The 288,358-nt window shown below is 39.5% G+C and overlaps 2 protein-coding genes, 1 long non-coding RNA gene and 1 other non-coding gene across 14 annotated transcripts; 1 reads left to right on the top strand and 3 right to left on the bottom strand.

Annotated features, from left to right (window-relative positions):
- Window positions 1-58,444: 58,444 nt before the first annotated feature.
- LOC134737757 (uncharacterized) lies at window positions 58,445-65,062 on the bottom strand. The gene is made up of 2 exons (XR_010122973.1): window positions 63,494-65,062; window positions 58,445-62,708 (listed from the first exon to the last, which is right to left on the bottom strand). It is a non-coding gene; the product is annotated as an uncharacterized LOC134737757 (long non-coding RNA).
- A 4,560-nt stretch (window positions 65,063-69,622) lies between these two features.
- Window positions 69,623-247,787, bottom strand: MYO1B (myosin IB). 11 transcript variants are annotated; one of them, XM_063647749.1, is made up of 31 exons: window positions 247,679-247,761; window positions 215,885-216,028; window positions 197,687-197,802; window positions 162,393-162,487; window positions 150,895-150,999; window positions 146,494-146,540; window positions 142,567-142,630; window positions 132,081-132,179; window positions 130,485-130,588; window positions 128,978-129,125; window positions 128,578-128,696; window positions 123,210-123,296; window positions 122,546-122,611; window positions 111,191-111,295; window positions 109,401-109,463; window positions 106,710-106,910; window positions 105,340-105,566; window positions 102,302-102,502; window positions 100,594-100,687; window positions 99,575-99,724; window positions 96,313-96,381; window positions 94,542-94,628; window positions 94,176-94,262; window positions 92,288-92,374; window positions 86,601-86,675; window positions 85,612-85,746; window positions 83,617-83,723; window positions 80,616-80,748; window positions 80,129-80,281; window positions 78,562-78,689; window positions 69,623-70,943 (listed from the first exon to the last, which is right to left on the bottom strand). In XM_063647749.1, exons 2-31 carry the CDS (start codon window positions 216,017-216,019, stop codon window positions 70,820-70,822), a joined length of 3,411 nt encoding a protein of 1,136 aa, XP_063503819.1. In that variant the 5' UTR covers window positions 216,020-216,028; window positions 247,679-247,761; the 3' UTR covers window positions 69,623-70,819. The 11 variants fall into 11 exon arrangements, with proteins under 11 accessions (XP_063503819.1, XP_054334128.1, XP_054334129.1 ...); XM_054478153.2 differs by lacking the exon at window positions 247,679-247,761 and adding an exon at window positions 247,310-247,670; XM_054478154.2 differs by lacking the exon at window positions 247,679-247,761 and adding an exon at window positions 247,325-247,571.
- LOC129032218 (U6 spliceosomal RNA) lies at window positions 121,795-121,902 on the bottom strand. The gene has a single exon (XR_008501241.1). It is a non-coding gene; the product is annotated as a U6 spliceosomal RNA (small nuclear RNA).
- Window positions 244,386-247,972, top strand: LOC134737732 (serine/arginine repetitive matrix protein 3-like). Its single transcript, XM_063648223.1, has 3 exons — window positions 244,386-244,493; window positions 246,728-247,715; window positions 247,866-247,972. Exons 1-3 carry the CDS (start codon window positions 244,386-244,388, stop codon window positions 247,877-247,879), a joined length of 1,110 nt encoding a protein of 369 aa, XP_063504293.1. The 3' UTR covers window positions 247,880-247,972.
- The last annotated feature ends 40,386 nt before the right edge of the window (window positions 247,973-288,358 follow it).

The following is a 288,358-nucleotide window of genomic DNA, read 5'->3' as shown; positions in this document are numbered from 1 at the left end:
ATTCTGCTACCTCAGCTGGATGCTGTTTAGTCATCTGCAGTAATAACCTCCATTCCCAGCTCCAAGCTGCTGCCTGGGCCTAGACCGAAGTCTCTGTGGTTATGAGTCACAAGCCCATTAAAGCCAGGAATTGACACAAGACCTTGAAAGGCAATTTGCCTTCCATACTTAGCTTCCTAGGAACTGGTTTCTTCCCAAAGAGAAAATAGTATATGTGGTTTATGAAATATCACGTAGTATTTCCTCATAAGCTCATGGCTCTAGAAATGAATTCCTAATTCTCCAATTGGAAACATCTAGATTTTTGATTTTAGCTATTATTGTCAGTTGTTGGATCCACAGCTCCTCATGGGCCATTAAGTCTAGTGAATGCAGTGCTGAGCAGAATACAGTCATTGATACAATCTACTTTTATCTGGGAAGTCTGCTGAGGCTACTTGTCCTTTTGGCATTTTCCCTTTGCTAAATGTTAAGGTATGGGTTCAAAGCAACAAGGCTTTGCAATATCAGCAAACTTCTAAGGGCAGTCCTTCACCCCCACAGGTATGTTCACCTTAGCTCCTTGCTGTACTACTAGATGTCTAATAAATATTCACTGATGGTCCCCTCCCTACTGCTACCACATGATAAATCAGGAAGGAGGTGGTGCCAGCCCTACTTTCAAAGTACTACAACCAGGTCAGCCCACACTCCCTAATTTCAAAGCCTGAGAAGAAGCAACACAATTTGCAGACTATAAAAGAGCTTTGGGGATTGGATAGAAATGGAAACCCAAGTGGTATCTTCTGCAGAGCAAGCACAATGGGCCCCGGGGAATGGAGGGAAGTGGCTGCATGGACAGTGTTATTACTAAAATTTGGCCAAGGGAGACAAAGGGCAAGGCTGAGGGTGGGAGCATGATCCTGGGAATCCAAAATTAGTGCCTGAGAGGATAGAAGCACCAAAAAGAATGAGTGAGGGACAAAGAGAAGTGAGGAAAACCACAAGCGTGCTGTATGGGATTTAAAGACACAGCAAGATGTTAAAGATGTCTTCATCTAAGACATCCCAAGGGAAATGGAGAGGAGTGGGAAGGTTTTCTCAGAGTATCCATTTTCCTTCCAATTTCCCAGGAGAGGTGACATTTGTGCTGGTGTTAAGGGCTGAGTTGGTATGAGTTAGTGATACTACACAGGCTATGAAGCCAGAGTTTGGCCCAAGCAGGGCCCTACTCTTTACTAGTTGTGTCATTTTAGGGCAACTGTGCCTCAGTTTCCTCATTCATAAAGTTCATTCATTTGAAAAATCTTTGCTGACCATTACAATATACCACACAGCATTATGGTGAATAAAACAGATAAATATTCCTTTTCCCTGTAGCTTGCCTTCTAATGGATGAGAATACTACTATTACTACTAGTAATACCCATCTCATAATGTTGTCATGAAGATTAATTAGTGCATACACATCAAGCACATAAAACTGTGACAGCCCATAATTAATGCTCAATAAATGCTGGCTATTACTATTACTATGAGGTGGGCAAGCAAGCTGAGGCTATTTCAGTAAGAGATGGAAAAGGATGTAGTAAGTGTGGAAATAGCAAGAAGTTAATTATGATCATAGTGGTGGGCACCTGGGGTAAAGATAAATTTGGACAGTTGATCTGGGGACAACTGTTCCCTGGCCCTTGAGCCACATCTTTTATATCTTGAGAGGCAGAAGGGTTCAGGCTCTGGGGAGTGAACCTCAGCTCAATTACTCACTAACTTACATCACAGGTGACTCCAGGTAAGTAACTGGAGCTTTTTGTGCCTGTTCCCTCATTGGTAAAATGTTGAGATCTACGTCACAAAATCAAAGGGAAAATTAAGTGAGTTAATATTTGTGAAGCTCTTAGAACTCTGATGTCATAATTCAGGAAACATTTGATAAATATAGGCTGCAATTAATTATCCTCATTACTAATATTTCTATCATCTTCCTCCACTCTCTAGTTTGGCAACATGTACCATCATAATGTGTTATTCTTGTTTTTTGCCTTTCCTGCTATTCCCAAAATAACTTGCCAGGAAGTTCTGCTTCTTCCTTGTACTGAGTCTTTCCAATACTTCCTTTCTCTCCCAAGCCTCCTTTGCTAGTTTAGGCCCTTACTCTTTGTTCTAAGGATACAGCAGCAGTTTCCCAGTTGGCCTTTTTTTCGTAAGCCATCCTTAACCCAGTCTGTTTTTCACAAAGCTGCCAGAATAATCTTTCTAAAAGAGTGTTGTCCACATGTGCATCAATCTGTCTTGCCTATTGTACATCTTAGTCTTATTCTGGCATTCAAAACCATTTTATTAGCTCTACCATCCCCAACCATCACCACCACTGTTCTACAACCTCCCTCCACCACTCCCAGGATGGCTAGTTCAAGTACAAGGCAGAAAAAGGCACCTTGCCCTCAAGATATTTGACTGCCATCTGCAGCAGAATTGTTGCTATCAGCCAGGGTCTCATCAGGAAACAGACGATGTGTTCAAATTGGGTAATTTAAGGACCGCTTAATAAAAGAATTACTTACAAAGCTATGGGCAGGATTTAGAGAAAGAAATAATGGGGAGTATAGTACCTCAGGACTTGTAACAGTTGGAAACCATTATCATCCACTAGGCATGAAGGTTCAAGGACAGGGCACAGTCACCACAATCCAGAGAAAGGTAACCGTAAGAAAAGGGCTGTTTGACAAGAACTATGACGTTAAGTAGAGGGATGTGCCCAAACCATGGTGACCCAGCAAAGAGAGAATTAGGGGGAGAAATACTCCCACCTCAGATTTCTTTTGCCCTCTCATCTTCTCTGAATCCAACCAGAAGTCAGAGAGCAAGAGAGCCCATGGAGACAGTTCATACAGGGCAAGTTCTTGAGAAACAAAGAAGGGTAGAGAAGTGTAGAAGTGGATCAGGAGGAGTAAACAGGAGACATTCAGCATAATTGTAATAATAAACATAAATCTATGATGACCCTATAGTTTCACAACTGCACAACCAAACATAGCAGCCCTACCACTGACATATGGCCATGCCTATTGCCACCTCTAACCAGTGTTACATTCCCATCCCCCTAACCTTCACCACCAGGGCCAAGATTTGACGCAAGGGAGGTTTTGTGCAAATTAGAAAAAGACATACCTTTCCTCAAGATACCTGACTTTCATTTGATGGAAAATTATTGGAACGTACTGTGTTTGTTAGAATAAGCCATCTTAAGGCCATCTACCATAAAGCATTTATAATTATCAACATACAAATCTACTATGCCTACAATGTGCATGTGGCCCATGACTTCAGTATGGCAGCATGAGGAGTGCCTTAGACTCACTCCCCAAAGAAACATGCAAAATTGGAGGAAACTATTTAAAAACAACAACATTTAAAGTCTCTGGAAGTTGTCCTATAAGCATATAGCAAATGAAGAAATATTTAGGAAAACCTACTAAAATTTAATTTCAAGAACATAGAGATTCTATGACATTTTGTAGTAGCTCTGCCAATGCCTCATAATGTTTCAGTTTTGTTGTTTGAAGTAGGACCCAGAGTTCTTTGTCTCATGACCAAGAAAATTAAGGAGTGAGGATGCAAGGGTGAGGTTGGAGCTAAAGTTTAACAAGGCAAAAGGAGAAAACTCTCCACAGCGAAGAGGGGGCCAAAACGAGGATTGATACTCTTCAGTCAAATACAAGGGCTTTTATAAACAGGATTGTAGGCAAGATATTTCATTTATATAAGGTGCAAAAAACCAGTTAGGACTGGTGTTTCATTTACATCAGGCGCAAATTCCTGAAAGCTCCTCCCTGTCCTTTTAGTGCATATGCAGACTTTTAGCTTAGGTCACTCCATTACTGTGCATGTGTAAGGGGGTGGAATTCTCCATTGCAGATGTGCCTGATTCTGTGTTACTCCTGCTAGTCATGTTTCAAGCAAACCTCCCTGCACCCCTGTGCAAACTCCCTTATCTAAGTATATCCAAAAAAGGAAAGGAATGTACTCACTGAAGCCTACTGTGTATACGTGACCCTTGCTGGTTACACAGAAAGCATCTTTATGGTAGACCTTGCCTCCTTATCTATGCTTGCAGCCTGACCTTTCAGGCTGTTCTTTCGTTAGAAAAAACAGAATTCTACTATGGACTTGTCCTAGCTATCTGCCTAACTGGTTCCTTTCTCTTTTCCCTCAATTTGAAGCATAGCCAACTCCCTCTCACAACCAGCATTATACTCCCCCTCCCCATCTTTCCTCTTGTAGCTCAGTTGATGAAAGCTTTCCTCTGGAAGGTGTGGCCAAGAAGATGGAGCTCCCTCTCCCCTTGGCTCCCCATCAGGGCTGCCATATCTCACCAGGAGAGAAAGGCCACCAGCATTTCTTATCTCTTCTTACCCTGGATTAAAGAAACTAAATTCCTGATGAGTGCAGTTGAGACACTGGGGACTGTTTTCTGTCACTCACTCACAGGACAGAGGCCCTATCTCAAGCACGGAAGGCCAGGAATACTGAGACCTGATTACTCTCAATTCAGCTCACTCATAGGGAACATGGGTGTTCTATCCTGGAACATGCAAGCCAGGAAGATCAGAGGCTGTTGCCCCACCCAGCACCCAGCATATTTGCTTAGAGATTTTGACCAGGGAAAGAGGAAGTCCATAAGCCCTAATAGCTCTTCCCAAAGAACTGGACTTTAAATGAAACAAAATGTAGGCAAGTTCAAGTCTAAGGGTGCTCTTGAAAACAATAGCTCTTTTCAATATAGAGCAACAAGCTAAACAATAGACCACCTAGCTCACCAAGGAAAGGGACAGCTGAAGAGAGCCTTCTTGGGATCATTTAAAAAAAACTTAAAACTATCCCGGCCAAAGGGCCTGAATTTAATTGAATCAGACTTCTGAGCAATTTATGCTCCAAAAGATTGTCATAAAACAATAGCACAATCAGCCAGTAATTAATGTAACCTAACAGTTGAGTGTGATACCAATTGAGGCAGACAGGTTAACAGAAAGATCAGGAAAAGAGACAAAGAGAGTCCTGCTAGAACCGCTGTCATCCCAAGGTGATTGTGTACACATCCAAGCCTGCACCATCTGAGGAACATCACCAAAGGCTTCACACTCTGGGGGAAATAGACTACACTAAAACTGTCTAGCCAAGTCACTAAACAAATAAACAAGCAAACAACAAAAGCAAGCTCCAAAGATGAGTGAGGGGAATCAATACCCAGAATTGTTACAGTATATTACCTAAAATAATTTTCAGCAAAAAATTACAAGATAGACAAAGAAAGAGGAAAGAGTGACTCATACAAAGGAAAAAAAAAAAAAAAAGCAGGCAACAGGAACTGCCTGTGATAGGGCCCAGATGTTGGACTTAACAGATGAAGACTTCAAAGCAATCATTATAAAATGGAACTAAAGGAACCATTATAAAAAAGAACTAAAGCAACCATTATAAAAAAGAACTAAAGGAAGCCATGCTTAAAGAAGTGAAAGAAGGTATGATGACAATGTCTCATCAAATCGAGAATATCAATAAAGAGATAGAAATTATAAAAAAAGAACTAAATGAAAATTCTGGAGTTGAAAAGTACAATAACTAAAACAAAACATTGACGAGAGAGGGTTAGCAGTAGATTTGAGCTAGTAGAAGAAATAATCATCACACTAGATAGATAGAGACTGTATAATATGAAGAACAGAGATTGAATAAAGAGAAATGAACAGAGCACCAACATATGTATAATGGGTGTGCCAGAAAGAGAAAAGAACAGAAAATTATATTATAAGAAATGATGAGGCTGGGCACAGTGGCTCATGCTTGTAATCTCAACACTTTAGGAGGTTGAGGTGGGAGGATCACTTGAGGCAATGAGTTCAAGATCAGCCTGGGCAACACAGCAAGGTCCCATCTCTACAAAGCACACCCAAATTAGCCAGGCATGGAGGTACATGACTGTAGTCCCAGCTACTCAGGAGGCTGAGACAGGAGGACTGCTTGATCCCAGGAGTTAGAGGCTGCAGTGAGCTACGATTAACACTGCATTCCAGCCTGTGTGAAAGAGTGAGATCCCGTCTCAATAAAAAGGAAGAAAAAGAAACAATGGCTGAAGACTTTCCAATGTCAATGACCCCACTTTCTATGTTATGCTTTTTGTGTAGCAAGAAGCATCAACACGTGACATATACACATGGCAGTCCTGAGTTCACCACAACAACAACCACCACCGTCACCGTCCCTGAATCTTTTTTTCTTTTTCAAAAGAGCAGTTGTGCTCTAGCCAGGTCAATCTTCATACTGTCACCTAAACTTGCCTTAGTCATTCTAGTCTACACGTCTTTCCTTTGACATCTTTTATTTCCAGATTACCCTTTTGATTTCTTTTTATCAGCACAAACCCATCATTTTCCCCAAGCCTCCCTAGTCCCTGGATTTTTATCTAATTGCTCATATTGCTTACATGTTTTTTGGTGGTGGTTCTGTCATTTTCTTTAAATATCCAAACAATATTTATTGAATGTGCATTATGTTTCAGGCATTGTACTGGGCATTAGCAAAGAACAAGACAGAGACTTTGCCCTAATTATTCTACACACAAGCAAATGAATAAGTAGCATAATTTTGGATAGTAATAGGTGCTCTGTAGAATGTAAAGCAGGGTGACCGAGATTACATGGAAGAAGAGGGCTACTTTAGATAGTGCCCAAGGAAGGCTTTGCTGATATGAGAGCAGAGACTGTATGAGAACAAGCAGCCAGCCAGGTGAGAGTATGGAGAAAGGACTTTCCAGGCAGGGGAAACAGCACAGGCGAAGGCCTTGAGGCAGGAATATTCACAGAGGGTCTAGAGAAGAGTAAATAGGACAATGTGATTGGAGAGTAGTAAGCCAGTAGGAAAAGGGTGGGAGACAGAGTTTGAGAGGTGGTGGGGGCCTCTATCATGTAAGGCCATATTGGTGTGCCTCGTTTCTCCCTGAGATGTCAGTCTGGGAGTGCCAGGCACTGGTAATTTCCTGAAATACCCAAATCCTACCTTCTTCCCTACCCAGGGTCTATCTGCCCAGGGAAAGAAAGGCAATTGCCATACCCAGGGCTCAGAGTCCTTGTTCTTAAAACTGAGCACTCGTAGAGCCAAGATTGAGTACCAGATTCACCAGGGGAGCAGGGAGAATGTTAGCCAAGGGATAGAGACCAGCAATGGATGATGGAGAATGATAGGACCCCAGTAAGTCAACAGAATACATTTACTGTAATATTATTTACTACACCCTTAATCTGCGTCAAGTCCTTTCTATACACAATGCCATTTAAACTTGACCACAACCCTGTGAAGGCAAGGCAGGGGAAAGCAAGGGAGGGGATGAAACGGGAAGTCCCCTCAGGGTGCTGAGAATTCCCCCAAAATGCAGAATCTTGACTGAAGTACATCTGACAGGAAAGCCCAAACGCGTCTAGAGTCTTGAACTCCTTGATCAGAGGCTTTTCTGAAAACTGCCCCTCCCTCTGGCTGCCCAACGTGTGGCGGGTTGAGAAGCCTTATTAAAGGCCTTTCATAAAAGCTCCAGTCGAGGAGCATCTGCTCCTGGTGTGTGAGAGATTACACAATGAGTGATCTTGGCCAGGGAGACCCAGCCAGCTCCAGGCTCCGCTGGGGAGACAAGATTTCAAAAGGCAGCCGCTCAATTAGGGAAACAGCCTTTCCTGGCCGTGCCTCTGAATTTCATTTCCAGCACAGGCTCCTCTGGTTAATGATAAGAAGCCCAAGATAAGAGCCTGCTTGTCACCCGAATGGCTTCCTTCCTGAGGGAGGGGAAAAAAGGAAAGAAAAAGATTAGCACAAGCATCAGACTCCTGATTTAGGTTTCCTTCTGAAATAATAAAATAAGTAAACAACAAAGAGCTTTTTACCATCAGAGGCTGTGTGGATTTCTCTTCTTGCACTGCCCCATTCAGGTTGTGTTTTATTTTCTAAGGTTGACCCTCTGCATTGTAGGGCATTGTATTCTCTTTCTATAGGAGGCACTTAATGGATTAAATTTGCAAAGAGTCAATGGCAATCAGCCATCCATTAGAGAGGTCTATTTACATGCAGTCACTCCTGTAGTTTTTGAAGAGCACGGAATTAAAAGAAAAAAATTGCTGGAAAATACAATTATGAGACTCTTTTGTCCCTCTTGCCTCCACCTCTTTATAACCTTCCATCTGCTAAGGGGGAAGGGAAGGCGCGGTGTAATGATGTACGGACAGATGCTTGAAGGCTGGGCGTGGCTTCTGGGGTAAAAAAAACGAGAATCAGTATCAGTGCAGTGTATGAGCCTCCTGGTTCTTAGAGTTTTCTATTCAGCTGCCGGTGTTATCCTTGTGAGTGCATGGAAACCACCCTGAACAATCCAATTTAGAACAGCTTTTAAAATTCTTCACAAAAAGCAAGATGGCCTCAATTAAAATTTGAGATTCAAGCCTGTCAGCGTGGTCACACTTTCCGAGTGGTTCAGGGAATTTTACATCTCCTATTCCATGTAGGATTTGCACTGGTGAACCTTTCAATGAAATGACCGTGTTATTATTTGTAATGTTTGAAAATCTGCACATTGAAGATTCTGTTTTTTGCTGTTAGTGTGCTTTGTGACCTTTATATTTAACACTGTTATTAGCAGGACATAACTTATTAATGGAGAAAGCTGGTGGCAAACCTCAGGTCAATGCCTTTTCTAGGTCACATTCCTTATGGGTACAGAAATAGGATATCTGTCTGATTTGTGGAAATCACACAGCTGGGAAGGAATGCTGAATCAAGGTTCTTATCTCAAATCACTTTTTAGAGTAGAAAGATTTAAGTATTATAAAATATTAAATTAATAAAAATTCAGAAAGCTTTTCTAAAGTTGTATTGACAGCCCAAAGCAAAATGAAAATCTATTCAATTCAACAAATATTTATTGACTATGCTAGATACTTCTGTGAATATTAAGATAAATTTTACATGACCAAGTATCAGGTCTTCCATTTAGGTTCAATCAATTGCATAAACTTACAATGAAGCGGCTTTGTTGTCTGGGGCATACCAAGGCTTTGTCTTCACGTGCCAGGAACATTTAGGACACAGACACACACAAGGAGTGGGTTTAGAAGCAGAAAGTTTAATAGACAAAGAAGAAGAGAGAGAGAGAAAGCTTCCTCATGCTGAGAAAGCGGGGTGCCCAAGAGAGGTCTCCAAGTGGAAGGGGCCTGCTGATGGTGAATATGCCGAGTTTTATAGTCCAGTTTGAGGAGGGGATGTCCGATTTTCATAGGACTCATAGATTAGTTTGATTAGGTATGATGTTTACATAGCACGCGGGGAAGGCTAGTTGCCCCACCCTAATCTTCCTATGCAAGTTGATCAGTGCCATCTTGTCTACTCCTCACAGCACACCAGGCTGGCAGAGAAGTGAAGATGGAGCCGCCATCTTGAAAATGTCTGGTCCTGGCCGGGCACGGTGGCTCACACCTGTAATCCCAGCACTTTGGGAGGCCAAGGTGGGCGGATCACGGGGCCAAGAGATCCAGACCATCCTGGCTAACACGGTGAAACCTCGTCTCTACTAAAAATACAAAAAAAAAAAATTAGCTGGGCGTGGTGGCGGGCGCCTCTAGTCCCAGCTACTCAGGAGGCTAAGGCAGGAGAATGGCGTGAACCCGGGAAGCAGAGCTTGCAGTGAGCCAAGATCGCGCCACTGCACTCCAGCCTGGGTGACAGAGCGAGACTCTGTCTCCAAAAATAAAAAAAAGAAAATGTGTAGTCTTTAGTTCCTGCCAGCATTCGTCCATGCAAGCTCACAGCTTGCAGGCTTTTCTTTGTTAGAAATGATTTGGGGCTGCATTTCATTAAAAAGAAAAGCCTTACTGAGGACTCACATGCCCTTGCTATCTGCCTAAGTAATTCTTTCTTAACTCCTGTATCAAAAATACATAGGATAGATTAATTAACAATACATGGATAGATTAAGAGTTCATGCAAACAAGGCTTTGAACCTATGGTGTGACTGGAAAACAACTCATGAAGCTTTGTGCTGCACCAATTGAAGTACAATATCTAGGTAAAGGATATTGCCTCAGAGTCTCCCCTCTGGTGGCTGCATGTCTGGAGTTTTACATTCATTCTGGGCATCACAGTGCTCTATGCTGTTTTGAAGTGGACATTGACAAAGTAGAATCCACACAACGGAAGGCACATGTGTGGTACATAATCTTGGAAAACATCGTACGAGGAATAGTTGAAGGAGTGGAGACTATTTAACCTTCAGAGAATCACATTTAGGGAAGTCCTAGCATCACAGAATTGAAGAGTGAGAATAACCTACTCTACATCTCTTACTTAACCTTTGTCTTTTACAGATGAGAAAACAGGCCCAGAAAAGGGCAACGCCATGCTGGTCTCCATCTACAGTCTTGCTTAAGCCTGGTGGTTTTATTCCTGCAGTGCCAATATTCACTACACATCTCAGCTTCTGCTTCTGGTCAGCTGTTGATTCCAGTTATCAGAAGGATGGACCTTCTCTGCCCTCAAAACGATCTGAGTGTTGGAAAGAAGAGCAGGCCAAGAATCTAGTTATTTTTCCTTTATCTATTGCCTGGCAAATTCCTGCTTATCCTTCAAGGCAGCTCAAATGTCACCTCATTTCTGAGCCCTCTGTAAAAAGTGAAGTAGAAGTTCCTCTTCAAAGAGACTTTCCTCCCCATCTAATTAAGAACAAATGTAACTTCTCTTAGAAGCAAAATTTATTCAAAGACCTGTGCTAACATTCTAAAATATCTGCTAGCCGTAATAAAGAAATCAATATACTTTGCGTTCTTAACTCCCACAAGTTTGCCTAAATATTTGCCCTGGCGTGCTTATACTGGTCCAAGCAAGCCTTAGGTCATAGCCTGTTCCTCTTCCTTATTTGGAGGTGTTTTTACTTTCTAACACCTCACAGTCCTCTTTGAAAATTAATCACACTCTCCCATCATTTCCCGCAGCTTTCTGGAAACATCTCATTGTAGCATCTATCACTTGAATTGTAATTGTTTACTTATACATCCATCTTTCCACTAGATTTTGAGCACCTGATCCAGCATGATTAAAGACTAGGCCTGACTGATACTATGACTGGGCATCCACGTATGACCTCTCCATTTGACTAGGGCTTCCTCACAGCATGGCTGCCTCAGGTAGTCAGGATCTATGAATAAGTGTTTCTGTGTACAAGGCAGACACTGCATGGCCCCTTACGGCATTGCTTCGGAAGTCACATATTGTCATTCCTACCATGCTGCCAAGATTCAAGCAAAGGGGCCATAGAAACTACCTCTCTATGAAAGAATTGTCGAAGAATCTGCAGTCATGTTTTAAAACTGCCACCAGTTGATAGAAAACAAAGTTACAAATACATAAAATACTATACATAATATGTTTAGTGGTGGTACACATTATAAAGAAGAATAAAGTAATACTGGAAATAGAAAGGACTGTGACTTGGGGAACTAGGGTTGTGATTCTAAATAGAATAGTCAGAGAAGGCTTTATTGACAAGCTGGTGTTTGGGCAAAAGTTGGAGGAGGTGAATGGACTATGCTGATCCCTGGGCATGACCACACCAGTGAGAAGGAACAGCAGTGCAGTGGCTCTGGGGCAGCACTGAGCCTGGCATGTTCAGAAAATACCAAGAGGGCCAGTGGGGTGGGAGCAGAAGAAAGCAGCAGATGAGGGATGGAAGGCAATAAATAAGCGGGAGACTCAGATCCTGTCGGGCCTTATAGCACTAAAAGGACCCTGGGCTTGATCTTGGGTGACATGGAAGCCACTGGAGGGTTCTGAGCAGATGATTGAGTGTATGCCAGGTGTTAACAACATCACCAGATCAGATATAGCTGAAGGGCAAAGCGAGGAGACTTTAGAGGGCCAGTGAGATGTTCACAAGAGAGTTCGTGGTGGCTAGGGGGATGTTGTAGAGGGAGTGAGGAAAAAAGGCCAGATTCTGCGTATATTTTAAAAATAGAGCCTGTAGGATTTGCTGCTGGAATGGATATAGGTTTAAGAGAAAAATACAACTCAAAGATAACTCCAAAGTTTTTGGTCTGAGCAACTGTTTGGAGTTATGTTAGCTCAGCTGAGGAAAGTTTTAGGGAAAAGACTAGGAATATAGTTTTGGATATACTGTCAGTTCTGCTATAATATGTGCTCCTAAATATTACCACAAAATTACACAATAAAAATCACCAGGCTTATGAGGGGAAAAAATGGTATTGAGGGCATAATACTCAAGGATGTCCTCAGTGACACATTTAAAAAAGAAAGAAACCTAAGGCAAATAGAAATACAGTTTCACACATACTAAATGGTTAAGATATGCATAAATACTACAATCAGTGAGTGAAGTACATCACCTCATAAAGACCTGAAGTTTGTGGAAGTAGGCTGCAGGGATGTTATTGGGAAGTGGTGAAATAGGGTTGTCTGAAAAATAACAGGAAGTTTTTTTTCAGTAACACCAGATGTGGATGGGTGTGGCCTCATAGTCCTTTGTTCAAATTGGCATTGAACATCACAGTTAAATGAGCTCTCTCAGGCTTGAATCCTGGTACAAGTTGCTCTTCCTTTGAGATGTAGGTCCTCAAATGTATGCATTTATAATAGTTACCTGTTTCATCAAAATTGCAAATTTGGTCCAAAGTATAACTGTCTACTTTAACTTCTGCATTGCTGGAAATTTTTCTGCAAATTCCTCATGTGCCTGATAGCTGGAGGCTTTGGAAACTGTAGCAATGTCTGAAACCTTGCAATGAGGCATCAATAGCATGAAAAGAAGTCACTTCTGCAGGATTTGAGGATTGGAGATTTCCTTTTGAGTCTTTTGTGTATAGATAGTGCCTTCTCATGAGAAAGATTTTTCCTGTACTTTTTACTATTTGGTCTTTAATCTATACATTCAATTATCTTTCCATTTATTTTGTATTTCTAGTCTTTGTTCTTGCTGTCAAAGTTGTCCTAAGCATGGATTTTTTAAAATTTCATTTTTGTGGCATTGTCTATCATTGTCTACAATGTGAATTTCCTTATGCCTATTGCTCAGGAGATATCACAAACAGCTAATCCTGCATGACGCTGTTCTGCATGACGCTGTGTTAACAGAAACATGGATCAGAACTTTGTTCATGCTAAGATTTGTCAGCTACAAAGGGAGCACATCATTCCTTCCAATCTGCATGGGTTTCAATGAATGTGGTGCTGTGCAAAATGAAGATTGCTTATATCCTCCCAATTTTGTTTTAAACTCCACATTGTTATTTCAAGCATCTCCTCAATACTTAAATATTTCTCCAGGCTGGGTGTGGTGGCTCATGCCTGTAATCCCAGCACTTTGGGAGGCTGAGGTGGGCGGATCACTTGAGGTCAGGAGTTTGAGACCAGCCTGGCCAACATGGTGAAACCCTGTCTCCACTAAAAATACAAAAATTAACCAGGCATGGTGGTGCATGCCTGTAATTGCAGCTACTCAGGAGGCTGAGGCAGAATTGCTTGAACCTGGGAGTTTGGGAGAAAGAGGCTGCAGTGAACTGAGATCGTGCCATTGCACTCCAGCCTGGGCGATAGAGTGAGACACCACCTCAAAAAAAAAAAAAAAAAAAAAAATCTCCTTTTGTATGCACTGCTTGGTGTTTTTGAGCCAGGACACTTAGAACTATGTTTAGGATATAGAATGAGAGTTTTTTTGTTTTTGTTTTTACGTAGAAAAGTTCATGAAGGGGAAAGAATAGCCAGACATAACTTAGTAGGATAACACACTTTGAGGTGAGGTGGCTGATGGATGGTGGATGCAGTTTTCTGCATTCACCTAGCATTTCTCACAGACAAAATTGCACATAAGCAAAGGTAAAATTGGTGTTACGCTCAAATTATACCCTAGTGTATCAATCGCGTTGGAAGAAATTAACAATTTTAAAATGTTACAGCAGAACTGGCTGTATTGAGCTTGAGATGCTTATTGTCATGCAAATGGAGATATTGAATAGACATTTGTCTAGAATTCAAGGAAAGAATCAAAACTGGAGATATAAATGAAGGCGCCATCAGTTTAAACATATATTTAAATCTATGAAATCATCCAGTGACTATGGACAGAGAAGTGATGCAGACTGAGGTCCTCTAACATCTAAGGATTAGAGAGAGAAGGAGCAATTGGCAAAGGAGCCTAAGAAAGAACAGACGGTGATGAAGGAGCAAAACTGAAGACAGTTCTAGAAACAAAGAGATTAATGTGTTTTAAGGAGGAAGGAATGACTAGCATTGTTAAATACCGCTGGTAAGTCAAACAAGACGAGGACAGAGAATTGACAGCTGGATTTAGTCAGGCAAAGTTTATTGGCTACCTTGAAAATAAAGGTTATGGTGGAGTAGTGGGAGCGAAAGCCCAATTACAGAGGGTTTGAGAGAGAAAGGAAGGAAAGGAAAGAAACTGGAGAGTATGAACAACTCCATCAAGAAGAGCCAAGAATTGGGAAAATAATTGGTATGGGATATGGGGTCCAAAAAATTTTTTTTTAGGTTTTTAAAAATGTTTTGATATAGTAAAAAGTATAGCAGATGTGTATGTTGATGGAAACGGTAAGAAGAAAGGGGAAAAAATGATGATGCTCTGAGGAGAGGAAATAATTGAAGGAGGTCAGTCTTTCAGTATGTGGCAGGGAAGGATGGGATAAGTGTGTTATCCTACTAAGTTATCTATCCATCCAGGTAGAGGAGCTGGCCACAGACAGGGGTGCAGGCAGTTGGTTCACAGAAGCAAGAGGGACGGCAGAGAACAGAGGTACAGGTACAGGTAGGTATGCACACCAGGTGACAGAAGCTCTTCTCATAGCTGTGTTTTCCTCAGTGAAATAGGAAGCAAGTTCATCATCAGCGTAAGGACTTGGGGGGTAGGGAGATTGAGGAGAGGTATAACGTTATGATACAGTTTTCTAGGAAATAGGAATAAACTAGGAAAATATAGTAAGGTGGCTGGGCAGCAGGAAGGGGCCCAGTGGAAATTAGTGTTCATGAGAGGATAATGGAGGGGATGATCCTATAAAGTACTTGGAACCGTGCCTGGCACATCATAATAGCTCAATCATTGATAGCCGTATATTATTATCATCATACCACACACTTCACTCTTAAGAAATTTTTTTTTTTTTTTTTTGAAATGGAGTCTCGCTCTGTCGCCCAGGCTGGAATCCAGTGGCGCGATCTCAGCTCACTGCAAGCTCCGCCTCTCGGGTTCATGCCATTCTCCTGCCTCAGCCTCCCCAGTAGCTGGGACTACAGGCACCCGCCACCAAGCCCAGCTAATTTTTGTGTATTTTAGTAGAAACAGGGTTTCACCATGTTAGCCAGAATGGTCTCTATCTCTTGACCTTGTGATCCGCCCCCCTCGGCCTCCCGAAGTGTTGGGATTACAGGCGTGAGCCACCGCGCCCAGCCACTCTTAAGAAATTTTAAGCAATCTTAAAAGGGGGGAAGGTAATTTAATACTTAACTAATGTAGCATCGTACAAGAATTTTTCATTACCATTTCCCACTACAAGCCCCTGCTTTAACTAGATCAGAGTGTGTATACTGCTTGAGAGACATACTCTGGGGCTGCTATGTAGACTGCACAAGCTGTGCTGTGCACAACTCTGGGGGTGCCATTCACATTCCGTGTGGCCCACGTTGAGCTTCCATAGCATCCTGTGTCCCTGGTAACAGGGATCAATCTTATGGTAGACATATGGGCCAATCAGATTATTTTGGTACATTGGTGTAAGGAGTTGGGAGAGAGAGTTTTCTTTCTCTTGGGTTGCCGAAGCCGGGAGATGCTGTATACCATTGTCCCGCAGAAGCTTTCAACTGAGTTTCTATACATGTCCAACTAATGCTCTCCATTCCTTCTTTAGAACATACTACATGATGCTAACAGTACTTGGAATACTTGCTCACTGCTTCTAGTTTACTCTCTTGTTTTGCTATGTCTGCTGTTAACTAGTTGAGTTATGTCCTACCGAGAATTAGTTGCATTTATTCCCAAACCTGTTTATGATTCTGTTCTTGACTATAATTTTATAGCATAATGTATGCAGTATAAATCAATAATATATGAATATGTAACTTTTATTTTCCAGGTAGCCAATAACCTCTTCAGGGCTAAATCCAATGATCATTGCTCTGTACTCATCTTGTTTGACTTATCATCAGAGTTGTACCTGTGAAAATGAAGTCAGATGCTTTGGAAAGACTTGATGAAAGCAAAGTATTACACAAAATAAAGTTGTGATCAATTTAAGTGCAGACAAGAAAACTTTACAAGATTGAAAAAATCATAAAAATTTAGATTTAAAAGCATCTGTAAGTTCTCCCTCCACTGTAAAGAAACCAAAACTAAAAATTATAGACAATGCACTATGGAGTGGTTTATGCAAGAAAGATAACTCAGAACTCTAATCAGAAAGAACTTGGCCCTTCATCAAACAATTGGTGAATAAATTTACATTAAAATGGTTTTAAGTAAAATAAAATATTTAAGATATGTACATATCATTTTTATAATTTTGTGCTTTAATCAACTTTTTTTTTTTCTTTGAGACAGAGTCTTGCTCTGTTGCCCAGGCTGGAGTGCAGTGGTGCAATCTCAGCTCACTGCAACCTCCACCTCCTGGATTCAAGCAATTCTCCTGCCTCAGCCTCCTGAGTAGCTGGGATTACAGGCATACACCACCATGCCCGGCTAATTCTTTGTATTTTTAGTAAAGGCAGGGTTTCACCATGTTGGCCAGGCTGGTCTTGAAATCCAGACCTCAGGTGATCTGCCCACCTTGGCCTCCCAAAGTGCTGGGATTACAGGCGTGAGCCACCATGCCCGACCTAACTTTGTAATTTACCTACCAACTCCCAGTCCTGACCTCATAGGATAAGAATGATTCTATAGCAGCTCTTAATAGTTGTATGTTCCAAATTCACTAGGAGGCAAAATATGGACAGTAGAGGGTCCCATAAATGTCACACCAGGGCAGGCATTGAATGGGAAGGAAAGGCTTAAGTCAAGGTCTGACCAGGAGTGTAGTTTATATTGTTGATGGAGAGTGTTCCTTGATGCTTCTATAGATCTAAAGAGGAAAGAAAAATATTGAGGGCTTTTAACTAAGGCAGGAGGGTTGGTGTTTCCAGGCACAGTATGTAGATATGGGAGGTAAGACAGGCGGATAATTCTAAAGTTAGAATTCACTAGTCATGCAAACAAACATCCACAGGTGACCACTGATCCTGAGGGAAAGACTTTCTGCTGTCTGCCCCATTTCATGCTGCTAATAAGGCCTGAGTAGCCTCAGGCTCTAAGCTGCTACCCAGAGGCAAAATGACATAAAAAGGCCTCAAGGTAAATCTTGACCCAATTCCAGAAAGCACGACAGATGCTGAGATTAGTTCACATTGTGAAAGATTATAACATTAATTTTTAGCATGTAGCTTAGTCTTGTTGAACAAAATTATTTGAAAGTAGGAAAGCAAAATACTCTCTATTTTAGAAAAATTATTTCAGGCCTAATTCATGACCTAGATTTTTCTGTACTCAAAACCAAGTCCATATATACTCAATGCCAGCAGGCCTAGGAAACGATTTTCATTCCTATTCAAATGCCACATGAAAAAAGCAAATCTTACACACCCACCTTGCACTTAATCATTGTATGATCATAGTCTTTAAAGTCCTCATCAGTTTTACTAAATGTCAGAGGCCTATTTTATGTATTTTGAGAATTATGCCATAAAGCTAGTTTGATCACTGATACAATAGAAGTCTAACTCGAATTCTCTGCTATATTCAGGATTAACTCTCCAGAGTTTTATGAGGTTTTCTCAGGCAATTTGACTACTATTAGGTATAATTATACTTGGCAATCAACTGTTACTTTTCTAAAGACATCCACTTGCTATGCAGCAGAATTAAATAGTAACCATGGAATCTGAGTATCTTTTATTTCAACAAGAAATTTTGCAATCACATATGTTCCATTTGCTTGGACAGATACTAACCTGCTAGGCATCCCATGTTATTAACACCTGTTTAGAGCAATGGCTAATATTTGTTTAAGGCTCTATGAAATCATTGCTCCATCTACAGAAGAAAGTGATTGTAATAAATATATAGAAAGAACTGGAGGTGTAACAGACTAACTTTCCCCAAATATTTGGGGGATTTGCTCCTCAATGGAAATCTGACTACACAGCTCCAAGGACAAGCAACAAGTTCAATCCAAGGAAGCTTCCTAATGATCTTCGAATTGCAAGTGAACATTTTCAGAGCAGTTAAGTTATAATCTTTCATTTGTTTATTAGTTTTCTTTCTTCAACATCAAACATATTTGAAGGTTTTCTGAGGCAAATGTAAAGATAAGATAGGACATGCTTATATGGAACTTAGAAAGAGAGTTCAATTACACTATTTAAAAAAAGAAGCAGGCCGGCGGCCGGGCATGGTGGCTCATGCCTGTAATCCCAGCACTTTGGGAGGCCGAGGCGGGCAGATCACGAGGTCAAGAGATCAAGATGGCCAACATGGTGAAACTCTGTCTCTAGTAAAAATACAAAAATTAGCTGGGTGTGGTGGCAGGTGCCTGTATTCCCAGCTACTCGGGAGGCTGAGACAGGAGAATCGCTTGAACCCGGGAGGCGGAGGTTGCAGTGAGCCCAGATCGCGCCATTGCACTCCAGCCTGGTGACAGAGCAAGACTCCATCTCGAAAAAAAAAAAAAAAGAAAGAAGCAGGCCGGGCGCAGTGGCTCACGCCTGTAATCCCAGCACTTTGGGAGGCTGAGGCGAGAGGATCACGAGGTCAGGAGTTCAAGACCAGCCTGGCCAACATAGTGAAACCCTGTCTTTACTAAAAGTACAAAAATTAGCCGAGCGTGGTGGCACGCACCTGTCGTCCCAGCTACTCAGGAGGCTGAGGCAGGAAAATTGCTTGAACCCGGGAGGTGGAGGTTGTGGTGAGCCGAGATTGTGCCACTGCACTGCAGCCTAGGCAACAGAGTGAGACTCCATCTCAAAAAAAACTAACTAAATAAATAAAATAAAAAAAGAAGTAACAAGGCAGTCCAATTCTAATTGCTGGTTGAGAGGTGCCCGACAATAAGTGTCATGAATTACAGGGAGGAATGAATCTTCCTAAGTTATTGTGCAGGATAGCACCCAGGAAAAGCTAGGACTTCAGCGGGGTCCTGAAGGGAACACTAGAATAAAGTAGGTAAAATGCATAGGATGAATGAGGAAAAGGAGAGAAAAAGACAAGGGGATGGAAATGATGATGCTTGTTTAGAGAGCATTGACTCTTCCAGGCTGCCTGTGACAGAGGGCTTGAGAAAGGAAGTTAATGACTAAATTGGTTTGCATGTGGTTGGTACTTATTATGTTTTTGTTTAATTTAATTGAAGGCACACTGGAGGAGAGTCTTGAATGCCAGCCTTCAGGTAATAGAAAGTCTTTGAAGTCTCTTGAGCAGGGGCCTGGCAAAATAAAATGACATCAGGAATTCCTGCTGTAGTTCAGGAATAACATAACAAAGGCCCGGATTGAGCCAGTCAGTGCATTAGCCACAGGGATTGGTTCAGGAAAGTGGAAATATGTACCAAATGTATCCATGCAGAGTGAATCCCTAGATTTTTGTGAGATGTTTAGGAGAAAAAAATAGGCCTCCGTGTGACAGAATTCTGGGCAATGAGATATAATTTGAAGTTTTAGACTGGGACTTCCAGGAAAACTCGTTTAAAAAGTTAGGCTCCACAGGTATGCACCATTTTTGCTCTTTTTGCTTTTTCCCTCATTCCTGAAAAGTGGAAGTGCTGACTGGAGCCACATAAGAAGGGCCAGGAGACTTACTGAGACCTTAGTCTTGATGCTGAGCCACCCAATCAACACTAGCAAATATCTTCCTGCCTCTTACTACATGAGAAAAACTAATGCCTATCTTATTAAAGCCACTGTTATTTGGATTTTCAGTTACAGACAGCAAAACAGCTTCTGCTCACTTCTTGACCTTAATTTTCCAGTCTCTTCTCCCTCATTCCATTCTCTTATCCTTCATTTACACTTTCTGCTGTAGCAACAGCAAACTACTTTCAGTCCCACCAAGAGTCATGTCTTCTTGCTTACAGGCCTTTTATTAAATATATGCTATTCCCTTAGCTCCTCTCTCAACCTCACAATCTTCTCCTGGTTAATTGCTGTTCAACCTCTAGGTCTCACTAGAGGTGGCACTTCTTCCTTAGAGATGTCACTTTCCTAACCCCTACCACCACCACCATCTCACTTGCTTTCTGGATGCAAAGCCTTTCCTATGTATTCTAAAGCACTTGCTACTCTCCATGAGAAAAGTTATAGGGTTCTTCTGAGAATGCCATGCCTTCAAAATGCTCAACATATGGGAAAAGCACAGTGCGGGAGGAAGGTGTACACATCCAGGTTAGTGGTGTAGTTTCAGTCTTTCCCAGAGAGCCTTGCTGCCTGATGACCTGTCAGACTGCTGGATTCCATTACTCCCAAGAGATGATCTTTTACCCAATAGAGTGGAAAACAAAAAATAGAGCAGCTTCGTTCTTATCCTTGACCGTATTATTCTGACAGTCCATCTAAATCATAGACAGGCTCAGCCTATCCTTTTCCTCTGGAAATTTAATCTTTAGTTCACTTTAACATTCTGTGATGTAAAAGAGCCAACAGCATCTATTGTCAGTTTTATTCTGGTTTCAACCTTTATAGCAATATATTTTTCATTTAAAAATTAGTATTGTGTGGTTGAATAATTTTCTCTACCTTGTATTCCTTCCTTTTGCTTCTCTCTTTTCAAAGTGTTGGTCAGTCCTACTCTCTTGGTCTCCAGAAACATTTGTAGCAGGTCTGGAACAGTAGAGGAAGTTCTGGCTGTGTCCTGCAAAAGTCTGAGCCCTTAAGGAAATGCTTCTTTGCCCCTTTTTTTTCTCTCTCGTTAGACCAGAAGAGGATTACCTGTCACATTTGTGGGGAGAAAAAGCAGAATGTGAGAGAGAGAAAGCAAGTGAGAGTGAGAGGTGGAAATAGAGTTGAGGTCTGAGAGGGTGAGAACCAGGAGCAGAGGGCACCAGTGCAGCCCCTTCCAGAAGGCCAAGGGAAAATGGCTGCATAGTGCATCTGGGGAAGGGACCACATGCTTCTGAGCAAACATTTCACTGGCGCACATGAGGCGTGGAAACAGCAGAGAGACGCCAGGCCTGCAGGCATTACACAGACAAGCATGATGGACGTCACCATGGTAATGTGTATGAACAAGCAGAAGCTGTTCTTCTGCTCTCCCACCACCCCTTCTTGAGGTCTGGGAACTTCTGGAACAGAGTTCAATGTCCAAGAACTCTGGCACCTACACTGGCAGGATGGGGGAGAAGCTCAAGGAAGATCAACGTTCTCAGGATGATTGACATCACCCTGTGTCGTGTGGGTTGTGTCCTACACAAAAGTGCCTGGCCAAGGGATGGGGGTAGAGGGTGGGTAAAAATCCAGTGTTCTCTGCAGCCCAAGCACTGCACCTAGAGGAAGAGGCTTTGTAATTTGTCTACCCAAGGTGTGTTTTGTGATTCTACTATCTGGAAGAGGTGCTTTCTGGAAATTATGTGCTGATGGAGCCCTGAAAGTTAACTACTCCCACCCACCAAGAGTCAGAAATTAATGTAAATTATAGACAAATTCCATTTTCCACTCCTGAATTGTGAGTTCCATATTCACCATATAATGTTTGCAAGGCCTACATGATGAATTGCTGAGAAAATCAAATGAGATAACGTATGTGAAGAAATTGTTTTAAAACTGGTGAAATGCACACAAATTTAAAGCATTATCATCAACAGCTTTGAGCTTTGGGGCCAGAACACTTCCTTTTGGTTCATATTATCAATATAAAACATTAAATTTTTCTTTGTACTTTACTTGGAAGTGGAAAGGGTTCTGCCTAAAAAATTGCACATGCATTTTATTTATGTCATTGCAATTTGCTATGGAATTGTCATTCTAGGCCCTTAGATCATTTATTTATTTAGCAAGCACAACACATGTTCTATGTACTATTAAATGAACACTGATGACACTAAAATTAAAAAATATAAAGTACCATGAAACTATTGAATTGTTCTCAAAGGAATCAGAAAAGCAAACTTTCACAATGCCAAAATAATTTCCTCTTTTGGAATATCAGAACAAGTTTAAAAGGAAAATATTGTTTGTACATAAAACTAACTGGTTTTGCCCTACATTGTCGAAGTAAATTGAATCATATCCATAGAGCTGTACACAGGAACTCTATTTTTGGAATGGAATCCAGTAAAACTTCTATTTTGGCTTTATAAAGGTCTTTCTCGCTTTTCCATTCCTAGCTCATTTTATTTTTTAAGCTCTAACTAAAATTACTTAGTAAATTATTTTTCAAGATGTGAATTCATTTAAAAAGTCGGTCTGCTGTAAAATATCTTTTTGCCATCAAAGTTGAATGATCTCACTTTCCCGTATTCTTTTGTTTAAAGATGATGGAAACTGGTAGGAGGGAGAACTTGGAGGGGGGAATGTTTGGAGCCTTCAGGACAGCCTGTGACAGGAAGTCCCAATGGAGCAACAGTTACAGGAAGTGAGGAGCCTTTCTTCCCAGAGTCTTCTGCAGCTGTGTGGATCGAGGAGGCCACATTCCTGGTTCGACCTCCACTTAATTACTCTGACCAACAAGTCCTCAAACTTTGTCCCCAAAGTTGTAAGGCTATTCATTCATTCATTCATTCATTTTTTTTTTCAGACAGAGTCTTGCTCTGTCACCCAGGCTGGAGTGCAGTGGCACAATCTCAGCTCACTGCAACCTCTGCCTAATGGGTTCAAGCAATTCCTCTGCTTTGGCCTCCCGAGATGCTGGGATTACAGGCATGCACCACCACACACAGCTAATTTTTTTTGTATTTTTAGTAGAGACGGGGTTTCACCATGTTGGCCAGGCTGGTCTGGAACTCCTGACCTCAAGTGATCCTCCTGTGTAGGCCTCCCAAAGTGCTGGGATTGCAGGCCTATTTTTTGATTTAAAGAAAAGTTTTAGGCCAGGCACGGTGGCTCACACCTGTAATCCCAGCACTTTGGGAGGCCAAGGCGGGTGGATCACCTGAGGCCGGGAGTTTGAGACCAGCCTGACCAACATGGAGAAACCCTGTCTCTACTAAAAATACAAAATTAGCCGGGTGTGGTGGTGCATGCCTGTAATCCCAGCTACTCGGGAGGCTGAGGCAGGAGAATCCCTTGAATCCGGGAGGCGGAGGTTGCAGTGAGCCCAGATCGTGCCATTGCACTCCAGCCTGGCAACAAGAGTGAAACTCGGTCTCAAAAAAAAAAAAAAAGGTTTTGACTCTTCATCAGTGAGAGTCTAGCCACTGCTGTGGGCTCCACCCACTAAAGAGCATCTCTCCTCTTGAGTGAACCATTGCTTGAGACTGTTCTCAGGCATGAGGTGGAAGAGCTCGGTAAAACCAAACAATCTTTAATGAAAGAATGTCAAACTGAAAGTCTGCCAGATTTTACGTGTTCTTACCATCCACCCTGTTTTCTTAGTAAAAGTTTAGTATCTTAGGGATACCAACCAGTTTGGATAAAAATTATATTAATAATTTAAAAAATCAATTGGTTAGAGGAAACAGAAGTTACTGACTTAGAGTCTGGGGATATTTATATTTAACATATTATATATAATATACGTTTAATATATTATATATGTTTAATATATTATATGTAATATGTGTTTAATATATTATATATGTTCTATATATTATATATAATGTTTTATATATATGTTTAATATATTATATATGTTTAATATATGTTTAATATATGTTTAATATATTATGTATAATTTATATTTATAATTTTATAAATGTAAAATTTTGTGAATTTTATAAATAATTTAAATGTAATATTATAATTTAAAAATTTATAAAATTACATATATAATTATATATTTTATATATATCTATAATGACTTTTCTAATACCCAGGGTGGGATAAAATGTCCCAACAAGACACATTTACTTTTGACCTTCAGAGAAAAAAAAAGTGATTTCTAGCCTTTTTAATAAGAGATACCTTTAAACAAAAAGAAACATATTAAAGTTGAGAGAAAAATTTTCATTGATAGAAATGAGATGTTCTTGAAATGATTGCCTTTGTTTCCAACATCACAGTGCTCAACTGCCAAATACATTATGACCTTTGGGGAAACCATAAAATCTCATCATTTAAATGTATATTAATTCTTCTAGGTCCCTGGGTGTCATTAAGTAAATTACCAACCCAAGACATCTTAGGGTGTCTTTGGGGCCTGAAAATATGTATGCTTATATGCTTTTCTCAAAGAAGGACGAGACCCCAGGATGGTTGGCCTGCCTGCCCTTCTCCCTGGGAATATCAAAATCAATCTATTTTAAACTCACGTTTAATTCTAGGAGGTTGCTGTCTATCAATGCCAGGAACCAGCTTTTGCTGAATTGTAATTGTGTGCTTTATAAAGGTTTGATACAATTGACTCTTCACCCTAAAAGTCTCCTAACACTAGACCAGTGTTTCTCAACATTATAAATTATTGTTCTGATAAGGAGTCCTTGTAGACATTTATTTTTCCAATTGCCACTGATAAGGACAGAAGGCAGGGAAATACTGGGTAGAAGAGGGTGGCTCCCTGGCAAAGGCCCCACCCAGAAGCCTGGGCCTATGGCCCTAAATGAAAACTTCACATCCCTATTTTTCTGCCTGAATGTTGCTTTTTTCAAAACTACCCTGGCCTGCCACACCCCCCATCCTGTACCCATAAAAATCCCAAACTCCCCTGGCAGAGGAACAGAGCGGCATGGCAGGGAGGGAGAGAAGAGACGAAGTGTCTGAATGTAGAAGAGGTAGCTGGATGGTCAGAGTAGGTTTGGCTGGGGACAGCCGAATTCCAGGGGAAGATTATCTTCCCACTCCATCTGCTTTCCAGCTCCGCATTCCACTGACAGCCACCATCATCACTCAATAAAACCTCCACATTCACCATCCTTCAAGTCTGTGTGTCCTGATTCTTCCTGGATGCTGGACAAGGACTCGTATACCAAGAGGGAAGGGTGTAAAAGGCTGTCACCCTGACTCTTCACTGAGCTGGTTAACACGTAGCTGTCCGTGGACGGCAACTGCTAAAATAGCATTAATTGTAATACACCCCTAGATACTACCATGGGGCTGAAGCCCAAAAGCGCTCACCCTGGCCCCAGCACCCATTCACTTGTGTGCTCCCTCTCTCATAAGGGGTTTGAGTGCCGCAGCGAAGTAGGTGAGTCACACCCTTGTCCCAAGTCCCATAAGGGGTCCAGGGAACTCTCCCATCTCACCACCCCGTTTCCAGAAAATAAATACTGGAAAATAAGACTCTGTCAGGTAGGTTGAGCCATATTTAAGTTACTATCCCTGTTGAGAATATATGCATTTAGACCAGGATTTCTCAATCTTGTCACTTATTGACATCTGGGGCCAGATAATTCTTTGTTGTAGGGGGCTGACCCACATATAGTAAGATGTTCATAGTAGGATGTTTAGAGCATCCTTGGCCTTTGCCCACTAGATGCCAGTAGCACCCTCTCCCTGCAAGTTGTAACAAATAAAAATATCTCCAGACATTGCCAAATGTCCCCTAAGAGACAAAACTGCTCCCACACTGCATCAGACATGTAAACAAGAAGAAGGTACATAAAAGTATAAGAAAAGTCAGAACTGCATTTTTGGCAAAGTGCAGGCAAAACTATTTTTTAAATGTGAACTAAGGAAAAGGCTAGGAAAGAGAAGGTGAAATGCAGAAGACAATACTATAGCAAGAAAAGTAAAGTGGGAAAGGCAAGGCTGTGTAGGGACAGGGGTAAGAGAATGGTTAGGAAACCAGACCATTTATTATTTGTCCTGGAGGGCCTGCAGCTGACCTCATTCTCCTCACCTAACCTGCCTGCTCTGTCCTCAGGGCTCCCAACACATTAAGGGCCTAATAGCAGTTTGTTTGCTTATGTTTTATTTATAACTCTGTGGATTGGTTTCTTGACTTTTAATCATTAGCTCTGTCTCTTTTACTGGAAGATTCTTAGGGAAATATTGGCAGGGTTTGTCCTGACTGGGTTGAGTTGCCAGGCAACCAGGCCTCAGGTATAGCTGGAGTTATCCAAGTGAATGAGAACTTTGACTTCCTTGCCAATCCCTTTTCGTAATCAGTAGCATTCATCCCTTCCTAACTGATTCTCAACAAGTTAAGAGATGATCTAGACCAGTCTTTTGCAAGGAGCTCCACCTCTGCAACACACAGAGTAAAATTATACTTTAATCTGTTTGGGGCATATCTGTAAGATTTTATTTGAAAAAAGAATTCCTCCATTTGAAATAAAAACATTGATCTTTTAGGGACTGTTAGTGACATCCTAGGCCCTCACTTTGCATACAGCGCTGATAAAAGGGCTAAAGGTATTACAGCAAACACACATAAAATAAGGTACACGTACCTTACTACATCTTATCACAAGGAATCCTGTGAATCTGAGAGACCTCATTTGAAACCAGCAATCAAAATGGTTTTGTTAGGAAATCCCTATGCTGATGACAGGCCCACCCAAGAATGGACATCAGTGGCTTAGCATCATCAGTAACAGCCCTACTTAGATTGGTATGAGTAGATTTAATCTCTACCTGTAAGAGTTGGATAATACTAAGAAGATTTAGGAGAAGTACAGCAGAAATGTGTAAAAGGTAGGAACCAGAACAAAAGGATTAAGTAATGTTAGTTTGTTTTCTTGAAAGGGAAAGACCAAGAGATAATTTAATACACAAAAGGGAGAAAGATGGTTAATAGTTTACATGATTTTATTTTATTTTATTTTTTGAGACGGAGTCTCGCTCTGTCGCCCAGGCTGGATTGCAGTGGCGCAATCTCGGCTCACTGCAAGCTCCACCTCCCGGGTACACGCCATTCTCCTGCCTCAGCCTTCCGAGTAGCTGGGACTACAGGCGCCCGCCACCACTCCCGGCTAATTTTTTGTATTTTTTTAGTAGAGACGGGGTTTCACCAGGTTAGCCAGGATGGTCTCGATCTCCTGACCTCGTGATCCACCCACCTCGGCCTCCCAAAGTGCTGGGATTACAGGCGTGAGCCACTGCGCCTGGCCAATAGTTTACATGATTTTAGATGTCATAAGTCTTACAGACATTTAATCTTTATAGTAAACTAGAGTGGAAGGCTACCATTTGGCCCCTAATAGTCATTCTTCCCTTTTCTTCCATGGTAATAAAATTTTCAGCTGCCCTGATGGCCATGCAAAACAAACACTACCTTTTCCAGCCACCATGTATGTGGCCCTTTATCTAAATTCCGGTTGTTGGATGAATGTATTGTGATAGACTTTGAGACCCTTTATTCTCTGCTTCTTTCCCCCTGGCTGCTGGCTGGAGAGTAAGCATAGTAGCTCAGCCAGAAGCAACCATATTGGACTTCGGGGTACTTTGGAATTGAGGGCTACTAAGGGCAGAATCATTAGATGAAAGGAGCCACAGTCCCTAAAGGCATGGAGTGCTATACCAACTCTGGACCAGCCTCCAGACATACAGATGAAATAAGTGTCTATCTTGTTTGAACCACTATTATTTGGGATTTTTCTGTCACTCCTAACTTAACCTAATCTTAACTCATAAACCTGGATAATGGCCATTATCCTCCTCTCCAGATGAGGAAATAGAGGCTCAGAGTTGTTAAATAACTCAAAGCCATGCAGCTAATAAAGTTCAGAGTGCTTTGTACTACACTGTGTTTAAATTATTGTATAAATTTAGAGCTAGATGGTAGAATGAAGCTTATCATTGCTGTTTGCTATTTCTGGGACAAATAGGACATAGGTTTATCTTACAGTAAGAATTTGGTAAACCTGTCTTATCACCCAATCCCCAATTAGGAAAAATCAAACTCCATTAGTAAATTTGTATCTATGGTTTAAATGTAGACCTGCCTGACAATGAGGGGTGATCCAAATTTACTCAATTTTCTTTGAACAAATGTTCAATGAGTATCTTCTAACTGCAAGGCACTGCAAGGAACTGGACATACAGAAATGAACAAAGTAGAAAAATTCTTGCCCTTATACAGCTCTTTTTTTCAGTAGCAGTAAACATATGATACATAAAATAATAGTAAACTGATAATATTTAGGTGGTGAAAAGTGTTGTGAAAAAAACTGAAGCATGGAAGGGAGATAAGGAATGTCATTTTTAGTAGTGATGGTAGTGAGGTGTGTGTGTGGAGGGATGGTGGAATGCATATTAAAAAGAATATTCAGGGAATGCCTCACTGAGGTGACATTTGAGCCAAGATGCAATTTTGGTAAAGGAGTAAGCAAGGTGACTATCTGTAGGAAGAGCATTTTAGGCAGGTGGAACAGTCAGGACTAACACTCTGAGGAAGAAGCATGCCTGCTATGTGCTAGCATTGCAAGGAAGCAAAGCATGAAATATGAGATATGGTCAGAGAGATGATTGCAAAGAGCCTTGTAGGTCATTGCAAATAATTTGACTTTTACTCTGAATGGGGTGAGAAATAAATAGAGGGATCTGATCGGAAGAGTTAATGATTGTCCTTAAACATTAAAAGGAGACTGCCATGTAGAAAACTGGCAAAGGGAGTTTAAAAGAGGCAAGAGAGGCAGCAGGAAGAACAACAGGAGGCTACAACAGTACTCTAGGTGAGAAGTGATGGCAGATTTTGGTTCCAGGAATGGCAGAATAACAAGTATCAGACTAAACCTCTCACAGATAACAAGTATAAACTCTGAACAAAAATTTTTTTAAATTTTAAGACACGTAAAGTGACTCAACCAGGCAGAAATGGCAGTGAATTCAACCCTTAAAAGAAGGGAACCATGCTAAGTGAAACTGTGGATTTTCACTGGGCAGCAGGATTTAGTCTATATGACACCTAGAACTCACTCAGAAAGCATAGTCTTACTGACTTAGGGAGACAGAAGACAGAGTTTAGAAGTTGTAAAAGCAACTGAAAATTGAGCAGAGAAATCTCAGAAAAAAAAGACAACACAGACTAGAGGACCTAAAAATCTGCATATAAATTCCATGCAAGTCTTTGGATGATCTCTGAACTGCATCAAGTGGACTCCATGGAAAACAATACATTTAAAAACATAAAAACTGACTAGAGATTTTAACTAGTTTGAAGTTTAAGTCCAGGTAAGTTAATTGCCTACTAGAATAACTGAATAACAGAATCCAAGAATCTCTGTAACATATCATCCACAATGTCTAGCACACAATCCAAATTACTAGACCTGTAAAGAAACAGAAAAATGTGACTCAGTTTAGAAAAAAAGTAATCAATAGAAACTAATCCTAAAATGACCAGATATTAAAATTAACAGACAAGAACTTTAAAGCAGCTATTAGAAATATGCTCAGGGACTTAAAGGAAAATGTAGTCATAATTATTGTGAATCTCACCAGAGAAATGGAAATGATAAAAAAGCAAAACTTTTAGAATTGAAAAGTATCTCTCAAACGAAAAATTCACTAAGATGGGGTTAACAATAAACTGGAAATAAAAGCAGAAAGTTCAGTGAAGTTCAAGATAGGTCAATAGAAATAATCTAATCCATGGAACAGATAGAAAAAAAACATGAAAAAAGTTTTGCTTTTTTTTTAATTACTAGAGTTTAAGTGACATATGGGACAATATCAAACAGTGCAATATCTATGTAGTTAAAGTTATAGAAGAAGAGAGAGAGTACAGACCTGCACTACTAAAATAACAAGGGAAGACTTTTTTTCAATCTGAAGGGAAGTAACACCAGATAGAAACATAGACTTTCAGGAAACAATGAAAAGCACTAAAATGGTAAACATGTGAGTAAAAGCATTTTTTAAATTTTTTTCTCTATTTATTTAAAAATTTTCTCACTTTTTAAAGCAAATAATATTGTATTATTAAATTATGGAGTTTATAACATACATAGATATAAAATACATGAGAAGGATGACACAAAGATAGCAGAAGGTAATATTGGAAGGCTCTTACATTTTACCTAAAGTTGAACGATGTATACATAGTTCTAAATTAACCAATAAGTTAAGGATACATATTGTAATCACCAGAGTACCCTCTAAAAAGAAATTACAAAGATGTGTAACCAAAGAGCCAATAGAAGTATTAAATGGGAATACTAAAATATAACTAACTAACCACTCTCCTCCCTCCAAAAATGACAGGAATACTAGAAATGGGGGGTGGGGGTGAATAAGAGACATAGATTAGAGAAAAAACAACTAGGAAAAATGGTAGTCCTAAGTTCAACTGTATCAATAAATACATTAAATATAAAAAGATATAAACACTCCAATAAAAGGGCAGATATAATCAGACTGGGAAAAAGGAAAGACTGCACTATGTGTTGTCTACAAGAAATACATGTTAACTATAAAGACACAGATAAGCTCAAAGTAGAAGGGTGGAAAAAGGCATACTATGCAAGCTGCAAGCATAAGAAAATTGGAGTGGCTGTATTAATATAACACACTGTGGTCTTCTAGACAAGAACTATTACCAGAGATGAAGACTTTTCATAAAGACAAAACAAAGTCATCGGGAAGACATAATCATAAATAAGTATGCACTTAATAATGGAGCTCCAAAATGCATGAAGCAAAAACTTACAGAACTAAAGGAAGAAATAGAAAAATCTTCAATCAGAGTTGGGAATTTTTAACTCTCCCTTTCCAGTAATTGCACAGCAGATAAACTAAAAGAAAATTAATAAGGGCATAGAAGATCTGAGCAACCCTATCAACCACCTAACCTCATTGATATTTATAGAACACTACATCTGACAATTCTAGAATACACATTTTTCTCAAATGTACATGGAACACTCACCAAGAGAGACCTTATGCTGGGGCCATAAGATAAATCTCAGTATACCTCATAGCACTTAAATCTTACAAAGTATATTTTCTGATCACATCTAACTAAATTACAAATCAATAACAATAAGATACTTAGAAAAATTCCAAATATTTGGAATATTTAATATTCCACATAATAAAATTCGACATAAATTCCATATAATAAATAACATGAGTCTAACAAGATATTACAAGAGAAATTAGAAAATTTCAAACTGAGTGATAAGAAAATACATCATATTTATGACATACAGCTAAGTCAGTTCTTAAAGGGAAATCTATGGCTACAAATGCTTATATTTTAAAAAGATAAAAGATAAAAGTTGGCCAGGTCCAGTGGCTTACGCCTGTAATCCCAGCACTTTGGGAGGCTGAGGCAGGTGGATCATGAGGTCAGGAGTTTGAGACCAGCCTGACCAACATGGTGAAACCCCATCTCTACCAAAAATACAAAAATTAGCCAGGTATGGTGGCGCATGCCTGTAATCCCAGCTACTCAGGAGATTGAGGCAGGAGAATCGCTTAAACCTGGGAGGCGGAGGTTTCAGTGAGCCGAGATTGTGCCATTGCACTCCAGCCTGGGCAACAGAGTGAGACTCCGTCTTAAAAAAAAAAAAAAAAAAAAAAAGGTAAAAGATTTAAAAATCAATGATCTAAGTTCTACATTAAGAAGATTGGTGGAGGGGAAGGGGAAGAAAATTAAACCCAAAGTATGATAAATGAAATAATAAAGAGTAAAACTAACCTAATATAAAATAGATTAAGAATAAAGAAAATCAACAAAGCCAAAAGGTGATTCTTTGAAAGAACTGATAAGGTTTTTGAAATGCTTTGCAAAAATGATTAAGAAAAAAAGGGGGCAAACAGGAATTACCAGTATCCATAATGAAATATACCTTTCAGGCATTAAGGGATAAGGGCATATTATGAACAACTCTATGCCAATAATGTCCAAAATTTGAATGCAATGAAAGTGACACAAATAAAATGGAACATAGCCCATATCTGTTGAAGAAAATCTGTTGATGCATTATCAAAAGAATTCCCACAACAGAGACTGCATGCCTAGGTGGTTTTACAAACGAAGTCAACTAAACATTTAAGGAATAAATAATACCAGTCCAACACAAACTCCTACAGAATATAAAGAAAGAGAGAACACTCATTTTATGAGGCCAGTATAACCCTGATAACAAAGCCTCAAAAGAAGAGAAAATTGCTGGGCGCAGTGGCTCGTGCCTGTAATCCCAGTGCTCTGGGAGGCCAAGGCAGGTGGATCACAAAGTCAAGAGATAGAGATCATCCTGGCCAACATGGTGAAATCTCGTCTCTACTAAAAATGCAAAAATTAGCTGGGCATGGTGGCACGTGCCTGTAATCCCAGCTACTCAGGAGGCGAGGCAGGAGAATTGCTTGAACCCGGGAGGCAGATGTTGCAGTGAGCCAAGATTGCGCCCCTACACTCCAGCCTGGCGACAGAGCGGGATTTCGTCTAAAAAAAAAAGAGAAAATTACAGAACAATATCCTTCATGAACATATTCTTACAAAATTGTAGGAAATCAAATCCAGTAATATGTAAAAAGAATAATATTTCATGACCGAGAGTATCTATCGCAAGAATAAGAAGTTGGTTTAACATTCAAAAATCATGTGATACAATTACCAGGATTAATAATTAGAATTAAGGAGAAAAATATATTATCTTAATCAATACAGAAAAAGCATCATTAATTTCAAAACCAACTCATGATTTTAAACAAACTAGGAATATAAGGAATTTTCTCAATTTGATAAAGGGCATCTATGACAAACCTACAGGTATTAATACCGTCATGCCTTAATGATGACATATTACACCTTTTGCCCTAAGGAGCAAGAACAAGGCAAAGATACTCACTCCTGCTTCTAGTTAACATTGACTAGAGGGGTTAGCCAGTGCAATCAGGGAAATGAAAGGCACAAATGTTGAAAATTCAGAAGTAAAACTCTATTCACAGACAATATGATTATTCATGTAGAAAATCCTAAGGAATCTGTGGCAGACACACCCTAAGGCAGGGGTCTCCAAACCCCAGACCAGGAACCGGTACCAGTCCATGGCCTGTTAGGAACCAGGCCACACAGCAGGAGGTGAATGGTCAGTGGGCAAGCATTACCACTTGAACCTCCTGTCAGATCATCAGCAGCATTAGATTCTCATCAGAGCATGAACCCTATTGTGAACTGTGCATATGAGGGGTCTAGGTTGCATGCTTCTTATAAGAATCTAATGCCTGATGATCTGAGGTGGAACAGTTTCATCCTGAAATTATTCCCCACCTCCATCCGTGAAAAAATTGTCTTCCATGAAACTGGTCCCTGGTGCCAAAAACATTGGGGACAGCTGCGCTAAGGGACCCCAGTGAGTTATACCTTTATATAATCCCCTCTTCTTGAGTGTGCAGAACCTGTGACTTGCTTCTAGTCAACAGCATATGACTAAGGTGATGAATTGTTTCCATGATTATGTTACCTTAGGTAAGACTTCGTCTCAGCAGACTGGAGGGAGAGATTCTCCTGCTGGCCTTGAAATAAACCACTGTGTTGTAAGAGGCCTATAAAGTTCCACGGAAGTATTATTGAGCCAAGCTCATTATGTCTGTGCACAGCAAGCCATTTGTTGTGATGATGGGTTTTGCACAAAAGTAAGAGTTTATTCACGGAACAGCCAAGTGAGGAAGTAGGAGAACAAGTCACAAATCAGCCTCCCAGAAGATGGGGTTTTAGGAATATTTATGGGATGGAGGAGCAAGGTGATCCAAGGTATGGGAAAGGTGATTGGTGGGTAGGAAATGTGAGATAATTGGGGTTTCTGCGCAAATGTAATTGAGCTACATGGCTCTTCACATGGTGCATGTTCATAAAATGGTGGTGTCAGATGATCTGAGGGTGGAGTTTTGGCTCTCTGACGTCAAAAGGTCACTCTTCAGTCACCCGTACAGACCCAGAGTGGAAGGGTGGGTGGTCTCAACCAGCTTGAGTTGGAAAGAGCTGCTCCCTAGTTTCTGAAAAACAACTTTAAGCACCTGTTGCTATAGTGACCCACAGTCAGAGATGTTATCAATGAGGACGCTAGTGGGAGTTATGTACTGCTTGGCTTGCTAGTGGGAGTTTTAAGATCAACTAGAAGTAAGTTATTAAAAGCAAGCAAGGCCAGTATCCTTGACTGTATCCTGTAACCCTGCAAATTTTACATATTAATTATCATAGTTGCTGTGTGAATTTTCTACTATTGCAAAACAAATAACCACAAAATTAGTAACTTATAACTGTGTTTTAGCTTATGGTTTCCATGGTTCAGCCTCTGGGCATGGCTTACCTGAGCCCTCAGCTCAGGGTCTCACAGGTTGCACTCCAGGTGTCAGTTGAGCTGCGTTTCTATCTGGAGATCAGGGTCCTCTTCTGAACTTATGCTGGTGTTGAGAGAATTCAGACCCTGTGGTTGCAGGGCTGGGGCCTCTGTTTTCTTGCTTAGCTGACACCTTGAGTACAACCTGTGAGACCGTGACCAGAGGGCTCAGGTAAGCCATGCCCAGAGGCTGAACCATGGAAACCATGAGCTAAAACACGGTTATAAGCTACTAATTTTGTGGTTATTTGTTTTACAACAGTAGAAAATTCACACAGCAGCTATGATAATTAGTATGTAAATTTTGCAAGGTTACAGGATACAGTCAATATACAAAAATTAATTGTATTTCTGTATACTAGTTGCAAATAACTGAAAAAATAGAATTTTAAGAATTCCACTTAGGAGGAGCCAAGATGGCCGAAGAGGAACAGCTCTGGTCTACAGCTCCCAGCGTGAGCGACGCAGAAGACGGGTGATTTCTGCATTTCCATCTGAGGTACCGGGTTCATCTCACTAGGGAGTGCCAGACAGTGGGCACAGGTCAGTGGGTGCGCGCATCGTGCGCGAGCCGAAGAAGGGCGAGGCATTGCCTCACTCGGGAAGCGCAAGCGGTCAGGGAGTTCCCTTTCCCAGTCAAAGAAAGGGGTGACAGACGGCACCTGGGTCACCTGGGCAGTATTTGGGTCACTCCCACCAAAATACTGTGCTTTTCCGACGAGCTTAAAAAACGGCACACCAGGAGATTAATATCCCGCACCTGGCTCAGAGGGTCCTACGCCCACGGAGTCTCGCTGATTACTAGCACAGCAGTCTGAGATCAAACAGCAAGTCGGCAGCGAGGCTGGGGGAGGGGCGCCCGCCATTGCCCAGGCTTGCTTAGGTAAACAAAGCAGCCAGGAAGCTCGAACTGGGTGGAGCCCACCACAGCTCAAGGAGGCCTGCCTGCCTCTGTAGGCTCCACCTCTGGGGGCAGGGCACAGACAAACAAAAAGACAGCAGTAACCTCTGCAGACTTAAATGTCCCTGTCTGACAGCTTTGAAGAGAGCAGTGGTTCTCCCAGCACGCAGCTGGAGATCTGAGAATGGGCAGACTGCCTCCTCAAGTGGGTCCCTGACCCCTGACCCCCGAGCAGCCTAACTGGGAGGCACCCCCCAGCAGGGGCAGAATGACACCTCACGTGGCCAGACGGGTACTCCAACAGACCTGCAGCTGAGGGTCCTGTCTGTTAGAAGGAAAACTAACAAGCAGAAAGGACATCCACACCAAAAACCCATCTGTACATCACCATCATCAAAGACCAAAAGTAGATAAAACCACAAAGATGGGGAAAAAACAGAGCAGAAAAACTGGAAACTCTAAAAAGCAGAGTGCCTCTCCTCCTCCAAAGAATGCAGTTCCTCACCAGCAACGGAACAAAGCTGGATGGAGAATGACTTTGACGAGCTGAGAGAAGAAGGCTTCAGACGATCAAATTACTCCGAGCTACGGGAGGATATTCAAACCAAAGGCAAAGAAGTTGAAAACTTTGAAAAAAATTTAGAAGAATATATAACTAGAATAACCAATACAGAGAAGTGCTTAAAGGAGCTGATGGAGCTGAAAACCAAGGCTCGAGAACTACGTGAAGAATGCAGAAGCCTCAGGAGCCGATGCGATCAAATGGAAGAAAGGGTATCAGCAATGGAAGATGAAATGAATGAAATGAAGCAAGAAGGGAAGTTTAGGGAAAAAAGAATAAAAAGAAACGAGCAAAGCCTCCAAGAAATGTGGGACTATGTGAAAAGACCAAATCTATGTCTGATTGGTGTACCTGAAAGTGACGCGGAAAATGGAACTAAGTTGGAAAACACTCTGCAGGATATTATCCAGGAGAACTTCCCCAATCTAGCAAGGCAGGCCAACATTCAGATTCAGGAAATATAGAGAACGCCACAAAGATACTCCTCGAGAAGAGCAACTCCAAGACACATAATTTCAGATTCACCAAAGTTGAAATGAAGGAAAAAATGTTAAGGGCGGCCAGAGAGAAAGGTCGGGTTACCCTCAAAGGAAAGCCCATCAGACTAACAGCGGATCTCTTGGCAGGTTGGGTTACCCTCAAAGGAAAGCCCATCAGACTAACAGCGGATCTCTTGGCAGAAACTCTACAAGCCAGAAGAGAGTGGGGGCCAATATTCAACATTCTTAAAGAAAAGAATTTTCAACCCAGAATTTCATATCCAGCCAAACTAAGCTTCATAAGTGAAGGAGAAATAAAATACTTTACAGACAAGCAAATGCTGAGAGATTTTGTCACCACCAGGCCTACCCTAAAAGAGCTCCTGAAGGAAGCGCTAAACTTGGAAAGGCACAACCGGTACCAGCCGCTGCAAAATCATGCCAAAATGTAAAGACCATCGAGACTAGGAAGAAACTGCATCAACTAACGAGCAAAATAGCCAGCTAACATCATAATGACAGGATCAAATTCACACATAACAATATTAACTTTAAATGTAAATGGACTAAATTCTCCAATTAAAAGACACAGACTGGCAAATTGGATAAAGACTCAAGACCCATCAGTGTGCTGTATTCAGGAAACCCATCTCACGTGCAGAGACACACATAGGCTCAAAATAAAAGGATGGAGGAAGATCTACCAAGCAAATGGAAAACAAAAAAAGGCAGGGGTTGCAATCCTAGTCTCTGATAAAACAGACTTTAAACCAACAAAGATCAAAAAGACAAAGAAGGCCATTACATAATGGTAAAGGGATCAATTCAACAAGAAGAACTAACTATCCTAAATATATATGCACCCAATACAGGAGCACCCAGATTCATAAAGCAAGTCCTGAGTGACCTACAAAGAGACTTAGACTCCCACGCATTAATAATGGGAGACTTTAACACCCCACTGTCAACATTAGACAGATCAACGAGACAGAAAGTCAACAATGATACCCAGGAATTGAACTCAGCTCTGTACCAAGCAGACCTAATAGACATCTACAGAACTCTCCACCCCAAATCAACAGGATATACATTTTTTTCAGCACCACACCACACCTATTCCAAAATTGACCACATACTTGGAAGTAAAGCTCTCCTCAGTAAATGTAAAAGAACAGAAATTATAACAAACTATCTCTCAGATCACAGTGCAATCAAGCTAGAACTCAGGATTAAGAATCTCACTCAAAACCGCTCAACTACATGGAAACTGAACAACCTGCTCCTGAATGACTACTGGGCACATAACGAAATGAAGGCAGAAATAAAGATGTTCTTTGAAACCAATGAGAACCAAGACACAACATACCAGAATCTCTGGGATGCATTCAAAGCAGTGTGTAGAGGGAAATTTATAGCACTAAATGCCCACAAGAGAAAGCAGGAAAGATCCAAAATTGACACCCTAACATCACAATTAGAAGAACTAGAAAAGCAAGAGCAAACACATTCAAAAGCTAGCAGAAGGCAAGAAATAACTAAAATCAGAGTAGAACTGAAGGAAATAGAGACATAAAAAACCCTTCAAAAAATTAATGAATCCAGGAGCTGGTTTTCTGAAAGCATCAACAAAATTGATAGACCGCTAGCAAGATTCATAAAGAAAAAAAGAGAGAAGAATCAAATAGATGCAATAAAAAATGATAAAGGGGATATCACCACCGATCCCACAGAAATACAAACTACCATCAGAGAATACTACAAACACCTCTATGCAAATAAACTAGAAAATCTAGAAGAAATGGATAAATTCCTCGACACATACACTTTCCCAAGACTAAACCAGGAAGAAGTTGAATCTCTGAATAGACCAATAACAGGAGCTGAAATTGTGGCAATAATCAATAGCTTACCAACCAAAAAAAGTCCAGGACCAGATGGATTCACAGCCGAATTCTATCAGAGGTACAAGGAGGAACTGGTACCATTCCTTCTGAAACTATTCCAATCAATAGAAAAAGAGGGAATCCTCCCTAACTCATTTTATGAGGCCAGCATCATCCTGATACCAAAGCCTGGCAGAGACACAACCAAAAAAGAGAATTTTAGGCCAATATCCTTGATGAACATTGATGCAAAAATCCTCAATAAAATACTGGCAAACCGAATCCAGCAGCACATGAAAAAGCTTATCCACCATGATCAAGTGGGCTTCATCCCTGGGATGCAAGGCTGGTTCAATATAGGCAAATCAATAAATGTAATCCAGCATATAAACAGAACCAAAGACAAAAACCACATGATTATCTCAATAGATGCAGAAAAGGCCTTTGACAAAATTCAACAACACTTCATGCTAAAAACTCTCAATAAATTAGGTAGTGATGGGACGTATCTCAAAATAATAAGAGCTATCTATGACAAACCCACAGCCAATATCATACTGAATGGGCAAAAACTGGAAGCATTCCCTTTGAAAACTGGCACAAGACAGGGATGCCATCTCTCACCACTCCTATTCAACATAGTGTTGGAAGTTCTGGCCAGGGCAAGTAGGAAGGAGAAGGAAATAAAGGGTATTCAATTAGGAAAAGAGGAAGTCAAATTGTCCCTGTTTGCAGACGACATGATTGTATATCTAGAAAACCCCACTGTCTCAGCCCAAAATCTCCTTAAGCTGATAAGCAACTTCAGCAAAGTCTCAGGATACAAAATCAATGTACAAAAATCACAAACATTCTTACACACCAATAACAGACAAACAGAGAGCCGAATCATGAGTGAACTCCCATTCACAATTGCTTCAAAGAGAATAAAATACCTAGGAATCCAACTTACAAGGGATGTGAAGGACCTCTTCAAGGAGAACTACAAACCACTGCTCAAGGAAATAAAAGAGGATACAAACAAATGGAAGAACATTCCATGCTCATGGGTAGGAAGAATCAATATTGTGAAAATGGCCATACTGCCCAAGGTAATTTATAGATTCAATGCCATCCCCATCAAGCTACCAATGACTTTCTTCACAGAATTGGAAAAAACTACTTTAAAGTTCATATGGAACCAAAAAAGAGCCCGCATCGCCAAGTCAATCCTAAGCCAAAAGAACAAAGCTGGAGGCATCACACTACCTGACTTCAAACTATACTACAAGGCTACAGTAACCAAAACAGCATGGCACTGGTACCAAAACAGAGATATAGATCAACGGAACAGAACAGAGCCCTCAGCAATAACGCCGCATATCTACAACTATCTGATCTTTGACAAACCTGACAAAAACAAGCAATGGGGAAAGGATTCCCTATTTAATAAATGGTGCTGGGAAAACTGGCTAGCCATATGTAGTAAGCTGAAACTGGATCCCTTCCTTACACCTTATACAAAAATCAATTCAAGATGGATTAAAGACTTAAACGTTAGACCTGAAACCATAAAAACCCTAGAAGAAAACCTAGGCATTACCATTCAGGACATAGGCATGGGCAAGGACTTCATATCTAAAACACCAAAAGCAATGGCAACAAAAGCCAAAATTGACAAATGGGATCTAATTAAACTCAAGAGCTTCTGCACAGCAAAAGAAACTACCATCAGAGTGAACAGGCAACCTACAAAATGGGAGAAAATTTTCGCAACCTACTCATCTGACAAAGGGCTAATATCCAGAATCTACAATGAACTCAAACAAATTTACAAGAAAAAAACAAACAACCCCATCAAAAAGTGAGCGAAGGACATGAACAGACACTTCTCAAAAGTAGACATTTATGCAGCCAAAAAACACATGACAAAATGCTCACCATCACCGGCCATCAGAGAAATGCAAATCAAAACCACAATGAGATACCATCTCACACCAGTTAGAATGGCAATCATTAAAAAGTCAGGAAACAACAGGTGCTGGAGAGGATGTGGAGAAATAGGAACACTTTTACACTGTTGGTGGGACTGTAAACTAGTTCAACCCTTGTGGAAGTCAGTGTGGCGACTCCTCAGGGATCTAGAACTAGAAATTCCATTTGACCCAGCCATCCCATTACTGGGTATATACCCAAAGGACTATAAATCATGCTGCTATAAAGACACATGCACACGTATGTTTATTGTGGCATTATTCACAATAGCAAAGACTTGGAACCAACCCATATATCCAACAATGATAGACTGGATTAAGAAAATGTGGCACATATACACCATGGAATACTATGCAGCCATACAAAATGATGAGTTCATGTCCTTTGTAGGGACATGGATGAAATTGGAAATCATCATTCTCAGTAAACTATCTCAAGAACAAAAAACCAAACACTGCATATTCTCACTCATAGGTGGGAATTGAACAATGAGAACACATGGACACAGGAAGGGGAACATCACACTCTAGGGACTGTTATGGGGTAGGGGGAGGGGGGAGGGATAGCATTGGGAGACATACCTAATGCTAGATGACGAGTTAGTGGGTGCAGCGCACCAGCATGGCACATGTATACATATGTAACTAACCTGCACATTGCACACATGTACCCTAAAACCTAAAGTATAATAATAGTAAATAAAAATAAATTAATTAATTAAAAAAAAAAGTCAGAAACACTTAAAATGTATTCTTTCTGAAGCCTGCTGCCTGGAGGCTTCATCTGCATGATAAAACTTTGGTCTTCAAACCTTTTATCGTAGCTCAGACATTCCTTTCTATTGATAATAACTCTTTTAACCAATTACCAAGCAGAAATTTTTTTATTCTACCTATAAATCTGGGAGCCCCGACCTGCACTCTGCTTCAAGTTGTCCCGCCTTTCTGGACTGAACCAATGTATATCTTAAATGTATTTGATTGATGTCTCATGTCTCCCTAAAATGTATAAAACTAAGCTGCACTCAACCACCTTGGGCCCGTGTTCTCAGGGCCTCCTGAGTGAGGGCTGTGTCATGGGCCATGGTCACTCTAATTTGGCTCAGAATAAATCTCTTTTTAATAATACTTTTCAATTTAATAATAATTTTTAATAATAAAATAAACATTTTACAGAAAAAAAAGAATTCCACTTAGAATATCCTCAAAAACTATACAATTATTAGATATATATTTCTATATATATCTAGATGTATCTATATATATTTATATTTATATATAAGTACATATATAAATATATATATTTCCACATATATAGAAATATATATATATATATTTAGATGGAAGTCTCACTCTGTCACCCAGGCTGGAGTGCAGTGGCGTGATCTCAACCCACTGCAAACTCCGCCTCCCTGGCTCAAGCGATTCTCCTGCCTCAGCCTCCTGAGTAGCTGGAACTACAGGCACACGCTACCATGCCTGGCTAATTTTTGTATTTTTAGTAGACACAAGGTTTCACCATGTTGGCCAGGCTGGTCTTGAACTCCTGACCTCCAGTGATCCCCCACCTCGGCCTCCCAAAATGCTGGGATTACAGGCATGATCCACCATGCCCAGCCAGAAGTAATTTTTTTAAAAAGAAACAAAGATGCAAGATTTCTACATCAAAAATTACAAAACTTGGCAGGGAGAAACTGCAGACCTAAAAAAATGGAGAAATATACCATGTTGACAGCTTGGAAAACTCAAAACTAAGATGTGATTTATCTTGCCTATCATTCTCTTGCAATATAAAATGTGCTGCACATCCTGGATTCCCTTTTCAGAACTGAGGCATTTCCTCAGCTGCTTGGAGTGTTGGCCACTTATGGTCCTCAGCGGAATCTCTTTCTTAGAATTACTCTTGGCTGAAGAGAGCCCTTTCGGACAGGCTTCTTTCAATGATTGTTGCATGCAGAAATAAAGCTATAGCCCCCTTCCCTTAAGGTGGAACAACTCTGAAGGGCCATCTCAGCTTCAGAGCTCCCTGTAGAATGGATTGAGGCCCTTGTTGCAACTGTGTTGCAGTTTGACTTCCCCCTCTGCCTAATCCTTCTTTCCTCAGGCCTCACAGGTATTGTTCATAAAAGCACTAGGTAATAAACTGCCTGGTTGTAAATATCAGAGTCTCAGAGTCTGTTTCCTGGGAACCTCACCTAATATAATACCTAAATTGATCCATAGATTTAAATGCAGTTCCAATCAAAATCCCTCTAGATTGTTTTCTAGAAATAGGTAAGTTGATTATAAAATGTATAGGAAATGTGAAAGACCTAGAAGAGCCAAAATAACCCTTAAAAATAGAAGCAAACATAGAGGACACACACAATCTAATTTCTAATCTAACTCTAAAACAAAAGAATCAAGCAAGTATGATATTGGCTTAAGATAAATATGGAATGGAACAGAATAGAGAATCCAGAAATAAACCCAATTCGGTGAATTGATTTTTGACATGGACACGAATATGCCGATTTAATGGAAAAAGGAAAGTCTTTTCAACACATAGTGCTGGTACAATTGAATAAATATATAGAAAAAAATAATTTCAACTTCTACTTCATACCATACACAAAAATTAATTTGGGATTAATTATGGACTTACATGTAAGGGTTAATACTAGAAAGTTTTTAGAAAAAAACAAAATAGAATATCTGCAAACTTAGAGTTGGTAAAGATACCTTAGAGAGGATATAAAATGCAATAAACATAAAAAGAAATACTGATAAATTGAATTTCATTAAAGTTAAAAACTTCTCACCAAAAAATAGCATTAAGAAAATAAAAAGGCATCCATCAAAGAGAAAATATTTGTAATACATACATCCAACAAAGGACTTGTATCCAGAATATACAGAGGCTTCTATATATCAATAATAAAAACACACACAACTCAGTAAAAATAGTGGGCAAAATATCTCAACAGACCATTATAAAAATACACCAATGGCCAACAGGCACATGAAAAGATGATTAACAGCATTGTCATCAGAGCCATACTCATTTAAACCACAATGAGACACGCATCCCACTAAAGTTAAACCATTAAAGTGGCTTAATGGCCAGGCATGGTGACTCATGCCTGTAATTCCAGCACTTTTGGGAGGCCGAGGTGGGCGGATTGCCTGAGGTCACGGGTTCAAGATCAGCCTGGCCAAAATGGTGAAACTCCGTCTTTACTACAAATACAAAAATATTAGCCAGGCGGGTGGCAGGTGCCTATAGTCCCAGCTGCTCTGGAGGCTGAGGCAGGAGAATCGCTTGAACCCGGGAGGCGGAGGTTGCAGTGAGCCAAGACTGCGCCATTGTACTCCAGCCTGGGCAACAGAGTGAGACTCTGTCTCAAAAAAAAAAAAGCCTTAAGGTAAGTGTTGGTAAGGAAGAACAATTGGAATTCACATACATGACTGTGGGAATGAAAAATGGTACAAAAACTTGGGGAAAACTGACAGCTTGTTAAAAGTTAAATCTACCTCTACCCTATACTTTCCTAGTTATAGAGTAACTTTCTAAAATAAACTACTTATACATGCAACAACATGGTTGCACCACAAAAACATGATACTGAACAACAACAACAAAACAGACACAGAAGAATATATATTTCATGATTCCATTTTTTTATATTCAAGAATAGGTAAACTAACTTATGATGATAGACATCAGTACAGTTGCTTATGGGAAAGGTGACTAAAAGGGGTCTGTATTAGTTCATTTTCGTACTGCTATGAAGAAGTACCTGAGACTGGGTAATTAATAAAGAAAAAGAGATTTAGTAGACTCACAGTTCCACATGGCTAGGGAGCACTCACAATCACAATGGAAGGTGAAAGAGGAGCAAAGTCACGTTTTACATGGTGGTAGGTAAGAGTGCATGTGTGGGGGAATTGCCCTTTATAAAACCATCAGATCTTGTGAGACTTATTCACTATCATGAGAACAGCATGGGAAAAACCCACCCTCATGATTCAATTACCTCCCACTGGGTCCCTCCCATGACATGTGGGGATTACGGGAGGACAATTCAAGATGAGATTTGGGTGGGGACACAGCCAAACCATATCAGGGTCATTGGGAACTTTCTGGGGTGATAAAAATATTCTACATCTTGAGTTGGTTGATAATATATACATTTATCAGAACTCATTAAATTATATAATTAATACCACTTAATCTCACTGTATATAAAGTGAGATTACCTTTAAAAACATCCATAAAAAATATTGAATCCTAGCAAGCAGATATGCTTTTTGCAGGTATATGAGTTAGCAATTCTGAAATTATTTTATATGTGAGCAAATGAACATTTTATATGAGAGCAAATGAATGAAATATGTGAGTAAATGAATTATTTTATGTGTGAGCAAATGAACATATGAGTTAGCAATTCTGAAATTATTTTATGTGTGAGCAAATGAACATGAACATATATATATATATATTCACTTATGTATATAAAGGACGGTGGGAGTGAGGTTTCTCACTGCTGGAGAAGGCAGTTGCAAATCTGGACAATGGGAAGACTTGAATGGAACCTGCAGCATTGGATTAGAATTGGGAGTATCTGTATGAACTTAACGTTTTTAAAGATAGGTAGATAAGTACATGATAAAGTCAGGTAGATAGATGATAGATTATATGATAGATAGATAGATAGATAGTAGATAGACAGATGTTTTCTAATTTACGCCTACTGAGAAGGCCTAGAAGCAATAGCTCCTGTAACAATGAGCACACAAAGAGCCCATAGCTTTGTTTGTAAATACTATTCCCTACTTGAAGGAACCAGGGTTCTTTGTAGAAGTAGCCGATTCCAAGGCTGGGGCAGGAAAAAGACAAAATGAGCCTGGAACATCATGCCAGAAAGTAAGGAAGTGCTCCAAGATAAATGGGAACATAGGAAAAGGACATAGGAGCCAGTTTAAAAAGGCTATCACTAGCCAAATCTGCCTCAAGAGAGCATCAAAATGTATTGGAAAATGTAAGGAATATAACACACTGAATAAGATGAGTCACTAAGTTCATATGGATATAAATAAATATGCAATACATAAATTAATGGGAGAGAAAGGAAAGCTCTTCTGTACAGAATAATAGCAACTGATAAACGTAGAAGAAACACTGGAATTTGAAAATCACCAATGGAAGCTAAAATTAGTGGTTGAAAACTTCATGAGGAACAGCATATTTATAAAGTCTTTAAGAATCTGCTCACAAAGTACTTATTAATTATAAAGGGATGGTGGCTCATGCCTGTAATCCCAGCACTTTGGGAGGCTGAGATGGGTGGATCACCTGAGGTCAGTAGTTCCAGACTAGCCTGGCCAACATGACAAAACCCCATCTCTACTAAAAATACAAAAAAATTAGCTGGATGTGGTGGTGCACACTTATAATCTCAGCTTCTCAGGAGGCTGAGGGAGGTGAATCCCCTGAACCTGGGAGGTGGAGGTTGCAGTGAGCCGAGATCATGCCACTGAACTCCAGCCTGGGCAACAGAACAAGACTGTCTCCAAAAAAACCCAAAAAAATTATAAAGGGAGAAAAAAATAACAACATTGAAGAACCAGACAGATACCACTTTAATCAAGTAATCAAGGTTCAGAATCAAGTATATATATGTGTGTTTACGTGTATACTTGTGTGTCCAGAATTGGTGGGTTCTTGGTCTCGCTGACTTCAAGAATGAAGCCGCAGACCCTCGCGGTGAGTGTTACAGTTCTTAAACGTGGTGTGTCCAGAGTTTGTTCCTTCTGATGTTCGGATGTGTCCCCAGTTTATTCCTTCTGGTGGGTTCGTGGTCTCGCTGACTTCAGGAGTGAAGCTGCAGACCTTCGCAGTGAGTGCTACAGCTCTTAAAGGCGGTGCATCCAGAGTTGTTTGCTCCTCCCGCTGGGTTCGTTGTCTCGCTGACTTCAGGAGTGAAGCTGCAGACCTTTGTGGTGAGTATTACAGCTCACAAATGTGGCAGGGACCCAAAGAGTGAGCAGCAGCAAGATTTATTGCAAAGAGCGAAAGAACAAAGCTTCCATAGCGTGGAAGGGGACCCGACTGGGTTGCCGCTGCTGGCTCCTGTGGCCTGCTTTTATTCCTTTATTTGGCCCCACTTACATCCTGCTGATTGGTCCATTTTACAGAGCACTAATTGGTCCATTTTACAGAGTGCTGATTGGTCCATTTTACAGAGTGCTGATTGGTGCATTTACAGCCCTTTAGCTAGACACAGAGTGCTGATTGGTGCATTTACAATCCTTTAGCTAAACACAGAAGTTCTCCAAGTCCCGACCTGATTAGCTAGACACAGAGCACTGATTGGTGCATTTACAAACCTTCAGCTAGACACAGAGTGCTGATTGGTGTGTTTACAATCATTTAGCTAGACACAGAAGTTCTCCAAGTCCCCACCCGATTAGCTAGACACAGAGCACTGACTGGTGCGTTTACAATCCTTTAGCTAGACAGAAAAGTTCTCCAAGTCCCCATCTGACCCAGAAGCCCAGCCAGCTTCACCTCTCACTTGTGTGTATGTGAGGGGATAAGTATATGAGAGAAGGAAGAAAAAAGAAGTGAGAGAGAATGATGAAGCAACTAAAGCAAAATATAAATCATTGGTACATCTAGGCAATGGGTATATGGAAATTCTTTGTACAATGTTGGCAACTTTTTAATACTTTTAAAATTATATTGAAATCAAAGCAAATGATGGCTGCTTGAACCACAGTAGTAGGGGTGCATGTCCTAAGAAACAGTCAGATTTCTGAACACATTTCAAAAGTAGAGTCCAAAGGATTTGCTGACAGCTGGGCTTGAGGTGTGAAAGACAGGCATCAAAGAGGACTCCAAGGTTTGGAACCAAAGCCAATCGAAGGAAGAAGTAAACATTTATTTAGATGGGAAAACAGTGGGTGGAGAAAGTGTGCAGAGGTGGGAATCAGGATGAGCTAGGACCTAGGATGTTTGAGCTGTCTATCAGCCATCCAAGTAGAGCTCTTCAGTAAGCCATTGAAATACATATCTGGAGTTTGGGGGAGAAGTCTGAGCTGCAAATATAAAGTTGGTAGTCATCAGTTTATTTAAAGCTGTGAGATGATTTAGGGAATTAACACAGAAGACTGGATTGAGACATTCTTGATAAAGACCTTCCTATTCTCAATCTATAAATAGTATGTAAACCCACAGTCTGTATTTAGCTATTTGCATCCTCATAGAGGAGTTCAATATCTTCCACTAATTTATTCACTTACATTTTCTAAAACAAGTATTTATTATTTTCAGTATGCAAGGCACCATCTCCATATGCCTATTATGCAAGCACCAACATGTCTATAAGATTCCACCTAGGTGACATGAATTAGTAGGTAGCAAGAACAAACAATCTAGAGTCATATATCTTATCATTCTGCCTATGCTGCTTAACTGCCTCCTAGAAATTTATTGCCCTGATAAACTACAAATATGTTTTAGGTAATATTGTGCAATGCCTTTGCAAGATAAAACACATAACTCTATTTTCTCACCACTTCTGGGAGAGCAAGGGACAAAGCTTATCACTATTTTGTTTACTTGTTTTTTTAAAATAAATCTACTGCTCATGAAAGGTTACAATAAATTGGAGAAAACTTAACCCAAAGACCCCTAGAATTGAGTTTTCTATGTCAAATCAACCCATGACCTCTGTGAGGCAATGCCTTCCCAAACTAAACAGTTATAGAAAAATTTATTCAATCCTTTGGTTGTTTTGGCTTCTTTTTTTTCTCACCTTTTCTTTTAAATTTTATTGTAAAATTAAACACTAATACAGAAAAAACACACGAATCAAATGTATAGCTTACTGAATTACTATAAGACAAGCACCTCCAAGGTCATGAAACAGAACTTCACCACTTGCCTTGGAAACCCCCTCAATGTGCCCAGCCCAATCACAGTCTCTCCCTTCCCCATAAGTAACCACCATCCTGACTTGTTCCTCTGGTCTCTATTTCCTGCCAATAGGACGCTGAATCCAGAGACAGGGTCTGATTCAGGTTCTATTCCCTTGACAAATTTATAGGCAGTGTTTTTGAAGACTATAGAGGCATATTGTATCTGGTTGTCTCTGTGATTTTAGAAACTGTTGATACTAAACGACTACAGCCACTCATCAGAGGTTGCAAAATGGTGATATTCTAGTTCTATCGTTTCTTTTTCATTTATTAGTTAGAATACTTTCATAAAGTGACACTTCCCCTTATCCACTATTTGTTTACAGAGTAAAACGTTTCATATAGGAAATGAAGGATAAATGTTTGGTTTTTTGGCTCTATTTACCAAGATAATGATTTCATTTCGTATCCTCCAAAACTAATAATTATGTTTTTATATTATCATGAAATCATGGATTTAAACCTATTTGATGAATTTTAATCCATTATTATCATTATTAACATTAGCAATTATCATTATTAACTCAAAATTTTCCATCTTTGGCAATGGTAGCCTCTTCAGGTTGACTCCTGAGTCCTTTAGACATGACCCTAGTTGTCTTTGATAGCTCCCTAGCCATCTGATATGACAAGATGTTCCAGGGTCGTCTTGTTCATTTCCTGCATTACACCTGGAATCAGCAATATCTCCAAAGAGACCTGGTCCTTTGCAGTGATGAATGGTATTGTAAAACCACAAAATAGATGCTAGAGATGTTTACCGCTGCTGTGTAGTTATTGTTTCTAGGTCTTTTTCTTTTTCTTTTTTTTTGAGACAGAGTTTCGGTCTCGTTGCCCAGGCTGAAGTGCAATGGCACGATCTTGGCTCACGGCAACCTCCACCTCCTGCGTTCAAGTGATTCTCCTGCCTCAGCCTCCTGAGTAGCTGGGATTACAGGCATGCAGCACCACACCTGGCTAATTTTGTATTTTTAGTAGAGACGGGGTTTTTCCATGTTGGTCAGGCTGGTCTCGAACTCCCAACCTTAGGTGATCTGCCCGCCTCGGCCTCCCAAAGTCCTGGGATTACCGCCTCTGTGTCTTTTCAGTGGACATATCTGGGAATAAAATAAGACAAAGAATCACATAGGTTTGTATTGATATCTTCACTGAGGTTTTATTTAATCTCTTCTCTACTTTAGTATCACCTTTCTTCCATATCAAGGAAGAATCTTGGTTCTCAAGGACAAAGGCGATGATAGATTTAATATCTCAGAATTATTCATTTGTTTTATTCTATTTTATACACAGTCTCAGAATGGCAATAGTAAGACTAATACCAATATAACCAATGAAATTATTCCCCCTCTCCATTTTAAACAGTTGATTAGCATTCTTTCTTAGCCCTCAGTTAGTCTTCATTCTAGGGACCCATGTACTCAATGCTCACCAACAGTCCTTATAGTAGTCAATATTTGTCTAGTTATTTTATCTGAACCTCATTTTCTAAAAGATTTTTCAGGTAGGGCTCATGAGAATAATATTCCCGGAGTTCTGTTGGTGCCTATTATAGTTGAAAGTCATGCTAGATATAGAATTCACACTTGTTTCCATGAGGATCTTAAATATCTTAATCCATATTTTTTTGCATACAGCATTAGTGTTAAAAAGTATAATAATCTCTTTTCCTTATAAACAATGTGCTCATTTTTTCTTTTTTCTTTTCCTTTTTTTTTTTTTGAGACGGAGTCTCGCTCTGTCGCGCAGGCTGGAGTGCAGTGGTGCGATCTCGGCTCACTGCAACCTCCCCCTCCCAGGTTCGAGCGATTCTCCTGCCTCAGCCTCCCCAGCAGCTGGGACTACAGGCGCCCGCCACCACGCCCAGCTAATTTTTTGTGTTTTTAGTAGAGACGGCGTTTCACCGTGTTAGCCAAGATGGTCTCGATCTTCTGACCTTGTGATCTGCCCGCCTTGGCCTCCCGAAGTGCTGGGATTATAGGCATGAGCCACTGCGCCTGGCCAGCAATGCGCTCATTTTTTTCTAGATACTCAAAGGATATCTTCTTTTTTATTTTTTTGAGGCAGAATCTCATTCTGTAGCCCAGACTGGAGTGCAGTGGTGCAATCTCAGCTCACTGCCACCTCCGCCTCCCGGGTTCAAGAGATTCTCCTGCCTCAGCCTCCCGAGCAGCTGGGATTACAGGTGCACTTCACCACGCCCAGCTAATTTTTGTATTTTTAGTAGAGACGGGGTTTTGCCATGTTAGCCAGGCTGCTCTGAACTTCTGACCTCAGGTGATCCACCTGCCTCGGCCTCCCAAAGTGCTAGGATTACAGGCATAAGCCACTGCACCCGGTTACTCATTTTTTGCTTTTAATTTTTAAATATTTTATATTTAAATTTTTTTTCATTTGGAAGTAATTTCATATTGGCAGAGAAAGTCGTAAAAAATAGGACAAAAAATTTCTATCTACCGTTTACCTATTCCTCGAATGTTAATATCTTCCATGCTTACAGTACAATTATCAAAATCAGGAAATTAACACTGATATAACTCTATTGTGTAATGTACAGACCTTACTCAAGTTTTATCAATTGTTCCGTGACGGTCTTTTTCTTCATCAGGATTCAGTCCGGCATCACACATGGCATTTAGTTCTCTCTCCTTAGTTTCTTTTAACTTTGAACAGTTGCTCCATCTTTCCTTGTCCATATTTTTGAAAAGTGTGGGCCAGTTCTTTTGTAGACTGTCCCCCACTTTGGGTTTACCTGACATTTCCTCATGATTAAATATCAGTCAGGATTTTTCAGCTTTGGCACTACTGACATTTTGGGCCAGATAGTGTTGTAGGAGGCTGTGCTCTGCGTTGTGTTTATTGTATGTTTAATAGCATCCTTGGCCTTTACTCACTCAATGCCAGTAGTATTTTTCCAGTCTTGACAATCAAAAAGTCTCCAAACATTTTCAGATATCTCCTGAGTGTGAGAGGAAATGAATCCCAGCTGAGAACCACTAATTTATGTATTTTTGGCAGGCAATATACTCGACTGATTGGATGAGGGCCACTCACATTATGGACGGGAATGTGCTTTATTCAAAGTTCACTGATTGAAATGTTAATCTCATCCAAAAATGCCCCTACAAAACATCCAGAATAATGTTTGACCAAATACCTGGGAACCATGGTCCAGCCACGTTGACATATAAACTTCAATATATTTCAGGTTTATGTGATTTACAGCCAAAATCATTCCTGATACATAGTGCTATTTGAAATTTATGAAATTACTTTAATATTCCAAACATTTCTCTTCCTAGTTCACCTTAACCACAACCACACAAAGTACTTCCCTGATCTGTTTTTACTTATTCTTCATCACCTACATTCTCAACCAAGATCGATGATTCTGAAAATCTTACCTCTCTATTGTATATCAAAGGTCCTAGGAAACACTTATAAATATTTACCTATCTCTAGACAGAGGATTTCTTTCCTCACTTTTATTCAATTGTTTGCTATGGTATAGACCAGTGATATCTAATATGATACCTACTAGCCACCTGTGGCAACTGAGCATTTTAAATGTGACTAGTTTGAATTGAGGTGTGCTGTAAATGTAAAATACACAGTGAAGTTTGAGCCGTTAATACAAGAAAAAATGTAAACCATCTCAATATGTTTTTACATTGATTTCATGTTGAAATGATAATATTTTGGATATATAGGATCAAATGTTATAAAACATATTAAATATTAAAATTAATTTCACTTGATTCTTTTGACTTTTTTAATGTGGCTGTTAGAAAATTTAAAATTACAGGCCGGGCGCGGTGGCTCACGCCTGTAATCCCAGCACTTTGGGAGGCCGAGGCGGGCGGATCACGAGGTGAGGAGATCGAGACCATCCTGGCTAACACGGTGAAACCCCGTCTCTACTAAAAATACAAGGAAAAAAAAACAAAAACAAAACAAAACTAGCCGGGCGTGGTGTCGGACGCCTGGAGTCCCAGCTACGCAGCTACGCAGGAGGCTGAGACAAGAGAATGGCGTGAACCCGGGAGGCGGAGCTTGCAGTGAGCCGAGATCACGCCACTGCACTCCAGCCTGGGCGACAGAGCAAGACTCCGTCTCAAAAAAAAAAAAAAAAAAGAAAATTTAAAATTACATGTGTGGATCGCATTTGTGGCACACATTATATTTCTATTGGACAGTGTTAGTATATACATAGAAATTTTTTTTGTAATTAATCTGTCAATATTATATGTACATTTTATAGGCTTTTACGATTTTATTCAAAAATATAAGTTGATTTGTTTTATTTTTATTCTTTTAAAAGGGCTATCTGGAGCATTGTTAGCAGTTCAGAAAAACAAAAATTACAATGAAAAATCAAATGGGTAAGGAAAGGGTTATATGAACAGGGACTCGACTCAGCACTCCGTGTCCAAGAAGCTTAGCAATTTTCCCAGCTCACTGAATTGTGGGAACTCAGCTTTTCCAGGGAATAAATACGCTATTTTTAACAATTTTATTATACAATTTGTCACAGGCTGTCTCATGAGAGTATCAACAATCAGTTTCAAATAGAATCCAACCACAAACACTTCTCCACATGGGACTCGAAACATCTGGCCTGCTGGAGTGCCCTCCGCCTCAGGCGGTGCCGGCGGTCTGACTTTCATTCTCACTCTCCTCGAAGGCTTGGTCATACTTCCCACACTGGAAATAAAAAGGGAGGAAACCGTCTTTCAGAGGCCAGCCTTCAGCAGGTCTGAGTGCTAGGTGTCTATTCCCCCTGACTTAGGACGGCAGGCCCTTCCAATGGAGGCACGTGCTGCATTCCACTGATATCACTGACTTGATGATTTATGTGGCATTTTCTCTAATGGTCGAGATGACAGCTTTGGTCTAGAAAAAAAATCAGCCAGCTTCTCCAAGCTGAAGAGATCATTATATCTGCCCTGAGAAGAACGCTTCATGCAGGAGGTTCAAATTTGTAACAGGCACAGGCTGCTGTGTTCCCCACACCTTCACATGAGGCAGAAAAGGCTCATGACTGGAAAAATGAAGCAAGTAAACGTGCTCATTCAGCCAGGGGCACAAAAGCAGTGAAAGACACTGAAAAAGGGATATCTAGGGGAACATGGGAATTACTTAAAGAGACCCCAGGCATCTTACCTCCCTTTCAGCAATATGACCCTGAAAAGTTAGAAACTGAGCATTAAAAACTCACTGATGTTGTTGGCTACGTGGAAAAGCCCCACAGAACCAGGCTGGGTGGCTCAGGCCTCAGTTAAGGGTGTGGTAATCTCAGCATTTTGAGAGGCTGAGGCAGGAGGAGGATTGCTTAGCCTGGAAAGTTGAGGCTGCAGTGAGCAAATATCGTGCCACTGCACTTCAACCTGGGCAACAGAGACTGTCTCAAAAAAAAAAAAAAAAAAGAAAAAGAAAGAAAAGGGCCGGGTGCAGTGGCTCATGCCTGTAATCCCAGCACTTTGAGGGCCAAGGTGGGTGGATCACTTGAGCTCAGGTGTTTGAGACTAGCCTGGCCAACACAGCAAAACCCTGTCTCTATTTAAAACAAAAAAACCCCAAAATTAGCTGGGCGTGGTGGCACACACCTATAATCCCAGCTACTCGAGAGGCTGAGGCAGGAGAATAACTTGAACCCAGGAGGCCGAGGTTGCAGCGAGCTGAGGTTTTGCTACTGCACTCCAGCCTGGGGGACAGAGCAAGACTCTGTCTTAAAAAAAAAAAAAAAAGGAAATGGCCCATGATATATTTCTTCCTAATGGGAAGAAATCTTTAAGGAAGAAAAACTGTCCCGAAATCATATTTTCCAAGTACAGGTCTCAATACAAGTGTGTCTTTAAATGAGACATGTAGAAGACTCTGGCATGACACTTTGCCTCACCCATATTCAGTAGGTAGGCACACTCTCACTCTCCTGTGATTCACATGGGTATACACACACTTAAGTGTTCTCAGCAATGATAACAAGACTCACAAGAAAGCATTTGCCTCAGCGGAAAACAGATTTCTTTCATGGAAAGAGTCTTTCCATGAAAAGAGTCATTATCAAAGTATTTGAAAATATTTAAGCAGAATTGATTGAATAAAAATTTACTAGAAGATTAAATATATTTGAATGAATATATGCCATTCCATCTTAAATATTAATGCACCTTTTGCTTTCTGCCACACTCACAATTATATAAAATAAGTGACAGAGAAGATAGAGTTTCAACTTGTTAGGTTCAATTTAGAGTCACTGCTACCATGATTAAAGTCTTTTAACTGCAATGACAATGTAACATGTAGCACATGTACATATTCCGTACACAAGGCACAATTTTGCTTTCCAGGCTTTTGGGGGGAGTATTATACACTTTCATGTTGTTATATAGTTTTCACAATATTCCTTTCTATGAATATTTGATGGATAAATGAATGAATGAAAGGGAAGCAATAATACAGGAAGATAAAGAAAATAAATGCAATTTTGCAAAAGCAAAATAGTGACCAGGCACGGTGGCTCATGCCTGTAATCCCAGCACTCTGGGAGGCCGAGGCGGGTAGATCACCCGAGGTCAGGAGTTCGAGACCATCCAGCCTGATGAACGTGGTGAAACTCCTTCTCTACTAAAAATACAAAAATTAGCTGGGCATGGTGGTGCATGCTTGTAATCCCAGCTACTTGGGAGGCTGAGGCAGGAGAATCACTTGAACCTGTGAGGCAGAGGTTGCAGTGAGCTGAGATTGCACCATTGCACTCCAGCCTGGGCAACAAGAGCGAAACTCCGTCTTTAAAAAAAAAAAAAAAAAGCAAAATAGTATTTATATTGGAAGGAAGTTCTCACAATATGCCTTTTAACTTTAATACCTCACAAGAATTCATGTGATTTGCTGAAAAGGTTTGCCTACCTTTTCTAGTTGGCAAATAGTCTTCCCACATCAATAGAGGTGACAGCTATTTTGTTTGTTTGGTTTTTTCCCTTTGAAATGGGAGAAGCCTGTGTGATGGGCCCTTAGCTGGGAAGGAGATAGCACTAACACATTGCAGGACCATGATTGAGTTCTCCCTCTTGATAATGATGTTGGGTGAATGAGTAGATGCAATATTTACATCTTTTTTTTTTTTAAGAGCCAAGCTATTAACACTCCGCAATTCCTCCTTCAGCAGTTCATGGTGTTTTGCCTGTCCTGAAATTCCCTCTCACCATAGATAGACTGTATTTCAAAAGTTAATTTAGTGCATTGTTAGAGACCATGAATATCTTTTGCCATAAAAACTGTTCTAAAAGATGGTTTGGTTCCCTTGCTCATCTCAAATTTATTCATATACTGTGGCTGAAACACCTCATGTTTGCAATATGTAGTTGAAAATAATAATATTAGTAATTGAAAAAGAAAAATAATGAAGTAAAATAACAAATATTTCCAATTGAAGGCTTAGGGAGAAGCTTTTTTTTTTTTTTTTTTTTTTGAGACCAAGTTTCGCTCTTGTTGCCCAGGCTAGAGTGCAATGGTGCAATCTCGGCTCACTGCAACCTCTGCCTCCCGGGTTCAAGTGATTCTCCTGCCTCAGCCTCTGGAGTTGCTGGAATTACAGGCGTGTGCCACCACGCCCAACTAATTCTGTATTTTTAGTAGAGATGGGGTTTCGTCATGTTGGTCATGCTGGTCTTGAACTCCTGACCTCAGGTGATCCTTCCATCTTAGCTTCCCAAAGTGCTGGGATTACAGGTGTGAGCCCCTGCACCCGGCCGGGAGAAGCTTTAACTGGAAAAATTTGAGGAGATAAAATTTTATATGTATTTTCCAGTATTTTAGAGGTTGATCATACTGGTTTTATTTTCAGTTAAAATGCTTTTTCTTTTGTTTAGAGGAGGATAATTTGATCTATTCATCAATGAGAATGTAAGCTTCAGGAGTCCAGGGACTTGTTAATTTTATTTGCCATATGTCCCCAGCACCCAGAACAGTATCTTACATAGAGAGGAGTTCAATAAATATTAGGTTGGTGCAAAAGTAAATTGTGGTTTTTGCCATTACTTTTAATATTTATTGCATTCATTCATTAATTCAGCAAATATTTATTGAGCATCTGCCATGTTCCTGCCACTATAAAGAAGGTGGGAAATAGAAAAAAAGAAGTTGAGCAAAACTGAAGAAGTCTCCACCTTCATGGAGTTACCTTCTTATAGGAGAGAGAGAAACTCATAGAAGAATCACATGAATGAGTGTAAACCTGATTTAAAGTTAGCTAAGTGCTCAAAAAGAGAGTTACTTCGCCATGACTGGCGCAGATTTTTGGTTCAAAGATTTTAATGAAATTGAGGAAGAAATATCATTCTTCCGAGGAAACTGACAGGCTAAGGAGCAAGAAGGAAGGAGGTCATAAGAATGTGCGCACGCAGAAGAGAATGAACTCTCCAGACAGGCAGTGAGCCGAGCTAATAGAAGAGAAAGCAGAGATGGAGTGCGGAGCACAGCCGCATACAACACCCCTATGAGGGGTGGGGAGAAAGGAAGTAGAGAGGACATGTCCTCCCCGGGCGCGCAGCAATGCTGTCCAGAGTGGGTCAAGGGGAATGGAATGGGGGTGGGGTGTGGGGAGACAGCACACAACTTCATCCAAATACACAGGATGTTTCATGATTTAGAAAGTTCCCATGCTGATTAAAAACAAAACAAAACAAAACCCAAAATCATGTCCTTTGCAGCAACATGGACTGAGCTGGAGGCCATTATCCTAAGAGAACTAACGCAGAAACTGAAAACCAAATACCGCATGTTCTCACTTTTAAGTGGGAGCTAAATATTGAGTACACATGGACATAAAGATGGGAACAATAGACACCGGGGCCTACTTGAGGTGGGAGAGTGGGAGGAAGAGGAGGATTGAAAAACTACCTATCAGGTACTGAGGCAGGAGAATAGGGTTTGGAGACAAGGAACATAAGGACTTCCTAGAACTAAATCAAATGGAAAACACTTCAGCTATAACAGAAAATATCCTCTCCATTTACACAGGGCGTACAACAGTAAATGACTTTGTAACTTTACTTCATCCTCTTCATTTACATAGAGCGTACACCAAGTAACCAGTGGAAACCTCTAGAGGGTATTTAAACCCCAGAAAATTCTGTAACAGGGCGCTTGAGCCCCTATGCTCGGGTCCACTCCTACTGTGTGGAGCGTCCTCTCATTTTCAATAAATCTCTGCTTTTGTTGCTCATTCTTTCCTTTCTTTGTTTGTGCATTTTGTCCAATTCTTTGTTCAAGACACTAAGAACCTGGACACACTCCACCAGTAACAGTACTATGCTCATTACGTGGGTGACAAAATAATCTGTACACCATGTAACAATACCCATGTTTGTTAATACCCATGTAACAAACCTGCACATTTGCCCTGAGAACCTAAAATAAAAGTTGGAAGGAAAAAAAAGGTTCCCATGTTGACTCTTTCTGAAAAGCTAATTGCATGATTTAGATAAGTAACTTTAGATTTAATAATAAAATAATCATTTTTTATAATTGTTCTAGCAGACTAATTGGAAGGATAAATTTAAGAATGTAATTGAACACTTTATTAATTAGAGAGTATGTTAAGGCATCCAATTTGAACAACTTTTTGCCATTGCCGAATATTTCCTCCCACTTGTAATCTCCAGTCCTTTAAACCCCCATCCTTAGCTCTGCCTTTCCTGCTGCTCTGTTCACAAAGCTTGGGCAGTTCTCCTATCTCTCTCAACCTACTTCCCCATGAATCTGTCATAATGGTCTACAGCCACAAAGGCTAATGCTAGTCCATGCCGCAGAAGAGAAATGGAGAATTTTCCCCATGGCGTGAAAGGAAGTTACATTTTTCCAGTAGTGGGGAAGGAATTAACAGTGACCTCTCGGGGCCTGACATCTGGGACTTTGGATGAGTAGGGTGGATACAGTCCAAACTGGCATCATGGCATTGTATTTTGTTCTTTTGCTTTTTTCAAATTTTAACCCAAGTGTCATGGTATTTGAGGGACAGGACATATTTTTAAGGAAGGCAGAAAGACACAGCCTTATGTTGCAAAAGAGTTACAAAAATAACTCTAGTACTTCCTGATTAGACACATCACAGATGAGATCTGCCTGTTTGCAAGTGAGGTTAAAGTTCAAGGAAATTAGCACATAGCGAGATTTTCTGTTTTCCTTCTTTGTAAATATATACCCATGTGCATATGCACACAGGCGTGCACACACACACACCGTCTTTGGAGCTAAGGATTTTGGACACTTTTTATTTTAAATAACAGCTTAGTCTCAAGAGACTATCATATATATAGTTTTACAGAATAAAATACATTTGATTGTTTTAAATATCCATCCGTCAGTCACAAGCACATGGAAATCTTAGAAACAGTACTGCTAAGTCAGGAAAGGTCCCCTCCCCCTCCCCCCTCCCCCGCTGTATATAACATTTAAATGCAAATAAGGCTTCCCATGTTGAAAAAGTGCCAGAAATAGGAGTAAGACTTTATATAGTAGGCAGCTGAACCCCAAGAGTTTAAAAGGGAACAGTAAACTATCCTCTCTTACAAATCTTAAATGAAACACATGTAAAACTCTGCATATGCAATTATTTCTCTTTATGGTCCAAAGCACCAGCTGTGTAGGTTCAAAGCCATCTGGGACCCAGGCAGCAGTTTGCCAGTCTACCTCACCTCTATCAGCTGTCATTCACACCAAGTGCTGAAGGACATGCTTAAGATGCTCACACCACTGCTCTCCCAGTTGAAACTCCAGTCGTTGAAAAAATATTTTCAACTTTTCGCCATTTTTGTTTGTAAAAAACATATCTGGTCATATTATTCTAATTTTCCTCTGTAACAGAATTTTATTAGAGAGTCTAGAAAACAAGAGGAAAGCAATAGAGAAAGTAATAGCCTGGTTAAAGAAACAAGAAACCACATGTTATTCAGAATACACTTCTCAGCAACCAAATCTATCCCCAAAGGCATAATACAGACATGCCTTTTTTAGGCATTTTCTGAAAGTGTATCATTTTTGTAGATTTTATTTCTCATCATTTTACTCCCCTGCAATAGCTTGTGTTTCTGTTTTTCTCTAACTGGAAATGGCTTCAAACATGTTGGCTCTTCCAGAAGTGAGGAACTTCAGGTTGTCACCCTGATGAGCATTGTGTTTCGTTCTGGAGGCTGCATTTTAGAAGGGACACCAATTGCCTTGATGCAGGCCAGCTGGGGCCAGGATTCATACCATAAATGAGCAGAGAATTGGAGGGTATGAAGCTGATGCTTCTTGTGGGAGGAAAAAATGCTACTGTCAGGTGGAAGAAAGCAGAACTCCAGAGTTGCTTCAGAAGACAAGGCGGAAGGTATAGTTGTAGTTTTCATACAGTCATTCTTCAATCAAATTTTCGTCTGTGATACATTTTACTGTGTGTCATTTTAATTTTTATCAATTTAATTTTGAGTTACTAATTTTTCATGAGAAAATTGTGAGCAACTCGCCTCACATATCTGACTGCTTCAGGGCCAAACACCAAGGCCAATTATTTGAGTTCCTGCTTTGCATCCGTCCTGAGAAGGTTGGGGGGTGGAGAGAAAAGAGAGATTAAAGAGGTTGAGACAACCAAGAAGAACGGGGCAAAGTGAGCATTAAGAATTGTCCTTGAAAAATAAGCTTCTACAGAAGTGCATACTACAAAAGCTCTGGGGGGGTGTGTGTGTGTGTGTGTTTATAAACCAGGATTAAGATCTAATGAAGCCAACTCTAGAAAGAACAACCAATCTACTCTAAAATGTTCTCCCTAAAAAATTAAAGATGTTAGGGCTCTCAAATCTCAGCAGCTGCAAAATCCCACCATGATTTTGCCTATCAGAAGTAGCTAACATTGGCTCACTTTAGCCTCATGATACTCAATCCATTTCTCTTAACCTTCCTATTAAGTAAACGGTATGGGTTGCAAGCAGCCACAATTTTTCTATAAACAAATGTAAGGGCCTCATTCTCATATAGACTTAAGATTTCTTTCTTTATACATGAACACTATCAACTTAAAAATAACCATTAGGAAACTAAGAGCAGAAGTATCTAAATGCCCAGTGTCTCTTTAGGCAGCCAGAGGTCTGTTCTTTCCTCCTTCCTTTGGGAAAAATCAGGAGTATCACTTTGACTTGTCTGAAAGAGTGCTGACTCCAGGAAAGCGCCATCTGAAATGCAGTTTGCCTAACAAACCTACTCTTCATGTGTTTAAATAAGCATAAGGCCATTAGCCTGAGGTCGTTTTCATACTTTGAGATCCTACTTAACAAACTGCAACCTGTCTTAGGAGTATAACAAACAGCTGTTTCAGCCAATCACCGGCAGTCGGCTCATCAAACCATGCCCAGATAAGGCAGATGCCTAGCTGTAGCCAATCAGGTGATTGCTCTACTTTGCTTCTGTGTCCAGCCTATAAAAGCTCACTGCTCACAGTCCTGGGTGTAGCTTTCTGAACCTCTTCTGGTTCTGAGTGCTGTCCAATTCATCAATCATTCTTTGTTCAAATAAACTGTTATATTTGTCTGAAGTTTTTCTTTTAATACATGCAACAAATTTCACTTTTCCTTAGAAATTTACGTTGGCTCTGCCACAAAAGTGAGTTCTGTGGGACTCAAGTAATAATTTCATGGAGGTGGGGAAGATGCAAATGTGTTTGTGAAATGGGTGTTCGTGCTGCAGGATAGTTTATACTTATGATATAGATACAATTTTGTTTTGGAATATGCACTATCTTAATTAGCTTAGAGATAACTCCTATTACACGAGGGAAAAAAAAGACCAAGGAAAAATTTATGTAATTGTTCATATCAATATTACTTTACTTAGGACAGACTGGTAAAGAGGACATCTACTTGTGCCCACTTCCTGCCACAGGGATGGTCCACAGGAACCGAAGGTCAGCGCTTTAAACAGGTATTACAGAAAGCTATAGGGGTGGGGAGGGTAGAGGGGAGTGAGAATTGAACTACCATAAATAATTATCTTTCAATTGGACAACTTGAGTAAACAAGGACAATGAGAGTTTCATGTTTAAAAGAACTAGAATGCTTACGAAAGTAGAGGGTTAGATATGGGAAAGAAGTTATGCTTCTGTCTGCTCTATTTATTGAAAAATATGTGCCAGGCACTGCCAGTTTCGGCTTTCACATTGGGGTCCCATCTGTCCTGTGCTTTAAAAAAATGTCAGCATCTTCCATTGACATCCACTGCTGTTAATTTCCTAAATGAAACAAGTGTTTGGGCATCTTTTCCTAATCCTCCTTGGGGAGCCTGTAGGAGTGGAAACCCAGAAGACATAAAATGCAGTCTAGTTCTTCCAGTAACCACAAAACCTTGGACCAATGACTGCATCTCTCTGGACCCTGATTTTTCTTCTCTGCAAAGTGAAGGGATTGGAGGGTACAGTTCAGCAACTTCCAACCTTTGGAGTTTTTGTAAAGGGTCCATAAGTTCACATGAACCAAGTATTGTTTGTTGACTGTATTAAATAAGACCTGTAAACACATGTAATGACATTTTCCAAACATATTTAAGTGTGCTATAATTAAGAAAATGCAAATTTACTTGTCTCGAACTTATACAAATTATATATTTGGCCCAATCAAAAGATGCTAAAAGCATGACTACCATCATGTAGGTGTTCATGAAGACATTAAAAAATGGTCTTCATACTAGAAAACGTTGGGAAACATCTAACTGGATGACATAATTTCTTCATATTTTAATATTTTGTTGATATTCTTGAAACCCAGTGTATACAGGGAAAATATTCTTTTTAGAAAAAAGTGCTTTCCTTCACTATCACAATCCTCAGCATCCATATTCTAAATCAAGATGGCAACCTTTGAGACATTAATGTACTTTCATTTGAATGGCAGTGTAGAGTTTCTGCCAAGCCATCAACTGGCATTTCTGGCTAATGACACAGATTTGGCAAGACTGGTTGAGGTGAAGTCTAAGAGCAAAATGGCTCATTTCAGGGATCTAATTTCAGTCTAAATGCATTTTATTAGATCCATGAAAAGAACACATGCTGATGCAGTTATTGTAAAGTGACTGACTTGCTCAACCAAATAAGACTTAATGGCATATTAATAGAATAATTTAAATTTCTACACTCAATACAAAGCAGTTCCTATTACTAGAATGTACCATGTCTCAGCAGAAAATATAATAAAATCCCAGCGGTGGCCCCAAAGATGGTGTATTCAAAGATGGGTTTGTTTTGGGAGGCAATTGGCAACCATGTGACCAATGATGACTTACTGCAATCCAGGAGAGTAGAGAACTATACCAGTCTCCCTGATTAGACCACATGTGCTCTTCAGAGATGGCAAGGATATGAATAGTGTGTCTGCATCTATACTATCAAATCACACTTCAGAAATAGACTTCTTCAAACAAAATTTGCCCATGTGCTTCGTGTGGTTTGAGGACAGTTCAAGACACAACACAGGGAATCTTCATCTGTGGGGCTTTTTTTCTAGTGGAAAGAACAAATTGGTGGGTGAATTTCTTTCCCTTTTAGTAGTGTTTCCACAATAGCTCCCAAGTACTTTCCATTTAATGCTACCAGTTCCCATTTCTTTTTGAGATCCAAGTCCAATTTGTGCTAGGAAGTAAAGAGTTACCAAATAGTCTCCAAGATGAGCAGATAGACTAGATTCCAACTACTGCCATTTCCTGGATCTTCACACTTACTCATTCATATTAATACTGAGACACAAAAATTTCTGCCCCATTTAAATTCAAAGCCACAGTAAAGTGAAGGTATTTTCCAACAAAACAAACACCTAGATGTCTATAAATATCTTCCTATTTTTGTTTATAGTCATCCACATGCTACAAAATAATGCTCAAGGTGGCAGTAAGTTTTCTCCCCTTCTCTGTAAATGGTATGGCCATCTGAATAGAAACTTATTTGATTTCCCCCTATCAGAAAGTCTTAGGTAGTTTTATTTGACAATGCTGAGTCCAATCTAGTAGGATACAATCCTAACTTCTAAAAGCAGCTGTCCCCAACCTTTTTGGCACTAGGGTCCAGTTTCGTGGAAGACAATTTTTCCATGGACAGTTGGGAGGGGGGCATCTCTTAGAGATGAAACTGTTTTACCTCAGATCATCAGGCAATAGATTCTCACAAGGAATGTGCAACCTAGATCTCTCGCATGCACAGTTCACAATGGGATTTGCCCTCCTGTGAGAATCTAATGCCGCAGCTGATCTGAGAGGAGGTGGTGCTCAGGCAGTAATGCTCGTGCTCCTTACCTCTTGCTGTGTGGCTGGGTTCCTAACAGGCCATAGACCGGTACCCATTCATGGTCTGGGCGTTGGGGACCATGTCTAAGAGCTTCTATTCTAAAAGCTGCTGTTTTCAAACTTCAGGAAATTCATTTCAGGTCATTTTAGAGACAATATCATGGAGAATTAGTCTTGATGGCCGCTCTGCTTAAAAATGGCATTATTCCATTCTAGGATTTAAGAGACAACAGAATGGAAATATTACCATATGAGTTACATTGCTCATATGTAAGAGGGTGAATTTGTAGTATACTGCAGCTGAAGGACTACTTTCAGGTTTCTGAAGGATGGAGGAAAATGTTTGTTTTCTGCTATGCAATGCCTCAACAACCTTCCACTTCCTTTCAGTATATGAATTTAGACGGATACAAAACTTATTCATTTCCTATTTGACTTTCTCAAGCAATTGATTCTTATTGGTACACATAAAATGACTAAGTTAAATATGTTTTCCTTTGACTATAATTTGCTTCTCATGAAAAAACAAATGATGCATGTCTTTACTGCTACTAAAAACAGTTCCTCTGCCTTTTTGGTACTGCTCCTCTCTGTCAATTAAAATCCCAATTTCAGGAAAGCTGAGCTGGCAGAGATTATTTTTAAAAAGGCAACTCTGAATTTAACTAGCTCAGAATTGCACACAAGAGATGGATTACTGGGAAATGAGTTAGAAAAATCTCTTTAGAAAAAAAGGTGGGAGTATTAAAAAAGTCAAACAAAGATACAAACCCCAGTTCTGGCACCATCTGGCCTCATCTATACACTATTATCATTGAACAAGATAACTGACTATAATATTTAAAGAATTAGAAAAACCCTCAGAGGTCTCTCATTACCTACTAAAGGAAGAGGGAAACAGGCAGTCTCACCTAAAAACAAGAGAAAATATTCACATGCATTTATATAAGACAGTAATTTTAGGAAGACTTTATGGAAAACTTTAAACGAAGATGACTAGTAATATGGCTAGAAACCACTGAGTCAATGGAAATCCAAAATACCACATAAAATTAGAAACTGTTAATTTACTTCAAGGAAATATCTCATATTTTCCCCATCCAATCCCATTAGGAACTCCCATGCTCAAATCCCTGTGGCAAAAGGAAAGGGCTTTATGTTCACATTTTTAAAACTCTGATGAACTATCACTACTTTCTATACCTGAAAAAGTAAATTTATTAGTTTTAATGTCTTTTTCCTCTGCCTAGCACCCAGAGCTTAGGACCTGTCACTAAGAATTATGAATTTCACTTTTCAACGACCATGCCAACATATTTCAAAGCTGTAATAATGAACACAGTTTAGTGTTGACACAAATAAACAATGTAATAGAAAAGAAAATTTAGAAACAATGTAGTGAAAAGGCAGGCCTTTTCAATAAAAGGTGTTGGGTCCGCTAGATGTCTATATGGGGAAAAAATGAATCTTGACCCCCTACATCATTAAAAAACTTTAAAAAAATCAATTAGGTTTAGGGATAGAGTTGGCTCAAGGTGGTCAAGTTATAATGAAATCTTCCAGGTGTAATTACGCCGGATGCTTTCAGGTGGACTGAAAATCTAAATGCGAAAAGTAAAACAGTTGATATTCTAGAAGAAAACATAGACAAATATCTTCATAATATTGGGTAAGCAAATATTTCATAAACGGAAAAGAAAAAGTACTCACTATAAAGAAAAGAATTGATAAACTTGATTACATACACTAAAACAGAGTTTCTGTTAATCAAAAGACACTGGTAGAAGAAGAAAAAGGTAACCACACACCATGAGAAAATACATGTCACATACATAAAGAGCTCATCATATTCAAAATATATACACAATTGCAAATCAAAACAAAAACTAGACAGAAAAATTGGCGAAATACTTGAACAGGCACTTTACAAATGGTTATATCCAAATGGCCAATATTGAAAAGGTAATTGAGCTCATTAGTCATAAGGAAATGAAAATGAAGGCTAAGATCCATAAGAAGAATCTTTAAGAGACTGATAATACCACATACAGCAAGCATGTAGAACAACTGCAACCCTCATGCATTGCTGGTGGGAGTGTAAACTGGTATATAGCTCCTTTAGAAGTCAGTTTGACAATCTACTCAAGCTGTACATATGCTTACCCTATAATCCAGCAGTTCTGCTCTTAGGTATATATCCAGCGGAAGTGTGTATGCATATTCACCAAAAGACATGTACAAGAACATCTGCAGCAGCACTATGTACAATAGCCAAATAGCCATCAACAGTAAAATGGACCACAAAATTGTAGTCTACCAACATGAATTATACAGCCAGGAATATGAACAAACTTAGCTATGCATAAAAAATACGAATGAAAGAAGCGAGGCAGAAGACTATATATTGTATGATTCAATTTATATGAAGCTTTAAAATGGGCACAATGAATAAATGTACTATAAAACAAGATGTATTACTTTTGTGGAAGACTTATGACCAGGATGCAGAAGGGGGCCTCTGGGTGCTATCTTTGGGGTGCTTGTTTTGGGTGCTAGTCTCATGGATGTGTTCACTTCCTTGTTCGCATTTCTGATGTATATATTACAAAAATGTATATTTTTAAAGGGAATATGATAATTCTGTTACTCCGTGAGCCCCCTCTCCCACCAGAAAAAGAAAAAAACAAAGTTGGGGTGAATACAAAATAACTGAAATAAGGTAGTCAGTTTATCTTTCCCTTAGTACTGCCAGGCCTTTGGGTGAATATGGAATTAAATTCTGTTCCCTATTCCTCCTTGAAATACTGAGAAGCTGAGACTATTTTCCTTGGTTATAAAGTAGATTTTTGTTGAATTTCATGGAACTGACCAGAGGTGATCTAGCAACCGTGCCAGAAAAAAAGTTAATGAGAAAGAGATTGTGGCTTTTGCTGTACTGTGATTAACTCCAGATTTTGAAAATGATCTTCAAACCAAAGAAAATGAGGCAAACATTCCATGATCTGGAGGAAACCAACTCAAAACAATTAATTTTCTCCTGTGTGGCAAATGAAATAAAAGCTGATGAGACCAGAAGGCATGTGCCACCTCATCAAGGTCATGGCTTCCTAGGGTTTAGCTAACAAAAACCTAAAATCAAAGAGCACACAACAGAATTATTAAAGTAAGACTCAAAGGAAGTGCTCCTCCAATAATAACGCAACAGAAAATCTTCAAATGTATGATGAGAACTTACAGCTGTTTTTCTCAACAGGAGGAAAGAAAAGCAAAACTACTGCCCTTCTTTCTCTTCCATCCTACCCCTATGCATCTAATTGTTTTAGTGAATTTGAGTACCACAATATTCATGGAAAAACAATGTCCAGATTAAAAACAAAGGCTCTTAATATGGTACATTCTGGTTAAAACTCATTGTGAGAACAGACACATTAATGAATTTACTAAATCCTTCCCCAGAAACTTACCCATTTTAAAGGTACTTGCTATTTCAAGATTTCAATGAGCCTAAGAAATACCTTACCTATTATATATGAAAAATAACAGATAAGAAGTTTTGCCTTTTATATTTGGCCTAAAAGCATTTTGAACCATGCTCTAATTATCATAATTATACTCAATTACATGAACTTGAGAGTTCTCAGCATATTAATTGACATGGCATAATAAACAGTTCATTCTCTTAGATTTCTGCCAAATCCATAATATTGAAGATACCTCTATGATTCTCAGAACTCTTGGCCTGCTTCTTTGCCATTACAGACATACCCCCATCACCCCTGGGTATGAGCAAAGGTTTCAAATTTGAGCTGAAGGCCTTACATTTGAGTTCTGGGTCCAAGTTATTATTCAAGAGTGTGCAGTACAAAACTGTAATCAAGCCATTAGAGAATAACTATTCCCATACTCCCTTCTTGTCCTGTGGCAGATGGAAATCAAAGTCAAGAGTAGCTGCATCAACTACACTGCATACCTTGGCAACTACCATGTTCTATTTGGTACCCATTACCTGTTTACTTTTTTCAAGCCCATCAGTTAGTCACTCCAGGGTCTGGGCACTCCTAGTCACTACTGGACTAGATCTAGGAGTCTAGGTCCTAGGTGACTAGGTCTAGTCACTCCACTCACTCCTAGAAGTCACTGCAGGGGCCGGGCCGGGCAACCTTCTAAGTTATGGGTGGGAACAAGTTAGGGCTGTGAGGCCAGGCCAGAATACACAGGAATTCTGGAGTGTCATGAATGCTTTAACTTTCCTTTGCAGGACAGTGACAGAAACCAAGATAAAGGAGTATCAGTTTCTTGCTCACTGTAATAGAGTGATGCCAGTTATTGGTAACCTCTAGTCAGGCACTGGGGTTGGCAGATTTGGCAGGTATGCCTCACTGGGCCACGTGCAGCCAGAGGGAAGCTTTAGACTAGTGGTTCTCATATTTGGGTGAGGGTCACCAAAGGAGGACTTTTTAAGGCGTAGACGGCTGTGTGTAGCTATAGAGAAGCTCTAGTATTTCCCTTGGTGGTTCTCAGACTTCAATGTGTGTGAGTCATCTGGAGATTTTTCTTTTTTGAGACAGGGTATCACTCTGTCGCCCAGGCTGGAATGCATCTGGAGATTTTCTTTAAAATGTCTGTTTTCAAACTCTATTCCAGAGATTCTGATTCGGTTAGTATAGGGTATGGCCCAGGAACTGGCATGGGTTTTGTTTTTTTTGTAATTTTTTACAAACGAGCTTTCTAGCTGGGTGCGGTGGCTCACGCCTGTAATCCCAGCATTTCGGGAGGCCGAGGCAGGCGGATCACTTGAGGTCAGGAGTTTGAGACCAGCCTGGCCAATATGGTGAAACCCTGTCTCTACTAAAAATAAACAAATTAGCCGGGCGTAGTGGTGCATGCCTGTGGTCCCAGCTACTCAGGAGGCTGAGGTAGGAAAATCACTTGAACCCAGGAAACGGAGGTAGCAGTGAGCTGAGAACGTGCCACTGCACTCCAGCCTGGGTGTTGCAGCGAGACTCTGCCTCCAAAAAAAACAAAACAAAACAAAACAAAAAACAACAAGCTTTCTTTGTGATTTTGACCCAGATTGATGCGCGGTGACATTTTGGGAAACACTGCTCTATAGTGGGTCACCTGGGCCGTAGTGGCACTCTCCTTTGTAGTGTGGTCAGGTTATTACTGCTCTTCCCAATGGGGAATGTGAAGGGCTTTCACCTTGGTACATAAGGAAGCTTTCTGGCTGCAGTTCAGCAAATCTTTCCCAACACGTCAAGTCACAACCCATGAAGAATGGGTTCCATGACCAAAAACTATTGAATACTTCAGTGACAAGACTGATTGAACAATCTGCAAATAAGGTATTTGGAAAAATCTAACAAGTAGACCTATGGGATATTTCTCCTTTCCATCCTAGTCTTCCATCCTCAAGTTCCATTTAGGAAGCAACCCAATGATAATGAGTAGGAGACCAGGTAAATCCACCACAGCACATCCATACAACAGAAGAATGAGCAGCTCTTCATGATATTCTGCTAGGTGAAAAAGGCAAGATAAACAACAATGGCTACAATATAATATACTAGCTTTTGTCTACTAAAGCACAAGAACGTAAGAATCTATTTTGATTTCCTCTTGCAAACATGGACAAAGTAATACAAAAGCAACTAACAACAATGGTTAATGTTTCGAGGAGGGTGGGAACTAAGCAGATAGCTGGTTGATAGGATGGATAATTTGTAATGTATATATTTTAACACTTATATGCTGAACAATGTGAACACATTGCATATTATTTAAAACACCACACCCTCTCATTCCCAAATTTCTACTCATCAGTATCAGGAACTACTAATCTACCACTTTAGGCACAAGGCAAGAAGAATCTAAGTAATTACATCCTCTACCTGCACCAATAAACACAAAGACTTCTGATAATTTCTTTATGTGAGCAATTTTTAAAAATACAAGTCAAGAGAAAATCCCCAGAAAATATTTTCAATTAATGTTTCTGGTTTATAAAAGATAAGTGAAATTCAGTTACACACAGAACATATAATGTTTGGATTGTAAAACCTTTCTGAGAGATGATACATTGACAAACAACATATGAAAATAGCTTGAGATACAAAAATACAGTTGTGATTCAGGAAATGGCACCAAATTAGAACAATTTTATTATTTAACATAATACCAATGTATATACATTATCCTCCCAAATAAGAAACAATTTGATTCCAAAGTTTAAAATGTAGTTTCCAAAATGAACCCTTGTAAATTTGAAGAAAAAGAAAGCCCTGCAAATTACACAAATTTTGATCCATGACTAAAATAGGCACCCTGTACCAATCGCCTTTCTCATACAAAAATGTATATTATAAATAAAACTTTCAAAAAAGATCTTGGATGTTTTATTGCACATCATACAGAATGTTTACTGCTATCTGAGTGGCTTTTAGCCCTTTACTTTGTTAGGTGTTTAAAATATCTACTCAAATTTGGGTGAAAACAATATTCTGGAGATATTATCATTTCGAGGATCATATATGGTATTTACCAGAAACAGAAACATATAATCTTACTGCACTGCTTCTGTCACTTTTTCTAAAATAAGAATGACTTCTATTTTCTACTGTTACAAGTAATTACCAGAGGTTTAAACAAATTAAAAGTCCTGTTCAAATGTCAGTTTTCTTTTTTTTCAAACAGAAACCACATGTAGAGGGATTTAACCTGGTCATTCATTTCTGCCCCCTCTTAGGACCAGCCCTTCTTGAAGCCTGTATTGTTAAATATCATACTACAGGGTTCCTAATAATGCTGTCCATCATTAACAGTTATTGTTTTGGTCTCACCATTTCTAAACCTTCTTAGATGTCGTTAAACCAGCACAAACCAGCCAGAATGCAATGGTCTCAAAAACAAAAAGGTTCTTAATAAGTTTTCATACCATCTAGCACAGTGCCCAGCATAGAGTAGGCATGGAATAAATATCTGATGAATGAATGCAGTATCTTTTAAGACCATTTCCTATACTTATATTAATTAATGATTTATGAGTAATATGCTGATTTAGGGTACACAGATCTAACATGATGACTAAAGGAAGAACATATCAGACATGAAAATAGACACTGTTAGTTTCTACAATCCTGCTCCAGGACAGAACATGTATTTGAAAGGTTAAAACTATTCCAATAATAAAAATTGATTAGTCAAATATTTTTATTTTGCCAAAGAACTCTAAAACCCTTTGGTGATTCCCAAACATACAATGAACCCCAAATAAAACAAAACCAAATTGCACTATTACAAAGAAACAAGTCCATGAAAGTAGAGAGGAGGCGCCAGTTAAGGGACAGCAACTTCAAGGAGACGGTTGTTTTTTCGTTTACATGTTGGGACACTCCCATTTTTCTGGTTTCCCTGAATAAACTTCACACATACTTTGTCCTGTCTGAACTGTACCAGGAACCTAGGAGAAAAGAATAAAACAAATTATAGTATACACAAAACAGCTCATGATTACAATAACACTTGCTTTTGTATTTTAATGGATACTGATCTTGATGAGTACAGGCTGCGCATCCCTAACCTAATCCAAAAATCTGAAACACTCCAAACTCTGAAATGTTTAAAGCACTGACATGATACTTAAAGGAAATGCTTGCTGGAACATTTCAGATTAAGGCTGAAATGTTAAGTATAATGCCAGTACAGTCTATGTGCTACCTAACAACGTTTCGGTGAACAATGAACCACATATATGATGGTGGTCCCATAAACGTGGAAAAATTCCTATGGCTTAGTGATGTCATAGCTCTCCTAATGTAGGGCAATACACTACTCATGTTTGTGGTGACTGATGTAAACATACCTAATTCACTGTCAGTCATATATGATGGGGGTCCCATAAGATTATGATGGAGCTGGCCTATACAGTCATACCATTTTTTTGTCTTTTATACTGTATTTTTACTGTACTTTTTCTGTTTAGACAGATGACTATTTACCATTGTGTTACAATTACCTACAGTATTCAGTACAGTAACATGCTATGAGCAGTTGGCTATACTATAATACACAGCCTAGGTGTGTAGTAGGCTATACCATGTACGTTTGTGTAAGTACACACTCTATGACGTTTGCACAAAATCACCTAGTGACACACTTCTTAGTACACATCCCCATGTTAAATGACACATGACTGTATTCCAAAACAAGAAACTGGGAACACTTCTTGTCCCAAGCATTTCAAATAAGGGAGACTCAACCTGTATCACTTCTTCCCATGAGCACTTCTTACATAGAATTGTATCAATGCAATTGACCTCCAGTAGTCCTCATTTAGCCCTAAGAAAACTAAAGTTCATTAACTCATCATATTCTAGTAAGGTAGAAAGGCTAAGAATTATTTCTGTGTTTCAAATGGAAAGACCAACAGGTTATATTTCCATTTTTCCATGGCAAAAATGTGGGAGGGGCTCCTACTAAATTATCAACAAATTGAGAAAATGAGGTAAAGAATTTCACAAAACGGGCCTGGCAACCCTCTAGTCTATGGCTTCTAAACACTGGTTACTCACACACGTCCTACATAGTTTTTGTCGTATCCGCATAGTATGCTAATAGCTATTGCCAGCTTAAATGTACTTCAAAATAATAGTGACCTACAGAATATGGATAAAATCATGTGTTTGATCTACCACATATATCTTTAATACCCATTAAAATATTTATATAAAATTATAAAAATTTAAAAAATCCATTAGTGTATAGAAATTAATTCATGGATTAAAAAATCCATTAGTGTATTTTTCCCTCAGTGTATCATGTGGACCACTGCTGGGATAAGAGATGACTTTAGGTGTACAATTGAGCATCCACAGAGCGTTCTTCACACCGTCCCTGTGCTGGTGCTGTGAGGAATCCCCAACTGTATATGATAAGATCCCTGAACTGAGGACAGCATCACTGGGGGGACATGAGAGCTGCATCGCTGAGCCAGAAACCAGGTCTTCCAGTTCCAAAACCAGTGATCTCTTCTCTGTACCATCATAATTAGCATAGCATTATGACATTTTCCATATTCTCAGGGATGGTTTTCTCAGTCAATGGCACATTATTAAAGTGAGTCAACCTAACAACCACTGACCACTTACTGACATCCACCAACGATGTGAGGATCCACAGCTCTGCTCTGTATACATTAGTTTCAGTTTCAAAGTCTAAAGAGGCCACATTTTGCAAACATTATCTGCTAGAGTGACACAAGGCAAATGTGTTTCTAATTCATCAGTTGTTTTATAAGGATAGTGCTCCTGATCTTTTAAATGGGTTCTTCATTTTCAACTTGAAAGCAATGAGGAAAGGACAGCTATAGTTCCAGATTCAACTATCTGAGATATATCTCTGGCATATATACTTGTATGTATGTGTCTCAAAAAAAAAAATCTTTCAGGTTTATTGAAAATTCACACATTTTAAAAATCAAACACTTTTACATTTTTATTTTCAAAGACCACTTGTGGCTGGGCACAGTGGCTCATGCCTGTAATCTCAGCACTTTGGGAGGCCAAGGCAGGCAGGTAACTTGAGGCCAGGAGTTCGAGACCAGCATGGCCAACATGGCAAACCCACGTCTCTACTAAAAATACACAAATTAGCCAGGGATGGAGGTGCATGCCTGTAATTCCAGCTACTCGGGAAGCCGAGACAGGGGAATCGTTTGTAGCTAGGAGGCGGAGGAGGCTGCATTGAGCCGGGATCACACCACTGGACTCTGACCTGGGTGATAGAGAGAGACTCTGTCTCAAAATAAATAAAGACCACTTGTAAGTGTAATAAATGTATAGGAACTTCTTTCCCCAATAACCTTGGTCTACATTAACTGTTTCCATGTCTATAATTCATGATTAAGATTCACACTAGAGGCCAGGCACGGTGGATCATAACAGTAATCCCAGCACTTTGGGAAGCTGAGGCGGTCGGATCGCCTGAGGTCAGGAGTTTGGGACCAGCCTGGCCAAGACGGTGAAACCCCGTCTCTACTAAAAATACAAAAATTGGCAGGGCGTGGTGGTGCGTGCCTGTAACCTCAGCTACTTGGGGGACTGAGGCAGGAGAATCCCTTAAACCCAGGAGGCAGAGGTTGCAGTGAGCCAAGATCTCGCCACTGCACTCGAGCCTAGGTGACAGAGCAAGACTCTGTCTCAAAAAAAAAAAAAAAAAAAAAAGATTCACACTAGAAATAACAACAGACAAGATATATTGAGGATTTGCTACATACCACACTGTTCTTGGCCATTTACTATGTTATTAGATCAGGCTTGAAGACAATCCTAGGACGTAAGCACTATTATTTATCTTCACCTCATAGAAAAGAGAAAATCCTCCTCCAACAAACAATAACATGGAATGTATTATTTCATGGCATTCATACCAGTTAGAATTTCAAGGTAAAAGGAACATGGATTAGTTGTTTGGATTTCAAATATTCAGAAAACCAATTGTATAACTTAAATGGTATATGTGTATCTATTGTATACACGTGTATACCTATATGTATATACACACATATATTTAAAATGTTTAATGAAACAAATTCACTTTAGTTTTTACTCTATTTGGGAACTTGATTTTAGAAATATAGTCATGCATCATCTAATAAAAGGGATACGTTCTGAGAAATGCATCACTAGGTGATTTTGTCATTGTGCAAACATCATAGAGTGAGTGCATTTACCCAAACCTACATGCTACAGCGTGTTATTGTACTGTAGGTAACTGTAACACAATGGTATTTGTATACGTAAACTTAGTAAACATAGAAAAGCTACAGTAAGAATAGCATAAAAGATAAAAAATAGTGTACTTGTCTAGCGCCCTTACCATGAATGGGGCTTGCAGGCCTGGAAGTAGCTCTGGGTGAGTCAGTGAGTGAGTTGTTAGTGAACGTGAAGGCCCGGGACATTACATTACTGTATACTTTATAGGTAATTTTTTCTTTCTTCAATAATAAATTAACCTTTGCTTACTGTAACTTTTTGCTTTATAAACTTTACAATTTTAAAAACATTTTTGACGCTTTTGTTTTGTTTTTGAGGCAAGGTCTTGGTCTGTCTCCCAGGCTGGAGTTCACTGGAGCAATCATGGCTCAGGGCAGCCTTGACCTTCCCGGGCTCAGATGATTCTCCCACCTCAGCCTCCTGAGAAGCTGGGACTACAGGTGTGTGCCACCATGGCTGGCTAATTTTTTAATTTTTTTGTTGAGAAGGGGTTTCGTCATGTCGCCCAGGCTGGTACTGAACTCCTAAGCTCAAGCAATCCACTGGCCTTGGCCTCCCAAAGTGCCAAGATTACAGGTGTGTTGAGCCACTGGGCCCAGCTGTTTTTGGCGCTTTTGTAATAACACTTAGCTTAAAACACAATACTTTGTACAGCTGTACAAAAATATTTTCTTTATAACCTTATTCTATAAGCTTTTCTCTATTTTTAAAATTTTAATTTTTTTATTTTTACTTTTTAAACTTTTTGTTAAAAACTAAGACACAAACACATTAGCCTAGGCCTACACAGGGTCAGGAGCATCAATTTCACTGTCTTCTATCTCCATGTCTTGTCCCACCGGAAAGTCTTCAGGGGTAATAATACACATGGGGCTGTCATCTCCTAAGATAACAATGCCTTCTGAAATACCCACTGAAGGACCTGCCCGAGGCTGTTTTACAATTAACTTTTTTAACATGTAGGCATACACTCTAAAATAAAGATAAAAAGTACAGTATAGGCCGGGCGCGGTGGCTCACGCCTATAATCCCAGCATTTTGGGAGGCTGAGGCGGGTGGATCACGAGGTCAGGAGATGGAGACCATCCTGGCTAACACGATGAAACCCCACCCCTACTAAAAGTACAAAAAATTAGTTGGGCGTGGTGGCGGGCGCCTGTAGTCCCAGCTACTCGGGAGGCTGAGGCAGGAGAATGGCGTGAACCCAGGAGGCGGAGCTTGTAGTGAGCCGAGATCGCGCCACTGCACTCCAGCCTGGGCAACAGTGCAAGACTGCGTCTCAAAAAAAAAAAAAAAAAAGTATAGTATAGTAAATACATAAACCAGCAATAACATCATTTATTATCATTTTCAAGAGTTACATATTGTACATAATTGTACGTGCTTTTACTTGTATACAACTGGCAGTGAAGTAGGTTTGTTTACACCAGCAGCAGCACAAACATGTGAGTAGTGCCTTGCACTATAACATTACAACAGCTGTGACATCAATAGACAGAAGAATTTTTCAGCTCCATTAAAATCTTAAGGGACCACTGTCATCTGTGCGATCCACTGCTGACCAAAATGTCATTATGCGGTGCATGACTGTATTACACATCTTGCAGGTTAGCCTTAAAATGCAATCTAGTTACACACTGAACAGCTTAGAGGTTTAAGGACTAGAAACTATAAGGCAGTTGAATCTCTGAATGAATTCAATTCTCACTTCTATATGTACAAGTTTAAATTCCACTGAAGAGGCCAGGTGTGGTGGCTCATGCCTGTAATCCCAGCACTTTCAAGGCCCAGGCGGGCGGATCACTTGAGGTCGAGAGTTTGAGACCAGCCTGACCAACATGGAGAAACCCCGTCTCTACTAAAAATACAAAATTAGCCAGGCGTGGTGGTGCATGCCTGTAATCCCATCTACTCAAGAGGCTGAGGCAGAAGAATCCCTAGAACCTGGGAGGCGGAGGTTGCGGTGAGCCAAGATCGCGCCATTGCACTCCAGCCTGGGCAACGAGAGCGAAACTCTGCCTCAAAAAAAAAAAAAAAAAAAAAAAAAAAAAATTCCACTAAAGCGTAAACAGGACTTTGACTCTCTTTCCATAAACTGACATCCACTTATCCATAACGATTATAGAATCTGGGTTTTTTAAGAGTAACTACTTCTACTTCTGGGAAGGATAAAGCAAGGAAGGGCTTAGTCACTAAACTGCATGTGGTTTTCAACACTGGTTCTATAGAGCTGGTGAAGCCACTTAGGGCTGACACATAAAGGAACAGGCGCCCCTGCCTATGACTTTGAACATTTTCGTTTAAATTCAAAATGTTCCCCAAGGAGATTTACGATCCTTACCTACAAACTTCCTCTCCAGGCTTCCTGTGCCACCTGGGGAAGGGACCCACAGGTGCTACGTAGAGTCCTATGAACTATTTTATTTTTATGAGACCAATCAATAATTAGGGACTGGCGAATGAAAGGCATTATAATGCTACCCAATGTTTGTTTTCTTCATGTGGCCACATTATAAATCTTCGCTCAGACAACTGTTTACTGAAAGCTTATGGCATCCAGAACATCACATACCCTCTGTGACAGGGCAGGGCCCTTGCTGCCCAGAAGCGAACTGTCCCCCTTTCCCAGATGGCACACCTTCGAACACAAGCTGTGAGAGCTGCTGAAGGAGCTCTGTGGTTGACTATGTTTAGGAATCACACCACACGCTATCCCCGCAAAGCTCCTCAGGAGAATCACAACAAGATTTCAGGGGCTCTGAGATGTAATGTAGTGAAGAAAGATTTTAAATTTCCATCACAGAACAATTTTTTCACAGTACATCGTTATTAGCATCCTGTATGAGCAATGTTCCTAGAATCCTGGTTTGGGAAATGCTTAAAAATAGCAGTACTTTGTGGTCTGGATGTTGGTGTGATTCCCTTTCTGTGTAAAGATGAGTTTATTCACATAGTGGGACAACTATGAGACTGCTTCGTCTGTACACTGAGGAACTTCTGCTGTCTGGGATACATACGATCTTCCCATGATGAGTGAGAATTAGCAGCCCCACCAAAGCCCATTCTCCCAGATTATGAAAAACTTCAACTATTATAAAGGGATTTTAAAGCTCTAATAGGCCCTAATGTGTTAAATCCTTAACTGAAACACACCAACTAGTATCTTTTTTCCTAATTTCTTTGTTTTATGAGAAAGGTCTCATTAACTAGAAAAGTTATTTAGTCCAAACAGCAATTTCCAATATAGAGTATACATGAAGCCCAACCTCCCACCCAAATCTAAACACTTCAATAAGAACTTAAGAAAAGCCCACGGCATTGAAAAATCCTAACATATCAAAGAGAGTCTGACTTACAAAGGGGCAGAAATGGGTGTAAATTTATTTTAGAAAGACTTTTAGGAAGAGTTGAAACAGAATAGACTAGAAAATTCTTAATTAGAAAAGAATATAATTTCCTGAGCAATCTAGACATGCAGAGAAGTATATAAGCAGGTAAACGATCTATTGAAAGGTAACCAATTAAGTATAATCAACATAGTAACTCAGATTTGTCCAAAAAACTTACATAGATAGATACAATACATCGGGGGATGCCCCAACCTGTATGCAAATAACTAACTTCTATAATCAGAACCCTAATGAGAAATTGAAGAAGCAAATTTCAAATTTATACCAGTCTCAGATGTCACCACATCAAAGAGGCCTCCCTCTTTTTTTTTTTTTTTTTGAGACGGAGTCTCACACTGTCACCCAGGCTGGAGTGTGGTGGCACAATCTTGGCTCTTTGCAATCTCCGCCTCCCGGGTTCAAGAGATTCTCCTGCCTCAGCCTCCTGAGTAGCTGGGATTACAGGCGCCCACCACAACGCCCAGCTAATGTTTTTGTATTTTAAGTACAGACAAGGTTTCACCATGTTGGCCAGGCTGGTCTCGAACTCGTGACCTCGTGATTCGCCTGCCTTGGCCTCCTAAAGTGCTGGGATTACAGGCACGAGCCACCGCGCCTGGCCTACTCTCTGACTCTTAACCCTTTTTTTCCTCCATAAACGCTTGTCGTTAGCCAAACTCTTATCAACTATTTCATCATTTTATTTGTACATACTGGTCTCTTCCACTAGGATGTCACGTACAGGAGGCTGGAGACTTGGTTAGTGTCATTCACTGCCCATTTATCATGTGGAACAACTACTAGACACATACCTGGTACTTAATAAGTAGTTGTAGTAATGAATGAGATCAGAGAGCTGAACTAAAACAAAAAAGCTAAAAGAGAAAAAGAGTTTTCAAACAATACATGAACGTACTCATCGGAAATCTCAATATTGAGCTTCTGTTTGGTTTGGCTGAGAGTCGTGCGATAGAGCTTGGTGGCCATTTCAATCAGGTGATCACTGCTGAAGAGAAAATCTCCTTTACTAGCTGCTTCTGAGCCCTGCAAGGAAAAACCAAGAGTTGGTCATAATTAAAGATACCTTAGAAGGTCAATATTTACAGGCTTGGCTAAAAACATATTTACAGTCTCTTTAAAACATCAGATTCTGGAATCCATTCTCCCAAGGTAAACAATAATGACAAAAACAGTGTTTCTTCCAACTCGCTCAGAGCACTTTAGTAAGGTTACCTAACCCCCTCCTACCCAAAGTTGGTGGATGTGGCAGAAGCACCATCTGCATCACTTGGAGCTTGCTAGAAAAGCAGAATCTCAGGCCCTACCACAGCCCCAGTGAATACGAAACCACAACACAACCTCCGGGTATGGGTTTACACATTCAGGTTTGAGGAGCATGGAACTATCCTGCAACTCTTCTGAAGGACTTGATTAAAAAACTTTTCAGTGATTTGGTTAAAACCCTAACGACAACACTTCCAACAAATATCCTAGGGCAGTGGCTCTCAGCCTTAGCTGTGCAAGAGAATCATCTGGGTTTATTTAAAAAAAAAAAAAAAAAAAAAACCATGATGCTTGTGCCCCTTCTGAGAAATTCTAATTTGATTTCATGGGGGTATGGCCTGGGCATCAGCATTTTTAAAGTTCCCAAGCTGTTTAAATGTGTCACTGAGGTTGAGAATCACTGTCCTAGTATTTGATATGCCTCCTTTAAGTTAAGATCCAAAGTAGGGTAAACAGGCTAAGGGAAGCTTTGAGGATTTTTCTAAGTTTAGGGTCAGCCAGAGAGTAACATTATTAGCTAGACACATGTCCCTACATATGATCAATATTTGGTAGCTTTTGTTTACTCAGTGACTGTGTATTATGTGACAGGCCCTGTTCCTCCAGTGTCTCATTTAATCCTTAATCCTTACAACAATGCTATGAAGTAGGCACTCTTACTATCCCCATTTTAAAGATGAGAAAAAGTAGGTAGGTACACACAAATTAAATGCCTTGGCCAAAATCATCATAAAGTGAGTGAAACCAACTCCAGAACCTACATGTAACCACTGCATCCAAGCCAGGAGTCCTGGTTAAGCTAAAGGCACAGAACACTAAAAATTACTTAGGTTAAAATTAACTGGCGGTTATTTTATTTTAGTTGTATCCTTTAATATAAACCCCCAGATTAGAGATGAACATTAAGACATTTACTAAGTTGATACATAGAAGAAAAAACAGGAGAAAACAAAATTTAAAACATCTTGATATTTCTATGTATTACATAGTCTCAAAAAGTGAAGTAAACTGGTCAATAAAAGTGATTAACTTTATTCAATTACTGAAAAACCGAGTCCGAGATTTTACATAGGGGCGAATATCCAAAATTTGCAAATTAGCAAGGCAGATATTAAACTGCCATAGGATTATCAGAAATGGAAATTTTTTAAATCAATGGCTGAGAGATTAAGCACAGAAATCTTCTGTTGAACCTTTACCTCTTTGAGGTGGACGGCGAAGAAGCCATCATTTTGTGAGCTCATTGACACCTTGGTCACATCCACCAAGGGAACCTCTGACTTGATTTGTCCAGACTTTTGGTCAGCAAGAAGGAGATTATTGTTTGTTAAGAGGAAAATCCGAGATGTACTCTAAATCAAAATAAAAAATAGTATAAAACCAATGATCACAAATACTCAAAAATGGTCCATGAGTTTAAGGCATTATTTGCAAAAATTCCAATATCCTTCAACAAACATACCTATGTAAACCAAGAACACAGTAAAGAACATAAATAATGTTTTATTTCATAAAAATGTCAGAGAACAAGCAAAATTCCACCTAAGCTTAAAGTTAAGGGGAAATAGTCCCCTTCACAGTTAACTCTACTGAGAACATGAAATGCAAATTTTTACATTCAGAAAACAGGGTGACTATCCCAACTAATAGGTACTTCTTATCAGTCTTCAAGGTTAGGATTTTTACCTTCCCATTAGCACGGTTAATTTTGTTCACGACTTCAGCAATGATGATCTTTTCTTCAATGGCATCTTTGAGTTTCTTATACTTGGGGTTCTTGTTGATTTCCAGGTAAGCCCCTTGGAATGGTTGCCCAACACTAAAGGAAAAAAATTCCTGCACATTAGAAATAGTTTCAAATGAAAGTACCACTAAAAAAAGGAAACAGGTCAGTTGATTCTAAGGAGTAGCTGACAACTTCATAAAAATTGATTTCAATTTATTTTATATATTACACTTGCATCTGTCCTAAATATAAGTTGGAAATGAAACCTTAAACCTATTTCAAATACATTTTTGAGGTGATCATGGCATTTGGTGGGCAGGACTTTGATAATAATCTTATCACATGGAACAATCAAGATAGAAATCACTCATAAGAACAACAGCTAAGACTCAAGTACATGGCCTCATGTGAAGGAAAAGGCAATTTCTTCTAATCTGTTAATATAAAGTTAACAGCTGCTCACAAAGGATTTACTAACGCCTTCAAACAATATGTGGCAGTGAAAAAAGAGCTGAAATCATTACCGTCACCTGCTCTAAAGAAAAATTTCATTTCTTGTAGAGAATAAGAAAATCAATAGGCCTTCTGGGAAAGACCAGATCCAGGGCAATCACTTTAGAAGAAAACTATAGAACACTTAATATTAACATGTAACTGTGGTTCTAAGTAGGCAATGCAGATGGTCTCTGACTTGGTTTGACTTAGGGTTTTTCAACTTTACAGTGGTGCTCATACAACCATTGTGTTTTTCACTTTCAGTACAGTGGTCAATAAACCACATGAGATATCCAACACTTTATTATGAAACAGGCTTTGTGTTAGATGATTTTGCCTAACTGTAGGCTAATGTAAGTGTGCTGTGCATGTTTAAGGTAGGCAGGGCTAAGTGATTGTGTTCAGTAGGTTAGGTGTATTAAATGCATTTTCAACTTATGATATTTTCAACTTCATATGACATATGACAACTTCATAAAAATTGACTTCAATTTATTTTATACATTACACTTGCATCTGTCCTAAATATAAGTTGGAAATGAAACCTTAAACCTATTTCAAATATATTTTTGAGGTGATCATGGCATTTGGTGGGGAGGACTTTGATAATAATCTCATCACATGGAACAATCAAGATAGAAATCACTCATAACCCACATGATGGGTTATCTGTGTGTAACTGCATCATAAGTTAAGCAGCATCTGTATATGAAAGGAGAATCAAGCCTCTTCTCCTAGAATATGCCTCTAAATGGACAGAAGTAACCAAAGCAAACATTCAGAATCAGGGCAATTTTTTTTTTTTTTTTCCAAACAAACTAATTTTTGTAAAAGGTTAACTGTACACTTATCACTAAGATGTCAATTTCCCTAAAGACTTGTCAGGGGACTCTTTCAGGACAGCTTCATCAAAGGCACGAAGGAAAAACTGCTGCTTCAAGGAATCTATAAGCTTCATTTTGAGCTACAAAGTTCTGGCAATTTGCAAATACAAATTTAAATGCTTCTGTTGTGGGTGGAGGATCAGGGAAGAAAAATCCATGTAGGTGGTCAGCGTTTCACAGCTCTCAGGATATAAAAGGCCAACTCCCATAAGAGCTGCCACTTTGCAGGGTGGTGGGAGGCTGAATTATTCCACCTCTCTCACTGCTGTGGGGTGAGTGTGCCACTATCCCTGAAAACTGATAAGACTACCCAAAAAGGACTTGGCTTGAAGTTAACTTTTTTTGGTTCCTATTCAAATGTGTTTTAAATTATAAAAATGCTAACAGGCTTTTAAATTGTTTCCTCAAAGATGTATTTTCCAGCCTGTAGTTTCTGAAGAGTCATCCACAGGAAATGTTCATTAAGGTTACTCTCTAATTTAAAAATGTATAAAAAAAAAAGCTGAATAAAATTAGTTGCTGAAGCAAGCACACAAATTCTCCTGTTTGAGTATGCTTTATATAACAGGCACTTTGGACAACTTTGGATTTAGACACTGTGTTTGACTTAAGGGAGTATATATCACCTCAAGTAGCCACAACAGCTAACCAAGGAAGTTGTACAATTTAAAATATTTAAACCCAGTGAGTCTGGCAATGTATGTTCATTTAATCCTTTAAAAGGAAGATATTTTAAATGTGTATAAAGTCACAAAGAATATAAACATAATATATGTAATAAATGTGAATATACTCAGCATATAATACATTCTTTCTTTGGCCATTCTTTGGGAGAAGCTTAAAGTTGTTATAGATTTGGCTTGAAATTTGGCTTTTATAAACACCAGATGAAAATGGGATTAGATTGCTGGGAGAAAATGATGAATGCAGGAGATGTAAGACTATTCGGATAAACAGTCTTTACCAAGGACGTCACTTGCTGAACTTGGGATTGGTGTTCCTTCTTTTTCTGAGTCCACGGTGTCTAAAATAAAGGAACTGAATGTGCTGTACAGGCCACAGAAGTCATATCCGTTGAGTTAGCAGACCAAAGGGCACCACGGACCAGTGCTCAAGCAACACTCAAAAAGTACTATCCTGGCTCGCTCTTTCATTTACCTTACAAATAAGTTTCTGACCTTGCTTGTTATGGCAGGAAGACTGGGATGGTGATTAAAGTATATTGCCAACAGAAATTTGGCTAGTCTTTGAAAACTACGGAAAAGGAACAGGAATTTACAATGCAAACGTATCTTAACAGCCTACATAACTTTTATATTAAATGACTTCTAATTATTTAGTAAAGTGTTTGAGCTAATGCTAATGGAGTGAAACCAACAATCGTAACCTCATTTCATTAAACTGTACTATAGAAGCCATAGCTCAAATAAATGTGTTTACATCAAGCTGATTATAAAATGATTCACAGAACGAAAAATCGCTCATCTAAGACTGAAATCAAACACCAGGCAAAATGGCGTACAAATATACTTGAGAAACTTTTATAATCCTGAATTTTACGGGTAAAGCAAAGCCATAATACCTAGATGGGTATAAAGCCTTCTTGTCTTTGAAGAGTTCACTGGCTTCTAGTTTCTCTTCATAAATAAGTTTCTGCTGGTCTGTGAATTGGTCCCTGTATTTTTTACACTGTGAGATATGAGAAGAAAGAAACAAAACATCATTTATATAAATAAATCATTACTCATTCTTAAATATGCTAAGACAATTTATCAGCAACAAGAGTAAGGGAGAGTACAAAACATTCACTAAAAAGGCCAAAAACATTTTTCCCTTGTGGGTTTTAAAAAGTTTGTCTTGGAAAATGTCAGAGTATTATTTGTATTGCAGAACCTGGGATGCTTCTTCAGAACACACCAGGGCCTAGTGGGCATGGGCCTTGCAAGTACTATTTCCTCCCACTATGTCAATCCTTGGAAATCCTCTAGTCCTAAGGCTGTCACTCTTCTAGAGAGACTCACAGTAAAAATACTGTGCATCACAATCCACTAAGCACGTTTCCACACACATACGCACAGAGAAAACTGACACAAAAGCATCACAAAACAATACTCAATCCTTTCTATTTATTGTACACTCTGCTATTTTCTATTCTATTGCATTTTATTGAAAAACGCTGGTAGTAATCTACTAAATTGATTTCATGACCACAAATATGCTATGACAGTTTGAAAACCACTGCTCCAAATCCCCTCACTACCATTTTACAATAGGGACAAGGGACCTGAGATATCCCCTTTCACTCCATCCCTGAAGCTGCAATGAGAGGAGACAGTGGCCAGAGGAGCAGGGCCAGGTTTTTTAGATGAGCATTCCTAGAAATTCAGTTACAGGTGTGGTCAACTGCTACTGAAATAATTGCATGAAGAAATGTGAGCATTGCTGCTGACCCTTTCCATGGAAAGGCTCCCTTCAGGAATAAACAGCCCTCATCTCCCACCTCCAATCCAATGGAGGGATGGGTGAGACTGCAAAGCCAGGGGAGGGCAGAGGTGGTGCAGATCCCCATCACTGGGAGCTCCCTGTCATTATTTCTGAAAACAGTTTCTGGGTTAGACTCAAGAAAGGAGACAAGCCATTAAGAGGTTCATGAATCTCGCCAAATTGGCTGTTAGAGAACAGAACTCAGAATCCAGTTCCTTATGTTGTATGGTACCACTTATCAAGCTAATCAGTGATAATGTCACTCTACACATAGATGATTCTGATAAAAAAACAAGCCCACCGTGCTGGGCAGGAAAGTTTCCTGGAGGATGTGTGTACTGAGCATTCACTTACTAAATACATGCCCTTCCATCTAATGATTTTATTACATCTGATAACTGCATATATTTAACATTCCACATATCAACTGACTAGGTTATCAAAATAAGGTCAACATCTATACAAGTGCCCCACGTGCTCCATGCTGGGCAACATCTAAATTACATGCTGTGTCCTCTTATATAAAATAAGAAGCTAAAATAAAAGGCAATATAAAACAGATTTCCAGCTTCCCTGTAATTTAGATAGAGAATGTGTTACTATCTTTAGGGACAGGGAAGAGCCTTTTTTCCCACCCTTCAAAGTGTGTATGTTCACATGTATTATCTGATTATGTGTTCTGTACATCTGATAAAGTAAACTCTTCAATTTGCAGGATTTAACTATGTTGCCTGAAGGTGTCCAAATTTTATGATTTCTCTGTCCTACAGTATTCCTTTACACAAAGAGAAAAACATATGAACAAAAAACTGAACTACTTGAGAGCAGCTGGAACCTGGAATGGAAAGAAAATGCAGCCCTGTGCTCCCCGTTCCAGCCAGGGCTGAGAGGCGACCACACAAGGAATGCCTGGGCCGCTGCAGGGGCTCTCATAGAAACTCAATATGGTGCACGGCGGAAAATCACCAAAGTCCTCAAGTAATCCTCTTTGAGGCAAAGGAAGAATGTGTTACAGTTTTGATTTTACGTAAGTTTTCAAACACTCAAAACAAATAAGAAAGTCTCTGAAAAGATGTAACATGACATTTTTTACCCTCCACAAGTGGAAAATCCTTTTTAGCTCCTTGTGAGTAGAATCCAAGAATAAGTAAGGTCTTGAGGGCCAATTCTTGTCTATTGGAGATAAGGAAGGCATCTTATTTTTCATTTCCAAGAAGTATTTTTGCACCTGTGTTGGGTTTGACAGAAAATACTACATGAGGAAAATATGCCACAAAAGACACTGTTTTATATACATCATGATCAAATACACCAGACGATAGTAGAATTTATTTAACTTTGGAATTTACAAAACTGTAACTCATCTGGGAAGTCTCTATTCCACTCTTTCATACTGGTTGGGGAAATATGAGTTCCACCAAATGGTTAAGAGAAAAGAAGAATACTAATGCTAACACTCATATTAACACTAATGCTAATACCAGCTAGCTCTATAGAGCTGTATTGTCTAAAATGCAGCCACTAGTCACACAGGCTATTTATCTTTACATTTTAAGTAATTAAAATTAAATTAAATTTAAAAATCCAGTTCCTTAGTCACACTAAGAGGCAGTGGGGGCTGGCTCCAGAGTTTGCAGTCTGTTCAGCACTACATACACCTCTCTGAAAGATGGAGAACTCCAGAGTCCATACGGGTGGAGCTGCACAGCCTGGCTCCCTGTCACCCCTCTCCCCACTAATTTGCTTGCCAGCCTTGCCCTGCCACAGCTCATGGCAGTTTCACAGGGTAAGGCCCTGGCTTTCTTGGATCCACTTTCCCCCAAAAGGTCTCTCTGTCAAATAAGGCAAACACTGTATTAATAATATACGGGCCACTAGCAACTCTTTCTGACACAATTCTACCTGAATTTGGGAGAAGATGATTTTAAAAGATAACTAACTCTCAGTGTCACCGCTATGATTTAATTATTATTTAAAAAGTCACTTTTGTCATTTAGGAAAAGGCACATTTTATGGAGTCGTTGATATTAAGTGGGTAATTCCACAATGCTGATTAGCCACAGACATAAAGTGTCAACTTACAATTCTCTGAAGCGTAAACTCATAGATTTTCTTTCCAGCATTGGCTCTGAAGAATTTCCTGTATTCTCTACGTACCTTTAAAAAGAAGATGTAGGTTACAGTGGTTAATGTGTGGCTGGTACAGGTCCATAACGATACACCTCTATTAAAAATGAAAAAGTGTCAAACAAGTCAATTTATAAGTGTCCTTTCTAAATTTAGTAAAATAATTGAAACACATTCACATAGTGGATCTTAAGTCAGAGAGAAAGAAATTAAGAGATGTAAAACGATGAAACCAGAATGAATTGATGTTTTAAATCCTCTTAGTAGTTTTTGAAGAATCTGATGATTTGACAAGAAACATTTTACAGGCACAGCTGCAAACTCATCCCAAATTAAAATACATTAAAAAATTATATAAAATAATGTTCTCTTCAGATTGTTTTGTAAAAGGCAAAAAGAAAAAAAAAAAAAGTCTGAAGAACTGTATGTTTCCAAAAGCCTTGCATAGAAGATAAGGCTTTAGTACTACACTCTGAGAACTGAATATGGCTAAAAATAAGAATTTAAATAGAAGCTTTGAAACTACCATTATCTTCCATTTCATTGCATTAATTTTTCTCCATCATCTCTACTCCCACCAAACTTTATACTTAATGCTATCAGAGCACTTAAAACATCATATTATAGTTTTAGTTCACACATTTTTTCCTTGCTACATTGTTATATTTACTTCATATACTAATGTCTAACAAATAACAGTAACTAAGTGGAGTGTTTGTATAACAAATGAATACATTATATAGTTAAATTTTGAAATTGAGGGAAAAATATCTTAAGTATTTATTACCATCCAGATATAAATGGGAGAGTTAGAATTTAGCAAAATATTAGCCTATCTGAATAATTCAGATATTACATATCTTTTTTCTTTTCTCTCTAGTTTTCTAGGTTTAACTGCACATGTTCAAAATATTTCCACATTAGGGGATGTAAGCTAGTAATCTTCTATCCAAATTCAGTTTATAGATAAATGTTTTGTATGCATATTTTTAAGTTAAGAACTTAATATAACAATTCAGACTGCAGATTTCTCTTAAAGTTGTCTAAGATCTAGCAACATTGAGGCCTAGTCCGATAAAATAAGGGCCAGGGAGACCAAAGTAGCTGCTGTTGCCTTTAGATGAGGCATGCATGATCCAAACTACATGAGTCCCCTTTGCTCCTGATCCACCTCCCATCTGCTGCTTTCCTCATCTGTATGACCAACCTGGTCCCTCTGAGCATTTGTGCACCAGATCCATTCTCTACATCTAAAGATTGTTAAGGTTTAAAAACTGTAAGATATAACCATATAGGCAGTTTTTCCTTTTACAGGCATACCTCATTTTAATGCACTTTGCAGACACTGTGTTTTTACAAATTGAAGGTTTGTGGCAACCCTGCATCAAACAAGCCTATTGGCACCATTTTTCCAACAGCATGTGCTCATTCTGTGTCTGTCACATTTTGATAATTCTCACAATACTTCAAACTTTTTCATTATTATTCTATCTGTAAGATGGTGAACTTAATCAAGAGACAATGTATGTATTCTGACTGCTCCACCCACTGGCCATTCTCCCATCTCTCTCCCTCTCCTCGGGCTTCCCTTATTCCCTAAGACACAGCAATACAGAAATTAATTAATATTGAGTTAATAACCCTACAATGGCTTCTCAGTGTTCAAGTGAAAGGAAGGGTCATACACTTCTTACTTTAAATTGAAAGCTAGAAATGATTAAGCTTAGTGAGGAAGGCATGTCAACAGCTGAGGCAGGCCAAAAGCTAGGACCCTTGTGCTAAACAGTCAAGTTATAAATGCAAAGGAAACATTCTTGAAAGAAATTAAAAGTATTATTCCAGTGAACATACAAATGATAAGAAAGTGAAACAGCTTCATTGCTGATAAGGAGAAAATTTTAGTGGTCTAGATATAAGATCAAACCAGCCACAACATCCTCTAAGCCAATGCCTAATCCAGAGCAATGTCCTAACTCTCTTCAATTCTAAGAAGGCTGAGAGAGGTGAGGAAGCTGCAGAAGAAAAGTTTATTAACTTCTCATGAGGGTTAAGGAAAGAAGCAGCAAGTGCTGATAGAGAAGCTGCAGAAAGTTATCCAGAAGATCTAACTAGATCACTCATGAACGTGGCTACACTCAACAACAGATTTCCAATGTAGACAAAACAGCCTTCTATTGGAAGAAGATGCCATCTAGACTTTCATAGCTAGAGAGGAGAAGCTAATGTCTGGCTTCAAAGGACAGGTTGATTCTCTTGTTAAAGGATAATACAGCTGCTAACTTTAAGTTGGAGCTAATGCTCATTTACCATTATAAAAATCCTACAGCTTAGGAATTATGCTAAATCTACTCTGCCTGTGTGCTCCATAAATGGAACAACAAAGCCTGGATGATAGCACATCTGCTTACAGCATGGTTTACTGACTATCTTAAGACCCATATTGAGACCTACTGCTCAGAAAAGAGAGAACTTTCAAAATATTAATACACACTGACAAGGCACCTGGTCACCCAAGAGCTCAAGGCACCTGGTCACCCAAGAGCTCTGATGGAGATATACAAGGAGATTAATGTTTTCATGCCTGCTAACACAACATCCATTCTGCAGCTCAAGGATCAAGCAGTAATTCCCAGTCTTATGATTTAAGAAATACATTTTATAAGGCTATACCTGCCACAGACAGTGATTCCTCTGGTGGATCTGGGCAAAGTAAATTAAAAACTTTCCAGAAAAGAGTCATCGGTCTGGATGTCATTAAGAATATTCGAGATTCATGGGAGGAGGTCAAAACAGCCACATTAATAGAAGTTTGGAAGAAGTTGATTCCAACTCTCATGGATGACTTGGAGGGGGCTCAAAACTTCAGTGGAGGAAGTAACTGCAGATGTGGCAGATACAGTAACAGAACTAGAATTAGAAGTGAAGCCTGAAGATGGGACTGAATTGCTGCAATCTCAAGATAAGATGGAAATGAACAAGGAGTTGCTTCTTATGGATGACCAAATAAAGTAGTTTCCTGAGATGGCATCTACTCCTGATGAAGATGTTGTGAACATTGTTGAAATGACAACAAAAGATTTGGAATATTCCACAAGCTTAGTTGACAAAACCAGTGGCAAGGTTTGAGAGGATTAATTCCAATTTTGAAAGAAGTTCTACACTGGGTAAAATGCTATCAAATGCCAACATATGCTATACAGAAATCTTTCAGGAAAGGAAGTCAATCTATGTGGCAAACTTCATTGTTGTCTTATTTTAAGAAATTGCCACAGCCGCCACAACCTTCAGCAGCCACCACCCTCATCAGTCAGCAGCCATCGACATCAAGATAAGCCAAGACTCTCCACCAGCAAAGAGATTACAACTTGCTGAAGGCTCAGATGATGGTTAGCATTTTTTAGCAATTAAGTATTTGTAAAGTATGTACTTTGGCTTTTTAGACATAAGGCTATTAGATACTTAATAGACTATAGTAGAGACAGTGTAAACATAACTTTTATTTGCATGGGCAAACAAAACATTTGTGATTCACTTTATTGTGATATTCACTTTATTGCAGAGATCTGGAACTAAGCCTGCAATATCTCTGAGGTATGCCTGTATTCATATTCTAGTTACTGATTATCATCTGTCTTTCAGCCACAGAGCTGTCAGATCCACAAACATTTCTAATCTCAAACTAAGGTGAGAAGGGACAAAGAGAAGAAAAATGTTACCTAATAATTGGCTCCTGAAATTATAATAGTATAGGAAAGCAGACATTCTTATGTAATGAAGTTACATAAGAATATATCCTTAAAAATATACCTGAAGTCATACTATATTTAGTTGAGCCTCATTATAACTGAGCTCATTGCTATATGCATTTTGATATTCCACAGGGCAGGTTATTTCTCCCAAAATACAACTACAGACCGTAAAAGCCTGGTGACAACATGCTGGCATATACGATGGTGCCCCCTGGGGAACTGGGAGTCTTAAAAAGGCCCACTGCACTTTTTAATTATTTCCACAAGAAAAGTCAATCATTTGAGAGGGCAAAACTATCATTCATATTAACATGATTCTCTTTTAGAAAAAAAAAAGTACAAAATTATTATATTCTTGGACTTCAAGTAAGTTTGATCTTATTTCATATAATAAGATCTTATTTCATATAATAATACTGGTTATATGGTAAATTTGATCTTATTTCATATAATAATACTGGTTATATGGTAAAGTACTTCTGTTTTGTTGGAGACTGAGAGGAAAAAAGTTATGTCTACAGTAAGCCCAGTTAACTTCTGCTAAAATAATATTCCCCTACAAACTGAATTTGCTTTATAGGTTGCTAGTGTACACCCCTAATGCAAAAATGTTTTGAAATCATATGCAGTTAAACCCAGAAAACTGAAGATAAACATATTACTGATGGAAATCATTTTAGGGAATAAAAATCCTGATTCAATGTTAATTTTTGTTCTTTTTATGAAAATTAGAATGCAAATTAGAAGATGTGAATTAAATGGGAAAATGTTTACTTTTGTTTGACTTAAAAAAAACCGGTTATAGAGCTTGTTCGGAGTTCTTCAAATAGAACATCTGTTAAAATTCATATTTAAGTTACTTCTTAATTACTTCAAATATTATTTGGTGTATACTCAGTATAATCAAAAAGGATAATTGACTAAAGTTTATAGGCTGAAATTGCAGAAAAAAATGCAGATTGTTCAAAGCAGGATTCAGGGATATTTCTAATGGTTGTTCAGACTTAGAGTCAATGATTACTCCGATAATATTCAAATATTTAGAGTAAGATTAAATGTCATAGGATTAAAGTAAAAACAATGATAAGGAATACTGTCAGAAAGGGGCCTAATTATCCCAAAAAGGCAATATGGATGGCTTCCTATGGTGATTAATTATTCAATTTGGAAGACCAGATCCTTACCTGTCGTAAAGAATATTCTAAAGGCTTCTCAGAGCTCGGAGTTATTTACTTATGTGTAGTTCTGTATGCATAAGTGTACCCTACTGTAATAAGCACCACTTCAAAATAAACCCTGCCATAATCACAAGGTATTTGAATTCGAGGTTCTCTTTAACATGAATGATCCACTGATCTCTGAATCTCTGAACTCATTCATCAAAATCTGTAAGCTTAGTGATGCAAGACCCTCTGGTTCCGACACTGAACAATTAGAACAATGGTCGCTCTGAAGAAAGCTCTACTCCAGGCAGCCATTATTGGGGCAGAATTGGCACAAAAAGGGAAACAAAAGCCTGGCATCCCTAGGCTGGTCACTGCGGATGTAGGGCAGCTTTTAGCTCAACTATTGTAACTGTGTCTCACAGATTTTAAAAAAACAACTTTACACTCATAAAGATAACAAACTAGAACTTTGATAACATAGTATCTTGAATAAAACATGCCATATTGCTATTACATTAAACCTATTATTTAAAGAAATAGAAATCACAAAATCAGAAAAAAAATTTGTGTATAGGTTTCTTCTGAAAAAGGCACAAAATTAAGCAAGATGACATTCTACAAGACTGTGCAGACCATCAGCAAGCATAATCAATCGTTTTCTCAGGGTTAGTAGGTGCTAGGCTTTATGAAGTTCACCCTGGACAGAAACAAGTGGTTGAGGAAGTACCTTCAGTCCAAGCCAGTAAGCCCAAATGACAGCAACTGCATGCTTACGCCTAGCCTCCTCCTTCAAGCGTTTCAATTCCCTTCGAGCCTAGAATGTTTTAGATAGTAAATAAAAGAGACAGCCCAATGCAGACAGCACAAATGACCAGAAAAAGATACCCCACCAAACAGAAGAGCCAATTTATGAATAAGGATTTCAGAATGACAGAGGAACAGTGCATAACAATTTAAACCCAAAGAATTGGTGTCAGGCTGGTGCAGCGCTTATGTTTTCAGTGCACTGAGATTCTGTTCCAGAGAAGGGAAATCTGTGTGGTTCCCAATGTAATCATTTCCCACCCCTTACTTCCATTCCTTTCCTTTTTTCTCCCCTGTTCTCTCTCTCTGTTCGCTGCCTTCTCCACACTCTTTCACTCCCATATCAAAGCCTTCAAACTCTGAGTAACAGCCCTAATGACGTCATTAGACTCCCCTTTGCTGACAGCACATTGGGCTGAAGAAGCTATGCACTCCTGTCTGAATTCATCCCTTTGGATGGATAAAAAGACAACTCTTGTGAACAATCATTTAGAAAACTGGGAGGAAAAAAGTGTATTTCTCTGAAGTGCAAACAAAAACCAAAACTAACAAAACTCAAAAATTCCTTCCAGTCAAAAAATGAAAACTGGCATGTGTAAAAATTCAATTTTAGCTAAGGTCCCAAAAGTAAAATATACTGAAGACTGAAGCAATTATAGGTTAAACTTATAGGTTTAAAAATTACTCTTAGGGAAAAAATAATCTTAGGCAAGCTATTCTAAAGGATACAAACAGGCACTGAGTGTTCAACATATTATAGTACTGAGACTGGGAAATGAACTCACTGGATGGAGAAATCCTAGCAAGACCCATCTAAGAGGCCTTTTGCTTTTGCTATGACATTTCCCTCAGTTGACTAGAGGAACAAGTTTGTTCTTCACAGATTTTCAGGAAAAGCACAGATGAACAACTCTGGTTAGTTTTTGGCAAATTAGCTCTTTATGCAGGCAGATGTTGACTTTTCTCATTTTCTCATAAGATAGGCTTACAACACTGACAAGGTGGACTTCAACACACAGGACTCTGTTGATGTTTGTGTTTCTAACTGGAATACACATTTTTAGCAAAGATGACCTTTGATTTTCTAAGTAACAAAAACATCTAAAAATCTTGTCCCTTGGGGTATGTGAAATGTTCACAGAGCCCACGACTATGCCTGGGGATTAGTGAGAGTATTTCAGGAGGCCTTTGTTTCTGAAAACAAACAGCTGATGCTGAAATTCCTGGGATTCTTCAGTGGCAATTATAGCTAGCAGTGCATGAACATAGTTTTCTGTTAAATCACAGATGATAATTCTTTGCACATGTAATATTTTGCTTACAATAATCAATAGCTGCCACACTGAGCCTAAAAAAAAATTTCATTCATAAATTAATATTTTTAAGACATATGTTAGAGGCACTTCCATTGTCAACATGTTGCAGAAGACCGACTGAAGCCCAAACTTGAACATTCCCAACATGCGCAGCCCCTCCAGAAAACCTCTAAAAAACTGCTAGCATTCATCAATGGGGAGGGCAGGAACCTAAACGTGCATGTTATTTAAGAGTTGTTTTGTTTTGTTTTGTTTTAAAGAGCAATGATACTAGTGCCTTTTTAGTAAGCAATTAGTTTTATTGGCCTATGCATGCCTAAGCTTCCTATGCATACTACTGAACCAATGTTTCCAGGTGTGTTAAATCTGGCGGCTAGGACATGCACCAGTGTGAGCCACTATTAATTGTAGTCATTCATCCCCTAATAGGCTAGAGGTAAGGACTGATTATTGCAGAATTCCAGGATGGAGTGTTGGGATATGTGCATCAAGTACCTTAGATCCAAGCCAGTAAGCCCAAATAACTGCAATAGCATGTTTATTCCTAGCCTCCTCCTTCAGCCGTCTCAGTTCCCTTCGCGCCTGTGATGCATTTGAAAAGGAGTTACAGAAAAGTTTAAGGCAGGAAAGGTTACTGCTGGTTTTCAATGAAGAAAGAAAAAGAGAGACACTAGTCACCACCAAATGGTAAACGCAAAAGCATGTGCCACCACCCCACAACCAATGTTGGAAAGAGCAAGAGGCAAACACGTGCTCAGTAGCTCAAGCCAGTGAAACATTTTCTGCCCCTGAAGCCGAGGGTTCATGGTTCCACATGACGTTACTGCTGACCCACCGCCTTCCTTGGGGTCTCTGGCCTACCTGGGTCCCATGCCAATATGCAGCAATGGTCGTGACTGCTTCCTTACAGCGCTTTTGATGCTTCAGTTCCCGCAGAATTTTTCGAGCCTGAAGGGCAGAATCACCCAAAAGAGAGAACGTTTAAAAAAATGGAATTGACAGTGACTTGAAAAAAAAACCTGAAGAGATGATCGTCCTAACACCCATGCTATTGTGACAAATCAACAGGTTAAAGAAGGCGAAGATGACTAGCCCCAAACTGACTATGAGAAGGTGGACAATGAAGACATCATTAAGCATGGGTTTCCACTTGATTGGAACAGCAGCTTCCCGTACCCTGATACACAATGGGAAAAATCTGACTACAGCACCACAAGCTGGCACACATCTGTGGGATGAAACAGTTCTCAGAAGGGGGCCAGAGGATTCCAATGATCCTCTAAAGGCCACTGTATCTCTTTCATTATTATTGCCTGGAATGTAACTGTAGCTATCCTTTTTATTCAAGATATTTTTAAAACTCCAAAACCAAAATGATCTCATTGATCCCAAACCAGTGGCTTCTTTCCATTAGTTGCTGGAAACAGATTTTATGGGGGCCAGGAGGACACCTGGTTTCAAGATGGACTTTGGGTCCTTCCTCTAAGGTCTCTAGCCTATAAATAGGGCCCCAAGGTCCAGCCATGAGGCCAAGGAAGAGCCTGCAGGCAGCAGTTTCACTTACTCTACATGTTCAGATTTGTGTTTTGCCATTTGCTGTGGGACAATTGCTAAGCCCTTAAGTTGTCGAGGGCCTGGGCAAGGTCAGTCAGTGTTGCTGGACTCGGGACCCAGCGTCTACCCTCTGAAAGGGCTCCAGGCCTGGGCACTACCCCTCTGGATCCAGACCATACCACAAAGTCTCCTCACAGGAAAGTGGTCAGAACAGGCTCTGAAGTATCGTTGACCTAGATCAGGGATCAGTAAACTTTTTCTGTAAAGTGCCAGATGGTAACTGCTTTTGGCTCTGAAGGTCACACAGTCTGTCGCTACTACTTGACTCTACCACTGTAGTGCTACAGCAGCCAGACAATCTGTGAAATAAATGAATGTGGCTGTGTTCCAATAAAACTTTATTTATGTACACTGAAATCTCTATTCCATATACTTTTCATATGTCATGAAATCATCTTCTTTTGCTTTTTTAAAAACAACGGTTTAAAAATATAAAAACCATTCTTAGCTTGCAGGTTGTATGAGAACAGGCAGCAGGCTAGATGTAGCCTGTGGCCCGTAGTTCATTGACCCTTGAACCAAGCCTTGGCAGGAAGGACCTGCAACCACGCTGTCCACTGTGACGGCTCCTCCATGTCCCCATCACTAGACCTGGCCAGATCTCAGGATCTTTCAATCGTGATGGGTAGCCTGCAAGATGGTTACTGGGCAGTTACGGAAGTCACTGGGATAGGGGTTCTGAGTACGAAAGCAATGGCTGTGAGATAGCCTTCTGTACCACAGCTTTTCTCGAAAACACGGGGCAAAGGGATACTGAAATCATGTACAGGTATTATTTCAAGGACTTCCTGCTCAGAGAACAAAGCGCTTTTAAAGAAAGCTGGTTAGAAGGAAGTGGCCAAGACATGGTCACCAGGGTCCCCGTTTGGCCCATAATATTTATTCTTTCCATCTGACTGTTTACAGGCGAGGCAGGAGACAGAGGAGCCCCTCCTCTGCAGGGTGAGCCTAAAGACATTATCCTTTGTGAAAAACCAGAAAACCCAAAATAAATAAAGCATACTTCTTTTAAACTCACCTTCCAACCCCGGATATAAGACTGAATTACTAAGGCGGAACTCTTTGTCTGCTGGTACCTCTTTTGTTGCTGTAGGATAAAAGGGGAAGATATTGGCAGTTGTAGTTACATATCTGTAACGCATACAAGGATTGAGAAAGGGTATTTGCTCACTTCGTCTAACTGACTCTTAATTATCCATACTCCTTCTGGAAACCAATACATAAAGAAACCAAAATATCAAACAATCCAATATTATTACAGTTAATCCAAACTATGCTTTAAGGATGCTAAATAAAATAATTCCTAAATGACTCAGGACACAGCATTATTATCATTATTCTCTTTGTCTCATGCTGTTATAATACAGGGTTCCACACACGGCAGATACTCAGTAAATGCATACTGAATGAAAGAAAACCCACTGAGTTCTGCATCTGCTTTTGAGTGTTCTTTCTTCTTGGTGTCATTTCTCACCATGCTACTTACTGGACCCACCTCTAAACCTCCCTAGTTTCTTTTAGGTTTGCTACTTTTACTCTGCCTCAAGCTGGAAAATCAGCTAAAAATTTAAGTAAATTGCTATCAGTCAACTAAATATTTATATATTGAGCCTCTACTATGCATAAAGCCTTTTAATAGAACCATGAAGATCTAAATGTGCATCTGACTGCATCCCTGCCCTCAAGGAGTAGAAGTGGACACAGGTCAACAGTATAAAGGATAAACAGTACCCTGGGAGAGACGCAGCACAGAGAGCACAACAGTCAGGCTCAGAGGCAGCAGAGGTTACTTCCAGGTGGGGAAGGTCAAAGAAGACCTAGTGAGGCTCCCAGCTCTGGCTCAACAAGCTCAATGCCCAGAGGCCTTTCTTACTTCTAGGGCTGATGCCCTGGAGTGGAGGCTGCTGGAATACTCCCTAGAAAAGTGAGCTTTTACAGTATTCACTTTGGAATATACACTGAAACATGGGCATCCCTAATGAAAATTCACAGCATTTCAAAGTACTAAAGTTACATTGTGAATCCCTCATGTTAGAAGTGCTAGCTGGCTCAGCCCCCATTCTCTGAGGCGGGAGAGATGCCTTCCCAGGCTTCCAGGCTATGTCTTGGAAGATCAGAGGTAATGGGTGATGGTATCAATAGATGGGCAGAGGAACAAAAAAGGATGCCAGGGAGAAAATCCAAGAGGACCCTGGGACCTCAGACAAGCCACTCACCTTCTCTGGGCCTCAGTTTCCCCAGCTGTTAAATGAGGTGGAAAATCTCTAGGATTCTCCCCAGAGTAATATTCCACAGACGTAGCTGTAGAACAGCTACAGTATCTGACCATCACTCTGACATCCATTTGGTACCTCTGTGTTTTCTTTTTTAATTAATAAATGTCTTGAAAATAAGTATATCTCACTTGAAAATTCATCTCTAGGAAACATGAAATATTACAAAATATGGAATAACTTAAAAGTAATCAGCAACTAAAAAGGAGCATTCAAGAAATCTTTTGAGTTATCTGGTTGAGGGAAAATAATGAGTTTAATCACTGGCTTGAGTAACATGTAGTGAAGTGGTTGAGGTATGTAGTTCAAATTTTGAAAGAGATGTAACACTAGAGCAAAGTTAATGCATTCTCTAAAACTGGGGCCATTATTAGTTTTCATTCTACAAATTAATATTGCTCATAACTCCTGACATCATGAACTAATGATAAATAGTGACTTTTTAAAATCTGGTGATATAAAAGCTTTATATTGGGAGAAAAGGTACAAATAGTACTTGAGCTTCCTTTGCTTTGCCTGTTCTTTCTCATCCTTCTGATCAAATGGCCCCTCCCCGAAGTTTCTCCTTGACCACTCTAGCTTAGGTCACATCCCGCCTCCCCATTATTCTTTATGTCAGTTCTCTATTTCCTTCCTAGCACTTACAACAGTCTATAATTGTTCTGATTATTTGTTTGCTTAAATGCATATTGTCTTTCACTAGATATAAACTTTAGGAAGTCAGGAATTAGGTTGTTTTGTCCACCTTGCTAACGTGCTTCAAAAATATTTGTAGAATTCAAGACAGATGAATCCAGCACACTTGTAAACTTTTCTTAATGACCTCAAAATAAGAAATTATAAAAAGGGCTCCTTGAGGACTGTTTACTTGTTGGTCCTCCCTTTCTCAGGCAAACAGAAAACAGCATTATGAATCTGCAGCAGAGTTAAGGAGTGGTACTATGTGTACAGAGGAGACTCCACGGCCACCAGGCTGGGTGACAACAGTCCAAAGTGCCTCTGCAGAATGCATATGAATGACTCTATCAGTCACATGGCTGGGCAGACTCATATTTTAAGACTTACACACTGCTGGTTATAACCTTAACTAGCATGAGCCATTGTAAAGATACTCTCAAGCTGATTTTCTTTAGCTTTATCACTTAAATACCTCATTAATTTATAAAACTTGGAAATAATAAACTAAAATGTATCATGTGAGAATAGGTCAGCGTAAATTATGTCTTGATTATATACAGCCCTAGAGCAAAGTCTCTTTATGGCTGAAAAAGAGGAAGAATATAAGAAAGGAGATGTGAGTGCAAACTTAATTCATTTTGTGAGAACACAGCCCAAGTTTCAATTAACCCTGAGGCAAACCTTCAGGCTTCTCTCAAACCTGTGGTATGCCTTCAACAAAACCTCTACAATCAAGTGAGGAAGGAAATGACAAAAAGAAACTTCATATTAACTAGGTAAACATTATTTATTATTGAATCTTTCCCTGTAGTTAATAGAGCCAGATACCTAAGGACTAAAGAGAATGCAATCCTTTAACCAAAACCAGAAATCTACAAAAACATGGCATTAGCTTTCTGGAATTAAAGCCACTTTTAAAGCTTCTACAATAAAGAATAGCCAATTACTTTGAAAAACTAGCCCAACCAAATCAAAAGCTTAAAGGATATTGTCTCTTCCAATCTGATGACCAAATTACAAATGTTATTTCCAACCAAATACAGCTAGATCAGTGAAAGGCGGTGTGGTACACTGAACGTGAGCTCTAATACTGTCTTGGATTCAAATCCCAGCTCTACCACTTATAGCTATGTGGCTGTGGGCAAATTACTTAACAGCTTAGTGTCTTAGTTTTCTCATCTTTAAAAAAAAGAACCATTAAGAACATCCATTATCTCATGAGGTTGTTGGCAGAATTAAGTATGTAAAAATCACATACATGGTAAGTACATAATAAATGTTGGCAAATTAGCATTGTTATTACTGATTTAAAATGACTGAGACTCTTACCGCATATCTCCTGTACCAGGCGGCAATCACAATTTGGCTTTTTTTCATTAGCAGGAAGTGTGTGCGGCATTTCCACCCCCGATATATCTTCTGAATGAGAGTGGCCAAGTCCTCCAGGCGTTGCTTCCTCAGGTCTTCTAATTTGAATAACTAACAAGAAATGATAGATGGACTTATCAAAAATCCTCTGAAACCTCACAGCATACAGGAAAGGAATTTTCAGGAGACAAAATGCCATGATGTTGGAGTCAATTACATTGAAAAAAAGAACTGAATAACCATATGCATTATATATGATATGGATAATGGTCCATGAGAAAATTATTTTGATGAATTCATGAAAGACTTACAATTTTTATTCCAGTGATTCAGAATTTATGACAAATCAGAGACGGGCTGAATTGAGCTTAAGTTTACCTTCACACTGTCTATGAGGATGCAAATTACTAATGGAAGGTAGATGCTGGAAAATTCCCTTAAATGAATTAAATACTTTCCAAAATCTTAACGTTTCCAAATTACCAGTCATCTGCTATACTCATTATACTTCACACTCATCTATTCATTGACAAAAAGATTTCTTTGGGATTCTATGAGGTAGAATGCTAAAAGTATTTTTTTTTACTTAAAAAAATTTTTCATTTTAGTGCTTCCCTGTATCTCTAAATAATGGGGCTGTAGTTCTTAAAATTAACGTATAATTCAGGTATTACAAATACAGACTGAATTTACCTGCAGTTGCTATGAATGTTGTACTGTTGTCCTAACAGTTTCTTTGTGATTTCTTAAGTGTTGTACAATCTGTCAGAGCAAAGACTTTGATGGTTCATAAAAAATACGCATTCTTCCACTACCCCTTACCCTTATCTGTCCCTGCCTCTTGGTTATTTGTAGATAAACAAGAGTTTTGTGGCATTCGTGGTGGCCCCTCATATAATGTTATAAAGTTAAATGTATTTTAAGAACTTTCCTATACAATTCCAACTTAAATTCAGAGTGTAAAGGTTTTGGTTACATACTGTTCTTGGGTTTCGGATGAATATCTTTGATCTACCAAAGGAGTATTCTTCCACAGGAATCTCTAGTTCATTAAATAGGACCTCCACACCAGACCTAAAAAAATAAAAACAAAAACAGTGAGTTTTCTGAGTTACAAAAATAGTTTTATCTTCTATCATGGTATCAGGTTCTCAGTGGTATAAAACATGGCTTCATTTCCAAGTGTAATTGCTCTTTCAGCAATCATCCATCTATCAAAGAACTTTCCACAAATTAAACGAAATCCAGTAAACACTGAAAAAGTAAATTTGGGTTCAGAACTATGTATTCTAAGAAAATGTGGTATTAAAGCCAATTTCTTGATTTCATTAGTAGAGGCAATACTTGTATCAAAAATACCTATAATGATGTACCAACCTTGGCCAGGAGGGTGTGCAAGAAACTCAGATCTATTTTAAACTCACTCAGTTAATTCCTGAAAATATTTTAAACATTGTCTCTGCCCCTGAGAATAAAAGCAGAGACCAAGAAACAGTCCTAGACCAACGGGACGCTAAGGAACGTGGGCCTTACACAGTAGGAGCAAGAACTGGACTTGGCCCTGACCTCTCCATCCTGGACCCCGGTTTCAACATCAGTCTTTAGAACTAAACCTCACTCCACCCACCTGCAGACTAGATACCAGGCAGGGAGTGAATACACATTCTGTATTATGGTACCTGTTTACCATAATAGCCCGGAAATTAGCAATGGGAACTGAAACAGTACCCAAATCCTACATTAAATTACGGTACTAAATTAGGCATCAGAGACCGCACCATACATCTGGACTTTCTAGATCTTCTTATAGTACAAGGTAAGCGTCCTAAGTTTGTTGATGTTCCTGTGAAAGGCCAGGTGCACTGAGAATAATGTGTAGGCAATACCAGTACAGTTAAATGAAAATCGCCCATTTCCTGCCTAGGAAATGAAACAGGCATGTCAGCCCTCCAGCAGTATTCAGGGGCAAGCCTTCTTCAGCCTGCAGAGGAGCAACCTCTCTGGTGAAGGCAGAAGGAATAAGGCTTGATTACTCTCCTGCAGCAGCCGCCCGTCAGTACACAGTTCTCTCTGCCTGTGGAGAGCTCACAAGACATGGGGATGCACCACTGGGCCTGCGGTGTCCAGCACTCCGTCTGGGACTGGATGAGTAAATGCAATTCAGGACAGACCAGCTGAAAGCTGTATGGCCCTGGGTCCAAGCTACATTCTCTAATCCAGTTCTCCTAGCAGTAATGCTGACACTGTGAATCCTACCTGCTCGTTATCGTCTATTGATTAACTGGTATAGATATAGGCAAAGAGAGGGACCTTCACCCATCCACTGATTCTCTCTGCAGCCAAATTCTTCATGGGAAAAGTGACAAGTGGTAATCCAACCTGTCTCTAATTCCACCCTTCTATGCTTCTACACAAATATAAATGTATCAAATCACAAACCACCTCCTACCAACCTACCTTGGGCATATTCTAAAAATTAATATTATTGCCATACAAGTCCCAATGTGGATTTGGTAAGTCTTGTTTTGACCTTAGCACAAAACGGTATCCTAATGGAATAAGGTCCAAAACAGAGGTTACATCCAGTTTTTCATAAAATTCTGTTTTATCTAACAGCATGTGAAAAAAAACCGTATTATTTGACCACTTAAAACATTCATTATTAAATATGGTCACTGAATTTCTTACCTGGCTGGTCCTTTCCAGTGAGGCCACGTCTGTTTACAAAGCATTTTGTATCTTTCTAGGCAAGGTTCATAGGCCTGCCTGAAGGCGTAGCCTGCCCTCCGCACTCGGACGTTCTCCAAAAGCCCCAGGTACCTGATCTGATGACACACTAGAGCCTCGTTGAATATGTGTGCTGCTTTTTTATCATTCGGTTTGATACACCTTAAAGATGACAAAGATTTTAGGTTATAAACTGCCTCTTATGGATATAATTGTCTATGTTTTCACAAAGTATTATATATAACTGTTTCATAGCAAAACAATTATTTGTTATTCTTAAGAAACCTAGTCATTACTTTTGAAATTATTTCAAATCATTTTACAACCACCTAAAAATAAATACAATACTGCAGGCACAGTAATTTTAAAAAGAACACACTAATAAATGCAATAATGTGGACAAGTATCACTGACATTTCATTGAGTGAAAAGAAGCCCAACACAAGAGTACATGCTGTAGTTATGATTCCATTTATACCAAGTTCAAGCAAAACTAACCCATGGTTAAAAATCAGTATTGCTGTTACCTCTGGGGAGAGGGAGTAGTGGGGGATCAACATGCAAGGGACACAAGGGAACGTTCTGGACTGACGGGAATGTTTTACCACTTGGTCTGGATGGGGTAACACAAGTACATATATCTGTAAAACTTCAAGAAGCTGTACAGTTAAGATCCATGCACTTTAATGTATGTGTATTATACCTCAATAAAAAGATAAAAAACACTGTTTCCTCCCTATATCTGTTCTCCTTTCTTAACAGGGCACTTTGCTGCCCAGGGAAAAACTTTATTTCCCAACCTCCTTTGCAAGTAGATGTGGCCAGGTGAGCAACTTCTGGCCACTAGGATCAGAGGGGAAGTAACGTCTGCAGCCTCTAGTCAGTGTTCTTAAAAGAAGGGATGGGCACTCCCCTTCGTCTCCTCCAGCTTACTGCTGGCTGCAAATGTTGACATGGTGACAGCCATCTTCCTCCATGCAGACGAGGAACACGCCCAGGAAACGGCAGAGCCACAAAACAGAAGGAGCTGCCCTGTCAGCTCTGGAGTCCTCATACTTAGAAGTTACTTAAGAAATAAACATCAATCTTGCTTAAATCATTGCTAGCTTTGGATCATACTGCAGCAATCCCTGTGTCCTAACTAATATTTAAACATTCATGATTATGGCTGCCTAACTACAACTGTGAAATTACACACTTAGGTGGACAACTACATCTTAGCTAGTTTGGCATCAGTGTTACTATGCTTTCTCTTTTACCATTTATAAAAATAATGTCTACTCTTTGGCTTAAATAAAGATGGACAAATAGATAAATGGAACAGCCTAGTAAGTTCAGACCCCTACATATACATTCAACAGATTAGCAATAAAGACCACAAAGCAAATCAATGGGAAAAGAAGATTGTTTTCATTATGGTGTTAGTGCAACAGGATATCTACATGGGGGGGAAACAGACCTAAATATGAAATCTGAAACTATAAAGCTTCTAGAAGAAAATATACGATAATATATTCACAACCTTGGGGTTTATTAATTAAGATTTCTTAGAAAAGCTGTAGAAATAAAAAAAGGAGGGGAATGAAGAAGCTTTCTGAGGTAATGGAAATGTTTTACATCTTAACCTGGGTGGTGGTTACTAAAGTACATATAATGGTTAAAAAAAAATTGAACTGTTCACTTCAGATCTGTGCATATCACTTCACATAAATGATACCTCAATAAAATATAGTTAAGATGCAAAAAAAATTCATTCAATTGAGAATAACAAAAGCAACTCATCACAGAAACTTTCTTGGATTTTTTTTAAACTAGGATCCTCTCCAACATATGTTCTAATCTGACTGCAATCAAACCAGAGGGTTTGTCTACTTACATTTCTGTAAATATAAATATCAGGCACACACACTAAACACAAAAATATTCTTCACTCTAGTTTCCTCATAACTGCATTTTCAAAGACAACTATAGAAGGTACTTGTGGGTATGGGTGTGCTCTATGAAATCTGACCCACCAGACACATACCTTCTATTATTTAGCTCACCAAATACACACATAGCAAATTCTAATCCTAGTTGGTCTTTATTAAATCTAGACAGAGTTCTGTCTAAGATGCCCTAGAAGCAGAAAAAGAGAAGAGCCCAGAAGCCTTTTTCCCTTTTTTTTTTTTTTTTGAGATGGAGTCTTGTTTTGTCACCCAGGCTGGAGTGCAGTGGCACGACCTTGGCTCACTGCAACCTCTGCCTCCAAGCGATTCTCCTGCCTCAGCCTCCCAAGTAGTTGGGATTATAGGTTCCCGCCACCACGCCCGGCTAATTTTTATATTTTTAGTAGAGATAGAGTTTTGCCATGTTGGCCAGGCTAGTCTCGAATTCCTGACCTGAGGTGATCCACCCGCCTCCGCCTCCCAAAGTGTTGGGATTATAGGTGTGAGCCACCACGCCCAGTCCCTTTTAAGAAGGTCTTTCTATTGCCTTGAAAAAAATTCAGATTGCTTTAGGAATCATTACTTTCTCCAGGCCTACACCTCTCACAAGGAAGAAAAAAGTGCATGTCTCCTAAGAAGTGCCAGAGCTGTTAACTAAAGCACTTGCTTCAATGCTGTGCTCTAAGCTAATAGAACAAGAATCCCAAATGAAGCCAACAAGAGTTTTCTGCAAAACACTGACCAGAAAAAACATACATTTTGTTTTTTAACTTGCCATTAAAAAAATAATAATAAACATACAGAAAGTTGAAAACCCCTAGGTGTCAACCACTGAGCTTCATTAAGTATCTACTATCTTCTCCACCACACTTTACTTTTTTGCTTTCTTACTTTAGGGGAAAGGACAGTGGAGCATTTTTTAAGCCAATCCCAGATAAGGTATTATTTAATCTGTAAGTATTTTAGTTACCCTCTGCTTCGGCTACACTCAGATTGAAGCAAAGCGAAAAATGATATTCCTTCGGGGTGCTCTCACATTTGAACTGTGAAAGTTTTATGTGCCAGAAATACCTAATATAGTTTGGGTTCTTGGTCTGTAGATTTTTCATCAGAGTGGCCACGGATGCCTTGAACTGTGAGCCTGCTGTAGGAGGCCTTTTCAGGTTGATCTTGGCGGGATTCCCTTCGGGGAACAAAGACTTGATGAGGGCATGGCTGGCCTTCCACATGGCTTGGGACAGGTCTCGATAGAGAAGGTCGTTGTTTTTGTCAACAAATCCTTCCACCTGGTACAGCACCTATAAGCAGCACATGTAACTCAATGACAGGCACACTGCATGCTATAATGTCAAACAACTATTAAAAATACTCCAAGACTATCTACATTGCAGCCACTTCCTTCACCATCAAAAAATCCCTGACACGTTAGTCACACTCTCATAATGAGTTCGCCTCTAAGTTTAAATTCCATCTGTCTAAATCACAGACAAGATCAAAATAAATTCTATTACCATTCAGGATTCGCAAGAATAAACTCCAAAAATGTTATCATAACATTTTCAATGGATTTTGCATTTTTTAAGAGTCTGAACATATTCTGGGGTTTTACTTTTACTTTTTAGTTTTCATATACCAATTCTAGTCTGTTTAAAAGTAGATGGGGCAAAATAGAAACAATACTAACATTTTCATAAATATCCTGAAGCAGCAGAAAAGCTGATCAGAAATTATCTTTTAATAATATAGGCTAATAAAAAAAATAAAGTACCAAGTTCTAACATTTTGAAATTAAAGGTAATTCAGGTACTATATACTTTTTACAAATGTATAATCAAGAAGTTTTTTTCCCTTTGAAGTTTGCAATTTTATGAAAAAGGAAGCATTAGCTCTAATCAATATTCTTTCAGGATTCTAAAGATTAATCAATTAAGATTGTTTTTAGCATTGTCTTTATATATTAGACATAAAATTAATTCCCCCAAATATTAACCAAATAAATAAGTGCTTTTTAAAAAAGGTAAATATTTTCCCTAAGGTCATTTCAAAATCTCAAAGAATTCATTATTTTTGCTAAATGGCTTGTGTTTTTAAAGCCTTAAGTCTTTATTGACTCTTAATTTGTACTGGCAAATCTCCTTCAATAGTGTTAATTGGTATTTTTTATAGGATAGCTTAGAGTTTGAAAATAATAAAGATGATTCAAAAATATATTTAGACTCTTCATTAAGTCCATTAGCTTTGCTTTCGATTTTCTACATTAATAAGATTTTAGTCAACATGGTCCAGATTCTATTTCTATTGAACATTTATTGATTCAACCACTTTAGCAGCTCAATTTTTCCTCACAAGTTAATGGGGTTTCGAACACCCATCTCTGAGGTACAGCCTCCTCGCAGGGATAACTTGGCAGGCCTGACTGGGTGCTCACAGCTCCCCCATACCTTTCCAGCATAATGCTGGATCCTGAAGCAGCTGTGAGGCAGAGACGTGTCATTGAGGAACCGAGAGCACTTGCTCATCCTGCTCTCAAAGTGCTGGTGGGTGGCACATACTTGGTTCAGCTTTTCTAAGAAGGTCTCATCGGTGACTGTGCCAGGTCTGAGGCACTCTTCATCCAGCATGGCCAGGATTCCATTTGTGTTCTGGGAAAACGGAAATAAAGTTTCCTTCCTTCCTCACTGTATTGTTTTAATAATTATTCCTAATTACACCATCAAACACAATCAACTTAGTCACAAGAAAAGTCTGTTCAGTTATAACAAAAAGCAGAGAATCGAAACAATAACAAAAGCCACAGGAATCAGCTCTTTCCCGAAGGATCCCAGGTGTGTGTATGGTGGTGTGGTTGGGAAGAGTGTGTCTTCTTGGTTTCCCTCTCCCCACACAGAACAACAGTACCTAGGAGTTGCCTCAGACACCTTAGCCTGATGATGACTGAAATTTATACTCTTAGAAAAAGACAAGTTGGACCTCAAAGATTTAAAAACAAATCTAAAAGCAGAAATGAATGTGACAATACAGCCTCTATAACATGTCTCAAATCACAAAGCAGTCTTCTAAGGCCATTATTTGATTCACTCTTAAGAAGGAAACTCGTTTTCTGTTTCCAAATTGTTCATGTGTTCAAAATAAAGTTTATTTTCTAGAAAAAAATGCTGTGATTTGAGATGCTGTTTTTAACAATCACTGCAATCAAGCTGATTTCAAGAATATCTGTTTCATATAGATTTAGATTTTAGAAATTCATGTGGAATTTCTAAATGGATGTTAAACATAAGTGAAAATGTATTTGTTGCATATCTAGACCCTGTGGTCATTTTTATTCCAAGAGTAATCAGCCCTAAACTGAATCAGAAGTCAGGAAGCTTCTACTTTGCTAAATAAAGACTGCTACTCCATGGACTGCCCCTATGGGGTCATAAGTCTTGATTCCAAAAACAATCCACTCCACTGACCATCAACCCCACCTACTTCCACCCAGGCAAAGTCCTCTGTTCCTCTCCCCTTCTGCTCACAAGGCCACGACATCCTCTGACCAGCATTTATTCATTCCACACAAAACCCTGGGGAAGTGTGGACTCTCAGGAATCAAGTGTGTTCATAACATCCCCAGCACAAACATTATTGTTTAATGATGCTGAAAGGAAACATTTCCTTTATATACCCAGGTTCCTATGTGAACATGAGCTTCTTCAATCATATAGCAAGGGGATTTTTGGCTGAGATAATCTAGTTAAATTAAGTGCATTACCACTGTTCTTTTTCTCCCCTTCTTAAAAGAGAATAATTAAATGCAAGGTTATATTTATCAAGGAAAACATACTAACCAGAAATTCTGAAAATTAAGATTCCCATAGCAAATTACCTCCTTCACAAAATGTACCAGGAAAATTTTCAGGAAATTCACTTTTCAGAGCCAAAATCAGAGATCTGAATTGCTTATGTGGAATATTAGTGTTCCCATTCAACACTGTTCAGATTTTTTGAAACACAGTTTATTTCTTATTGAAAAATAGTGATGCCTTAGAATATTGTTTTTAATGTTTAATTTAATCAGAGAAACAACTTTTAGGAATATCTTGAATACTGAGAAAAAAAATACTGGCTAATTACATATTTCCCAAAAGCTTTGTAAAAGATGAGTAGAAAATGATTTAATATTCATTCAGAGCATGTGACTGTATTCCTGAAACACAGCACTCATCTCACTAAACTGGTCTTGCTAAAAAGACTGCAGGATAATAAAGCTTATACACTGTTTCAAATTACTTATTCAAAGTCAGGTATTAGTAATCCTAAGCATAAATTAGTTTCCTGTTTTCCACACACAAAATCAGTCTTCCTACATTTAATTCATTTACAATAAACTACGGAATATGATCTAAAAACAAAAATCGTGGACTCAGAAAGCTTACTCGAAATTATCCAATAATTTTTCACACTTTAAGCCTTTTTGCATATGCACATACTTGGGTCATCTGAAAAATTCCAGGTCCCTGGCCACCTGCAGTCACACATGCAATGCCCTCTGCGTGTATGATCTGAATCAATGCTACAGGTGCACTTAAGCCACTTCTGGGGTCTCACTTAATTCAGCTCCAGAGGTTGTCCCTTTATGTCTCTTAAACTTAATATAATACCCGGTGAATAGTATGTTAAGAGGTCATTAGAGTTTTGGGAATGAAATGGATATTTTGATTTGGCAAAAAACTGGATGGCTGCTCAGAGCCCACACTGATCAGTACTCACATGCCCAGGAGTCATGGAATAGACCTGGGCTCCAACCATACAAGAAAGGCTGGTACCTTTAAGGCCTGGTGTCTGAAGGTCATAAAAGAGTGTTGTGATAATGGCCACAGGGGATCCTGGCTAAGTATCAAAACATCCAGCTGTCTATGTATGTGTTCAAGAACTGTGTATGATCTCTTAGGGCTACAATAAAATCTCTAGAACTCTGCAGTTCCTTAACATATGTGGGTGTGGGGGTGGGTGTGTGTGTGTGTGTGTGTGTGTGTGTATACATATATATAACAGTGAAAATACTAATGCTTAACATTGAGGCACTGAGAACATTTATAAGGGTGAATTATAGGACTAAAACATTCTTTAGAAAACTGTACCTAAGTACTCACATTTTCTATTAGGTCACAAATGATAGCATTATTGAAGTAGTCAATGTGAGTCCATTCTATATCCTAAAAGACAAAACAGAACAAAATCCAATGACACAAGATGAAGCCACGACACTACCATCCATAAAACAGACTTTGCCCATCTTATCATATTTCCCTTCCTCTCTGAATTTATTTTCTTTATAGAATGGGTACTGCAAATGTCACAGGCAGTTCCCAAAACTTTCTCAATGCAGCTGCCTACCACTGACATAATTTGATTGAAGCAAACACCCTTGACCTGTTCTGAGACTGCCTTCCATTTCACTCTCCCATCTGCAGCAATTTCCCATGCACTTCACTGGCCCTGGGCCAAATATTTACTCAACAGGCCCCTGGGTCAATATTACTTTGTGTATGTTTACAATGTTTATAAGGAAATAAGTTAGAACTTGATCCCAAGAATTTAAAGCCTAGATTCTTCTGTTCTGAACCTCTAATCATAAGGAAAAAAATTAATTTTAGAGTCAATCTTGTGTTGTAGGGAAGTTAACTCTTTGAAGTGTTTAAAAAAAAAAAAAAAGGCCAGCGCTACCACAAAGTATTTTCAACATAAGGAAAGACGTGAAAATCTATCCACTGGTTCTAACAGTGGCTACAAAGCCAAATCCATAAAGCCAAATGTAATCTTTCTGTGTCTACTTACATTCTGTCCATAACTGTAAACATTTATTTGTCTTCTATTCATACAGCAAGCTAGGAATCTTCCTATATATTCTTAGAAGTGTTTTAAACAATCTGTACAAACTGTTTTCAGTTACCCATCAAAGTTTGGGCATTCTCTTCATGAGGAGAAGACAGGAAAAGAATGAATCGTGCTTTTAGAATATTTATGTTACTAAAAGGTGCCAGACAAGTATAAAACATTTCTGAAGCATAATGAGTACTCTAAAACAAAGATGAAATATTTATGATTTAGCTTTTGAGTAAATGGGTTGTTTTACTAAGCCACTGGGGATAACAATCACATTAGAAAAATCTATATGGAAAGAAAGATAAAAGAGAATTCAGTGTCCTTAATGGCTGAAAATGATACTAAGAAAATAAAGGAAAACACGTAATATCATTACTAAAATATTAAGGCAAATAAACAAAAAAGGAAATAAAAATATAAACATAACAATTCCTTTTTATTTTTTGAAATAACTAATTTTACACTTGGAAAAAGACTGGCTATTTTAAAAAATAAAAGGGTGAAAAGCAAATATATATTTTTAAATTAATGATGAAAAGACTCTGCAAACACTACTTCTGGTTGTTTTAAGATTACATTAAATGAGATAATCCATACATAGCACTTAATATAATACCTGCTATGTAGTAAGGACTCAATAACTGTTACCTATTTTTACTATAAATTTGAATACCCAATACTTTTTTATATTGAACAAAGTCTCAAAATATTTTCAAATCTACTTACAGTGATACTGACTTTTTTGGTATACAGTTCTCTAAGTTTTGGCAAATGTATACTGTCAAGCAACCACCACCATAATCAGTCCCCAAAATTCCCTTGTGCTGTCTCTTTGCAGCCACAACCCCCTCACGACTCCTATCTCCTGGCAATCCCTGACTCTATAGCTTCTTATAGATAATCAGTCTCTATAGCTTTGCCTCTTCTAGAATGACAGATGGAATCATACAGTATGTAGCCTTTTGAATATGGCTTCTTGTTTAGACTATCTTCTGAATTAGAATTTATATTACGAGTAAAAAAGGACCAACACTTTAAAAAAGCATTTCAACATTACCTCCCGTATATACTCCTCCTGCTCTTCTTTAAGAGTAAGTTCAATGAAGATTTGTTGCAGCTTTTCATTACAATAATTAATAATGAACTGCTCAAAGCTGTTGTCCTGTATGGAGAAAATGAAAAACAGCCTTATAAACCATGCCACTAGCTCTCTCAAAACAATGACACTCAGACATCTCAATCCATGAGAAATGCCACACATGATCTCTCAGATTTAACTCTGGCCCAGCACACGGCTCCTAGGACAGACGCTTGCCCATCACAGGCACTCGAGGAGTGGGTCATGAGTAAGTGAATGAATGAAGTATACACAAATGATGCAATATTTGAAGGATGAAGATTTTTAGTTGACAGAGAAGCACCCCAAACAGAAAAGCTAGAAACAATCTCACTTCCTTTGCTGAAGGATCAGCAAAGACACAGTGAGCTCCACAATTTCTGTCACCAAGTTCTGAATCTCCCATTCTCAGGTGAAACTTCAGAGCTCAAGGAAGTCCCCCTGAACTGACCCCTTATTGTCCCCATCCAGGGACAGATCCCTCACTCTGACTCTTGCATCCTAACCCTTTTTGTAAATCATGTTATACGAACATGTGTGTATGTGTAAGTGTACACATTTACAGATTAGTTTCATATACATCTGCCTCACTAGACTGTACATTCTTATGGGTGAGGGCTGATCATGTTCTCTTGTTCACTGTATTCCTACCCCTTACACAGCACCTCACACCTAGCAAGTTCTCAATATGTATTGGCTGACTGAATGAACAAATGAAGTTCCTACCAAATGGAGACCCAAAGATTAAAGCATCTCCCTGACAAGAAACAATCTCTCTCTCTGTAGAAGGCCCACACCCTTGATCACTCTTAGAAGTCTCAGCAGCCTCTCCTTCATATTAATCTCTTATGAATTCGTTGACAGAAGCTTTATGCCTAAATCATTTCTGAACAATCTGCAGGGCTTAATGTATTGCTGCATCCTGAGGGCACCAAATGAATAAATTTATCAAGAACCACATGGTCCAGGAAGAAGTAGATCTGACACTAAAACTTGTTTTCACCTCTATTTTTCTTTATTGCCCAAAGATGGTGGCAGTGGGAGCGAGGGACAGTATGACTCCACCACTGGTAAACTGGACTCTTCTCCCACAGTGGTGGCCAGTCCTGGTCTAATGAGGAAGGAGAGCCCACATGTAATGGTGCAGCCAAAGCTCACTGCTCCTTGTGAACAGGCAGAGTCACTGGCCTTCAAATCCCTCCGTACGTGATAGAAGTGAAAAAGTCACAGAGTCTTCTGAAAGTTGATCTTTAAAAATCAACTTTGGTCTTACTTAGGAAAACTTAAAGATGATACTTACGCTGCAGCATCTAACTACATTCTTTCCTGGAAGTCAGCTAGGAATTTCTAATCACCAGTGACGCAGTGATCAGAGGAAACTTTAAACTCAAACTCATAAATAACACACGTGAATATATTATCAGTGACTTATCTTGTTAATGCTAAACTTAGTCAAGGATAAAAGTTTGTTTGTTTTATGTCTTGAAGGGTCTTACTAAAGGGCAAACATTTATTTTCAATACTTTTGACAAATATAGTCAGATACAAAGGGCACTCCTCAGTCCTCATTTTCACACAAATTTTTTAAAACCCTGTGCTCAAATTCACAGAGCTAACAATTTCAATTAGAAACTGAAGTTGGTCTAGTATAGATGCCTTATTATTATTTACTCAGCATAAAGGCATTCCATATATCAGAAAGTCTCAATTGCTTTGCTAAAGTATGTCTCTATATGATGCAACTATAAATAAAACCTATAAGTAAAAGTAAAACATTAATAACTTATAAGAGCAGATCTTTGACTTTTTTTTAGACAACAGTCTCATGGAGCAAATCTGTTATCTGGCAAGTCTGTGCCCATGGAGCTATTTCAACCCAATTATGCTAAATCATCAAATGGCAAATGATGAGAAGGAAAGGAAAGCACTAGTGTCCTCAGACACACTATGTAGCTATGAACAGCTCAAAGTACACTTCTAAAACAGGACCATGAAATACACACAAGCAGATTAGAAACCAGAGGCAAAGCTTCACAATTACAAAACAATTTAAGGATTGTTACAACTAAATTAAATTTGCCCATAACCTTTAAAAATTCCTGTATGGATTCTGTATTTTATATCCACATGGTTATTCAACAACCACTTACTGCAAAACTCACACAGCTAGAGAAGCTATTAACACAAGAGCATGCAACAGACCAGCACTGCAAACAGGTCATACTTACTGCATTCTGGTGCAAAAAGGGACAAATTACACAAAATGCAGTCAGTTCTTAATTAGCAATAAACTTCTAAAAGTGAGCATGTATTGATAGTTATTCATGGTTACAAATGATGGCTTTTACCATTCAGGCTGTATTTTTGATCAGTGTAAAACTTTGGATCAAGACCCATATCCAGTCAATTCAAAAGACAGGACCACAATACCTTCCTGTGGTGTCTGAACTGTGGTTTGCTAGAGGAGAGTTCTTCAGGATAAAAACGGTTTGACTGAAATAATAATACATCATATAACTTGCCTGAAGCTTTAAAGCTTTAAAATCCAATGCTTCTAATTATAAATTATCAGGAAAAAGAAAACATGCCATCCAGGCTATCACCAATAATTCTATATGACAAATGCTCCTTCTAACAACCCCACAATATCACCTCTTACCCCAAAATCTTTCTTCAGTTGAATCTCTCCCACTGTAGGTTCCCACACTGCCCCAATCCCGCTCGAAGCAGCCCTGAGAAACATCGCCCATTATCTCTCCATACCACCCCCAAAAATTTTTGCCGTCTCAACACTTTACCACTATTTTGTTTTATTTTTCTTATCAATATAAGAAGACAGGAATGTCAAGCCTCTGAGCCCAAGCTAAGCCATCATACCCCCAGTGACCAGCATGTATATATCCAGATGGCCTGAAGCAACTGAAGATCCACAAAAAAAGTGAAAATAGCCTTAACTGATGACATTCCACCATTGCGATTTATTTCTGCTCCAACCTAACTGATCAATGTACTTTGTAACCTCCCCCACCCTTAGGAAGGTTCTTTATAATCTCCCCCACCCTTAAGAAGGTTCTTTGTAATTCTCCCCACCCTTGAGAATGTACTTTGTGAGATCTGCCCCCTGCCCCCAAAACACTGCTCTTAACTCCACTGCCTATCCCAAAACCTATAAAAACTAATGATAATCCCACCACCCTTTGCTGACTCTCTTTTCAGACTCAGCCTGCCTGTACCCAGGTGAAATAAACAGCCATGTTGCTAAAAAAAAAAAAAAAAAAAAAAAAAAAAGAAAACATGCATGACATGTATCCAAGGTCCACATCCACCCAAACAGTCAGGGGCAGTGGTGGTTGGTGGATCACCAAAAAGTGAAGAGATCCATCACGATCCAAAAGTAACTCCCCTTTCCCACACCAGTGACACATCCCTGTGTAGTACCGTGCTGAGGCTCCTTTTCAAAAACCAACAAGGAAAGAGTATTCTCCTGGCGATGCCCTAATAACAAAAACTTGACTGTCCGAACTTACTCTACTGCTAAAAAAACACCGTCCCCCCCCAAAAAAAAAACCCAAACAAAAATAGAATAGCACAATCACTGATGTAGAAATTAACTTACTTCCCCACAGAAATCAGCATCTATTGCAAACTCACCTCCAAAGTCTCCAAAACATGTCATGGGTCACCTAGATGATCATTACTGCTCAAAGTGAAGGCTAAAGACACACACACCTCTCTTGTGATCTAAGCTGAAGTTGATGGCATTGTTCAAATGTGGAGGAAAATGGGACTTCACATATGATTAAAAACTTTCAAAAATTTAAGGAATAATCAATAATCTGCAGAAAATTAAGGAATAGCCTGGCAGCAGTTCACAGAACTCCAACTTGTATAGGTCTAACACATTTTTCCATTAATACAAATATTAAATTAATACCTGGTTTTCAACTTGGGCCCCTTCTCCTTCATAAAATAGCTAAACTGAGACTAGAAACCACCAGATGAATAGGAAGGCCCCAAAGCACCTTTATATTTGGAGACTTTTTTGGTTTGTCAAGAACTGTGTGAATAGCCAGCAATCCCTGAGACAGGCCCTCTCCCACGTGTCAGGCTCATGAATCAAAGTCTCCAGAAGAGGAAGTGGGCAGGAACTTGCCCCAGGAATGACTCATCTCCTCTCTCCAGTTTTCCACCCATGCTCCAAGCATGCAATTTTTCTCTACTGTCTTACCCACATTTATCCCTGAAGACTAAGGAATAAAACTAAAACTTAGAAACATCTTCAAACAAGTACCTTCTGGGCTTTCTATTACATAACCTCCCTAAATGAAGCTGAGGCTGCTTTAGAGAACAAAGGCAAACAGCAAGGTGTCTGTTCTCTGCTGTTTCACACTATAGTTACCAATTATAGATTGGGATAGTGAGCACTTACTATGTTTAGAAGTATATAATATAACCAAATTTTAAACGCTAGGGCTTTTAAGAATTCTAGACTTTGAGTCCATCCTTTCAACATCAAAACAAACAAACAAACAAACAAACAAACAAAAACTCAGAAAATCTTATTCCCAGTCGATTCATAACTACTTTATACTCACAAGTATCAATCATAAACTCTCCAATATAAATTATTTAAGATGTATCAAAAATACCGGCCCCTTTGTGTATTCTCCTTAGCAACAAAGGAGGCTGATGATATTTTAAACTCTTTAAGGAAGACAGATATTTTTTAAACTCTTAGGCTCTTTAAAAACAATAAATATTGAAAGGAAGACAGTAAATAGAAGTGGCAGCTCTGTCCCTCTGTATTTGGGACAGAGAAATGGGAAGGAGTCTGTAGATGAATATAATGTATTTGAAACAGTGAGCAGTCCAAACACAAAGACCATGACTTATGTTAATTACATATTAGTGTTTCTTATAGTTCAGCACTTTCATTTGAGATCAAATTTTGAATATAACATGCTGGCTTGGGGGTTTCTGTATTTTTACATACAGTAAAGTCTCCTGCATAGTAAATGAGTCAATAAATTTATATAAAAGTTACAGGATTTTGAGTGTATATTATTATTTTAGGGAAGTTGGGCTATATTATTGCTGTAAAATATGCTGTTGGTCCTTGCAAAGATTTATTTGGTGTTAAAGCCTTTGACAGCTTCTGATTATAATGCTGTTCCTATAGAAAAATATAATGCACTTAACCACGGTCCATTTTTAAATATCACAGCATCAAGAAATAGGCTCCAAAACAAGAATTGCTTTTTTTAGAATGTAAACTTAAAAAATCCTCAAAATATATGAGAAAACCATTTAATATGAAATAGTCTCCTTTTTAGACATTTACAAAATTGAATGACTAGCTAAAGGTTTAGAAAATTTCTCTTAACGTTTTTTCTTCCAGGTATATACTAAAATACAGCAAATTTTAAGAAAAACAATGTTATCGTGCGCTTCTGAAATATTTTAAAATAGGCTTTCATCTGAAAACTTTTTATATCTGGAAGAAATACACACATATTATTACACAGAACAGAAGTCCAACTTCACAAAGGAAGAAAATTATAATCCAAATATTCCAATTATTCCACACTTTTAAGTTTGAATTTTTTTTTTTTTTGATATGGAGTCTCGCTCTGTTGCCCAGGCTGCAGTGCAGTGGTGTGATCTCGGCTCACTGCAACCTCCGTCTCCTGGGTTCAAGTGATTCTCCTGCCTCAGCCTCCCAAGTAGCTGGGACTACAGGAGCGTGCCACTACGCCCGGCTAATTTTTGTATTTTTAGTAGAGACGGGGTTTCACCATGTTGGTCAGACTGGTCTTGAACTCCTGACCTTGTGATCTGCCCGCCTTGGCCTCCCAAACTGCTGGGATTATAGGATTCAGCCACCGTGCCAAGTTTGGACATTCTTGTAACTGAAAAGATGGTCTGTGATTTCTGAGAAATATTTACAGCATATCCATAAAAGATACACTATAAGACTTTGACTCATGAGACTGACACATGGGGAGGGGTGCCCGGCTCTGGGATTCAGGGATTGCTGGCTATTCACACAGTTCAATCTATCTATCTATCTTATCTATCTATCTATCTATCTATCTATCTATCTAATCTATCTATCTTATCTATCTATCTATCTTTTACCAATCATAGCAGTTGTCATCTTTTTTTTGTTTTTAAATCTACTTTAAATTGTTTCCTTCCTCTTCTATGATAAGCTTTCTAGCATAAGAAGGACCAAATGAAGGCAAGAAACTAGAGTAGAAGGTGCTGACTATAGCCAGAATTTCTTTTAAAAACAATTTAGAAAACAAATCCTATAATCATGAGGTGACCCTACCAGACTACAATGACTCTTGCCCAAGTATTAGATTTTTTTATTTGAAATCATCATTGCATCTAGCCTATCATACTCTTACCATATATGGGTCACTTTCAGTGAGGTTTATGAGGGCAAGATAAATAAGGAGTCCATAACTGAAAGTAATTAGCACTTTGCCTGTGTTAAACTAGCTCCACTGTATGAAAGGTGAAATAATCAGCTACTACTGCCTGCTTTGGTCTACAGAACACTAATGACCAATCAGATTTTCCCAGTAAAATATTTGCCAGTTTTAATGCCTGTCAGATAAGTATGTAGAAAACGAGCTGAAATCAATGTAGATTGTTCAACTTACTTTTTAACTTAATATCTTTTTTTAAAAAAGAATAGCAGTTCTTTTATGGATATGCTATAAATATTTCTCAGAAATCACAGACCATCTTTTCAGTTATAAGAATGTCCAAACATAAATGTGTGGTATTGGAGTATTTGCATTATAATTTTCTTCCTTTGGGAAGTTGGTCTTCTGTTCTACCAGGAGGTACAGCTAGATTTTTTTTCCTCTATACATTTTAATTCACTTCACCTTATTTTTGGTATCATTGTTCCACTGATCTGTTTTCCAAACTGACATCGGATCACATGTGGCCAGCCAGGCAGCACTTCTAGCTGGTACTGGAATGTTTTGCAGTCAAATCCATGTGTCATCAACCCATGGTTTAATGCATCAGTTTCCCTCTTCCGTTTAGAGACAGACCACAGGGAATGAAAGGTTTCCACCAGCTCAGCTAAAAAAGGCATTTTCATGGGAACTGCAGGGCCATGGGACAATTAGATGCATTTTTTTTAAAAAGTCTCACCCTTTACTGTCCAGTTTTTAAAGAGATGCCCAGGGTATTCTAAAAGGCAGAACTCTTAATTCCTACAGTCAACTGAAGAACAACAGAACAAAGAAAAAAATAAATGTTATCTATACTCCAGCAGTTTCTTTTCACTTGGGTGGAAAATATCACAGAAATTTTCATTTTTGCCTTGATGTGGATCTGAATACTTCTTCCATACTCCGACCCCTTGTACTTCAACTTGCAGTACTTTTAAGTTCTTAATTTTCTTGGTTTCCTAACACTCTGAGCTTCCTGATGTCTCCATGTGTTCTAACATTGCTGAGAATCTAGGAAAATATAGGCTGGCGTCTGGGAATGTATGTGAATAATTTATTAAAAGAAGAAAAAAACTTCTGTAACTCTGTATTAAAAAGCAGGTAAAAGTACCTAAAAATCCCCAACCAAATCTCTAATCTAACCTCCCCACAAATAAATTTATTTAAAAAAAGTTATTAAAAATCAAAACTGAAGATTAATCTGAGAAGGCTTAGAAAGGAAAATGGAGGGAACAATTAAATATAATGAAAAAACAAATCTTGATTCTCTCAAGGAACTGGGGGGAAAAAAGAAAAAGTATTTACTGCATGGAGAAGGAAAGTTAACTTTTTATAATTTGATGGCCATTATAAGATTTGCTATAGACATATAACTGATTGGATTTGGCCTTGGCTGAAAGTTCTGTTTAAACTGAGTAAAAACCGCCTCCTGGGTTCAAGCAATTTTCCTGCCTCAGCCTCCCAAGTAGCTGGGACTACAGGCGCAAGCCACCACGCCCAGCTAATTTTTGTATTTTTAGTAGAGACAGGGTTTCACCATGTTTGCCAGGATGATCTCGATCTCCTGACCTCGTGATCCGCCCGCGTTGGCCTCCCAAAGTGCTGGGATAACAGGTGTGAGCCACCATGCCCAGATGAACAGTAGGTGAGGCCCAGTGTTTTACAAGGGTGTTTCACACAGTGGCCAAGCAGCATGAACACCACGTTTGGAATCTGCAGTTTACTCCAGAGATTACTGTCTAACAGAGCATTTGGTCTCAACCTTGAGTGCACACTGGAATCACCTCAGAGCTTTAAAAATGTTGCTGCTGCAGCCCCATCTCCAGAGATTCCGATGTAATTGCTCTGGGTACAGCCTAGACATCTGAATTTGCAAACACTCCCCAGGTGATGCCAATGCACAGCTGTTTGAGAACCACTGAAATAGAGTAATCCTCCGAAGAAAGGAAGAATATTTAGAAATGTAAGACAGGCAGCCAGGCGGGTGTGGTGGCTCATGCCTGTAATCCCTGCACTTTGGGAGGCTGAGGTGGGTGGATCATGAAGTCAAACGATTGAGACCATCCTAGCCAACATGGTGAAACCCTGTCTCTACTAAAAATACAAAAATTAGCTGGGCGTGGTGCTGCAGGAAAATCACTTGAATCCCGGAGGTTGTAGTGAGCCGAGATCGCACCACTACACTCCAGCCTGGCGACACAGTGAGACTCCATCACAAAAAAAAAAAAAAAAAAAGGAAATATAACGCAGGCATTTTCATAAACTGAAGTCTCTAGTTGAAACAGTGTTGAGAAAAATGATGGTATAACTTGCAGAAGGAGGGCACATTCAGCAAGACAGGTATGGAGAGAAACGTGAATTAACCAGAAGTGAAAAATATTCTTGGATTGCTGAAGGGTATAGGGTATTTCACCCAGCAACAAGTTAAAGGATGTTTACACAGGAACATCTGACTTCTGTTCTGATTAGGTCTGTAGCAAACAAACTTTTAAAACATAATATAGTTTCCTGATTAGACTTCCCTACCTGATAGGATGTGTCCTCTGGCAGCCACAGACTCTCAATCTTAGGGCCAAGACTCTAAGCTCCATGCAGACAAGGAATATCTTAGTTATGTTTACTACTGGTATCTGGTAACTCAATAAACACTTGAGAAATGAATTGTTTATGAGTTATAACTCAGTTTCCTTTGAGTGTTGTAAGTGTTTCTTTTCCCATGGCTAATTAGATCTTAGGACCTATTGGAAGTCAAAGTTAACTAGATATCCCATCATAACCTCATTATCCTATTTTTTAAACTTTCCATGTGTTGTGATATGATACTAAGCCATTGCCCATTGGCTTAAGATCAATAATCCTTTTCTAGCAAAATTAAAACAAAATCAGTTTCTTTGACTTTAGAAATGTCATTGAATGTATCTTCTTAATCTAACTTTCTAGTGAAATCTCTGCTTACCATCTCTCCTGCTCATGAAACCATTTAAATCTAGATTAGCACAGCAATGTGCTAGGTAATAAGTCTTTTTCCCTGCCAACTGTAAAGAATGACTTTGGCATTCTGCCCATTTAGTGACAGTAATTTGAGGTCTTGCTAGAAAGAAATTAATTTCGGCAGTGATTTCTGTGTGTACTCAAGCATTTCTCCTAACTCAGAAACCTCAAATTCTTCCCTTTCTACCAAGGAATTGGTAGCTTTCCTTTGTAGATTCTGCTAAATGGGCAACAATACAAGCAGATGCTGTGTTGAAGACCTCTGTTCTGGGGACCCCATGGGGAAGCCACCAGCACACACACTTCCATCTAGGAAGGCACCCAATGCTGGCCAGGAGCTTGGAGTGATGACAAGGGTGGAGAAATAGGGGAGTCAGAGACTTACCACATTTATTTTTTTCTTACTTCCAGATACTGGGGAACCTGTTACTTTGGGAAGAAAGGTGAGGAAGTGCCCCTGGTCTCAATCTTAGTAAGAAAGAAAAGCAATAAATGAAAATATTAAAAGGGCCTGGAGTTTAGGTCCTGAGTCTGCCACTAAGTAGCTGTATAACCCTGGAGAGTTAGTTGACCTGAGGAGCTTTACTTTCTCATCTGTAAAATGGGATTCATAATAATAACAGCTACATCATGAGGCTGTTTTGAAAAGTAAATCAGACCATACACACACCACTTACCACAGTGCTTACATACAGTTGGACCTCAATTGGTACTTACCATTAGCTATTAAATATAGAATATGATTGAGGGAAAACATACTAAGAAAAAGGCATTCGCTAGCAAGGTCTGGTTTAGGTGAAGGGAATGATCTGATGTTTTTTTCTGAGATTCTGTGACCCTAATTTTTTAGAACATGTAAATTCTTTGGGAACATTCTGGGCAGAGCCTGGTTCCTTAAAGAAATTCACAAATCTTACTTGTGGGGGAGAATTAAGAAAGGAGGAGCCCGATCTACTTCTTATTTCCCTGAACCAAACTAAAATACCACTCCTAAAAGTGAGAATAAATGTTTTAATAGATCCTTAAAACTCCTTCTAAATGTCAAAGTTAGCAAGGGGGCAAAAAGGAAATTCTAACATAAGTACATAACGTTTATTTTATTTTCCAAATCACTTTTTTCAGGGGCCATGCTCATCTTCTCTGTATCATTCTAATTTTAGGTATATGTGTTGCTTAACCAAGCACAAATGGTTTAAATATTTAATCTGTAACAAGCATAGAATCATTTTAAAAAATTCACCATGAGCTTCAGCAGAAATTATTTCAACCTCTGCAGCAGAATTCATTATCATAAGATCACAGTAATGAGACTCAACAAATCACCTAATCCAAACTCTCTTTCTCTGAGTCTCACAGATGAAATGATCAGCCCTGGCAAGGCCAGAACCTATGTCCAGCCCTCCTGTGGCTTTCTTTATGGCACCAACCTGCCGCACTTTCTAAACAACACACAAATGGCCACAGACATACTCATGTAGCTTGTTGGAAGCCTCACAGTTAGAAATTTAAATACGCAATTTCAAAAGTCAGATACTAATACAAGTTCTTTTTAAGCAGTACTATCTCCAAAATGCTGGCTCTCAGCATACACACAACACACACACACACACACACACACACTCAGGCACACGTGGGAATACACAACCAAATTTTGTTACATCTACACAAAGATTTGTTGGTAGATTCAAAGTGATAGTGTGTTACATCTACACAAGGATTATTTGTAGATTCAAAGTTACAGTTACTTATAATGTCTACATAATACAGGATTTAATTTCCAACCATTCCACTTTACTAAAGACACTACAAAAAAAATTTTAAATCTTACCTCGAAAATCTCAAAGCCATAAATGTCCAAAACACCCATGACCTTCTTTCTCACTTTTGTTTGTGCCTTAAAAAAGTTTCAAATTAAAGGGTTAATTAAGGCATGAAATATAACACTACAAGCATCCAAGGAACATAGATATATATTACAAGTTAATTATGTTTCTTAAGTAAGAAAATAACTGTAATTTAGTTGTTTTTTAAAAAATTTATGAGATGGGGCATTGATATAGAACTCTTAGAAATTTTAATAATAGGTGATATATTTAAAGAAGGCATTAGTGGTGCCTTTCAAAATCACCTAGTCCAACACCCTCATTTTAATAATGATTAGATTATGACCTGGTGAAGTACAGTGACCTTTTCAGCAAAGTGTGTACCACTAGTTAGCAGGTGAGCCAGGCCAGAACCTGGGATGCCGACTCCCAGAGTAACTCCACAAAGACCATCAGACTATTCACCAGTCAGAAGCAACACACATGGCAAAACAAAATAAACAAAATCCCTGACAAATTTCAATCTTATACATGGTAAACTCTTTTTAAGGAATAATCTTTATAAGGGGTAATCAATTATTTGATTATAAATTTAAACTTTCTTCAGCTTAATGTTTATACTGTGAAAACCACTTATTACAACTGATTTTGCTCACAGAAATTCAGTACCTTAATGCTTTCATTGATTCGATTTACCAACCATGAAAACAACCTGCTGTAGAGGTTTTTAGCCAGAGCATCACGGGCATAATAAGCCTATTAAAAAACAAACAAACAAAACTTAACACCCACAATTCCACAATGCTTACTTTTAATAAAATCATAAAGATACTTTTAAAAAATATTTAAAGCTCTTTTATTTCACATTTCTTTGCAGAACCAGTGTTATTGTATCATAAACAATCAAGTCTTTAAGAGAATTAGGCAAATTGTTTATACACAGTTACACTTTTTCACAAACCAGGAAACTAATTTTAAATACTGCAAAAACTTTCACCACAAAGATACTTATTTCAATGTTATGGAACAGAGAAAAATCAGACGCAATTTAGACGTCCAACAATAGGGGGTAGTAAGAGAAACGTGCACTGAGAGTAATGTTACATAGTCATCAGAGAGCGATGGTTATGAAAATCAGGTAATGAAATGGAAATGCTCGTGTAATGAGAAAATTAAACAACTGTCTACTTAATATGATAACAACTATTTTTAAAAACTCTTATACACAGAAATGGAAATTCAAAGGAGATATATTAAAATGGCTTTGACTGATGGAATCTGTAAATTTTTTTTCTTCACTCAATCTTTTTTTATTTTAAAATTTTTTTGGAGACAGAATCTCACTCTGTTGCCCAGGCTGGAGTGCAGTAGCACAATCTCAGCTCACTGCAACCTCTGCCTCTTGGGTTCAAGGGATTTTCGTGCCTCAGCCTCCCAAGTAACTGGGACTACAGGTGTGTGCCACCACGCCCGGCTAATTTTTGTGTTTTTTGTAGAGACAGGGTTTTGCCTTGTTAGCCAGACTGGTCTCGAACTCCTGGCCTCAGGTGATCCACCCCTCAGCCTCCCAAAGTGCTGGGATTAGAGAGGCATGAGCCACCATGCCTGGCCACACTGATCACTTAAGTATTTAAAAAAACTTCCACAATGAGTTCTTTTAAGTTATAGAATGAACATAAACCCCTTCTTACATGCTTATCTACTTGTAAAGCTATTCAGAACTACTTGACAAAGAGGCAGAAGACATATGCATCTCTATGACTCTTAGAATCCAAAGGACGAAGAAAGTCAGGTTTGGACAGAAGAATCTAAACACCCTTAAATGTACCAAGTGCCCAGAGCATATAGTAGGTAAATACTAATGAGATGTTTAATACCAGCATCCTGGGGAGGCCTGGAGATTGGGTGTCAGCAGCCTAACAAGGAACTGGCCTTGGGAGAGAAAAAGCTTGAGGTTTTGTTGCTATTTTCAACATACTGGCCGTATGTGTGTATTTTGCTGCTTGTAAGTAAAAATTGGGGTATTACTGTTAAAATTAACCAGTATATTTTTATTTTACAAAGAGCACAACTTGTTAGATTATGTGGGAATACTTTCTCTACATTTCTTCCTAAATAAAATGTAACAACTTTAATAACAGATTCATTTCCCTGGCAACATAACACAGCTGAAGATAACACCTTTTCCCTTCATCTGACATTTCCATGCTAATTCCAAACCTCCCTCCCTACTCCAATTAGGGTTAGAGAATATACCTAAGAGTTGGCAACAAACAAACAAACAAACAAACAAGTGAGGGAATGCTTCCATAGTAGAAAATGCATGTCAAATGCTAAAACAGAGAAATCAAAATATAATTTAGATGCATCTTTCCCCAATACCATTTCTTCTAGTTTTTACTTTCTTAAAATAGGTAATTTAAGTGCTTAGAATAATGCCTAGCACACAGTTAGTCTATAGATGTACTTATATTGATTTCTGAAGTATCCTTTTCGTCTACTACCTCATGAGCCTATATAATTTCCAAATCTTTTCCTTTTTCTTCTTATAAATTCAAGTTATCTCAAAACACCACATAATTTCAAAACGCCATGTTTTTGTAAATGAGCCCTTTTTCATCTTAATGTCGTCCAGCTTTTTTAGTTATATGCTATCTACTTTCAACAAGCCACTATTTCAATAAGCAACTGAACTAACAGTGACAATTTATTCTGATAAATTGCTTTATATTTTTTAAAGTGTATTCACAGCCAATATTAATCTTCTTTGGTTCCTTCAACAATATTTATTCCAGGGGTCTCAAACTCAAATGTTTCCAGGGACTGTGTGATAGAAATGAACAGGAAATGATGGCTCTCTCTATCGGGGTTAGAGGATGCATTCCAGGCTAAAGGCACTCAAATTCAAAATTTAAAGAGCAAACAAACAAAACCAAAGAAAATACTACCCTTTAGTCAACTAAAAATATTGAGCTTTACCCGGCCCTAGGAGCTGCCAATTTGCCACCTGGCTGCCAACGTGCCACCCCTGACTTCCTGAGCCTGATTCATGCCACCAAATCTCCACAACATTATCCTATAAAGCAGTAAGGGAAGGAATGTCTATTCCCACTTAAGGACCACTAATATGGGGGTAGAAACGAGGGAAGACTCAAAGTGCACTAACTCACCATCTCAGTTTCAAAGCACACTATGCACTTCTGCAGCTGCATGAAACTCACAGAGGAAAAGCCCAGGTGGAATGTGCTGCAGACATGGCCAGTAACAGGCATGGTCTAGGACAGCAAGTGACAAGCAAGATGGAGACTCAGAGATGCACAGACATGGGGCCCGCCCTCCAGGAGCTTAGAGTGGAGCTAAGGAGATCAAACTAACACAGAGGAAACAAGCAGAGGACAGGTGCCAAACTGCAAAAAAAAAAAAAGGGGTTCTGACAGGGGTGGGGGGTGTCTCAGGAGGCCTATTTGATCAAAGAAGTCTCCTAGGATAGGGCACAATCAGGTAGAGCATTTAGATGAGCAGAAGGAATGAGCATGACATGGGGGGTGATGGGCAGGTCAGAGCAGAGGCAGCAGGTAAGAGAGAATTAGCAAGGAATAAACTGAGGTAAGCTGTGTGGGATCAGATTTCAGAGGACATCAGAAGCCAAGGAGAGAGTATGTAGGAGAAGCTGAAAAACTCTTGTCTTGAGTTTCTATTATTTCAGTATTAGTCCTCCTATCTAGAGAAAGGTCTAAATGCCTTGGGAAAAGGAGGCATGGGGCAATAAAGATGATGCTGAGGCCCAGGAATTGAAGCTATGTGGAAAGGCTAATAAAACAAATCACTTCTCACAGCAATCAAAACCTCCCAGGCAATAGATCAGTAGAACCAGATACTCTGAATACTACATTAAAAATAAAAAAAGAAAAAACAGTTGACTAAGGAGCCGAATAGCTGAGGATCTCTAGCCAAATTCTTTTATGCCAAAGGTTAAGAAAATGTGGAAAGTTTTCTTTAGTGATGTAAGGTGACTAAAATAAGCTTATAAAAGTCAGAGGCACCTGGGCCTGGTTCCCATACAGGATGATTAAAAAAGCAAGAGTAAAACACACAATTTTAAAAAGACCCAAAATATACATATTCCTAAAGGGCCTTCTTAAACAATACAGGCTTTTTCATGGCTTCCTTACAGACTTAACAATTCCCACTCTGGCTATTGAAAACGTCCAAACTCAGTGGCTCTCAAAATGTGATCCTGGACCAGCAGCAGCAGCAGCAGCAGCAGCAGCAGCAGCAGTGTCACCTTTGAATTCATTAGAAATGCAAATTCCTCGGTCCTACCCCAGACCCACTGAATCAAACACTGGGGGTGAGGTCTGCAAACCATGTTTAGTCAGTCAGTCCACCAGGTGATTTTGATGCACGTTCAAGTTTAAGAACTACTGGTGCAGATTTGCCGCTCTGACTGCAGACTTCACCTTTCCAGGCACATTGCTCTGAATCCTCTTTACATATCTACAGCTATAGCCAAGCTTGATTAATCCTTCTTCTGATATGTACCCCAAATCTGGCTTTTCTCAATGTTTTCTTTTTGATATGCCCTTTCAGCCACACTTCACACATCTAAATCCTTTGATCGTCTCCATGGGGTCTTCCCTAACCTCTTACTTCCCTACTCAGGGCCTATGTGTGGGCTTGTGCTGTACAGGCTCTCAGCAGCATTTCCTTGATTAAGTAAGTTACTTCGTATCTGACTGTGAATTAGTGAGAATGACTTGGACAGATATGACAGCAGAAGCAGTAATTTAGGAGGAAGGACAGGCAATGGCTATAGCTAGGAAAGGATTGCTACAAACCAAATTTCCATATATATAAAGTTATGGTATTTGCCACAGCCAAAATAACTCACCTAAAATAAGATATCAATGTTGAAAGCTAAGGACACAAAGGCATTCTTGGATTATAGTAGGAAAGGCTGGTTCAGCAACAGAGAGCAAGCCTGGCTCCACCCTACTATTTATGAGGGCTTTATGGATAGTTATGAGGATGAGACAACAAGAATACAGTTGGACAAAGTGGGCCTGAGTAGAAGTCCTAAGTTAGTAATTTAATTCTAGCCTGAGTCATTGACTGGTGGTAAAATGTGTAAGCCATAGCACAAAGGGTTTTAGTGAAAGGGGCTGCAGAAGCTGCCTGGATATACATGCATGTATACAGGCATGCAACCATCCAAACACCCACCCACTTAACTTGAAGCAAAAGGAGAGAAGGCAGCAGCTCAGATTTGTGTCTTACAAAGACTAAAGACTTCACTGGCCCCAATAACAAGGGTAGAGGGGGTTCAAGAAGTAAGGCAGGGAGGCCAATTTGGCTTCTCCCGCTGTCTTTTCCAAATCAGTAAATGACAACTCCATGTTTCCAGCTGCTTGGGCTAAAACCATTAAATCACCCTTGATTGTTCTCTTTCTCTTAAACCAGCTAGCACCAGCAAGTCCTGTAGCCTCTACCCTCTAATAATATCCACAATGTGACCACTTCTCACTGACTCCACTGCAACTACCTGGTTCAAGCCACGATCATCTCTGGGTTAGTGCACATCTCCTCGAAGGTCCCTAGCTTTCACTCCTTTTTTCCCGACCCTCTGCTCTCCACATCACAGCCAGAGTGACCCTTTGAAATACAAGGCAGTCATGCCACTGTTCTGCTCAAAACCCTCCAGTCATTTCCCACCTCACTTGAGTCTCCTTCCCTGCCCCAGGGAGCTCCCCTATTCTGCTCTACTGTTGCTCTCAGTTCACTGATCATACCACGGGCTAGTTTGCTACAGCACTTATTTCTTATGTCTACTGATTATTATCTAATTCCCTCTACCAGAATTTTAACCTCCATGAGGGCAGGGATCCTTATCTGTTTAGTTTACTGCTCTGTTCCCAATGCCTAGAACATAGTACAACGATTCAGATAACAGCCTGTAAACTAAAATCTTTGTTTATACTTATATGAAAATAGCACAGACTTTTAAGAAACTTTCTTCTGTACATTATGTTTCACCCACCTGAGCCACATTCAGTGTAGTTGAAACTTTCTCCTGTTTGGCCTCAACTGTTCGGAAACTGAATGCTCGTTCTAGAACTGATTGATCAATGCCAGTCAATTCACAAATTTCTTTTAACTCTGTGGGAAGGCGGGGGATGGACACAAAAAGTGACTGTACACGTGCTGCTAATAATAATTTTGAGGGCTTAGGATGTTCTTTCTAAATCATAATCAAACAGATCGTATAAAATATATATATCAAAAAACAAGGCTTAGCCACAGTTCTATTTCTGCTCAGTTTCATTAGAAAGCTTTCTCAAACCAATGCAAAGCAAAAATTTTACTTTCTACATTAAAAACTGGGGGGAAGTTCAAAGCAAGTTTCCTAAACAAACAAAGTTGATTCTCCACGGATGTACCATTTTTATCTTTGATTTTGCTTTCATCTAGACCATTCACTCGAGATTCGGGCTTGAACTCAATGTTCCCCAGTTTCAACACCGCTGCCACCACCGCCAAGACAGACTCAGCTTCATGATCCATAAAGCCCACAATCTGCATGGCATTCTGGGGAGAGAAAAAAAAAAGCAATTTTTTTTTTCTGTAGTTCTTTTCTTTTCTTTTTTAATGAATCACATTACAGATTTATTTCTGGGGGAAAAAACCCATAAAAGACAAAGCTATATCTTCAGTGGTTTCCAACTGTGATTCGAGGAACCCTGGGGGTACCTCTGGTGCTGTGGCGGGGGTTGCAGGGCACATAAAGAGGAAGACAGAAGAAACAGAAGGCTGGGAGCAGAGCCTTGGGTCCCTACTTCCACTTCAACCACAGCAGCTCAGTTTGTATGTATGTTGTTTTTTTTACACTGAGGTTTTGCTACTAGAAACAAAACCAACTTGCACAACTCCATACAAAGAAAAGCTCCTCATTCATTTTACATATCAGAAAAACTGTGGTTTGCAAAGGTGAAGAGCCCAGCCCAAGATACTGGGTAACAGGAGGCATCTGTTCATTCATAAATTTTTATGGAGTGCTAATTATGTGCCAGGCAAAGTGGTTCTAAAACCAGTCTTAGACTCAAGGTTTAAACAAAATCATGTCCAGGGATCAACAGACTATTGCTTCCATATGAAGATGTTTATACAGTTTTTTAAAATGACATACTCTAAGAGATACTTTCTTTTTGAGAACAGCTGGCTTTTTAAAAATGACTAGGCTACATAGCAATGAGAGTAATGTAAGTTTTTGTTACTGTTGTCAAACATATACAAAAGTAGAGAGAGCAGGGAAATAACCCGCATGTCCTTTAACTCACCCTCAACAATTAACGGATGCCAATTTTGTTTTATCTATAATTCATCCTACTGTCCCCTTTCCCCATCACCACAGCTGTCTCACTTGCAAGTAAATCCCAGTTACCATATCATGTCAAGTGTATCACACATTAAGACAGAAAACAGAGTATAGTGTTATTTAAAATCATCTTTTCTAATGAATGTGGAATGCTAATCATCCTGGTTTATATATGAGTTTCTAAAACTATATAAAAACAAGATTTTTTTTCTGTCTCAAAAATAGTTTTGATTTAACATGATCCAAGGGCAGTTGGAAATGAACTTTTGCCATAAAAATATTTGGAATTTAAAAATAACCTTAAAGGAGTCAAACCCCAGGATAATAGAATAAGAAAGCTCCTTATGATAAATGGTAAAATCACATGCTCTAATAAAAGCATGGCCTTCACAATCTTGTGTGATTTTTGAAATAGTAAAAAAATCGAAGTAACAAAAATAGAATTCTTGTATAATTCTAAAACCTTAGGGAGAATGAGCTACACTTTAAAGAAAACTCAGAATTGCTACCAGCTCCCGCTGAGCAATGCAGTGGTATGCAATTTAAAGCTTGATGAAAGTACTACATCTTACCCGCACGGTTCTAAAATTTGCTGCATCATCCACTCCGTTCACTTTGGCTGAATCCAGACTCAGGTAGTTATACCTGCTGAAATCCCTCTCAAGCTTAAGTTTATCTATTGAATCAAAGACACAAGTTGTTAAGTTGCTTCAATAAATCCCATCTTTAATATCTCATTCCCTTTGATATCTTGTTCACATTGGTAAAATGGCTTTTATATTAAGTATTGAATCAAAAGAACAAAAATTATACCCAAATATCAGGAACAGCATATTCTTAAAATGACTTTTATCATTGTGATAGCACAAACTCTGTTTTATACTTATCTAGATAAGTCTCTTTCCAGAGTTTTTATAATAAAAAATACCTTCAATGTATTATTTAATTATAACATGAGGTCTGCCTGGTAATTCAATGTATTATTTCATTATAACATACGTGGTCTGCCTGGTGATTCCCTCACCATTGGATATTTGGGTTTTCTCTAGTTTATAATAATAAATATAGAGCAGTCATTAATGTCTTCATACCAATTGGTTTTTGGATTCATCTGAATTATTTTGTTGGAATATAGTCTAAAAAGTGGTGTGACTGGATGGCAGGCTCTGATTATAAGAGGTCCTTGCTTTGAAGTAACACCCACAGCTCTACGCAGATGAGTATACCACAAGCTCCAAGCAGATCAGTGACAACCCTGCTAGCTTGATCCTTAATAACTTTTGCTAATATATGTGGATACTTCTACATATATTATACTATATGTAGTATATGTATATATACTCTATATCTACATATATAATAATATAGTAGATACTTCAGGGCTGTTTTAATCTGCATTTGTTGATTATCAGTGAAGATGACTTTTCCTAAGTGGTGTTGACTTTTCATAGCTCTTCTTTGAACTATTCGTTCACTACTTTTCACCATTAGCTATTGGCTATTAGATAGCATCTTTGTGGAATTACGTTAATTCTCTAAAATTCCAAAGATCAGATTTTTATCTCTTGTATCAACTGCAAAATGTCTTCCCCACTATTTTTAAATATTCACCTAGCAATTTGTTTTTATAGAATTGTACTCATTTAATTAGAACCCTGATAATTTTCTCTCCCCAAATAGAAAAATCATATTCTTCCATTTTATTTTTTAAATGTATGATTAGTCCCTCCCCTAACAATCAGCTTTAGCCAAGTCCAGACTGAGGTAGTTCTAGCTGCTGAAATCCCACTTGAGTTGACTGAATCATCTGCACAGTCCTCAACACATCGGAGACGTATGGCACAGTATCTGGTGAGGTACAAGAATATTACACAAACCCTGGGGTGTGGTAGAAGCAAACACACCATGTTCTTCACTTCAAGAAGGAAGGGGCAAAGCATATGGAATATATTTTAAAGAGAATGCTTCAGAAAGTGCTGTGACACTGAAAATTAAAACACAGAAACAATTCAGGCACAGTGCTCATGCCTGTAATCCTAGCACTCTGGGAGGCTAAGGCAGGAGAATCGCTTCAGCTCAGGAATTAGAGACCTGCCTGGGCAACACAGTGAGACTCCCAGCTCCAACAACAACAACAACAACAACAACACATAGAAACAGAGACTTACTGAGCAGCTCTTCAGAGGCACCAGAGAGCAGTTGATAGAACACATGGAAGTTTCTTTCACCTCTTGGCTGTTTAACAACCCGAGATTTCTCTAAAAGATCTAAAGAGAAGAGTTAAATCATAGTATGGCATTTGTTTCACTTTCAAATCCACCATGCTTTTTTTCCTTCTCACTTTCTTTTTCACTTTCTATTCTGCATTAATAAAATGAAATAATAAAGGAAGATATATTTTCAGTTCTAGCTTCAGGAAGAAGCACAACTCTAATGAAAATCACCAAATTACACAGGTCATGCTCTTTTTAAATAATGAATATATAAGTAAGTTACATTCAAAACACTGATTAAAGATAATACCATATTTATACTAATAAATGCTCTTGGTTTTTTATGATGACATTAAATTTCTGAAAATGTGACATTACGAATGTAAGCAATGAAATACAGCCATTCAATTATGAGTCTACCTAGTAATTATAATAAAAAATTAGTTAACACTTTGAGATCTTATGTGCTAAGTGTTTTACAGATGGTATCTCACTGAATCCTCCCGACCCTTTTATAAGGTATCATTCTACAGCTGAAAACACTGATGGTCCAGGAGTTTACATAACTCAGTTGGTAACTTGTGGAACTAGGATTTGAAATCAGGACTCTTGCACCCATATGCCCCACTACCTGGGAGAAGCAACGTAGAGTTTGTGGATATCTTGAAGTCTTAGAGAAAGATGGTTCTCATTGAATGGAATTTGGTGTTATTTGATATTATATTTTCATTGACCCCAGATAATTTTTCAACCCATAAATCTGAGGTCTTCCCAAATTTTCAAATGGGGAAGGAGGAAGGAAGGGAGGGATGAAGAGGATATTCTTGCCTGGAGCCCTGCTTATCACTGAATAGTGATACAAAAGGCTGTGGGCAAAGGCAAACTTCAACTACAAAATTCCAAATTAGTAATGTCATTACTGAGCACTAATTCTAGAGAACACACAAATTTCACGTCCCCCCAATCAGGCTGCAATCTAAAACATCATGATAATGCTTGGTAAGGGAGAGAATTATGTGCCATTTAATCTAGGAACGATCATTACACTTTTTAATTTGTATTTCTGGAACCTACACCAGCATTTGCGGAGGAGTTTAGATAGAGTGAAAGGGTATATATTTGATGAATGAGAAGTCCTAGGGTGCTTCAAATACCTAAGATTGTAAGAATAAAGAGATGCAGCATAAGAAAACATAAAATTAAGCCAACTGAAAAAGAACAAAAATATGTAAGTACAAAAATTATTAGGTGCAGGATGCTGCAGATTTTTCATGTTCTCCAGCTCTCATATGACTTGGAAGACTGCCAATGTCCTCAAATCATAGATGGAAAATAATGAAGCCTTCATATTTAGAAAACATGAAAAAAAAAAAAAGCCCCAAAGGTTGAAAAGTACAAGTGGGATATAACTTAGGGAAAAAAGGATTGTGTAATAGTTACCATCTCTAAAAAATGGAATGTTTCAGTCAATTAATAAGTAAAAACTGACATGCAAAGCACAAGATAGACTAAATAAGTAATGTTAAACATGCAGTAAGATTTTACTTATCATGTGACTGAGCTTCTGTGGGATCCTGTAACAGTTTTAGAAGAAAAAATCCACAGGGCATGGGCAGATTCTTCATTGAAAAGCTAATTTTTATAGGAAATTCCTCAAGTTTAGAAGAAAGTGGCTTGATTACATAAAAAATATAAACAAATGCTACATTTGACTTCATCCATTCATGCACAAATTCCTTCAAACAGGTCATCTACTGCTAACGCACTATGTGCCAGCGATTTAGGAAGAAGTTTAGCACCAGCTGGACACGTGATGACCTTCCACTTGGTCTACAAAAGTCACACATGTTCCTGGCTGCTCTTGCCACCCAAACAAACAGCAGCAGCTCTCTTCACAGTGAGATGCCAAGGCTCCTGTGAGTGAGGACGAGGTGAGCTGCTGTCCTCTCACCTTACAGTGGCACATTATAATGATGACAAGCGATTGTTTGGCAGCACTTCCACAATCACATTACAAAAGCAAACTGCAGTAGGTCAAGACACAAAATAACACCTTCAAAAAGCCCGTGACAACACTACACTGTGCAACAGCAACACACTGGCCAGTCTAATGTTTGGCACCTTTTGAATAAATGCTCATAGACATTGCAGAGTGTAGAAATGGCAATGGCTGTAAGATTCAGCAGATAACAACCACCAAGTTCAAGAATAATATTCACTTGTGCACGATGTGAAAAGGAATGCTGGCCAAGTGTACTTCGTAAACTGCACACACTGATATGATCAGTGATTAATCTCATATTCCAATGTGAAACATGATACTAGGGGAGTTTAAAAGGAAAGGCGCAAAGGGAAAATAGGAAGAGAACTTTCCCTGACCTTTCGCTATGCGTTCAGTGCTTTTCATTTTTTATCATATTCAACCCTGAACACCTTCCCTGAGGTTGGTTTTATAATCCCTATTTTACAAATGAGAAAATGAAGCTCGCATTCCAGTCTTGGTAAGCAATACAGCCAGAATTCAAAGCCCTGGGTAACTAGGTATCATGCTTACAGTCTTTATAATTTTCCAGCCAAAAAAAAAAGCAATGTCCTTAAACACTTGGAAATGCTGTACTTTGTATAAATACATGAATTCGCCTAAGCAACTCAATCACACAAGATGAGGAATCTTCTATTACAAAGCAGTTGAAGGTTTTACCACTTAAAATGCTTACTCTATTACCCTAGAGCCTCCCATTTCAATTTCTTTATGACTTTTCTCGTAAGTCACAAGCTTCCAGGTAGAAAAGCAATCAGGGAAAATGTTTGCCCCCAAATTTACTCATGCTTAAGACCATTCCTTATTGGTTTTCTTCCCCTAAATGTGCATGCACCAACATAATCTAACAGCTTGAAGCCACACCAAATAATTACTCAAAGTAGAGAACATAAATTCAATTCACTATAGGGATTCACCATCTGACCATTTTAATTTACTTAAATGTGCCCTTGAATTAAGTCAAAGCAGAACATTGGCATGGCCTTCTCTTCTGCCTTAGGTACTTCTACCACCACCAATTGAGCCTCTGCTAACAAGACTTAGTAAAGAAGGGTTATTATTAGACACTGGATATTTAGTACAGAAGAGATATTCCAGATATTCTAATGCAGCTACATCCTCCTCACAAGATACAAATTTAAGTTTATATTAAATTTAGCATAAATTTCCATTTTAAGGAAAGAGATAAACATATTAAGCCACTCTAGTGGGGAAGTTAAGGGGGCAGGGACAAAGAAACAATGAATCAGAACTTGCCCCCCTGCCCCACTGCGCTGCCGCCACCCGAATATCAACACGGAGCCTGGCCATTATGTAGGGGCTTTCCTAGTTCGACCCATTACCAGCTAGTCCACAACACGTATAAGTGCCTGTGCATGTCAGAGACAGCCTCCCAAGGCACAAGGTGTGAAAGAAATAGTCTAAGACTGCACCTGCTAGAGGATGAAGTTTTTTGGCAAATAAATAAAAAGACATGTATTGGTCGGGAAGAAAAAAAAAATCACATCACATACTTTGGGATGTAACAGAGAAAGGATTAGATAGTATGATAAAAGCTTCATTATTTTATGTATACTCTCCTCTCCTGTAAAAAGAAGTGGTCCAAATTCTTGATTAAGGCTAATTATGAAAAAATCAGCTTTGTCTTGTGAGGTGAGAAAGACAATGAAAGCTTGACTGAAAGGCTATCACTCAAACTGACTGCTCACAGAGACCCTGTGCCTCCTCGCCAGTTGCTCCAAGACTAATATTATGAAAAAAGCATCTCAGCGGCATTTAGGTTCTTTCCGTGAATTTATGCCTCTTCAGTAAAGCAAAAGGATATATTAAACAACAAGCATATGCCAGTGCATAAGGTAGATAATTGAAAGTTTGTTCATGAATGTACCTGAATCTAAAATTCTAGACCCAATCCTGAAATAAAATTAATGAAATATCTGGTCCTTACTATCTTGATTTACTACCCTAATAAACACCAATTAATGAATGAAGAAATTAATTCATTCATTAATCTGAGGTTAATTTAGATATATTTCAACACCTGGTTTCTTCAGTATTTGTATATAGTCTCATTTCATGATAAATACAGTCTTTTTTTTCATGATAAACATATGTTTGTAAAAAGAACAACAAAGTAAAATTGAGATAAAGAGAAAGCATCTACTGTCATATAAAGCCACCCATTACGAAGTCACAGCATTGTGCTTTTGAAATTTCAGTTGTATTGCTACAGATGCTCCACAACCAATGATTGACTATTTCTGTCTTCTTCAGGAGCTTTAAAACTCAAAACTCAAAACTCAAAAAAAAAAAAAAAAAAAAAAGCCCAGCCTTGTATGTATTATAAATTAGGCAATGTATTATCTTAGTTTTTGATTTGTGACCCTAAAAAGGCAGATTAAAAACAGACACTTTATTAACGAATACCCACTCACTACTGAGAACTGACCCATAGACAAGGAATCTTCTATTTCACCTCAATACATATATCCCCAGAAAACTGATCAGAGATTCCTTTAGGAAGTGTTCTAACAGGCAGTTTCATGCCTTTTATTGATGATTTTCCATCAATAAAATCAACTATATGATATAAAAGGAAGAACAAAGCTGTAAATCTCAAACAATTTAAAAGAGTAAAACTACGTTCCATACAAAATGGCATGAATGCAGCACACACACAGATTAAACAATGTGCCACGCGATAGACAGCACATAAAGGTATAAGCCAATTATGTCGTAAATTCAAAAGAAATGTGAAAAAACAAAGCAATCCAGAATAATCTGTTCCATCCTCCATCTCCATTGTGAGGAGGGTGGCCATTTCCTTTTGCTTTACGTTTCCATGTGGAAGGATCTCCTTAGAGTAACTCCCCCAGCCTGCTGGCCCCTTACTCAGTCCTCCCCAGGACAAGAAAAAAAGACTTTGCTGAGCAGTGAGGTTTGCAGAAGGAAAGGGCCATGCACAGAGGGCTCAGCTCTCTGGGTTCCCCACACTGTGCACACATCTGGCTCTACTCCTCAGTGCTGTAAGACAGATGGGGCAACGCACACAAGGAGACGCCAGCAGTTGCTTAGTGTTGTCAATCACTGTCTCACTACCAAAGTGCCAGAGCACTACTAACACATCTACTTGGGTGATAAACCAAAAGCCACTTTCCTCAACCTTGCCTTTAACAGTAATAAAGCCACTTCCTCTCCAGCTTGATTCTTGTGCCTATTTTACAAGTGCTTCCAAACTGGGTGAGGGAAAGGATATATTATCAATCACACCCCTGTATCAGTTAGTTTTTGCTGCATAACAAATCACCCCAAAACTCAGCAGCTTAAAACAATACCATTTATTAGCTCATGATTGTGGGCGTCAGCTGGATATTTCTGGCCTGAGCCAGCTTGGCTCATCTCTGCTGGGATTGCTCATGGGTTGGTTGTCTGCTGGCGACTGGCTGGCAGCCGTCTGGGCCAAGATGTCCTCACTCATATGTCTAGCAGTTCATTCCATGTGTCTCTCCTCATCCAGCAGACTAAACCAAGCTCATTCACTTGATGGTGATAGTGAATTCCCAAGATCAGCAAGAGAGGACAAACTCCAATACACAAACAATCCTCAAGTATCTGGTTGTGCTGTATTTGCTAATTGTTCCATTGAACAAAATAAATATCCCAGTCAAGCTTTGAATCAATGAGAGAGGGGACTAATCAAGGCTGTCGACACAGGGTGAGAAATTATTGTGCCATTTCTGGAAACAATCTATCAGACAGTGGCTGTCTAAATAAAATGATTACAAATTATTTGACACTCTTTCTGTTGAGAGGTATGATCTGTGTCCCTGCCCCTGAAACTGAAGCTGGTGCCCACTGTGACTACATAGAGTACAGCAGAAGTGACATGCCATATGCTTTCCCAGGCTACTTCAGGCTTCCTCCTCAACCTCTTGAAACACTGGTTGCCAGGATGTTACTTTCCTCTCAGAACCTAGTTGTAATACTGTGAAACACCCAAACTTGTTGTACTCTGCTACTAAGTTTGAGGTTGTAGGGGACGGGGGGTTCTCAGGCAGTGCAGCAAGAGTAACTGGAACATAGACCAATCACAGCATTTGCCTCCATTCATAATTAGCAGAATTTTTTGTTTTCAAGCTGAACAAAGTCAGTAACAGGAGAACTCTGACTACCAATAATTTTGTTTGCCTTTCTGGGATTTAGGAAAAATATTCATTTAGAAGTATTTTTAAATGATTAGCACAGAATATTCAGACAAAATTTTCCAATAAAGCAGAAGCTTTATTTCTCAACAAAACTCTCAACTGTACATAATTACTTTTGTGATCATTAATTCATTCAACAAATATATATAAGGTGTTCGACATTATTATTTTTATTTTTATTTTTTTAAGACGGAGTCTTGCTCTGTCACCCAGGCTGGAATGCAGTGGTGCAATCTCAGCTCACTGCAAACTCCGCCTCCCAGGTTGAAGTGATTCTACTGCCTCAGGCTCCCGAGTGGCTGGGATTACAGGTGTGTGCCACCACACCCAGCTAATTTTTGTATTTTTATTAGAGACGGGGTTTCACCATGTTGGTCAGGCTGGTCTTGAACTACTGACCTCGTGATCCGCCGCCTGCCTCAGCCTCCCAAAGTGCTGGGATTACAGGCATGAGCCATGACACCCAGCCTATGTTTGACCCTATTTTAGTTGCTGGTCACTCAGTAATGAACCAGACTAAGGCTCTATCCTTATACAGCATGTATTTGGTGAAAGGCTAGAGACAATAAACAAATAACTATAGTGAAAAAAGCAAATATTTATTGAGTGCTCACTATGTACCAAACACTATTACAAGTGCTTTAGATATTAATACATAATTTATACCTCAAGACAACCTATGCAATCGGTCCTATTGTCATTCTCATTTCAAAGTGAAGAAATGGAGGCACAGAGAATGAAGTAATTTGCTGTCTTTTGTTTAGACACTGGAAACCACATGATAAACCAACAAGAGTTGCAAAAGTAGGCTCACGGGTATGCCCCAAATAATGGACAAGGAAAAAAGAGCCTGCCCGTATTTGCACTTACACACCTGCTGTGTCAGGTATTACACTAGATTCTTGATAAGGTAATGTGAACAAGACGACCTGTCTAGACCATAGTTCGCTCAGGTGTCTGCACATCTGAAATAATAGTTTCTTCATAGCGTATATTTCTCTGTGCTATTCTTCTTCTAGAAGACAGAATCCCTTGCGACTTGTACCATATGTTCTCCACTGTCTAAACTGCCACCAAATGCCTGTGGTGTTAATTTTAAAAACTAGTTTCCAAAAGCTTCCAGTTCGTAACACTAGATGCAAAATCCCCAAATACAAAAACATAAATGTTATCAGACCAAACAACAAACTAGGAGAAATATTATTTAACATCACCTAAACATTTGGATGTGCTTCTATATTTTATCTTCTCTATTGAAACAAATGTTTTACCATCTTCTATTTTAATACCTCTCTTAATGACACTAACCTCAGGGATATGTAGTTTTCAAGTGAGTCCCAGACTTAATTTGTCTCTTTTAGAAAAAGAGAGAGAAGTTACTGGGCTTTCTTTTCCACTTCCTGGGTACACAATTGGCTCAAGGGATGTTGTGCCTTTTTCAAGGTAAGAGTTTTAGCCAATGACAATCTATGCTTTCACTAGGCAGCTGCTGGAAAAGGAGGCAAAATATACTTCCTACAAAATGGCAAATTTTGTCTTCTTTTCTACACTACAAGAAGCTAACTTTTAGCTTCTTTAGTTTGGAGAGAACACAAGTTGGTTTATCCATTGCTTTAAACTCCCTTCTGCCAGAAGGCAGCAACTCCCAGTGACCACCTATGAGTCAGTTCTCTATACAGGATGAAATTTCCTGCTCTTACCACTAATGTATTCCTTTTCTCTCCAAAGCAAAGGATACTCTTAAATACCAGGGTGTTCTCACTACCACAAATTTCAATATAATTTCACTGTGGGAACAAATGGTAACAAACACCATATGAACTCCATTCATGAAGATATATTAATCTTAATTGGAAAATAACTGAGTGTTTAATATTTATTCTCCATGGATACTGCAAGAATCAGGGGACAAGAAGACATTTGTGCTTAGAACTTAAACTTCAAAATTTAAAATCAAAGTTATTTTCTAATCCTTATAATAATAAAGTCATCCTGAATTATTTTCCTAAAATCCTCAAGAGCAATAGATTAAATCATTCCAAAATGTTCAGCTATAAGTTCTGTAATGAAAACAATAGTAAACCTACTCTCATTTTTAAAAACAGTGTTTTATTAATTTTATAGCTAATTTGTCTTGTAAAAAGAAAGCACTAAAGGCTCATGAATATCATTCAGAATAAATATTAATCATTCCTTAAAATGGTGATCTTAAAACTGAGGCACACCACTAGCTGGATAGCTCTGATCAGATGCCATATATTGTAAAAGGAGTTTTCCTAACAAGTTTGGCAGGGGTTATAATCACTTGCCTTTGGTTACATCGTATGTGGTTTGCATGAGTACTTTTACTCCCATATTTTGTGTATGAAATCATTTAACTTAAGTAGCACTATCCCATTCAACTTCAATTCATATTAAAACTTTCTCTTCAAGGCATTTCTCTAATAATTAAACATTCTTATAAATATGGACAATCCCAACACATGGCATACAAAAGTGTGTAGGTGGGCAAACTAAAATGGAAACTTATTTATTTATTTATTTATTTTTGAGATGGGGTCTCACTCTGTCACCCAGGTTGGAGCGCAGTGGCTCAATCTTGGCTCACTGTAACCTCCAGCTGCCAGGCTCAAGTGATTTTCCTAAGTCAACCTCCTGAGCTGGGACCACAGGCATGTGCCATCACATCCGGCTAATTTTTTGTATTTTTGGTAGAGATGGGGGGTTTCACATGTTGGCCAGGCTGGTCTCAAAGTGATGAGCTCAGGTGATCCCCCTGCCTCAGCCTCCCAAAGTGCTGGGATTATGAGCCACTGTGCCCAGCCAGAAATTAAATTATTTAAGAACTACAGAATGCTGGAAATGGGAAGAACCATGGAATTCATCCAATTCAATCCTATCATTTTAAAGATGAGAAACCTCTAGCCCTAGATGGTTACTCTCTGAATCATGATTTAAATTTTTTTTTTTTTAAATAGGCTGCATAGTTTGACCAAATTACTAAATAATAATTTTCAAATGGCATTCTTCTGCTAGGGCTAGTCAGGAAGATCTCAGTGGCATCTGAGAATGCCGGGATTCTGGGCTACCCATCTCCTCTTCAACCAGATCAGGTCTCATTTTACCGCGGTACCTTCTTTGGGGTTCAACATAACATTTCCTTTGAAGACGAAATGCCACTGTTATAAGAAAAATAAACGCGCACACTCTGGATACTTCAGTCAACTTTTTTTTTTTTTTTTTTTTTAGGTCTAAACATAAATTTTTTCATTCTAACAATCCCAATAGCACCATGGGATGGTGAGGCAGTCAAGGGCAGGAGGTGGTTCAGTTCTATGGTCCTCAAAAAACCCAGAGGACTCAGAGGATAACCAGACTGTGGCTGAGATGCACAAAGCCCTGAGTCATCATCTTACATTTTCCAAACTAATCAACCACGAGTCAAGAGGAGCAGGGACATCAGGGTTGTGCTGTGGGCACCACAGCTCCAAAGCACTGACAGCACTGTCATTTTTACAAGAGACACTGAAAACCCCGTGTGGCACTCATACACCCACTTTAGAAAACTGCACCTGGGCTAGTATGAGCAGACCTCATCTGATTGTGTTTTTTTTTAACTTTTCACATAAAATATTTCACTTCCGCAGTCACAAATCATGTCTAAAGAAGGTTAAAAAAACTGTTTTACCTAACAAGTGTATCACATTCCGATCACTTAAATACACTGGAAGAGAAGAAACATTTCTCAAAATAAGACTAAAGTACAGGTCTACTCCTTTTATTGAATAAATATTACTCCAAAAGTTATTAATTTAAAACCAATTATTTATATTTTTTTATCATAAGCATTTTGTTAAAGAAAATAACCGTTAGAGGATCTTTTTTCATACTGGATTGCCTTAAAGACCTATAGGATTTTAAAAAGACCTATAGAATATAAAAAACAGTAGAGCAAATATTTATTTAGCAAACTTCTAAAAAGTTTTTCCAAGGTAAAGATGTTAAATTATCTTTAAAAAGATTTATAAATTACATTATATTATAAAACAATCTGAAATGCAAAGCTTAAAGTCTAAATATAAAGCAAGGAAACATATTCTTATGCCTCAAAGACACAAGTATCTAAACTATTCTACTATAAATATATGTTTTAGTATTCTGAACTTCTTTACAAGGACTCAAGAAAAATACTCACAGTTACTTATTACTCCTCCTAGTGGATCGCCTTTAAAGTCAAATTCAATATCCATATATTTGCCCTGCCAAAGAAAGATTTTGTGAGTTTTCTAGTTCATCTCAAAATATTCATTCAGTGTACTTAGAGAATAGCAGACTAAGCCCTTATTTTAATACATTTGTTTAAATGTAACTAAGACACAGTTTATATAACCACGATGCAAAACAACATGCCTCCATAAATAATTCATACTAAATACCCCATTAGTTCAAAGCTAATATAACCCACTGCTGATTTAGGAACAAATCTTCTCAGCCATCATGTGACTTTTCCATTTCAGATTATCTTTCAAACTTCTGGAGGATATGTACTCAATTCAAAAATAAAAACAGAAGAAAAATAAGTCGTCTGTGTATATAGACTGGTTGGGAAGATAGTCTTTTTTTATTGGCAGAATACGTTTTAAGCCATTGCTAGGAACTTGAAACATATCAGTAAATGAATTGAAATGTTCAGAGATCTGTTTTTATATCTACTCAAATCAAATACAAGATTATGTGTTATGAACAGGTCAGAATCACACTGATCATTATTACTTTTTTTGGCTTTTCACCCAGATTATAATAGCAATATATAATGCAGGTTCATTTTACACTTTATAGATAGTATCTTAAACACACAGAAACACACATGGAGTTTAATATTCTGATTGTTAAAGAACTGGTCTATAATTGCCTAAAGAGTAACAAGTATAACAGAGTGTGACAGCTGTTTCTTGTTTGGAAAAGTGTGTGTTGATCTAATAAGTAAAGTCTTTAGTTTTGTTTCATGTCCTAAGAATTACTTTAACTCATTAATTTTCAAAATGAGGGTAAGGGAGAAGAAATACAATCACACGGAACTCTGTCAACAATGCAATTTGTGCCTTTTTATCAGCTTATGCATGCTCCTGCACCTTCTCTTTTTTCATCATCATGGGTCCTCTACCCTTTTAGGTCTGCACTTATTCATAAGGATATGTCCGTCAACCATTCCCTTAAAGCTGAAGTAGGCACAAGAGAAAGCATGGCATGGCTCCTGCCTTCAAGGAGCTTACTGTCTAGTGGGGGAATTGAGACAGGTCAATTGGACACTCCAGTCTAGGAGGATATGTCCTGCAGTGGGTCCTGGTGCTATGCCAAAGAAGTGGGAACAAAGGGAGAGTAGGAAGTCTGCCCCATCTTAATTGCAAAGTATCAGCAGAAGTCAGGTGGGCAAGGAGGTGGGAGACCAGGAAGGAGTGGGCATAAGAACTGGCAACCGTGAGGATGAGTGGGAAACAAGGCTGGAGAGGGAAGTTGGAGCACATGATTACTTTGAGATATTCTCGTCACACCAAAGCCATGTCCTTAAAGGCTCCTAAACAAAAACAAGGATGCCATGATCAAACCTGCCTATTTACAAGATTTCCCTGGCTAGCATGGAATGAACAGAAGAGAAGATGTAGCTGACAGGAGGTGGCTACAGTGATTAGTGGAGAAATGTTGGTGGCTTTAAGTAGAAGTAGTCAAAGAGAAAAAGTAAACAGAATTGAGAGCTACCCGGAGAGTCACAGGAACAGGCCCAGGCTGGATGCAGGAGATGAGAGAGGAAAAAAAAAGTCCAGTCATGTGGCCCAGGCCACTCAGTGGACAAGGAGGACCTCCAAGAAGGGGGGGGACCAAGGAGGCGAAGCAGCTACAAAGGAGGGAAAGAATGGTTACTCTGTCAAAGGAGTCAGAGGTTGACCATGTAAGAGGGGATCCTTTTGATAGAAGGTGGTCCCTGGCCACAGGAGGCGACAGAATCTAGAGCCTAGGTAAAAGGAGTGTACATAGACATACATATAGGTCAGGCACCAGGAAGCAGGATTAACTCAGTTTGAAGGCCTGTATGATGACGATGGTGATTTCTGTGAAGTAGGCATAACATCATGAGCTGAGAGTAAAAAAATAGGAGATTTGAGGAGAGTAGAATAAACACTGGAGAGAATGGAAAAGGAAGCCAACCAGGGATAAACCAAAGAGTGGCCAGCCCTGAGAATTCAGTTGATAGTGGAATGACACTATTCCCACTAAGCCACTTCCTGATTACTCGCCAAAAGCTGGGTTCTGATCATGTCACTAATCCACTGAGAAATAACTCGTAGCTCAATATGTCAAACTACAGTTGCTGTGGTGGGGATCGGACACTGTGAGGCATCTCCATGGGAATACTGGTTCAAAATGTGAACTATGATGAGCAAGCATTAACTACAACATAGCAGGGTCTATCAGACTACTCAGTGAAGAGGTCAAGGAATTCATTCCAGGTTAACCAGACCAACACAGACTGGTTTGCAAGTCAAAGACATTGCAACTTCCCTGGAGTACAAGTACATAAACCACTGTTAGGTACAGTAGTAACTTTAAATACAGTAGAGTCCTGCTGAAAAATTAAAACATGGGTATATTACTAGTCAAGTCACAGACCACAAAGCAGAGAAACTGCTAAAAACTGGGCATGAAATGATTTAGCCCATAATCAGGTATTAATCTCATATCCTAATACCCGTGTTATAATAGGATTTCTCTGAAGTTACTTAATAAGCCAAATCACCTGCCAAGCCTTTCACTAGATTTCAAATATCACTAAGTAGTAATAGCCTTTTAAGCAATATGGGTTTCTACATTTTTGTGATCTACAGACTAAATATATTTGCAAATATTAAATACTGTGTGTGCATGTAATTTGCAAACAGCAAAAATAAAATCTCTATCACATAAAGAAGCTTGGTCATTAGAATTACTTCTATCGCCCACACTTCACTTCTAATTCTATTTATGTAATGAGATTAGCCATGTTACCACAACAGGAAAAGGCACAGATCAAATCAGTTATAACAACTTAAGGGGCTAATCTGATGGAAAAAATTCACAGCCTTGGAATTAGGAACCTTATTTAGCCTGCCATTTTCTAAACTATCAAAACTATCTCCCTTGAAGTCACTGTCCTGCTTTAAGCACAAAATAACCTTAAGGAGGAAAGAGCCAAACGGGATCTAAAAGAAGAAGGTGGAGAAAGGTCAGGAAGGGTCTCAGGTAAGGAGGCATAAAAGAATATCAAAATTGTCCCTGGTGGCAATCAGTAATGTATGTAAGAAGATGGTTCATTAAACAAATGATTTTTTATTATAAAAATGTATACATCAATTTCAAAACACCACCATCAGACTCCACATTTCCTACAGCTGCATCCAGGCAGCTGTGTCTCTGTAAAGGGCAGAGGCACCAAAGAGCATGGCCCGGCTGGAGGAGCCCACTGTGTCAACATGCAAGGCACAGGCCAGGGAGTAGTGGGGGATGAGGCTGGAAAGATGGACCCTGTTGGGAGAAGTAGCATTTTCCAACTCAGTCAAGCTCAAAACACCAAATAGATTTGGTTTTAATTATTCAGTTCTGCTCTACAGCCCCACACTCACCCCACACGCTTGCATTTGTTGCCAAGCCTATGGACTTTACCTCTATTAATTTTAAAATACATCCCATCCTTTCTGGACCCACTAAATAACGGACAAGGGCTATGGTGCACCCTAACCCTAAACTTGAGACCCAGTTTATCTTTCTCTTAATTTCTGATTCTTGATTTCTAAATACCAAACTCAGATAAGTAAAGTGTTACTCTAAATAGCCTCATTCAAATTGCTGATGGGATTTTATGATAGAAGATGTCAAGAAAACATGATAAAAATAGCTTGTTACTCCAAAAAGAATTCAAAAGAAAAATTCCAGAAATCAAGAGTCCTTATAGAACTTTGTGTCTCAATAGAGATGATGTTCCTCTTATTTTAAAAATGTGTGTATTAAGAAATATTAAACATCTACTGGTTGTTTAAACATACATGAGCTAAATATTAGTGTTAACACTTATGCTTATACAAATACTTACAAATCTAGAGGAGTTGTCATTCCTTACAGTTTTGGCATTTCCAAAAGCTAGTAGGAAAGAAACAGATGTAAGGTTAAAAAAATAATAATAATCTCAAGCAGAAAGATAAAGCAAATAAAGTATTTGAAATCTATGATTTCTAGAAAATACAACTTGTAGCAATGATATTTCTGTCCAAAACTTCCATAGAAATATACTTCACAGAAGTCTTAGTAAGCTGCTAAAGCTTCCATGTCTTACAAGTTCATAGAAAAAGAGAATCATTCCTATGACTCATGGAAATTTTTCAAGTATTACTGTAAACTTAATCTAATTCAACACCTTTTAACACTTTCAGAGAGTAGACAATTGAGTAACCAGGAAGCAAAGCTTCATGCTCTTCTAGGATTATCATCCACTGAATAAGGTTATTTCAGAGATTACTTCTTATTATCAAAGGCTTTATGAAACTTGAAGTTTCCAGATCATGGGGAATGGCATGTGAACCTTTAAATTGTTTAATTAATTTTAAAATAAAGCTATTTAAATATTATTAATTATATAGCTCTGGAATATAGGATGAGTAAGATATTTGGAAACAATAGTCATTTCCAATAGGCTACAAGTGCTACATGGTTTCATCAGTTTATGCACATCAGGCCTAGGTGAAACTTTCCAGACAACAAAGAAAAACAATTTGGCCCATAATGCAAAATACAAATGTTCCAGTCTTAGCTGTTTCCTGGAGACAAATCCCTCACAGGACTCCCTTTTAAATGAGAGCGTTTAAGAACCCCAGGGTTGACGCTGCTCCAGGCACACAGTGCTCTTGTTTAACACAGGGAACAGCACGGAGTCATAGGGTAAAGGGATTGTTTCACCAAGCCCGTGAATAAGATAGGAGCAAGTTAACCTGGGCCATGGTAGCAGAAGATTAAGTAACCTAAATGTAAGTTGTATAAGTAGAGGCGATCCCTGTTTGACAGTCTGGAAGCCCCACCCTGCCCATCTTTACCATTTCAAACTTTAATGTGCAAACTAACCACATGAGGATAAAGTGCAGACTCAGGTTCAATGGGTCTGGGAAGGAGCATGAGATCCTCCGTTTCTACCAAGCCTGCCACCCGCCCAGTCTGTTACTGGGTTCCAGAGGCCACACGGCAGCTAGCATGAATAATGTGGTGAACAGAAATAAACTTTTGGAATCAGAGGCTAGGCATCAAATCTCTAGAGGCCTCCATAACTTCTTCAAATTAAAGAGGGAGCAGATTAGATTACTGAGTGTTCAAATGAGAACTACGGGCTAAAATCTGGTCTGACTTTTGAAAGCAGTCACCTGATCAAGGAGAGAGGGTGTGTGCTTACGTATGTTAACTCTGGTAATTCAGCAGCCACACTTGATGCATTATATTTTGTGTGGAGTGGCTTTTTTGTGTTTTTGATTTTTTAAAAAATAGTCGCTCAAGCTTGGTTAAGACAACATTTACAAAGTCAACACAGGCAAAGTTCTTTGCCTTAGAGATGCTGCTTGGGCTGAGTATGGCTTGGTAGGTCCCTGGCAGCAAATTCTGTTTTCAACAGAAGATGAGCAGAAATGCTATACAGAGTGAAGAAATTTGCACACTAAAAATATTCAAAAAAGGATGCTTGCTGGAGAGGTTCCCATTCTTATCCCATGTCCACCACCAGTTAAAAGGCTTTCATGAATGTAACCTTGATAATGGTGTATATTGACCTAGTTATCATGAAGACGATGACATTTCTTGTGTTTTCATAGGCTAGTCTTTTGTGGTGGGTGTGAACATGCAGGGCTGCCAAGTTAGCTAACTTGCACAGCCCCAAGTCCGACTAGAGATGTTGATGCATAAAGGACAGTTTATTGTGGCTTGAAGGTCAGGGGCAAGTGAAGGAATTGCTTCAAAGAAACTTTATTCAGGGTGCTATTTGCAAGCCATAAACCATCTTTTCATCAAACAAATCTGAGTTGCACATTACTAAACACAAACCTAAACACTAAAGTCTTTTATTGTGAGCCACAGAATAAAAAGCAAGTGTTCCATTATAGAACACTTGAGACACATTCTTCAATTGGTTTTTTTAAAGTTCATTGTTCTAAATGTTCATTTACAGTAGCAGCTCCAGCTAAAAAGTAAAGCATTCCCATAAAAGATAATGCATGCCCACAGTAGACATTTCTTCTATTTCCTGCACTGGAGCCTAGTTCCAAATACCACTGAATAAAGAGCCAGATTCCGGTCACAGATGCAGGCTACAGCATTCCTCCGCATTTCTCCTTTACATCACAGCATTCTTAAAATAAGCATATACAGAAATACAGCAAATGTATAGCACCCTAACTTAAAAGCAAAAGACAATAAACAAAAAGTCAAATATTGGAACAATAAAGTTGAGAGATACCGCTTTCCATAACAGCTTCGTTATTAAGATATTGAAATGGAGGAAAGATCAAAAACAGCATAATAGATGATTTGCCTTCATTTCTCTCTTATGCTACTAACTGGGGATACAGATGCATGGTGTGTCCTTGTAATGGTGAAACTGAAGCATGGGCAGTGTGTCTTGGGGTCACAATGAATACTCAGTGTTCGGGAGCCTCTCTGAAAGGGCAGGAGAGGCTGAGCCTGAGTACAAACGACAACAGGGCAGGGTTTTAACCCTTCACACTGGGAAAAAACTACCCCAAAGCAGTTCTGCTTTAATCCGTGTTGAATCTCATCCTTCCATGACTTTACTTCCATGACTTGGACCAAAAGTTTCCACCAAACTACTTATCTAGCCTAGAGATTCTAATCAGGAGTGGTTCTGATTCCCTAGGGGACATCTGACAATGTCTGGAGATACTTTCAACTGTTAACAACTAGGGGCAGGAGTGCAACTGGCAGCTAACAGAGGACAGAGGTGCACAGGACAGGCCATCCTACAATGCACAGGACATCCTTCCACAGCAACATGTAAGCAGTCCAACAGTGCTGAGGCTGAGAAACCTTACTCCACCACAACAAATATGTTAAGTGACAGTAAAGACATGCTTACAATATAAAGCATTTTTTTTTTTAAGACAGAGTCTCCCTCTGTTGCTTACAATATAAAACAAGTTTTTTTTTTCTTTCTTTGTTTGAGACAGTCTTCCTCTGTTGCCCAGGCTGAAGTGCAGTGGCGTGATCTTGGCTCACTGCAACCTCCACTTCCCAGGCTCAAGCGATTCTCATGTTTCAACCTCCTGAGTAGCTGGGATTACAGGCGTTTGCCACCATGCCCAGCTAATTTTTGTGTTTTTAGTAGAGAAGGGGTTTCATCACGTTGGCAAGGTTGGTCTCGAACTCCTGGCCTCAAGTGATCCGCCTGCCTTTGCCTCCCAAAGAGCTGGGATTACAGGTGTGAGCCACTGTGCCCAGCCATAAAGCAAGTTTAATAGCTTGCCATTAATAGGGAAAGACTTTGATATACTGTTTCCAATGCCAAGGTAGTTCATACTGATGTTGTATGCCATTCTCCATGGCATTAAGGAAACTTGTTTCTGGTCTTATTTTCTGATGATGTTATGGGCTGAATGCTTATCTCCCTGCAAAATTCATATGTTGAAGCCCTAACCCTCAAAAAGCTAGTATTGGGAGGTGGGGCTTGTGGGAAGGAATCAAGGTGAGATGTGGTCATGATGGGTGAGGCCCTCAGGATGGAACTGGTGGTCTTATGAGAAGAGATTCCAGAGAGCTTGCTCTCGTCTCTCCCAACTCAAGCACAATGAAAAGGTCACGTGAGCATACAGCAAGATGGCAGCCACCTACAAGCCAAGAAAAGAGTCCTCAGAATAAAACCTACCTAGACAACAACTTGATCTTGAACTTCTAGCCTCTAGAGTTTGAGAAAATAAGTTTCTGTTGTTTAAGCCACCTAGTCTGTGCACTTTGTTACGGCAGCCCAAGCTGACTAAGACAAGAGAACTAAATAGAGAATTTGAGCACTATCCAGTCAGGTTTAGGCTTTCTATGACTCTGGAAAAAATGGGTCCTTAAGTGTTTCTCTGGGTGAGCCCTCATTTCTCTAACAACAAAAATAATCAGCCACAGGTGTTATCCTGAATAATAAAATAGCACTGCACCATCACATGCAAATAATCAGTTGATTATTTTTAATCAAAATTTAAATAATTCAAATAAAAATTGAGTGCGAAAAAGTGATTGTTAAGTGAGGAAGCTCATTTTACATTAGTAAACTATTCTGCTAAACACTTAGGCCAAGAGGTTCTAGAACACGGCTTATTTGCTCAGCAGGTCTTGGCCTGAGTCTCTTCCTTCCTCTTCCCTCCCAGAATACCTCCCAGCAGACCAGGTACTCAAAGCACCCACATAACTCAATCTACTGTTCGAGTCACACCGACTTAATGTACATAACACATCCTACCTTCCAGGACCGGGTTGGACTGTAAAAGCTGTTCTTTAACTTGATTAACTTCTGCTCCTTTTCCACAAACAGCTGCCACATAGGACATGACAAGCTTACTGGCCTCTGTGGATGAAAATAAGCCATATTAATCAATAACACAGAAATTTAAAAAATCTTTTTGGGGAAGAGGAAATGTGGGGGAGAAGACCCACTAATGGCATTTTCAAATGTCTTTATTCCTAGAGGAGTAAATAATGTTTTGGAAACCTTTCTAAAATATTTGTGCTTTTTATTCAGTGACATGTCATTAATTCAGACATAATAAAAATTGTGCTTTAAGTTTATCACTGGGCTGTTAAAAAAACTGCTTAGTAACATGACCAACAAAATATCAGAATTATCTTCTTAAAGCAATCATTTATATATAATTATTATATTATATACTGATAAGCCAAAAATAACTTGGTAACCTGGGTATCTTTACCAAACGTATTTTTAAAGTTTAAAAGACTGCTCTTCTTCAAAGATATGTTCCAAATCACAAGTTCCAAGTCGTTTGCTCGGCCAGGCACAGTGGCTCCCGCCTGTAATCCCAGCAACTTTGGGAGGCTGAGGCGGGCGGATCATGAGATCAGGAGTTTGAGACCAGCCTGGCCGATATGGTGAAACCCCATCTCTTCTAAAGTACAAAAATAAGACGGGCATGGTGGCATGTGCCTGTAGTCCCAGCTACTTGGGAGGCTGAGGCAGAAGGAGTGCTTGAACCTGGGAGGTGGAGGCTGCAGTGAGCTGAGGTCGCACCACTGCACTCCAGCCTTGGCAACACAGCAAGACTCTGTCTCAAAAAAAAAACACCAAAAACCAAAAACCAAAAAACTGATTTGCTCATAATTAGACCAAATTCATTATTCTTCAACTTAATTCAAAAACTAAGCAGCCAATGTAAGGATTTAATAACAAAAACACGCAGCCTTTTCCAGACATGGTAGTCTTAATAGGCTTCACTAGTAACCCCATTACTAAAGCTGCTAAAGAATAGGCCACATGAGGCAAAGGATAAAACCACCTAAAATTTTTTTAGCTCAAACTGGGGAGGTGGACAAAACATGTCTTTGGTGGTTTTATCCTTTCCCTATCAGTCCGTGTCCCCTCTCTCAGCATCTGCCTCCTAGCTTCTGATTCTTTTAACACTAAGTTCAAGGAATGTTAATAGATATTTAGGAAAATGAGGTCCAAAGTGGATGTGGAGCTACAGTGAGTCAGATGCAGTGAAACCACTTTCATTATCAAAAGGCTTCTCGGAGCTTTTAATATGATCGTGTGCACTGCTGAACTCTAAAAAAGGATCTAGAATGCTGTGTTTCCCTAATTTATTTTCTAAAGAATCTGTTTTCCATTGGGCTGTCCTAATTAGTTGTTCTAATGTTCCGTAACCGGGACCCAGAAAATGCTTGACTATTTTATGTTGGCAGAAGAAAACATATTCCCTGGTCTGGGTAGTTAAGGTAAGGAAACCAGTCTCTCCAAATCCTGCTTTGTCTCAAGTCTTTGCTCTACTGCCACTGTCAGTGGGCAGGTGAGCCTCCTCCAAGTTGGAGGGAGGGTCTCTCTGCCTACAGGTATAATGAGGCAATCTTAACTGTCTCACAGGAGACCTGCAGGTGGATTCCAGTCCCATCTCCCACCATTGGGAAAATAATACGTGAAAAATTGGAATGCCACTTTGAGCACACTGCCCAACGTGTTCCTGAGGGCTTTTGCACAACCTAAAAGTATCAACCAATAGGAGCCACTGAAGACCAAGAATCTATGCAGGTCACATAAAGCTCTCAAGTCCTAAGATGTCTGTTTCTGGAGTACTGGCACATACATTAAGGGGGAAGTAAACAATCTCACGGAGCACAGAACTATGGTGGGACATTAGGTACTTCTTCAATGGTTGGAGGTAACTCTCTCCAATTTGCTTCCTGGGTAATGAAAAGGAATCCAAATAGGTTGTCTGGTCATCTGTGTGGTTGATTTCTGCTGTCTCCCTTTAAAGACTGCAACTGAGAAACAACCATCTTTCCACCTTTGCAATATCCTTCTTTCACAGGGCACTCACTGTCCACGTAACACAACCACCAACATTTAAAGTTCCTCAACTACATTTTCCATTATTCTCATGGTTTAACTAGAAAAAAGCCAGTGAATTATACATAGACAATCCTGTTACACCATTCAGGCTGTCCTGAGCCATCACTTACAGACAAAGACTTTTATACTATTATATTTCATTTCACTCCTGGGGGCTACATTGCCCTCTACCCTCCAGTCCAAGGTATAGCTCTTCTCTGCTCACTTCAGGATATTTCTAGGCTCTCTGCCTTTCAATTCAGGTGAGGCTGCCCTCCTAGCAGGTTCCTAACATCCGGTGCTATCTAGTCTCCAGCCCTGGGGCAGCTCTCTTCAATCACCCAGGCATCCAACTCTGTAGTCTGGCCTTGGAAGCAATCCCCTCCAGGCCTGCTTTCTCATGTTTCTGCTTTCTCAGTGGCATTCTTTGTTCCCCATCCCCACCTGAACTCTCGCATATATTATGTATATGCTTCTTTCTTGACATAAATTTCTGGCCTATCTATCCATTATAATGCTAGGGACTGAAAACATTTAGCAGCAAAATAACTGTCTTAGACAGTGGCAAATATACAAACATACTAATGCACACACACAAATACACACTCACACATTTTAGATGAAAAGGTAAGTTTTCTTTTAGGTAAACTGACAAAAAATATATAAAGTTTAGGTCAGGCTCTTTTGTTTATTCTGGTAATTATGGACCTTACTGTGGCCAAACCTCAAAACCTCAAAATTCAGATTCATGGCTACACTGAGTCCTCTGAAAACTTGTTCTGGTCCAGGATTAACTTAGAGGACAACTGCTTTAGCAGGGTGGTGGTGGGGGGAGAAATCAACCAAGAATGAGAATCTTTTGGTGGCTACTAGAATTGATTTGACCTCTCAGAGACCTTTTTAATGGCCAGAACAAGATGGGATCAAGTTCTCTCAGGGTCAAATGTGTTTGAAAATGGCACCAGGAGCAGATCTCCTGTAATTTGGGTCAGGCTTACATCACTTGGCTGTTAAAGTATATATAAACCCATAATATCTCCTGGCATATAAAGATGGATTCATTTAAACTGAAATTAAGAATCACTTTATTAACTTTAAAACCTATTTAAGCAATTCAAATAAAATTTTTAAATATAGTTTGAGAATAAAGTTCAAGCTGTTTTAATAATTTATTTCCAAGTTGTTAAAAATATATTCAGATTCTTAACTATTTTCAGGAATTCTACTACTGGGCTCATCTTAATAAGTCATTTTTGGAAGCTGGTATTAACAGTATTTTCTCCAAAAAAAAATCACACTATTTAAAAGAGACAACTCTTATAATTTTTTTTTCCTGACATAATACTTGACCTTTAACTCAAGTAGTTCATTACATAGGCACTACTTTAGAGAAATTAATAAACCAGTAAGCATGAATTACAAGGTCGAACATACTTTAAGGAACTGTTTTCATAATATTTCACCACGCTGGAAACTGGAAATAATAGTTACCTCATGAGACTTTGTGCTTCATTTCCTTTTGACCCTTTGGTGCTAAAGTTCAAATAAATTTGGATCTGTATTCAAATATTTATATACTTATACAAATCAAACCTTTACATAATAACCTCTATAATGAAAAACTGTATTTCTGAGGAGAATCAAAAATGGAGTATCATCCACCATATTTCAAAGTCTGGTTTTTGAATTATGTTGACTGTTAAATATAAGAATATTGTCATTTAAAATAGACAAAATGTAACAGCATTGTTTAGAATCAACTCTTGGTTCATCATTTTCTCTAACTCATAGATACTTTACATATGTAAACTTACGTACATATATATATGTTTGAATGTAACTTGAATCTTAAAATTCATCAACAGCTGGACTAACAAAATATATGAAGCCTCTGGGGTCAAAATCTCTTCTCATCAGAAAATGGCAGAACATTTAGGGTTAACACATATTCCTCACTAATGGACAAAGGGCCTGTTACAAAATACTTCTGGATCAGAATATCTAGATCAGAATTAATTTCTACAAACAATGGAAAGGAAGTACAGATGACAGTTTAAATGTGTGAGGATTTTAAAGTCCTGTAAGGGTAAGAATAACTAATTGAATTCTGTATTCTCTGACACCTTGCACTGTACTGTGAGTAAATATGTATTATCATGTAATTATCACACAACATAGAATTATATAAATGCATATATAATAATCTTTTTAATGAAAGAAAGCATTGTGAAGTAGCGGAAGGTGAATGAGAAAGGGAAAACAATTCAAGGAAAGACAATTGTGATGATGACAAAAGGATGGGAATCTCATGCCTAAGATACCTAAACCTATCTATGTTAACGGAGCAGGCTCCACATGGATTCAATCACTGCATTGGGGGAAAAAAGGCACGAGAACAGGCAAGGATTATTCTGCACTTTTTTCACAGAGCTTCTAATAAATTCATCCAGGAGTAACAGGTCTCTACGGATAAATTCATAGATATAGGCAATATCATGTATGTTGCATATTGATCTACAGGTCATATGGCATATAGAGATGGCCATACATTTATTCATACACATTTATTTATCTCCTTCTTTACCTCTCTATCTCTCTAGTTAAGACACCAAAGTTTTTCTAGGAATTAAGCTTTTGTAGGTCTGGTGGTTCGGAGCCCTAGACCAGAGTTTAGGGCTAAAGAGTGAATGCCTAAATCAATGAGGCCATGTTTGTGTGCAACAAAACAAGCACTCTACAGCTTGGAGAAACCACCTTTTAGCAGTCCGGAGTCTACTGTGCTGCAAAATAACCCAGCTCCCGCACATCCAAATGGATCTAACAGGCAGCAGTGAAGTGTTCCAGAGTACTAAACGCATGGGCCCTGCAATGAGAGACGCAGCCTTTGCTACAAGGGAAGTCACAACTGGTGATGTTTTTATTGTAATAAGCCTGTATGTCATCCTCTTCTGAAAGAGGGCCACAAAATCTCTGATAATTTATATAAAACACACGGATGGAGAGGGGTCTTTCTCACACAGAAGAAAAACAAAACAAAAGCTCACTACATTTTGGCCTTGACTTCACTTATCTATTCTCCTTCAGTGTGGGTATTTTCAACACTGTGAAATGCTCGCCAATGTTTAGGCTACAGTAAGTCAGTGGCATCTCTGTCACTGTCCAGTTGGAGAACCACTGCAGATATATAAGGTCATTTGGGGTTTAGAACCAAAGGTCTTAATGAGCAAGGCAGGCTTCATAACTCTTCTAGCAGATGGCTAAAGAGTTCCTAGAAACTGATGTAACTGTAAAATTAGAAACCAAATAATTATGTTTCCTAATGTTGGGATCATCTTCTCAGGCCCAGAGATTTACTCTGATGTCCTTGGAAAAATGTAGTTTTGATGGTTCCCTCATACTCTGCCTCCCTGCCCCCATCAGTGCTTGAAAGGTTCTCCACAAACCATCTGTATTCATGGGAGTGAGTTGTGAGTTCAATGCCTAAAAATACTTGGGCACTTTTATGAGGTCTGATGAATTTTTTATTTAGCACAGCAGTAATGAATTAAATAGCACCCCAAAGGACTCAAAAGAGTTCATGCCTCTCCCTAAGTGCCCATGTTATATAACTCCGCAGCTTAAGAGTGTCTCCAATGTTTAAGACCAATAACATCATCATCTGCCAAGGAGGGTTTACGACCCAGTTAAGTTAATTACTTCTTATAAAATAAGCCCTCTAATACTACATGGTGGTTCTATACAAACTATTAAGTAAAGACTTTTATTGAAAGGAGATATTATATGTCAAGCACACAGCACATTCCAGGCCTTCAATAAATGTTAATCATCTTCTTTCATTTATTTACTAAAACAAAATTTTCAATAAACACATGTACACAAAAACAATTTTAGTGCATAAGATGATATGACATTTCAAAATGGCCTGGCATCCCTCTTCTGCTCAAAACTGAGATGAAACCCCCACTCCAAATTCCTTGTACAACTATATACTGAAATTTCTATATTATCTTCCATCATTTTATTTTCCTGTAAGTAATCTCCATAAAACAGAGACTTTAAACAACACACATATTTTTGGCTTTACTCAATTTGATAGACTAAAGACAATTAAGACCATCATAAAATATTAAGCAGCTTTGTACCACTGTTTTAAAAAAGAAAGAAAATACAGTAAGTCAGCAAACCACTGTATGTCTACAGTGGACTGAGAGGTAGGAGAAGCTGTTGGGTTCTATAAGTGAAAAGGACTCAAGGGCTAGGTGCTACCAAGCATGTAGCTAAGTGGATATTCAAAAAGAACCACTCTGAGGAGCAGTATCCACCTCCCAGCTCCAGGCATCTTAGTGATAACAGACAGCTGAAGCACCCAAGATGATAGTTCATCACGGGGTCCAAGCAGCACAGTGGCTCAAAAACAACACAAATGCTTTGAGTGACTTCTAGGCAGCGTTACTGAAAGTATGGTCCAAGGACCAGCACGACTCAAAGTTGGTCAATCCACAGACTATTAACTGATCTACACATGAAAGTAGGCTTTTAAAAGTTTCTGTACTAATTTGGTTGTTTGTTTTGCCTGTTGAAACTAAAAGAAAAAATTAAGGTTTAAATGCTCTATTTTGTCTATTATTTCATTTTTCTAGTAACGATGAACATGAGATTTGGAACTGGTGCTTCACCGCAGATTTGAGAAGCAATGCTCTAGAGTCTCTGTTGGACTCTCCTCCAGCCTCCTCCCTGAAGCAGCACCTAATTCTATGTGCTGTAAACACAATGGCACTACCAGAGGAAAGGGTGACAAGCCCTGGGAAGTGCTGTCCATTTTCCAGCTTATGATAAAGGGCAACGGGATCCCCAGAAGGACTAAATCCAGGGAAGATGACAAGGAGAAGAGGATTTCAAGTGGTGATTTGGGCACTGAAACCAATAGAACAAATTGTCAAGCAGAAAAATATCAAGAGAAAACTATAAAAAAGAAGAATGAACTCCATTTTACTACTAGAGTTCTACCAGAGAAATAGGGTGGTATTTATTTTTTTTCCTAAGAAAAATGGATGCCAATCCTCTGAAACAGCACTAGCAACCTCCACTCAGTTTTTCAGTAAGGAAGATACATGAGCCCACCAGGAGATGGAATCTGGCTCCAGGAGGAAGTAGTAGTGTTAAGAACTCTCTGAGAAGGCGGATGTCACATACTGACATAGCTAATTAGTGGACGTGCTGTCTTCTCAGAACACATGTTCCAGAGGAGATGAAGAATTGGCCAAGACCCATCAAAACAATGACCGCAACCCACTTCTGATGACTCATTTAGGAACGAATTGATACAATTAGAATATCCTAAAAAAAATCATTAGTCACAAAGAAGGCTGACTAAAAAGCTAAAGAATGTAAGAATGAAAGAGGCTTGGGAATATTTTCTTTTCTTCTTCCAAGCGAAAATAAACATGAAGCAATATGAAGTGAATATGTGTGCTTGTAGATAGAGTCAAATAGGATGGGGGGGAGGGCTGGGCATGAGATACAGCATCAGTACAGATGCCTTCAGCAAGAACAGAGTTTCTAACTTGCCTTGCCACCATTTTCATTGGCCAACCTAGAGACAAACAAGAAGCTGTACTGCTTCTAAGAATTAAATTCTGTTTCACCTGAAAGAACTGGTTAGTGACACGGAAGGGGTAAAAACATTTTCTCAAGATGCCCATGTCCTGTAAAGTTTCCCACAGGTTAAGAGACACAGAGAGAGAGATTTGAACAAGCAAAGACTGGGGTCTGTAAAATGGAATTGGGGTAATCAAGAGAGAAAGGAGATAAACCCATTAGACATTGCTACAAATAATCTTCATGAGAGATAATGGTTGGTGGCTTGTGAGTCTCCATGTGGACAAAAAGAAAAGGAAGAGAGAGCCTGGTATGAGATATATTCTAGAGCCAGAACTGACAAAATTAGGAAAGGGATTTGATATGGGAAATATAGGAAAGGAAGAAATCAAGGATAACAAACATTTCTAGTGTGATAACTAGGTTGACTAGTGGTCTCATTTACTGAGATCAGAAAGGTTGGTTATAAGAGGGTAAAGAGAGAAATCAAGAGTTCCATTTTGTACATGCTTAGTCTGAGATGCATGTTAGACCCCAAGTGGAGATGTCAGACAGGCAGTAAATACATAGCTGGGAGATCAGCCAAGAGGTATTTTAACTAGAAGTATACATGTAGAACACATTAACATTATTGGAAAACAGCTGAGACTGCCTAAGGAAAAAAACAGAGAAAGATAAAGATACCCAGAACTAAGCAAATCAACTACTTTTTAGTAAGATAGACTTATATTTTAAATGAGACCTGGCAATTTTCATACGGATCAGTCTTTGGCCCACTCCTATTCAGTGTTTTTGTCAATTACTTAAATAAAGACAGGAGGCTGGCTCCTTGGATTAGTACATGATGTTCATTCAATTATTCAAATATGTACTGACTGCCTACTGTATGGCAGGCATTAAATTAGGTAATAGAAACACAATACAAAATCCCCCGCTTAAGAAGACATGGGAGGCTAGTTGGAGGAGACTTAACAACATGGGCAAAGTAGTGTGGCACTCGGAAAGAATCATGTTCAAGAACTACTCTGTACTGTGTTCAAGGTACAAGAGATGCAGCTTAGTACAGTGGATAAAAGCAGGGACTCTGTAACTACACTACCTGCATTCAAAATCCCAGCTCTGCCACTTATTCACTGTATAAGTTTTGGCAAATTGCTTAACGTTTCTGTGTTCCTATTTTCCCATCATAAAAACTGAAATAACAAAAATACTTATTTCATACATGTAAATAAGCACATCGCCCAGCACGTGATAAGTGCTGAACGTGGGTTAGCTAGTATCATTATTACCCAGCAAAATGACAACAATCCTAAGGGAAGGGAAAGAATCAGGATTTGTCAGCTTCTCAAGACATTATAACAATGGATTAAAACTAATAAAAATAAATACAATATTCTGCATGTAAGTTTAAAATAATTTTGTTCATCAATAGTAGATTGAACAGATCTGACCTAATGGAAGTTACTGTGAAAAAAAGAAATCCTATAATATCTTACTTGGTTTAAAGACCAGTATGAGTCAATACATGCTTTATATTAATAGAAGCCCAGAGTCCACATTAAGAGGGATAATAGGCCAGGCACGGTGGCTCATGCCTGTAATCCCAGCACTTTGGGAGGCCAAGATGGGTGGATCACCAGAGGTCAGGAGCTCAAGACCAGCCTGGCCAGCATCCTGTCTCTACTAAAAATACAAAAATTAGTCAGGTGTGGTGGTGGGCACCTGTAATCCCAGCTACTTGGGAGGCTGAGGCAGGAGAATCACTTGAACCCAGGAGGTAGAGGTTGCAGTGAGCCAAGATCGCACCACTGCACTCCAGCCAGGGCTACAAGAGCGAGACTGTCTCAAAAAGAAAAAGAAGGATAAGAGTTCCACCACAACCAGGACCAAACCTCAAGTATTCTGTTTATTTTTTGGTATGCAATTTCATGAAGCATATTGACAAATTAGGATGTTTCCAGAACAACAGGACCAAGACAATGAGAGATTTGTAAGATCCAGTTCTTGTAACATGCTCTCATAAGCACCATGTGATTTTCCTTCACTCCACTTAAGTTTTGCATGTAATTTGTATGTATAGGTATGTACATATATGTCTATGTAAAGAGCTATTGTTTTCTCCCCTACTAAACTAAATGTGATAAGGGCAAGGACAGTGTCTATGTCCCTAGTATAGTACCTTTCACTAAGTTGGTACTCAATAATTTTTTTTTCATGATGAATGAATTAAATCAATGTGTATAAAATGAGAAAATTTGAAGAAAAGGGATTTTTAGCCCTAGGAAGATAAAATGTTGACTTCAAATAACTGAGTGATTGTCCTGTAGAGGAGAAGGAAGACTAATATGGTAAAGTTCCAGATAGCGGACTGAAGACAACAAATAGGTAGAGGCAGAATTGAACTCTAGGTAAGGAAGAACTTTTGTTAGCTGAACCTGTACAACAAATCCAGGGGGGCGCCATTCTAAGTGGTGAGACTTCATCACTTCAAAAGGAGTTTGGCTGTCCCATGTGGAGGAGCCTATACCAGGTGGTTTATAACTAAAATCCCTTCAAAAATATGACACCATGTTTTCTGTTATCTAAGGCTCTTACATGCCAGTCCTTTTCCCTTCAGTTTTGACCACCTAGAGCCTAGAACCTGCCTGGCCCTGCAAAACAATGGTGCTCGGTGTCTCCAAAGGGCTCAAGAAAGGGGGCTGGACACATTCATCTAACCACTCTTTCTTCAGCTGCATGGGGTGCAGGGAGGAGTTACTCCTAAGGCAAGTGGAGTAAAGAGTAGGTGTAGAAGGAAAACCATTTCGATGTAGACAGTGAGCTTTTCAAGGCACAAATCTTTCTAAGAGCTTGTGAATAAAATGGATTCAGTCAGTTGACTCAACACCTATGGCAGATTTTCTTCTCTTGATCAATGGGAACTCAAAATATGTAAATGTGACAACTAAACAGCCATGTAGAATAGAAACATTTAAAATTCCACCTTTGAATACTAAAAGAATTGACCAATTATCAGATTCTTAGCTATAAAACAAAAGCATTTTACAGATGAAACTTTACGAAAATACCATCTCTCTCACCATCTTCCTCCTTCACAGACTCATCAGTTCCATCAAAAAAACCCACTGACAACAGCAGCTTTAAACTTTCTAAGGTCGAATTCAGAGAATGTGGCTCTTCTGAATCTTTTCCAGGTAGCTGGGCACCATCTGTAAAGTCATTTTCTCACTCAAGACCACCAATCATATGAATTGCATTTATTAAAAGCACAAGGGGAAAAAAGCGTAACCCTTCCATTTGGAGGGTTGTTTTATGCGAAGCTTGCCAGGTCTAAAAAATACATATAAAAATCTCAATTCTTCAGGCTTCAGAGGAAAACTCTTGAGTAAAATGTTAGCATTTTTCTGGTACCTTCCCTCACGTTTTAGCAAAGGTAGAGTGTGTTTGTACCCTCTTAAAACCTAAATAAATTGGCATTCTTGGGGAAGCAGTTTGAATCTGTAAGAGCACACAGGTTTAATGTCTTGGGAGAAAAGTAAAAAGATCTCGCACCATCCAGAGACTATGCTAAAAAGGTCTAGAATCCAGCACTAGACTTCATATTGGTTGGAATCCCCTTGGACAGGCACCTTGTTTCTCTGGGGAGTCCAGAGAACATTCTGTGTTCCTAACCAGTATCCTCCTGCAGAAGCACCCTCACAGTGGCCCTGCGACAGATCTTGCTAAGGAGGCCACACTGGTCCTCTTTGCTGTCATTCTGTGCAGCATTTACCTTCTGCAGAGTTGCTTGGTAGGAGCCTTACCTGTTTTTCCTGCTCCGCTTTCCCCAGTAATGAGAATACATTGGTCCTTATCTTGATCTCGTAGGGATCTGTATGCTTCATCCGAAAGGGCAAAGCTGCAGGGGATAATGGAAAAAAATTCCTTAGAATTCAGATCATTATTATGTGTTTATCAGATGGAACTACAAGCTCCTTAAAGGGCCACTGTGATATGCTTTTGGAAAGCAAGCTATCACTTTTTATTTCCTCTGAATTCTTAAAATCCATAAATAAATAAACCCATCCTTTGTGGCACATGTTACCTTCTTCCATGTATTCTCTATTAACCAAAATAGTACTGTTATATTGTATTCTAATGATATGCTTTATTTTTTATATAAATAATATTTACTATTTATATAAATAATTTATATAAATTTATTTAATACATTTATATAAAATTTATATAAAAATTTAAATAAATATATAAAATAAATATAAATTTTATATAAAATTTAATAAACTTATATAAAATTATTTATATAAATAAATAATTTATTTATTTATAAACCCAGCAAGCTACATTTACGGGTTGTTAAACTAAAATCCAGGTAACTCAGACAAACAAGGAGAAAATGTTATACCTCATATCTAAAATTGGATAATGTTGAGATTTTTCAGGACGATACACTGAAGTTTCAATATGAGGGAAAAAAATCTTTTCAAACATTAGAAAAATACTATCAAATACCAAACAGCTGATGTTACTACAATAAGTTAAATACAGAACTACTGCCTTTACAAACAAATGACTGCAACTCTAAGATCCATCAGAGGCAAAATTGGGTTTGCCAGGGTTTTTGTCCGGCCCAAGCCTCCCAAAATTCTAACCCTGCCTTAGGATGACAAAGGGCCTCTGTCAAGTAAGGCCAGAGCAGTGCTCCTGTTGCTCTTCCCCATTTCAAAATTTACTAAAGTAAATTTTGCCCCTTCTAGCTAATTGAAAAAATGATTCTGACAATAAGACAATGTATTTAAAATAGGTAAAGTCCTCACTTCATTTATTAACAAGTATTTGTTGAGAGTCTACTATGAGTCAAGAACAAGCTGGAAGTGTAGAGACAATTAATGCTTGACCCCTTCTTTCAGGAGTTCTCCATCAAAAGGAGGAGAGAGAGACAAAGAGAAAATGGAGCCAACACATTAAGCCCAATGATAAAGGTATGTGCAAAACATGGCAGAACAAGACAGAAACCTCAAAGGGGTGGAGATTGGACTCAGAGAAACTCAAGAGGTGAAAAACTCAGTCCTAAAGAATGAATGAGCAAGACAAATGTCTTTTAGGCAAAAATAAAGGCCAAAACATCATGGAGATGGGGTGAAGGATTATGGGCAGTTCCATGTAGCTGGAAGGCAAAGCAAAGCATAATGAAGAGAGAATAAGAGATGAGCTGGGGAGAGAGATAGGCAGGTTCCAAATGAAAAACAAACAAGCTGATAGGAAGCTTCAGTGCAGGATGATAAACAGCGAGTAGCAAAGTCAGACAGTAATTAGAATTAATAATATCCACATTTACCATGTACCAGAACTGCCTCCAAGCTCTTTACGTTTAGTCATTTTAAATCTCACAACAAGACCAGCACAAAGCAAAGGCATAACTTGCTGAGGTCCACTGCCAGTGAGACACAGCAGGGCCAGAGCTAACCCCTGCGACTGACCACTGGGATACAGCACCTCTGCATTTTGCATAGACCACAGGGTGACAAGGGTGCAGAGAGCAACCAGTCTGCAGCCAGGAGACTGGTGAAGGACTGGGATACAGGAAGAGTGTACATTTGGCCAACCAGATCACAGAGAGCTGTTCACACCAGTCAAGGACTTTGGCTTTTCTTCCAAAGGCATATGGAACCATAAATAATGACAATTTACTGAACACCTTCGATGTGCCAGGAGCCCAGTAAAGTGTCCTAGGATACACAATTGGACTTAATCTTCAACACAGATCTGCAAATTAAATGCTAGCCTCCTTAAAGAAACATGGTCTTAAGAGATGACATGAGAAGCCTGTGATCCCATTCTCAGAAGAATCATAACTTGAACCCAGAAATACTGTGAAACACATTTTTCCCTCTCTCATCATGTTCTCTTACAATTATTTGCCAGCATATCTTACCTTCCAGCTGAACTACTGTGAGATCCTCAAGGATAGCCACCCCTAGTCTTATTTTGTAACCCTCATATCAGTGAGTCTGCAGCCTTGCATATAATAAGTACTGTATACTCTAAGTGCATTTGTTGAATGAATATATGAATAAAAGAAAACGACAGACAGAAAAAAAGTAATAAAAAGATCTTGACACCAGGGTCTTTTTTGAATAACAGCTTGTTCTAGCTTGTTCCTTTGAACAATGTGCACTGATCTCTGTCTCTCAAAGCCCTTTCAACCATTCTCTACACAACCAAAGCCTTGCTCAAGCTTCACAGCTGCTTGTGGCCTTAGCCTTCTCTCACATTCTCTGATTCCCCAGTCTGTGCACCATTGCATAATGGGGATAGTGGAAAACAATGAATACAGAGGCAGAAAACATCTCAGATGCAATTCCCTGGGCCCTATAGATGTATCTCAACACCTACTTGACTTCGAGCAAGTCATTTCCATGGCTGAACTACAGTGTCTTCATCTCCAACATGGAGAATGTAGCCACATACTTTAGAAGATCAAATAAAAGTGCATACAAGCACTTTGAAAGTTATAAAGCCCTGAATAAATGTCAGAAAATCTTTGCGTGTTATAATTAGTTACGTACACAGCTTCTTATTCCCTACCAGAGTACAAACTCCTCTAGGGCAGAGCCTTTCTAATTAATCTTTATGCCACGTTTATGCCACAGAGACATAAACATGAAATGTAACCGATACCAAGTCATAAATGAAGGGATGGATGAATAAGTGGATGCTCTCGAAGCAGTGGCAAAGTCCCTACTGGAGTGAGCTCCATGAAGAATAATAAACAATGGGAAATTCATTTCTTCTATGACCTTCATGCAGGGAAGGAAAGCATTGCTTAGATTTTTTTATGAGCCTTCCTCCCCTTTTGCTCCTCCAATGTTCAGATAATATTTCGAGATGCCATTTTCATTATCATCATTGGCAAGAAATGCAGGAAAACACATTACAGCAAATACAAAAGAAGTTTTCCAATATATAATACATACTCACTGATTCTTCAAATATTGTTGAATACAGATCTTTTCCCCATGCTCCTAGGGCTACAACTTTGCATTATATTTACCACTGGTTCCAAAATAATGCAAAATTACTTCAAAAATGAGTAACACATATGGCGCGCGCGCGCACACACACACACACACACACACACACACACACACACACACACACACACACACACACACACACACACACACACACACACACACACACACACACACACACACACATATATACAAACACAAGGCTTTGGAAGATCACCAAATCACCCTGTTGTGAGTTCTTTTTAAGTCAAAGAACCTAAGTTGAATACTTATTTTCTTCTTCTCTATCCAGGCTGAAATACTTAACTGCTGTCCTCAAAGACAGGGTCTCATTCATCTAACAGAGAGTATAATTTTAATAGAAGACAAAGGCTAAAAGGGATTTATTCTTTCAGGATTCTAGAGAGCCACTGAGTTCAAAGTGACGTGAACATTTACCAATTAAAGTACTTAAGCACTGGAAAAACTGGCTTGTAACTACTGGCATACCCATCTCAAGGACAGTATAAATGTGATCAGACTTATTTCTTATAAACACAGATCTTCAATTTCTTTTTTTTTAAAAAAAAGGCGGGGGGGGGGGGGCAAAAGGGAGGGCCCCAAAGAACATGAATCCCCCTCCCAATCTTGTTCCTCTCCCTTTCTGGCAATATAAGCACGTACCCATCATCAGCTCCAACATTTATAACTATAAACTGAAACCACATGCCAGTCTTCCAAGCCACTCTGTAATTAAGGAACCTAAATAAATCTTTAGAGAAGTCTTTAGTTAAAAACAGTTGTGACCCATATGCTTCACATTATTTTGTGACCGTGTCAGCATTGTTATTTACCACACAGAGAAATGAATGGTTAATTATAATATAATGACGATAGCGTAAGGGAGTAAACACGGTTTTAGTCCTACCACATTAAGGGCATGGTTTTATCCTCTTCTTCTGTCCTCTAGTTGAGCTCTAAGAATAGGGTCAGCCTGATGTTTAAATGCCATCTCCGCTTCATTTCCAGATCAGCTACATGGCTGTTCTGTGAGAGCCAAACTTTCCCCAGCACTAAGTATGTTTCCAAACAGCTGTATCTATCACTTTTAGGTTTTAGAGGTTTGGTTTGGGGCTCATCTGTTATTTTCTGTCAGGGTGGAAGGCTGAGTTGCATGTTCACAATTGTCTAGCTGGTATTTATGTTCCTCTCCCATCTTATTTCTGTTCAGAGTGTTCATCAGAGTGGTTCTGCTTTTGTGGCCATCAGACGCAATGGCAGGGCTTCTTTTCCCAAAACTCCATGTTCTCCACCCTGCCATTTCCTTCCTAGGTTTGTTTCACCTCAAGTGCAAAGCAGAAAAGATGTCTGTGACACCCAAATACATCCAAAGCTTATGCTCTTTCAAACATGGCCCCATGTTTCAGCCTCTCCGGCTCTTCCCTATAGAGTTGCTTGAGAAATCATTCTCCAAAGCCAATTTAATGCATTCTGAGAGCTGGTAGTTGGACCTCTCCATTAGCCAAAGTGTTTAACAGAACTAAATTTGTCACAGGAAACTTACCTGAACTTAGATAACTGTTTCTATCTTCTTATTTCAAGTCATTTTCTTCAAAAGCTCTCAAAATGGTATTCCTTTTCATTTAATCTTGAGCCCTAGAGTACTTTCAAATAACACCAGGAAATTCTCCTTTTGAATTCAACCCTCTCAAAATAGCTCAGTCTCAAAATTCCCACCTACAATTGGGATATACAAGTCTCAACTATTTCTTTTCCTTACTAGCTCTGGTTTAGTGCTAAAACTGGGTGTTTCTAAACTAACCCCCAAAAAAGTGTTTTTTAAAAATGCTTAACCTCCATGAAGCACATACTTCCCCAATTCTAACTTCACACTAAGCCCAGTCAGGATTTAGGTGCCATAAGGACATGGAAGAGAAGGAAAAGGAGAAAGGGAATTATGTATGCTGTGTTTTGCATGGAAACCCTGAGTTTTCTTAAGGAGAGGCACTACGTTGGCCTTCCTTATATCTTTATATCTATAATTGTCTCATATTCTTCATTCAGAAACATCTGCCCAATTGGAAAATATCCCCAAGTTGATATTTTGATATCATTGTCAAGTTAGTGTTATGCCCTTCCACCAGACATTCATCTTATCACATCTTAAGGTAAAACTTTAGGGAAAATAAGTCTTTATAGTTATTTGAACCTTTATCCTGGAAAGCTTCACTGCAGTCTTGTCCTATGCCAGTATAAGCATGGTAATTTAATTTATGTACACATTACAGTTACCCCTGCTAGCCACAACACTGGTAAACATTCCTAAATAGTTCCAAGCTTCAGGGCAAGAAAAGGTAGAAAATAAATTCAAAATAAATGACAATGGGCAAAGTGTGCACTATGCAGTAAAAAGAAAACAATGTGAAAACAAACATAACAGATGGGACTGGGGGGAGATGGATGGTAAATATACCTAAATGGTTGGAAGGTTTCTACATTTCACATAAAGTGGGACAATGTTAACTCTATATGGATTCTAAAAAGTGAAGGTATATTATAATCCCTAGAACAACCCATGAAGAACTACAGCCAAAATAACTAAAAAGTAAATGGAATTATACGAATAAAAAATTCAAATAATCCAAAAGAAGCCAAGCATAGGGGAACGAAAAACAAAGAAAAAAAAGAGGGAAGAAACAGAAATAAATAATTAAATGACAAATTAAATCCAACCATGTCAAAAATTACATTAAATGTCAGTGGACAAAATACTCCAATTAAAAGGCAGAGAATGTAAGAATGAATATAAAAACAAGACTCAACTATATGTGCCTACAGGAATGACATTTAAAATATAAAATCATATGTTGAAAGGAAATAAAATAGAAAAAGACATACCATACAACAACAACTTATTTTTTTTAAGGCATTGCACTTTTATTTTTATACATCTAATCTCAAAGAAGTCCCTAGTTGCCATCCCAATATAACAAAGATGCTATGCCATAGCATGACAGATGGCAGAATGCAGGTGAAAATTATCTTAGAAAATGAGCTACAATCATTTTTTCTAAGACTGTTTTATCAACATGTAATTTTCTAATTTCATTTACATTCTTATATCCTAAACATAAGTGGCCGTGTTGCTTTCCTTTGGCTACATAACCGGAAAAGGATTGTTTTTACTAGCTACAAAACAAAAATAATATCATCAAGATAAATCATTTGAAGATGACATCTGTTTTAGAATGACAATAGTAAAGCATCAAATAAAGCTCGAAAGTCAGGCTTTAAAATAAGATATGATGAATATGCATTTTAGTTTCTTCTTCCTTTAGAATCATACTTGTTTTCAAAACACAGATCTCACAATATTTTTGTGAAATTTCATAGATTACTTAGGTCAGCCTCAACATATACCACGTTTCACATTTTTTTAAATGGGTCACTCAAAAATATACTTTAATCTTGGCAGTCAAACGTAACCACTAAGGAGGAAAATCATACTATCTGAATGTTACGTGTATATAAAATGGTTCACATGTGTTACGATGTTTTAAAAACTAGAAATCCCTGTGTAAGACACCTTCAAAACAGAGCAACTCCATCTTGAATAGAGACTGGGTAAAACAAAGCTGGGACCTATTGGGCTGCATTCCCAAGAGGTTAGGCATTCTTAGTCACAGGATGAGATAAGAGGTCGGCACAAGATACAAGTGATAAAGACCCTGCTGATAAAATAGTATGTGGTTAAAAAAAAGCTGGCCAAAACTCACCAAAACCAAGATGGCAATGAAAGAGACCTCTGGTCCTCCTCACTGCTCATTACACACTAATTATAATGCATTAGCATGCTACAAGATACTCCCACCAGCACCATGACAATCTACAAATGCTATGGCAACATCTGGAAGTTACCCTACATGGTCTAAAAGGGGGAGGAACCCTCAGTTCCAGGACTTGCCCACCCCTTTCCCGGAAAACTCAAGAATAATCCACCCCTTGTTTAGCATATGATCAAGAAATAACCACAAAAAATGCCAACCAGCAGCCCCTGGGGCTTCTCTATCTATAGAGTAGCCATTCTTTTGTTCCTCTGATTCTCTAATAAACTTGTTTGTCACTTTACTCTGTGGTCTCACCCTGAATTATTTCTTGCACAAGATCCAAGAACCCTCTCTCTTGGGGTCTGGATTGGGACCCCTTTCCCATAACACCTGCATAATTGGACAAGAAACTCTTCTACTTCAGCATTAGAATTAATAAGCAAAGCTCATTATTTCAGGAGTTCACATACTAGTTACAGAAAATAATCTAAAACACAAGGGGTAGTTTTCTTTCAAGATTTTAGAACTTTTATTTGTAATCCTTGTGACAAAGAAGCTTAGGGACACCCCAAAATTTTTTCTAGCCTGGAGGCCTGACCATTATCAAATCATAATGGAGCACCTTTCCTCCTACTGGACTGGTAAGAATGTGAACTGGGCCAAAGAGTGACTCTTTTTCAAAGGTGGATTGCAAAAGCCAGGTATTGGAGACACACATTAGGAAGTAGATAAGGGATTTAGAGAGACTAAATTATCCCAGGAAGGAAAAGGACTGAACTTAAGATATAAAAGCAGAGAGAAGGAAACATCTGTCTTGAGGGCCTGGAAGCCGCTCTTTGGAATTTAGTAGCAATCCCTTGTGCTGCTGAGGACTTCCTTCTGAAACGTGCTTCAAAGAAAACAGTACCTAGAAATGCCCTAGGCATGAAACCACCACAGCGGGGAAAGTTCCCCACAGCAGAGCATCCTGTGGCAGCTTGGCAAGAGGTCAAAAGCAAAAAGGCTAATTCTACTTCTTTATCTGCCCTTGCTACTGCAGGCTGTTATCTCACAAATTAATGAAGCATGAATGGCTTCCACTGCCTTGATTTAATCCCTTAATAACTAAAATGGAAGAGTATGTGGAAGCAGGGGTAAGGTCATCCAGAAGAGCAGGGCTCCCAAAGGATTTCATGGATACTCATGAGATAAGAGGCATTGTACTCACTGTGAGGGCTCTGAGGATGATGATTAAGAGAATCTGTCGTCTAGAAGCTTAAAATCTAACAAGAAAGACATCTAAGTTCCCCCATAAAAAGGGGGTAGGAGAAGGTAACAAACATATCTGTAAACTCCTAAAGATATTCAGAAAAGGAAAAGATGACTTTTACTGAGAGAAGCATGTCATGGAAAGCTGCAAAATCTGAACCCCAATGCATATGCAAGGAAAGAGGCTGGGAGGAAGCAGACAGCAGGGAGGAAATTATGCTATTTCCCCAGTCCAGAAATTAACCAAACACATCGATTTGGGGAAAAGAATAAATATGCAATTGGGGCTCTTAATTCAAATTCAATAAGCTCTTAAAGCATTTTTACTCTTTTAACAAAAGAATTCTAACAATCACCTTTTAATACCCAACTCTTTTTAAAAGAATTGCACAGCTATGGTCTACAAGAATAGCCTTTCTGGCTCACTTTAAACAACTTCCCAACACAAATGTTTCCAAACTTTTTGGCAAAAATGGCTTATTTCAATTAATTTCATGATCGATTTTTATGACTTTGTTTCAGGCAACTAAATCATGGAAACACCTATCCCAAGAGAAGTTACTCTACAGACCTTGCTAATCACCTTTACAACTTAATGCTAAATTTAATGTTGCGCTTATTAAAAGGAATGGTTTCTGCTGATTTTTTACAGACAGATGTTCCCTACTGATTTAAAGCCTTAAAAAGCAGCACCTCATATGCCACTTTTTCTTTGTCTAACTTAGAAACACATTCTGATCTAAAGTACGTCATATCCGTATCCCAAACAGTTAGACTGCTTGGTTAAGTGAAGCTTTCATATTTACAAGAGTCAAATGTAAAACACTCTCCTCTAACTCTGACAGCCCCAGTGCCCTATCTGCCCTAGAAAGCACTGTGCTGGGGACCTGAATAGCACCATATACTGTGGAAGTGCAGAGAGATCTGGCTCAGGTTATCACAGAAGGCAATAGGTAGAGATGCCATTTGAACTGGAACGCCAAGTACATACTGTCTGATTTTTTTTTTAATGCATAAAGGAGAGAAAATGGGCAGTAGTAAAAGGCTATCAACTTCTTCAAGCTTTGGTTTGTGCTTCAAGCCTCACAGGGCTGTGCAGAGGATGTCTATAAAGTACTCTGGGTCTGAAATGCAGCAGGTGCTCAATAAAAGACTAAAAGGTATGTGGGGGCTGAATCTGTGGGTGTGCCTTACAGAATCAAGGTCATCAATCTATTCATGTTTAGGAAAACCAAATCTGTAGCCATTTCATGGAGTGGCTGCAAAATTCAATTAAATCTACCAATATTAATGAGATGCCTGAATATAGATAGATACTTGCACATACATACACACAGACCACTGTATACATACCATGAAATGTCTGAGCTTGCATATATTATCGTACAGAAAGAAAAGTGAATTGGCAAAATAATAAAAATAAGAATAATAAGAGTCTTCCTTGTTAATAGCTAAATTCATATCATGATACTGTAAAGAAGGAAGCATTCTGGGAATAATTTTAAGATAATTCAGTACTCCTTAATTCAATAAACATTTTAGGTGTCAGGAGAGCGTCAGGCAGAGGCATACAAAGGATACTGTCCCTATCCTCAGGAGCTCAGTTTAGAGAAATCATGTACTATCTAACTAGAAAATAATTTAGTGATGTGAGGACAAGTCATCTGGTCCATGTTGCCTGTTGAAAACAACAACAACAAAACCTTCCCCCAAAGCATGAGAGGAATACTAAGACCAGAAAAAAGTTTTGGTGATTAAAATTTTGCTTTTCTTCTTTCATCCAGCCACCCAATACCTTCCAAAGCCACCCTTTCCTTACCATCACCAGCTTGCCATTGTCTTAGAGGAGTTTCTCATTTTTGGCCTTTATGAACCTCTTAATGGGGATTTCTATATCTAAGCAAGACATTTTTACAAGCCATCTTGATACAATGCTGTCAAAAAATGTCGTTTTTTTATTACCATGACTCCTTCTCCATTCCTAATCTTGTCCCCCTTGCAGCCAGATTTAACTTCATACGTTTAAACATTTCTGTAAGAAATTTGTTAGAACTCAAAGCAAAATTCTATCAGTTCTGTCCCCCAAAACTATGGTTCAAAGATGTACTCTGATTGTAAGTATAATGCATTTATTTTGCTTAGGCACCAGAGAGATGTCTTAGCAGCAGTTCCAAGGATTTTGGGGGCAGTCTTGACTGACATGATCCTAATGTGGTCCGCAGACTCAACATCCCGCCATACCCAGGGTTTATGATGTACCTATTCAAACAAGGTTTGTAAATTTGCAACAGAGATAAAATGTGGAAACCCTTCCTCTAGACTTTCAAATAGAAAACAAGTAAGTTCCATCATGACTTAGCCAAATCCATGTCTTAATTTTAAAAAGAAAATCAGTGACTCAAAAGGACATCAGAGGACGATGATTCAGACCATGGAGAGAGAAGCCCCCTCAGAGACTGAGCAGGCTCCAGGCCTAGAGTGACTGACAGCTTTCTCTGAGAGGACTGTGTATGGTCAACATAGTAGGGCTTATGTGAGTGTATCTTCCAGATGGTTTCCACTCCCATTCCCTCCCTTACCCAAGTCCTGGTTGCCACTCTAAGGAAAGGGTTTCAACAATAAGGAAACTCAAGATGCCAAGTCTGTTCTGCACATTATTTGAGACTGCTTATGTTTATGGTGTTTTCAGTGCTAAAATGTCTGCATAACAAAATGACTTCAAAGTGGTCACATAAGAATGGGTAAAGCAAAAATACCATATACCACTCGGCCTGCAGGCTCTCTTCCCTGCAGCCCTCCTCTTCCTTACTGGAGTTAGCCTAAAATGCAAAGAGGCCACTCCCTCCGTTATCAGTTTACAAGCTTGCTATGCTCTCCACCAATCCAGGCAGAGCCTGGTCCTGGACTTTAGGCAGGGAGTGACTAAACAGCCATGCTTTAAGCTTATGTGACTGCTAGAGGAAGATTTAACATTGGTACACAGAAAGTGCCCTGATACAAAGGGTTTCAAACAACTCTTGCATGCTTCCATCAGACAGACAGTGCTGCTTCAGAACACATCCAAATGCAGAGCACTCAAATACTGCTTCAAGTGTTTTAAGTCATGTCAATACATCTCAAAAGTGGCTACAAGAAAATGACTATGTTGAAATATCACACACAGATTACATATATATTTTTTGAGAGAAGCAAACACTTGGATCTGCAAGCAGGAAGTTGGTATTTATTACTACGTATCTGCAGGGGCTTAAAGTTACCTGATAAAAGACTAGAGACAATCCTCCCAGAACAGCTGGGTAGAAGCGAGAGACCTTGGATCAGAACAGAGACTGCTTCAGGGTAATCTGGAGACAGGCATCAGGTCCTTGGGAGCTCTACATAGTACATATATTTTTATTACAAAATATAAGCTTGATACAAGCTTGTATCTTCAATATGAAAGCTCAATTTCTATATATCCAGACTGATTTCTGGTTACCCAGAGAGGTCAAAACCACGCAAGATACACTCATACAGAATCAAACCCTAAAAGCTTGATTTCTCACTGATGTGCTACAGATTACAAAGCAAGCAAGGCCCTTCTCTAGGGCTGGCCCTGCTGGTTTTCCTGGCTCATTTCCCTGGAACTCCCTGCCTCTCAGCTTGCTCTAGGAGTCCCTTGCCTGTACACCTATAAAATCCTATTTCTACATCTATTACAGCTTTGTAATATCGTGTGTAATATGTTGTGTTTTAAGTTTGGGAGACTTTTTTGTTTACAGTTTCCCTTTTGAGAGTGGGAATTAAGACTCATCATCTAGTGCCTAGCACAGTGCAACACATGGTATATGCTCAGAAAAAAACTGGTGTAATTAATCCTAACATCACCTTTTCTCCTATTCATGCAAAAAAAGAAATAAAATTAATGTATGGCATTTTCAAAGTCTATGTTTGCTTGCCAACTATTTACAAATAACAAAGAGGAAATGAAATAAAATGTTATTTCAGTAGGCATATATAAGTGCACATTCATATGCTTACAAAGAGCTCTGTGGGCTTAAAATACTCGAAGAATTAAGTTAAAGAGGAGTGAGGCTCTATTTTACACCCTAGTTAAAATTTTTCATTTGGGTTATTTGGATTCAACAATTCTCTCTAATGCTGGTCTGTATAAATTCAATGTGAAGACATAGGCAGTCACCTAAAATCTCCTTTTAAAAGTCAAAGTGTGGGGTGGGGGGAGGGGGGAGGGATAGCATTAGGAGATATACCTAATGCTAAATGACGAGTTAATGGGTGGAGAACACCAACATGGCACATGTATACATATGTAACAAACCTGCACATTGTGCACATATACCCTAAAACTTAAAGTATAATAATAATAAAATTTTTTTAAAAAGTGTGATTACATTTGCACTAGTAACATTGCAGGCCCTTGCTAGTTCTTGAACTAAGGAGCAAAGGCAATTACAGTCATCTTCAGAGCTGGCTAATGAGAATATGCTGCTCCTATCCTTCCTGCCTTGCTTACAGTCTCCAGCTGATATGCCCTCTCGTCTCCAAAAACTGTTGGTCAGCTCTCTAGGACCCCCTTGAACAAGTATCACTTTTATCCTCATTTCCTTCTTGAGTTCTATAGCGGATGTATCCAGTACCTACAATCTGCCAACAACTGTGCCCAGCATTGGACAGGATGCAAAAATAAAAACGAGGCTGCACCTGCTCTCCAGATCCTCAAGTCCAAGACTCTCCCTCCATCATGGCTTGCTAAAGCTACCAACAGCTACCTATCACAGTCCCCTGCTGCCTCCGCACATCAAATACGTCCTCCTCCAAAGAAGGATTACTTTCAATGTTCCGAATTTATGTTGAGAACAGGTTTTCTGCACCAACAAAATCACCGAAACCTGCAGAGGTGCGGCACTCAAAATTTTCCTGGATGAATGAACCAATACATCTTCAAAGACTCCACACGTTAAATCTTCCTAACTTAAATTGCTAGGAGACTGCCTAGAAAAGCTACAGTGACAACCCTCTGCTCACCTGCATGCCATTCTTGCCACTGAAATCTGACATGCTGTCACATCCAATCAACTCAGTGACAAGTCCTAGGATGACGCCAGAGGACCCTCACTGGAGCTTTCTATATGCCAATGGTAGGCTTGCTGACAGAGAAGAAAATCTACAGAGATTTGAATGAAGGCACATGTCTCCAAAGATTTTAGTGCTAAACACCTGCTAAAGGAAGACATCCCTAAAATTTTTATAAATTGTCAAATAGGAAATGCCAATTTCTAAAACTATTCTAGACTAGTAGTTCTAGCTTTATTGCTTAAAGGTTAAAACACACACATACACACACACACACTCACTCACATATGACTGTTCTCTTCAAATATGTGTACTTCAAATACCTACTGACTGAGAAAACAGCAATCCCTACAATAACTCCCGAGGCCCAAAGACTGGGAATCATTATCATAAATCAGTTCCAGTCTGGAGAACTTTCTATTTGTCATATGACTTATGGCCCCTAATCTTTGTAGAAATCTCTGTAGAGATGAGGGGCCATCTATTCAAACAAGTCTAGGTTTGCTTCCTAAATTTTCATAAAATGAAGGCAGACCAATCTATTAATGAATTTTAAAATTAAGGATCTTTTATTGGCAGTGGAAATTGTGTACTCTAAGCCTTACCAGAAAATAAAACCTCCAATTATCTGAAGACCACCTTTAATTCAAAGCCCATTTATGAGAAAACAGAAAACAAATAAATGAACACAAAAAACTTTCACAGAACTACGAGGCACCTGAAGGAAATATGCAATCTATCTGTTCCTTGTACTCTTTAATTGAGTCAAACCATCAATAAGCTCAGCACTTGTACCTACGGTTCTCATCCCTGGATGTATACTAGGCACCTACAGAGCCGAAACCTTGTTCCCCCTCCCCAACCCTATAGATTCTAAGGGAATTCTGCACTGGTTCTAACAGACAGCCAAGGGTGACAGCCACTTACTTATACCTTTTATAGATTTGCTTTTCCTAAACTGTGCTTTGGTGTTATGTCCGCTGCTTCCTCTTAGTAACATGAGAAGCAGCTATCTAAAATGCATTACTAAGTTTTGGGAGGTGTTGTCATGATGACACCCTTCACATAGTCAGTCTCATAGGAGAAATCTCTTTGAAATCTAACTGGCAAGGAAAACTTTGCTTCTTTTGAGCAAATGCACTTTGATCTTATATGCAAAAATAATGTAACTGATCACATTTCCCTTTTTTGCTTTGACTACCAGGAAATGAAAAGTTCAAGTTCAGTAAGCTTAGAAGATGTCATGGTATTAACTTTCACTTGGGTCTCATCTATTTTCTATGTTTCCTTTGCTCTGAGTTTTAGAAAGCTATTTATTTTATTACATTGACTATAAAATACTAAGCTGCCTTTGGTCAGCTTACTATGCAGCTTACTATTTTGAATAGTAGGGAAGATAATTTTGAAAGTGGGGAATAGAACAATTAGTTCACACTGATCTTCTTCACACGTATCTGAACTATAAAAACTAAAAAAGGCAATTGGTATGACTAAAATATATGCATACAAGAAGAGCTTTGCTTTTAGGGAGGAGGGGAAGATGGATGGGAAGATGGATGGATGGATGGATGGATGGATGGATGGATGGATGGACAGTGGGAGGATAAGGGGTGGGGGTATGGATGAATCTGCCTCACAATATACAAACTACCCTTATAAGAAGAGCTAAAAATTTGCCCAGATAATTTTTGTTTATTCACTTACACCTGTAACATTTGCAACTCTTGCCAAATCTAGAAAAATCTTCAGTATGCAAACAGACACACACAGGTTCAGCAGAATAAAAAATCTACAATTTAAAAATATAGCACCACTGAGTCAAGAGAAGCTTTGAAAGCCTATTGCCCTGACTCATATTATGGAAATAGGAACTCTTAATGCATTACGCAATAATCTGAAACTTCCCCATCTCACCTGCGAAAACCCAATATTCTTCTCCTTTCTTAACAAAAATATTCTTCTGTAATCTTTTCTAAAATTTTCATATTTCTTCACCTTCTATCTTTGACTACAGTCATATGTGGAAAAAGAACTTAATTAAAGTTGTCCTTAAACACAACTTTAAGCTCTTGAATATAGGGGAAACTGACTTTTATTTATTCATCACCCATCTGGGAAGAGTTGAATCCAAAAACATTAACATTGCATTGGCTTAAGTTTCAAAGCTGGTTAGAACCATTTTACTGAAATTCCCAATGGATGAATATGTGAATGAATATAGAAGAGACCAACATCTAATTTTCTAATAATTCCAACAGACATATTGGTTCCAAGAAAATCAGTAATATGAGAATTGGAACAAAGATGGATCTACTCCAATAAATTACCAATGCACTAAAACATCTTCAAATAATCACCAATAATCACAATAATCACATATCAACTATTTCTGTAAGCAATAGCAACCAAATATAACACTACTAAAAAAGTCTTTATTCATAATAAATCAAAAAGCTACTAAAGTCTGTTGAACAATAGTGTGAAAGAAAAAAGGTAACAACAGAAACATGAAAAATGGATGAACAGTTTTACTTCTGTAGAAATGCATTCAAATAAAATTAAACTGGAAATGTGGAAATTCACCATGATTACAATTATTATTATTTTTTTAATTGAAAATATTTTAAGAGGTCTTTCATTCTAAATTATACTACTGAACTCATGTTTAAATTCACACAGTAGCTTGCTTTACACGATATCCACAAATTAAATTACCAAACAGCCAACAACGTTACTGAAATAATCCGAGCAGACAAGAGACCATGTGATATATTAACTAAATCCCATTCCATTCTCCCTTCCTGGGCAGAAGAGGAGACTGTATTTCCCAGCTTCCTTCGCAGTTAGGCTGGGCCCATGTGACTATGCACTGGCCAATGAAGAAGATCTTATCATGCTCTCTCTTCGCCTTTCACAGCAATCTTAAAAGCCATGTGGGCCGGGCACAGTGCATCACATGTGTAATCTCAGCACTTTAGGGGCTGAGGCAGGTGGATCACCTGAGGTCAGGAGTTCGAGACCAGCCTGACCAAAATGGTGAAACCCCATCACTACTAAAAATACAAAAAATTGCTGGGCGCAGTGGCTCACGCCTGTAATCCCAGCACTCTGGGAGGCCGAGGCGGGCGGATCACGAGGTCAGGAGATAGAGACTATCCTGGCTAACACGGTGAAACCCCGTCTCTACTAAAAATACAAAAAATTATCTGGGTGTGGTGGCGGGCGCCTGTAGTCCCAGCTACTCAGGAGGCTGAGGCAGGAGAATGGTGTGAACCCGGGAAGCGGAGCTTGCAGTGAGCCGAGATCGTGCCACTGCACTCCGGCCTGGGCGACAGAGCCTAGACTCCATCTCAAAAAAAAAAAAAAAAAAAAAATTAGCCAGGCGTGGTGGCGGACAACTGTAATCTCAGCTACTCAGGAGGCTGAGGCAGGAGAATTCCTGGAACCCGGGAGGCAGACGTTGCAGTGAGCCGAGGTCGCACCACTGCACTCCAGCCTGGGCAACAAGAGTGAAACCCCGTCTCAAAAAAAAAAAAAAAAAAAAAAAAAAAAGCCATGTGTTCCAGGTATTATAACTACAATATAGAAGCAGCTTGGATATCAGAGTAACCATTTTTAGGACAGCCTCTGAGAAAACCCAACGGACCCCCATCAAATTGTGTTTCATGAGAAACAAACCTTTGTTGTGTTATGCCTTGAGCTAGGAAGGCCTGCCACTCAAAAATAACCTACCTTATTCTGACTAATCATTCCTTATACCCCCTTACTAGGTCTCAAACACACTTAGACTATAAACTCAAGTTTCATTTCCAATAGGTGGGAATTTTGTCGGTAAGCAGCACAGAATAGCTGAAGGCTAAAAATAAATATTTCCTGAATACTTACTACGAACCTAATGCCGGGTCTCCAAAGTGAGGTGTGGGCATCCCAGGGCATGCCCAAGATGAGCCACCGGAGTACAAATATAAACATCAGAACTTCTATTTATATTTCTGTATTCATCACTTTTTAAAAATTCCCAGTCTTGTGTATGTTTTATAACACGCACAATACATTAGGATGGTGTTACCTGACAAGTTATCTATAAATAACCAAAAACAGGCAGATTTTAAGACCACTGATCTTGAAGCAACAAAGTATCATGTATAGTCCCTCTTCCAAAGATGCTTACTATTGTAGAAGTCTAATACTTAAATAGGAAACAATCAATGAGATACATAAGATAAATAAAAGTTATATGATTAATAAAAATCATATATAAATAAAAGGTCATGGTTGTGACAGAATGCACAATATGGACCATATGTGTTCGGACCACCGAGTGGCCTTTAGAGAACAGGCTTCAGAATGGAGTGGTTTCCCATATACCGCAAAAGATGAGCAGGATTTGAATATGTGGAGTGAGTAAAACAGAATATAGACCAGAGTGTCTGTGAAAGAGGAGAAATGAAGCAGTGGGATTTCAGAAACAGTAGGCCACAAGAGGCCAAGTGAAAAAAAATGTACAACTGATCACTAGCTACAAATTTATCAAACTCAATTTCTCTATTTTCACAGCCAGAATTTTTAATTAGCGCTGGCTTTACTTTTTTTTTTATTTTTTTATTATTATTATACTTTAAGTTTTAGGGTACATGTGCACAATGTGCAGGTTAGTTACGTATGTATACATGTGCCATGCTGGTGTGCTGCACCCATTAACTCATCATTTAGCATTAGGTATATCTCCTAATGCTATCCCTCCCCCCTCCCCCCACCACACAACAGTCCCCAGAGTATGATGTTCCCCTTCCTGTGTCCATGTGTTCTCATTGTTCAATTCCCACCTATGAGTGAGAACATGCAGTGTTTGCTTTTTTGTCCCTGCGATAGTTTACCGAGAATGATGATTTCCAATTTCATCCATGTCCCTACAAAGGACATGAACTCATCATTTTTATGGCTGCATAGTATTCCATGGTGTATATGTGTCGCATTTTCTTAATCCAGTCTATCATTGTTGGACATTTGGGTTGGTTCCAAGTCTTTGCTATTGTGAATAATGCCGCAATAAACATACGTGTGCATGTGTCTTTATAGCAGCATGATTTATAGTCTTTTGAGTATATACCCAGTAATGGGATGGCTGGGTCAAATGGTATTTCTAGTTCTAGATCCCTGAGGAATCGCCACACTGACTTCCACAATGGTTGAACTAGTTTACAGTCCCACCAACAGTGTAAAAGTGTTCCTATTTCTCCACATCCTCTCCAGCACCTGTGGTTTCCTGACTTTTTAATGATTGCCTTTCTAACTGGTGTGAGATGGTATCTCATTGTGGTTTTGATTTGCATTTCTCTGATGGCCAGTGATGGTGAGCATTTTTTCATGTGTTTTTTGGCTGCATAAATGTCTTTTTTTGAGAAGTGTCTGTTCATGTTCTTCACCCACTTTTTGATGGGGTTGTTTTTTTCTTGTAAATTTGTTTGAGTTCATTGTAGATTCTGGATATTAGCCCTTTGTCAGATGAGTAGGTTGCGAAAATTTTCTCCCAATTTGTAGGTTGCCTGTTCACTCTGATGGTAGTTTGTTTTGCTGTGCAGAAGTTCTTTAGTTTAATTAGATCCCATTTGTCAATTTTGGCTTTTGTTGCCATTGCTTTTGGTGTTTTAGACATGAAGTCCTTGCCCATGCCTATGTCCTGAATGGTATTGCCTAGGTTTTCTTCTAGGGTTTTTATGGTTTTAGGTCTAACGTTAAGTCTTTAATCCATCTTGAATTAATTTTTGTATAAGGTGTAAGGAAGGGATCCAGTTTCAGCTTTCTACATATGGCTAGTCAGTTTTCCCAGCACCATTTATTAAATAGGGAATCCTTTCCCCATTGCTTGTTTTTCTCAGGTTTGTCAAAGATCAGATAGTTGTAGATATGCGGCGTTATTTCTGAGGGCTCTGTTCTGTTCCATTGATCTATATCTCTGTTTTGGTGTCAGTACCATGCTGTTTTGGTTACTGTAGCCTTGTAATTTTAAGAGTCCTATTAAAGATCAATGCAATATATATGTAAACATCAAAGAAAGTTAAAGTCTCTAAATATAGAAAAGGACAAAGATTTTCAAAATTTAAAATGCATCTATGCTACCTAAGCTATGCCTGTAAGACAAAGTATGACATTAAGAATCAATCATAGATATAATATTCTTATAATAAAAGTTATGTTAAGTTACGGAAAGGATGCAAATGTTCAAAGTGTTATATATCATATTCTACTTGTTTTAGGAACAATGCCCAACACCCATGCACATGTTTCCACTTCCTCCTTCCCTATACCCACATTCCAGGTAATGAGTAACCAGATAGCCATGACTCACTCTATCATGTAATCTTAAATAGCTACATGTGTTCATTTTATAATTTATGCCTTTAACATCTTTATACTTCAGTAACACTTTTCTTTAATACGTTTCCCTGACCTTAGATGAGATTCTGCCATTTTGAATGTCCTTTTTTTAATCCATAATACTATTCACATGAGAAAAATATGCATAAGCTTCTGCTATTAATAACGGCCAAACCAATTATAAATATAGATAGAAGCAGCAGCAACACTGCATGGCCAAATGTGAAGTAGGGTGTATGAGTGTGAAAATATGTCTTTTGAAGGCAAAGCAACGGCTTAAAAACTAGCAGTTCCTAAAGAAACATCCAAGGGCCCTTAGCGACCCAACCTTCACGAAAATATAGAGGATTAAAGTAGAAATGAAACCCTCCGGTCTTAAGCCGGTAACCTAAGACCTTCCGCAGGTAACCTATGATTATGCCTGCATGTGTTTTCCCAAGATAGAGGTCTGTGGTGCAAAACCACCCAAATCATCTCTCCCTCCAGGTGTTAAAACAGCCTAAGTTTTGGCTGTTGATGTGGACTGATGGAAAAAGATTAGTAGAAAATGTATATACTCTAACTTATTCCTCTATTGTTAAATTTATGTGAAAGCAGGCTAAGTCATCTATAAGGCTTAGGAAGTTCCTACTGTAACTGAGGATACAAGGATATTCTTTTTGGATCTCAAGCTGATCACGTATGCATCCAATGAACACTAATATACTAAGGGGGTGGCTTCAAAGGGCTTCATAAGAGTTAATAAAGATTAAAATCAGCATTCTTCATATCAAATGTTGCCCCTTCCTAAATTACATTGTGACTCATCACCAATAGCAACTAGAAATTCTGTTGTAAAACAAATGAATTAACATCTGTTTACACTTATATCATTTCAACATTAAATCATTCACCACTCATTCATTAAAAAATTGCATTTATACACATATACATTTAGGCATATTTAACAAGTCTGAAAATTTTTTCCAGTTCATGACCGAAATGCAAGATGGCAATTTTTCCAGACACATAGTTTGTAATTTTAAGTAATTTCCTTATCCCAAACTCTCCTCCTATTACTTTGGAATAAACTTCACAATCCTTCAGTCTTCCCAATGATTCAGGCAGATTGGTATTGGAATGTTTTATTAAAATTAAAAAATAGCTCTACATTCTCAACTCTTAATACCGTTTCCCTTTCCTAACATTCAGGGTCATTATGCCATGGCCAAAACTGGTCTTTTGTCTTATCTTCTATAAACTACAAAAGCCACCTACTTCAAGAATTCCTTCTTCAGGTCGGGCGTGGTGGCTCATGCCTGTAATCCCAGCACTTTGGGAGGCCGAGGCAGGCAGATCATTTGATGTCAGGAGTTCGAGACCAGCCTGGTCAACATGGTGAAACCCCATCTCTACTAAAAATACAAAAATTAGCCAGGCGTGGTGGCGCATGCCTATAATCCCAGCTACTCAGGTGGCTGAGGCACAAGAATCACCTGAACCCAGGAGGTGGAGGCTGCAGCAAGCCAAGATCGCGCCACTGCACTCCAGCCTTGGTGAGAGCGTAAGATTCTGTCTTTAAAAAAAAAAAAAAAACTTCTTCTTCAAGACTCAACACAAGTGGCACCTTCAGAATTTCTGAACCCACCAATTTTTCTGCACTTCCAACTTGTTCCTTGTAAGTATACTGTTACATTAAAATGTGGCTTAAGTAGCCACCCCCAACCCACAACTAGAATGGACGATCCTTAAAGACAAAACCATGTCTTCTACAGTTTCTAACAAACAGCAGCTCTCCCACCCCCCACCAGTCTATTCATTCATTCACTCACTCCACCAATGTTTATGGAGTGGTTGCTCTGTGCCAGGCATTGTTCTAATTACTATGGATACAGGGATGGTAAAATAAAGCACAAGTGCTCATGGAGATGACATTCTAATGCAAAAGACAATAAAGTAACAAAAAATGAGCCCATGGCGAGATGTCAGGTAAGTACAAATGCTCTGAAGAAAAATAAAGTAGTCTAAGAGAATAACAGGTGATTGAGGAAGGACTTGCTATTTCAGGGACTGCTATTCCTGATTGCAGTAAGAGAACAAGTCAGCCCCTCTAAGGTACAACAGTGATGCTGAGAGTGGCATGTTCAAGCAGCAGCAAGGAGGACAGTGTGGCTGGGGAAGAGAGGGTGAGAAGTAACAAATGCAGTCAGGGAGGTGGCCAGAGCCCAGATCAAGTGGAGCCATGCAGGCCACAAGGGAGTCGCTGCAGGTTTTGTGAGCAGCAAAGAAAAACAATCTGATGGAGATCTTTAAAAAAGATCACTCTAGGCAGCCGCCATAACATTCATGAAGATAAGAAAGTTGGCGGCTGAGGGGAGGGAGGCAGAGGCAACAGGAGAGTTGAAGCAGGGACGCAGTGAGGAGGCCACCACCATAATCCAAGCAAAGGAGGGTAGTGGCCTGGGACACGCACAAGTGGCTATGGAGGTGGTTAGGATGATCAGGCTGATGATGGACTGAGTGTGCAGTAGGAGAAAACGAAAAAAACAGTTTTGCATCAAGTAACCAAAGGATGATGCTGCCACTGACCAAGGTGAGAAAGAGAAGAGGGAGTGGGGCAATCCTAAGTCTGGTTTGAAGCATGCTAAGGTGTGAGATGCCCCTTATCCAAAGAGATGTTGCAGAGCTCAACATAGCTGGATTGCCTGCAGGTCAGGCGAGAAATCCAGCTGAAGATCTAAATCCGGGAGGCATCGTCAGCACATAGAGGGTATTTGAAGCCCACGTGGGCTCATCTAAATAATGCCTACAGAGGAGAAAAGCAAAGGTCCCAGAGTGGAGCCCCTGGACTTGCCACGGGAATGCGGAGGCTGGATATGGAGCAGCCAGCAAGGCAGGGGAAAGACAGGAAAATGTGGAGGCCAGAAAGCCAAATTTTAAAAAGGTTCCAGGAAGGAGCTGGTCATGTTGTCAAATGTTGCTGATAAAGGAAGAGGAGGATTCAAAATTGACCATGGGATTTGATAACATGGAGGTCACAAATGATCTTGAAAAGAAGTTTTAGTGGAGTGGGAGATGAAAGCCCAATTAGAGTGATTTACAAAAGAAAAAGGGATGAACTAGAGACAATAAGCATACCCAACTTTTCAAACAGTTTGGTAATAAAGGAAACAAATGGCATGGTAGCTAGGAGATGTGGAATCAAGAGAAACATTGCAGCATGTTATGTTGGTGGGAATGGAAGAAGAAAGAAAAAAGATAAGGCAGTAGAGAGGGGAAATGACTTGGAGGGGTTGGATGGGATCCTGGGCACACAACACTCAAATGTTTATTGAGTTGAACTGTTGCTACCCTTAGACATGTCTTGGAAAAATGTGGCCTACTAATTCAGGTTTCTAAAATTGTATACAGAAACTCCAACAATAACCTGGCTTCAGGAAGCCAGCATTCGCGTATTTCAGGACAAGCTTTCTACGGCTTCTTAAGAACAATGTATAATACACATGTCCACATCTGTGGTATAAAAACAAATGTATCTGGTCTGTCTCAGGTTCCTGACACAGGGCTCCTAAAGCCTTTGGAATTTCCTGGGTGATAGGAATATCTTGTATTATTCATAACAAGTCCCTTTCGCCCATACCTGAGGTTATGCAAATGAGGGGACTCAGGTGGGGCCCCTCAGTAGCATCAGTATAGGGATGTTTACCAGAAAGACCAAGCCTGTGATTAGAGTGGGGGATCTTTCAACCCCACCTCCCCACCTCCAGGGAGGGGAGGGGAGCTGGAGATTGGGTTATAAAAATTTGAACACAATTCTGTTTTTTTGGGGGGATGGAGGGTCTAGGTTGGTGAACAGACTGACATGCTGGGAAGGTAGTATTCCCAGAGTGCACAGAGGCTGTGCACACACACCCCCACCGTGCCCTCTGCAGCTCTTCCATTGGACTGTTCCTGTGTTATATCCTTTATAATAAATCAGTAAATGTTAAAAAACGTATCATCCTGAGTTCTGTGAGTTGTTCTAGCAAATTCTTGAACCTGAGGATCATGGAAACCCCCAAATGTGTGGGGTTGGCTGAGCAGAAGTGTGAGTAGTCAGGGTACCCCATTCGTGGCTGGTGTCTGAAGTGGGGCACATTTGTAGGACTAAGCCTTTGACCTGTGTGGTCTGTGCTGTGTAGTTAGTGTCAGAACTGAGTTTGTCGGAGGTGTTCGAACCAGAGCAACTCCATCTTGAATAGGGGCGCGATAAAATAAGGCTGAGATCTACTGGGCTGCATTCCTAGAAGGTTAGGCATTCTTAGTCACAGGGTGAGACAGAAGGTCAGCCCAAGATACAGGTTATAAAGACCTTGCTGATAAAACAGGTTGCGGTAAAGAAGCTGGCTAAAACACACCAAAACTAAGATGGCGAGGAAACCGCCCTCTGGTCACCCTCACTGCTCATAATACACTAATTATAATGCTTTAGCATGCTAGAACACTACCAGCAACGCCAGGACAGTTTACAAATGCCATGGCAATGTTGGGAAGTTACTCTATGTGGTCTAAAAAAAAACAAGGAGGAACCCTCAGTTCCAGGAATTGCCCATCCCTTTCCCGGAAAACACATGAATAATCCACACCTTGTTTAGCATATAATCAAGAAATAACCATAAAAATGGGCAATCAGCAGCCCTCAGGGCTGCTCTGTTCATGGGATGAAATGGCCATTCTTTATTCCTTTACTTTCTTAATAAACTTGCTTTCACTTTACTCTGTGGATTCACCTCAAATTATTTCTTGCACAAGATCCAAGAACCCTCTCTTGGGGGACCCCTTTCCAGTAAACAAATTGAACTGTCGGACACCCAGTTAGTGTCAGATAACTGGTTGGTGTTGGGGGAAAAAAGTCACACACCTGGTATCAGAAATGATGTTAGAAACATACAATTATCTGCTGTCAATTACCCGGAGCCATGCTCTTCTAGGTACCCACTGCTGCTTCACAAGACTATCTCCAGGCTATTGCAATTCCAGGAGTTGCCTGGGACTCTGAACCTCTCCATTCCCAGCCAGGAATTGTGGCTGGGCTCTGATCCCCCTTTCTCCCTCTGATCCCCCTTTCTCTCTCTTCACCTTTTCTCGTCAGCCAATGCATCCTATGGATTTGCCTCTAAAGTGTCCCTCCCATCCTCAGATGAGCCTTCTGTCCTTGTCCCTTACTGCAAAAGCCTACCAAGTCCCTAAACCTAAACCTCTCGTTGAGTTTCTCTTTTTCTGTACACCCACAGCAGTTCAAATCCCAAGGTTCATATTCTCTCTCCTCCTACCTGCTTAAAAATCCTTAGCACAAAAGTTCTTTGTGACCTGGGTCTGCTCTTCCTCTTCCACCTCATCTGCCCATCTTCAGTTTGAACCCTAGGTTCCAACCTTAGGAAACCACACAAACTTAGATCACTGACGTGCCACGCTGTTCTAGCTCAGTCTGTCTCCCATTCAGACCTGTGCATCTGCTGTTGCGTCTGCCTAGAACATTCTTCTCTCAACACATCACATGTCTCTCCCTCTTACCCCTAGAGGATGATACTGAAATATAACATCTCAATAAAGCACTCCCTGATTACCCTATTTAAAACAGTAAACCACCCCTGACTCCCCCACAGCCCTGATGCCCTTTCCCCACGTTAAGTTTCTCCACAGCACTTGTCACCATTTAAAATGCCATTTGTTTTATTAATGTCTCTTGTGTTTTGTCTCTCTCTGTGCTAGAATGTAAGCACAAAAAGGCCGAGATTTTTGTCCACTGTGTCCCCAGTATGTACATTAGTACGTGGCTCACGGTGGGCACTCAAATAACGTATGATGAATGACTGAGTCAACACTGTTCCCTCTGACTAGAAAATTCTCTCCTGAGCCTAGAGTCCTATTCTTTATCCATGCGGCAAACTCATCACCCAAGGGTCCTCCATCCCATCTCCTAGCTCCTCAGGCAGGGCTGTACCCCATTTCCCAGGGGACCACACCGCTTACTGCTCATTCTCAGACTCTTCTGTTAATTCCAAGAGCACTATTAATAATTATGCTGCTACAACAGGAATCACCAGGGCTGTCCAGGGCAAACCAGGACATGCCCCACCTTTTTTTATGGCCACTTTCTCCCTTCGGTATTTATTTATCAGTCTGTCTCCCACACCAGCCTGTGAATCCTTAAGGGCAAATTCATCTTTGTATTCCCAGCACCTCAACATGTTGTAGATGCTTAATCATGTTTATCAGATGAATGAACAATCACTTGCACTTGGGGATCTGGGATCCCTGGGACAGGCTGGAACTGGAACCTGGGGCTGGTACGCCTGGGCCTGTTCCCCTCTACGTGAGTTTCTGCCCCTGTGGTGGCCCCATCCCCACCCTCAGTTCCGCAGTCTCACGACTTGGGCCTCATATTCGCTCTGCTGAACTCTTTCATTATCCCTGGCTTTGCTAACTTCCCCGGGCTGGCTGGATGGGCACCAGCTTTTGTCAGCCCCTGTTCAGACAAACCCCCACAGGGCTCCTTTGGCCCTACTTACCCCGCCACACCAGTCCCAGCAACAGATTGTGGCAAAGATTCCAATTTCAACAACAAAGGGTGGGGCCAGCACCCCTCCCACCTCCCTAGACAAGGCTTCCCAGGTGGGTTCCAACTGTAGCTCTCTCTGTCAGGGATGAAGTAATTACACTAATCCTTCTCAGGGCCGAGGCCTCAGTGCTGCTTCTCCAGATGAAATGGATCTTTTCCAGGATGTTGCAGAACTTCTCAGAGTCTGTCAAAGGCCAGCCACATCTTGGCAGGAAGCAGCTGTTTTGCTGAGAACCAAACTTTTCCCTTTAAGATTGTATCATTGAAATTATCATGTATGCCGGTGTGAACATAGGCTTGGCTTCACAAACAGCATTTTTACAATAAACTCTTTCGAGTCTGAGATGTGCATTTGGTGAGAAGGGAGATAAACTCTAATTGAGGGTCTAGAAATTAGGATTCTGAAACTGCACAGATGTACCAGAAACACTTTTCAATTAACAAATGTATTCTTACATCATAACAATTTTCATGATAAAAACATTAGGCTGGCATCAAACCAACCTTCCTTTTGAGTTTTAAAAGCTTCATGATCTGGAAGAAAAATTAGCTGAGGTCTCTTTCTGCTAAGAGTATATATCCTGAAAGAAACTGGGTTGTTGTTGTTGTTGTTGTTGTTGTTGTTTTTGAGATGGGGTTTTGCTCTTGTTGCCCAGGCTGGAGTGCAATGGCATGATCTCTGATCACTGCAACCTCCACCTCCTGGGTTCAAGCAATTCTCCTGCCTCAGCCCCCCGAGTAGCTGGGACTACAGGCATGCACCACTACGCCAGGCTAATTCTGTATTTTTATTAGAGACAGGGTTTCTCCACGTTGGTCAGGCTAGTCTGGAACTCCCGACCTCAGGTGATCCACCCACCTCGTCTTCCCAAAGTGCTGCGATTACAGGCGTGAGCCAACGCGCCCGGCTGAAAGAAGCCGTTTTGAAAACAGCCCCAAAAAGCAACATACTGGGAAGAAAACTTTGAGAGTCAAAGGCAGCAAGTTCAATTCATGGAGCATTTACAGAAGCTGATTAGGTGCGAGCCCCAGAGATGTTTCCCACTGCAGACCCAGCCTCAGGAAGCTTCAAGTCAACAGCAGAGCTTGACCACCACATGGACATTGCACTGCTGATATGAAACTCGCCTAAGTCAAGAAGTTTTCTAATCCTTGTTGTCCAGAATCAAACAAATATCCCCCAAGACTGACTGCAAACACAGTGCCTGCCTTCTGCTTATTTTGACCCATGACAGTCAGGCATAAAAGGAAAAGGGTAATTTTAGCTATTTTCAAGATGGTGTCATTACACAAGAGATGTTTATTTAAGGCATCTAAACTGGAGAGCAAACAAAGCTCTAATCCCCTTCTGTACAAGCTACTTGCATATATCTGAGGCCTGGACAGATGCAAAGCCTTGCAGACCACAACCTGTCATCTACTGACTTAAACTGCCTTAGATATGGCTCAAAGGGGGTTTTATAAGAATATCCTTTAAGATTCAATTTTTTTTTTTCATGAAAGCTTCCCTTCCTCTGCTCTTCCCTTTTTCCCTTCTAACCAATGGTATGTACAATCTTGACTTCTAAATACTTAAGCTGGAGTTTAGCCTCTCTCATGAAGACAGGAATTTTATCTGTTTCGTTCACTGCTGTATCCCAGTGCCTGAAAGACTTCCTGGCACATAGTAAGCTCTCAATAAATACTGGCTCAGTAAATGAATATCTCTTCTACAGCAATAAATAAAAAGAATGCTAGATGGGAAAGCATAAAACTCTTTTCTGCAACTTATTTGTGGAGACGTACTGGATCAATTTAAGGACTCAACTATTCCAAAAGTAAAATGAAAGAAATAACACAACAGCCTCAGCAACATCACATCAACACACACACGCACACACACCCTTCAGAAAGCACTTTCACATCCAGTTGCACAAGCAACCTCTACAGGAGAATTCAGAATCTAGTTGCAGTAAGAGCTCTCAAAATAAACACAGCTTTAATTCACAGAATTTCAACTCTGTTGCAGAAAAAAAAAAATTGACTACATAAAAGAAATAATGTGTGAGTCTTCTGCCCTGGAATCTTAACCTAACTTCTGTATACTCAACCACAGCACTGGTACATTTTGAGATATAGTCAGAAATGTTCTTTATAAAATTACTTTGGTTCACCTTGAATGGAGTAAAATGGTAACAGGATCAACAAAGACTCAAAACACACAAGCATTATAGCAACACCACTCATGGGCAACGGTATGTGATCCTGAAAAACCAGTCTGGCCCAAAAGTAGGGGTCAAAGAGTCCACAGACAGAGGGCTCACTTCTGGATAACCGACATTAGCACCATACCAAGTGCCACCACTAATTGCTTACCCATTTTTAAGTGAGGGTAACCAGAAATTATTCAAAGCTGTAAGCCACTTTTCTAAGTTTTAACATTTGTTGCTGAGTTTGTAATTTACTAACATGGAAAGACTGCTTCACCTTGTGACTGCAATGCCTAAGGTAATATGGCCACCACATTATATCCTAACTTAAGGACACATCTCAGCTCACTCCTGGGCTATGACCACCAGAGGGCTTGTTGCCAGGTACCACAATACACTCTTCTTCTGGTGGCAAGTTCCTTTCAATAGACATACAGACAACATGAACAAATCGAAGCTGAACAAATACTTAAGAGTTGAAGAGCACCATAAAAATATCTTTGCTTTTTTTAAAAAATGAAAAAAAATTCTCATTGTACTGCATGAAATTTTGAATAAACTCCACAAGTATCCTATCAAGTACATTTTTATTTCATTGAACTCTCAGCCATAACACAGGTAAAATGTAATGAAAAATCACTTAAAACCTCTTTCGTTTTATAGTCATTGAGCTCTTAAGAGAAAAGCACTGGAGACAGCCACAGAGATGTGCAGGATAAAGTTTCTAACCTACAGAAGCTTTTATCTCATTCAAGAGGGTGACACCAAAACCTAATCAACCATAGCAAGAAGAGGTGTGTTTAAGACCAAATGAGTGGTCTGATAACTCAGGGCCAGTTGTCCCTTGTGGATTCTGCTGGGGCTGACCAAGCCTTTCAGACAGACCATAGGAGACTGGCAGGATTTTAACAGTGGAGATAAGGTACAGGGTATGAGACGTAGAAAGGAAAAGACATGAATGGCTCTGACTCAACAGGAGATTCCACAAAGGAGCGTAGTAGGGTTTGGAGGAGAGCAGGGAGGACAGCTAAAGCTAGACTGTAAAGGGCCTTGAACACTACACTAAAGGAACTGGGAGTAATAGGGAGCCCATGAAGGTTTCTAGGAAGGTGAGTAACATGATCTGATTTTAGAAGATCCATCTGTTGGTGATAAACTGCATCAACTGCTGCAAGGTTAAAACGCAATTACCCAACAAAAAAGGCCAGTGGATTTGGTAACTAAAATATCTGAAGGTGCACTGTCACAATGCTACTCCAACTAAGTGGAAGGAGATTAAGTATCGACTGAGTATCGCTTAACCAAGATGTTTGGGACTAGAAGTGTTTTAGATTTCAAATTTTTTCAGATTTGGGAATATTTGCAGATACAAAATTATCTTGGGTATAGGACCCAAGTCTAAACATGAAATTCATTTATATTTAATATACACCTTATATACATAGCCTGAAGGAAATTTTACCTTTCTCTTAGGGACATGGAATCAATTCTGTGTTGCATGACTGCATTTTGACTGCATTTGGATGTCAGGAGTGGTGTTTTCCACTTGTGGTGTCATGTCGTGATCAAAAAGTTCCTGATTTTGGATCATTTAAGATTTTGGATTTTCAGATTAAGGGATGCTCAACCTATAGTTTGATTATTTCCCTCATCTCTCCCTTCTCAGCCTTTCCTTATCAATGCTGTTTGGGAATCTGAGGCAGTTCTCAATGAATCCAGTTACTGAGTTTTCTGAAATGTACTCAGTCCTCCCTGGAATACATTTTTTACCTTCCTTATTTTCAAAGAAGTTAAAAATCATACTGGAAAGACATCACTTACCTAACTATAGAAAAGCAAATGGTGGTATAGGCTCTGCCACGCAGCACAGCCACATTTCCTTGCAGATGCCACCCTGCTCAAAGATGTGGCTTAACACATAACAGGGACAGTTCAGAGAAGGAAAGGAGCCACAGAGGAGTCGTCCAGCTGAGGAGTTACATGTCTGGGGGACTAACAGACCCACAAATGATAACAGAAAGCTATTTTTGAAAGGAAAATAGGTAAGAAACCAATCTATACACTTCCATGATCTGAAAGTCATATACTTACACAAAATTGAATTATTTTTTAATTATCTAAAATTTAAAGAAAGATAAATTGTAGACACCTTCAAAACATATAAATTACAAAAGTATCTGGGTGCTTTTGCAGACTAACAGTGAATACAGCTCAAATTAAATTCCAAATGTAAGCCAGGTGCAGTGACATGTGCCTACAGTCCCACCTACTCAGGAGGTAGGAAGATCTCTTGAGCCCAGAAGTTGAAACCAGCCTGGACAACATAGCAAGACCTCATCTCTTTAAAAAAAAAAAAAAAAGGCTGGGTGCAGTGGCTCACACCTGTAATCCCAACACTTTGGGAGGCCGAGGAGGGTGGATCACGAGGTCAGGAGTTCGAGACCAGCCTGGCCAATATGGTGAAAACCTGTCTCTACTAAAAATACAAAAATTAGCCAGACGTGGTGGCGGACACCTGTAGTCCCAGCTACTTGGGAGGCTGAGGCAGGAGAATTGCTTGAACCCGGGAGTTGGAGGTTGCAGTGAGCCGAGATCGCGCCATTGCACTCCAGCCTGGGCGACAGAGCGAGATTCCGACTCAAAAAAAAAAAAAAAAAAAAATTTACAAGTAAATTTCAAATGTAATATTGGGCAAGTTAATTGGCAAAGTTTTCAAAGCATGTAGTCTGAGCAGCTGCTTAAGTTGCTTTCTATTCAAACTGGAACTAAATTCATGAAATATTTACAGTTAGAATGCATCAAAAGCTAAGGTCATCTCACCCCCTTACATCACAAACATCCTGTTTGAGAATGCCAGGCTGTGTTAGTAGGGAACCAAGTTAGCATTGACCCTGTTTCAAAATACCGTCAAAGATGAACATTCGCAAAGAAAAATGCAGGAAAATACACTAAAGGAAGTGGAAAATGACCCACCATGCAGAAAGTGGTGAGACAGAGCATGTGAGAATGTTGGAAATGTGTCCCACATACCTTATTATTACAACAATTCCTATAATTCTCATTGTTAATAGAAATAGCTCTCCTTTCTCACAGAGTTATGGCAGATTCCATGCTAAGCACTTTATACATATTAGATCATTATCTAAATATCAACTACATATTTGGCCCTCACAAAAATCCCAGGAGTTAATTAATAATTCTTTTCCCACTGAATAAGCTAATTACTTAATTTCTTTGAGTTGAAGTTTTTCAAGTAATTTGCTCAAGATTATATAGCTTGTAAATGGAAGACCTGGGACTTGAACCCAAGTCCTGTTCGCTATGTTTTTACCGAACCCTTATCAAATTCTTAGACAAATCATCCCTTAAACAAACATTAAATAGTAAATGTGGCAAAAGCAACAGATCTAGCCTCAGTACGGAGCAAGTGAGGAAGGTTCCTCCCTGAAGAGGTCTTCTGCAATTTGAGGTCTGAAGGAAGAACACGAGTTGCTTTGCAGAAGGAGGGAAAAGCATTCCAGGCAGAAGGCACAGAATTCTATGCAAGGATGCTCTCATGGGAGGGAATGTGGTGAGGGTGGGGTGAGGACTGACAGAACAAGCAAGATGGGAGGGAAGGAGAGGGATCTGGCAACTTCAGATGCGTTAGTAAAACTGTACTTTGCTCACCACGTAGTGCTTTGTAGGCCATGGTAAAAAGTCATTTTCTTTATCCTAAGCACATTGAGAGTGTATTTTATTTTAGTGCTGGTGGTGGTTCTTTTCCTTGGGGGTGAGGGGTGTGAACTAGAGTAGCAGTGCCATGCTGCCTCCTACAGGAGTCTTCCAGGCGCCAGGATAAAAATGTATATTCTGGAGCATGAACTTCTATGATCTAGAATAGACTTCTAAACATTCTCTATCTACCCAAACATTATATATCTAAACATTCCCAGAGTGGAGATTAAAGCTGAAAATGCAAAAAGAGCATGTGGACAACTGCTGGAGGTAAATGAGGCACAGTCAAGCTTATCCTGGAGGGTTTGTGGTGCAGGAACACAGGCAAACCAAGGGTAGTGGGGTGGAAGTGCACAGGAAGAGGCCCTGTCATGAAAATGGCAAGCCCATTTCCAGCTAAGAGGGGCAACCAATGTTAATACCCCGGCTCCACTCCCACCAGCTGTGTAGCTTTGGATAAGTTACTTGATCTTTCTGTGACAATTCCCCCATTTGTAATAGTGCCTACCTCAGAAGATTATTTTGATAATGAAATGAGTTATAAAACATATGAAGTATTTAGAGCAGTATAGTAAGTACTTAGTAAAATATTAGCCATAAATATTTTTATTATTACTATTATTATTGTTAAAGATCACAAATTGCAGTAAGTAGTTAAGAAAGGAAAGAAAAACATCTTAAATATAGATCTAAAGCAACACGTTCTCAGACTTACATGCGCCTAAGAATCACCCAGAAAGCTTGTGAAAAACGTAGATTCCTGGCTTATGAGAAGTAAGACCTAGGAATCCAGATTTCTTCATAAGCCCCTGGGGGAATTCTGATACAATTGGTCCAAGCACCATACTTTGAGAAGTGGGGCTTTGAGGACTAGAATTTAAAATATTCAGGTATCAAATAAAGTATTTCATCACAGGGGCTTAACTATCAGGATAACTTCATAAAACAAATTTCAGATATTATTTGTCTTAAGGCAAAATGAAACAAGATCACTTGCAATATTTACTTCTAGAAGAAAACTAAATGATCAGAACTTGCTTGACTGGTAAAATATACCAACAGATTTATTCATTAATAACCATTTTCATACATTTAAATAATAAATAATCTTTAGTTCCAAACAGCCCAAATATATCACTGCATGCTGCATTATCAAGAGAAACTAAAATAAGCATCTGGACAGTGGTATATATATGCTCCTTAATTATTAGATTTTATGTTCTATCAAAATTAATAAAGCCAATCTTTAATCATACAGAGAAAATCCTTTCTGCTAGGACATAATGAAGACTTTCCGCAGGTTCTTTCACTTCATTTCAGGGTTTCTTAACCTTGGCACTATACTATGGACATGGTGAACAGATAATGCTTTACTGTGAAGGGCTGCATATGCTTTGAAGGATGCTTAGCAGCATCCCTGACCCACTAGCAGCAAGCACCTTCCTACCCCCAGTTTCACAATCAAAAATGTCTCCAGACATTGTCAACTGTCCCCTGGGGTTTTAAACTGCCCCATTTTGAGTACTACCGCTTTCAGTAAAAAGACTGAAAATGTCTCAACTCTAGAAGTGACCCAAGTTGCCAGCTTAACCATTTTCAAATGCCCCGCTACCAATATGCCAATGACCAATAAATCTTTTCTACAACCAAGACATTTACTGAACATTTCCTAATCAATATCTACATGCACATGTATTTATGTGCATTTCATGACAATTTGGGGTTGTTTTCAGCATATCATCTGTTTTGAGAGAAAGAGGATGATGCTACTGCGAAAAAGTAATAGCAATGGTGGTGGTAACGAACAACATAACTTTGTAGAACGCTTGACACCTTCCAAGGCACTTCTGCATACATTATTCCCAGCCCACGTTCAGCAGCAGTTCACAAATATTCTAAATCTGCATTCAACAGTTTATTGCATAAAAGATGTTATACTGCATCAACCAACTCCCATCTGCAAGACACTGTGGGCCACTTGTAGCAACTGACAATCATAAGTACGTGAATTCTGGTAAAAATGCTTGCATGCCCACAGGAGACGAGGCAGGAAATGTTTCTGCCTAAGCAACAAGCAGAGAAGTCTGAGGCTCTCAACTCATTACATGACTTGGCCCAACTTAGCATATCACTCTTTCCTTTTCTTTAAACTCAGTAGTGGACATGAGAATGTAAATAGTGAACATATTTGTCTTGGATCAGTAAATGTAACATAAGAATAAATAAAAAAGTTTTTTGAGAAATAAAAAGTTTAAGGTATTGTTTGTGATAATTTCTGGGTATTCTCTCTCCAACTTTCTTTATCAGATATTTTTATTTGGAGGAATGAAAGTTCGAGGGTTGAATAACCCGGTTCTACCACTGATCTACCAAATCTAGGAAAACTTTTCCAGTGTTATGTTTCAGTCATTCAGACTAGAAAACAAAATTGTAGTGGTATAAAGTGGCCAAATCATTTCGACATCTCTTAAGCACGTCAACGAAGAACTCTGAAAGAGCAGACAAACAGAATCTACAGGTACTGTGAAGGAATGATTTACACTAACAAGTGACCTTCTTCAGAAAAATCAAACAAGTGACTTTCCAGAGTAAGTGAAATCACTGGCCTATCCCACGCATCTGGTGAACGATGTCTGCAAAAATTACAAACTGAAGGTATTGTTTGGTCCTTTTACCCAAACACCATGACACAACCCAACACTCAGGATTTTTCTTGGCCCAACAACACTATGAAAAAGCTGCTTAGGCTCTTTATAATAATAAACAATGCACATTCCTGTTTTATTTGCAAAAATAATTAGCAGCAGCTGCTACTTGCAAAGAATTTTGAACAGAAAATATTTTACATCCTGAATCCAAATATTTCAGAAGTGTCTGACGTCAAATGAAGTATTCTGCCTTTTTTTAATTTAAAATAAAGAATAACAATTAAAGTCTTCACACTTTTATCAAACTTTAAAAAAAAACTGACAAAAACATTATTCTGAAATTCAAAGGAGACAGCTGCACACATCTGTCAACTACACATCTCTGAAGTAAAAGAGAAACTTAATGCTTTAGTACAGTACTTACATGTGAGGGCTCAGTTCATAAAAATTTCTGTTCCTGTATTCTTCCACTTTCTCTGGTGAATAAATGGGTAAAGACCGGTATGGGTTAACAGATATAACCACACTTCCAATGTATGTCTGCAAAAGAAAGAACAAAACATGCCCATTAGTTAGTACACAAAATGTATTTTAACGTCTTAAGCTTTAGTGTTGTATGGTTTCAACCTTTTAAAATCAACACTAGTTCTGCTTCACCATTCATTGTATACATTTTAAGAACGCTTTCCATCTCTGAAGACAGATGGTCAACAATGTCTATTTATTTTGCTGATAAATGGAAAGCATACATTTATATATTTAAAATCCTTTCAAAATATCTCTCTGAACTAATTTACAGTTCTCGGTAAGAGTTCTCCAAAGCCCTGTCATATTTTCCACAAATTTTGTCACAAGCTACTGCTAACTGTAAGCAAGAGTCATGCTCTCCCTGATTCTAGATAGAGCTATAGTTCCCCTTCTTCTCTCATCTTTTTCCACCTTTTTAGTCAACAGTAACCCAGGGTCCCCCTCCTCACTACCCACACCTCATAGGGCCTTCCCTTTGGCACTGGCCCTCTGCAAGTCTGTCAATCTTTCTACAATGAGCTCAGATCACGTTCAATTCAGTATCAGAGCTACAGGTATCTCTTGGACATTCAAACCACATAATCTCATTATATCTAATATAATATAATATAATATCAGAGTTTTAGTGTCAAATTTAAATGTACTTTCCAGAAAGTACATTTAATGTCAACATTTAAATTTAATGTCAAATTTACATTTAATGTAAAATTTAAATGTACTTTCTGAGGGATCAATGCTACATTTTAGCATGTGCTAAACTTTTCTCACTGAACTTTAAACCGGAACACAATTTCTCTTCCTCTCTACTTCGACCCTAAATTCCTGGCAGCACCAGTGGTGCTCGTTTAGTTCTTTCTGTGCAATGCCAAGGACAATGCCACAAGCAAACGTCACTTAACTGTAACTTATCTTGGCAGCTCCATTTTCCCCTTCAGTTTCAACATCATAAAAGACAGGAGGGGGAAAAAAGGTGCCAACAAAAGTGGTAAAGTGATAAACTAAGTGATAAAGTGATAAGCGATAAAACTTTTAAAAAGAAAAAGGTTCATAAACGAAAGAAAGAAACAAGGGGAAAAAAGACCTCCAACTTCCCACCTTTCCAATGTCATCCCACAAAAGGTAGCATTTTTAGAGCAACAAGTTTTTCCAGTATTACCACCACTGGGATTCAAAAAGACTGTCAGATATTTCTAGAAAATTAAACGGAATAGAAAATGAAGGAATGTAGAAATGTTCTGCTGACTTTTTTTTTTTTCTTTTTACAGGGGTCACAATGATATTAATTATGAAGGACTTTCTCCCAACTAGGAAAACTGAACAGATTTTATATATATATATATATATATAAACACACTTTCATCCTGTAAGAATACTATCTTGTCAAAGGTGAACAAATATTATCTTGTCAAGGGTGGACAAGATTGCTGTTGTAAAAGAAAACTCTCAGTTCCCATGCAATTTTTCACATTTATTTCTAACATTCTATCACTAGGACCCAATTAATCTGGCCTCACAAACAATGACAAGACTTTCTCAAGGTTTTCTGGTTGTCCTCACGCTGCAACCCACCTAGGAGATGGGAGATGTCTCCCAAGGACAATGGCACAAGCAAACATCAGATGGGAGACGCTTGACACTGAATACTTGTCTGAATAGCTTCTAGCTAATGCATTAGAATTAGTAGCCTCGGTAAATATGAAAATATAGCCATTGGTTATTTCTTTAACATCTAGTGGTTAAAAAAATCAACCTTCTTTAAGTAGAAAACTACTATTTGGATCCTTCTCCCTTTTTAGGTAATTTCTTGAATACAATAGTTTCTAAAATATATTGACTTGCTGTTAGCAGAAAAACCACTTACTGAGTTGCTCTTTAAAACCAAACTTCACAGTGGCTAAATTCTTGATAAAAATCTGCCTCTGTGGCATTCTTGCATAGAGAACAAACTCTGTTGCCTCAAATTCAAAATCAAAAGCCACAGTAATAAGTTGTAAGTTTCTCTTTGTTCCTTGTGACTGTTATACATATGAATTACGTGTGTTTGTTTTCCCCCAGCTGCATCTCTATCACCTAGAACAGTGTCTGGCCCACCATGATGTACAATAAATATTTGTTAACTAAATGACCGAATCACACAGGGTATGTTCATCACTAATTGGAGGGTACAAGCCACTGAAACACATATAATTATTCTTGCATTGAAATATAACACCAAATATACTATACTCAGTGCTTAGTATTTTAATCAGCCTGTATGCCATGTGTTACTGTTAGAGGTGTTTGAACCAGAGCAACCCCATCTTGAATAGGGGCTGGGTAAAATAAGGCTGAGACCTACTGAGCTGCATTCCCAGACGATTATGCATTCTACGTCACAGGATGAGGTGGGAGGTCAGCATGAGATACAGGTCATAAAGACGATGCTGATAAAACAGGTTGCAGTAAAGAAACCAGCTCAAATCCACCAAAACCAAGATGGTGATGAGAATACCTCTGGTCATCCTCAGTGCTACACTCCCACCAGTGCCATGACAGTTTACAAATGCCATGGCAACGTCAGGAAGGTACCCTATATGATCTGAAAAGGGGAGGCATGAATAATCCACCCCTTATTGAGCATATAATCAAGAAATAACCATAAAAATGGATCTGCATATGGAGTAGCCATTCTTTATTCCTTTACTTTTTAAATAAACTTGCTTTCACTTTACTGTATAAACTCACCCCAAATTCTTTCTTGCGTGAGATCCAAGAACCCTCTCTTGTGGTCTGGACTGGGACTCCTTTCCAGTAACATTACCATTTAACAAATCCCTAAATGTCGTTTGACTCTGGTAGACTGTAAAAACATCCAGAACAATTCTTTCCATCCCTGCATGCACTTCCCATTTGAAATGTGACTTTGTTACTTTAAAGATAGAGTTTCTTTCTCCACTCCTTGAATTTGAATTTGTCCCTGTGACTTGATTTAACCAAAGGGACGTTAGCAAATGAGACACAAGTAGAAGCCTGAGAAGCATTTGCGTATTAGGATGTGTCTCCTTTTTTATGACTGTGGCTGGAAGCCATGATGTGAATGAGCTTGAGCTAGCCTGTCAGAGAGGTCCTGTGGAGAGCTAAGGTATCCTGACCTACAGCCTGCTATGCTAACTATTAGACATGAGTGAGGCCATCTTAAACCATCCAGCCCCAGTAAGGACACCAGATGCCTAAGGCCACATGAGTGATTCCAGGTGAGACTAGCAGAAAATATACAAAGCTAAACTCAGGCTAACTTGCTATCCCAGAGAATCATGAGCAAATAATTGGCTGTTGGTGTAAGCCTTTAATTTCTGAGAGGTAGTTTGTTACATGGCAACAGTAACTGATACACCTATGTAAACCAAAAATAAAATTTTAAGGCCCCTCAACCATCAGAATAGACTTCCTCCTAGGCCAGGGTACTCTAAAATTTAACCTGAAAGATTGGTTCAGGGTCGAACATGCCTCATTATACCTCTCCAGCATTAACATCGACACAGACCCTAAGTCTGATAAGAAACATTTACAATCTATTGTCTCTGAAGCTGGGTATCTGGAGGTTTTATCTGTGTGATACAACTTTGGTCTTCACAACCTCTTATAGCAATCCACACATTCCTTTCTATTGATAACTCTTTTAACCAATTGCCAATTAGAAAAATTTTAAATCTACCCATAACCTGGAAGCCTCCCTGCTTCGAGCTGATCTACCTTTCTAGGCTGAAGTTTCATATCTGCCTAAAATGTCCCAATCATCTTGGGCACATGTTCTCAGGATCTCCCAAGGAGGGCTGTGTTATGGGCCATGCTCACTCATATTTGGCATAGAATAAATCTCTTTAAATATTTTAGAGTTTGACTCTTTTCATCAATACCTACATGACTCAACAAACTAAAAATGGTGCCAAGCAGGACAAGTTTTATCCACCTAAATAAGCAAACACTAAAAGAAACTACGCTTTCTCTCTCCATTCCACTTTATACAGTTCAGATATCCTCTTTATCCTCTAACCTTGAACTCCTAACAGGTTCATCCTATACCTGCCCTTTCTGTTTATGGATTTCTTCCTCGAAGTACTATGTGCATTAGCCAAAGGTTTAAATACTCCTACATGGGCCAGTAGAATAACTCAAATGTTCACAGTCACAACTCTCCTTCCTCTGAGACACAGAAAGACATTCCTGATAACAGCTGATTGCTGGGTGGGGCTTAAAATTCTACTCTAGTTTTAGGAAGCTACCAATTCTACATTCAGGTGACTACAGCACCAGATTAAATCTCCTTTTCAAGGATCAGAATGATAGTGACCAGACAGTTCATTTTTACATCAATTAACATTTGGACTTGTGAATCAGATGTCATTTTTTTAATAAACAACTGCTTACTATTTACAGTTGGTATTTTCTTATTGCATCACGCTCTAAAAAGGATGGTAAACCAACTCATTATGAAGTAACCAGCCCAGCCATTTCTGGGCTCACCTCTCCGTGTTTCTGAACCTCAGCTCCCCTAAGCCCTCAGGTCCAGGCCACCACTAACATGACAATGGAAAGCTCCCTCCATGCCACTGCTCAGTGGGCCAGCCTCTGACACCCAGGAAGGGAAAAGAAAGGAAAGAGACGTGGGAGGGAAGAGAAGCAAACAAGAATGAAAGAGAAGAAAAAGGGAAGAGGGAGAAGAAAACAAGCTCTACCTTTCTATAATTGGCACATACAGAGAGCAAGGTTATATTTCATTTCTCAAGGGCAGACACTGAATCAAGAATGCACAAACATTCTTAAGTCAAAACCATCTCGACCTTCCTAGATTTCAAGTATCTCTAGCATTTCAAAACAGATGTCTTGTAAATAATCAAATACTTGAGTGTTCTTAGCATAATTACCGTGAAAACAGAGGTCTTTTCTGGAGGACATTCAATCTAGCCACCTCCACTCTCTAGACCACTGTTCAGAAGCCAAAAGAAAAGCCTTTGAGTAGTCAAAATATAACCTAAAGGCCACATGTTTTATTCTATAAGAAAGTTCTTTCAGAACTCTAATCCTCAGAGCTTCTACTTCAATGATGTAGGGAAGGGCCAGCGGTCAGTGCTTTTTTGAAAGAGACCCAACACAAACTAATGTGGAACCAGGGTTGAAAACCAATGTCTGTAGCCCTTCCCTTCCAGACTCACAGGACCAGGTTTTACTCTCAATTGCAACAACCTGCTAGTGCTGCTGTTGGCTTATCTTCTATTTCACCTTCCCCTTTAAATACTCCTATGGAACTAAAAAGAAAAGTCCTTCTAGCCTCACTCTCATTTTAGCCACATTTCTAATAAACTTGGCATAGTCTCAATAGACTATAGAAAAACTGCAGCAACATCTGTAAATTGGAAGAGGCAAAAAGGGCCATACTATAGCTGTGAATTTGAAATGTTTGATTACAACTCATATATAAGAAATAAAATTTTCATCACAACCAGGTATGTGTATGTGTGTCTATTTATGTGCACACACATACACAAGATAAAAACTTCACAAAACCAAAAGTACCCTTTACTATATGTGATACATTGATATCTTTTGTTCAATTCTAATATTTCTTACAAAATTTTTAAAAACTCTTGGCCTTAACCCACTAAATGATTTTCATGAGCAATTAATGATATGAAACTTGCAGTTTAAGAAATTGTGCTACACAGCACTCCTTAACCTTTCTTTAGTTGTTGATCCCTTTGAGATACCAACGGAAGCAATGACTCTTCTCCTTGGAAAAACACACATGCACAGTGAAGTCTGCATACATGTGATATACCAGGTTAAGACTCCCTCTGCAAGCTGAGAAACAACGGCCACTAATAGAAAAGGAAGAGTAGGGAGGGACAAAGAAAGAAAGAAAATAAGTAAGAAGTGATGAAGATAATTATCAAAGTATAAAAATATTTATAGTAAGACCCAACAGCCCCATGGCTTAGCCGGCCCTGACTGCTTTATTACGGCACTAATTGAGAACGTAGGGTAATAATCAATAGCCAAAATGAGTGTATTCTGTTTTTGATGACAAGGATATATGCAATACATTTTAGAATGATATCTAACCAAAGAGTTAAATATTTTAGCACAGCTTTAATATTATGTAAGTCTCAATAATGTGTAACATTCCTTCGCAAAGGCAGATAAATGAAACATTAGCACACATACACAGAACAGTCAGAATATTTCCAAGTCTGTATATAAAACTTTTTTTAAAAAGTCAGAATAGTTTTAATATCTTTTATATCATAATTCTTCCCAGGGTAACATAGAGATCTTTAGAAGCCCTAAATCCTGAAGGTTTACATTTCAGTTTCTCATATGATATTAAAATGTATAACTACACCATAAAATACACGTAAGAAAATCCCATAATGACCTATTTTTGCCATCATGTACTCTGATGCCTTTTTTGAAATATCGAATTCTCCCAAAACCTATTTTTAAAGCCTCTGTTTGCTGGGCTCTAACTAGGCATCCAATCTGTCTACCTACCTGCTTCCTTATTTTCTTCAGGATGAATTTCAGTTATTGGTTTACATGTCTCTGGAGTTCCTTAAAAACTCATCCTCAATCTATTGAACAGCTGGCATAGAATATACACTTATGCACCTTTCTACTAAACTACTCCCAAATCCCCAAGAGACAGATACAAATTCTCTATCTTAATGTCCATAACAAAGGAGCACAAAGAAGTTAAGTGATACAACCACATTAGCTAGCAGAAGTGAAATCAAGACAAGGAGACAAGAATCTGTTCTCTTTTCACTAGAGCATGCAATCCGTCTGTTAGGCCTGGGAAGCTTTGATAAAAAGCACGAAAGAAGAACGGAGGAAACTTGTGTTGCACAATGCCACACAAAGCATCTTCAACCTTTGTGTAATAAAGCGCTCCTCTGTTAGCCAAAAGCCTCCCATTTTACCACCCGAGAAATCCTTCTACCACCAGGAATAAACAAAACAGGAAAGGAAAAGATCTTCTAGTTACAGGGAAAATGTTTGATCTCACCAGAAAAGATTCAATCATAATCATTCTTTAGCTTCAGAGAAATAAATCAGGAACGTGGCGATATAAAAGGCAATATTTATCTAAATATCTTAATACGAATTAGTCTAAAATAACATCAAAGAAATATTAGAGAAGGTATAGGAGTCCTCTGCATCTCCAAGGGTCTCCAAGTCATGTTACTTTTGCCTCTAAAGTATTGGGCTGGTACAAAACTAATTGCAGTTTTTGCCATTACTTTCAAAGCGAAAATCACAATTGCTTTTGCACCAATCTATAGTTCAAATCCAGGATGGGCCAGGATTCAGGTAAGAACCCATCACAAGGCTGCACAATCACACTGACTGATAGAGTGATTTTAGGTTACAAACCATTTTACCTGCAAGCAACAAATTTATTAAGGGCTAACTTTATGCAAAACATCATGCTGGGCATGGTAGGAAAGATACAAAGCTCCCAGTGTCTGTGTGCCTAGGGAGTTTATAATATAGCTTAGGAAGTGAGTCTTTTAGATAGAAAAACATAAAATTTAAGAGTTAACCTCTCTAGACATTAAAACAGATGAAACAGGATGTGATTCCTGGCTAAATGAGCCATTAGTCTGATTATTTTACTGTCTAATGAGTGCACAAGGGTTAGATAAAGAAAGGTCACTATGAACTGCAGAGGTCTGAGAAAGCTCCAGAGAAGACAGACAGCTTGAGCGGTCTAAAAAGATGGGCATGATTTGGACAAAGATCCCCCAAAGAGTGACACAAGATGTTAGGTTTCAGGTGATAGCTGAATGCCACCCAGCCACCTTTCTTTCTTCCTTTTTTTTTAAGCTAAGCTATCTTCTTCAAAATATATTTTTTTAAGTACAATTTGCCAGGGACTCAAACAGATATCTGCACACCCATGTTTGTAGCAGCATTATTCACCATACCCAAGAGGAGGAAGTCACCCAAGTGTCCAGCGACAGATGAATAGATAAATAAAATGTAGATACATACAATGGAACATTGTTCAGCCTTAAAAAGGAAGGGAATTCTGACACATGCTACAATACAGATTAAAACACAGACAGAGGCACAAAGGCCTACCCAAGCACATACCAAAGACAGAGAATGGAACAGCTTCCCTAAAACAAAGACATCCCCTGAGTAATTACGACTGAAATAAAAAATTCTTGCTAAAGCCAGGAAAAAAAAAAAAAAAAAAGACTGAGATCAAACTGTAGAGAGCCTCTGAACTTCACGTAAGGAGTCTGAGCTTGAGTCCAAAAGCAGTTTTGAAGTGAAAAGTCAGTGGGGGATGAGGGGCTTAGATGATGAAACTGATGGGATTTGAACCCATATCATTCTGACCTAAGTATGGTATTGAAGCTCTTTACTCAGATTCTACCTATGTCATTTCGTAATAATAATTCTTCAATGTATCTGAAATATTGTGTAAGCCTTGGCTCCAAATTAGCTGGCAAAATTCTCTAGTTTTGTGTGAATGTGGGCACATTATTTAACTTTTCCATGTCCCAGTTTCCTCATCTTTTTTTTTTTTTTTTTTTTTTTGAGACGGAGTTTCACTCTTGTTGCCCAGGCTTGAGTACAATGGCGCAATCTCGGCTCACTGCAACCTCCACCTCCCTGGTTCAAGCAATTCTCCTGCCTCAGCCTCCCGAGTAGCTGGGATTACAGGTGCCCGCCACCACGCCAAGCTAATTTTTTTGTATTTTTAGTAGAGAGGTGGTTCACCATGTTGGCCAGGCTAGTCTTGAACTCCTGACCTCAGGTGATCCGCCTGCCCCGGCCTCTCAACTTGCTGGGATTGCAGGCGTGAGCCACCGCGCCTGGCCTGAGTTTCCTCATCTTTACAAGAAGAAGCATACTAGCTCCTCCCTCATCTAATTCTGAGGATTAAATGAGGTTGTGTGTCAAAACACCAAACACAGCACCTGACCCACAGCAAGCACTCCATAAATATTACCTATTATAATTATATAAGTTTAGCTGGGCTCTACTGGAATCTATTGGCTACTGTAAAGAGCCAAATGAGGACTTGAAAGTCTATATAAAATATGTTAATACCATGGCTAAATTCATTAATGAGTCCTACCATACCAGCATCTTGAAAACTTTTACAAAATGGTCTGTTTTGTTTTGTTTTGTGTTTTGAGACAGGGTCTAGCTCTGTCACCCAGGTTGGAGTGCAGTGGTGCGATCCTGGCTCACTGCAGCCCCGATCCCCAGGTTCAAGCCATCCTCCAACCTCAGCCTCCTGAATACCTGGGACTACAGGTACACGCCACCATTCCTGGCTAAGTTTTGTATTTTTGGTAGAGACGGGGTTTCATCATGTTGCCCAGGCTGGTCTCGAACTCCTCGACTAAAGCAATCGGCCCGCCTCAGACTCCCAAAGTGCTGGGATTATAGGCATTAGCCACAGTGCCCAACCCAAAATGGTCTTTGTATACAGGAAATTGGTGAGTTTTCAGATAAGCACATAAGGTATGTCTTAATAAAACTAATATTAAAAGTCTAGGATACTAAGAAAATGACTATACAAGACAAACCAGTGGGAATCCTCAAAAATGACAACATGCTATTCACTCCAATATGAGGAATCTACTTCCTTCCTAGGTCTCAGACCCTGGGAATTTGATCACAAGACATTAAGATGTCATATGCCATAGTGTTTTTAATTAGACATCTGTAAGATTTCCCAAATTTCCTTGCAGAGGGCCTCGGTCTTTTTTTTTTTAAAGACACAGTATGGTCTACCAAACGCTTTGGTTGTTTTTTAGACATAGTTCAAAACTGTGCAAAATGCCTAAGTAAAAATTACAAGTATAAGGTGAATAACAGACTTAGGTGTCTATCTGGGCCTTATATTTTTTAAAAATGTAATTCAGTGTATGCATCTCATGTCTCCAGTCTCAGAAACATATTTGTGATGCATATGCAATAGACACATAAAATTGATGCTAATAGCCTAATCTTACAGGGGAACAGAACTGGAAACATTAGAAGGTTTTAAATAACTTGCCCAAGGTTTCTAAATCAGTGGCAGAAGCAGAGTTTCATCCCAAAGCTCTGCATCGAAGACTATGACAATAGGACAGAGAACAGTGACTTGGTCAGGATCTTTCAGCTGCTTGGCATCCAGGTCCATTTCCTGTATTAATGAACTCACCTAGGAACCCCTGACAACTATCCCAAGCTATAACAAATCTGGGACCTGAGGGTGACTATATGGGTCCAGGATGGCTTATGAACCAACACAACCCAAGTTTGTGAAGATTTCCTCTCCAGTTCTGGTATCAATGAGCCTCGCCCCTGCCCATGTCTCTGCTTCCCCCCTTGTTTCTTTCACGCCTGCTGCGAGCTGGTTCCCTCACTTTCTACTCCATCGGCTGTCCGCTTCAAAGCCTCTTACTCATAGGTTCTGTTTGCCTGTGGCCTATCATGTCCTCCTCTTGACTTCATCACCCTCAGCATCTTGATCCCATTGATATCTTATTTTTTCAGTATTTCTCAATTCAAAGCTTGAGGAAAGAATCTAGCCTTGCTCATCTTTTTATCTAAGTTGTGCCTTAAATCACTGGCCTTGGGTCAGGAACTCATTCAGAGGCCAGGATGTCCCACAAACCGTGGCTGCCGACGGTGGCCGCAAGTTTGTCAGGCACAGTCTCTGCTGCCTAGTCCAAGACGTGCCTACACTACCATCATATTATACTCTTGTTCCTGGGCTGCAGCCAGTCATTTCAGACTATGAATTAAAGAACTATATATGAGTTCAATGCCACGCTGAAATACTGGCTAAAAATATCACCTCAGGCAGTCTTTATTTTAGAGCAGGATAATACAATACTGCCATATCTTCGTTGAGACAAACTGTGTCATGAGACAAGTATTTTCCAAATATATACCATTCTCCAGACTTAATAAAACTCCCTTAACAGCATGGTCCTGTGGTCCTGTGTTAAAGGGATAATATTTGCAATATGTCTTTAAAATAATATTTCTATGGTTAATTGAAAGTAGTAATGTAACAAAAATGAATCTGCTATGAAACACAGGAACTGCTATGAAAGGAATACAGAAAGAGGGAAAGAAGTAGGCAGGGAAGGGGAGAAGAGAAAAAACCTAACTAATGAAAATATCAGGGTCTTGGCTAGGCTTGGTGGCTTACACCTATAATCCCAGCACTTTGGGGGTCCGAGGTTGGCTGATCACTTGAGGCCAGGAGTTCAAGACCAGCCTGGCCAAAATGGTGAAACACTGTTTGTACTAAAAGTACAAAAAATTAGCCAGGTGTGGCGGCATGTGCCTGTAATCCCAGCTACTCAGGAGGCTGAGGCAGAGTAACCGTTTGAACCCAGGAGGCGGAGGTTGTAATGAGCCAAGATGGTGCCACTGTACTCCAGCCTGGGGGACAGAGCTAGACTCTGTCTCAAAAAAAAGAGAAAACATCAATGTCTGAAACCTCAAAAAAAAAGTGATTCTGGATTTCCAAGTTTTTCAGACAGTCGGGGCACCTAGCATGCACTCCACTTCCATCATGTGATAGGCACTGGACTAAGATGTCCCTTAATTCCCACCACAACTCAACAAGATAAGTACCACAATGACCATTTTATGGGTGAGAGAACCTCTATTCCTTACAGTGGTCACAGTGACTGTAAGTCACCAAGGTTCAAACAGGTCTGTCAGCGAAAAGCTCACACCTTTCCCAGTATGCCACGTCATTTCACCCTCCACTCCTTCCAAAGCAGAATTTGAACAACAGAATAGCCTCTCTTCAGAAATTGGGATTATTAAAATTTTTCTGCACTACGGATATACAACAGACACAGATGCATGTGTACAGGGGACAGTTGAACTGGCCACAGAATTAACTGGCCATGTATCCCCTGTGCTGTACTGCTTCCTCTTCCTCCTCTCTCTTGTGCTCATAAAGGCGAAGGGCCATGTGCAGCTGTCAGTCACCTGCCATCCTGTGAACATGATGAAATATACTTCCCTCCCAGTATCTTCTCCCACCTTCCACAGTGGGGAAAAATCATTGTCATGGCTGCTATCACTTTTCCTTTGGCTTGAGAGCACCATGTAATGATCACCTATGACTTTAGAAATGAATGTCCTTGCTCTATGTCACGCTGGTTCATGTCACTGCACTGTTGAGCAGCTCAACACATGGCAGGAATACTGATTATCATTTCGATTATTTGTCCAGGTCATTTTCAGATTGCCTCATTCCAAACCTACACATTCTTCAATATCATACCCAATTATTTTGAAAACTGAAAGGGCTTTTGTATCAGTAGTATCCTTTGATGCTCACAGCGACCATGGAAAGTCAGCAGGACTATCATTAAGAGCACGGACTCTGCAGCTGAACTTCCTGGGTGTGAGTTTCAGCTCCATCACCTACTCGCTGTATGACCGTGGACAGTTACTTAGCCTTTATGAGCCTCGGTTTCTTCATATGTAAAATGAAGATAATTTAAAAACCTATAGTACATAGGACTCTAGTGAAAATTAAATGAATAATACATGTAAAGTGCTTAGAACAGCAGCTGGTACCAAAAAGGAAATAAAAAATGTCCTTTGTTATCATTTATCATTTTACCAACCAATAAGAAAACAGTCTCCAAGGAGTTAACTTGTCCCAGGTCTCACTAAGTGGCACGGCCAGGACTAGATGTCAAGTTTTTGCTTCTTAGTGCTACCATACTGCTTCCAAAAGATCTGATGTCAGGCCTTAATTTCTTCCAAATCAAACCTTAGGTTTAGCTTCAACCAGAATATTTAAGTTAATGCACTGTAAGTATTATACAAATATTTCAAGCCCTATACAGTGCCTCCATGATGAAAAAACTCTCTTAAGTTTGGTAAGCAACAAATATGTGTCAACTTTGAAAATTCTAAGAGGAAGAAATTTTCCAATCACCAAAGGTTGTAGGAAAGTTTGCATGGGTTGAAGCTGGCAAGTTATTAGCAAAAATGACTGTCCAACAGATAGACGGTGCTCAGAAATTAGACACATTTCCCTTCACCCTCATGATTTGCTGTTTTTCAACAGCTTTATCTAGGCTTCTAAAGCTGTGTCTCCATTTCAAACACCAAAGCTATACTCTGGAAGGCACACACAATTTGTTCTCAATGTTTACCTTAATGGTCTACCTTTGCAGCGATCAGAGTAAGCTGAGCACTACCGATGGTAAACCACTCACAAACAACCAAGTCCAGGCATTTCATGTTAACAGGGCTGGGATCCCTCCTCCTTCCTTCCCTACCTCATCTAAGTGGGATTGGAGGTGGCATTAAAGATTGCTCTTGTTCCACGCAAACTCTGTTGGGTCTAGATTACCTGGGTAAAGGTCTGCCCGTCTAGATAAAAGAGAACCTCCTCCTACTTCCAACTCTAGAACAAGAAAATTAGTTTTTTCACCCAACATAATCTTGAAGATTACACATCATTCTATTAATTACTGTTGACGCTGGGAATGGGCCTGTGGTACTGAAGGGAGAAAACTACATTTTTATGATATGTCTGGCTGTACTATTTGAATTTTTTTTTCCAAAAGCATTTGTTATTTTGTAGTTTAAAAAACCTTTAAAGGAAAATTTTATAAAGAATAAAACTTGGAGAACAGGGCTGAGTAGCAGGAATAACACTCAGCTGGTTGTCTGAACTCCAGCCCTGCTCTCCACCAACACCACCATGAGCCTGCAAAAGGTTCAAGCCTCAGACAAGATTGCAGCCCTGCTGAAACCTTGACTACAGCTGGGAAAATCCTGAATAGAGGACTCAGCTAAGCCAGGCCCCAACTCCTGACCCCAGGAATAGCAAGATAATATATGTATGTTATTCTAAGTTGCTAAGTGTGTGCACTTTATTTTGTAGCAAGAGAAAACTACTACTCCATCTACGCCAAATTCCCAGGAATAGAGATTACACCCATGAGGTGGGATTTTCATGTGTATAAATGAAAAGTGGTTTTGAAACTTCAGATAAATGTGTTAATCAGTATTGTTTTCATTAACTTTACAATATTTTAAATCAAATATACGGTACTTATATCTTGAGTATCTTTCATAAAAGTATCTAATCTCATCCTGGGAATCCTAATTCTAGTATTAACTTCTATAACTTAAGACAACTCTTCCTATACTTTTAAAGTAGTCACTCCTACAACTACAATTAGTTTAACATAAGATCCAAAAATTAGACTAACTCAGGCCCCTATATCTAGATGATCCCCAATCTTACAATTCAGATAGAAAACAAACTAAATTTACTGGTCAACACCAAATATACTTCTCGTCAGAGAACAGACACCTTGGTTCTCTGGTTTCCAAATTCGTACTGGGCCTTGTTCTTGCCTAAATTGTAGCTTTCCTGTTCCTGAATAGAACCACAGTCCTGACCAGTCACCCTAAAAACAGAACATGTCTGGCCGGATCTCAGCTCTGCCATCTCCTACATCACAATAAAAGTCCACATGAAATCCTGCTACCATCCATCTGGCCTGGGGGCCGGGGAGGGGAGGCCGGAAGAAGGTCTGACAAAGGACAGAAAGCAAAAAGAATAGCAGTGCTCGGCAACATCACGACCAGCATTTCCCAGCCATTGACCCCACGGAGCCTGCCAGACCAAACGGCATGTCCTGCAGCTGGGCCCAGCTTGAACCACACTCCGCCAAGATGGAGGAATAAAAAGCAAATAGAGTCTCTGACCCTGTGTGTTGCACCATCACTTCAGCATTTCCCCCATCTCATCTCACCTGATCCTCCTCCATCTCCAACTGAATAGCCCAAAGCCCTAACTGCGAAGACCACGTCAATATCTGCTACTGTCCCAGATTTAGAGACTCAACCAGGCCACAGACGGCTATGAACCAATCCAGTGCTATTTAAACAAGTGTGTCAACCCACCTCAAAGTGAAGAACAGATATTTCTGGAGCATGCAACTTACTCAAAGGGTTACAAGGGGTATATTAGTTCAAAGCAACCTATCTGCACTAGAGAACAGAATAAAGCTTTGAATTACATTTGAAAATAAACATTTTAGCAAAATTTCCCTGAAGCAGGACTTCAACCATGCTCCAGAGTTCCTGGGGGAAGCTGTTTACTCTTCTCTGCCATTAGAAGTTCACCAGCAGAAAAGTCTAAGAAGCAAGCCATTGGGCGCACTTGAAACCTAGAACTCAAGCGAGCAATGCTTCCCATGGACACACCCTTTAATACGACATCAACATCAAAAAAGCCACTTCATTACAGAACTCCCTACCAAACCGGTGAGGAGTTCACAGTGAGTGGGCTCCTCGGCATCCATTGCCCCTTTTCTCTTCTTAGTGTGTGAACAGATACATTTGGTTGGGAACCCACCCCCTCACATACAGCCTATCTACTTTGGAAAAATCTGGTTCAACTCCAATCTTAAACATCATTTTCTTAAGTCGCTCAGGTCATGCCATCTCCAGGCCACAGTCAACGGTTTGAGAAGGGAGTGTGACTCCGGCAGCCTAACCAACATAAATCTCAGGACTCTGACTTGGAATGCCAGAAGAGAAGCACTGCCTCTTCTAGCCAGCGCGATGCGGGAATGCAAACCTGGAACACTGCAGCTGGTTTGCTACTATGAAGCCTCAGAATGAAGAAACAGCCAAGGAAGGCAAAGCAGACAGTAAGTCACAAAGTCCTTAGTGATACCAGTGAGCCACTAAATCAATCCAATTCTGAAAGCAGAATGACTTCTGGATTTTCAGGTGAATAAATGTGGGTGTGATGGCTACTTGCAAAAAGCACATTCTAACACAACCTGACATTTCCAACTAACTCCAGAATGCCTCGTTCTACCCAGAGCTTCAGGTTTAGTACGACAGGATGACAAGGGACTCTGCTTCCAGAGTCAGCTGCTGCAGATCCAGAGGATCACTAGGGGTTGTGAATGTTCTAGAGAGTCGTAACTCATACCCGGGGGCAAAGCAATCCCTCATGAGAGCTCTGGGAAGGTACAGACTATTTTTCATTTCTAAATATGTTGGGGGAGGGAGGAGAAAAGAAGATGGACGGCAGGATGTTAGAACTGAACCCCCCGATTTAGAGCTGGTTCACATAGGAGATTGCTTAGGCTATGGGTGTATCCAGAGTTCAAAAGTCTGGGGCAAGGGTCTTTCTGTTCACTGGCCCCCTTATCAGACATAGCTCTGAACATACAAATTACTATGCGATATGCTCACATGATGGATCATCCCTAGAGAGTCACCCACTTTTATAATATAAAATGAAGCTATAAGACTTTAAAAGATGTTTTTCTTTTTTTTTTAAATGCATCTTCATTTTCTTGGAAAGAATTGAAAAAACAGAGTGAAGCAGAAGACAGTAAAATGCTGCATGTCATATTAACTTAGCCTTCGGCATCAAGCTAGACAATTTTGCAGCAACCCATGAACAAAAGCAAAGCAGGAGTATTATCAGAATAAGAGCCAGAAATAGATTTCCCCAGGGAAGAATACATGGCATGTGGGGCTGGAGAGTGTGGTAATCAAATTTATCATGCAGCTTTTTTTTAAATTACAAAAGCAACATATGCTTGACTTAAGTCCTACAATACAGAGGTCTAAAAGAGTAACCTTCCCTGTCCCCATGCCCTATCCCAACCCACCCCACTATGGTACCCAAAGGTAACATGCCTGTCTCTCTGTACACACAAATACATACAAACATATGTACATATTCGTAAACCCCCATACACATCTTTTACAAAAGGATCATACCATACACATTACTTTACAATCTCGTTTCACTTACAACAGAGAATGCCCAGCCCTCCAACATGAGGTGTTTGAAGTTACAAAACAAAGGCACACATCTCATGGAAACAGTAGCCCTGAATTATCATGAAAAACATTAATTGATATGAATATCTGGAAGCTGAAATCAATTTTCTGCTTTTGTTTTATAACCACAAACGATGTTTAGAAAATAAAATTACATAGAGCTAAAATCCAGACATTTCGTCTGCTAAAGACTCATGAATGTTAACACTTGGCATTTTGTTAAAAAGGTGATTGTTTTATTTTTAGTGGCCACAACAAATCAGGTATTTGAATGCACGTAATGTTCTACTCTCCATCTTATTTTCAATTCATTTAAAAGTGAATTGTGCTTCTCAGAGCCAAAAAGAAAAATGATCGGTAACATTAGTTACAATATAATTGATTCAGCCTATCTCCATCTCAAAGACCAATGTTTAAAGTCTGTCTTTTATTTGATATCAGACCATACTTTCAATTAAAGCTGCAGAACCCTCAGCTTTCCCACCTGAAAGCAGAACTGCTACGCTTGGAGGGAAGGTGACACCAGGCGGCACTGCCAAGCCAAACAATGCCACCCCCTGCTCTGCAGCAGTGTTTTATACCTTTTCCATTTGGATCAGCACTTTAAATAATGGCATCTCTGAACTGTAAACACACTTCAGTTTAGTATCCAGTTATCCAATTAAGACTCCAAAAGCAGTATTCACAGGCCTCATGTTACCATCAACCTTACCCCACCTCCACCAATACAAAGTGAGAAGAATGAAAAGGTCAATTCCTAGATGATGACTACTATCTCATAAATAAATTACTCAAAATCATCCTTGAAACATGTTTGGTGCTATGGTCTCAAAGTTTCTATCTCCCTAAAGTTTATATATTGAAAGCTAGTCACCAATGTGATGGTTCTAGGAGGTGGGGCTTTGAGAGGTGACTAGGTCATAAGGACAGAGCTCTCATGAATGGGATTAGTGCCCTTATGAAGGAGTATTCCTCTTCCACCATGTGAGGACACAGTGAGAAGGCGCCATCTAAAATAGTCACAGTTGATCATAGAAAGCAGACTGACTTGTCTACTCCACATTACTCATCTGCTAAATCAGTAAAAACTCAACTCTTTCTGAGGGTATAAGCAAATACCGCTGGACTCAAACAGAGAGAAAAAAGAAAGAAGAGTCTGAGGAAGAAAAGACAGCTCTCTGGCACAAAATACAAAGTCTAAACACTACAGATGACCTTCGTGTGTACTTACGTATATTTCACTGTGGTCAAAGCGCTTCTTGAGGTTGTTGATGAAGGTCTCCTCATTCAGAGGTTCTAAAAGAACCATATCCCCAACTCCAATCATATTGTCCAGAAGTGAGGTTTTCACCTCCATTTTGGCCATGGTCTCCAGCTGCAGGAGAGAGGGAAAGGGGTCAATTTAAATGAGCAAAATAATTTCAAATAGGTTCTTGGCACTACTGCAGAAATCCAACACTGGTAGTTCCAAATGACTCTCACTAGCCTTGAAAAATGTCATAACCTCTCCTCCCTATGAACTACATCAGGAGCCTCTGACTTGGCTGCAGCTGCCCCATTTGCCAACCTGCTGCCACAAATGAACCTCCTTCCCAGTCCATCCTCCCTGGTAAAGTCCACCTACAGAAAAAGCCACTAGAAAGTCATGGTCTTCTCCCCAGCAGAGAGTTGCAAAACTCTGGCGGGGTGGGGGGGGGGGGGGAGCTAACCCACCCCCACTTTCCCTCAGCCCTTGTGTACCAATGTCAGACTATATGAACCTGCTTCCTCGAAGATGACAAAAAATGATGCCGCTAACATTTGTTGTTTACTTGCCACATATCAGACACTATACCAAGAACTTTAATTTAACCCTCACAATAACTCTATGAGGTAGGTATTGTCATTCCCACTTTAAGATAAGAAAACTGAAGCTCAGAGATTATGAAACTTGCTATGGTTACTTAAAAATATTTTGCATTTGATGTGAAAGAACTCAATCACCAAGTCTAACATGGCATCTATGGGAGGAAATTTCATTCCAAACAATCAACACTGACTAAAAGAACACAACCCACTTGTAAATCACAGGCTGCCAGTATAACATAACCTGCTAAAAGTGGCCTCTACGTTCTTAATTCTTGTACAGATATGCCACTATAACAGCAGAATCAAATTAACATGCAGTAAACAGACCAGAAATACTACAGTTTCCCTTTGGCTCAATGTGAAAATCTACCAAGTGGAAACAGAGGCATGCCACAAAGGCAGCATTCTACCCTGCTACTAATGTGCATGGTGCCACCCAACAGCAGAATGCTGATCCCCAAGGCTTCCAATCTGATCACCGTCAAGAGTGCTAAACATCTTTCAAATTTCTGAGCATAGGAGTGTGTGGGATATGTGTGTGTGCACACATGTGTCTGTATTACTTTTCCTAATATTACCAGAACTAAATGGTAAAATGGTAAAACTAAATTCATCTGGGCCATTCTCTCTAAAGGTTTCCAATGCAGAAGCCAGTTTTATATAACTTCAGTGTGCTGATACTCAATCACACTTCAGAATACTAATAAATACTTACATATATACCTGCCGCTGATAATGAGTGGAAAGGACATTTGATTCTTCCTATTAAGGAGTCACTCCAGCAGACTATGTCTTATAAAGGTTGGTGTCCTTACTGAAATCTCAGCAACTTAAACAAATGTCCCCCAGTTCTAGTCTAAAACATCCAGTAGGTCTTGTAGAGGCAACAGAAACTACATTTAGTTGGTCTGGTTTAAAGAGAACTGGTAAGGGCTAGTAATTAAGAAATTCATTATTATTAATTACTAGCAATTTATATGAACCCACAAACATATCCTTTTTCACTGATCCTATTAAAACAAGTTTTTGGCTATGAAAAGCCAAAGAAGAGAGACTAAGATGAATTTATGAGAGGTTCTCCCATAAATAAAATAAGGAAGTATTTAACACTAAAAAGTAAAACAATAGAGTAACTTTTTTGTTACTGTGTTTTATAATTTTATGCCAAATACATCTGGAACAAAAAGTCCCAGATAGGCCAGGTGCAGTGGCTCACGCCTGTAATCCCAGCACTTTGGGAGGCTGAGGCAGGTGGATCATGAGGTCAGGAGTTCAAGACCAGCCTGGCCAAGATGGTGAAACCCCATCTCTACTAAAAATACAAAAATTAGCCAGGCATGGTGGCAGTGCCTGTAATCCCAGCTACTCGGGCGGCTGAGGCAGAGAACTGCTTGAACCCGGGAGGCGGAGCTTGCAGTGAGCCGAGATCGCGCCACTGTAATCCAGCCTGGGCAACAGAGTGAGACTCTGTCTGAAAAAAAAAAGAAAAGAAAGAAAGAAAGAAGAGTCCCAGGTATCACCAAAACTCAACAACGTCGGCCCAAAGAATTGCTCTGTACATTTTGAAGTTGGCTGGGCTCTGTTTCAGAACAAAACTGATGGGGGTGGGAGGCACGTGCCATGCTATGGAAATGCAGCAGGAGCCACAGAGACGGTGGAGCCAGAGCCAGAGTCCACAGAAGGACTTGCACAGGGAGAGGACCATTTGTCACAATAAATTTGTCCACAATAAATTAACATTTGAATCAAAGTTCAAGTTCTCACGCTCCATGTAATGCCAAAAGCACTCTAGCTGCCATGCATTACATATAATTTGGCAGATGAGGGAAGAAGGCTTAGGGATTAAGGGGGAAGTCAACCTGAGAAGGGTTTCAAAAATAACTACCTCAAACTAGCAATTTAAATTAAGCAAAGAGGAACTCTGCCCTGGGGTGGATTCCTGTATATAGCCTATTTATAGGAACAGCTGCAGAAAGACAACACAGCTTCCCTGCAGGTAACAATAATTAAGCAGCCAATCTTTCTCTGTAATTACCCGCTTCACCATCTTTTCCAATGTGGAAAAGATGGTGAAGCGGGTAATTACAAATTTATATCTAATTTTTACACCTTATCCCAACTTTCTAATCCAAAGAGGAATAGAGTGCAAAAGAAATGCTGAGTTACAGGTAACTGGTAAAAAGTGAAGACCTCTGAATATTGTATTTTGCAAACCAAAATACAATAAAGCAAGCCACACTTAAAAGGTGACACCAAGAGTCATTGAGTCATGCAAACAGTTTTGCTTTGTTTTATCTTTTTAGCATTTAGGGACACTGGGAGAAGATCCAGTGACAGCCTACCTCATTCTCAAGGTAAAAATAGGACACTAAGGAAACGGTGTGGGGGTATTTCCATATCTTCTTACAGTGGTTTCTGGTATTGTGACCACCATCTCTAGCCTTGGTTTGGTTCACTTTGACATGTCAATGAAATTAGTTTGTGTATTTGCTCCACCAAAAGGATCCATTTGTTTTTTTCTCTGAAGGAGCTATGTGCTTACCATGGGCACAAGTTTCAGAATCACTTGCTAACTCCACATTTCCATAAACCATTAGAAGAATTCGCATGGGGCTCTAGGGAGAATTAAATGAAAATGTATGTAGAGCACTGCGGATACTTTTTGTTGGACACATACTGTTATAGATCTACCTCCTCCCTTCCAAGAGCCCTCACAAGGAATCCATGCTGTTCTGGGTACCAAAAATGAACAAGTGATCTAGGCTAAATCAATCAACATATTCTTATCTTCTAGCCAGTGTAACTGATTCAAGGCTGGACATGTGACTGAGCTTGAGACTGGCTTCAAATACTAGGACAAAGGTTCTCTGTCTCTGGATGGCGTGACTTGCAGACGTGACACTTGGAACTACTGCAGCCATCTCTACTTTCATGAGGAGGGTTGGTAGGAAGAGGAAGACGACACATGGAGGAGGACAGGGCAAGAAAATTACTTAGAATTGGCCAGGAACGGTGGCTTACGCCTGTAATCCCAACACTTTGGGAGTCCAAGGCGAGTGGATCATTTGAGGTCAGGAGTTTGAGATCAGCGTGGCCAACATGGTGAAACCCTGTCTCTACTAAAAATACAAAAATTAGCCAGGCGGTAGTGGCGCACCCCTGTAATCCCAGCTACTCAGGAGGAGGTTGAGGCGGGAGAATTGCTTGAACCTGGGAAGTGGAGGTTTCAGTGAGCTGAGATCGCACCACTGCACTCCAGCCTGGGCAACAGAGTGAGACCCTGTCTCAAAAGAAAAAAATGAGAAAAAGAAAATTACCTAGAATTATTAGTACTGGAGCCTTGATGACATCCCAAACCTCTTGATCAAACTGCACTTGAAGCTTGCTCCCATCTCTCAAGTTTTCAGTGATGTAAGCCAATTAGTTCTCTTTATTGTCTAAGCTGTTTGAGTTGGATTTTCTATTATTTGCAACAAAAAGCATTTTACCTAGTAAGAGACTGGTACCAGGAAGTGAAGTGTTCTAAATAATACACCAAAAAGCAAAAACTGGCTGATCTAAGGCACAGGCATGAGGACCTGCTGTCTTGGAATGACAAGATGATCATCTTCGCTATTTAATAGTGAAACAGTGGACTAAACCATGGCCCGTGGTATCTTGAGACTTGGACCTTTATGCCTGCGGCATTAGAGAATTTGAGAAAAATTCAAGATGCCAGAGTATGGGTTGGCTATTACTTAAGGATTTACAAGAAAAAAACAAGCTTGCTGTGAAACTGGACTGTCTGAAACGCCAGAGAGGAAAACATATGGCACTGCTCAGAGGGCTCACTCTGCCTGGAGGTGGGAGACATAGAGATGTAAACTATCCTAAGCACCACCTCTGCCTCTGTGGCCTGAGAAAGAAATAAGCACTCCTGCCATGCAGATGTAGCCCAGAAGAGGTGCCACCTCACTCTGCCGCTTCTTACTAGCCCCAGGTGGATTCTACTACCAAGAACTATGGCAATCTGCAAAGTACTAAGGCCAGGAAACAAATTATCAGACCATGTTCTAGTTTCAAAACTTTGGGACTTGGCAGTATATTCAGTTTGGGTTACTAGTCCAGAAAAGCAGTCTCTCTATCTAAGGGTACCAATTTAGGCCAGCCACAAGCCCGCCAACTGGTGCCAGGCAACTCCATAGGCTGTGCCAGTTCTTTTCAGCTCTTTGTCCATCCAAGAAGAACAAAATATATTATCGCAATTGTTCCTTCCCCTATCTACTCTTATCTCAAGAACTTCCAAAATTACTACCTGTATTTCAACATACACTAATTCATTTACTGGTATCTTTTGCAAAGTTAAAATACCATTTAAAATACTGACAGCAGCATTTCAAAAGTTCCTCAAAATCCAAGAGAATGCAGCATAAACATCCTATAGCATCTGAAAATGGCCATCTGTGACCTACCACGTAAACTTAATGAGTCTACCCAATCACTAACCTTAAATTGCAAGCCACCTACCATATGTCAACATCATCTGCACTTGGGAATGTCAAGACCAACATAGCCCCCCAACACACAGAGATGGCTACACAAAACAGCACATCCAGCATGGTAATTCCACTATTCAATATCAAAATGATACTACAAAGGAGTTATTCCAAATTAATAATTAAATAATAACTAAGAGGAGATGGATGGTAAGTTAAAATAAAATTCATCTTATCTCGTGCTCCTCCATTGAATTTGAAGTTCTCAGAGTACCACAGATAAGAACAATGTATACGTTGAAACACTTTTATTATAGAATTTGAAAGAATATTCACAAATCAGAGCGGAGGTTGCAATGATTAATAAGAATATTAAATCACTAACATGGTTTTAAATTTGAAGGAACTTCTTTTTTTTTAGATTTAAGTAGAAAGAGGATCTTGCTATGTTGCCCAGGCTGGTTTCAAACTCCAGGTTTCAAATGATCCTTCTGCCTTGAACTCCCAAAGTGCTGGGATTGCAGGCATAAGCCACTGCACCCAGCCTAAAGGAACTTTTAAAACAAAGCCAAAAGAGTCATTTGCAGGAAAACTTAGTGAAAGCAGTTATCTATTGCTTTGGTAATTGTAAATGAGGACATTTAAAACACATATATTATAACATCATTAGCAATATACACCAGAGGCAGCACCTACAGGGATTCTTCTTCGCATAGTAACAAGTGTGTTTTATCTGACTCCAGTTCCACTCATTAACCTCCCTGTATAGTGGTCATGTATGCATGACAGCACCTTTTCTAGAAAATCAGCTCTTTGGTGTCAAGAATTACGCCTTATTCATCTTTATTTCCTGAAAGCACAGTACACAGCCTCTTGCACATGGTAGCCATTCAGTGATATACAAAGGGAAAACAAGTATGCAAATTTCCGATTGACAACTGAGTCGTACAACAATGCACATCCTCACAGCTGCCATCCTTTGGTTTGGTCACAGCAGACCAGAAGGCAAAACAATGACAGTGGCTTCAAGCCACTTTGATCCATTCCTCCAAAAACATATTATCAACAAAGGGCAGGAAACAGAATTGAGCCACTTGGCTCCCAACAAGATCACTAATGCTTTTAAGAATAACATGAGAAACATATTTAGGTAAGAAAATGGAGCCAATGTGGCAAGATTTAATGAACACAATAACTCTCAGCAAATCCTGACAGCAAAACAAAGGCAAAAGAGGGGCCAAGTCTGTAGAATGTGGTTCAGTACAAGGGAGTGAGAAAAACTGGAATTTCCTTCCTAGAGCTTTTAAAATAGCACCAAATCTCATCTCTCTGAGAGGGGTTAGATTAAATTTCCATTCAATTCAGTTCAACCAGCTTTTACAGTATTGAGGCCTGTTGTGTTGCTGGCATGCTGTAAAGTGCTAAGAACACAGTGAACATTGTGGTACCTCCCCCTCCCTGCATCACCCTCTAGGAACTCACAGTCCAATAGGAAAGTCAAGAAAATAGGCCACTTGTGAAATTTTCAAGGAACTTTTTAATAATTAAAAGTAATACATGTTCACTATAGAAAAAAACTAGAAAATATAGATGAGCAAAAAGACTATAAAACAAATTCAACATCCTTATGCTTCAGTCTAAATCCTTTTGAATTTATTAGAATCCTTTTGAAAGCTGCTTTTTACAACCAATGAATTGGCCACCTTTCCTTGTTTTGTAAATTTTTATATGTTGTCTCAAGGTAGGAATGTGACATCATTTCTCAGGAGCTGAAATTGTGGCGCTGCATCCATAATGCCCCCACCACTTTTAAATTCAGCCAAATTATATGGCCATCTGCTACTTTATTCTTACCTTCTCCTTTACCCCAAATTAGCAACCCATATTATCGACAGCCTGCCTACCAATCATCTCTACCACTTGGCTGTGTCTAATAGCTCAACACATTTCCAAAATTTGTATCAATCATCCCACACCAAAATATAAAAAACAAACAAGAAAAATCTTATTCCCTCTGAATTCCACAAAATAACAATTGATCCATCCAGGTTCTCATCCTTGGCTTCTCCCTGTCTCTTCCTTCCTCCCCCCATATCCAATCTGTCTCACTGACTGCATCACCTTGATTACTCTCACTTCTATCCCTTCCCCTCAAGAGCCTTCTAAGGGGTCTCTCTGCCTTGTCTCGCCACCACAGCCTTGCCAGCCCTTTCCTTTTCCCCATCCCACACCACCCAAGTTACTTTTTCAAATCACAATCTGATTAGGCATATCCCGCTTCAAATCCTTCAATAACTCTCTAGTGCCTTTCAGCCAGCATTATGATTCTTTAGCAGAGCCTCCAACAAATTAAACATAGACTCCCTATGTGACCGAGAAATTCCACCTCTGGGTATATACCTAAAACAAGTGAAAGAAGGAACTCAAACAGATGTTGGTACACCCATGTTCATAGCAGCATCATTCACAACAGCCAAAGGGTATAAGTAACCCAAATGTCCATCAATGGATGAATGGATAAACAAAATATGGTACACACACAAAATGGAACATCACTCAGCCTTAAAAAGGAAGGAAATCCTAATACATGCTACAACATCAATGAACCTTGAGGGCACTAAGTTATGTGAAATAAGCCAGTCCCAAGAGTACAAATATATGATTCCACTTATATAAGGTACACAGAAAAGTCAAATTCATAGAGACAAAGAAGAATGGTGGTTACCAGGGGCTGGGAGGAGAGAGTAATGAGGAGGTGCTATTTAACGGCTACAGTTTTAGTTTGGGATAATGAAAAATCTCTAGAGATAGTGGTGATGGCGGCACAACAGTGTGAATGTACTTAATGTGACTAAACTGTACATTTAAAAAAGGTTAAAATGGTAGATTTTATGTTATGCATATTTTACCAAATTAAAAAAAAATTCCTTAGCAGAGAACACATGATTCCACAGCCTTTCTCCTTAGTCCAATCTCTCCCCTGCAAAGTCCCCACTTACACACACACAAAGATGCCAAGGCCTGCCACAGCACCTTCAACCAGACCACAGCTAACTGAGTGGTAGGTATACACCAGCCCAAACAAAGCTTCCAAAGATCTGCCATCAGGACACAGACACCACAGTCAGGTGGCTGTGGGCAGCAGAACAGGTTGCTCACAGAGATCCAGAGAACAGCGTATCATGTGGGGGAACCTTCCCAGACTCCTCCAGAGGAAGCTTGTCTGAAGAGAAGAATGAAGCATGGTGACAGACCATGGGGGGCAGACAGAACAGCTGCCTTTGCTGCCCAGAGTGGTTCTAGCTGTATGCCCTCGAGAGGTTCCGCTGAGCCTCTTGTCAGACATAAATACCCCCAACTTAAACCAGTGTCAATAACCATTCCTCATAGGAGACATGCTGTGAGCAGGCCAAATCTTACGGACTGAATGCTTGCGTCCTCCCAAAATCCATTATGTTGAAACCCTAGCCCCCAGTACGATGATATTTGGAGATGGGTCCTTTGGAAAGTAATTTGGTTTAGATGCAGTCAGGAGGGTGAGACCCCCATGAAGAGATTGGTGTCCTTATAAGAAAAGAAACCAGGGTTTGCTCTTTCTCTGTAGTGTGAAGACACATCAAAAAGGCAGCCATCTGCAAGCCAGGAAGAGGACCCTCACCAGAAACTGAATCTACCGACAACTTGATCTCCCACTCCGCAGCCTCCAGAACTGTGAGAAATAAATGTCTGTTCTTTAAGCAACCCAGTCCATGGTATCTTGTTACAGCAGCTCGATCAGACCAATATGCCAAAATACTTCCCTTCCCTCACAATTGTGAATTTGTTTGTCTGCTCTTCCCCTGGAGAAGAGAGGTTTAAGTTCTCAATGTGCAAAAAGGCCCCATGTCTGGCAGCGTGGCTGACACACAGGGCTCTGGTGTGTACAGAGAAAATGAATAAATAAATGCACATTAAACAGGCACAGCCCATTCTTCTGTCCAGGACGGTTTCCATCATCGCTACCCTTCCACTCCAGGTCATAACTGGCAAAGGACCATCAGAGAGCCTCGATGACACACCAGGAATGTCCTCATGAAGGATTAAAGTTGGAAACCAAAGGACAAGATACTTCCTTAGTATTTACCAACCAAAAAGGCAAACTGGGTGAAAACTGGATTCTATAGGACAATTTACTCAAGCAGCATTATTCTCAAAGGTGATGGGGCTGGTGGGCCACACAGAACCACACGGGGTGCCCTGCAGGGCTCCCTAAAGCATTGGAGAAAGTGAGTGCCCCAACATGCATTTGTGGAAAGATTTAGGTGATGGCTGATTTTCATTCCTACCTACACACTTGCTTAGAGATATTTATATAAGGTGTGTCTATTCATGGCATTTACCTCACCAATTATAGTTCTCTCATTTTCCAATCCTTAATTTCACTGTGAAAGCCAACTATATATTGAGAAACCCCTCACCCCATTTTCTCTAAAGCTTTCTGCTGAAAATGTCTAATGGAATGCTAGTAGGAGGGCTTTTGTTAAAATCTTGGATTATGGAAGAAATAGGCACAACTACTGGGCAATTTCCATATAGTATGTTGTTGACTTGTGTTCAAATTCTGGCTAATACAAAGGACATGAAATTACCAGGCAATGAGGAAATCCAATAGATTTAAACAGGAAGTGAAAACAAACAAGTGGATAAAAGCAAATGGAAGCCCATTTGCCATACCTGACTCCAACCTTACAAAGCTGTGAGTGGGAGCGGCTATTAATTCAACACTCTGGTTATCTAAGGGTTAACACCCTAGGTTTTGTCTGCATAGGCAGAGAGGGACCAGCACCACCAAGATCAAGGTCTGTTTCTGTCTGAGTATAGAAAAACTGGCCTTATATCAACAAAAGTCATCAACAAGGAGATACCCTCAATCAACCACCCTCAATCCCAGGCACAGGCCAGTGATTAAGGACTGAAAGACAGCATCTAGAACCTTACAATTCGCAAACTGACGAGGGGGAAGAAAGTTTTTTTCCCAACTGCGTAAAGTGAGAATGACAAAATATACCATCTAGACTAATTAGAAGAAATTCTGAGTCAAAAATAACAGTGGCTGCTATAACAACATGGAAGGTTTTGGATTACCAGCTACCAACTCTCACTTGTGACGTAAGGGCAAAATTTCTAAGTGCCTTTGTTTATAATTAAAGAACAAGGAGGGAGACCTTAGAATCCCAGGCAAAACCTTCTTTTAAAAGAGAAGGCGGTGGAGCCAGCTGGTTTCTAGAAGAGCCAGGGCGAGGATGAAGCTTTTCTGACAGGTCTGAAAATGGTCCTTCACACCTATTCTATTACATATACGCTTCAGTCTAATTCCTAAATCACCAAGCTCTTCACAACACTGCACAGTTTTTCAAAGAGAGTTTTTGCTTCTATATTACAGAAGGCTTGCAGCAATGGTTTACCACAAAAGATCCTTTCGATCCACCCCAATGTGGTACGGCACAGGCTGTGGAGCCACAGACCCAGGCTGGAATCCAAAATAATTCATCTCTGGAATTCAAATTTCTAATCTAAAAACCCAGGGATGACAATATCTATTCCACAGGGCTGTTATGTAGCCTGACTGAGAGAGCAAACTCATTAGATGAATTTCTCCCTCTCCAATGCCCCTTTCTTCTTTTCACCCGGAAAAGCTTACCTACTCTTCTGTCCTGTCTCCTAGCAGGTGTGTCCAGGTAACTAACCTAGTGAGTTACCTCATTTGCAGTTGATCTTGCATGAGGTTTAACACCCCAAGGAGGAAATGCAGCCAACATCACTGTCCCTACAGTCATTTCCCGGAGGAAGCTCTGCAGAGTCATGGCAGGAATGGCTGCCAAAGGGCAGGTCAACTTCAGAGAGCACACACCCCACTCCAAGGCTGGGTCTGAAAGTCATGCCCTGCCTCCCTCTCCACCCCCTCAACATGGACCCCCCACCTGCCACAACCCTACAAGGTCCAGAATGGGCAGCATGCAGCCCAGCTGTAGGGGAACCAGTCGTCATGCTATACAGCTCACAATGACTGGAGAATTAATGAGCTAACGTCTGAAAAAAGTCTACAAATTCCTGAGGGACAAGGTAGCCAAAAACTATAAACCGCTGTTACATCCAGAAACACAAACTCAGCTGTACAGGGGAACGTGCTAATTATAACGCACGGACTTTTCAATGCGTTCCTTCGAGGCAGATTTTAAAAATTCCAAGAAGTCGATGTGTTTAGATTGGCAAACCTGAGACTCTGGAACCCCTAGGTGAACGTAAAACTGTTCAAATATAACTGGCACACCCGACTCTGATTTGTTCCTGGTGGGTGCACAGACGCCAAGAAAGACTGGTGATTACTGAATTGAATATAGCCACCAGAGGAAAACCAACTTCCCTTCCAAATGAATCAGCTTATTAATCAGAGGGTCCCAATCTCATTCCATGTGCTAAGATCCTCAACAAAGTCTTATACCACTTGTAGATTCATTCCTCTGTTCTCTTTATGCCTGATCAGATCATGCAATCACTCAAGGTACACCTTCATTATAATTAAAAATACAGTGATTTGCACCTGGTAGGCACTCACATGGGGTTTCCTCTACCCATTAGTTTTGGAGGCCACTCCAGATTGGTTCTGAACAAAGACACTCACATAAAACAGCCTGGGATACACTATGGCAGAATGGTCTTCTTTAAAAAAAAAAAAAAAACAACAGGGGCCTTCCCATCATTCAGGCTCTTTTCAGTGACAATGGAGAGAAATGTACTGAATTTAGTGCACTATTCTTGTTTGTAGGCTAAGGAAGCAAATTATCCCTCCAGAAAACAACAGCTTTGGCATTCTGCAACAGATCATAGGTTACAATGACTACTGCAGTGGTTCTGGAAAAAACATCCACAAGATCCAAATGGCAGGCCCAGCTCTGCAACTAACTCACGGTGAGACACTGGGCTCAGTGCCACCTTCGAGCCTCAGTTTCCTCACAAAGTGTATAACACATCATCTCCTAGGATCTTGTCCCAGCTTCCAACACTGTTGATTCAACAAAAAAAACAAGGCTCAACTCTGGAAAGACTGAGTTCGCTCATTCTGGGGTGAGCATGCATCATAGATCTGGTTATAGAGAATGTTAAAAACCAAAAAGCCAGCAAATGCCAGACCACAAGAATCTCTCTTAGTGACATTACTCAGAGGCAAAGGAAAGCAGCTCTCTTTATTCTGATCTCATAACCAAAATAAAATGTATTAAGAGTGCAACCATACACAGCACAGAAAGATGCACAGAATAACCAGGTAAGTTAAGCCATCAAGGCACATTTGAACATATTTTCCGTGTGTTTACAATACATGGTTAGCTACAAAATGGAACTGGCTACTTTTAAAAATTCATCTAGTTAGGAAAGCAAAAAAAAAGTCTAAAGATTACAAATTAAGTAATCTACATGTAAAGGAGGGGAAAAAATATGCATCACTCAACAGTGAAGCTTTGGTAATGCCTTCATACTCAAGGTTTAAAAAAGTTTTTTAGAATAATAAAAATTCAGAAGCTTCCTCAAGCAGTAATCCACTAAAATAAACTCCAATCAACTATATAAACAAAGGGAGAGATATTTATACATTTACATTAGGATTTCATGAATGTTTATTAGTTGAGAATTGATCAAACAAAAATAGCTAAGATGTTCCAAAAAAGACACTGATAATGTAAATTGAGAAATAATTTTTAAGGAAAATAGCTAAACTGCTGCAGTGGGTTATTTCACCTACACTGATTAAAATCAACAATCATTTTAGAATTTGGAAACATTTTCTAGGTCAATTTCTGTTTTTTCTAATGTTGGAAGCATTACTTTTCAAATCAAAGGCACCATAATTCTTACATATCCTTAAATATATTCTGAAGTATTTATGAAGAACAAAAGACAATACAAACAAATCAACCTATAAGACATGCCATAACTAATCATTTTTAAGTCACAAATAAAATGTTTACTGAAATTTTTGTTTATAAAATTCACATTTATAAATGTTAACTAAATTTGAATAATAGTTCTGCTAATTTCCAAATATTCTACAGGATACAGCAGTTATTTCATATATTTATATAAGGAGACATACCAACAAATAACACCCCCACACACAGTTTTTTCTCCTTGAATATAGCACATGTTACTAACCTGTAAAGCTATAGGAAAATCCATTTTTAAAGTTAATTACCTTGACCATGTATGGAGCAATACAACAAATTTTCCCAAGGAAAGTTTTGGTAAGAAATAAAACATACAATAGTGAATTACCTTGTAGAAACCCGACTAAGAAAAGTTAACTTCCTTCTACAAGTAGTTTATCAAAAAAGGGGCTTTCAAAATACATTATTATATTATAAATCATCAAAACTTAAAATTTACATTTCTACTCTTACATCTGTCTCTCAATAGGTGGGTAGAAAAACTAGAGTTCTTTTTAAATGACAAAATTATAAGGCCCCTCTGGGTTTAGAAATTAAAACTGCTTACCAACTTTTCTTCTCCATGGTTTTTTCCACTGATTTAACTAGCACTTTAGCCTTCAGTTCATATGAAAGAGAGAGACAAACATTCGTTGTGACAGGGAGAACACACTAAGTACAACAAATATTTTGCAAGCAGATAAGAAGGGGAAAGTAGGTCAATATCCTGTGGCTAGATAGAAGTGGCCTCAGCTTCCATACAGGGCTGTTTTATACGAGTTAATCATATAAAATTGATCGACAGTCCATCATGGATACATGCTGGACTCTCTTCTATTGACAACCTCCCACTCTGACCCATGCTCCTGGTATACGAACAGCACGAGGCAGGCAATGAAAGAAGAAAGAATGAGAGACACATCTACTGCTTCTCATGCATGTGCAATCTAATTGAGGAAAGAACACTTAAGAGTAAGATAACCAACATAATATGTTCATATAGGGCAGGCGATTCACCTCAAAAGAAGGAATATAGAGATGAACATTTCTGTTTAGAGGTGGAGCTACTATCATAGAGCAGGAGAATCACAGAAGGATAGCTGAAGAGGTGAAACTCCACCTTGAAAGGTGAGTTGGATGTGATTAAGCAGAAAAGAAGTTTAAAGCAAGAAATAAAAAACATATTCAGAAGACGGTGACCTGGCAGAACGGTAGCAGAGGACGGCCAGTATAGGAGCCTGATGAACAATGAAGCTGGGATGAAAGGTAAGCCAAGGCTAGACTAGGAGTCAGACCTAAGGAGCTCACAGTTGTTAGAGTGGTGGGAATGGGTGGGCGGGGAGAGAAAAGCATTACACAGCCTAACCAGCGCATCTGTGCTGCAGTCATTACTTACGTCGCACATCAAGATGGCAACAACTGAGGCTCAGAGTCACTGGTGATGGTCCCATGGAAGATAAAACTGAGGACAGCCACTACATACAGATGACAGGGAACCACCAAAATAATTTAGAGCACAATAGAGACAACAAATTTAAAGGAGGCTTAAGCAGAGGACGGGCAGTCTGAATTTGTTGGCAAAGTGACTAAATGCGGGGAGAAGGACTGCTGTGTGCAGTTGTTCAGTTTGTGTACTGCATAAAAGTGGACCAGCCGGTGGGGAGGGGGGGGCGGCGGGAATAAGGTGACTAAAATAAAGTTGAGCTCCTGTGGGATTGTGTCTGCCCCAAAGAGTGCCTTTTTCTCACTGCATACAGGCCCTATACAAGATAGTATATCAAGGAATTCATCTGGGGCCCCAATCTAGTAGTTGAGGAACAAGAATTAGGATAATGCTAACGGAAATGAAAAGGAGATGTGCCAAGGGAAATCACAGATGAGTCTATCGTAAAAGGTGGGAAACTAATTTGACAGAGGGTGCAAAAGAGACAGGAGGGTTTAAGACTAAAGTAGAGGTTCTCTTATCCAAATGCATAAGGATTGACAATTTGGCTTATTTTTTTTTTAAGTCAGTTAAATTTGGAAGTCATAAAAAATGACACATACCTAAACAAGTCATTTTAAATGAAGCTCTACAAATATACATTTATTGTCATTTTAAATGAAGCTCTACAAATATACATTTATTGTCAATCTTTTGTTATAGTGCTGGAGCCTTTTCTTTGAGTATATGTCCACTGTCGCACTCAATGGTCTTTCTTTTATAAACCATCCTCAAGGTATCATCCTCCAAGTCCAATTTCTTTAAAGAACGGTGAGGCTCTAAAGAGCCCTGGAAAGTGATGTGTGGTAGACCTCGTTACCTTTTACAAATGCCCCATACCCCTCTCTACATCCCGCCTTGCTGAATTTAGGCATATAGCCAATAAGACCTTCGCAGCAGGCGTCCCCTCTGCCACAGGGACCAGCAATGTTCCAGAAGGTACTGCCCCATCAGACTGTGTTCTGGAGTAAGGTTAAGGACAAATGGAGCAGAGTCCCCATCTGATCCACAATGGACACACAGTGTGAACATGGGTTACTGCTTTGAGCCAGTACGATTATCGAGTTTTACATAATCACAACTTAATCCACCAATCATGAATGACTGATAATATCAGTAAGAATACTTTTATTTTATGATCCCCCCAATTTTTTACTTATCCCAGCCATTCCTAAATTAGCTTCAGTCATTTATGGAAACTCATTCTTATCAGGTGATTTCCAAAGCATTCAAATGAATTTTCATAGAAACAACAATTCTTTTGGCACACATGTTTAAAATCATTATATTAAACTATAATAAGTACACCGGGCACACGCAGGTCTGGGAATTAACACAGTCAGGTCTGGAGAAGCATTCATCTCAACTGGTGGGAAAAGAAACTCAAGAGCACACTACAGGGTAGCCCTCTAGCTTGAAGCATTAGTGTATCTATGGCACCGGCTGATCCACTTTAAAGAGGAAAAGAGAACAGCAACTAATCCAGCAAGTCTGGAAGTCAATAAAAGCTTATACTGTTTTCTAAAGCTGTGAGTCTGGACAATCATAAGAATGAATAGTACTATCGTATTACCAGGTTAAAAATCTGGTTGGCTTTTCAAAAGTATATCCAACTACCATATTTATTCTGACCCAAATATATAGTCATAAGTGCTTAAGTCATTTAGGAAAGCACAAAAATAACACTTCAAATCCACAACCAGACATAGAGTCAAGAGTACAACGTCACATTGTCATTCTATAACTTGGCTCTTAAAGATAGAATAAACACAGAAATTACTATTAAAAACTAAATTTGAGTTTCATAATTTAAAATTACATACTTCTTTAAAATTGTCAACACAGACAAATGTTTCTCTGAAAAGGAATTTCACTCTCTTGAAAAAAGCAAAGGCTCCCAGAAAAATCTGGGTGCTTCTATTATAAGTAGCTAAATGGTAAATCCATTCATGATTGACATACTTTTAGAAATCTGACATTCACTCTCTTCAATAAAAATACGTTCTTTTATGTAAAAATATTGATATATTTCAACAGACTACTAAAACACTGTATAAAGACATATACACCAGAAACCCCAAAACAACCAACATTATGTAAACACATACACACCAAAAGCCCAAAACAACCAAAACAGTTTAAATAACACATACATACAAGTCAATCCTCATCCCAGTACCATGCATGTAAGGCTCCCCACTCAGCACCAAATAGAATAACCTTAATTTCTATATAGCTTTAATTAAAAAAAAAAAAAAAGCCTATCCGGGAAAAAAGTAATATTATACCCTCCAAAATAAATCTGCCCCCAGGCTCTACAGGGATAGCTACCCACTCAGCCTTATTTTAACCAAAGTAAGCTCTTGAAAAGAAAGGAAACCCTGGCTGTCCACATCCCACTCCCGGACACTCCTTATTTTCCACAGTGCTTCTCCATTCTCTACTTGTCACAGAATGATGTTCCCAGAGTTCTATCCTCCGCCTTCCTCTTCTCACTCTACCCTCTAAGCAATCCTAACATTATCCACACCTTCCACCACACGTAGCTGCCCATGATCCCCTCATCTTAACCCCAGGCCCTGGCTTTTCCCTAAGCTCTGGACCTTGCATTTCAACAGTCCCTGAAGCTCCCTCACTGCCTGGATGCCCCACATCCCAAAATGAACCCCTCACTTGTGGCCCTGTCTATGCAAACCATTCCCAACATCACACAAGCCACAAACTAGGGAGTTATCCCAGACTCCAACTCTTCCTGCCCCACCAACCAAGTCACTCCATCCATTACCTGATTACATCAGAGAGTTCACAGCAATCTTTGACCCAATTACCTCGTTCTCAATATCTACTGTCAGAAAATTATTCAAAATATAGAAAAGGTTATAGATACAAAAAGGCTCATCACAGTATTATTCACAACAGCAAAGTGGCAGAAGGAATCCAAATGCCCAAAAATAAAGGGATGTTGCAGAAAATGGTGGTACTCAATGGAATAATACACAACTATAAAATTTATTTCAAATACTATGTAGCAATATAGAAAATGTATGTACTCTATGATTACGATCACATTTTAAAACATTCACATAAAAAGCCTGGAAAAGAATATTCAGAAATGACCACAGTTGACACTTTTAGAGTGGTAGGCTCACAAACATCTTTTTAAACTCCATTTTCCTGCATCCCTTCAGCTGCTGTTCAACCTCCTGCTACATCTGTTGCAATACCAGCTCAAACTCCCATAAAATAAAGTTTCCCCCTAAATCCTATTATGCTTGCAGCCCTCGGCATGAGATCTTCAAAATTGATTAATTCTTTCAAGAAATCCAACTGGACATATCAACAGCTGCAAAACTGGGCTCCCAACATCTGTGGGGGTTATTAACTGTTCTAGTCAGAAAAGTTCACCATGCACAAGCTGCTGCCAAGACAGCAAACTGTAAAGCTGGAAGCTAAATCACAGAGTGGGTGAAGTCGACTATGTATCTAACGTCCAACCTGGCTCACTGCCTGCCAGGTAAGGAAGGGGCATTTTCTCCATCCGAGTTGCAGAAGTTAGTCAGGTGTTACAGTCCAGAGTCCATGAGACACAAAAAGGTCACTTCAAAGGACATAAATTAGTACAAGTTTCCTTTAACATTTTACCTATACCTTTGTATTGTTTTTTAAACTGGCAACAAGTGCAAAGTATTAAGACTGGGCTGGCAGTTCTAGCATTATGTGTTCCATGCTCATGCCATACCCTTGGCATGCCTAGGCTAAACCCAACGACTTGATCCTCCTCCACAGTATTAGTGTGTATGAAATGGAGATACAAGGTCATGCCAACATCATATAGCTCTGTGACAAAAGCAAACAAGCAGCTATAACCGCTGCCCTACTCAAAAAGGGGATATAGTCACGCACCGCATCCGTTTCCGTCAACAACAGACCACACATATAATGGTGGTCCCATAAGTTTAAAATGCAGTTGAAAAATTCCTATCGCCTAGTGAGGTCATGATGCAATTACTTTGTGTTTTTATAAATTTAGGGTAGCCTAAGTGTACAGTGTTTATAAAGTCTACAGTGGTGTACAGTAATGTCCTAGGCCCTCACATTCACCCATCACTCACTGACTCCCCCAGAGCAACTTCTAGTCTTGCAAGCTCTATTCATAAGTGCCCTAGAGAGGTATAACATTTTTTATCTTTTATACCATATCTTTACTATTCCTTCTCTTTGTTTAGATACACAAATACTTCTGTGTTATAATTGCCTACAATACTCAGTACTGTAACACACTGTACAGGTTTGTAGACTAGGAGCAATTGGCTATACTTGTGTTGGCTGTACCTGTATACGTGTGTTGGCTATACCTGTATACGGTTGTCTGTCCCATCTAAGTTTGTGTAAGTCCACTTTGTGGTGTTTGCACAACGACAAAATTGCCTGATGACACTCTTCACAGAATGTATAACCATCATTAAGCGATACATATATTGGTTCTAATTTTAAAAATTCCTATGATGTCTTCTTTTGAAAAAACCAATGCTAAGTCTAGGTATACACATTCTATAAAACTAGATTTTACTGTAATTGTCCCAGACTTCCTTAAAGCAGAAAAATAACTATCATAAATATTTATGATATGTTCAAATTAGGCATTTGTCATTGAAGATAAAATACCTAAATTGTGGAATAAGGTACAGAAAGGCATCACCTTACTTCCGTTTATTTAAATGCCCTCAACTAGATTTTACACTCAATTGTGTAGCATCATTAAATTAGCAATATTCCTCATGTAAACAGCTCTTCAGCTGATAGCAGGTGACATTACTGTAACCCACTACCTTCTTTCAAATCTATGTCAGCATTATTTTTAAGATACTTATAAAATGCCACTGCTAAGAATAAATTCCTGTAGATAAACACACTTTGCAGGAAAGTACATTTCTCCACCCACAATTACATAAAAAGAGCAGCATGAAAGAAAAGCTGGAAAGTTCGCTCAACTTTTCAGTGATTAAAATCAACGGGCTTTTGAAGAAATTTGTCAGATTTGGCATGGTTTCTTTGTAAAAATGTATTTTGGGAATTTTCCAGAATTCTGTTGGAAAAGTTCAAAAATTCTGACATATACCAAAATGGCAGCAACACAGATAACCCTACGCAAAATAGGCAAACAGGAAAAATTTAACTTCAACATCCCCTCAATCTTCCCTTCCTTGCAGCCACCCAATCTTCCAAGATTCCTGGTGCTTTTAGGAGGTCACAGACCCCCAGAGTTCGTTAATTTGTCAGCAAATAAATTAACTAATCAATTAATTTAGGTGTAAGTAAGTAAAGGGCAACTTCATTTAGATTTCTGAGAGTGAAAAGTTATATTTACTTATTTTGACAATAAAAATAAAACTGATGCTTTATTTTGAATAAATGGGTGCATAATTTCTGCATGACAGCAGGTAAAGAAGATGGATTAAAAGGAGAGACTTTCAAGGGGAAGAGGGAGGAAGAGGGGACTGAATGAGAGACAGATGGCAAGAGGACCACTAAGAGAGCACAGAAAAAACAAAAAGGGAAAATGACAGATTAAAAAAAAAACATTCACAGAAAAGGGGGATTCACAAGGAATAGCCCCATCTTCTAACTTTTGGGGACTTCTGCTAAAGACTATTCAATACTGTTACCTAGTTTCTGCAACTATAAGCACGAATGGGAAGGTACTTCACCTGTGAATGCCACTAGCACAGGTCCACCCCTGGCTTCTCACTCTCTCCTGTCCCTTTTTAGCAAACCAATTGGAGACTGCCAGCCTGACTTTTCTTTCTTCAAATCATTTTATTATATTATTAGTACAGAGGTAACATAACCAGATTATAGAAGATTTAGAAAATACAGAGTTAAAAGTAAAAGTCACCCCAATCTACTATCCTAACACAATCACTGTTAACATTTTGGTTTCTTTTTTTGCCATCTTTCTCCCCATATTTTCCAAAGCAGTCCCCCGTATGAAATCCTAAATTATGTGCACTGCTAGGATTCAAACAGATTTAAATATCTAGTGTAGGGGAGGAGGAACCCCAGGAAAGCATTGCAGGAAAGGCTGAATAGTAGTAACGAACATCTACACCAAGTGCTTGCTCTGTGCCTGACACTGTTCTAGGGGCTGCACATGTGTTGATTCATTTCATCCTTACTATAACCCAAAGAAGGCAGCTCTGCAAAATTACCCACATCACCCAGATGAGAAAATGGAGGCAGACCGTTTTAAGCTACAAGCCCAAGGTCCGTGGGCTACTAAGCAGAAGAGTCAAGTTTCAAAAACCAGTACTGTCTCCAGAGCCCAACCCATAACCACTGCACCACATAGCTTTTCACTATACAGAGGACTCATCTCAACTAAGCTCAGTCAGGCTTGCCCCAGAGCAATGCCTCAATGACCAAACAGAGCACGGATTCTAGGTAGGTGTGTAACTTAGCTTGGATCCCATCCCATTGTCATGCCTGAGCCCTCAGTGTGTGTTTAAGAGACGGTGAAGGAGGGAGAGCGGAGAAGGCTGAGACACTGGAAAAAACATAGAAGGCCCTGCTCACTACCCCTCCCAGGAAGGGCAGAGCAGTCTTCTTCCGACCTGACCTGACCTTAAAGGACCCCGTCTATTAGTGCAGAGCTCAGGAGAAAATTGCTGAGCAGGACGCTCGTGTCCAGCAGACGCCAGGACCCAATGGCAGCAGCAGTGGCAATACTCACGATGCAGAGGGGGTAGGGGGTGGGCAGTGGCCCCATTCAAGCCTCGCCATGGAGGCAGCTCTCTGAATCTAGCCAGCTTCACTTGGCAGGATGAGGATATACAGATCAAAAATAAATACCTTCACTTTGTCATAATAGTGTGTAAAACACTGTTAAATACCACTATTATGATAATTTACTAAGAATTAATAACTTGATTTAAGTCATCAGTCACTAAAAATTCCCATCTTTGTATCATTCAGAGTAGAGTCCCACCTTGGGGCTTCTGAGCCTCTTTTCATTAACTAGAAAGTTCTTCCATCCTCCTCATTCTTTAACACCAACTCATCCTTCAGGCAGCTGCGTGAATGTTTATTTCCTAAGTCAGGCTCTCCTTGTCCCCCAATATAAATCTCCCTCTCTCCGCCTTTCTGTTTCTCACAGCCCCCTGTCCTTTTCCTTCACAGTATCGATGCTAATTCATGAATACATATTTATCCGTATCCATTTCCACAATGTCTCCTCCCCTTCACATTCATGAGAGCGGAAACCCCATCTGTTTTGTTCAACATTAAAGATTCAGTACAGCATGGGTGTGGTGGCTCATACCTGTAATCCTAACACTTCAAGAGGCTGAGGAGGGAGGATCACTTGAGACCTGGAGTTCAAGACCAGCCTGGGCAACATAGAAAGACCCCATCTCCACAAAAAAATGTAAAAAATTAGTGGGGTGTGGAGATGCTGCCTGTAGTCCTAGCTGCTTGGAAGGTGAAGACAGGAGGATCACTTGTGCCCAGGAGTTCGATCCTGCAGTGAGCTATGATCACACCACTGTACTCCGGCCTGAGCAACAAAGAGAGACCCTGTCTCTAAAACAAAAACAAAAACAAAAACACAGTACCCAGTACGGTGCCTGAAACATACTAGGTACCTAAACATCTGATGAGTTAATAAATGAGCACATTAAATAACTAAAAGTCACCTCTTCCTTACTTCTAAAAGTATTGCGTATAATTTTTAAATTAGGCCAGGTGTGGTGACTTACACCTGTAATCCCAGCACTTGGGAGACCAAGGCAGGAGAACTGATTGAGGCCAGGAGCCTGGGACCAATGAGACATTATCTCTACAAAAAATTTAAAAATTAGTTGGGCATGGAGGCGCACACCAATAGTCCTAGTTACTTGGGAAGCTGAGGTGGGAGGCTCATTTGAGTCCAGGAATAAGAGGCTGCACTGAGCTATGATCATGCCATTGCATTCCAGCCTGTGCAACAGAGCCAGACTCTGTCTCTAAAAACAAAAAATAAAGAGGCCGGGCGCGGTGGCTCACGCCTGTAATCCCAGCACTTTGAGAGGCCGAGGCGGGTGGATCACCTGAGGTCAGGAGTTCGAGACCAGTCTCAACATGGAGAAACCCCATCTCTGCTAAAAATACAAAATTAGCCGGGCGTGGTGGTACATGCCTGTAATCCCAGCTACTCAGGAGGCTGAGGCAGGAGAATTGCTTGAACCTGGGTGGTGGAGGTTGCAGTGAGCCAAGATTGCGCCATTGTACTCCAGCCTGGGCAGCAAGAGTGAAACTCTGTCTCAATAAATAAATAAATAAATAAAAATAAAGTGAATTATGACATTTTCAATAAATGCTAAGTTATTTTGTGCTGTATTGGAAAAGCCAACCAACTGCAGGCTCCCATAGCAAACACAGGTTTAGATGTGAACTTGATCAATCAAGAACTATTTATAAACAAATACAAAATCAGTCCCTTTCTTGTACACCAGCAACACTAACCAGAAATGCACTAAATCATTCATTCAAAATGACCACAGAAACCATGAAGCACCTTGGCACAAATCTAACAATAGGTATGAAAGAGTTTTACACATAAAATGATAAAATTTCACTGAAGGACATAAAAGACCTATTAAAGAGGCTTATGAGGTTTGTGGATGGGAAGCCATTAAACTATAAAGATGTCAATTCTCCCTGAATTTCTATTTAAATGCAACGCAATTTCAATAACACAAAATTAAAGAAAAAAGCCCCACAAGCAACAAGCTTGTTGAACATATGTGCAAGCTAACCTGTGGGGGGAAACAGAGGAGAATGTGATGTGCATGTGATACATCAACTGACGCAAATATGGAAAATGGAATTTTGTGGGAATTCCAATAATTTAACCATATGAGTGTGTAAGGTTACTTTCAACATTTCATTGGGCTTCAAGTAATTTCTTTTTTTTTTTTTTTTTTTAAGTTGTGAAACAGTAAGTGTAAGTTCAGAAGAACAAGGGCAACCTGAGTCTGGGAAAACTGACGGAGAAGACGGGCACAAAGCTGGGCACAGAAAGATGTGCCAGTGTGATAGGGGAGAGGGGCTTCTGGGGGGAAGGAATGATCCAGAACAACAAGGTAAAAGCACAAGACACAGTTGAGAGTGAACCAAGTACGGTTCACATGGAATGCACATTCCCACAGAAAGCCAGGCAGTGACAAAACCTAAAAAGGTACAGCGAAGTGACTATAGCGCTGTTATCTAGAAAATGATCCCCCCAAAATGTGGTACAACGGTGACATAAGTTGGGACATGTGAATACTGTATCTTTCTCTTCAGAATTCACAGTACACAGTCACAAATGAAGGCCATGAGAAGTCTTTCTGCAAAGAAACTTAACCAACTATTGTAACATGTACCTGGCCAAGGAACCCTTTTTACAGGAACATTTACCAACTTTATGGGTGGGGTTTTTTTTGTTGTTTTTTTTCCAACTTACTAATTTTTTATGGAACAACTCACTCTGGGTAACACTATACTCTAGTAACTCAGCCTTTTAAAGGTCTGAACCAGAATGAGGGCTTGAGGATTTGCAAAGGGCAAAGATAGGGGAGAACAATAAATCAGACATAGTGACTGACAGGAGGAATGTAAGGGTCACAGAAAATGGGGAAGTAGGTGATGTTCTAGAATCCAAAGTCAAGATGGTGATGAAAAGGCTATTAGCACAAACAGTGAAGTGAAGTCCACAGGGGACCAAGTATTAGGTAAGAGGTAATAAATTTAGATTTCGACAGGTTTGGAGAGACAGATATCTCCCTAGAAAGAAAACTAAGCAAGAGGTTACAACTTGGAGTCAGTTTCTCAGATCCGTCCCCTGTTAACTTTAGGAGCTGAGCAGGTCTCAAGCACAATGAAGGGGTTACAGTGGTGACCTTTAAGACACTTTTCAATAGCAACATTCTGCCATTCCAAAAATTGAAAATTTGAAATAAAAATACCAATATAATCAAGTTCTATCTTTAAGTGTGAAATGTGTGAATGCAGGATAAAAATAAACAATTCAAGATGAATTTCAGTACATGGATAAGAGGTTTTTAAGAGATCATGCAATTACAGATACACAAGAGACATCTATGAACCTTTACAAAGCTGACATCAGGAGTCTAACTCTATTTTCCTTCCTGAATGTCACAGAATACCTGCAGAATACTATGGCAAATAAGCCCTGAACCTGATCAATGTGGCAGTTCATATTCATTTTTATGAATAGCTCTCAACACTCTGAAAATTTCAGGCAATTGAGAACTTTTTCATAGATGGCTCACTGTATCAGGGGTAGCTCAAAACTGTGATCTACCTACTATGACTATAAGCAGATTATATGAGGATCACAAAAACAACAAGCCATGCAAATTGGCATAGGCCCAATATCTATGAAAATTAAGCTTTTCCTTAAAGCATTTAGACTGTGGGTCTAAAATGAATAAAACAGTGACCAATCACTCTGAAGTACGTTTAAGGGAAAAAATGATCAGTTAGGAAGCTAGTATATTTGCAATCTGAACATCACAAATAGCACTTCAGGATCTAATATAAAATGTAAAGCAAAGCAGCAATGATGGAGGAGAGAGAAGGTGTACACTGGAAAATGTAAGTAGGACCAGCAGGAATCTTGCAATTAAGATTCTTTGTGTATTTTGGGGGAGCTTTTTGTTGTGGTTGCAGTGTGAAAATGCTTTCATGTAACCAGTGAAAATTAAGTAGGCAAATGACATGTAAACGTACTATAATGTCAATAACTAATAATCTGTTCCACTGTCCTTTCAATTCAATTTTCTAAAAAATCTTTAAAGATATTGCATTCTTTTTTAAACAAATTTAAAAACCTGTAATGTACAATTCTGAACTACATTACTACATTTTCATTTTAACACAGCAAACTTAAGCCATCTGTGCAATCTTAGAGCATCTTGAGTCCAGGAAGAATTGGACTGAAAGTCCCCGGAAGGCAGAGATTTGGTTTCCTCTTAAGCCTCTCTTAAGTTATCAAGGAAAGACAGGCCCCTTGCATTTTCAGAAACTTATCAGGTGCTTATCTGATAAGCAAAAGAAGAATGTCAATTTTTACTTTTCTGCTATTTCTAAAACTGCCTATCTTGGAAGAGTACAAATTTCACCCCAACTCTCTTCCCGAAACCCAGCTCTGCAATGGCATCCGCACCGCTTATTCTCACACATCAAAGATCTGAGCGAGCTCCGAGACTGGATGCCCTGTGGCATGCTGCTCGCAGGCAGACTGGAGACCAGAGATCAGACAAACGCCCAGAAACTCCCAGATGACAATCTATTCCTGAAGATAAAGGCATGGCCAGCAAGGGGGTAAGAGAAGGGACTGGCTATTCAGTCTCTCACTAGCAGGCTGAATCTTGTCTCCCTCAGCTGGGGAAGGAGAATGACACAGGACTGGGAAGCCAAAACACCCAGAAAAGGACAAACTGAGAAGCAGTTCAACCAATTCTCCTAGCTTTGGACCAGCCAAGGACACCTGCAGGAACCCTGACTTCAGGTGACAAAGGAAACAAGCCAGGAAGGAGAGGGACAACAGGTGGGCTCTCCCTCTAACTCCTTAAAACGAACTCCTTAAAAGTGACCAAAGCATCAAAGTACTCACCCAAAGAATCAAAGTATTTGCCCAAAGCTTCACAGTACTCATTCAAAGCTTCACAGTACACTCTACCTGGTGGCACTTCATTGTTCTGGAAAGCAAGGGGTCTTTGAGGCTTGATCTCTGGGCTAGTGACTCAATTCCCTCATCTACAAATACCTCCTACTAAGGGATAGTGATGAGAAGGAAATCAACCTACAGAAAGTACCCAGCATGAGGCCTAGCACAAAGCAAGCACCCAATACTTAATAAACAGTAGCATGAATAATATAACTCAATATGAATGACTCATTCTTTGGAGATTTGGCATGTCTTGTCCATAAGCGCTTTTTAAAATGCAAATATGCCTGAAGTCTATTAACAGCCTTAGTTGACAGCCACGTTGAACACAGGATGAGGAAGGGATGCTGGCAGGTGTGCAGACAAGAGAGTTGGCGGAGGTACCAAGGACCTGCCACGCACCAGGGAAGACACTGTTATTCAAACCTTCTCACATAGAATGGTAGTTTATATATTATTTTTTGGACCTCAGTCAGGGTTCTGAACCTGAACCCTTTCACATCATTGGAGATTGGAGGAAATAAAACCTAAGTCAGAGAAGCTGGCACCTGTGTTCAGTTTTCTTCCACTCTCTTGCTTCTGTTTGTTCTCAGCTTTTGTCTCAAAAGAAAGTGTTCCCCCAGCCTTGGTCACTACAGCTGTCATAGCCATTTTCTTCATTTCACCAACATCCACTCTTGGGATGCATCCACCTGCCCTGCTACAACGTCCCTGAAAGCACAATGGATTTCCTTTCTTCCTTTTAAAATGTGTCTAATGCATTGTCTTGCATGACCTGTGTGCTTAATAAAATATGAACTGATAAAGAAGAGGCTGACAACTGCAAAGACCTATCAAAATCTGTAAGAGTGTAATGCTGGCAAGCATCCTTTTTCCTCCTCTATGCTGCTTATGGTAAGTTGGAAGGTGCTCACCTGTTAGAGTTTAGCAAACCATGTGTCTGCCTCTCCTCCAGAGGCAAAAGTCTAAAATAGCCAGTGGAGGAGAATTTCATAGTCTGAGGAGACTAAAGTTACTGTCACCTATACCACAGAACTTGAAGACCCCAAATGGTGTCCTAGCTTCAAATAAATAAACAAGGCAGAACTTCCAGTCTTCAAATTCTTATCTTAGAAACAACAACAAAAAAAACCCAATATTGACTTTTCCATTTGCCCAGGAGCATTCTGAGGAATCCACAAACAATCCATGATGCCAAAGTGTTAAACTCCATTCTGCTCCTGTACTTGGTGTCAAAGTCTGGTACCTCTTGCCCAGTGCCACTCTCAGTGCCACCCTAAGGACAGACACTACTGCTATTCCCTTTTCATGCAGATGCCTAAACTAGTTCACTTCTCCTGTGGGGAAGGGATGAGCACAAAAATCATGCGGAATGAGTGTTCCCACAGAGCTCAGAAATTTGATGATCTCAGAGGATACTGTAAAGAAAGACCCTTGACACTTCCCTAAGGAAGAATGTCTTCTGTAAAAGGCTACTGCCAGGACAAAAAGCATGTGCTGGGAAAAATCTATGGCCTGCTGCTGCGAGTGTTTCCAATTCTGATGTCCCACTTCCTCTTTATAAGCACATTCCTTCCCTCCTTATTTCTCTTCTTAAAAAGACACTCTGGCATTGGGTCTCAGTTAAGAAGCAAAGTGCAATGTTCTATTAAAGGCTGTAAGATAAAAAGGGCTTAAAATGGATTTCAATAAACATAAAAGCCTTGAATGCAACATAAGATCTACTCTGTTCTACCACTTTTAAATGTTTGGAAAAAAGAACTTATTTTTAAATGTTGGCAGCCTAACTTTTTAAAAATAAAGTTTCATTCACTTACAGCTTATTCACACAGGCCATAACATACAGCTCTTTAGCAATACAGTTCTAAGAGTTGCAATGTCTTAACCTGGGCTTCCAAACCTATCTCACAGTGGTTTTTGGAAGAATCAACTACAATAATAGATGTGAAAGTAATTTGACATCTGCCAGGGGCTAATCAACTAGATAATCAAACTGTTGTTATTCTTATTATTAAAATATATCATACCATACAGTATATACCTAAAGAGTATGGACTTTGGGATTCCAAATTGCACTTCCACCACTCAGTAGTTAGCTACACAAGCACAGAGGGTCCTCAACTTAAAATGGTTCAACTTAGGATTTTTTGACTCTACAATGGTGCAAAAATGATAGGCATTCAGTGGAAATTGTACTTAGAATTTTGAATTGTGATGTTTTCTGGGGCTAGCCATATGTAGTACGATACCCTATCGCAATGCTGGGCAGTGGCAGCGAGCCGCAGCTCCCAGTCAGCTACACCATCACAAGGATGAACAATCAATACTCTACAGTGGACGGTGTTACCAGACGACTTTGCCCAACTGTAGGCTAACGTGACTGTTCTGGACACATTTAAGGTTCGGTAGATTAAGTGTATTAAATGCGTTTTCAACTTACAATATTTTCAACTTATGATGGGTTTATCAGGACATAACCCCATTGTAAATCTAGGAGCATCTGTACGGTGTAAGGGGCAAGTTACTTAACTCCTCCAGGCCTCAGTTTCCACTGGAAAATGGAGATAACACCCACTTTATCAAGTTGTTGTGATGATGAATATAGTAATGTATGTAAAATTCTTGGCATGTAATGAACACATACTAAATGATAGCTATAATTATTGTTAGGCTATTTAATTAAAATCCAAATGTTCGCTATTGAAAACAGTACAAGGGAGGTAGAAGACAATCTTACCCAAAGGAGGACAAATGCTAAAAACATGGATGCTACATGCTCAAGATCCCTTCTTAGCCAAACACCACCCACCCACCTCACTCCCTCTTCTTCCCCATGATGTCAGACGTTCCTCCTTGCTTTGCATAACTGCAGCAATCAGGGAAAGTTAGTCTTTAACTCCAGGCTTGACAAAGTGATGATTCATCCTGGGAAGGGGGTACAGCCTGTTGCCAGCCTTATCACACAATCAGGCATCCACCAGAACGGCCAGAGACCAGAGACCAGCCACTTAGGATTCTGCTATCTGTCTGCATCTCCAGTAGCGGCAATGTTCAGATGCTTTACATTTTGTTAATGTATAGAACAATGAGTACTTGAGAGGAATTCAATCGTGCTGTATTTTATAAAACAATTCACAGCATAAGTGAAAAGTCCAAAATGGTAAGACAACAACAAAAAAAGTCTCCCTCTGTTAGCTGCCCTAGCACAACGTTTTGCCAGGCAGTGTGTTAGTTCTAATGACAAACAGCTTGACAGTTGGACACCATCCCATTTCAACTCCACATCATAATGGCTTCTGAGGACAAGTCCCAGTGCTTTTCAGCCTGGCCTGAAAATTTGACCACATCCCCCACGAAAAAGACAAACCCTCAGCAGTAGCTTATACAGCTCTTTTCCATTACCACTTAGCGGGCAGGAGACGTTTTTTCCCCCACAGCAAGCTCCTAATTAGCCTTCTAAGGTTAAGAGGCTTTCAAACTTGGTTCATCTCAAAATAAATGGCCAAAGGGGTGGTTTAATGGCGGACCCTCAGCTTGTCAAAGAGGCAGCTCTGGGCCACTTCCCAGCCCTGTCTGCAGCCAGACTACTACAACAGAATGTCTCCTAAATTATCACCACAGTAATTCTAACCTTCAGTCCGACTTTGGGAATCCTTCCACCAGTGTCCCATAGGCACAAACCATGAATGCTTGGAAATGTCAGCCTCCTCCCAAAACAGTTTTGCTTAGAATACCCCATTCAAAAAACACACATCATTCAATCCCCCATAGCTCCCTCCCTAGGTCAGCCAATCCGTTGGGGAGTCTCGATTCCAATCTAGGAAAGGTCACTTAACAAATGTCTGACACATTACCTTTAATTCTATCACCTCTAAATGATCCTCACACAGAGAGTGAAAGCACAGAACACTTCAATGCCAGGGCTCTTCAGTTCAAACCCTAAACGCTGGTGTGTGTGGTGTGTTTCCTGGGACAGACTGTAAAAGGGTTTTTCAATTGTGTTACATAGTCTGATACATTTATTTATAGCAATGTCTAATTTTCTGGTGGTTTCTGCCCTCAAACAGTCCTGGAAAACTGTTGTACTATATTATACTATAAAACAATTTTACGTCAAAATTGATTATATAAAATTTGTCTCCTACCCATTCCAGCCAATATCCACTAGCCACACACACAGACCCAGAGGCACACACATACACACCAATACCATAGTTCATAGCAAAATTTTTTCAAATCTCAAAAAAAAAGGGGGGGCTTCTTTCACTGTAACTAACAATATTTGCTTTGAGCAATCTAACATTGGGAGCGCCTAGAAACTCAAGAAGCACACAACTTGTTGCAGCAATAAACGCTGGGCCGAAGCCTGAACAAAGCACTACAAATAAGCTCCAGAAACTCACATGGCCCTTGAACAAAATGTTGTGTGTTTGTAATTACCTCTCCAGCGCGCTCTCATCACCCTCTCCCAACCCTCTCCCCAACTCTCTTCCCGGCCCCACCACCCTTCGTAGCTCCCGTCTCTAATCTGGTTTCCATTCCAGCCCCGCCCCCTTCCCCTTCCCTCTCTGGGACCGTGAATCAATCCCATCCCCGGCAGGAAACGAGACCCAGGGCAACCCCCTCCGCTGCGGCGGAACAAAGGAGGCGAGCGCAGCTGCACGCGCAGGGAGGCCCACAGCGTCCCGGGCCCCTCCTCCCCCGCCGCCGCCGGGGCACACCGCACCTGAACCCCACTCCCCAGGACGCCCCATTGTTCTCCCTCCGCTTTCCTGCCCGGAGGCAGCCACACCGTGTCTTTGTAGGGGGCCAGGAAACAGCTGTGGGCCAGAGGAATGGAGGGGCTGTGGGTGAACACCAGGACAGCCGAGATTCGACTCTACCCACAGGTACGAAAGGCACGGGGCAAAGTAAGAGCAACTTAGTTTACAAGCCCTTCTTCCCTCCCGCCACCCCCGAAGCCACTGCGGAGTCACGACCACCCTCCGCGACCTACAGCGTGCGCCGTTCCCGCCGCAGCGCCGCGTCTCCCGAGAGAGCGACAGAGCCCGCTGACCCCCGCCCGCAGGGTGCGACGGGGCCAGGGACCGCGGGCACAAAGGCGCGGGGCAGGCGCCTCGGGGCCGCGGCCGGACGCAGAGGGAAGGGCAGGGGAGAGAGAGAGAGAAAGCGCTCGCGCTACCTCGCCTTGCGCTACCTCGCCGGGAGCCACTCCGCCTCCACGTCGTCTTCGCTCTCCGGTGGCGCTCCGGGACGCGGGCCCAGCCCGGGGCTGCGGGGCTCCCGCCGCGGCTATTCTGCCAAGGCTGTCCCGCGGCTGCCGGCCGACAGCGCGCCGCGCGCTCTGGTACTGCCTCCACGCGCCGCGGTTAAGGCTCCCGTGCGCACCCGGCTGCGGAGTACTCAGCGGCGGCGGGAGGAGCCCGGCCACTCCCCTCTCGCCCGCTGGCGGAGGGGCCGGCCGAGGGGCGGGGGCGGCGACCTCGCAGCCTGGGATTCGCCCCTCGGCGCGCGGGCAGGAACGGGAGCCACCGCCTCCAAGCCGACTCACCTCTGGCCGCCTGGTGCCGGCTTCACAGCGCCCTCCGGTGAGCGTCGCGGCGGCCTCCGCGCTTTGCGGGTTTGCGGCCCGACCCTCCGCACCCGGGGCGAGCCTGGATGGGACGAGGCTTGAGGGAAGGAGGGGCGGTCGTCGCGGCCCCCACGGAAGGCAGTCTTTCTACCTTTTTTGCTTCCAGACTCACTGACATAAAATGAGAAATACATTTTGACAACTCGAAGCCAGCCTGGGGTCACATTCCAGCAAAGAGTGGGAGGAAGTCTCAATTTTTCCTCCTCCCCAAGATGAAAATGTTTGGATGCCAAGAATATCAGAAAATATTAATTTCACAGAAAAAGAAAAAAATTATACTGAGTGGTGTGGTGTGTCTTCATTTACAAGACTTTTAGTATCTTTTAAATTACTTAATCTCACGTTGTGGGAAATAGACACTGGCCAATTCTTTTTGTTGTAAATACATGAGAGGTAGTTTAAAAGGAATTTCAAATACCCATACGTATTTGAATAGAGTGTATTAACAGGCCCTGAGTAATGATCGGTGATGGGGTATATTATACAGGCATGTAGGGGCCAGAGAATCAGGACACCCCCCTACACACACACACACACACACACACACACACACACACACACACACATCTTCTCACTCAAGCCCTATTACCTCATTGGAGAATTTAGAACAATCCTCTTGACCCAGGTCCTGGTTTCTTCATCCTCGCACAGGGAAGGGTGCGCATTCAAACTTACTCACTGGGTGAGATGAGGATTACTTGGCTGAGGTGTTAAAAGCACTGTAGACACAGTAATTATTACTCATGGTTCTAACTACTTTATCCTGTAATGAAATAAATTGCCATAAATGGGCCAGGTTTAAATGGACTGACCTGTATCTGGAAACTGTCACTAAAGTGAGGTGAACCAAAGAATTCAGACCATATATAGTAACTGTTCCCACTGGCATAAGAACCACAGGCACTGGGATTTGTTAAATGCCACTAGTAGAGTTTGGAAAGGTGGGACCTTCACAGACTATATCTGCTGGGAACTGTCTCATCATTGATGTCACCATCAGCATCACTTCAGATGTACAGGTGGTGTGATAATGGCCGAAACTAACACATACTGGGTACCAGGGACTGTTCTTTGTTTAATCCTCACAAAAAGCTCTGAGGTAAGTTTCTCTCATTATCCTTGTTTTACAGACCAGCAAAGCCAAGGACAGAGAGGTCTTCAGGGAATACATGGCTATGGTGGGTTTGAAGACTCCCATTAGAGAGTGGATATTAATTGCCCTCCTTTTGAATACGGTCTGGACTTAGTGATTTGATTGTAACAAATAGAATACAGCAGATGTGATGCTATGTGACTTCCAAACCTAGGTCATAAAAGGAGATAAAGTTTTCACCTGGCTCTCCCTTGGGACACTCACCCTTGGAACCCAGCTGCCATATTGTGAGGAAGCTCAAGCTACAGGGAAGGCCATGTGTAGGTGTTTGGGCTGATGGTGCCAGCTGAGGACCCGGTCTACTGCCAGTACAACTTATACCAGGCATGTGAGTTGGGGAGCTTTTGAAAGAACTCCAGCCACAGTCACTGACTGACCATGCTGCCTGAGAGACCTGGGGAGAAAACCTAGCTGAGCCAAGTCAGGCCCCGGAAACATAAGTGATAATAATAAAAGATTGTCATCTGGGTGGTTGTTACATAGCAATAGACACCTAGAACAGTGACAGAGCTGGAATTTGAACCCAGACAGTCTGACTCTATAGTCTTCACTATCAAGCACACTACCTCAGACCTTGATAACCTAGCATAATGAAAACCCTGGAGATCCCAGCCTTCACAATAGACAACATATGAACCTGCTACCTGGTGACGTGTGTTAGACTCACTTCTCCATTTTGCTTGTCTGAGTTTAGGTTCCAAAGTGACTGCTTATAGCAGTTTGGCAGTTCATGGAACTTCTGACCTCTACTGCCCAGTTCAGCTTTTCAAAAATAGCAGAAATGCGGATGGCAGGTTCATGAATATAAGATGTAAACAAATTGAAGAGTGGGGGAATTCTATAAACTTTTGATCTTGGAAAGTGGCCAGGTTTTAGAAAAAGTAGGTTCGAGACAAGTACGTGCTGCGTAGGTCTATTGAAATAGCTAGCTGCTAGAAGTAAAGTTTTGAAACTCCTGACTCAAGAAAGGGATAGGACACAATTATGTCAGAACAGTTCTGCCTCTAGAAGGACCTAGCATAGTGAGGACAATTAAGACTTTCTCCATGTTTTTAGCAAGTTCAAAAAAGAAACTAATAGAAACTGTAGAACTTATCCTAATAAACACTAAGAAAATGAACCAAGTTATTAGCCAAAAATATTTCTAGAGAAAAATCATGCTTCTCTTTTAAAAATACTGTTTACCTAGTTTTCATAAATCTCAAAACCCAAGTTTCTAAAGATATAACATGAGGTTTTAAAATACTTTTACCTTCCTGGCCATTTTTTTCAAAAACCAATCAATCAACAACTTTTGAAATTATAAAAAGCAGATTAAAGTTATTCCCACAATAGTCAAGAATAGATAATAGGCTGGGTGCAGTGGCTCACACTTGTAATCCCAGCACTTTGGGAGGCCATGGCAGGCGGATCACGAGGTCAGGAGTTCGAGACCAGCCTGGCCAATATGGTGAAACCCTCATCTCTACTAAAAATACAAAAATTAGCCAGGCGTGGTGGCACGCTCCTGTAGTCCCAGCTACTCGGGAGGCTGAGGCAGAACAATCACTTGAACCCAGAAGGTGGAGGTTGCAGTGAGCCAAGATCGTGCCACTGTACTCCAGCCTGGGTGACAGAGTGAGACTCCATCTCAAAAACAAAACAAAAAAAGAATAGATAATAAATCCATCAACTACAAAGGCATTTTTTACTTTCTCCTCAATCTATTTGGAGGAAACAGAAAGAAATAAAAAGAAGTAGAAAACTATTATTGAGATTTAGGGTGAAAAACATAAATTATCAAATTACAAGTAAAAGAATACAAGAAGTGTGCTTTGCCTCAATGGAAACATGCAACAATTTAAATTCATTCAGTTGAAATCTTGCCATCCTTGTGTCCTTGTGGAAAATACAGAAGTAAAAGCATATCTCTATGTGTCCCAGGAAGAGAATTACCACTAGGCATGTAAGACTTATTTTTTCTTAGTTGGTTTTACTTGAGCCCTTTCAAGAAAATTAAAAGGAGTTCAGTGTTGAGAAGAAGACTAACGAAAGAACCATATGACTGCCTTTTTGTGTAGCAAACATAAAAGTGGACTGGAAGTCATACTTTTAGATTTTCTCACTGGCTCTGTCTTCGTTCAACTAAGTTTACGAAGAGGCTTATACTGTCTGTCCTTAGGTATTTTACATCATGTTGAATGTGTTAAAGACTCTATCTTTAAAATTCTCAGTCTTTGTTTTTGCCATATTTTGTCTCTCATCTACCCACCCAGTTTTCACCTGCTTTACTTATCTTTTTTTAAAAAATAAAATAAAGACAGGATCTCGCTCTGTCACCCAGGCTGGAGTGCAGTGGCACAATCACAGCTCACTGTAACCTTGAACTCTTAAACTCAAACAATCCTTCCACAACCCTTCTGCCTCAGCCTTCCAAGCAGCCAGGACTACAGGTGCATGTTACCATACCCGACTAATTTCTTTGTATTTTTTGTAGAGATGGGAGTCCCACTATTGTTGCCCAGGCTGGCCTTGAGCCCCTGGCCTCAAGTGATCCTCCTGCCTCGGCCTCCCAAAGCACTAGGATCACAGGCGTGGGTTACTATTCCCAGCCATTACTTATCCTTTCAAACTAAATTGGGTTTTCGCCTATTCCTGACCATCATCTTGAATTAGATTCTGCTTTCTTTCCTATGGTAGCATCTGAATGCCACATCCTCTCAGTACCTATTAATTTGCCCCAGGTCATGAAATCTTTTTATCTATCCTCTTCTGGATGTTTGACTTCTCCACCTAGATAGTAGGCCTCAAGACAAAACTAGTCAATCAGTTTGAAAACACCAGGACTGAGATAAGATCAGTCTTAGAGAGCTGACTATCGTAGGAAATATTCTAAATGCTGTACATATGTGTTAACTCGTTGAAGCCGCACAGCAGCCCAACAAGGTAGGTTATATTATAATCCCATTTTAGAGATGATGAAGCTGAGGCAGGCACCTTACACTGAGTGTGGCTGCCTCTCCTGCCTCCTTTCCACCTCCTCCACCTCTTCCACTTCTGCTACCCCTGAGACAGCCAAACCCACTCCTCCTTTTCCTCCTCCTCCTCAGCCTACTCAACATGAAGAGGATGAGGATGAAGACTTTGATGATCCATTTCCACTTAATGAATAGCAAATATATTTTCTCTTTCTTATGATTTTCTTAATAATATTTCCTTTTTCTCTAACTTACTTTTTTGTAAGAATACAATATATGATACAATGTAAAATATGTGTTAATAGACTGTTTATGTTATCAATAAGGCTGATATGTCAACAGTAGGCTATTACTAGTTAAATTTTGGGGAGTCAAAAGTTATACGTGAATTTTTGACTGCATGGAGGGTCAGCGTTCCTAATCCCCAAGTTGTTCAAGGGTCAAGTGTACTGTATTATTTCTTTAGTATATGTCTCTTAGTTGAGGATAGTCCTCCAAATGCAGTAAGCACTGAGTTAGCTATTTCTTAAATAGCTTCATACAAAATAAAATATTTTAAAATATATTTAAAAAGTGCTTTAAAAATAAGTGCTTCATGTTTAAAGTATTATTTGAAATTCAGATTAGGTATTACAAAAAAAAATGTTTCTATAGCATTGCTGGTGTCCAAGACTCAATGGTAAAAACACAACTCTTATTCTAAGTATTTAACAAACTATAGATAAATGACATCAAGAATATTTGAAGGTAAAAAGACCGTTGGAACTTATCCCAGGCAGGGAGAAAATTTACTAAAGCTATTTGAGGGTAAAAAGAGGAATTTGAAAAGCTCACAAATAGGGTCCCTTTTAGGTACTGTACTAGACTATTTGAAAATCAAAAACAATTCTTTATTTTAAAAAAATGTAATTTGAGCACTAAAATCAGGCAGTGAAAAAGTATAATTTTTTCTCCACAAAGTGCATTTCTCTGCAGCTCAGAGTACTCTGAGCCGCAAATAAATTATAGACCCATTGCCAGGAAATTTAAATTGCCTAAATTTTTTCCCTTGACATTTTATAATTTAGCATTCTGTCATTTCAACTAGTAAAATAATTGTCTCTTTTATTTCTTCTCATGCTACAGCAGGTTAGTACTATGATGGCAAAACCTAGCTGTGAAACAATAAATGAATCTGAAAAATGGCTAGGCTTTTCCCCAATCTTTTTAAAAAATCATTTTCATTTTTCTAATGATAACTGGGGAGCTGTCACCTTGTTGCTGGGGAGACCCTAGGGGTACTGCAAGTAAAAGCAAATATTATGGCAAAGGAAAAAAAATATTGGCCGCCTATACCAAATGAAAAGTAATTTAGCAAACATATGATGTAATAGTCTGTTTATGCTTCAGTCCCTAAAACTAAATCCGTATATTTGATCTGGTGCATACATTCATCACAGGTGTTAGCGTATGAAAATGCTGTAGAGAAAGATAATTGTGCGTAATTCAAAAATACCCTATTAACAACCAAAATGGCATAACTAGGTTTAGGGACCATTGACAGAATAAACCAAAATTTAAATTAAAAATATAAACAAAAGGTTGGTTGCCCATTATGTCAGCTGCATTCTCAATCTTGACATCTGTAGAATATGAGAAACTCCATGAGGGTGGAGTTTGGTTCACTATTGTGTTCTCAGAGCCTAGGAACATAGAAAGTACTCAATAGTGTTAGATTGAGGAACTAATTTCATGAGTTATTATTATGTTAGGTAAATCAAGTTAGCTTATAATCTCTGCCAAGAATTTCAGATATCTCATTAAAGACTTTCCAGAGCTCAAGGTAGGACAAAAGCAGTTCTTGCTGATGGATTTGCAGGAATGATCTTCTTAAGCTTTGAATAAAGCTGGAAAAACCTTATAGAGAGTAGCACCAAAGCACAGCCCATCTCATGCAGAGGAAGAATCATACCATGGAGGTCAGGTTATTGACAAGCAACCCAACTCCCCAAGACAAGCATGGCCTTTACTAAGTAAAGATGCCTGCATAATCCTTCCCATTAGACACATGCTACACTATGGGTATTTTTCCTGAAACCTATTCATACCAGTATGAGTAAGAGAAGAGAGCAGAAGCTTGTCTTACATGCTTATGGGCCCTCTTGCCAGGCCCCAACCTCATCTGCCCCTAGCCCCCCTCTCAGTGACTAGGAGTGCTACAAAGTTCCCATAGATCTTGAGTCTGGACCTGAGATAATCTTGACACAGCACATGGGCCCCATTTTCCCCTCAGGGGCATTGGGTCTATAAATTGCTTCAAAAAGTCCTTCGTTCCTAGTCTCCTCAAAACTCTTATCTACTCCCTGAGGGGTTCCTTCAAAGACCTGCATGTTTCTTCAAGTCCACAGTTTCATTAAATTGAAAATCATGTTTTATAATTTTATAGTTTGCTTTATAAATCTTTATCAGTCAAAAGCAGCTATCACCCTCAAGGTTTACCCTGGGCAGGGGAAGAAGAATCTCTTTATTTTTGGTATATAAGCTTCTTGGTGCCTAAATACTTTTAGTCCCACTGGGTAACTTTGATGGGTGTTGTAATTGTTCTAGATTATCAGACATATAACAGTCTCAACCCTGAGGACTTCTTCCATTCTAGTGACTTGTGATCAGGCACCACTACCCCAGGGCCAAAGAGTGAAGTAGATTAAATTTGTCCTACATCAAGAAGTATTTACTGAGTATCCCCGAGGACTTCTTCCATTCTAGTGGCTTGTAATCAGGCACCACTACCCCAGGGCCAAAGAGTGTAGTAGATGAAATTTGTCCTAAATCAAGAAGTATTTACTGAGTATCTATTTAGTCCTGTGCTAGCCCTGTCACTACAACAGGATGGTAAACATGACGGTCATTGTCTGTGACTTCCTAGAAGGTAGGGTCTAGCTTCAGGTCTTTGTCTTCTCGGATATACTCCCTGTTCCTTTGTAACATCCCCCCAGTCCCAAGGCAACGAGGGCCCTGATGCTGCTTCCAGGCTCCCCCAGGCCTCACCAGCCCTCTTGACCTCTCATGTGTTGTTCCAAGTGTTTTTAAATCAGTAATGTGCAACCTGGGGCTCAAGGGCTACAGCACAATCCAGGATTTCAATTCTGAGTAAAAGATTAGAAAACAGCCTTTATGGTCCTCTTTTTCAAACGTTTAAATATTGAATTTCAAATATTCAAAAATTTAGTGACTAAAAGTCACTCATCAACATTTTTCTAGCCAATCAAATAAAAAAGAAACTACTTGAATTGCCTTTTAAGCTGTGGCCCACTATGAACTTTCAGATTTCAAGCTATATTTACTTCTTTTCATACAAATAACTTTCAAGTTTTGTAATAATAAATGAGTATTATTTTTATAATCAGGAGAAAATAATAAAGCTATTTTCATCTTGGACAAAATATGTGGCCTGCAAATTTTTGTTGCTTTTCCGAATTGGCCCAACTGAAAACATAAATAAATAAATATTGCTTGAGTGGTTTTTTCTAATACCCTTCCATCAGAACATTTCAGTACTTGGTGATTTTTCCCATTAGGTCGTGTTAGAGACTGGCAAATCTAATAACCAACTCATGCTGAATGAGGGTTTATACTAATCACCCATGGAGAACATTTGCTTTGAGTGCAGGGTCCTTGGATTTCTTTATCGCACTCTTTTCCAGAAGAGATTCTTCTTTCCATATCATGAAGTCAGGTGTCCAAGGTAGTAGGCAGGGTGGGAGGCATGGGTAGGAGTGCTGGGGGAAGTCTCCCCATTGCAGGCTTGGTGGTTGGCAATGAGGGCCACTTCAAAGGAGAATTTCAAAGAAAAAACACAATCTGCCAAGGGCGATGCATCCAAGATCCTTGGGCCAGTTTGATGAGCTTGCCTTAATCCAAAAGAAAGAATAAAGTCAAGATTTTAGGTAGAGCTGATAGAGATGGGGGAGGGGGTGGTGCATGTATCTGCTAGAGCCTTCAAAAATGGCTGGCCCACTACATATATGTGAGGATTCTTATATGGTATTATGGAATGCATGTTTATGACCTCTCAAAATTCATATGTTGAAACACTAACCCCCAGTGGGATGGTATTAGAAGGTAGGACTTTTGGCAGGTGATTAGGTAGAACCCCCATTATGGGAGTAGTTTCCTTATAAGAAGAGAAAAACCAACGTTCACTGTCTCAGCCATGTGAGGATACAGCAAGACGGTGGCTGCCTACCAACCAGGAAGCAAGCCCTCACCAGACACCAGATCTGTCAATGACTTAATCTTGGACTTCTCAGTCTCCAAAACCATGAGAAATAAACATTGTTTAAGTCACCCCACCTATGGTATTTTCATTATAGCATCCCAAACTAATACATATGAAATCTTCAAACTCCAGACTAGCTGTTTCTTAAGCTAGTTGCTATTGCAAACAACATAGTTCTACCTGGTTTCTGTTCAATAGTTTATCCATAACTTCTTGCCTTTGAAATAAATTCTGGAACTTACAGATTATACCCCCTCCTACCCCTATCACTGAGATGTCCAGGTAGACTCTATCTTCATTAGTAACCTCAGTTTGTGCTGGGCATATCAAAGTCTTAAGTATTGGATGATGTTTTATAGTATACTATATGATAAATATATTTTTGGAAAAAAAAGATTGCTTTTATAATATAAATAAGTAAAGTTTTAAGAAATCAGTTTGGTAGGTGGAAGTATCCAGAAATTTGAGCTGTGATCTTCTGGGAGAAGGAGGCTCTATCTGGTCAGAATTTAGGGGTACAAAGTGAAATTTGTATGTTTATTGAAAAAGAAGCCTGGATCTTAACAGCTGTCTACCCAGCAGTCAAGTTTTTTAAAGTTTAGTATATGGTTTCTGTCTACTTTCTCACTTCACTTTCACATCCCAGTCCTTTGCTCTTATGACTACATTAAAACTGATCTTGCCAAGGTCTGCAGTGATCATCTGTCAGTTGCCACATCATTTCTTTTTTCTTTTTCTCTTTTTTTCTTGAGATGAGGTCTCACTCTGTCACCAAGGCGGGAGTGCAGTGGTACAACCCCGGAGTCAAGCTATCCTCCCACCTCAGCTTCCTGAGTAGCTGGGACCACAGGCGCATGCCACCATATCTGGCGGCTAATTTTATTTTTTGTAGGGAGGAGGTCTCCCTATGCCCAGCCTGGTCTTGAACTCCTGGGCTCAAGTGATCCTCCCACTTTAGCCTCCCAAACTGCTGGGATTACAGGTGTGAGCCACTGCGCCCCACCAGTTGCCACATCTTAAAGGCAGTTTTGGGTCCTCGTAGCATTTGACTCCTCTGACACGTGGCATCCTACTGCCTTCTTTTTCTTTTTCTTTTTTATTTATTTATTTATTTATTTTTGAGATGGGGTCTCTCTCTGTCACCCATGCTGGAGTGCAGTGGCGTGATCTCGGCTCACTGCAACCTCTGCCTCCGGGGTTCATGCGATTCTCCTGCCTCAGCCTCCTGAGTAGCTGGGATTACAGGTGTGTACCACCATACCCAGCTAATTTTGTGTGTGTGTGTTTTTAGTTGAGACAGAAAACGTTACCTCCTCTGAAAAGGTCTCCTGATCCCCCAAACAAGAAAAGAGCACTTATTCAGTGCTCTGATAAAATTCTGTTGCCTCCATCATGGAGTATATCACACCATGATCAAACTACCTATTCAATTATCAGTCTCTTTCACTACACTGAGACAAACTTGAGGGCAGAATCATGTCTATTTATTTTCCAATGCTGTGTTTAACATAAGTCCTGGAATATAGTGGGCACTCAATAATGCTTGTTGCATGCATGCGTGTATGCATGTGTGCACAAATGAATGGATACCAAATGTTTCCAGTATCTTCTTTCATGGCTCCTTCATAGCTGCTATCACTCACTTTGAAAGCTTGCCCCATCTTCTTATAGCAAACCCCAATAATTTTTGTGTAATAGTTGTAAAAAGCAAAAATATAACAAATAGCTACAATGTTTAAAATAAAGCTGATTTTTTATTTCTAGACAGTGATTAAATTGACATCTCCTGTACTTCTGCTATACACTCTCATACCTTGATGCTAAAGAATTCCCACTTCTGCAGAAACAGATGCACTAGGCTGACCCCACTCAACTTATCACTGATGTTTCATAATAACTTCTATCTCTACTTCAGAGCCAACACATATGTTTTTCCTAATCTTTCTGCACAAGTCAGTCTATAAGTACTCTAAATTTCTAAATGTTTAAGCTCAAAGAGAAGATTTATTGGGACACTTTAAATACTTATTTCTTGCTTACATGGGATTGAATGATCACAGTGACTCAGGATCAATTGTATTTCATCTTTTCAGTACTTATTTCACAGCTGAGCACTTCTCAGAGTTATGAACATGAGTCCAGTTTTTGACAAGCCACAGCAAAGGCCAAAAGAATGAGCAAAATTATCCACCCTGGAACCCACATGGGACAGCAGGAAGTAAATAGACAGCATCTGCCATGGCTTATTACAGCATACGTGTTACCCTAGGCCCCAAATCAATCCCAAAATGGAAGTCTTGGGTTATGGGTCTTTTACCACAGGAAAGCAACATACACATATATTCAACAAAAACACTTCATAAATCTCTGCCCCAGTCACCGAACTTTATCTTATGTGGTGCCAATAAGAAAGAGGAATATCTTAAAACAGCAGGAGGAAATTACAGTTTCACATACAGAATCCTTTAATATCACTATAGAGACATCTTTTTACACAAGTAAAACATGGAACTATCTTCCTTAGGGTGAGTCCAAAGTATCTGACACAAAAATAGTGTCTGACAGACTTCATGTTTTGAAGTTTAATTCATCACTTAAAAGGAGGTAAACTAGAAGAAATTAAGTTATTTATAAAACTATAGTTACATAATAGGCACCACCCAGGGCATCCTGAATGAGGATAGAATAATATTATATGGCCAAGGACCATACACGGTAGGGGTAGGGTTCTGAATCTGGGATTGACAAGCTTTATGCCAAAGTGTGTGTGGTTGCGTGTGTATGCACCACATGAACACGCATAGATGTACACAGGCTCACTGACAATCATGGTACGTGTGCATTTTTCTCTGTGGAAAGCATTTTGACCATCCCTTAGAATCTCCCAAAAGGCCTTTGACTCACAAAATGCTACAAATCACTCCTCCATAGCAAATATTTCCCATGTTTATAAGCCAGGGGATGCTGCTATCAGGTGAGATTCAAAATTATTGGACATGTGATGATGAAAAACACATTACTGGAGTGCAGAGGCAGTGGTGCGAAGCAGACAGGACGTGCCCACTCAGATGGGAATGAAAGGGAAAGTGACTTGCAAATTAATAAAGTAATGCAGTCCAACCTTCTGCTCTAGAGAACTGTTATCTGAGATGTTTTTGTAATCTTGAACCCCCTATTTTGGTCAGCGCCCAATTAAGAAAACAGAAACCACTGTAGGTGTCTCAAACAGGGGGAATTTAATACAGGAACTTGTTTTTTGGTGTTTTTGGTCTGTTTGGTGTGATTTGGTTTGGTTTTGAAACAGGGACTCGCTCTGTTGCCCAGGCTGGAGAACAATGGCACAATCACAGCCCACTGCAGCCTCAACCTCCTTGGCTCAAGCAATCCTCCCACCTCAGCCTCCCAAGTAGCTGGGACTACAAATGTGTGCCACCACACCTGGATAATTTTTTAGTTTTTTTGTAGAGACAGGGTCTCACTTTGTTGCGTAGGCTGGTCTCAAACTCTTGGGCTCGAGCAATCCTCCCGCCTCGGCCTCCGAGATTGCTGGGATTACAGGCATGAACCACCATGCCTGGCCAGGACCTTGTCATATCTGTGATGGAAGAAGCAGAACCCAGGAATTAAGAAGTGGGGTAACCGAAAGAATAACAACAGTCAGAAGCCACTAACTCCCCCCAGGGCTGGAGAAACTCAGGGAGAAGATGGTGTTACCAAAGCCTGGAAGATAGGAGAAGTCAGAAGCACAGTGGGGGGCATTCCTGACAGATGCTGAGACAATGCAGGGAGGGGCTGTTCACCACCAGCTAAAATCATAGAGGAGAAGCAGCCACTGCCAGAGACACCATCAAAGCAGACAGAGAGGAGGTGAAATTCCCTGGCTTCCTCCCTCTTCCCACTCTCCAGTCTTCTGTTTATGCCTCCCTTTGGTTCAGCCTATGTGGAAGCCAGAGGGCAAGGGAACTAGAAAATGCAGTCCCCTGTGATAGACAGCAGAGCAGGGGAAAGGCCAGAGCAACCAGGGACATCACCAGCACATTCCCTTTTATGAAGATGATGTTGGGATGGGTTTGAAGAGGAAAGCCAAATCGCTATGGGATTCTTCATTGATATGGAGTGGGAAATGGAGGTGAAACAAAGAAAGGCAGGGAGGAAAAAGGGGGTTGGCAAATATTGGAAATAAAGAAGAAAATGAAGAGAGGAGTAGTGGAGGAAGAGGTGCGAGGGAATCTCTCCAAGGTTGCTGGGACAGCTGCTCTGATTAGAGGCTCCATTCATACTCCAGGAACAGCAGTAGGCTAGAATAGGCCAATAAAAGAATTAGAGAGCTGCAAGCAACCTTAGAAACCAGTAGAGAACTAAAATCCGTACTTTGATGTTACTGAAGTTTGTTTAGATTGAATTCATTATTGATGGAAATTAATGTGAATTTAATTCTCTCCTGTCAAAATGGAATTTAAATATCTTTCAAGAAACTTATGAAGGGATTTCAGAAAGCCAAATCACTGCAGGCCCTTCTGTTCAGCACAAAGGGAAAAAGAACTGAGAACAAACAAAGCAGCAGAAAAAATGTGTGTGGGGGGATAGGGTGTGGGAGAAAAGAGCCCAAGGGATTTCTTTAGTAATGTTTGTTTATGGCTGTTTCAAATTAAGGAACTAATTTTGGATTGGGGAATAAATAAAGTTCTTTGAGAAAAAGAAGACTATTGCTAAGAACACAACGCCGCCTAGAGTTAAGGGAAAAAAAAAACCTCTAATCACACTTATAGTTGGCTCGTTTATTTTTTTGATGTTAATGTGTTTGTGAAAAGAACCCAACTCTTGCTATATTTCTTAATGTTTCGTGTTTGGCTGCTCATCCAGATAAATAACCAGCACCTCTGCCTGCTTTCCTTACTCAAATCTTTGATGAGACCATCTTTTCAGAAGAGGCAGGTGCAGCACCTCTGGAACCCGCATTAACTCTCCCAGCAGGTCAGTAGTAATTCAAAGCCCATACTACACTTCCTGGGTTCCATGGACTCTACTTCATGGGCTGGTGCATGGGATTTTGTCAGATGACTAAAGATGTCTTGGCCCAGCAATATGCTTTGGTTAAGAGCTTAATAGAAGAAAGTCCTTATGAAAACAGTCAACTTTTAAAAGGCCAGTTATCTGGTTTGAAATAGAACCTTCAAAGTGGGATTGCTAGAGCGCCCGCCCTGGCACACCTGAGCTGTGGCTGAGGAGTTTGTACAAATGCCATAGGATTGTTGCTGGCTTTTACTGAGCTGTGCTCAGCTGCATAAGAAAGGAAGCAGAGGCCTGTCTGAAGCTATAAAGTGTTTCATAAAATCATTTTGCCAGTATGAAGCATTCATCCAGGAATAGTTTTTGTTTTTGTTGTTTGAGCCACCCAAAGAGAATATTGCTATGAGAAATTTCCCGTTTAATATTCAGTCTCAACCAGGTTATCAATAGAAAGTAGTTCATGGCAACCATTTCTAACATGCTGATAAATGCCTAATATTACAACAGCCAATGAAATATTGATCTTCTTATGTGGATTTTCTGAAAATAGTCGCTTTGGTCCGACCTTTTAGAATGCTGAAAATGTGCCATTTCTGAAATACATCTTCTTAGCCATTTTTGTTGTAGCTTACAGGCCGTATTTTTCAAATTCATGAATGCATGAATCCATGCTAAGTCAAAGAGATGTTGGTACTGCAGAGAGCACAAGGTGCTATTCCCACGTTAAGGAGTTTATGATAATCTGCTAAATCACCAATCTGAGTTATCAGTTCAGTCCTTTTTTCTTCTCTACCACTAAAGCTCCTTAAAGGTAATCATTATAATATCGACAAGTTATCAAATGCCTACAATAATAAGCCAGGCACAATACTGACTTCATTTAATGCTCACAAGAATCCGAAGTGATAGATAAATTAATGATACCCCTTTTAGAGAAATGGAAGTTGAGTTTCAGCTAGATTAATTTTCCCAAGATTTACATAATTTGTATGCAGTGGGACTCAAATTTGTATGCTGGGACTCAAACTCATAATTTCAAAGCTCATGCCCTTAACCACTATAGCTAGAGCTGGCTTCATGGGGTGGGACCTGGGCCATAGCACAGGGCCCAATGCCTCAAAGGACCCACACTTGGATTAATGCTCTGTTATCACTGTCTGGAAACTCTTAAAGAGGGGTCCTGCATTTTTATTTTGCTCTGGGTCTCATAATTCTTGTACCCAGTCTTGACTACACCACATTTCCTGACATCCTAGATGAATGCTATATGTGGAGGTTTTAAAATGTGTCCACAAATTCTTCAACAGTTCTTCCTCCAAAAGATAGAACCTAATTCCCACTTACCACTTAAGTGTGGGCTAGCCTAATGACTCACTTCTAAAATATGACAGAAGTGGTGGTGTGTGTGTGTCTTCATGATTAGTAATAAGACACATGGTGGCTTCTGGCTCTTTGGATCACTTGTTCTTGGAAAACCCAGATGCCATGTCGTGAGGATACTAAGGCAACCCTTGGAGACGTTCATGTGGTACGGAACTGAGGACTCCTGCCAGCAGCCATGTTAAGTGAGCCATCTCAGAAGCATTCAGACAAAAGTTCAAATGACTGCACCCCCAGTCCAGGGCTCAAATGCAGGCTCATGAGAGACCCTGAGACAGAACCATCCAGACAAGCATTAGATAACTTCTATATCACAGAACACTGGAATTTAAAAAAATGAGAGGAATATGCAGTTAAAAGGTGGATATGGCCAGGTGCAGTGTAATCCCAGCACTTTGGGAGGCTGAGGTGGGCAGATCGCTTGAGCTCAGGAGCTTGAGACCAGCCTGGGGAACATGGTGAAACCCCATCTCTACAAAATATACAAACATTAGCCAGGCATGGTGGTGAGCATCTTTGGTCCTAGCTACTTGCAGGGCTGAGGTGGAAGGATAACTTGAACCAGGGAGGCAGAGGTTGCAGTGAGCTGAGATTGTGCTACTGCATTCCAGCCTGAGCAAACAAGTGAGATTCTGTCTCAAAAAAATTTTTAAAAAAGGTGAATACGTCCTATGTCCTCCAATATTTGGTGCAATGTTAAAATTAATTTTAAATCTCTTCAGAGTGTATAGACATTTTATTCTTTTGTTTTGTTTTGTTTTGAGACAGAGTCTCACTCTGTCACCCAAGCCTGGAGTGCAATGGTGCCATCTCAGCTCACTGCAACCTCCGCCTCCCAGGTTCAAGCAATTCTCCTGCCTCAGCCTCCCGAGTAGATGAGATTACAGATGCCCGCCACCATGCCCGGCTAATTTTTTTGTATTTTTAGTAGAGATGAGGTTTCACTATGTTGGCCAGGCTGGTCTCAAAATCCTGACCTCAGGTGATCCACCCGCCTCGGCCTCCTAAAGTTCTGGGATTAGAGGCATGAGCCACTGTGCCCGGCAGAGGTATTTTATTCTAGGGGCCATGTTAACAATGCACTTTAGTGAGTGTCAAAGGTCTTCTTTCTACATTGTGTGAAGGCCTTTGTTTAATTTGAGCCACAGCTTTTGATTGTAACACCTGACATTCTGTCCTGATTATTAATTCACAGACAAACAGACACATTTCTTTCACAAGAGCCACCTCCCTTCTAATTGAGAAGTCTGTTGCTCTTGGTGTTCTCCGGCCTGCCACGCCTACATTGTGTGGCCTGGAGTTGTACCCCAGTGTGGTCCAACAGCATTTCTTCCACCTGCCTGGCATGGAACTGGGCCACCTGGCATTGCTCTCCTACAGCTGCCTGGCTTTTCTGCTATCATCCGACTCTGCATGATCCTGCCCAGGGGAGTAACAAGGAATAAGCAAGCCATCCTCAAGTGCTGCCAAATTGGCTTCATCCCATACCCATGTTCTTCAGGATCTGGTCACACCGGTTAATAGGAGAGGTAACAATGGTTCACACATGCAACAATGGATCCACTTGCAAAATAGGTTCAACACAGGCTATGCAATAATATCCAAACATCTGAATCCTAAGTGTGAATTCCAGTTCAACAGCACAGACATTTAAAATCTAATGCCTAAAGTCAGATTTTAGGCATCTGATTTTAATCATCTTGGGGTGGCAGAGATTGTAGTGAGCTGAGATGGTGCCACTGCACTCCAGCCTGGGTGAAAGAGTGAGGTCCTGTCTCAAAAAAAAAAAAAAGTATGTCCTATGTCCTCCAATATGTGGTGCAATGTTAAAATTAATTTTAAACCTCTTCAGAGTGTTTCAAGCAATCCCTTGCTCAGGGACTTCCCTCAACATACATATATAATACCCAAAGGGCATGCCTAACCAGGACCACAGGGAATAGATGAAGCCAAACTTAAGCTTCCTCCTTCTGCATGGTAAAGAAACCTTATATATCAAAAGCAAATTATTACACTTTAACATAGAAAATTAGAGGAACGCGGCACCCTTTTAACAGAACCACAGATGAAGTGGAAGTTACCTATATCTGAGAATAAGATGGGCTAAGCTTATTGAAAATGTTGACTCCAGACTTTGTTTTTTCACTAAACTATATAAGGCAAAACAAAGGAGGAGAGTGGTGATAAAGGGTGGGGAGGAGGGGAGAGAGGAAAGTCAGGAGAACTGTATGATCATCACTGTTCTACAGAACCAATCATAAATCCATTGTTCTCAAGGAAACCAATTCACTTTCAATTGTCTGATTATTCTGATAGCCGATATGGCCAAATATAACTAAAGCCTAATACACCTAAACGAGTATTTTCAACAGAAGCATAAAAAATGTATTTATTATCCTGACAGTTTCCCCCCCACCCCGCCCAGTGCTGTGGTCCTCTTCTAAATCTCATTTTTTAACTGAGTGCTTCAGATGTTGAAGGTTGGGCCAGTCAGCCCCATAAGACAGGGAACAGAGTGGGCGGAGCTCCCAAGAGAAGACTTCTTTGTTGCTTCTCACATTGTGCAGGTCCTATTCTCAGTGCAGACAGGACCAGAGCCAGGAAGATTTGTACTACTTGTGGTTATTGACTAGCTTATGATTGTGCTTTTTTGTTTTGTTTTGCTTCTCTCTACCTTTTTTTTTTTTTTTTTTTTTGAGACAGAGTCTCGCTCTGTTGCCCAGGATGGAGTGCATGGCACCATCTTGGCTTACTGCAACCTCCGCCTCCCAGGTTCAAGCAATTCTCCTGCCTCAGCTTTCTGAGTATCTGGGATTACAGGCACCTGCCACCACGCCCAGCTAATTTTTTTATATTTTTGGTAGAGACGGGGTTTCACCACATAGGCCAGGCTGGTCTCGAACTCCTGATCTCAAGTGATCTCAAGTGGTGCACTCCTGAGCAGGCACCAACTACCTTTATGATTAATTGGCCTAAAAATTTACCATATAGTTCACATATAATTCTTATTAGTACATCAGAAGATACTTTCACTAGATGGAAGTAGTTTTTCTACTTAATGTGTTTTAGGTTATTATTGTTACAGGAATGTTAGTGAAAATCAGGCAAAAGTCATATTTCAAGGACCTAGTCTTTCCCCCCTTCCTTTTAATTAATTTACTTTCCCAGAGAAGAGTAGCAATTGATCTCAAGCCAGTGTAGTGGCCTCTGCTGTTTCTGTGTCTAATTCTGGAAGTAAACTTTAAGAAAACATTTTAAAGAATAAATAGGCTAGGTACCAGGCAGTTGTTCTCTTAAACGGGACTTTTTTTTTTGCATCTTTTATGATGTGTGAAGAAGAAAAATGATATGATGCACTTTAGAACCACATTTGATCTATCACATGGCAACTGTTACTCTGAATGAAGAGTATGCATAGAATGTTTGAAAAAATTATTCTGAGACATCATCTTTTTGAATGGCCTCTCTCAACACATGGTTTAGCTATCTCTTTCAGGCAAATGGGGGGACCCCTTTGGGATTCAGAAAATGCTTCCCATCCTAATACAGGTCTTTGTAGGACATCTAGAACAGCGGAGGGAAATAAAAATATTTTCCCAAGGCAGAAGACTTCTGGTCAATAGGAACACATGTGGAATCTGGAAGGATTCCAATCAGCTTACTTGAAGTAAAGTAATTCCAAGGCTTTTCTTATTTTAAAAACATATCTTTCACTCATGTAGGCAACATGGACAATAATTGATAAATGTCATGAACATAGCAGTATGGATCATATGGGATAAAATATTCTCTTTGAGAGCAAGTTCGTTTTTAAATTCTTAATGTCCTCTACTCTCAATTTTATTTAGTTTATTGATAATGTTATGGTTTCACAGGTGATTTCATTGTTTTCATGCACACAGATGAGATTTGAATTATGTATTTTTAAAGTTGTATTAAAAGCCTATTTCAAATCCCTCTTAATAAAAATAGTTACTGCTTGGGATGGTTCTGACTCTCAGTGGAGTACAGTAACCATCATTTTTATTCTTGAACAGGGCTCTGCAGGAGAGAAATCCTTCCAGGGACCTCATTTGGAACCCTCAGCAGGGGTAAAATTATGAGTGAAGCAAGAATTTATTTTGTTTGTTTTTCCAGAAAAGAAAAGAGAGATGCTCTAGAAAATAAAATGTTTTACTAAAGAAAAAAATATATATGGTTGCTTTTCTACCTCACCTCCTGCCTCGGTAGTTAAAGGAAAGGACAAAGAGCCAGGACTTTACTCTGTGGGGACCTTAACAAAATCTCAGGAATCACAGAGTTCACAGCACCCTCTCTGGGCCTCAGTTTCCGAATCTGTTAAAGAAGATACAATATCCACTTCATAAAGTAGTTTAAATAAAATGTAAAGCCCTGGAACAAAACCTGGCACATATTAAGTGTTCAGTAAATATTAGTTTGTGTTAAAAGTAGAAATGACCTTCTATAATGTTGATTGTAAGAATATTTTGCTGTTAGAATTTGTTCTAGATAGCTCAGTAATTATACAAGACTCTGGGGGTGGGGGAAGCATTTGGTCTGGCACTTTCCATAGCTATTGTATCTTCCAGCGAACACCTGTGATTGCTTACTGTTTATGAGCTACTCTGCTAGGAAAGACAGAGGCCAGGATCCAGGGCCCGCTGTCTAGGTGTTCACAGTCCAAAGAGGGAGTCATTCCTAACCAGTCATTGAAATGCAATATGGCAAGTTCTGTAATAATAGTAATTACACTTATTATTTATTGACTTTCTGTCTTGGGGTGGATCAGCACTTTACAAATACTGTCCTACTTTGCTCTCACAGCAACTCTATAAAGTAGGTGTTGTTATTACTGTTTCACAGATGAGGAAATGGGTTCAGAAAGGCTAAATAATTTGTCCAAGGTCACATAGCTAGCTGGTAGGGCTGGAATTAGACTTCAGCTGTTTAAATCCAAAATCAATGTTCTTAATCATAACACTACTCTTCTTCCCTTAAATATTACATATAAATAATAATATATATTATTTTATTAAAATAATGAATATATTATTGTATACAGATAGTACAAATATTTGGGAGCACTGAAGGACTAGCTGGCTAATTCTGCCTGAGGGACTATAGGAGATCGTCAGTGAGGATGTGACATTTGAGTTAATCAACAGAACTATTTTCATGGATATATCATGGATCAGATTCAAGTATATATTTTATTTGGTTTCCCTCCCTACCCAGCTGCCAGAAACCTGAATTTCAACCTTTTTTAATTGCAATACATTTTCAAGTTTATTTCATCTGTGTACTATATTTGGTCATGGTATACACTTGGTCAGTGAAACTCTAATAACATCTTCCCATTTTCAGGAGAAAATGAAAATCACACACACATACACACACACACACACACACACACACTCATTCACTGTAGTATATCAGAGATTTCTTTAAATAACAAATTCCAATAGATCATGATATACTTTTATGAGGCATATATAATGATATACACCAAAATGTTAACATTGATTATTTCTAATTTTACAGGTTCTGAGTTTATAGGTATAATTTGTTTACTTCTATATTTTGCAAGTGTTCTCAATTAAACATTTATCACTTTTGCAATCAGATTATCCATGTATTTCAAAACAGGCAACAAAACCTCCTAGGTGTTATCCTAAACTCAATGCGTGTTCAATGCAATCAGCTACAACTTGTCTACATCTCCAATAACAAGTTCCCTGAGGACAAGGACTACATTCCCAGGAAGAGGTAGAAGTAAGACCTTGCCTGTGGTGGTGCTTGACAATATTTATTTCTTAATGTGAAAAATGAATACTTGGGGAAAACTGTACAACCTATAAATGAAATCAGAGCTGAGAAACCCTTGAACTGATGTTCTAGTTAATAATGTATAAACAAAACAATTATTCACGTCCTATTCCATAGGATTTCTCTCAAAATGTGTCTTGTTATGTACAAAGTGCTTAGTAGAAAGAAAAGAGGGCTACTCTGGAGCCTTGAATATCTTGCAGTCTAGCTCTGGAGACCAGACATGAATGCAGGAAAAAATAACTAGCAATATGTGTGTAGAATGTGAATCTCTGTCCACAGACTCAAGTGGGCAAGAAATACGAGTCCATTTCTAATTTTAAAAAGGTGCATTTCTTTAATACAGAAAATAGTGAATGTCTACAATTCATATCAGGTTTAGATTCATCTGAGTGGCAGAAATGTAATCCTAGGCAATTTAAAGACCTCCCTCTCTCTTTTTCCATGGTGTCAGGCCTAAGTTTGAGGGGGTCAAGGTGCTAGGAAAAATAGACAGGTATCCAAGTTGGCATCTACTGAGATCTGTTGTCCCATTGGCCTGCAGGGATTGAACTACTCAGACTGCTGCTTGGATGGGCCTTGTACCCATCCAAAGGGCTCCTTCTGGTCCAGTGACTGTCCTTGCTGACAAAGTTCTTCCTGAGGCCTCAGCATGTCACTGGGCCTGGGGTGGGGTTTGAGGGGCTATCCAAGGGCCTTCAGCAATTCTGTGTTCTTCATGAGCATACAGGAATCATTCCCTAGATGCACATCAAGTTGGGCTGGGGGCACTCTGTGAGGCAGCCTCAGGCCCATGCATCTAGACAAACTCCATAGCCACACCCCATAGCCATTTCTATTCTGACATCTTGAAGCCTCTTCAAGCTCTCTGTGCAACTAGGGTCAGCAATCTCTACTTCCCTGAGATTACTGTTGTCTCCCAGCCAAAACAAACCAGCAGCTCATGTTTTTTATTTCCCCTCTTATAGTCAGGGACACTTACTACTCTTGACCCATCAAATGATCCTTTGCAGTGGGAAATCTTGTTCCTGAATCATTGCGTATCCTCTCAAATCTACTAACTTCTCCTGAGAATGCCTTGTTCCCTGTAGGCTTTATATATTTGAACTCAAGTCAGAGAAACACTTCTTTTTTTCTCTGAGCCAGTGGATGGCCCATCGTCTAGCTGCAAAATGGAAGAAAGGCCATAGGGTTACAAGAAAATACACACAAAATCCTCAGCTAGTAGGTTAAGCCATCTTGATACCAGTGAATGTTCAATATACTCACAGAAGAGATGGGCAGGTCTAGACTTGAGACAGGCTCGAGCCTGCTGAGAAACTGACCTTCTCTTCACTTAGTCTGGCAGCCAATACTCAGAAAGTGCAGGGGTTGCTCTGCACCCACTGCTTGTGTACAGGCTTGCATGTAGTTAGAGTTTCCACAATGGTCAGGCAGAAGGAGAGACCGGAATAGAATAAGGCCTCTTGTAATTGTGGAAGAGGCCATCTGGCTCTGGCACAACACTCATTCCGTGGCAGAAACCCCAGGGGAGACTTCAGGGCGTAGCAAACCTCCAAACCTCCAAGATGTGTTCCTTCCTGTTTTCTATCACCATCTCTTTAAATTTTTGTCTTCTTCACTACCTGTTGTATCTGTTCATGTCCTTCACCCATTATGACATACATGAAAAATGTCACAGAAGCATAAAGTTTAATGAATATATTTTATAAATATTAATATAAATATTAATGTTACTTTTAGTAGGTTCAATTAATGACTTTGGGCAAATTGCTTCACCCCTTTATTTGTCCATTCATTTAACAATTGTTTATTAGGCACCTACTATGTGCTAGGCACAGTGCTAGTTGTTGGAATATAATAAGTAGCAAAACCTACATAACTGCTACTCTTCTGGGGCTTATACATTTGTGGGAGAAACATAAAAATAATTTTTTAAAAATCACACAAACACAAATAACTTATAATGATTGCTATGAAGGAAAAGTTCATGGAGCCACTCTGAGGGAAAAGGAGGCTCTTTTTGAGGCAGTGACACTAAGCTGATACCTAAAGACTGAAGGTTGAGTAGAGGTTAACTTGATAAAGCTTTTGTGCTAGGTGAGGGCGTTAGTATTTTAGGCCAAGAAAACAGCCCTTGAAAAGACCAGTGACTGGAAAGAAGCATCATGAGGCGAGGCCAGAAGGAATTAACAGGCGTTATAGACCATGTTAAGGATTTAAAAAATCTTTTTCCTCAGAGCAACTGGAAAGTTTTATATGTAAGCATGACATATCCAGACTTGCATTTTAAAAGGTAACTGGTTGCTGCGTCATCATCTCTCCTTCATTCAGCCACACGTTCTTAGAGCCACATCAACATTTCACGTCAGGAACTCAGAAATCTTAGTCTCTGGACACAATCTCCTATTCCATGGTTGTAGCAATTACTCCAGGAGTTCTGGTTTTTTAATTTTATTGACACCTCCAGTAGCTTCCTCACTCTGTTGTCTAATATTCATCAGTCCCTGATCCCTTCACTTTTCTCTCTATCTAGCTAAGATCCTGTGGCCATCACTTAAACCACTCTCATTAATATCTGAAATTACCTTGTCCCAGTCTTGTTTGTATGACATCCACCCAGAAGAACTCTGTATTATCCATTTTCACATTGCTAAAAAGATACTACCCAAGACTGGGTAATTTATAAAGGAAAGAAGTTTAATTAACTCACAGTTCCACCTGGCTGGGGAAGCCTCAGGAAACTTACAGTCATGGTGGAAGGGGAAGCAGGCACCTTCTTCACAAGGTGGCAGGAGAGAGAGGAGTGAAAAGCCCAGGGGAAATTGCCATTTATAAAACCATGAGGTCTCATGAGAACTCCCTCACTATCACGAGAACAGCATGGGGGAAACCACTCCCACAATCCAATCACCTCCCTCCAGGTCTCTCCCTCAACACCTGGGGATTGCAATTTAAGATGAGATTTGGGTGGGGACACAAAGCCTAACCATATCAAATCCAGTATGTACCAGAGCATCTGGCACAGAGCAGACACACAATAAAAATGTGTCAGTGAATGAATCCAACTATATTCAGCATTTATCATCATCATTTTCTCACATTACATTTAGCCTTTCAACTCATTGCAATCTGGCTTCTGCCTTTAGTTTTCCATAGAAACTGATCTTGCTAAGGTCACCAATGGCCTTCTTGTCCCCAAGACCAAGAATATGTTTTAGTTCTCATCATCTTTGACTTTTCAGGAGCTTTCAATACCATTGACCACTTCCTCTTTCTTTATTATTTTTGGGGGAGGGCACTTGAGCCTTCTAATTTTGCTCTTGCACCTCTGACTATTCTTTCTGTTTTCATTACTGAGTATTGATCCCTCATCTCTACTAATGTAGAAAATGGTGAGGTTCCCTAGAGTTGTGACCCAGGACATCTTTTCTCACTCTTCACTTTCTCCCTAGAAGGTCTCATCATGCTTCAATTTATAGCTATGGTGACAACTCCTAAATCTACTTAAACAACCCCAGTCTCCTTTCGAGCTCCATACATAGAAGTACTTTCTTAACAGTTTCTCTTGAATGTATCGTTGGCTTCAAACTCATCCTATCCTGAAATGAACACATTAACTTAAATTTCCAAAACTGCTACTTCTCCAGTGTTCTCTGGGTCTTGGGAAATGGTAATACCATCAACACTCTTGTTTAAGTCAGATACCTAGACTCCTCCCTTCCACACATCTAATCAACAAATCTTGTCAAGTCCACATGTCTTAAGAGTCTCTCAAAGCCATTTACTTCCTGCCACAGTGGTTCAGGCTACCATCATAATCAGGCTGAAATAATACAAAAGGTTTTGCCTTGGATGCTCTCAATACAGTCTTACCTCATCAAACTAGCCTCTTTATCTCCTCATTTCAGTCATAATGATCTTTTCTTTTAATTTTTTTAGAGACAGGGTCTCATTCTGTCACCCAGGCTGAAATGCAGTGGCATGATGATAACTCATTGCAGCCTCAAACGTCTGGGCTCAAATGATCCTCTCACTTCAGCCCCCCACCCCAAGTAGCTGGGACTACAGGCATGTGGCACCACACCCAGCTAATTTAAAAAAAAATTGTGGAGATAGGTTCTCACCATGTTGCCCAGGCTGGTCTTGAACTCCTGGCCTCAAGCTATACTCCCACCGCAGCCTCCCAAGTTGCCCTCTTAGAGTAACAGCATCTGATGTTACTTTTCCATTTAAAACCCTTTAATACTTCTTCCTGCCCAGTAAGTAACCTCTCCATCTGCCAGCCTCTCTGTCCCACTTTTTCTCCCCTTCAGGTACACTGGACTTTTCTCAGGTGTTTGATTTTAGCAGGCTTTTTTCCACTTTAAGACCTGTGCAAATGCCAGTTCTTTTGCCTGGAATGCTTACCCACTTTCTTTTTGCTTCATTACCTGATTCTCTACAACCACTTCCTCTTGGAAGCCTTCCCTAACCCCCCATACTAGGTTAGGTCCATCTGTTTTACATTCCTTTGTACATTTGTAATTGTTTACTTTTATGTAATTATTTATTTATCTTCCCTGCTACATTATATGCTTAATGGGAGTGGGGATAGGACCTGTCTTGCTCATCTTTGCAGCAAAAGCACCTAGAGAAGTGACTAAACTGGCTCACTGGAGAGGCTAAATCAATATTTCTTGCTCTTATGAGTAATTTACATCTAGTAAATAGTCATAGCTTTACTTTACCATTTAAAACTGAGACTTGATAGGGTGCAGTGGTTCATGCCTATAATCCCAGCTATTTGGGAGGCTGAGGTGGGAAGATCACTTGAGGCCAGGAGTTCAAGACCAGCCTGGGCAACATAGCAAGACCCCATCTCTACAAAAAACAAAATAAAAATTAGCCATGTGTGGTGGTGCATGCTATAGTTAGTTCTGGCTACTTGGGAGGCTGAGGTGGGAGGATCACTTGAGCTCAGGAGTTCAAGGCTGCAGTGAGCTATGATTGTGCCACTGCAGTCTAGCCCAGGTAACAGAGTGAGACCCCATCTCTAGAAAATAAACAAGCAAACAATAACAACAAAAAAGCCTGAAACTCAAGTTCATCTCTTTGATGGTATATTCTGAGCCAAGTAAAATTTTAATTGCATTTTAATGCCCAGCTACTAAAGGGTCATATCATTAATTCCATTTCATAGAACATTTATCTGGGCTCTCTGTGAGTAGAGAGGACTGTTAAAACAGGCAATTGAAAATGAAGTAGGTATAATGATTGTCCGCATTTCACACATGAGGATCCTGGAGCACAGGAAGGTTAAGTAACTTGCCCAAGTCATACAACTAGTGACTGGTAGGCCTAGGATTTGAAGAAACCTGTATTTGAATTTGGATTTGAAACAGAACCCTACATCCATCAACTACACCATACTGCTGTGCAGCTGAGAACTTCCTCTCCTTTATAGGAAAATAGGCAGGATGCACTTGTGGGTATCTGACAGCTCCTCAACTCACCCTGGATAAAAAGCTGTAGGCTCAGGAAACTAAAGGTCAGTACTTGAATCTTTTTGCCAAGGGTGCTGACAACACAATCAGAAGTGTTTCCCCCTCAACCTATGCCCCTCATCTAGAGGGATGAGTGCCACCTGGTGGACATAGTTTTGCGCTATCTTAACTCCTCTACAATACGACGTATTTAACCGTGAATGTAGCTCCAACATAAACATCCACGTAGGAATGAATTAAATAGACTGTTATGCATTGATAAACTTAGGCACTGTGATGGGCTTCTGAGGGATGAATTCCTCTTTTTTTTTTTCTCTTTCTGTTTGAATTTAATTCCTCTTTTTTTCTCTTTCTGTTTGCATTTAATTTTTGTTGAGTCTACAATGAAGTTTAATTAAAAACAAATAGAAAGGACTTTTTTTGTCATCGCCATTCAGCACCTTTGTCTTTTTTAACAGTAAGAGAGGAAACTTATAAGCAAGTAGACTTAAATTATCTGCCATGTTTTCTTTATTTGTAAAATGGGCTGGTAGTGAGAATTAAATAAATTAATGTGTATAAAATGATGGGACAGTGCCCAGGACACAATAAACATTCAGTAAATGTCATCTATTATTTTTATTATCCCACAGAAAAATTGGATTCCTTTCTACAGGTTAAGACAAAGATAAACATTTCAATTTCTGGGATGCTCCAGCATTATTCCTTTTGAAAACAAAGATAGCACAAGACAGAAGCTTAAATATTACAACTAGGCATCAAATTATGGATTAAAGTTTTCATTTATTCTACATATATTTCCTGATTCTCTACTGTATGCTAAGACGGGCTGGAAAGCAATGGTGAGGGACAAGGGTTCATCCCCCCAAATAACTTAGAATCTAGAGACAGATTTTATTTGCCACCAGAGGTGCCTAAGCAGTTTTATGGGGAAGGTTAGTGAGAGATGAGGTCACAGTTGTAATTGGAGAGGTGGAGTTTGTTCCTAGTAGTCGTGGTTAATGCTCCCCCTCCTCCAGAGGCATCCTCCCTTTCCAGGTAACTTACTTTACCACCTAAAATTCCTCTCCTTTTCAACAACTGCCAACTGATCCATGCCAAGGTTTAACTATTACCTTTTAAGCTATTACTTAGTTACATAATCCTTCAAAAGAGTATCTGGATTTTAAGAGAGGACTCTAGAAGAGTTTCTCACAGTCTGGGCTCCCAACAAAAAGACCACCAAATGTACTTTTTGACCTTAAAATTTTTAGTTAAAAAGTTAGCTCAACAAATACACAAACAAAACCCTCAGGTAATAGGCGAAGCATCTATAACCTGGTCTACAGGATGGTGGCCAAATATTCATTAGAAAAATGAAATTAACAATGAATTTTAGTAAGTGGCACAATTTCATGTACTAGTAGATGTGAAAGGAAAAAAACACTATGCAAATACATTATATTATTTTCCCTACTGCATGCATAGTCATGCTTGCAATGCCATGGATATTGAGAGGTTCAATTTGGGACCTTAGGTCCAGACATCATGGTTATAATAAAATTCAAAACCAAACTAAGCTAAACAATCATATAAATGAGCAGTCATATAAATCATAGCAGTCATATAAATGACTTCCATAAAAAAAAAAAGATTGCTTTTATAAGATAAATACTGCCCGAATTTCTGAAAAAATCTCTCTGGATAAAGCATTGGGTGAAAGATTTAATTATGCCTCTGTTACTTTTCAGTACCAAGCAGTAGATCACAACTCATAAACAGCTTTCTGTTCTGATTTAAACATTAAAATGGTTTTTTGTCATTTTTGTCAGCTTATCTGTCTGTTTCGTGTCTTGTCCTTCGCCTCCTCCCCATCAATCGAGAGGTTAAAAAATTTTAAAATACAAATAAAATATTCAGAGGAGAAAATGCCAGAGTACAAGCATATATTAAAATAAAATTAATGGCTGAGCAAATAGGGATGCAGAAGAAATATGTGCCAACCAATAAAAGTGGCCACTAAATCCCGAATGCATTATGTCTTGTTAGGATTAGGTCATAGATCTAGGATCAAATAATAGATGCTAAGATCTTATTTTTTAAAATCCTTCAAACCACCAAATCCCTTTCTTCACTAGGCTCCCCACCCCAAGTTTTTGAAAATTTTCACAGGGGAGAATGGGACAACGGAGTCACAACCATCAAGTTCTCTGATCACGGTGACCCACACCCTCCCTCCTTTTTCCAATCAGTTCAGCTTTGGGGGAGACGAATAGATAGAGGACTCTGTTATAAACTGTTTGACATTTCCCCAAATTGCCCAGTCCCTTAGGAAAGTGTTGTGGCATTATCAGGGTGCTGAGTACAGAACGTTTACATAATAGGCACTAAATAAATGTTAGTTTAATGGAATTAAATAGTCTAAGAGGCCTACAGCCAAGTGATGACATGCAGAACCACTGGGGCCTGTTTGAATCCCACTACTGCTGAATGATGCTAATTTATCCTAGACATTTTATCTCCTAGAGACTGGGTTTCCTAGTCTGTAAGACAGTTTGTTCAACAACCAGTCTGGTTTGAACTAAAGAAATTTCTCAATTAAATAATGATTTTGGGAAGTGAGAAGAGTATTGACTCTCCAAAGATGGCTTAAATTAACCTGACATTTATTGTATTCCACCTGCATTTTCACAAGTGATCATTTTGTATTTTTTAAACTCCTGCTGTCTAGCTGTTTTTTGACCCAGCAAGTTGTACCAGTTTCCAAGTCTAATTGGCAATAACATGAGTGTCCTCTTGGCTGGAGAATGCTTCTTCCAAACTATTCTGCTTTGCTCAAATTGACCAATCCAGGTCAGCTTGAGGACTTGGGGAGTACCCAGACACCCACTTCTAGTGAGTGACCTTTTTGAGCCAACCATAAATTACAAGTTAATTGCTCTAGTCTCAATAAAACTGGCTAATTCAGTCTCTTGTTTTAAAGTTTAAAATCTCCCTTAATGTAGATAGCATTAAATTAACTGCATTTTGCAAATATTGCCCAAAGTGTTGGGGCTTTCCGAAGTTACTCTGAAAACAGTAGCAATATTGTACAGATTGTTACAGAAATATGGTGAGATTTTTGTTTAAAACTAAATATCGGGAAAGGCTGGGTGTGGTGAGCTTAAAAAACAAATTCAAGACATGGCCTAGGGAGAAAGACTTGTTTTATAGTTAAAAAACCAAGATCTGCATATTGGTTCAGCTGCCTAGTTGGATCATAAAGTACCACACCTTGAATACTCTTCAAAAGTACACAAGATGGCTTTTACCTACTAGTCTTTAAAAGTCACCATGCAGACCTTCTAGGATGAAGGCCTATGAGTTGCTTTTCTCTGTTCCCTGGAAACCACAGGGAACCACCAGCACAACAAAGGTCAAAATACAAACTATTTATATCAATAAACTAAACAAACACTTTCATATTTCTGCCATAAGAAACATTATAAAGGGCAGTTTCTAAAGGAGCTCTTACTAAATAAAATATATTACTTTAAAATAATTCCTTGATTTCAGCAATTCTGCCTTTGAAATAGATCACAGCCATTCTTAATCACTCTCCCTTCCTTAATCTAAGTTCTTCAAAACATAGTCTTTTCTAGATTCTAATTCTGACAATCATCTGCAAGGTGTCCCTTCCTCCAGGCTTTCTCCTGCACCCATCTTTTTTCCACAAGGCTGCCACAAATCAAAATCTAAAATTCAAAACCAAACTAAGCTAAACAATATGCTGTTAGTGGATATATTCATATGAAATAAGACAATTCTTCAAAAAGCAAGGGAACAATGAATACAAAGTATAGGATTGTACTAACCTTTTAGGGGAGACAAGGAGATGACACAGGGAAGAATCATACAAATAAAGCAATGGCACTGGAAATGTTTTCATTCTTAAGTTGGATAATAACATTCCACTTCTTATACTGGATAATGAGTTTGCAAGTATTCATTCTACTATTCTGATTCATATATGTGATATCCATCCTTTTAAAAATAATCCAATATTGCCTGATAAAGTATTTTAAGTGAAGTGAGTTAAAGTTGATATTTTAAAGTGTTAAGTAAACATTGGTACAGGTATTATACAAATATGTGAAAGTGGAAATTATATGACCAAAAATTAGGAAAGGTTGGCTTATGGGAACAAATGCATGTTTCTTAGACCATAAAAAGTGCAAAGTCTGGTTCGGGTTCACTTTCCCAACAATTTCCTCTCACTGCCATCCTCCCAAACATACCACACAAATCATCATCTTTCATGCCTCTGTGCCTTTGCACATTCTATATCTTCCTACTGAACTATCTATACTTCTCTGTTGAATGGACTCATACTCATACTAGAAGACCCAGCTTAGACATAACCTTCTCCAAGATACTGACACACCATACTTACTTCCCTCATGCAGAGTTATTTCCGCTTTACATTTCCAGGGCATTTTCTTTGTTACCCACCCTTTGTTATTGCACTCTGGCACCATATGTTCACTTTCTGTTTGCTTATCAATCTCTCTATTTAAACAATAAATTCCTTAAAACCAATGCTTACTCAACTTGGCATGTCCAGTACGTAGGACAGAACATGATATTGGGAGGTGTTTCTCCATAAACAGCTAAGGAACTGATTTCAATTAATAGCCTAAAGTGCATTAATAAGCCCTCCTCTGCTTGAATTGCACTCATGACCCTCAGCTCACTTAGCCTTCCAAAGAATATAATAATCAGAGTGTGGTCAAAGACAAGTAAACAAGCACATTAAAGAGAAGAAAGATTAAAGAAACAAAATACCACTGAGCCCAGCATGCTCAATGCTAGAAGCTGCACCAAAGAGGGACTGAAAAAATATCATTGAAACACAGACACTCCTACTCTCCATGGGTAGATATGCATACAGAAACTACTGGAAACTGCCATCTATAACCTTAGCTTATAGAAACTTTCAGACTCTTAGTGATTGAGGGATACTGGAAATGGGGTAGGGGACTAGCAGAGAAATATAACAGAAGAAAGGGAGAAAAAAATATGAAGGCTTACCACCAGTGCAGTGAACATTCACTCTCCACGGCAATGCAGAGTAAGAGAAGTTGGCATGAGCTTCAGCCACATCAGGAGCATTGACCTTTGAAGCACACATTCAGAGAACAGTGATGCCTGCATTACTAGGCTCAATGGATTAGGAAAAAGCAGTGGATTAAGGGAAGATTGTCTTGTAGGCCCTTTTATTTTCCTCCATCATTTATTCAATAATGACTTACTGAGCACTGTTGACAGGCACAATACAAGGTGCTGGGACAGCCTAAAAATTAAGATTTAGTCCTTGCCTTTCATAAACTCACAACTTACTGGGGAGAAAACTTGACATGTACATAAATAATTACAAAACAAATTAGAATGTGATAAATATCCCATGTGAAGTACAAACAAAGAGATTTGGAAACACAGAGGAGAAAAATCTAAGTCTTGATTTAAATATATTGACAAGAAACGGATAGATAAAGGAGGTGACATATTATCTGAATATTGAAGAAGGGATGGAACTTTAACAGATATAGAATGAGATGAGATGTGCAAGGGAGAAGGAATAGCGTGAGCATGGAGTAAATTCTGAAAACTTAGTTCATAGTACACCCTTATCCTTCTGGAAGAGTTAGTCCAGAAATCGTTGAGTCTGTCCCAAATAACAAATACTCTTATTCTACATAATACCTCTTTATAATACTTAGGGGAATTAGGCCACGACAGAGAAAAATAAAGGTTGTATACCAGCCCCACAATTGTGTGTTGTAGCAAAAATTATATATTGCTAAAGATGTGGGCTTTCAGCATTGTGTGTAATACTAGAAAACACAAATGTGAAATTGCTTTTTAAAAAACTTATTTTGAAAAGGACTTGAGGGGTGTGGGATTGGATTAATGATAATTCATGCTTCATGACAAACTCTTCTTTGGTTAATGTATGGAAACTCTTATTTATTATTTGCTTTTAGTTGGATAGTTATTTTTAATAATGTAATGAAATTTCTGCTTCTGGCAAAAGTGTCATAGTAACTGGTACTGAACTTGCACTCTGACTGTGAGCAACTAGAAAACTGAACATAATGTAGAAAAACAATACCTTCAGATATTGGAAAATAAGCAGCACATGTAAGTGATCCCTGAGGAAAAGAAATCAAATAAATTGGTCCTATGATCATTCTGGCTTTCTATATAGAGACACACTCTGGACCATGCCACAGGTAGGAGAATCCAAACAAAGTACAAAGATCTCACGAAGTTGAGGAGACAGAAATTGGAAAGAAAACAAAATCCAGACATACGAGAATGTAGAACAAAAATGTCCAGCATCCAATAAAAAATACTAGACATGAGAAGCAGCAGGAAAATTTGGCCTATTCCCAGGGATAAAAGTTACTAGAAACAGAGTAATAGTTAATTTCTTGTCAAAACCATGAGCCAGAAGATAACATCTCTAACCTGCTGAAAATCAAAACATATTTTAGCATGCTGAAAGCAAAAATATTGTCAACCTAGAGTTCTATACCCAGCAAAAATATATTTCCCAAATGATGGCCATGGCTATAATGAAGTAACAGGGACTGGGTGGCCCTCCTGCATTAAATCACTAAAAAAACAGGCAAATATATATACTTCGATGGTTTTTAGACACTGAACAATAGTCAGGGTAACCTCTGTGATTATTCCAGAGAGAGATTCCAGGCCATAGTGCAGGGAGAAAAAGTCCAAACTGAGCCTGGTGGTATGAGACTCCAAATGCAGTCCCCAATGTGAACATTAAAATGATAAGAAGATAAATACAATATATTTTAGAAATCAAAATTAAACTTCTAGGAGTGAAAACTATAATACATGAAATGCGAATTACTGGATGGGATTACTAAGAGACAAGATACTTCAGAAGAAAAGGTTAGTTAGTTTGAAGACAGAACTATCAAAATGAACTACATGGAGAACAAAAAGACTGAAGAAAAAAATAACAGAGTATCATTGATCTGTGGGACAATATCAAGTTTTCTAAAATATATGCAATTGGAATTCCAGAAGGAGAGTAGAGACATGGAGAGACAAAAAAAGTTTAGAGGAACAATGACTAAAAAATATAAAATACAGTGAAAAGTGTAAACAATCATATTTTAAAATTGCATCAAACACAAGCAGAGTAAACAACAACAACAAAAAACTACACAAAGGCACATTATAAAGTTCTGAAAATCACTGACAGAAAATCTTAAAAGTAAGCATAGAGGGGAAAGAAGACATGGAAGCACAAAGTTAGAAAACAACTGACTTATTGTCAGAAACTACATAAGACTAAGAAAATGATTTGACATCTTTAAAGTATTGAAAGAAAAAGAAAATTGTCAGTGTAAAATTTTATATCCAGAAAATCAGATAAACAAAACCTGAGAGAATTCATCACCAGCAGATAGATGTTCTCTACAAGAACTGTTAAAGGAAGTTTTCTAGGCAGAAGAAAAAAAGAATCCAAGAACAGATGGGATAAATAGAATACAAAGACAAATAAATGTAAAATTATTTTTAAATATTAGTAAACTACATTCAATCATATTTTAATCATATTTTTATAAGATAATACATCATGAAAAAGTAGAATTTATACCAGGAATGTAAGTATACTGTAACATTGAAAAATCAATAAATGCAATTCACCACATAAGTGTATTAAAAAACAAACCATATGGTTGTCCCAATAGATACAGAAAAGGCATTAGAAAAAGTTCACCTTCGGGCCATGATAAATATAGTCAGCAAACTAGGAATAGAAGGGAACTTCCTCAAATTGATGAGGGCCATCTACAAAGAACCTATAGATAACATCATTCATAATGGTGAAAAACTGAATATTTTCCCATTAAGATTGGAAACAAGGTAAAGGTGTCCATTGTTACCATTTCTAATTGATATCATAATGGAGGTCCTAGCCAATGTAATAAGGGAAGAAAAGAAAATCAGAGGGCTACAGAATTACAAAGCAAGATGGTAAAACACACATGCACAATGCTTGTCTGCATAGAAAACCCTAAGGTGCCTAAAAAATGATGTAAGGATTATATTATAAGGCTACAATTACTAAGATAAGTTTATATTTTTGAAGGGACAGACAAATTAACCAGTGGAATAAAGAGCCTAGAAGCATCCCTCCACATCAATCAAAATTTGATGATAGCAGAAGTAGTATATCAGGTCAGTAGGAAAATAAAAATATGCAAAAAAGTGATATTAGATTCCTACTCTTACCACATACAAAAATCAACTCAAGATGGATTAAGGACTTAAATTTGAAAAATAAAACCTTAAAATTCATATTAGAAAATATAAATAAATATGATTTAGTCCCTAGGATAGGGAAAGATATGCAAGATTTTTCAAAAGTGTCTGCTACAAACATTGATCAGTTGTATTAAAATTAATATATTTTGTTTATCAAAAGATATCTTAAAATGAAAAGAAAAATGTCAAATTGAGAAAAGATACTTGCCATACACACATTATTAGTATCAAGAATACATAGATTCTACCAATCAACAAGAAAAAATACACAAAATAAGAAAAAGAAATGATAATAAAAGACATTTATCAGAAAAGGAAACAAATACAATCAAACATACAAACATATGTTCAGTATCATTAGTGATGAGAGAAATACCAACCAAGAATGCAATAAGATACCATTTTATACCTATTTGATTGGCAAAAATACAAAATAAATGTTATATTTTCAAGCAATAAGAGTCTAATGTATTCCAGTTTGGCTGAAGGGTAGTATGTGTTTTACATAATAATCTTATAACAGCAGTTTGAGGCTAACCCATAGAGAATATTAAATGCTATTAAGTTGTGTAATTCCAAGTACCTGAGGTTGTAAGGTAACCTCTGTCCACTCAGATTCTCTCATTGAAATGGAAAGTACATTTCCCCAAAGTGGTGATCTATGACTTAGCTCTTCAAGGCATCTTCTCTTTTCTCTTTACAAACCACTGGTCACATGTTTTATATTACAGAATGTAAAGCATGAAAGAAATGCTCCAGTTTTTATATAACTTTTTATTTTGGCATGCAACAATCAGTACTTCAACTTAAAGGAATGAGGAAGATGGTGATTTCAGATGTTTTGGTAAGTGGAAGAAATTTTTATTTTTTTGTTTCAATAAAACAGACACCTTTATTGACTGAATGAAACTCTTGACATTTCTCAAATGCTTGGAAAGCCACATAGGAAATAATGGATTGGATTTCATTATTTAGATAAAAAATGTGTTTAAGGGCTTAAATTATAGAAAGGGTAGCTGTGATTAAACAATATCTGTGTGAATAAAAATGCCATCTGATATTACAAAATATATACATTTTTTCAAAGCCCCTTCATATACTTTTTTGTATCGAAAAAAATTCCATAAGGTAGGGTAAATATTATTATTCCCATTTGCTGAGTGAAATATTGAGGGATAAAGACTAAATGACTTAGCCTGAACTGGATGGCCTCTTAATGGTAAAGCTAGGATTAAAACTCAATTATCCTGATTCAGAGTCCCATCTTCTTATTTTTTCTCTCTTCTCTTTTCACCTCTCTCTGTTCTTTCTTCCTTCTTCTCACCTTTCTTTTCTATTCTTAGTATTAATTTTAACAGCTTTTAAAAATACATATTTATTATTGAGAATTTAGAAAAGCATGAAGAAGAAATTAAAATTACAATCCTACCATTCAGATAACCACTATTGAAATATTAGTGCACAGGTTCTAGTCTTTTTCTTTCATTCTTTCTTTTTCACAGATAGGGTCTCGCTCTGTCACCCAAGCTGGAGTGCAGTGACACAGTCATGGCTCACTGAAGCCTTGACCTCGCAGGCTCAAGCTATCCTCCTACCTCAGCCTCCCTAGTAGGTGGGACTATAGGCACGCACTACAATGCCTGGCTGATTGTGCTGTTTCTTGCTCTTGTTGAGATAGGGTCTTGCTATGTTGCCCAGTCTGGTCTCGAACTCCTAGATTCAAGTGATCCTCTTACCTCAGCCTCCAAAACAACTGAGATTACAGATGTCAGCCACTGTTCCTTACTCTAGTCTTCTTTGTTCTGTACATTTAGAAACAGGAACCACACTTGGTTATAGCTTTTGTTACATGCTTTTTCACTTAATGATATAATGTAAATATTTTCCCAAATGATTAAATATTTTTCAGAAACACCAAATGTTGGCTGCATAGTACTGCAGTATATAGATATACTAGAATTCATTTAACCAGTCCACTCTACTGTTGTAGATTGCTTTTGATGCTTCACCATTAAGAACAAGACAGTCCTGCACATATATATAAATAAATCTTGATTATTTTGTAATGATAAATTCTTAGAAGTGGCATTCTGGTATACTTTTTTTTGACTCTAAAACATATTGTCAAGTTGCAATTTAGAAAAACTCTACCATCAGCTATGAGTGTGGGAAGTGCTCATTTCCATGAGTCTTTGCCAATATTGTTATTACCATAAAAAGTGATGGTTAGATCAATGAAAGTAATATTTATTCTTTTAGCAGATATTTAATGAGCAATTACTATGTGCCAGGCACTATGCTGGGTGCTGAAAGTCATCTCCCTCCTCAAAGAATTACAGTCTTGAGACAGTATCTTGCTCTGTCACCCAGGCTGGAGTGCAGTGGCACAATCATAGCTCACTGCAGCCTCCAACTTGTAGGCTCAAAGAATCCTCCTACCCCAGCCTCCCAAGTAGCTGTAACTATAGGTGCACACCACTGTGCTAGGCTATTTTTTTTTCCTTTTTACTTTGTATGGAAATGCGCAGGGTTGGGGGGCATCTCGCTTTGTTGCCCAGGCTAGTCTCGAACTGCTAGTCTCAAGTAGTTCTCCCCTACCTTGGCCTCTCAAAGTGCTGGGATTACCCACATGAGCCACCACACTGGCCCAAGTAAGTTATTATACTTCTATTCTCACACAGTACTATAGGAGCACAAAGGAAAGATGCCTTCTCTTGAGGGACCATAGATGGCCCCCTGGTAGAAGTATGCCTGAGTTGAGGCTTCATGGATGAGTAGGAAAGAGGAGATAAACGGTCGTAAAAAGGTTCCAGGCAGAAGAAACAACACATACAAATGGAGAGGTGAATATGGTGTATAGGTTCAAATGCCTTCAAGCAAATAAAGCCTCACTCAAGCTGGCTAAGCCATGAGCCAATTTAGGATCTTACATAACAAGAGGTCCTCTGCAGTGTGGCCTCAGGCAGAGTCCACATGGCTGAGCTCCTCTGCTCTGTGTTCTCCCGGCTCTTCCCTCCTCCCTGTGTTCTGCTCCATCCTCGGCATAAGAAGATACATTGTCTTTCCCACATGACCCTTTAGGAATAATAATGAAAAAAATCTCTTTTGATCCCAAGCAGACAACTTCTCATGTCTTATTGGCCAGGCTTGGGTCACATACTTCTTCCGGATCAAATTGCTAGCTAGGGGAGTGAGATCACTATGTCTGGTTTAGACTAATCACTCGGAGAGTTGAGGAGTCAACACCCCATCCACCACATGAGGAAGTGTCATGAGCTGAATAAGGCTGCAGCACAGACAGGAGGTGGTGTGTGGCAAGAGATGAGGTGCCAGAAGCTAAAGGAACAAAAGGCCGTTTCATGAAGGAGGATGGAAGATTGTCCAATGCTGCCACGAGGTCAAGTGGCAGGAGGTTGACAGTAATTACTGTCAGCTTACTGGGTGCATACAAGAGCAATTTTAATTGTGATGGTTGAAGTCAGACTTCAGAGGTTTGGAGACTAAATGTGAGATGGCATGGAATAATCACGGCGTGGATTCTCTCACAGGAAGTGAGGCCATGAACAGGGCGAGAGACCAGAGAGTGACAGGAAGAGGTAGAGCAGAGTCAAGAGAGAGGCTTTTTAGATGAGAGAGGCTAGAAGAGGCTTAAGTGACAAGGGAAAGGAGAAGGGAGAGAGGAAGAGTGGAGGAGAGGGGGAAGAAAAATGGGATTATCATTTCCCCGAGGAAGGTGGAAGGGTGGCCATCCGTTGGTGGGGAGGGAGTTCCCAGGAGAATGGAAAGCTTTGAAAACTCTTCCGGGGAAGGGAGCATTGATCACAAGGAGCAGTGCGGAGGGCCCAGGTGAGGTTGGGGAATATGAATTTGGAGCAGCCCAGGTGGAGTAATTTCTCTCTAGGAGCACTTGGTAGCTAGGATGTTGGCTTGGAGGTGGCAATGGTTGGCCTGATCCAGGATGAAGTGACAGATCACAGAGCTAGGTGTGATGGGAGGAGGAAGGGAATGCAGCAACCAACTACTGGGGAAGGCGTGGGCGTGTAATGGGAGTAGTTGGATAAAAGTTATGGACGAGGTGTACGTTTGAATTTTGCATTTCCGAAGCTGAACAGTTTGGGGCTGTTGAGTGTGTGAGCGTGGAGGTGGATGAATAAACTGAAAAGTAAAGCTTTTATGAAATAGGATGATAGCACTCTATACATTGATTGTGAGGGTATGATGTGGGCTTTATGAAGGGCAATTTGGCAAGCTTTAAAAACTAAAAACCTGCACATCCTTGAATCTAGTAATTCTAACTGTATTTATTGCATAGATTTACTTCCACATGTGTGAAATGATGCACAGTGAGAGTTATTCACTGAAACATTATTAATAAAAGACTAAAACCTAAATCCATCAAGGATTTGGTTAAAAAGAAGGCAGTTCCAAATGTATTGATGTGGAAAGTTATTCCAATTACAGTCTTAACTTAAAAAAAAGCAAAGAGACCGGGTGCGGTGGCTCACGCCTGTAATCCCAGCACTTTGGGAGGCTGAAGCAGGCGGATCACCTCAGGTCAGGAGTTTGAGACCAGCCTGGCCAACATGGTGAATGAAACCCCGTCTCTACTAAAAATACGAAAATTAGCTGGGCATGGCGGCGGGTGCCTGTAATCCCAGCTTCTCGGGAGGCTGAGGCAGTAGAATTGCTTGAACCTGGGAGGCGGAGGTTGCAGTGAGCTGAGATCGCACCATTGCACTCCAGCCTGGGTGACAAGAGCAAAACTCCATCTCGAAAAAAAGAAAAAAAAAGCAAAGAATAAAAGAAATTATAAAATCTTACCATTTATGTACCAATACACACACAGAAACACATACATACATCCCATAAAATACCTATACATTTACATAGGCTGATTATAAGAGTCGTCTTTACTGGGTGTGGTGGCTCATGCTTGTAATCCCAGAACTTTAGGAGGACAAGGTTGTGGGAGTCACTTTAGCCCAGGAGTTTGAAACCAGCCTGGGCAACATAGTGAGACCTCGTCTCTACAGAAAATTAAAAAATTAGCCAGGTGTGGTGGTGAGCAACTGTAGTCCCAGCTATTTGGCAGGCCGAGGTGGGAAGATCCTTGAGCCCCTGAGTTTGAGGTTACAATGAGCTATGACCGTGCTACTGCACTGTAGCCTGGGCGACAGAGCAAGACCCTGTCTATACAAATAATAATAATAAAGAAAAGTAAAAGGGGATTGTCTTTAAAGAGTTCCTGTAGAGTTTGGTGGCTGGAGGAGAGTAGAAGGGAATTCCTAATTTTCACGATCCTTTTATTTGCTTTCAGTTTTGTTTTTGTTCTTTAACCACGTGTGAGAAGTGGTTCTTTGTAGGAAAGAGGGGAGGGTGGACTCTCAGATCACATTACATACCCAGGTGTCCACTGATACCCACCTGCAAGGTTTTGGGAAGACAAGATCCAAGAGGGAGAAATAGCGAATCAAGCATGCGGATTGAAGCTCCAATTCTGCTGCTCCTAGGGGCATGACCTCTGCAGGTAATGAAAATGGGAAGAATAATAATCTTACCTCTCAGGGTTGTTCTAAGGAAGCAGAGAAATTATAAAGTATTTCATAATGGCAAAACAATATTCAAAAGCAAGGTATTTATTAGCAAACATTTATTGAACATTTACTATTCTCCAGGCACTGAATTAAAATGGTAATTATTTCAGTACTTTATTAATAATTCTTTTTCCTCATCTAAATGAGTATTTACAGCTGTTCATTATTATGGTTGTTTCTTGCTAAACATGAGTTGCCCTTCTATCTGTGTTCCTAACCTGTCCCCAGGCTCCCACCCACACCTGACTGGCCTTTGTTTATACTACATTAACTGGAATAGAATTTCTTAAGAGGCCCAAGGACCCGATTCAGCCTCCAGACATGTTTTATTTGCCCACAGATTGTTTAAATATTTTTGAGATGGTAGACAACATTGGAAAAAAAAAAAAGCAGATACTTTTAAAGTCCAGATTTTGAACTTTTCTAGAAAAATCAGAAGACCTGGCAACAACGTGCCTCAGGGCAGCAGACCACTGTAGCCAAGCAGGGCTGGCCTCTTTGGCCAGGCTGTGCACATTCTTTCTTCTGACACAATCCTCACCCATGCAGTGTATGCTCCTGCCTGTTCCTGTGGACAGCAGAGTTTCCCACACCTAGAATAATGCCAGGG

This window comes from Pongo pygmaeus, chromosome 11, assembly GCF_028885625.2.
Source record: "Pongo pygmaeus isolate AG05252 chromosome 11, NHGRI_mPonPyg2-v2.0_pri, whole genome shotgun sequence".
NCBI lineage: Eukaryota > Metazoa > Chordata > Mammalia > Primates > Hominidae > Pongo > Pongo pygmaeus.
This window is presented reverse-complemented; position numbering and strand designations above follow the sequence as displayed.

Coding starts and splice junctions, on each gene's coding strand:
- MYO1B (XM_063647749.1), bottom strand. CDS start 216,019: ATGGCCAAAATGGAGGTGAAAACCTCACTTCTGGACAATATGATTGGA. Junction 162,488..197,686: donor TATGAACTGAGCCCTCACAT/GTAAGTACTGTA, acceptor TATCCCCTGCAG/CTTTGCCCTTTCGGATGAAG. Junction 96,382..99,574: donor CCTGGTACAGGAGATATGCG/GTAAGAGTCTCA, acceptor TTTATCCTACAG/CAACAAAAGAGGTACCAGCA.
- LOC134737732 (XM_063648223.1), top strand. CDS start 244,386: ATGCTGGGCAGTGGCAGCGAGCCGCAGCTCCCAGTCAGCTACACCATC. Junction 244,494..246,727: donor CCAGACGACTTTGCCCAACT/GTAGGCTAACGT, acceptor CATCCCCGGCAG/GAAACGAGACCCAGGGCAAC.